The 288,358-nt window shown below is 44.1% G+C and overlaps 6 protein-coding genes across 12 annotated transcripts in view; 3 read left to right on the forward strand and 3 right to left on the reverse strand.

Moving 5' to 3' along the window:
- Window positions 1-2,617: 2,617 nt before the first annotated feature.
- Window positions 2,618-24,570, forward strand: PROZ (protein Z, vitamin K dependent plasma glycoprotein). The gene is made up of 8 exons (XM_074983200.1): window positions 2,618-2,687; window positions 5,334-5,497; window positions 13,430-13,454; window positions 15,435-15,548; window positions 16,816-16,947; window positions 19,006-19,094; window positions 22,492-22,615; window positions 23,828-24,570. The coding sequence occupies exons 1-8, from the start codon at window positions 2,618-2,620 to the stop codon at window positions 24,364-24,366; spliced, it is 1,257 nt and encodes a 418-aa protein (XP_074839301.1). The 3' UTR covers window positions 24,367-24,570.
- Window positions 24,571-26,297: 1,727 nt separating this feature from the next.
- On the reverse strand, window positions 26,298-61,879 carry PCID2 (PCI domain containing 2). 4 transcript variants are annotated; one of them, XM_074990736.1, is made up of 15 exons: window positions 61,780-61,879; window positions 48,647-48,729; window positions 42,454-42,543; window positions 40,165-40,238; window positions 39,332-39,399; window positions 38,701-38,740; window positions 37,613-37,667; window positions 34,402-34,505; window positions 32,957-33,032; window positions 32,697-32,838; window positions 30,843-30,943; window positions 28,949-29,022; window positions 28,686-28,811; window positions 28,345-28,468; window positions 26,298-27,454 (listed from the first exon to the last, which is right to left on the reverse strand). In XM_074990736.1, the coding sequence occupies exons 2-15, from the start codon at window positions 48,680-48,682 to the stop codon at window positions 27,365-27,367; spliced, it is 1,200 nt and encodes a 399-aa protein (XP_074846837.1). In that variant the 5' UTR covers window positions 48,683-48,729; window positions 61,780-61,879; the 3' UTR covers window positions 26,298-27,364. The 4 variants fall into 4 exon arrangements, with proteins under 4 accessions (XP_074846837.1, XP_074846836.1, XP_074846826.1 ...); XM_074990735.1 differs by lacking the exon at window positions 61,780-61,879 and adding an exon at window positions 48,972-49,033; XM_074990725.1 differs by lacking the exon at window positions 61,780-61,879 and having other exon boundaries at window positions 48,647-48,933.
- On the forward strand, window positions 60,878-136,488 carry CUL4A (cullin 4A). Of its 3 annotated transcripts, XM_074990692.1 has the most exons (20): window positions 60,901-61,268; window positions 63,050-63,165; window positions 81,209-81,312; window positions 81,855-81,924; window positions 83,567-83,640; window positions 83,888-84,050; window positions 87,113-87,202; window positions 88,920-89,002; window positions 91,065-91,132; window positions 109,250-109,368; window positions 112,405-112,597; window positions 115,809-115,913; window positions 122,703-122,813; window positions 124,301-124,386; window positions 125,585-125,692; window positions 126,499-126,612; window positions 127,746-127,851; window positions 132,085-132,257; window positions 134,121-134,273; window positions 134,659-136,488. In XM_074990692.1, the coding sequence occupies exons 1-20, from the start codon at window positions 61,121-61,123 to the stop codon at window positions 134,752-134,754; spliced, it is 2,280 nt and encodes a 759-aa protein (XP_074846793.1). In that variant the 5' UTR covers window positions 60,901-61,120; the 3' UTR covers window positions 134,755-136,488. The 3 variants fall into 3 exon arrangements, with proteins under 3 accessions (XP_074846803.1, XP_074846812.1, XP_074846793.1); XM_074990702.1 differs by lacking the exons at window positions 112,405-112,597; window positions 115,809-115,913; window positions 122,703-122,813; ... (5 more) ...; window positions 134,121-134,273; window positions 134,659-136,488 and adding an exon at window positions 110,093-110,370 and having other exon boundaries at window positions 60,878-61,268; XM_074990711.1 differs by lacking the exons at window positions 109,250-109,368; window positions 112,405-112,597; window positions 115,809-115,913; ... (6 more) ...; window positions 134,121-134,273; window positions 134,659-136,488 and adding an exon at window positions 92,018-93,296 and having other exon boundaries at window positions 60,884-61,268.
- Window positions 136,489-146,234: 9,746 nt separating this feature from the next.
- LAMP1 (lysosomal associated membrane protein 1) lies at window positions 146,235-182,256 on the forward strand. 2 transcript variants are annotated; one of them, XM_074990756.1, is made up of 9 exons: window positions 146,235-146,390; window positions 168,317-168,435; window positions 173,377-173,593; window positions 173,731-173,889; window positions 176,610-176,812; window positions 178,852-178,974; window positions 180,098-180,167; window positions 180,344-180,514; window positions 181,280-182,256. In XM_074990756.1, the coding sequence occupies exons 1-9, from the start codon at window positions 146,339-146,341 to the stop codon at window positions 181,417-181,419; spliced, it is 1,254 nt and encodes a 417-aa protein (XP_074846857.1). In that variant the 5' UTR covers window positions 146,235-146,338; the 3' UTR covers window positions 181,420-182,256. The 2 variants fall into 2 exon arrangements, with proteins under 2 accessions (XP_074846857.1, XP_074846865.1); XM_074990764.1 differs by lacking the exon at window positions 146,235-146,390 and adding an exon at window positions 167,630-167,648.
- Window positions 182,257-188,269: 6,013 nt separating this feature from the next.
- GRTP1 (growth hormone regulated TBC protein 1) lies at window positions 188,270-234,480 on the reverse strand. Its single transcript, XM_074990777.1, has 8 exons — window positions 234,136-234,480; window positions 231,310-231,461; window positions 223,516-223,674; window positions 217,195-217,319; window positions 209,923-210,019; window positions 192,860-193,032; window positions 191,079-191,264; window positions 188,270-188,736 (listed from the first exon to the last, which is right to left on the reverse strand). The coding sequence occupies exons 1-8, from the start codon at window positions 234,183-234,185 to the stop codon at window positions 188,632-188,634; spliced, it is 1,047 nt and encodes a 348-aa protein (XP_074846878.1). The 5' UTR covers window positions 234,186-234,480; the 3' UTR covers window positions 188,270-188,631.
- A 44,905-nt stretch (window positions 234,481-279,385) lies between these two features.
- LOC142011401 (uncharacterized) overlaps window positions 279,386-288,358 on the reverse strand; it is a 10,531-nt gene continuing 1,558 nt past the window's right edge. Inside the window, exon 2 of the mRNA XM_074990789.1 lies at window positions 279,386-287,980. Coding sequence (XP_074846890.1) covers window positions 283,546-287,980 — 4,435 coding nt within the window. The 3' untranslated portion in view covers window positions 279,386-283,545. The remainder of the gene's footprint in view (window positions 287,981-288,358) is intronic.

Raw genomic sequence — 288,358 nt, forward strand, 5'->3', positions numbered from 1 at the left:
TTTTTCTTTAAATGCAGGAATGAAGCAGGGAAGGGAAAGGGAGCATTTGTTTCCGTGGTTGGTTTTGGCACAGGGAATTGTATATTAAGTATGTCTTGCTCAAATGACCCTAAATTTGGAGTACTAACACCACCCCACACCCCCACAGGCACAATGGCTTTCAAGATGAGCTGACAAAAACTGCTACTGGATTTTAGAGCACAAAGAAGAGGCCTTCGAAATGGAAAGCCCTTCTCAGATGCAACTACAGCAGAGCTAGTACTCTGCTCTAATGAAAACCCTCTGGAAGGTGGGTTATAGATAGTAGTAGGGGGAGGGCGCTAGGTCCCCATTAATGTGCCCCATCACTGAATGCTCAGAGTGCGACTTATGAAGAAATCTAAGGTCAGGTCTACACTAGACCTTAAAGTTGATTGTAGATGTGCAATTCCAGCTACAGCAATTGCATAGCTGGAATCAACTTATCTATGATTGATTTATCTGGCCGTCCTGACTGAGGGAGGTCAATGGGAAAAAAATCTGTTGACCTCCCTTGCTCCTGGCAAGATCGAAGAGTATAGAAGTGAACTGTTGACACCTGACATTTTGATTTCCTGCATCCCCACTAGGCACACAAAGTTGAACCCTGGGAAATCAACCCAGACCAGGTCAATCTACTTGGTAGTGTAGATGTACCCTAAATAAATAAGAGTAAAGAAGCTCCATGTGGGATACACTAAGAGAATGACTTTTTTAAAAGTTTTGTTGAATTTTCTATAATAATTTGAAAATCCAAAGCAGAGATTGTTGCCTTTTCTAGATGGCTATTACTGCAAAGACAGTGCTGTCTGTGAGTGACCCCATTTTGAGTTATGTCCAAGGAAATAAAGTTATAGGATAACTACTCAGTAAATTTTGTTTTCTGAACAAACAAACAATAATATATGGAAAGCGTAACATGGAACCTAAACTGCTAACAATACAGTTTCTGTTTTATTAACTTGATTTGAATAATTACCTTGGTATCTGGAATAAATTCTTCATTGACCTTACTGTACAATAATAAATAGCTTGAACAAAATCAACAATTTCCCTTTAATTTCACAGGTGAGTCCTGGGAATCTGGTGACATCAAGTGGTGACATATTTTTAAGTGAATGCCATGGGCACAGCTAAACTAACTTTATGCGTTCCTTGATCCTGGACAAGGCAGGGCTCAGCCCATGGTCATATAATAGTAGCCACAGGGATGCTCTAACTTGTCCCAACTCCTTGTTTATCATGCAGATTTCTCCTCCCTTATCCGGCATGTTTGGGACCCAGAATTTGTCAGACCACAGGAGGCCCAGGGCTTCTGCTGCAAGACAACCCTGCATTCTTGGTGCTACTATTGTCCCAGCCTTCCTCCCCTGGGACTCTGGCCCCAGCCCAGCCTCCGCAGGGTCCCATAGGACAGATGACAGTCTCTGTCTCTCAGCCCTGTGCTCCTGCTGGGCAGGCAGGGCTGCTATACCAGACACACCCCCAGCCTGGTACTCTCTCATCCTGGAACATCAGTGGTCTGGCAGAGCTGCCAGAAGAGAGGGTACCAGGTCTGAGAGGTGCAACCTGTACTAGTGTCTGTATAGATATGTATGTGTATTTGTGTATGTTGGAGAGCATGTGAAGAATCTACTATAGGTTAGATATAAGATGTATGGTACAGAGCTGGAAGGGACCTCAGGAGGTCATTGAGTCCAGTCCCTGCCCTCTTGACAGGACCAAACACCCTCCCCTCACCCTTTTCTTTAAAAAAAACAAAAAAGCCTGTTTGCCCTGATCCCTAAATGGCCTCCTCAAGGCTTAAGCTCACAACTCTGGGTTTAGCAGGCCAATACTCAAACCAGTGAGCTACCCCTACCTGCTTCTGCGATGCTAGCCCACATCCCAGTTCCCACACTGCATGAAACAGAAAATGGAAAGCTGAAAAAGTGGGCTTTTCCCCCATCTCTTCTGAGGGCATAATACTGCCTCTAGCAGCTAAAAGCAAGAATACAGCCCCTCCCCCCCGCCAAAACAAATTCTGCCCTTGGTTATTCAGTGCAGGAGTTCTACAGGTACAATGGAGTTGAGGACATTTTCAGACACTCTGAGAAGCAATGTAAGGGATTTCCTTAACCTGTTGTCGTCCTAGGACATAGTTTGTGGGAGCAGCCTTTTTACTGAATCCTAAAAAAATCTTACTGTGTGCTCCTCTCCTAGTCAGGTATTTTCTAACTTCTACTTGTACTGCCACTAACATGTGGTACGAGCTGCCAGCTTTTTAGCAGCTCTCCTCTTTCGGTGTCATGCAAAGTGGAGACAGGATTACGGGATGGATGGTCAAAAGGTGGTGCTGCCCAGTGGTTTTCAGGAGAGCTGACAAAGCTGCTCTGCCCCATCTGGCCAAAAGATAAGGGGTCTCTTTTTCCTCGAATGGGAACATTGTTGTACCACGAAACTTTATTTATTTGTTTAGGTTGTCATTTGTTGACACTGAGTCCGAGCATTACCCTTAGAGTTGCTGAACTTTAAACTTTAACATTTCTCAGTTAGTGACTTTCCTGAAAGCTCTGCAGAAATGCAGGCAAGCTGCAATTAACTGTCAAAGTGGATCAAAATGGCAACTCACTTTTGGACAATATGGTTTCTTCTTTCTGTCCTCCTTTTCCTTCAGACAGAACAAACAGGTACGGCATTTGCGTTATTGTTATTTTTATTTGGCTTTGTGGTGATCTTCCTAAGGCACAAGGGAACACAAGAATATTATGTCCCTGGTATTATTTTAAATGCATAGTACTGGCTATCATTGAAGCGAGCAGCTCCTCGTTTTCACCCACATTTCTCTTATTTTTCTGATGCACTTTGGCAAAAACTACAATTTAACTACTGACACAAAAACCTTGTTTTATTTCACTGTGTGTCATTCTTTTAACATCAGCACAATGCTTTCTCTCTCCTCCCTACTTATTCATTAAAAGTGCCCGTATATGTGATAAAGTGCCTTCTCACCTGGTCTGCCTAATCATTTTTCTGATTAAAATTGAATTTATGGTAGGATGCCAAAAGACTTTATTGCTTTTATATGATTTATATAGATGCACTTTTCTGCATTAATGCTCTAGAGTACCTCAAAGGGATGTAGATAGGATGAAATAAGGAGAAAGATGCTCTGCATTTATTTAGTAGGCTCACAGGGATAATAGTAATCTTTAAAGTGCTACTTGACTGCTTTTTGTTTTGATAGGGATAATAGTAATGATTTTTGCCAAAGTTCATCAATCATATACCACACAATGAGTTCAAAAGTGCGTTTTAGTGGTAACAGAAATGGAGCAAATGACTAAAATGCTCTATCAAGGAGTCAAGAAAAATATGGCATATACTTTTTAAAAATGCTTTGTGGCTCTACATAGCTTTTTAAAAAAAAATCATGGAGTCGATTTTTTTAAAAAACGGTGTAAATGGTGCTAGAATTCGTTAAACCGTTAAGTAAACAAGTGTCCAGGAACAGACTAAGACATTACATACAATTTCACAATATTTTCCTTTGCTAAATATCATAATCCTTGTTTCCTTGATCCCTCATCAGAGCCACATGGTTCTAGTCTCCTCCACCCAAGGAATTGGGTGGGGGGTGGTTTGTTTTGTTTTGGTTTTTTTAGCCTGTCGTAACTTGGCATTTCCCCAAACACATGGATTAAACACCAAAATTGGCCATCTTTATTCAGCCGAGATTCCCAGTGAAGTCAGTCTGAGCAAGGAGTGGAGGGCTGGGCTCTTAAACAACAGCTGAGATTCAAATCATTCCCTCCACCTCTGCATAAAGATTTTTAAACCCCCAGGGGTGCTGAAGTCGGGTGTGTTGCACGTTTGGCAACATTTCTCCTCTCCCTTGGCCAGGTCCTGCAGAAGCCCCATCCACAGGTGTGTGGATTTGTTTTGGAGGGGCGGGATGAAGCCAGGGTGGGAGAGGGTGTTGCTTGCCAGACATACCTAATTCTCCCTCCCAGAAGAATTCTGCAGGTAACTAAATACTGAGTCAGCACCCATTTTACTATGATGCTGTTTGTACTGCAGAACTCCAGCTGAAGAAGGGTCTGCTTTGATGAGTGTGCTTATTACGGAGACCCTAGTAGCATGGCTCCAGCTGAAACAGTGGGGCTGACAGCCACTGTGGGCCCTGGGCAAAGTTCTGGGGGGAGGGCTGGCTCTGTGCCCCAAAGGAAGGGCCGGGGCTGGGCCCAGCCACTGCTCAGCAATGCTCAGAGCACCCCACTCGCTTCCCTACCCCCAACCCCCACCAGCCCCGAGAGCTTGCACAGCGCTCCCAGCGGAGCGCTCCAGCTGTATTTTAAAGGTTCCAGGGCTCCGACAGCTGCAGTAGCAGCAGGAACGGCCAGGAGCCCTGGTCCCCTCTGAATTGCCAGGCCCAGAGGCAGTTGCCCCTTCTGCCCCTTCCCCCTCATTGGTGGGGCTGAGCTGAACTAGACTGTCATGGAGTCTAGAACAGAGAAGTGGCGATGAAGGCAGGGCAGGGATACAGGACTGCCACAGGCATGGCCCAACCTCCCGTGGACACCCTGAGATGTGTGGATGGGGAAAGCTGAATCAACTTCCTTTTCTACAGGGTTCGAATCCTGCAATTCCCAGTGGAAAATAAGGACAAAATCGATGCTTAATTTGTGGTGGGGCTTTCCAGGGCTGATCTATGGCATCTCTGTGCTAGGCTGTTCAGAGCTCTGGTGCCACTGGGTTTGCTACGTCAGTTATGCAAGTGAAAAAAAAAATGGCATGAGCCCCAGCGCCTCTTTCATTACAAAGTAAGCACTGGACAAAACTCCATGATTTTCCAGCTGAGAGAGAAGTGTTGGTGTATAAGTTGTGCTTATACAGCTTTGACATTGCTGCAATTCGTTAATATTTCTCTTCACCTTAAAAACTTCTGGCTTCCCAACTCATTTTAAGAAAAGTCAGAAGCACATAAGTAAGACCATCTATAATACAGCCCCAATTCTCTGACCCCCATTATCCAACATTCCATTTTAACCCACACCGCCCCCCTCCCCGAGCCCAGCAGGCAGATTGCTGCTGGGCTGGAGGAGCAGGGTGGTGTCAGATAAAATGGAACATTGGACAACCAAGGGTCGGATAATCACTCCCCTAGCCTGGCTGATCTGCTAGCCCTGCCCCAGGCAGCCGGTCCATGTCATCTGCGCACCCTGCCATCATCAAACATTTCTGGTTACCTGACCCTCCGGCAAGCCGATTCATGTTGGATAATCAGGATTTTTTCTGTATATATTTTACGTTCCTCTTTTTGTGCAACTTTTCAGTCTTCCTATCGTCCAACAAGGCGAACCAAATGATCTCAAGATATAAGCGTGAGAACTTCCTCATTTTTGAGGAATTCTTTGAGGGCAACTTGGAAAGAGAGTGCCTAGAAGAAAGATGCACATATGAAGAGGCAAGAGAAGTGTTTGAGGACAAAGAAGCGACTGTAGGTGACTTTTTATTGTTCACTTTCCTAAGAATTGCAACACGTGCTGCTTCGTAGCTGAACTGCAACGGTCTACACTGCAGCCATGGTTGATACTTTGCGATATAACTGATTTCTCTGCAATGTGAAATCATCTGGCATTGCACTGCAACACTTTTTTCCTACAGTGTTCTGATAGGGATCAGGAAAAGGATTGATGGCGGGAGACGGGGCAAGGAAGAGGTGGTGACTCCCTGACAGAGAGTCTCAGCAGCAGCTGCAAGGGAGCCCCCTCTCCTGACCCAGCAGGCAGATGCCTCCAGGTACAGCACAGCATACCTCCCTGCAGTGCATGAGGTGCACTTCAGGGGAAGCAGCTGCAGGGGGGGCAGGAGGCAAGGACAGCAACATGAGGTGTGGGACTTCAGGGGAAGTTTGGGAGGGGCTGTAATGTTGGTAGCCTGGTGTAGGTGGGGTATGTGTTGGGGGGTCAAAACCAAGAGCAGTGTCTCTCTCACATACACACACACACACACGCACAGAGGGAGGCCTGAGTGCCATGTGAGAGGTGTGACCCGGGGAAGTGAAACAGTCTTTGTTGTGGGGATGTTGAAAGCCACTGAGCCAAACTAAATCCTGTACATGATGGAAACCACCTCAAGCCTAGGGAGTGCATCAGTAGCCCAATGTCTGTAGTTCCAGCACCTGTGAGTGGGACACTTGGCAGCTTTGTATTTTAGTGCTCAAGTCCTGGCTTTACATAGTCCTGGCTGGGATGATTTGGTTGGGGTTGATCCTGCTGTGGGCAGGGACTGGACTCGATGACCTTCTGAGGTCTGTTCCAGCCCTAGGATTCCATGATTCTGTCAATGCTGGCTCCAACTCTGTTACTGTCTGAGGAGTGGTCCAAAGCCTCGAAGGTCTGTTTCATTCTCCAATTAACCAGCCCAATCAAAAATCAGCATCGCCAATGCAGAGAGCACAAACATTGTGAGAGAGACAAAACAAATCAATCAGGAAATTGGTCTAAGTTCATGATATGTTTGTAAAATCACACTTTTCATCTATTCTGAAATGTTAGGATGAATCACCACATTTTTATGCCTGCCTTTCTGGAAGCTCAGCCTGACATGTGCAAAAGTACATGTACACACACTGGGGGAAACACCTTTCTTTCATACTTCCTTTATAACAGATTTAAATTTTCAAAAAAAATAACATCTGCCCCTCATGGTGCAATACAGAAGAAACCAGACACATCCCAACTTTCTGCCTTTTGAAGCTCATGGAAAATTGCTTAGAGCTGTGGGTCTCAAACTTTTCAGCATCACATCCCTTTTTGATTTTTGAGAGACCTTCACACCCCTCCGCCTCTTCTTTACCATCATCCAACCCCCTTTTTAACCAAAAATTCAATTAATAATTTAAAATAAACACAAAGACTTGATATAAAAATGTTATTTAAAATTAAAATAAGCACAAATATTTTTTCTTGGCCCAAAAATGTAATAAAAATGTAATTTAACATCAAAAACAAAATGAATCTAATGTGAAGGATGACACTGCATTTTCTTCACAAGTCGGGAAGTCCTAGGTTTGAAAGATGAAAGTGTACAACGCAAATCATTTTTGACATTCAGTCAATTTCTTTCTTTAGTTTTTAATGTGAGGAAATGGAAAAGCTTTTTTCACAGGAATATATTTACAAAAATAGAAGACTAATACATAGCACTTCTTCCCCAACTTTCAAGTACGTTGGGAAATATTTTGTCCAAAATTCCTCCAAGCCTGAGTTTTTGAAATTCTTTTGCACTTCAGTCATACTTTATTTTGAGTGCTTGTTCTCACAGTACTTCTGGCAATGTAGCAACATCAGCATTGAATGGCTTGCATACTAATTTATAAATGGGTTTGCCAGAAAAGTTGTCCAGAAAATAGCGGATAGCAGACTCAATGGAGCTGTGCCTCCCTGCTCCGAGCCGCATGCTAAACACTGAACGCTTAGTGTTTTCCCCCAGCCCCACGGCCCCCCCAATGTCCTTCTGGACTTGACCTCTACTGGGTGACTCCAGACCAGACACAGGCTGTGACAGCTGGTTCCAGCCCGATGCTGGACATGGCCTGGGCCCTGCAGAATGGGCTGCTGGCATGGTCCCAGAGCTGCAGGTGTGGCCAGGGCCCTGCAGAGACCAGCTGCAGCCCTGGCTGGGGTGCTGGACACTGTGCCAGCTCCATCCCAGCCAAGAGGCCAACTTTGGACTGGCCAGGCTAATGATACAGCCCCCACCTTGCGGATGGCTGGCTCAGTCCCAGCTGACCAGCTGCCTGAGCCCTGTGCCAGCTGCCAGAGCTACCCACACCAGCTGCCCACCCACCTGATACCTACATTGCCAGAGCCACCCACCTGCCCATCTGCCACTGGGGCCAGCTGTCTGCTCGCCCACCAGCTGCTGGTGCCAGCCACCCACCCACCAGCCACCTGAGCTGCCTACCCAAAGAGTGGGTCAGCCAACTGAATCCTGCACTGCTGGGGCCAGCTGTCCTCCCACCAGCCCAAGCCAGGGCCAGCCACCTACCCATCAGCCCAAGCTGGGGCCACCCACCCAAGCCCCACAACCCACCCAACCAAGCCTTTCCCCTCCCCCAAAGCCAGGCACCATCAACCCCCCATTCTTACCCCCTCCCCCTGAGCCAGGTTCCCCCAGTCCCCCATCTAACCCCATCCTCCTCCCTCCCAACCCAACCCACACTCCTTTGCAGGAGGCAGCTAGCTCCATGTGGGTCCTTGCTGGCTGCCTGCTTTTCATAGCAGCAGTGCTGGGTCGCCCATGTAAAGTAGCCAGGGCTGAGAGCTGGAAGCAAAGGCTAGCTCTTTCTTAGAGTAGCAGCAATGAAGGTGGGGGGAATGGGTCGCCTTGCACCCCCCGAAATTTCTTCAAACACCCCCAGTGGGACACACACCCCACTTTGGGAAACCATCTGTAGCCAGACAGAGTCTCCCCCTTACAAGCCAGCTTGCTTGATGCCCCTCCCCACCGAGAAGCACACAGGGCGCGGAAATGGCTGCTGACAGCACAGTCTTTGATGCCCTCATTGAGGCCCAGATATGCTAGCTTATCGTGACCCTGAGAAGCAGAAAGTACAGCTAGAAGGCTAACAGGCCAGACTGTCAACATGACGGGGGGGGGGGACCCTCAGAAATCACCCCAGTTGGCATTGATCAATATGATGCACACACACAATCACCCAGAAGGGGACGTGCCCCGCCCACACAAAAGAATGTCCTGTACTCCTAAATTGTTTATCTCTTGTCTTACAAGTGCAAACTAAGTAGAAATGCCCTTGTAACAAACTGGAGTCACAAAGACAGACCAGTGTGATCTGGCACCATAGATAAGAAAGAGAATACGTAACCCAAAAGGGGTATAAAAGATGGGTCCAGCAGAACTCTAACTTTGAGTGCATCTCCACCAACTACCTGCTGGTCGGGTCAGGTGATTGCCTCCCGAGGTCCACAGCTGGGGACGCCCAACCTCGTATTCGTCTTTCCGCGGAATTGAGTGACCGATCCGGCTTGGCTACGCTGGTATCGAGAGACGCAGAGAGGGTAAGATACACCCATGCTAGGTCTCTGACTTTTTTTTGTGCACAGCTAAAGAATTAGAGCTCTGTAACTAGTATCAAGATATCATTGTGTTAGATGGTAACAGATATCTTTGTATAGGATTGTAACGTAACTTGTTAACACCTGTACTTTGCTAGCATATAAGAAGTAAACAATAGCCTTTTGTAACCGCACACTTATAACTGTAGCTTAATAAACTTGTAACTAGTTAAGATCCAAGCCTAACTATTTTGTTAACCCTTTTGTCACTGCAACACAGCCGGCACAACAAAAGAACTTTAACCATTTGGTTACAACAGCCTGGCCGTAGGTGAGAGTGCTAGGAGCTGCCTGCTCTAACAGTAAAAAAACTGGGTTGCTTAGGACCCAGGGGAATCTGTCAGCCTGTCTTGGCTGCTTGCCGCGACGAGCTCTCTGCTCTTGTAGTTTTAAACTTGGATGATAACAAGGGCATAGTTGGTACCTCACCGCACATTACCCAGCCACCGGCTAACAGAATTGGCGCAGCGAGCAGGGTTGTGACACAGGCTGTACCGCAGTGACAAAATGAAACCGGTCATGATAAACAACTCAGATTTCCTTGACATAGAAAAGAATCTAGCTCAGGAAGGATGGGGTAACCCACAGTGGAGTAAAGATGTGATAGAGAAGGATTGGGGAAAACCGAGGGACATTTGGCAACACTATTGTAACTGGAGAACTGCCTGTAAAATGAAAAGAGGGAAAGGCAAACGTGCTTACATCTGGCTTTTAACTAACATATGGCAGGCAGCCAGTAAGAGCTACTGGAACTTAGAAGCTGAGCTCCTTAAAGTACAAGCAGAAAGGGACACGTTGTACAAAGAATGCCAGAATTTAGACACTCGAGTGCGCACACTAAATACAGATATAGAGCACCTTCAACGAAGGCTGCTGCCCCTGGCTGAAAAGGAAGGTGTGGAGCGAAGGAAGAAGCTAGAAGCCAAGCCACGGAGCATTAATCGAGCTAAGGTAGACACCGCTCTGTGGTTAGACCCTAAGGAATGGGACGGGGATATTTGGGACTCCTCTCCTGATGAGTCCTCCCTCTCCTCCGACGAGGAGGTACCCCCAGTCCGGGTGCGGCCACTTATCACCTACCAGAAGTCAGAAGAGGAGGAGGAAGAAGAATCTAGTGATGCAGGCGATGTAAATGGTAGGTCCTCGGTCAGGAAAAGGGACAAGAAATTAGGGAAAGGTAGAAAGAAAACCCCAGTGTCACGAAAAACCACCTCCCGAATGTACAAGCCCTCTGAATTAAAAGAAATCCAACAAGATTTTTCTAAAAAGCCAGGAGAGGGGATAATAGAATGGCTAGTACGCCTATGGAACTCCGGGGCGGGGCATATACGCCTTGTCGCCCGTGAATGTGACCAGCTTAATTTGGGGGCAGAGATATCCCTCAGCTGCCCTGAACAGGAAAGCCCCAGACCACTATGGACCCTAGTCACTAGGTGGGCTGCGGAAATACATCCAGCAGACCGAGATGAACCCACAGTCATACCATGGGCTAATGCAGAGGAAGCTAAGGAAGCCTTGCAAACTATAGCCACCATTAGTTTGCTCAGCCACCTGCACCAGAGTGAAAATAGGGACGAAAGAAGCCCGTGGGAACAGTTGGCCCGAGTAAATGATCTGAGACCTTTGTTAAAGGGAGCTGCCAGTGCCCATAAGGCAATGGCATTGTCCCTCCGAATGGAGGTACAAAGTAATACTGACCTCACCTTTCAAGATTTGCTTCGTCGCCTAATACAATATTTCAGAGAGTTTGGGGAAAGTAAAACCCCACTAAACAAAGCTAAAGTGTGACAGTTAAAAGAGGAGCAAAAGGGTAGACAAGAAAGCTCCCAATCCAAGAAACGGGGGGGCTTCAAGCCCAAACGTGAAACAACTCCAGAGGAGAAAGAGCTCCGAACAAAGCTATGGAAACAGTGCCTGGCCTTAGGCTATCCCAAAGATGTAATTCATGGGCTGCCGACTGAAAAGCTAAAACTCCTAGCTGCCTTTGGAAAGGCCAGAGAGGAGGAAACAGCAGTAACTCCTGATGCTCCTCCTCTCCCAGACACCCTTTACACACCACTACGGCAGCAACTACGCGAGCTGCCGTCCCCAGTCGATCTCGATCAGGGAAACTAGGTGGCGGGGGTCAGTCTCCCCTCCAAGTAAATCAGTTAAAAGGGGAGAATGAGTCAGCAAATGACCCCCGGATTCAAGTAATAGTAAATGACAGGCATGTGACATCCTTTCTAGTGGACACCGGAGCCCAAGTATCCTTGATTAAGCGAGAAAGCTTTCCCGGTCCACCACCTACTGGCCGAAAACAAGTACTGGTCACAGGAGTTAATGGCACAATTATTACATACCCTCTGGTCAAAGTTAAATTAGACATCCCTTTACAACCTTACAGACAGCCCCGAAAGCACGAGATAATCCTCGGTAATGCTAACATATTGGGCATGGACATTAGCGCTCTCTTGGCAGGCTGATGGGGTGAAGAAGGAGGGCAGGTTAAAGTACAGTAAACTCTTTCATATCTGGCAATCCCAGGACTGGGAGGCTGCCAGACAGTAAAATATTCTGGAAAAAAGAGAGGTATACCTAGAAATGCATAACACAAAAAAAAAAGCCAGGATTAGCTATTGAACAACAAACAAAAAATGTATGCAGAGTGCTTTATTTGCCAACAACAGTAGTACTGTACACTGTAAACTTATACTGTATTTATTTGTATTTACTTTCACTGTACTATACTTATGGAAAACATAACTAGTGTTTACTTATGGTTAAAAGGCCGGTTATTTGAGAGTTCTGGACAATAGAATGCCCTATATGAAAGAAACAGAGAGGTAGCTGTGTTAATCTGTATTCTAACAAAGCAAACCAACAGTCATGTAGCACTTTAAAGACTAACAAAATGATTTATTAGGTGATGAGGTTTCGTGGGACAGACCCACTTCTTCAGATCTATAGAATTTCCAGTCCAGCCTCAGTTATATAGTACAGAGATCCAAAACAATTTGCAATAAAAACTGACAAATCAAATACATGGAAGTGAAGGCGCTGGGTGACGGGTAGGGGAAGTTAAGTGTCCTGCCTGAGATAATTACAAACATCGAAGGAAGGGAAGCAGTCCTTGTAGTAGGCATTCTTCAGTCCACGTAGACTATGGATCGCGCCCTTCTTAGTTCCATTTGGGGTCATCATTTGCAGAGTCGACTGTGACTGTGAAGGCCCACACGAGAGTGACAGTCCTTGCTGCATCTGTTGCATATGTAGTGGGTGTCTGGCAGGTCCTCACTGTGCTTTCTGTGGGCTCGCGTCTCCTCTGCTAGCTGTCTGATCCTCATCTCACCCTTCTGAAGGCCCTTGTGTAGTTCCTGCCTCCATCTGCCGCTGCTCCTCCCAGCTGTCCGGCTCGATGTGTACCTCCCTGAGATCCCTCTTGCAAACATCTTTGTAGCGCAACTGGGGAGGGGTCTGGGGGTCTTTTGCCAGAGGCTAGCTCGCCATACAGGATGTCTTTTGGGTCCTTCCATCATTCATCCTATGGACGTGGCCAAGCCAGTGGAGCCGCTGCTGCCTGAGGAGGGTGTGCAAGGTTGGGATTCCAGCTTGCTCAAGAGCGGCGGTGTTGGACACTCTGTCCTTCCATGATATTCCAAGGATGAGCCTGAGCCAGTGTAAGTGGTAGACGTTCAGCCTCTTTTCCTGGCGGGTGTACAGGGTCCAAGGCTCGCTGCCGTAAAGGAGGGTGCTGAGGATGCAGGCCCTGTAAATTTACAGTCCTTGTAATGCGTGAAGTAATTGCTGTCTCTGTTCATCCCAAATGTTAATGTGTTGAATTAGAGTATGAACCCCAGTTCACACATGTCCCCACCCCTCATCTGCCTCCTTCAGTCCTATGGGTTTAGGTATTGTAATTGATATGTTGTCATGTCATTGTCCAGATGTTTCTTACACCCAACACATATTTCTTCTTCCCCCTCTAATATTTTTATCAGAAGCATTTATTTTGGAATAAAACAACAGGTTCTGATCCTCGTAGGGTTACCATATAAAAAAGAGGACAACCTTGAGAGGGAGTGTACCTGTATCAGTATGTATCAAATCAGGCTGTATTAATGTGTATAGTATATGTGTATAGTGTATACAGTACATTATATATGTGTAGGACTAGTTTCTATAACTTTTAAATATAGAAAGTAAGTTTATTTCTCCTGCATATTTTTGTTGTGATGAAGTATTTGTGAAAATACTACATGTATTGTATGTGTTGGCCAAGAGTTGTAACAAGATCTTCTTTTTTTCAGAGCGAGTTTTGGGCTAGCTATTTCAGTAAGTTAGCTTTTCAATAACTCTTTCTTAGAATGATTTTATGAAGTGCTCATTGCAGTTGGGATTATGGAATTGAGAAGACACTCAAGGAGATTATTCAGCTTGCACATTATTTTAAGTATCCTACTGCAGTTTATCAAGCATGTGGTGAAGTGGGAGGAGATATACAGTAGGGTCTCAACATTTGTGAGGGTTCTGTGTTGAGGACCCTTGCAAATGTTGAGTTTCGCGAATACGGCAGCCTGCCCCAGAGCCCCAGGAAGCAGCGGCTGCTGGTGGTCCCTACTGTACGCAAAAAAGAGCAGAAGCCATCTGAGATATAACTGTATCAGAGGGGTAGCCAAGTTAGTCTGTATCTTCAAAACCAACAAGAAGTCCTGTGACACCTTATAGACTAACAGATAGTTTGGAGCATAAGCTTTCGTGGACAAAGACCTGCTTTGTCAGATGCATGAGTAGGGGGGTTACAGAGGAGGATTACAAAGGGGAGTCTCAGTCAAGAGGAGGGCCAGACCTGACAAGGTCTATTCAGTCAGGGTGGAAATGGCCCATTAACAGAAGTTAATGTGGAGTTGTAAATATCAAGGCTGTGTCTACACTAGCCCAAAACTTCGAAATGGCCATGCAAATGGCCATTTTGAAGTTTACTAATTAAGTGCTGAAATACATATTCAGTGCCTCATTAGAATGAGGGTGGCCCCAGCACTTCGAAATTGATGTGGCTCGCAGCCGTGCGGCTCATCTAGACGGGGCTCCTTTTCTAAAGGACCCTGGCAACTTTGAAATCCCTTTATTCCTATCTGCTATTAGGAATAAGGGGATTTCGAAGTTGCTGGGGTCCTTTTGAAAAGGAGCCCCACCTGGACAAGCTGCGCAGCAGCGAGCCACATCAATTTCAAAGTGCTGCGGCTGCCGGCATTCTAATGAGGCACTGAATATGTATTTCAGCGCTTCATTAGTAAACATAAAAATGGCCCTTTCAAAGTTCTGGGCTAGTGTAGATGTAGCCCAAGGGCGTGTCTACACTTGGGTTCCTCTTTCAAAAGATGTATGCAAATGAGGTGAATCAAAAATGCAAATGAGATATAATTTTGCATATTCCGCGCCTCGTTTGCATATTCTAATTTTGAAAGAGCTTCTTTTGAAACACAAAAGCCAGTGTAGATGCTGGTCTTTTGAAAGTAAACCCCATCTTCGAAAGAATCCTTCTTCCCATTAAATAAAGGGAAGAAGGATTCTTTAGAAGATGGGTTTAATTTCGAAACAGCAGTGTCTACATTGGCTTTCTTCTTTCGAAAGAAGCTCTTTCGAAATTAGAATATGCAAACGAGGTGCAGAATATGCAAAATTATACCTCATTTGCATGCCTCTTTCGAAAGAGGAATGCAAGTGTAGACACACCCCAAGAGAGGAGAAAACAAGTCAGTTGATTAGTGGGGATGTGGCCCATTATCAGATGTTAATGTAGAGGTGTGAACATCAAGAGAGGAGTAACTGCTTTTGTAATGAGCCAACCACTCCCAATCTCTGTTCAATCCTTGGTTGAAGGAGTCAAATTTGCAAATGAACTGCAGCTCTGAATTTTCTCTTTTCAGTTTAGTTTTGAAGTTTTTCTGTTGTAGGATTGCTACTTTTACATCTGCGACTGAATGTCCAGGGAGATTGAAATGTTCTCCTACGGGCTTTTGAGACTAGGAGTGGTTGGCCCGTTACAAAAGCAGTTTCTCCAACCCTGCTTGCTCCCGTCCTGCTTCTCACACACACAATGCTATGCCAGGGCAGTGTTGGTGGAGCACTCCCAGGGCATGGGTTTGTGACTCTGCACTACAAACTTTTGCAGGCATGCCTGGGTCAGTCAGAGGTGGGGACTGTTTGCTGTGCTAATGAACGACTTCTTGCTGGGAAGATAGCCCTCTCTTTAATAAGCATTTGTCCCTGGTGCTGACTCCTAAGATTCTTTCTGATGTGACATTTGTTCAGGGGGTAGACAGTGCTCCTCAAACCCATGCCAGCACAATGGTGTGTGCCAGGACAGCATTCGCAGTTACACCTGCACCTGCACGGATGGCTACGAAGGAAAGAACTGTAATTTTGGTAAGGTGACATTGATACTACAGGCTACCATGGAAATTATATGGCTCTCTGGCAGACCGTCTAGTTTGTTAAAACACATGATTCCTGGTGTAGGATGCACGACAGTGCCGCATGGGAAGAGGGATGTGAATTTTTCATCTTAACAACCTGGGGGAAAGCAGATGAAATATTAATTAGTGCATGATGAGGTTGCCTTCACTGCTGTGCCCCCTGCCACTTTTGTTGTATCCTGGAGAGATTGCAGAGGGAGCAAAAGGTATGAGAAACCCTGGAGATACAGCACCAGCGCAGCCATGTTGGAAACAGGATTGAGAATCCTGGGTAGAAAAAGTCATAGTGCTTAAAAGCACATTGGGCTTGGTCCGTGAATCTGCTGCTTAGTGCTACTTCACCAGCCTTACAAGCAAGATAACTGGTTATTTGGGGGATTTCCCTGATGTGGAGGAATCTGGGTGCCGTGGGCCACTGTAACCCCTCTGGCATACATGGTGTAGCTGGGAATTAAGGGCAGTGGCTACTCTGTTAGTCTCTCACCATGGGATGGCTCCATTGCCATTGACACAACTTAGCACAGACCTTGGAGCTGGACTTGCACAGCACAAAAACTCACAGAGCCCCCGAAACAGCTCCTCCTTGTCCCTGAGCTATGTTAGGTACCAAAAGTCTGGCCCTGGGGATTTGCCCATTATTTTTAATAATGTTTAGCACCAAAGCAATCTCAAGTGTTTGCCCAGAAAAGACTGGCACTGTTTGAGAGGCAATCAGTGTTCTGTTTTTTTTCTATTTAGTTTGACCTTGCTTGACATTAAGTTTAAACTTTCTCAGCATGAGCATAGATGAGACAAAAACACGCAGAATTCTCCCCGCAAACTATACACCTTTAGTCCTTTACCCTCTAAGCATCTCTTGCCTCCATAAAAGTAAAATCACTCTCCTCCTTCCAAGACACTTAGTGCCAATATATACAAATATGACATTTTCTGCACGGAGGGGACTTAGTGTTACTTTGGCTAGCATGCCCTACACATGCAAACATGAAGTACATCTAGCCTAATCTGGAGGCATACAGAGCAATTCACTGCACAATGCTGACACAGGACCTGATGGGGTGTTCAATATATCTCTTGATCGGGCTTATACATTAAAAAGAGGGAATAGCAAGAATTGCTGAAATGATGAGCAAAACAGGGCCCACAATGTGCAAGAAAATTTCAATTTATTGCTCAGTTCTTGTTCCTTAGTGTTTTGCTTTTGTTATTCTCTTCAGCTAAAAATGAGTGTCAACACAATACTACAGAGGGATGTCAACACTTCTGCTATCCAGGACCTGAGTCCTACCGCTGCTCATGTGCAAAAGGCTATGAACTAGGGGAAGACAAAAAATCATGCATTCCAACAAGTAAGTATAACAAGAAGCCAGAAGAGAGCATGCTGAGTCCCAGGGCAGGCTGGCTGGGTGAAAGAATGGCATCAACAGGAGCTAGTACAACCACACTGGGACCACTAGAACGAGCAAAGTGGCAGGGTCCTGAGTATTTTGACAGTGACGACTTTCCAGAAGAAAAGTAAGTACAAGATTGATCAAACACAGCTTCAGAGCAATGCAAATCCTAAAATCCATACACTGGCCCTGATTTCCCAAATACTTGCACTGTGAAGAGTAGCTCCTCTGAAGTCAGTTGAGTCACACCTTTAAAACAGGTGTGAGAAGACAATCAAGCCCCATTGTTTTTATTTTGCTTCTATCTTTTTCTGTTTGTTTGTTTGTTTTTGTTGCTGCCATGATGTCAGCTCTGCCTCCTGCAGTCAGGGTAACATGCCTATCGGAACAAAAAGCAGTCAAGTAGCACTTTAAAGACTACCAAAATAGTTTATTAGGTGAGCTTTCGTGGGACAGACCTACTTCTTCAGACCACAGCCAGACCAGAACAGCTATCAGGGTTTCCCAACCTATGGGTCACGATCCAAACATGGGTCAAGATTACATTTGAAAAGGGTCACTGGCTGGGCTGGGTCGCTCCACTGGTGGCTGTTAAGGAGCCATTCACACTGAAGTGGTACTCAACTTCTTAATTGGTTTAACAACCCTCAGGCAGTTAAACCAGTCAATTACATTGAGTGCCATTTCAGCCCTGCAGGGCAGAGTGCTTCATACCTGCATAAGAAAAAAGGAATAGGGTATGGAGCCAAAGGAGCAGGGCCCAGCTCAGGTGAGGGGGCCTGGGTCTGTGGCTGGAAGGCTTGAAGTTGGGAGGGAGAGCTGAGAAGCTCCCTGCCACAGCCTGCTTCCAGCCTCTGTGGGAGGTAGGGTCCCTCCAAACCCCAGCAGGGTTCCCACAGCTGGTGCTTGCTGGCCAGGGCTCTGCCCCAGCAGGCTTCCAGATGCAGGGGTTGGGGTACCCCATCCCACCGGCCGCAGATGGGGTTGCTGTAGCTGGTGCTGCCAGCCCGGGTCTCTGCACTCCAGCCAGCTTCCAGCTGCCAGGGTTGGGAGGCCCTGGGTGTGAATGGCTCCTTAACAGCCACCTGTGGAGCCAACCAGCCCAGCCAGTGACCCTTTTCAAATGACCCATGTGTGACTCCCCTATTCCCCTCCAGCCCCTGAGTGACTCCTAACCCCTGAGTGTGACTCCTCCAGCCCCTGAATGTGACTCCCCAGCCTCCTCTAGCCCCTAAGGGTGGGGTTTAAGCCAGGGGTAGCAGTTTGTGAATGAATGTCTTTCCAACACCACAACTCTGATTAACTATAGTAAACATAGTGTTAGTATTTTATTAATATATGTCCTCTTTTCTATGAAATAACTATTATGCATATATGAACATGAAGGGGCACAATTTTATATTCTTGCCTTTTTCTGACCTGGGAATGCTACAGATCTGAAGATGTGGGTCTGTCCCACAAAAGCTCATCACCTCATAAATTATTTTGTTAAAGTGCTACATGACTGCTGTTTAGTTTTACTGTGAAGTAGTGTTCAGAGGTTTAAATGTTGTACTGAAGGAGCAGCCTTTGTTCAAAAACTGTACCTGCCAGCAGATGGTAGCATAGTCATAAATACTATTTCTAATTGCTTTTTTATAGCAACAGCAACATGACAGAGCATTATTTTGTCCAGCCAGCACAATCCCTATCCCCAGAGTTCATTAATTGAAAGGATAAGTTTCAGACAAAAAGTTGGGTTTTGTTTAATGTAAATATCAAGCACTTGTTGCAAAGGGAAATTATAAAAGAAGCAACTAATGAATAAAGCATTGGTCTTGCAAAGCCATCATCTAGAAACTGAGAATCCAGCCCTCCATTTTGGGAAGATGGAGGGGTTGGTGAAGGAGGCAAACAACCAGTGATCTTGAGGTGTTAATGTGGGAACATCACAATAATTGTAAGGTAGGGGTTGTTTTTAAACATCACCACAAAAATCTTGTGTATGATCAGTCTTTTTCTTTTAACTCTTACTAGATCAGTGTGCTTGTGGCAGACGTGATGATATTAAAATAATGAAAACAAAGGAAATTAAGATGACTTCCCAAAGCGGATTCCCTTGGCAGGTGTGTAGAGAGAGCTTTGGAAATATTATTGTAGAAAAGGCTGAGGTAACACTGTGTTCTCAAATGCAACACATTTATCTTTCAGTCCCTGGCAACTTTTTTTTTCTATTTAACTAAACAAGAGGTAAGCAGAAGTAAAAAAGGTGATAAGACAGTAGAAGACTGCAACAACCACTATTATAATATCCTAGCAAAATAAAAGTCACTATTTACAGTTGGCGATGTCTTGTGCCAATGCCCCACTCTTTTTATAGCCCTTTTTGGCAGGACCAGATTTCCAATTAAGCATAGTAAGTATGTGCCATGGTGGAGCACTGGCATTTTGGGGCACCTTAATTCTCTTAATGCACTCATCTGACAAAGTGGGTCTTTCACCAGGAAAACCTATGCTCCAAAAAACCTGTTGGCCTATAAGGTGCCACAGGACTTCTCAATGTTTTCTCAATTGTCTAAAACCCTTTGGAACAAAAGGTCAGCTGTAGGCAGGGGAGGAACTGGATGCTGTGCCTGGGACCATGTAGGCTGCACCTACACTACAAGATAAAATCAAATTTATTAATATGTAGCCCTTCTATTAATGCCAGGTGCCTGCCAGAAGGGCCCTTCCTTACAAATATCGATTTTATAACTCTGGAATTTATAAATTCAATTTTATCTATCCTCACCTCCCCACATGCTCCTCCACAAAGTCAACTCATTGCTGTCAATTGGCAAACATTGACTGTTGCAGTAAAAGGTTGTGGGAACCTATCGCACAGTTCCCTCGCCCCCGTAGCATGCTGGGTATGCTTGCTGGTCTTTGACATCAACTGCCTTCCTCATTCCCCTACCATGCTAAGCAATGTAAATTTTCCCCATCAGAAGGAATGAAAAATTAGGGCATCCAAAGAGATGGCAAAATTAACAGAAATCTTTCTTCTGTAACTGAATTATCAACTGGCCATCCGCTGACTGTCCCCTCTCCCAGGATTGCATCTGATCCCTGAAAATAACACAGGGACCCCAAAAGCTTGAAGAAAGAGATGATAGGAAAATTTCTGAAGGAAAAAAAAAAAAAAAGGGTTGCTGAAGGGAGAGTCTTGGGCTTTCCAGTGCACAGACTACGTGCTCAACTGGCCATCCACGGGCTGTCCCCGCTCCCATGATTGCAGCCGATCCCTGAAAATAACACAGGGGCAGACTGTATTCTCATTTGGCCCTCCACCCACCCTTCCCTGTGTGAAGGGGAGCAAAGTTAGACAAAAGAAGATAGAAAAGTCTAGGAAAAAAGATGTTTGTCTTCCCTTTTTACTACAGACATTGCCAGCACGGGGAATGGCAGTGAAATCTCATATGCTGAACTTATACCAGGAACAGGAATCTCAGCTGATCCTCCACCCTGGTTTTTGGGGGTCAAAGCATGAAGAAAGAGAGGAAATGTTAAGGAAAATATTTTATAACAGAAATATCAAAGCAGTAGGTGTCTGCAATAGATGCCAAGAACCCAACAATAAGTTTTGGTGGGGGGGCAGGGGCTCTGGTCTCTGGCTGCCGAGCCGGCTGAAATGTAGCTGAAGTAGTCCTCACAAATATCTTAGCCCCTGGGGGAAAGTTACCCCCCCCCCCGTGGCAGCAAGACCCCAAGTATCTTAGGCATTGGAGGAGACTCCCCCATGGTGGCAGGAAGCTGAGGGAGACTTCCTCCCGGCAGCAGCAAGCCGCATGGGTCCCTTGCTAGGGACGTGGGGGGTGGTTTCAGTGGGGAGCCAGTTGAGTGAGTCCCTCCAGATATCTTAGCCACCAGGAGAGATTTCCCTCCAGCAGCAACAAGCTCTTGAATATCTTAGCTGCCAGGGAAGAATTCCACCCCGTGGAAGCAAGCCACCAAAAATCCTTCCTGCCTTTGGAGCCTTAATCACAAGGATGCCAGGACATGGTGCTGCCTGGCAGCATGGTCAGCACACTGAATGGCAGGTATGTCCTTTTATTGGGTTGGGGGCTACCCACGTGATGTGGCTGAGCATGGGAAAGACCCCAACTGCGTGGTGCTTGTGAGAGCAGTAGGAGGGGTTTGTACACAAAGAGAAGAATTTTCTCGGACTCTTATGTAAACGCAACCCCACAGCAGCCTTGTTGCCACAAAGTGCAGAGGGGAGCAGCTCGCACCAGGCAGCACCAAAAAAATAAATGCAGAGACAGAACCATGAACTCTGTGCTGGGGCTACTTGTATTGAATAGATGCGCTCACAGCACTATGTTGACCCGGGCACATGTTGCCTGTGATTAGCTTATAGTATATGATTTAGGTAGATATTAGAAAGCTATGATAGTCTAGCTAACTGAGGCCTAAAAAGATCTATGCTTATCTGCTTTCCTGTCCGCAGAAACGCAACCACTAATAGCAAAGACAGACAGACATTTCTTGGGCTGTCATACAAACACAACCCCACAGCCACCGTCTTCCTGTTAACTAATTCCAGTGCACGTGGAGAGCCGTGGCCACAGCGGAGCACTGTGGGCCATGGTGGGTTACATACGGGACACCGCTGGAGGCTAATAAATTAAATGTTAAGACATTGCGCTTCCGCACCGGCCTGAGTGAAACTTTTGAATTAGAGCTTGACGCTACACAGGTCAGGTACCAGTGATATTGGGATTATCAGCATTAGCGCTCCTTAAATCAAGCTAATGGTATTTACACTGAAGACAATCACATGGTAATATCCAGCTAACTGCCTTAAATTTGAATTTATCACATAGTGTAGAGACAGACGTAGGGTAAAAATCAAGCCCTGCTCTTTGGTAAAGTTCATTGCATGTGCAAATTATTTTCATTGTAGAAAACTCAGTAATGCCTCCAGCAGCAGTATAGCAGCATTCCACCCTTTCTTCAGTGTAATTGGCAAATCCTGTGACTCAGTACTTATGTAAGGGGAGCCCCTTCTGAACTGTCATAGTCTAACCCATCGTACATTATTAGAGATTTAGTGCTATATTCTTCTCCCTTCACTATCTCAAACTTATAAGTTTCTTTGCGAATGCAGCTGTTAATAGGTTTTATCCAACTCCTATTCAAATCACTGGGAGGTTTTCGCAGGCTTAAACAGGAATACGATCAGGGCTAACAAACAATGTGAGAGTAAATTTTATTTTGAAGCAAAAATGAGAAAAACAGGGTTTTACCCATGAAAGCTCACTACCTAATAAATAAAATTGTTAGCCTTCAAGGTACTACAAGAGTGCTTGTTTCCTGGTGAAGCTACAGACTACTTCGCTGAAGCAGAATATGGACATTTCAGTGTAAAATTAATTACAAATCTTGGCTGCTTGCAATAATTCAATCTTTTGCTCTTATCCCCTCATACTGCAAAGTTATAAGACAATAGCATAGCAGTTTTACTGTTTTTTGTTTTAAAAGGTCATGGTGCTAAACTCAGAAGGAAAGGGCTTCTGTGGAGGTGTTCTACTGAAGAGCAACTTTGTGTTGACTACAGCTGCATGTGCCCTTCTGTACAATCATTCTAGTATCAGAGTTAAGATTGGTAGGTGATCAAGCTTCCCCCCTGCCCCCAGATTGCTAAAACATGCTTTATAAAACTTTTCAAATAAAAATTGTCATTTCAGACCATGCTGTCTACTCTGCAAAAATATTTTAAATGCAGATTGGGAACAATTACACTCATCCCTCACTATATGAGCACAACTGGTTCCTAACTTTTTGCTCGTAGGCAAAAACTCATAAGAGGGACACTAAATTCCTATTAAAAGACACATAAAAGACTCTGATTGGTTCCAAGTGTTCAGAGTGGCAGCAGGTGGCACTGCTTTTGAAAAGTAGGTGAACCTGGGGTTGGGAGGGGGTTAAAGGCTGGGCACAGTTTGGGGACATGAGCAGGAAGGAGGGTGGGTTAAAACCTGTAAATGGCTCAGGTGGAGGAGGTGGTGGCTTGCTCCTCCTGGCTGCACTCGAGGTGCCTGGGGTGAGTGGGGTTGGGGGGAGAACGAGGGCCAAGGGGCTTGGAAGGGAACAAGATGGGGTGGGTGTTGGGAGCAGGCTGGGGGGCTGTGGGTCTCCCCATGGCCGGCTCAGCTCCAGCAGCAGGGCTGCAGGTCTCTCTGCCCCCTGGCCAGGGACCCTGCAGCTAGAGTGGAGCTAGCTGCGGGGCTGGCGGTCTCTCTGCCCACCCCTTCCCCTGCCAGTGACCCCACGGCTGAAGTGCAGCCAGCCACAGGGCTGCGGGACTCACTGCCCCCACAGCTGCCAGGGACCCACTGTCTGTAGCCAGCTGTGGGGCTGCTGCTCTTGCAGCCCCCGCAAGTGGCTGGCTAATATTAGCGGGGGACATTCACTTGTCCAGTGAACAGTGGTAGGTATGTGTCTCCCTCATTTTAACGAGTACTCATAAATCAAGTACTCATTAAATAAGGAATGAGTGTAATCGGCAGTGTTCGATTTTTAATTTGTCAACTTGAAATGATGGTTTCTTCTTGTTCAGTCACCTGTATGCTCCTAAAGATTTATAAAGCACCTTCAATACATCAATTTGTGTAATCATGATCAAGTTTGCTTAATTGCTGTAAAATCAATACATACTATCAGCACCTTTGTCTTTATCGCAACCCTTATTTTACCATATGGACAGTAGCAATGTTAACAGAATAGCTCTCATAACCATTAGCAATTAACCTGTGTTCAACTGTGGTGACGCGTTAAAACTTTTTCTAAGAGCAGTGAACATGTCATACTTTTGCAGGGAATAACAGGATGCATGGAGCTGGACAGGTAGTAAATGTGACAGAGAAACACATACACATGCGGTATGACAAAGCTACTGCGGAGAATAATCTTGCATTACTACAGCTGCAAGAACACACTGAGTGCAACAACTACAAGCATCCTATATGCCTCCCTGACAAAGACTTTGCAGAGTACATTTTGATTCCACAGCTGGCAGGCACTGTTTGTGGCTGGAAACTGGAAGAAAGTGAGGTGAGAGGTTCACTTGTTGAGTTGCAGGTCTCCTACCTTCCTGAAAGGGAATGTGAACAAATACTTAATACAAGTCTCACAAACAGAGAGTATTGTGGTCATCACCCAGATCCTGTGGATGTACAATTGGCAGGAGGAAACTTTATTGCCAATGAATACAAAGGCACTTGGTTTCTGACAGGTGTTTTTGGAGCTTGGCCAACTGATGTAAGTAACAGGGGAACATTTATTTTCACAAAGACTTCAAGATATCAAATGTGGTTCAAACATAAGACTGAAGTCCCTACAGTAGCAAATCCATAACTGCATTTACCAAGACCATTTGGATGCAACAAATGGACTGGTGTCAGCAAGGTCTGCAAATGTAGCTACTACAGTTGTAATGTTAATATCATAAAAATATTTAACTGTTGTTTATCCCTCAAAACCAAAACCCATTATTTTCCAATATTCATTCTCTCTCTCTCTCCAAAGACACAACTGATGACTGTTGTAACATAGCAGACATATGGCTACTCCACTTTGAAAATAATTATGAGCTGTATTTGTACAGCTTTGTTCATCTAAGCTGATTGTAACAGACCTCAGCATTTTACTGAAAGCGTATTAAAAGTAATTACTTTCCTCATGAACTGAGCTACCCACAGCACTAGGGGGTAGTTAAGCTATTGTTTCAGGGAACAGTGACATTCACTGTGGTATAATGGCCAAATGCTGCACAACTTTATTCATGTAAGTACTTGTACAGCATCCCCCATCAAGCCCCATTCCCCTGACTTTGTTAGGATTACCTAAGTAAAGATGTGCTGAATCAGACCCTTGAACAGAAAGAGTCTAAATCAGATATATATGAAATGACTCCACGTTAGTGTCTCAGGTAGGGACAACAACAGACTGGCCCGGGTTCTGGCCTAAATTGCCAACTGATGACCATGTTCCCAGCACGTAAAGGCAAAATAAAATATAAATATATCACTATCATGTACTTTGTTAATTTGATAAGTGTAATTTAGTTTTTTCCTTTTGCTGGTGTTTTGAAAAAGGAGAACTCACAACCATGCTCTGCTTCTTGATGTTGAATAGGGATGATCAAGTTGTAATGACACGGAACAAGACAGCTGGAACAGAAGTACTCCATTTTGATTCAAATCCTTGTGAAACTTTATGGCCAGTTCAGTGACATTTGATGGCATCTGTGTGAAACGTAACGATTTTGATGAAGCATTTCCTGTCAAAAAAAATGGGTGTTCTGTGTCCAGCTCTACTTATATTGTGGTAGGATCTATAGCCCCTCAGTGAGCGTGACTGTGATTATCCCTTCCCCAGAGAGTTCACAAGTGAAAGACAAGATGAACAAAGGGATGAGACAAAGACTGAAGTGAACGCTAGGGAAGCTCTAGAATTGCAGAAAGACTAGGTTGTGCACTACTCTTAGCCAATCAGGAGCAGTGATCACAACCCAGTACCTGCCTCAGTTGTCTGTAATCACTACAGAAAATGAGCATTTTGAACCATAGCACATCTATTTTTCTCACTGATCCCATACCACTGAAGTTAATGGGAAGGGGATTAAAAAATAAAGCAGCTTAGCTCCCTTTCCCTGTACCACACACTCTAATTATCCCCTCTCAAATACCTATTAAATATATATTCTTTGTACATGACACTTCCTCAAGGACAGTGCTGACAGGACACTTTCAAAAGATATATCTGTGAACCACCCTACTATAAAAATGACTTATAGCAGCATGTAGCATACACACACTCCATACCCAACTAACATTGGTTAAATGGTGAGGCATGGCTTAGGTGAACAGAGGCATGCGAGAACCCCTGGGGTTGTGGGGGAGGGCAGTGTACACATCCTACACTCCCCTCTACACACCAAAACAGTATAGGGTCTCCACTTCCAGAGCCTTTCCTGCCCAGTAACTCTTGAAGCAGGGGAAGGCTCTGGAGTTAAGAAAAGTGACTTCCATATGTGTATGGATAATTAAATATAATGTCACCACTAGAGTTAATTTATTTTTGAACTATGCAAATAATTTTTGTTGGAAACATAATAAAGTGAATGACTCTCTCACATGTCAAAGCTAATCACCTTAACAACATTAGAAGCAACCTGTACTGAAATCAGAACTCCACTTCTATTTTCAAGCACTATTAAAGTATGTTGTATGCAAGTTTCAAAACAATCAGAGTTTGTAACTTTCAGGTCTACTACTGCACAGAATAAAAAAAAAAAGTCAGAATTTAATAGGACAATGAAAGCAGCCTGAATATCTCATTAAAATATCAATCTAGGAAACGACTCATCTCACAGGTGGTTTTATTTTTTTTTTAAAAAACAGAATAATTTTGTTGACATTTTCTTTATAAAGACTATCAACTATCTTAGATGATGTATGTTGGTGCTAAAAAAAAGTTTGGAATAAAATTATCACTCTCACCATCAAGAGAAAAATATCACATTTGTTTTATTATTTTATAAAACAACCAGCACGAGGAACAATTAGAAACTGATGGAACACTTAGAACGGACCCACTGGCAGAACAGCCAACACAGCGAGGTTACCTGACTGCAGCATTATGCTTCAAGGGGAAACTCCAACAAGTGTTAAGTATAGTTACGAAAGGCCCAATTCTGAACAGCAATAGTAATCACATCTTGCATGTGCTGTACACTCATAAATCCTATTGAAATTAAAGTGAAGTGCCAAGTGTTCAGCATCTATCAGGCCCATATTCTGAATTTTTTACAGTGAGCTTGAAGAGTGTTGTATCCCAACCAAAATTATTATTTAAAAAAAAAAAAGGCAGCTTCAAATAAATAGGAGTTAGGTCAAGGATATGTGAAATAAAGCACTGCTTTGGCTCATGAGGAATGATTAAATGCCACTGATGGGCACTTGATTTTGAGAGGTAAGGACAGAAACAGCTATGGGAAAATAAAGGAGTATCAGCACACATGACATTTGAAACAGGTGAGGCTGGCTTTTTAAAGACTGTTGCTGAAATCTGGCAGGTTTTTCAACATGAATTGGGAATGTTCTTGTTTCTTTTCCTACCACGATGGTTCCTACAAATCCTGAAGTAACTTTAAAAAAAGGGAACATTTTGTTCTGTGCTTGCTTAAGCTGGCAGGCCCTATCCCACTGGGAAAGGAGCCATCAACTTTCCCCCCCCAAATCCAGCACTGAATGTAACCAGGTCATTAACCACTTCCACCGAGCAATTGGAGAAGCAGTTCCATTGACAAGTAGTCTTCTATAAGCACGCCTCCAGCAAAGGTGCAATAAACTCAACACACTGTAGAAAGTGGAGGGAATGGGTTCTGCTTACTGACCACAAGCTTCTGATGTTGATGAGATATATATCCTTTAATATGACCCTTACAGAGTTAAAAAGAAAGAAGTTTTAGTATTAGAAACTGGCAATATTTTTCTTTTTGCTACCTACAGTCTTGACCCATGTGTGCATGCCCTTAGCCTAAAATTCATGAGTAGTCTCACTGACTTCAAATAATAAATAAAATATACTTTTATTAAGTCAGTGGCACTACTCAAACAGTTAAGTACACAAGTAAGTGCTCTGCCAGACAGAGACCTTAAATATGCTCACGAACTTCGAATTTGCTGCTCTTGACAAACTTTTCAAGTAGTCACAAATCTTAAGCTCTAATCATTATAAGGAAAAGGGCTATAAGTTTCCAATCCATTCCTGGATTACCCAATGATAAGAGCAAAAAGTCTTCGTAACCTTTAAACACAGAGCTTAATTAACTCATCTTAGTTTATATGCACTAGACCCTTACTAGAATACAATAAACTAACTTGTCTGTCCTTTCATTTACTATAATGTGGGGGGGGGGGGAAAAACAAAAAACAAAACAGTTTGTAAACTCTTAGAGGAATATTTGTATTTTTAAAATGTCAAATTAGCAATCCTGTGTCCATAAATATGCTACCTCCGTCCCATTCATAATTTACCAGGTTTTTTTAAAACTATGTTTCTGGATTTTAGCAAATGGGCCAGGACTGACTTTATAATGGAAAGGCAAGTGCAGTCCTTACATATAGAAGGTAAGAATTAGCATGTACGTATCTTCCCTGTGATAAGATACAAAGGAGGCACAAATGATTACAAATATAATGCACAAGCAGTCACACAAAAATAAAACCCTATTACTAATGCTCTCCTGTAATGAACCCTCCTGCTGTGTGTAGTGATTTCTACCAACTACAGTTTGCCAAACAAAACTAATGAATGGTGAACACCTACCATGTATATAAGATTAGCCAAAATACACTGGACTTCGTCAATATCAACATCTTCCACCTGCATGAATTTCAAGGCAACCAGAAAAGCATCTAGAGACAGCTGATGGGTTTTAAGTAACAAATATCTGAAAGAAGCACACAGAAATACCTTTGTTATTTCAGTACAATCACCTCACAATTTTGCTTCTCTGAGCAAAAGGACCCTTCTACTATAATTAACTTTGCTTAAATTCTGGCTTGTAAGGGAGAAGGAGGAAATGAGACCCTGGATGTTTTAAATTCAGTTCTGCGATGAAAGCAAATGAAGATCACCTTACACAGCAGGATTTCTACTTTGCTTACACTTTCTTAAAAAGGTTTCTGTAGGTGATGATTTTCAGTTTCTCAAGAATCAGGAAGATACCACAACGAATGAAGAAAGTTTCATGTTTTGTCAAAGCATCATTCAATAGCAGGAGATTTCCTTCACTAAAATGGCAAAAATATGAAAATATTAAGAGAAGGTTTGACGCTGGAAAGATGAAACCTCATTATTTTTCACATACTATAAAATGTTTCACATAATGCTATTTAAAAAAAAATGTAATGCACTAAATACACTATACCTCACAGCCTTAGTTACTTCAGCAAACTGCATGAGGTCATACTTTTTCAAAAGCTGAACTGTTGGCATATGGCCCTGAAAAGTAAGCAGAGTTAAAAATTTCCAGGATAAATTTAATACCTTTCCAAACTAATCTATAAACAAATATTTTTTACTTTTCAGAAAAAAAGTCGAATGGAGGTATTTTTTGGCCCCTAACATACTTCATCACTAATCATACCATCAAAACTGTCTGACAATTATAGGAGTTTGGGTTTTAAAAACATTAAAAATATGGTAGTGATTATAAAACTTGCATAACAGGGTAGGTTATGCTGCACATGAGTTAGACTGTTACTAATTTTTTACTTGTTTTGCACTCCACTCTGTAAAAAGAAAACTTACAGCACACCACTAATTACTGCTGATGTGTCTTAGCACAATTAATCTTATTGACTATATAACCAGGCATATTTTCCCTAATTTCCCTTTGCAGACTTTTAATCTCAATTATTTACCAAAAAAGTGGCTTTGAACCACATATACTACCAAAAACGAATACGTATTTTAATTTACACAGCAAAGATTACATTGCACATCAATCCAGTCAACACTGAAAGACATTTGCTTGGCTGCTATCACTGGTAGCTCCTTCACTGGTTGGAGAATCAGATGAGATGTAACAGAGAACTCTGTGTTCTGTTCCTAACTAGTACTCAGTGAGCAAAGAGCCATTTTAAAATATGCTTAACGTTTGGCATCTTATTATGATCTTACCAAGCTAGCCTTTCTATCTGGCAAAACAGTTCTAGAAAGAGAAGACAGCAATTTAAGGTACTGTACTAAAGGATCTGGTTATCAAAAACCTTGGGTTTCTATTTCAAGTCACTAATAATGGGTTTGGCATTTCCAGCCCACGTTGCAAGACTGCCTATTTAATATAGGTATTCGTGATTGCTCAAAGGAGTTCCAAGACTGTTGAAAAAAGAAAGGAGTGAATTCATCAAACATCAGGATTGAGGTTTTATACCTGTCAATTCGTCCAGCACCCATCTTTAGAGGCTGTATATGCATACCAGGTAAATGATGAGCAGGAAGGAATCCTGCCTTTTCAGGTTATGAACCCAATCAAGTAAACTATGAAGGCCTTTTTGCACACACTGCTTCTTGGGGTGGAAAAATAGAAGGAGCTGCCCTTGCACTTCTGTATCCCTCCACAGCTACACAGGGGAATGCTATGGAGCTATAATCCTGCGCTCCTCTTAAAGAGCTTGTATTCCCTTCTGTGAAGATCAAGCTGGTCAGGGTTGATCTGCCAGAGTTCAAGTTTGCACGTCTGGTAGACAGGCAAAAAAAAAACAACAAAAAAACCCCACAATCTCTCTGGGGTCGACAATTGGCGATACCGAGGAAACACTCCCATCACCCTTTCTTAGTGAAGACAGTCAAATAAGTTGATTTCTGATACACTGACTCCAGCTATGCAATTGCTGTACTTAGAACTGTGTATCTGAAATTGACTTACAGGTCTAGTGCAGACCTGCCTTTGGACACTAAAATGGCACCACTGAAACTGCTATAGGTGCCTTTGTCAGTATGAAGCTAGGAACGGAAGTGGGAATTAGGAGCTGTGGGGAATCATGCTTTTTATTACTTAAGGAGATAATTTACAAGTTCAAATAACATTTTCTCCCTTTTCCACAGTTAAGTCACTATTTAAGAGTTTCAGGTATGTGCTTGACAGACCTTCTTCCCAAGCCTTGCCCATACGAGATCTGCATGAGCCGACTCCTGCTCTGAACTGAGCTCCAGACAATTTCTGCACAGAAATCAGCAGAAGTCTTACAACATTATGTGTCAGTTTGGTCATTTGTTCCACACAGACTGATCTGGAAGTAGAAAACTAAACCACTTACCAATAACATTTTTACTGGCAAAAGGTAAATCAATATCATCCTTTTGTTTTTCTGACTAGAGCGGTGACAGTGCTCAAAGGCGAATGACAGATACTCTTCAGCTGCAGACACAGAAATAGGATTAGCACTGCTGTTGGTAACAGAGATCAACAGCAAAAACGGATTAAACATACCTAGTATTGTTTGATTATATGTATAACTGTAGCACTACCCTATGGTTTGAGCCTGTCAGAATGCTTTCTCCCATATTTACAATAACCTGTAAGTATTCACACAGGAACTCAATCAATCAATCTCCACTACCCACTAACTGAATGGGTAATATAAACATTAATGCTTTAAGAATTGTTGGCTTCACTGAAGATGGAACATTACCATTAAAACCTGTTTCCTTTCAAAAGGTCCTCGAGAAGATAGGTTGATTCTCTATGTTTTAGATGTAGCAGTTACACAATATAACTGCATTATTTAAAAAAAAAAAAAAAAGTCCAGCTCAGTATTGTTTGTTTATTGTGCTACTGTTATAGAAGGGGGAGAATTTCAGGATATTTATGCTTCTACATGTTATGACTTTTTTCCAAACCTAGGCATCAGGGCTCTTCTTCAGGGTGCTCAGACAGCACAGAATGTGTAAACGTATGCCCAACTTGTGCATGTGACTATAAAAAGACCACTAAGCAAAGGACTGGAAGTTTCCTTATTTGCAGGGGGTTACATTGTGCAACCTGACAAATAGGGTACTAAAGTAAATAGCTCCAGCACTCACCATTAAGGGAGGAAGGCTGCACAGTGCCTTTCAATTAACAGTACACGTACCCCTGGGGGTACTCAGAGCACTTCCAGAGAATACATCAACTCATTTAAATATTTGCCTGGTTTTACAACATGCTACATAAAAAGCACTACCAAAGTCAATACAAACTAAAATGTCAGACACACAACTTGTTTATACTATTCTATATACAATGCAAGTAAAATATTTATATTCCAATTAATTTACATATACTACATATCTCACAGAACCTGACAGAAGGGACCTTGAGAGGTCACTGAATCCAGTCCCCTGCCCTCTTGGCAGGACCAAGCACCATCCCTGACAATTCTCTCTCTTTTTTTTTTTTAATCTATTTACCCCAGGCCCCTAAATGGCCTCCTCACAGAATGAACTCTCAATCCAGGGTTTAGCAGGCCAGTGCTCAAACTGCTGAGGCAAAAATGAGAAAATGTGCCACTTTTTAGTAATACTGTGCTGTGACGCTTTTGTATTTGTATTGCTGATTTTATAACAAGTAGTTTTTAAGTAAGGTGAATCGTAGCACATGCAAGACAAATCAGACTCCTCAAAGAGGACCAGCAGTCTGGAAAATCTGAGTGCCATTGTCCAAAAGCATCATATAATAATTAGGCGAGATACACATAACGTGCCTTTAAAATCAATGCTGCAAGAAGCTAAATAGTATGGGAGTTTGTTGAAAGTCTGCCGTGTAAGTAAAAACTAAAGTTCTACAAACATCTGCCAGATACATAAATCAAAGCATATTGCTGGACTCTTGCCTAGCAAACACTTTAGTAACATATGTTCCAAATGTATATAGCATACACTAAAGAAGGGTTTGGCGATGTAAAAAGTTTAAGACAGAATACACGTTGCAGTTAGAATTGTAATACAAACCACAGTTTAATCTGGTTGAGCCTGCACCAAATCCCTCTTGATCTTATCTTCGCATTACTGGCATGAAAGTCACGCTTCACAACTGTGCTTTCCACAACAGGTTTTGAGTCACACATTAAACACGTCAGCTGGTCTTCATTCCCAGCAGCAAGACTATAAATTGTTCTACTGACATACAGTACCTTGCTTAAAATCACTATCAAACATTGCCTTGCGTCCAACGTAGTATTTGTAAGTAACTCTCTGTGCCATGCTGTAATCATCTTTCAGATTTGAGCTGTCAATGGCTCTAATTAATGGTTTACACAGATGAAGTTTATTAATCTGAGGGAAAAAAGTCGTATGATTGAAAGGCATATTAATGTAGCATTTGTGAGAAACAGGGGACTTGATTTAGAACATGAACTACAAAGAAAACAAGCTTACTACACTTGGCTCATACCTTAAAATAGATTTTAAACAGCTGATTCACCAGAAACAGCATGCCCCACTTTTTGGAGTCATCAATTCCAGCTCGACTGTTAACAAAAGGTAAAACATTAGAAATAAAAGTTTTAAGAACATTCATATTTTGCTTTTTAGAATGAATTCCTTTCATGGGTCTTTTGTACATATTTTAAACAAATGTTTTTAAATTACTACCAAACAAAAAACAGGCCAAAAATTCCTCGTAAATTTTAGATCATACAATCTTCATCAAAACAGTAAGTGCAAGCCCATTTCCATCCAATAACCCTTGTTAATTTTACGATTGCCCAACTGCGTTCCCCATCAGTGCAAACACTGCACAAACAGAAAGTCACCTGGTCAGACAAGGGTAATCACTCCAAACTCAACACACAGGTCTTACCATGTATACACTTCCAATACACAGTCAGTCATCAACAGTGTGCACATCCACCTCCTCAGAATTTCACTCAATGCATACCTTCCCCCCGCCGCAATCAGAGCAAGATGAAAGATATCTTAGGGGGAGACATCATTTTACTCTGAAATTCTACATACTGCTGTTTATTTCTTCTTCAAATATGCAGACAGGAGTTAAGGTTGCATACCTGGATGAGATTTGGAGGGACATAATGTGTGCATGTGTGAGTGCTTGCAACATGGAACTGAAAGGGAGCTGAAACTTAAGTGTGTTTTGATATTATATCTGAGAGGTATGAAGAGAAATTGTAGACTTTTGTGGATGTTAACTGTACTGAGCTGGAAATGTCCTCAGTTTCTAGTGATTGTGTTAATAGGAAATACCTGAGTGATTATTAAGTATTTTATTTAGGCACTTCCCTTGATTTTAAGAAAATGACAGAAGCTTAAACAATTTTGCCGCACAAAGTCTGGCAGAGGACAGCCTTTGTATGACAGAAGTTATAAGATACACAGTTGAGGTTCATTACAGTGGTATTCCCAGCCTGTGGCTTTCTGCATACATGTAAATTGCAGCTGTTTGCAATACTGGAATGGGAGAAAGAGTGAAGAAGCCTTTTCTCCATGTTGAGAACATTAAAAAAATGTTAATAGAAAAATTAAAACTGAAGTCAATTAAAACTCTCTCTCCCAGTCCCGCTTGACAGCATGTGAAAACTCAGCTCTTTCTGTCCTATTCCAGTGTGAACTGTTTTCTTTGGACAATTGTGATATAAATTAATCTCCTCTGCAACACTTTCTGGAACTATCAAGTCCAAAGAGAAGCCTCTCCAGCTGTAGCTGATATCCAGGAGAGAACACAGCACAAGAAGAAAGAAGCAAGCAACAAAAGTGATTGCCCTGACCCACATACGGCCTTGGTTAGCAGAGAGAATTAGTTCTTACCCTTTAATAAATGGGTAAAGTTATTTAAGTTTCTTAATAATCCAACACAAGATTGAGAAAAGATCTGTCACTCACGTGTCACTGGCGCAGACGCGAAAACAGCTCATCAGCAATTCTGCTGCTTTTTCCAACATGTCACCGGCTTTGCTCTTCCCTTTCTTCACTAGCTGTTGATCAGCCTAGCAACGCAGGGTAAAACAAAGCACATATTTCTGTGTCCAGGCTCATATTTTAAATGCAGTTAAGTAGACTAGTTCTTTAAACACAGTAAAGAGGTAAATTCCTCACATCTATCACCACAACATGTAGTATGTGTTAAAATAGCTCTCAGGAGTTTCTGAGCACCCTTCTACTCACTAACTAAAATAAATGAGAAGGGGAGGTGTTCAGAACCTGGGACGAGGTGTGTGGTGTACTGGAAGGCTGGGCTCTGATGCAGCACTCAAACATTTAAAATTTGGGCAGCATCTTACTACTGACACGTGATATCAGTTCTACTACAGTGCTTGCATGATCGATCCCATTAAGAGTTGAAGTCATTGTGAAGATAGATGTTTCCTTAATTTTACAAAGGATATCATGCTAAAAATATTACAGTTTAGAATGAGCTATTTAAAAGAAATTCAAAGTTTTTCTTTTTTTTTTGAAACAGTGCTGAATGCCATCACCTGCCGCATCGTCAATTATAGGCGTTCAAAAAAATCATGACCTAGCGCACCCTAGCCTTCTCCCCCCCCAAATTAATTTAGGTTCTTCTAAATTTGCTCTCTGGTGTATGAGCTTTCAATGTTCACATTTTCAAGTTCTCCCTAACAACTGTGAAGGACAGCAATTTTTCTTGTAAAAGAAAGCTGAGATTTGCAGGCAGTCACAGGACCCCAAATACTGATAAGCTCATGAATCATGAGCCGGCAATGTAACATGGGAGTGGTGCAAAAGGTACAGTCGCTAATGTAGAACTTTATCTCTAAGGGTGTGTCTACACAGGCACAAGTTTTCGAAATGGCCATGCTAATGGCCATTTTGAAAATTACTAATGAGGTGTTGAATTGAATATTCAGCGCCTCATTAGCATTAAGACACTTCCAGCTGTGGTGCTTTGATAGCGCCTCTTTTGAAAGTGCGCGGCTTGGCACGGCTACACGGGGCTCCTTTTTGAAAGGACCCTGCACCTTTGGAAATCCCCTTATTCTGCTCAGCTAACAGAATAAGGGGATTTCCAAAGGTGCGGGGTTCTTTTGAAAAGAAGCCCCATGTAGCCATGCCGAGCTGCGCACTTTCGAAAGTGGTACTTTCAAAGCGCCACAGCTGGAAGTGTCCTAATGCTAATGAGGCACTGAATATTCAGTTTAGTGCCTCCTTAGTAATCTTCTAAATAGCCATTAGCTTGGCCATTTCAAAAATTTGTGCCCGTGTAGACACACCCTAAGTGAGGATGAACAAAAGACAAACCAATGGCTGAAGTGGGAATTGGAGTTTGCCTTGCAAATTGTTTTTAATTTTCTCTCATTTATATTCTCCCCCACTTTTAACTATCCTAAACACAAATGCCAGTGGGCAAAAATAAATACATAAATAAATAAAAAGGAAGTGAAGCCTTATTATTGAAGATACAGCAATTCAAATGCCTCATATGGTGCCAATCAAGTTAGTTTGTAAACTTCTGCAAACCAATGGACAAAAAATTCTCATGCAGACCCTCCATTTCATGTTTCTCACAAGTAATAAATGGGCCCAAATATAAAAACAGCCTGATCAAGATTGGATCCTCAGACTAGGTGTGGTCATTAACATAGAAACTACTCTTTTCCCCTGTTCAGACCATTTCCTTCTTCAGGCAGAAATAGATTTTCCCCACTGAAATGCACTATCACCATGGTCCACTCTGGAGAATTTTCATACCCTATCAAATTCAAAAAAAGTTTCTTGAAGAAAATTCTACCCAATCAAGAAGCCAGGGAGTAAAAGCAATACCGAGGCAATTAAGACATGCCCCACAGAGCTCTTCTGAACCACACATCACCTCAGAAACCCAGACTGACTTCAGTGAGAGACTTGCAGGTTCTCATAACCTCCCAGGATCAGTGCCAAAAATAAGAAGTAGTTAGAGTAAGCAATTTACAGTAATGCAAGTGTAAGAAACTAGAATTTTACCTCCCCCCACCACAGAAATGGGATGCAGAGATGTTGGCCACAACTAGGAGCAGTTGGATTCAGCAGACCACAGTTAACGAAGTGCAGGTCTATGTTAGAGGAGACAGTTGACCGAAGATACACAACTTAAGCTACGAGAATTGCGTAGCTGGAGTGGATATACCTTACGTCAATTTCCTCCACCATCCCCACAATTTTCTCCACCGTCCTTTACTCCTTGTGACTCTGAGAAATACTGGGATTGACTGAGATGACCTCAATGTTCGATTTAGCATGTCCCTGCCAGATGTGCTAAATGGAACTCCATCCATCTTCTGCGGAGTAAAGACAAACACTGATAGAAGACAAACCTAGGGGCAGAGGGAGGGAACTGGAAAGTTCCTAGCACACCAGAAGGAAGGTGGCAGTGGCATATAGGAAACTCCACGCAAACCCGAGACCCATTATGAGGCTGTTTCTCCATTTGGCTCCGTGGGCTCTAGGAGGATAGGGGATGTGTCTGGGCTGGAGAGAGACAGATGCTGCACAGCTAGTCTCTGGGAGATGGGGTAGGCATGAGTGCTGAGGCTTGGTGGCAGGAGCCTGGCTAGGGGAAGGGCTGCGAGTGTCTGACCCATCAGCTGGGCTCTGGAGGGGCAGAGAAACAGGAACTGGTTGTTGTAGAGACTTCTTAAATTCTCTGTTCCTGGGCCAGTTTGTGTGAGTGTGTGTCTGTACAGCTACAGATAAACTGGCTGACAGGTATTCTGAAATGAGTTACCAAGTCACACTATTTGAAATTTACAGAATTTTAAAGAATTTCTAATTTTTCAGATCACAAGTTCCCCGGAAGTAACACTTGTAAATTCAATTTTATGCTCACTAAAATACTTATATTAGGTGACCTAACATGTTTTTGATTTTTACAGTGCAAATGTTTGTAATAAAAAAAGAGAACAGTGTACACTTTGTATTGTAATTGAAATCAATATATTTGAAAATGTAGAAAACTCCCAAAAATATTTAAATTTTATTCTATTAAAAGGAAGAACAGAGAGAAACTTTCAGCCTTTGCTTAATCTTAAGACACTTCACAGTCAAATTCCTTACTGAGTACATGAAATTGTTAAATTCAAGTTTCAGGTCTACTTACATTATTAGCAAAAATGCGAAGGTCAAGTGCTACGGCATACATAATAGGCAAAGCCCTATGAAGCAAATAAAATTATGTAAGCAACAAAACCCATACTGCAGAATAAAGGCGCAAGTTAATTTTCTAGTCCATACAGAGTTAAGTGTTCCTGATGGGTATAAAATTTCCTATATATCCACTTTCTTTTCCTTAAAATCTTATAAAATCACATTTTAATAGAAAAATGTCTTTAAAAGGTAAGTGTTTCATACATCTTTATTTGCAGTAAATGAATAAAGCATTTAAATTTATCTTCAGGTGATAATCTGTCAAACAGAACATTAAGCTACACTCAATGCTTTAAAGGGAAATAAAAGTATGTTTACTAAACAATGGCTGTGTCTACATTACCTCCATACTTCGAAGGGAGGATCGTAAGTAGGGTGTCAGGAGATTATTAACGAAATGCTGTGCTGCATATGCAACACTTCATTAAGCTGATTCTCCCCCATGGCAACTTCGAAGCATTAAACTTCTAAATGCCTGCTCGCATGTAGACTTTGAAGTGCCCGGGCAACTTCCAACTCCTTTTACTCCTCACAATTCTGAGGAGTAAAGGGAGCTGGAAGTTACCAGAGCATTTCAAAGTACTGGCGGCTGAGCCGCGGCTACACTTGAGCTGGCACTTTGAAGTTTAACACTTGGAAGTTGCCATGGGGGCGCAGAATCAGCTTAATGAAGTCCTGCATATACAGCACAGCACTTCATTAATAATCTCCCGGCACCTTACTTACCACGCTCCCTTCGAAGTAGGGAGCTAGTGTAAACAAGCCCAATTTGAATGTGTAAGCTATTGGACAAATAGACAAATGAACAGATATTGGGTTTGAGTCCCTTATGTAAATTCAAAAGCGAGAGTGACATAACAGTTTTAGTTAGTACATTACTAGTGTACATAAAAGAAACAAATCATGACTGATAAATGAGTTATTTTTATGGTGCTGTCTTAACTGAACTCTAGTTGTATTTTTGGATGAAATATAAGAGTAGCAATCATCTAGGTCTACGTACTGGCTTAGCTAATAATGTAACATTTATAGAGTACTTACCAATTTTCTTCTTTATGGGCCTGAAATGCTCGCAGGAACGATGTGTTATGTTTAAGAAAACACAATGACACAATTTACAAAAAGTGACCCCTGGGGACAGGTATAAGAGTCTAAATGGCATACCCTTGTTTCTGAGTGTAGGAGACTCCAAAAAAGATCAGATCAAGCACCAAGGAGTGTAGGGGAATGTAAGACATGAGTACAGCTCTACTAAATGCTACTTCCTTTGTCCTGACTGCGGAAGCACAGAGCATAACACATGGGAATGGGACAGGCCCAAGGAAGGGAACAAGACAATGGGTCTTTGCAATATCATTGTGCCCCCCGCCCCCCCCGGCCCATGCTGCATTACGTGTGGAACGCCGGTAGGAAACTAATTCTCTGACTTGGGGGCAAGTGATACTTTTTTGACCCATGTGGAGAGGAGAAAGGGGAAATTTTATTTGGATTTCACCAGTTACAAGTTTAAATAGTGCTCTCTCTCATTTTTCTAAACAAAATTGTATTTTTTAATTCCATCACAGTTGAAAGAATTTTGTCCCTACCTGCCTGTCCACCCCCCTGCCCCGAAGAAAAAGTTATCCCACATGCATGCTTTTATGAGCTCTCAAATGAACCAATGGAAAAGGATATTGCACTATAACTGTCTGGCACTTGTAAGCTTCAATAAAGTCATGGTTCCCAACAGCATAAGTACATCTGTCAAAAGGAAAAGCATTATGGGGAACACTGAAAACCTGTTTTATACTTAGAAGTTTAGCTTAATATATTAGCCTTTTTTCACTAACTAAATTAAGGCTTTGCACTTTCATGTTAGTAACAAGCTTCTTTTTAGACGCATTCTTAAACAGCACTAAATATTTTAATTCAATACTGAGTGGCAACGTCAAACCGACAAGTAACACAATACATTATGCAGCAATAGATCTGAACTCAGTTTCAAATGACCTTTCTACAACTATTATTCTATATAACTGAGATGGATAAATTTGTAAGATTCCTGAAATGACAGAAAAAAAGACAAGAACAACTTAGCATCTACTCAGTTTGAAAAAAGCAGTGAAGAAATCTTCTGGATACTAAAAATGCATGCGAGAGCCCTGCCTTTTCCTATTTAAGGAACGTCTCTTGCCCCTGTTGCTGTTTGTTCTTCATGTCTGATATTGCTACTAAAAGCAAACATGCTTTTGCAGGGCCTGGGAAAGGACATGCATTATTAATAAGACTAGAGCATAAACTAAAAAACAACAAAACAAAACAAAACAGGAAAAAAAAATCAATGTTTCCTGTAACATTTATTTACAGCAATTTTAGGGATTCCTTACAATAGTAGATACAAAATTTTCAGACAGAGGTGTGATTCAAAGTTGCTAGTGCCCTTTCAAATCAATCAGATCAATTCATGGAACTACTGCCTAGCTGAATATTTAAAACTTCAAACTTTCATCTTCAGATCATCTTTACCTTAAGTGAGCAGCAAACATTTCATCATATGGTGGCTCCAGAACTTGTTGACATTTTTCTTCTGGAGATGGGAGCTAATTATAGGGGAAGGGGGGGAAAATTCAACAGAATATTAAATGTATAAAATTGCACTAAAATTTGAAAAAAATGCATTTTCTATTCAGCTAGCATTTTTACACATAGAAGTCTTGGCTATACAAGAATATTAACAATTATACACACTATAAAGGAAAAATAGAAAATTAAGGAGCATCAATACTAAGGAAATGTAGAAGGAAGGATAAAAATCATGCTATGAATCAGGAGCAACAGACAAACCAGGCCACAGAAGTCTCAAACTCATTTTGCCTTAGGGCCAGTGCCAGTCCTCAAACGTTTCTAGTGGGACAGTGAGCACCCCTTCTGACAGCGCTCCAGAGGGAGGGCAGGGGTCTCTGTGCATTACCTCCCATGTGTCTCCTGGCCCCTTCTGCTGGTCCACGCTCTCCCCACACCCACATGTCCCCTGGCCTCATCTCTCATTCCAGGGTGATTTAAACCTGCCAGAAACAGCGCAGCAGGGCTAGAGTGGCTTCCAGCTGCTAGTTCCATGCCACTGCCAATACATCCCTGTGGCCCATGGGAAATGTGTGCAGAGCATCCTGTCCATGAGTGTACACTGTGACACTAACTCATTTTGTGAGGCATATTAGATATCAGTGATGCCAACTCCTTTGATTTGATCAGAGGCCTCCCGTATTGGGGCTTAGCTGTCCTGTCCTGTCCCTCTCCCCGCTCCCGAAAAGCACCAGCCGCTTTATTAAAATTAAGCCAGATCTGGGAACTTTACTACCTGATACCTTATGCAGGTATACCTTACCTGTTCAGCCAAAGACCTCAAACACCTGAGACCAAATAAAAACATTCACAAGTATGTTTTTATCTGCGATTTCAAGAGGCCACTATCTTTCTGGAGGGGTTGGGGGGCTGATTCATGAGTTTTGAACTCCTGGAGTTGGGAATACAGTATATGCAAGTTGATAGGGCCTCCCCTGTGCCCACGAGCCCAGAAAGAGACCATGATCCTACAAATGACATGAAACTGAGTCCTCAATCTGACATCCCTATGTCCTTGGGCTGGGATGTCTCCCCCAGACTGTGCTAACATCCACATCCTTGTGCTGGGATCCCTCCTGCACTCACTAATAGACAGTCTCGCACTGGGGTCCTGCTGGCCCCACAGTAGCATCAGCATCCTTGCACTGGGATCGTGCACCCCTCCCACCTGGAATAACTGAAAGTGAAACCCACCAGCCCAACCCAGCTAGCTGCAGAAGTGCATCAGCTCAGGTGGCTCCCTGGCCAGCACAGTACACATCACAGTGCAGGCAACCAGCCTGGCTTCCCAAACCAAGGGGCACTCTGCAGCTGGGATTATGTGGGGGTTGGGGGTCTGGGGGCCATTGGGAGCTGTGTGCATGGGTGAATCTCTGAGTACACCCACTCCTGCCCTGGGATGGCATCTGTGCAGGTCTGATTAAATAATTTTTTTCAAAATATTTTGTGGGTCAGATTGGGGAAATGTAGATGGCCAACGGATGGGGAGTCTAAAAACCCCTGAAGAAGGGAAAAGCAAACCAGAAACATGCACTGCTCTGGGTTGTCAAACTTCCCCCCCCCCCAATAAAAGAAAAAGAATAAAATGAGACAATACATATGAAAGGGAAAGAAGAAGAGACATTTAAGATAGTTACAATAATAGAGCTCACTGTGAAGTATAAAATCATTAATATAAAAATTTGCATGTTTCACTGTATTTCTCTGGAAAGCATCTGGCAATTGTGTTAAGTTGTGCTATGGAAGGAAAGAGGAGAAATGGATGCTAAGCATGTCATTCTCTGTTGAAGTCTACAGCTTGTTTAAACATTCAATAGATAACCTATAACTTGATTAAATTCTAACAGTTTTATGAGTTCTTGCTACAGAACTATTGTTCACTTATATTTTGTGAATCTTCTTTCTTTATAGGAGAAATGACAGAAAGTGTTTTTCCCCAAACTAGGCTCTCCTTCCTGGAGAAAGAGAGTTTGGGTTTTCATTTGTGCCTGCATGTTTGTTCTGAACACCATCCTTTTCTGTTACTTTCTTCAGAACAACCTGAATTTTTCCATCTATGCCCCCATAAATGTCATGCAAATGAGCAAATCCATGGACCCTGTCAGAGCCCCTCTGAAATTAATGGAGGTCTGTCGGTGCACCTCACCTTGTAAGACCGGGACCTTGATTTGTTAGTGTAACTGATTCTTGTACCTGAAGCCTGGGGTTTGCGACATGTGGATGCTTAAATGACACCAATTCTGCACAAAACAATCCATCTCTGGAGTCAATGGCTTCTAGAACCTACAAAAGAAAGTTAAGAAAAAAATTACACACTTAAAAGGAACAAGATTTAGCCTTATCCCTGTAATACATATCGCCACATAGCTAATAAAAATCATCATCTTGTGATTACCTTCTCATTCTTATCAATGACTCTGCAAATATTAACTTCACATACATTATTCCCGGGGACTTTAAGTTGGGGAGACACATTAAAATTCTTCAATAGGAAAAACCAAATACCTTTATTTTTCCTTAGTTGTACAAAGTGGATCAGATCAGTGATCTCTGCCTTTCTGATGGCAACATAATTTAGAAACGTTATATAACAATAGAAAGACACCAGTGAATAAAAAGGACACTTGCAGCCATAAATTGAACTTTGAATATTTTACTGTATTGCAGTTGTTGAAAGGAATGGCAGTTTGGGTTTAATTAATAAGAACTTTCAAGTGTATTTCACATGAATATCAGCATTTAAAAACACAATCTAATAATATAAGATTAAATTATGCCTCTCCCACTCAGAAAAATCCTCCACTTTAGTTCAATAGGAAATTTTTCTTAACTAGGAGCTACAAGAGTGGACCAGAGCATCTTTGTGAACTCATTTAAGTCTAGTAAGAGTTTTAGGTTTTGATGGGATACAGGATTAGACACTTAGCACTATTCTTTTCTACACACATCAGGGAAATATATTACCACTTCTAAATAAGCAACAGAAACCAAATTAGCTCTGAAGTCACCTAAGAATTTCACTGAAGAAATAGAGCATTATTAAACAGTTAAGTATAGTCTGCATCAGTGTACTCTGTAAGTTGTGTGCTTGGGCAGCCACCAGTGTCCCCTTTAAATTTTTCAATCCACGGGTAAAATAAATGTTATCTGCACCAAGGCATGCGTGGTTGTACACAACAATAGAAATACATGCTGACGACTGTGGAGGCTCTGATAATCAGCTGGACGGTATTTGACTCTATCCTGCACGTGGATGGAAAAAATTAGAGATAATACTGGTCAATATACACTGAGTTCAGCTCTGTTGACTTGATGTTCAGAGTATGATTAACAAAGTTTGATGCAAAATGCTTAACAAATAGAAAAGATTAAAAACCATTAAAATGCAGGTGAATAATCTGAAGACAATTTTGACAGTGAGATATAGTATGATTTTGTTATTACAGTTAAATATCTAGCTCTGTCATCAGGCATCTTAAGTTTCAAAGATAATGTAAAAGAACATCATCAATTTTAAAAAGCCACAGACTTTACCTCATATTGGTATAAATGCCGTTGTAAATAGAGATTAAGTACTTTTTACAGTTCATGCTTTTACTTCATGCATTTACCAGCATGCTGATTCATTTACTATATTAAATTTCCTACTGTTGTATGGATCTGTCATTCAGCGACAGAAGAGAAAAAAACATTTCCTAAACACAGTAAAACATGACTAACAAACCACAGAAACTAGAAATAGAAACCTGGGCTGCTAATATTTAACTTATGGCTCTTCTTATGGAACTGATCAATTTTGACATGTCTCATTAAGATGCTTAAATAAGAGTGTGTTATATTTGATAGAAGAGACTCTGTATAGCAAATACATTTGGTTGGTCACACAAGCCCACTCACCACAACACCTTGAACCAATGAACCCAAGGGCGGTGCCACAGGTAGTCTCGTTGTCCCAGCAGGGTTACCCATGGTGACAAGATCCAGGGAGAGGGTCCAGACAGAGAACAATCCTATGAGTCCTCAACGGCAGAACAGGTGGAGGCTAGCAAGGGTTATGCTACAATGGTTGTGAAGGCAGACGAAGGCTGCAGTGGACAGGAGACTCTGGAGTTGTCATGGATTCCATGCCAGTGGACCAGAGTTTCTATCCGTCAAGAAACATGGTGGCTGCAGTGCAACAGACCCCCACATTAAAAGAAGTCACGCACAGGCGTCTTCCTCCATGTAATGCTCTCCTAAACTTAAGCCCAACACTGACTGACGACGAGAGCATGAGTGTGACGTCTGGAAGCTTTTAGTCATGAGCCAGTATGTAGGTGGTGGATGTATGTACCAGTCATTCCATTTCAATCAATGAGGTGGTAGAAAGGTCTGACCACTGCATTCGCAACTCAGCAGTCCTATTTAGGATCCACTCTATTCACCCCATGTGAGGAAGGGGCTAGAAAAGATGCCCTAAACATAATCCACCTCAATCCCCCGACTAGATAACCATGTCCAATGGGTTCACCTCCATGTGGTTGAAATGAAACAGTAAACTTTGGAACATGGAATATTCAGACTTGAAAGGACACCCCAGATAGCAAAATGACCCAAAAGATGCACCGCAATTATTGCCTGCGAGCTGCTACAATTCAACATGGATATAGCTGCCCTGGCAGAAACGCATAGACCAGAAGAAGAATAACTAAGAGAATAAGGCGGAAGGTACACATTTTTCTGGAAAGGAATCCCAGAAGAAGAAAAACAAGTTAACGGAGTAGAATTTCCCACCAAAAACAAGCTGACAAAGATCCTATCTGAAGTCCCTGTCAGCATCAATGAGCATCTCGTGACTCTCTACTTAAAGCTTACCAAATAACACGCAGCTGTCATCAGCACTTATGCATTAACCTAGACTCTAAAGATGATGTGAAGGAGAAGTTCTACACCTAACTGGACACAGTCTGAAAGACGTGCCCAAAGACGACAAGATTATTCTCTCAGGAGGATTTCAATGCCACGGTTGGAAGAGACACAGATCTCTGGCAAACTACCACTGGGAAAGAAAGAATCAGCGACAGCAACTACAAAGGAGTGCTCCTCCTTACAACGTGTGTGGAACACAAGCTCATCATCACAAACACCCTGTGCTCCTAGAAAAACAAATTTAAGATGTCACGGCAACACCCTCAGTCGAAGCACTGGCACCTATAGACTATGTCATTGTCTGTGCTCGGGATCGGCAGATGTCCTTTTCACATGCGCCACAACTAGTGCTGACGACTGCTGGACTGATCGCTGCCTTATTCAATCCACAATGGCAAATAGGACTGTCACCAAACAGAGAAGTCCGAGGAAACAGATCCAATGGAACATCAATGTACTAGGCTTGAAGGACCCCTTTGGACAAAGTGACTTTCACACAGTGCTCCAAAGGGCACTGCCAAGAGTATACCCTGAAGACATGGAAGAACGCCGGTGTCCATTGAAAAATGCCATCACTGGAGCTTGTAAAGAAATCACTGGACACCAGACCAGGAAACATCAGGACTGGTTTGATGAGAACAAAGTGCAAATTGAACGCTTGATTGAGGCAAAAAGGAAAGCCTTTAGAGCCTGGCAAAGTGACATCGATTGCACAACAAAGAGTGAAGTGCATGCCAAGGCAAAGGCAGAAGTTTAGCATAAAACAAGGACTCTGAAAAAACAGTGGTGGACTGAGAAGGCACAATAACTCCACCATCTTGCAGACATCAATGACACAAGAAGTTTCTTCAGTGGTACCAGAACCGTTTATGGACCAAGAAACCATGGAGTCAGTCCCCTAAGACCAAAGGATGGTACCAACTCTGTAAAGACAACAAAGCTGTTGCTTTTTACTGAAGGGAGCACTATAATGAGTTCTTGAACTGCCCCTCCACCATGGTCTTAGAATGCCTTGACCAAATCCCTCAGCAGCCACCTAGAAGAGATCTTTCAATGCTTCCTATCCTGAGTGAGGTCCACACTGCCATCAAAGCGATGAAGTACAACAAGGCAACCGGACCAGACGGAAGTTCCACTGAAGTCTTCAAAGAAAGTGAACCAGAGCTCCACGAACAGCTCTACCTTCTGAGTCTCAAGATCTGGAATAGGGAGCAGATGCCACAAGGTTTCAGAGACACACTGACTGCCAGTCTTTTCAAGAAGGGCGACAAGTCAGACTGTGAAAACTATTGTGGCATCTCCCTCCTGGCAACAGCAGGGAAAATCCTTGCACACCAACTCCTGCCACTCTCAGAAGAAATTCTCCCAGAATCCCAGTGTGTGGCTTCCAACCACCCCAAGGAACAGCAGACATGATTTTCACTGCCTGGCACATGCAAGAAAAATGTTGTGAACACAACCACGCCTTATATATGAGTTCCATTGACCTGACCAAAGCATTTCACTCAGTCAGTTGTAGTGCCCTGTGGACCATCCTCTCAAAGATTGGTTGTCCCAAAAAATTCATTAGCATTTTAAGGCTGCTTCACAACATGACTGTCACAGTATTGAACAAAAACGGATCCCAAAGCGACCCGTTTGAGGTCATAAGAAGCAAGCCCGCATCATTGTCCCATCACTGTTCTACATCTTTATCTCCATGACCCTTCATCTCATTGATGGTAAGCTTTCAGATGGTGTGAACATTGTCTGTAGAATGAACCGAAAGCTTTTCCATCTCAGAAGACTGAGGGCTAAAAGAAAGACCTCCACAACCTCCATCATGGAGCTCCAGCACGCAGATGACAATATGGTTGTTACTCTTTCTCCCACAGCCCTTCAGACCATCTTGAGTGCATTCACTGAAGTATACGAGAATCTTGACTTCACACTGAACATCAAGAAGACCAAGGTGCTCCACCAATCTTTACCGAAGGAACAATCTCATGTACCTTCTACTGAAGTCAATGGAAAACTGCTGGAAAATGTGGAGCACTTCCCTTAGCTTGGAATCCCTCTTTCCACTAAAGTTGACTTTGATGCAGAATCCAGCACTGTCCGAGCCATGCAAGCTCTGCTTTTGCCTGCCTGAGACAAAAGGTCTTCAAGAACCAGGACATCTATCCCAAGACAAAGTTCCTTGTATACCATGCAATGGTTGCTCCAATGCTACTATACGCATGTGAAACCTGGACAACATAAAAGCATCATCTGAAGGCACTTGAACCAATATCATCAACACTGCCTCAGGAGAATCTCAGATATCTCTTGGAAAGATGAGCACACGAACACTAGTGTCCTGGAAGAGCTGAACATGACCAGCACTGAAACCATTACCATTCATCAACAACTTTGTTGGACTGGTCACGTAGTTCAGATGTCTGGTCTAGTGCTTCCCGAAACAGATTCAGTTTTCTGATTTGGAGGAAGGACAGAGGAGCACTGGGGGCGAGTGGAAGCGATAAGGACATGCTAAAGGCACACATGAAAAAGTGCAGCATTGGTGGACGACACTTGGGAGAATCTTGCCCAAGACCATGCCCAGTGGAGAATGGTAATCCGTTAGGGGGTAGTGCAATTTGAGAGGTCCTGTCAGAGTGCAGATGAGGACAGGTAGAGAAGAACAAGAGTGTCAAAAACTGCACTGCATCCTTCCAACAGCTACCAACACCTGCCTCTTCTGTGATAAAATCTGCAGTTCCAGAATTCAGCTGATCAGCCATGAACGAACACAAAAATAAGAAGAAAACAACAAGTCCTGTGGCACCTCATAGACTAACAGATATTTTAGAGCATAAGCTTCTGAAGGCAAAGGCCCAGGTGGCATGAAGACACCCTACTCATTATCAAGTGACTGCCAAGAAGAGATATTTCACCATCGATTAATGCAGATCCCAGCACCCATGCAAAACCTTGCTGGCTGTGCATACACTGCAGTTGGGAGCAAGACTCCCAGATCAAGGTAACAAACTAGTGCTAGCAAGGCTTCAGATAACACAGTAAAAACAGCAGTACGGAAAGTGTGAGCCCAGCACAGACTTGAGCATGCCCCATCCGCCCAAATCAGACAAGCGGCTGAAAGCTTGAGCTAGCCCCTGTGCTTCCTCATTCACGTTATTATTTTTAGCATGCAAGCTTGAGCTGAACTAGTGCAAGCCTGTCGGCTAGGGGGCAAGGGACAGGAGAGGAGGTCACTCTCAGCTGCAGCATAGGCATGCCCACTGACGTCAACAGGGCTTTCTAAAGATGCTTGAGCGCATGCGGAAAGATCCCATCACAGACCTGTGGTCCATGTGTTTATAGCAGCCTCTGCTTTTCAAAGTTCCCTATAAATGCTGCTTTGCTTTCCTAAGTAGCAGAAGCTGCCCTAATTATTTCACTTGCTCTCGGTTGCCTTTTCATGAACAGGGACTAGTGGCGGCACAGGAAACCCACTTACCTGTTGCAAATACTGATTGATGGTGATGTGCGCCATGGGCAGACCAGCAAATGCGGGCGATCAAGAGCGAGTCGCGTCCTGAGCTGCCAAGGAAACAAGTGTCACCGCGAAATGGCATTACCAAATTTAACCACCCTCCCCGTGACCCACCGCGGGGCTTCCACCGGCTCACTGAGCGGGGAGCAGCCTCCGCCGGCCAACCCCTCCCTCTTTCCCCCGAGCAGAGCCGGGCACAGGCGGTGAGGCCCGGCCCTGCCACAGCAACGAGGAGGGCGGAGGGGGTGGGGAGGCAGGATCCCAGTGCTCGGTTCATCCCCGCACCTACCAACAGATCTCACAGCTCAGCTCCCACCTCACCACGTGAGCGGGGCAACCGCTTCCTGCTTCCGCCTCCCGCACGGCGGCACGCCAGCATCGCGCGGGACACGTGACGCGGACCGGGCACAGCCACCCACGTGACTCGTCGGGAAACCCCGCCCCCTACCCCCACCTCTCGTTCCCCCGCCAGAGTGGAGTGAATGCGCCTGAGGAGGGGGAGCGGTATGCGTCTTAGCTGGACATAGCGTTCTGCGGGCAGCTGGGTAGAGGGGAGGCAGCGCTCTTTAGCACTAGGGCCACTGTGCGTGCCTAGTGCTTCTGGGAGTGCACGTCTGAGCGCCTGAAGCTACCGTGAGCGACTGGAAGGGCAGCTGACTCCTCGGACTGGCTGCTCTCGTCCTTTGCTCTTACTGGGGACTAAAGCCTGTCCTGTACCACTGTTGTTCAAAACACAAAATGCTGAGGTTTGTGTTGTAGACCATCCTACTGTGCGTGTGCGACAAAACCCTGCGTGGTATTGTTTTTAATAGTTGTATACAACCAAGGGTGTGGCAACACCCTGACCTGGTTTGAATTAATAATCAAAATATTATTTCTATCATATTCCAGGTTCACACTTTTCAGTACACCACCTCTTAACATTGTTCCAAGGTGCCTGTAAACATTATTCTAACCATACTGGTCCTAGGAAATTGAAGGTGGCTAAATTGGTTATAATTTTTTTGCCAGATTATTGTACCCCTTTCAGGAGTCTGGTTTGTCCTGTATCACTGGGGTAGCTGTGTTAGTCTGCATCTGGAAAAACAATAAGTTGTGTGGTAATTTACAGACTAAGATTTTTTGGAGCATAAGCTTTCACGGGCAAAGACCAATGCATCTGACAAAGTGGGTCTTTGTCCACAAAAGTTTATGCTCCAAAATATCTGTTAGTCTACTATGTACCACAGGACTTCTTGGTTTGTCTTGTGCATGCCCCAAGTTTCACCTAAGTTAAAAACGCCATTTTCAAAGGCAGACAAGACAAAAGTGACACAGCACAGGATTACTGAATCATTGCTTACTTTACCATTTTTACCATATAATTATAAATCAAGTTGAATATATTGTATATATTTGAACATATTGAGACAGACAAGCTTTTGATTTACACAGAGCTTTTCTTCACGTGTGGGGAATGTGCTCAGTGCCACAGCTAGATACAACATGAAACAGATTGTTCAGCATAAATAGTATGTATTCCTAGGGACCATTCAAGGTGAAGTGGCCTACTAACTAGGGATTTAAATATTGAGTATAAAAAGTTAATCATTTAAACTATTAAAAGTACATCATTCAGCTGATTAACTGAGATTGCTCTGGTGGACTGGCCTAGGATGTGGGTGAATAAAAACAGTATTTTTTAAACTGGATTTTTTACTTTTAAAATAATAGTATACTCATGTACTAATACACTAATTTTAAATAAGTTGTAGGAACATAGTCTGGACAATATGTAGAATCGAGCAGGAGGGTTTATTACACACAGCACTGGCAGAGTGCCACCTTGCCGGTCAGGCTAGGCTCAGTGAAGCACTGTCAAGCAATAGCTTACAAGTGATTCTATAGGATATCAATGGGCAGTGAAAAACGACAGGGTGAGAGGTCCCAAGCCCCTGGATAAGTGCTAGCAGCAAGACATGATGAGCACAATAAGCCAATAATTTAAAAGGCTACAGAACGACTCCACCTGTAATTTACATGCAACATTTTAGACAATACACAGGTAGTTTTTTTCTTCAGTCATCTGTTTAAACAACATATACATTGATTGTAGTCCCACTTATCTATCCATGGGAGTAATGATGCCTTTGTTCAATTGGGTCCATATCTGAAGGAGTTAAAATAAAACAACGAGTACATAAGAAGCGTCACTTATTTGTAACACATTGTTCTTGTATTTGGGGCCCTGGTTAGTGAACTAGGGAAATGTCTTGTAGAGAATACTGAAAGGGAGGAGGGTATCTCATCACTGGCAGCTCAGGCTTGTCTTACAGCCTCTGGACTTGGCCTTGGAACACAGTTGCTGGGGTTATTATCTCTTTTATCAGACTATGAGAAAGCTATGGCCTTGCTTGTAAGTTCCTTCTCACCCTAGCTGTCTTTGTAAACCATGATACATGTTATGAGTTAGTTAGGTCTTATACCAGACTATGAAATTTGGGCATAAAGTGAAAGGTCTTAACACAAACCATAATATGCATCAGGAACTTGGGATTTTCACCCTACAGAAGTTATAATCAAATCTGATCACAAACATGCTACACATACACTTGCAGTCTCATAAAAGTGAATAACTGGCTCTACTCCGTCCAGTCTAACTACCAACTCTTACTTCTTGAAAAGTTTGGGCTTTCAAGTTGTGTCATACCAGATTAAAATGTAACATGTGCAAAGAAAGACACAAAGTGGATAGGGTAGTTTTTTCTTATGATGTTGTGGTGAACCTTGGCCAAGCATGTCAGAGGAGTTAGTTAAGACATTGTCTTCAAGACTGAGACAAAATAGGAAGAATACTTTTGAAAGTTGATTTTTTCCAAAAGAACCTGAGCTTCACTACATTTTTTTCCTAAAAAAAACTCTTCCAAAAATACAATCGAAAGAGATTATGCAAATGAAGCCCAAGATCTGTAATTCAGCACTTCATTTGCATTTTCAATTTCCCTCATTTGTATTCCTCTTTGGAAAGAGTAATATAGTGTAGATGCAGCCGTAATGCTGCAAACATGGCAAAGAAGAAAAGATACAGTCTTCCCCCACCTTATGAGGATAATTCGTTCTTGAAAAACTCCTCTTAGGGCAAATTCTTGTCAGTCAAAAACGTAATTACCATTAATTTCAATGGGAAAAATTTTTATACGTTCCTGAGCCCCAAAATTTACACCCATTTATGCTAAAACACCACCAAATCCCATTAAAATGAACACAATTATTTCAATAGTTAACTTTAGTTATCATAACACAACCTATCAAGGCATTTTCCCTTCATTAATTACTCTATAATATGACTGTTTACCTGCTCTCGTTAAGCTCTTTCGTAGCTATTACGCACCGTACACTTAAGACTACGCTCACAAACAAAACATACATATGATACTCAATGTTTACGTAATTCAACCTTTAACTCAAAAAAGAACAGAACAGTAAAGACAAAAGAAATCAATGAAAACAATGCAACTGATATCATACTCAGCAAACAAGTTGACATCGTGTGAAAAGGAGGTAAGATGAGGTGAGGGAGACTGCGAGGAGAGTCACTGTTGTTCATTGGTTGGTGATGGTGGCATTGGTGTGAATGGAGTAGAAAATGAAGGCAAAGGTGAGGAGGATGAAGAGTGGCTGAGTTCTTCACACTCCATAATTTCTGGATCGTCAATGTCATCTTCTTCCTCTTCCATTGTAATGGGAGGATGGGAGATGCCAGAGGTTGAAGGCTGAGGCTCAGAAGCGGCAGAATTGCCAGCAGCAGCAGTAGCAGGGATGGCTGGAAGAAGAAACAATAAAATACTTGTCTGCTTGCCTTCTTGAACCTTTGTATCATACATGGTTTGTAACATTCAATCAAGTCTCTCATGAGAATTCTAGCTTTTCGAGCTCTTTCAAAATTGCAAAAGTTTTCATCCAACAAAGCACAAGCACTATCGAAAATGGAGAACAAATTGCATAACTGTTTCGTGCCAAATTCTTTTACTGGTTCTTCCTCTTTGTCAAATTTCCCTTCTTTCAAATGTTCAGCCTTCTCCTTCAATCTCTCTTCTTCTTGTTGAATTAGCTCGTCATCTATCCGGTCTTCAGAGTGAGACTCCAACACCTCTTGCACATCTTCAATGTCGACCTTGTCAAAACCTGCTTTTGCTATCAGCTGTACAATGTAATCACAGATCATCTTATTTATGGATTCAAAACCTTGAAAGACATGCACAGCCTCATGAAGAAGTTTTTCCAAACAGCATTCACAGTGTTCGCTGTCACTTTGTCCCAAGCAGTTGCTATGTTTTCAATGGCCATTTTTATGTTGTAATTTTTCCATAATTCCCTGACCGTGACCATGTCACTCTTGTCCAAACCATCGAGATACTTCATCGCAAGCTGCATATAGTACGACTTAAATGTAGCAATGACACCTTGGTCCATCGGCTGTATCGAAGATGTTGTGTTTGGAGGCAAAAATACAACCTGAACATTGCTACCGTAATCAAGAATTGTTGCTGGATGGCCTGGAGCATTGTCGAAGATTGAAAATGCTTTGTTGTCTAGGTTACTTTCTTTGCAATATTTTTCAACGAAAGGACAAAAGTAACTGCATGTAGTCTAGAAACACTTGTTGAGTCACCCATGCACTTCTATTTGAATGCCAAATCACTGGAAGGCTTATCTTACTGACACCTTTCAAAGCCCGTGGATTTTCCAAATGGTATATGAGCAAAGGTTTGACCTTTACGTCACCCTCAGCGTTGCCACCAAGCAACAATGTTAACCTGTATTTAGAGGCTGTATGTCCTTTGGTTTGCTTTTCGTCTTCGGAGATGTAGGTACGAGACATCGTTCGCTTCCAAAACAAGCCAGTCCACTCCATATTGAAAATCTGCTTGTTAGTGTAGCTGCCTTCTTGGATAATTTTCTTCAGCTTTTCAGGAAAAGCACTGCCTCCTGTAAAATCGGCGGATGCTGCCTCACCTGAGGCTATGCAAGAGTCCCCTCTTCCTGAAACGGTTGAACCATCCATTACTGCCTTTAAAGTTCAAATCCTTGGCCGTCTCATCACCCTCCTCAATTGCCTGTGCCTTCAATCGCTCAAACAACGATAGTGCCTTTTCTCTTACGAGAAGAAAGCTGAGAGTCATGTGGCGTTTCACCGAATTCTCTATCCATTGCAACAAGTGTCTCAAGTTTCTGCATAATGGGGTGCCTACTCAAAGACAACATTGTTAAACTTGCACCACCAACAGTAGCCTCATCAGTTTTCAATATTTTTCCTGTTGCATGTAGATAATATGCATAGTAGATGAAGATAAATGGAGTGCCTGCATGCCTGCATCACATCTTTGTTATGCTCTCCTTCATCAATACGCTTTATCACAATTTTACACTTAGAGGTTTTACACTTAGACATATTTGTGTCTTTTTTTGGCTTTTCTAGCTCATTACTTCTTTTTATTAGCACTTTCTTCATTTTAGGGGACATGATGCACGAGATTATCATTGCTATAAACTACCAACCATGAGTACTCTGAGAGGAGAACTGAATGCAACACGCACCAACTATACAACTGTGAAGCTCAGAAAAATCCTTCTGGTAGTGCAGCCTGGGGAGCAGAGTTGGCGGCTGGGGTCTGTCCCAGGTGCAGAGACAGGGGAATGGAAATCAAAGAGCGCCTGAGAGGGGGGCGCAAAGCCGGACAGCTGCATCCGGGGCTGGAGACTCATGTGGGGCTGCGTGGCAGAGAGGCCCCACTGGCAGTGGCCAAGGCACAGCTGCGCAGAGCTGGCGGCAGCGGCCCCCTAGCCGCCCTGGGGGTGAGCGGCAGGGGCGGAGCCAGGATGGGCTGCGCACCCAGCAGCCACATCTCCCAGGGAGCACCTGAGAGCCCACGGCCGCCAGCTGGGCTGGAGCACGCTGCTGTTGCAGTGCCGAGGCGGAGACCCAGACCAGCCACAGGTAAAGGCTGGGCTGGGGGCTCTGGGAAACCACAGCCAGGCGGCAAGTGGCACCCGAGGCACAGCTGTGCAGAGCTGGCGGCGGCGGCCCCCTAGCCGCCCAGGGGGTGAGCGGCAGGGGCAGGGCCGGGGTGGGCTGCGCACCCAGCAGCCACGTCTCCCTGGAGTGTCTGGAAGCCCGTGGCCACCAGCTGAGCTGGGGCATGCCGCTGCTGCAGCGCTGAGGTGGAGACCCAGACCAGCCACAAGTAAAGGCCGGACTGGGGGCTCCGGGAAACCGCAGTCAGGCGGTGAGCGGTGCCCGAGGCACAGCCGTGCAGGTCAGGTGGCGGCAGCCCCCTAGCCGTCCAGGGGGCGAGTGGCAGGGGAGGGGCCGGGATAGGCTGCGCGCCTAGCAGCCACGTCTCCCAGGAGCGCCTGGGAGCTCGTGGCCGCTGGCTGAACTGGGGTGCGCTGCTGCTGCAGTGCCGAGGCGGAGACCCCGATCAGCCACAGGTAAAGGCTGGGCCGGGGGCTCCAGGAAACCGCCAACGGGTGCTGTGGAGAGATGTGCCGGGCAAGATACAGCGGCCTTTCTCCCACTGCAGGGTGTCCGCGTCCCGCTGAGGCACTCGTAAATTCAAGGAAATGCCTCATAAGGTGAAGTAGTTTTAAATCAAGCTGCTTGTAAATCTGATTTCATAGCCCAAATGGGCGTATCTCGGAGTATGACTGTACTTAGAAGAATTGAATGAAAATATGCTTCTCAATAGCATATGGCCACAGTTCCCATTTAGTGCATCTTTAGTGAAAGATTTAAGTACGTCTTCTCCAGGAATAAAAGAAAACGTTGTATAAGTCACAAAATACTTCTGTAACAACCATTTTACTTCAGCTTTATTGAAGAGAGCAGGACAATCCAAACAAATTCACCCTCAAACTGTTTGATGGAATTCTGAGGTTAATTGTTTTAACAATTTATTAAAAATTGCCCAATTCTCATAAAATGTTTGAACAAAACCATAATTACATATATGAAAGTATCTCATGCAAAGTATCGAACATTGGATTAAGGAGAAATTTTGAGGATATGCTAGGTATACTGAAGCCTATATCCATTGCCTACAACAAACTTCAGAGAAATTACAGCTGCATTGCTGATGCTGTTGAAATGTGGAAAGCACATTAAGACCGTATATACTACACTAGCGCCACCCTTGTGAAGGGGGGATGCTAATGAGACACATCGGGATACGCATATTCATTGCAGTGCCTCATTAGATTAACAGCGGCCGCAGCACTTCAAAAGTGCAGAATTCCATCACATGCAGCTTATCTACATGGGGTCCTTTTTGAAAGGACCCCGCAGACATTGCAGAAGGGTATTTCAACATCTGTGGGGTCCTTTCAAAAAGGAGCCTGTGTACACAAGCCATGCACAATTGAAAGCAGCACTTTTGAAGTGCTGTGGCCGCCATTATGCTAACGAGGCATTGCATATTCATTGCAGCATCTCGTTAGCATATCCCAATGTGTCTCATTAGCATCCCCCTTTCAAAAGGGGGGTGCTAGTGGAGACATAGCCTAAGAGACATTGACAAAAGAAATACCTCACCAGAAATTTGAACTATAGACAGTGAAGAAGCAAATGGATCAAATACCAACTTCACCTCATTTTCTTGTGAATGATTTTAATCCCAGATATAAAAGGGGATATCTAACTTCTGAAGATGATGCTTAGCCATGGCATGGGTATTTCAAAATACTACCCAGTTATGCCAGGTATAATAAATTTCAGAGCTGGAGCAAAACCATATAATCAATAAATATTTACTGATGATATTTTAAACAAAGCTGCTCCTCTCAGTTGGTGGGAATCATTAGTCATACACCTTGAAACAGAGTTCATTCAGTTACTAAGCCAATTTATCAGAGTAGTAGCTTCCTCTGCAGCCAGAGAGAATATTGCCATTGTTTGGTATTACGCACAAGTGAATAAACTGGGAGATGAAAGAGCAGGAAACTCGTGCTTCTGTTTCAATTTATGAATCAAAATTACAGTGAGTGTGAGGAAGATGAGAACTAGTTGTAGAAGTTTGAAAGACACTGTACATTTAGTGTTCTGAGGATACGTCTGTTAGAGTTAATAAACTTTTAAAAAGGAAGAGTGTAAGGATAGCCACCAAGTAGCAACTCAAGAGACTGTTGCAACTGCAAATATGAAACATTAACATTTTCCATTTAGGCTGTGTCTTCACATGCCGCTTCTTCCAGAAGCAGCATGGTAATGAGCTGTCCGGAAGATGCTAATAAGGCATGGATATAAATTTCATGTGTCTCATTAGCATAGGGGCACGTGATTCGGAGTCTGGAAGAAGGTCTTCCGGACTCCAAAATACATATGCAGATACATGGCCCGCAGGGGCCTTCTGGAAGAAAACCCTTCTTCCTGAAGCCCCTTCTTCCTTGAGGCTGAAAACCCTTCCGGAAGATCCCCATGAGCCATGCGTCTGCACGTATATTTTGGAGTCCGGAAGAGCTTTTTCTGATCTCTGAATCACGTGCCCATATGTTAATGAGGCACGGGAAATTTACATCTGTGCCTCATTAGCATCATTTGGATAGCTTATTGCCATGCTGCTTCTGGAAGAAGCAGCACTTGAAGACACAGCCTTAGTTTAATAAAATAGAAGTGCTATTGTGCTTGTGTGAGTGATTTAGTTTTTAACATTTCTAATGCACAGCTGCTGCATCTACAGCTTGACACCGGTCCTTAGTATTATGTATCTTTCCTAAACTAATAAAAATTGTCTTTAAAAAATTACACAAAGTATACCATTAGATGTTGTATAATGGTGTACTGTTGTAAATTTACATGTTTTAGTGATCAGATTAGTGGATTACACATTGTTGTAACATACCTAGCTTATATCTACATTAGAGAGTTTTGTAGACAAAACCGGGGTTTTGTCTACAAAACTTGCAGAGCATCTACCCACAAAATGCATTTTGTCAACAAAAAAGCTATGTAGATGCTCCGGGGGACCCTTTTGCCGACAGAGCCAGTCAAAAGATTGATCTGCTTTTATATGGAGACAGAAATTTTGTTGGAACATCTCTTCTGATAGTAACTTCTGTGGACAGATGCTTCTAGTGCAGATGTAGCCCATAGGGGCTGTGGCTCCACTTCATCCAATATTTTTAGTCTCAAGCATAGTTTAAACTCCCAGGCTCCTTTCTGAAAGTGCCATGCATGTTTCCTTTGAGGGTGAGGACCGTTAAGTCAGATGTAGAGTGATTATTTTGTGATAAGATTTCACCCACAGGTGATACTTGTCCTTTATCATTATCCTGTGTGAGTTCATCTGAGATCTTAGCAATTGACTGCTTCCACCCATGTAGTTACTATTGAGCAATTATACCTTCCCTGCCCTATTATACTCCTCGATCCATACTCCTGCCAGAGAAAAAGGCATTGCCTTCCCTCGTGCTCCTGCCCATCCCCCTGCCAGACAACTGGTTGCAATTCCTCTCTGTCCCTTATAGACTAACAAATATTTTGGAGCATAAGCTTTCGTGGGCAAAGACCCACTTCGTCAGATGCATGAGTCATGCATCTGACAAAGCGGGTCTTTGCCCATGAAAGCTAATGCTCCAAAATATCTGTTTGTCTATAAGATGCCACAGGACTTCTTGTTATTCTTGAAGATACAGACTAACACAGCTACCTCTCTGATATCTCTTTCCCTTAGAACTCTCCTGCCTCCTCCAACCATGAAGTTCCCCAGTGCTCATTGCATCCCTCCTGCTATTGTGTTTGTGTGCGTGATTTAGTTTTTAACATTTCTAATGTACAGCTGCTGCATCTACAGCTTGACACAGGTAATGAGTGAGAAGGGATGCAGCAAGCCTATGGACTTGCTGTTGGCTCAATGGAGTGGAAGGACCTTCAAGGTGGGAGAAACTGGCATTTGAAGGGGCTTCCAGCTTGGCCCAGCCTCCCTCTGGCAGTGCTGCTGCTGGCCTGGTACTCATGGGGGACTGGTGGCTTAAACCAGCACAAGGGCCAGCCTGGTGACTGGAGAGGCTGCTGGCTCAACCAAGCACTGGGGCCAGCCCAATACTCAGGAGAGCAGCTTGGCCTAGAGTTGAGGGCAGCTTAGTCCATTGTGGCTGGGGTGGGCAGGCTAGGGCTCCTCCAGTCCAGAGGGCCCCTTCAGGGCTTTTCCTTTATGGGGAGGAGGCTTTGGGGCTCCAGTATGCCGGGGCAGGTCCTTGAGGTGGGGGAGTGGTGGGGCCAACAGGCTTGCCTTCCCAAAGCAGAGGTTCACCTGCCACCCATTGGTAGTACTGATTTTAAACACTACTCTCTCGACCTGCTCTGAGTAGATTCAGATGACATGATGGTTAAAACATAGGTTGGTCTCTACCTGTGCTCCTATGATATTTACCATTGTTGAAGCTGTTGCAACCATAGCAAGAGTTGGAAATTAAAAACAAAGCAAAGCAAAGCAAAACAAAACAAAACAAGAAAAAAAACGGCTAGGCTGAGGCTACACTGTAGCCCTATCTAAAAACAACTTACGCAATTTGCATTGTGGAAAATTTCGTAAGTTATTTCAAGGTAACTTATTTCGAACTTGGTGCTGGCCACACATCACCAAAGTTTGAAATAAGTGCCTATTTTGAACTTCCCGCTATCCCTCTCACAATGAGGGGTAGCAAAAACAAAATACTGTGCTTGAAATAGCCCTGCTATTTCCAGTGCAGTTTGACCACCGGGTTTCTATTTCAGGACATTATTACAAAATAGAAACCTCAGTGTAACTGTAGCCCCACTGAAGTCCTGGGCACTTCTTGTCAGAGGGACTATTTAGCTCTCTGATAACCACAATGTATTTTGTGCTGAAAAGAGGACACTAGAAATGCTGCGACATGTTGGGCTTTGCCTTTAAGAGGCTGAAAGGTATGAACTTTTTGGTCTTGACCTGTTTCATTCACAGGAAGATGTGTGATGTTACATAACCACCCGAAATATCTGTCTTGACATTAAAACTGGGTAGAAACAAGCTGCTGGTGGATTCTACCTTGATTGTAGCCCCTCACGGGCAGCACTAGCCCTCCCTCCTAAACTGACCTCAGTGACAGAAAGTGGCAGATTAGCCACTGAGCCAATGGGGCTCATTTCCAGGGGCTCTGGCCAAATAGAGGGCACCAGAAAAATGGGTATTCCCAGTCACTCCTTCTGCCCGGTGCTGCTGACAGGGAGTAGGGTCTGAGTACTGAAGCTTGGCCTGCTTTCCCCAGTTGGTGCTCCTGTTTGTTCTCCAGCAGGACCTCCAGGTGAAGTGGGGCAAGCTCCTATGCCCCGACCACATTTCCCTGAGGGCAACAGCATGGAGGGGAGGGGCAGAATGCAGGTAGAAGTGGTAAGGGCCCCCCACTCTCTCTGGCCCACTGCCCCAGAAAACTGTAATCAGCCTCTGGCTACATAAAGGTAATACAGTGCCTTGTCTCCACCAGAATATTATATCCAGGAAGAGATCTCCAGATACCTTTCAAGGTGTGAAAACTACCCCCTTTTTAAAGAGAAGACAAAGCCTTGCTTGGCAAAAGCAGGGATTTTCAACTGCGTTAGCTTAAGAGCAAAATAACAAGGCAAGGCAGCAACCCACGCTCAGTTTAGGGATGCCCACCCTCCACTGCTGGCCTGGGGTCTCTAAGACTAGAGAGGAGGGATAGCTCAGTGATTTGAGCATCAGCTCAGGGTTATGAGCTCAATCCTTAAGGGGCCCATTCATGGATCTGGGGCAAACAGATTTAACAAAAAAAGAAAACTGGTCAGGGTGCTGCTGGGGAGGAGGGCTGGGGACTGGACTGGGTGACCTCTGGAGGGATATGGCATAGGGATGGCTCCAAAGGTTGTTGAAAGATGACCTTATGCGATGAAACCTCCCGCAATTCATCCGCCCACAGCGGGGCGCTGAGGGCAGCTGGGGTCGCCTGAAGAACTTGCGGCTCCTCGGTATCCTTCCCTCACCCCTGCTGAATAACGGGGCTGCCCCCCGCAGAAGGGCCCCGGGGAGTCACGGGTCCCTCCCCCCCCCGCAGCTCACCTTGGCCCCCGCCCGCCCAGCCTCTCGGGGAGCCACGCGAGCCGCCCCCAGGCCCGGGGAGGAGGGGGGCCGCTCTCCCCACCCCAGAGGGGGGTCGAGTCCGGCCCGGCCGGGCCGCTCCGCTCCGCCGGCGCTTCAATCGCCCCCGGCAGCGCCCGCCGCGCCGCCTCGCCTCGGGAGCCATCTTGTGCTCCGCGGCGGAGGCGGCTGCGGCCGGGGCGGGTGACGGCCCGTCCCCCTCTCGCTCTCCCTCTCCGCGGGGCGGGGTTGAGGGGGCCCCGGAGCCAGGGCGCCGCGGGGGCAGGCCGGGCTGGCGGTGAGTCGCCGCCGGACAGCGCCGCAGCCGCTCGGGCCCGGCGGGGCGGCCATGGCGGGTGAGCCGCAGAAGAAGCCGCACCTGTCGGCGCTGGTGGGACACACCAACGGGCTCAGCAAGCCCGTCGCGCTGGCGGCCGCCGCGGGAGCCCGGCCCGGGGCCGCCGCCGCCAAGAAACTCGTCATCAAGAACTTCAGAGGTGGGCCGGGGCCGGGAGCGGGCGGCGGCTGAAGTGTCCCGTGTGTCCCCCCTCAACCCCTCGGGCCGGGCCTGTCCCGCTGTGCCGCCCGCAGCCCGGCGGGGCGGGGCCCTGGCTGCTGCGGCGGCGGCGACCGGTGACGCGTTAGGTAGCCCCTGAGGTGCCACGGGGCTGCCTGTGTTGTGCCGCTGCCCCCCGTGACAGGCGGGACGCGGGGTGCTGTGGAGCCCGGAGCCCGCTTCCAGCCCGAGCTCCCCATGCGCCAGGCGCCCGCTTGGGGGCAGCCGCCGGCGCAGCTCCTGTGACATCGGCGCGGCGCCTGTTCCGCCCGCCCCTAGACCTCGGGGCTGGGCTGGGGTCGCTGTGGGAAGTGGCTGTGACAAAGCCTTAGCGGGCTCTCAGCAGCCCCAGGGGCCCGCCCTCCGCGAGCCTGCGCCCGGGGCCTCGCCAGCCCCTCCCTTGGCGGCGGGGCCTGAGCCGCCAGTCCGCAGGAAGTTAGTTCAGTACTTACAGACCATGACGTTCTGACCCCAGGCGCCCTCCTATCTCACCCCTGAAGCCAGGCCGAGCTCAGCAAAGGTCCTGGAACAACACCTGAGCATGTTTGGTTGTTCCTGCGTATAGCCCAGGGATGCCAGAGCACTCCCATCACCTGTGGTTTCAGCATCGCTGCGCTTGATCGCTGCTGTTCTGCACATGGGGGAAACCAGGCATAAAAAGTGCAGTGATTTGACGATGGTCACGCAGCACGTCAGTGGAGTAGTTGGCAATAGAGCCCAATACTTCTGTCTAAAAGTCCAGGGTCTGGCTCCTGTACTGCTTCAGTATATTCCCTTTCCACATTTCAACTAAGTGATACAGTTTCCATAGTCGGTCTTTGCCCATGAAAGCTTATGCTCCAAAATATGTTTTAGTCTATAAGGTGCTATAGGACTTCTTGTTAGTTTCCACACAGACTCCAGTTTGTGCTGCAGTCTTTCTAATGTTTCAGTTAAGAGCATGTTCTGTAATTAGATATATGTTATGTGATGAAATTCCTATTACATACAGTGTAAAAACAGCAAGAAGTTCAGTGGCAACTTAAAAACTAAATTTTATTATTGCATAAACTTCCCTGAGGTGCTGCTCATTTGCAGTTAGAGATAATCTATGGCAATGGTTTGGTGGTCAGTTACTCTTTAAACAAGATATATTGAAAATAAATCTAGATTAGATAGTGTTGAACTGTGCCAATCCCAATGCTGGGGCTTCTGAGGTGCCGGAACTCAGTACCTGCAAGTATCAGCGCAGAAAAACCCACTGGTGTTGAAACTAATTAGAGCAGCGTCAAAAATACTACAGTAGATCACATTCATTTGCTAGTGTTTGGAATGTTTAATTAAAATTTATTATATTAAAAAAAAACCTTAAATTGCAGGACTTGTTTGGTTCTTTGTACATTTTGAAATTGTATCCTTGGCTATTCTTAACGCAAGTATCATGCAAGCACCTCTGTCTGACAGATGTATTTTATTGGGGATCTGTGCACGTGCAGAGGGGCAGCCCATGTAAAACAACTTGTAGGAGCAGGGCTTTTGTATGCAGCATTCACAAATAAAAACAGCACTTAGTTGCTTTTGCTAAGTTACATGGTACTGGAAATACTCTTTAATTTTTTTAAATCAAGTTTAAAATATGAAGTCTAATCTGTCTATCACTTTATTAAATTATTCTAATAGTATTAAAAACTACAGCTTATGCTGGGGCTTCAGTTTTCCACTTACTTGTATCTGATTTTACAGAAAGACCTAAACTGCCTGATAATTACACTCAGGATACATGGCAGAAGCTTGATGAAGCAGTGAGAGCTATACAAAGTAGCACCTCTATTAAATACAATCTTGAAGATCTCTACCAAGTAAGAAAAAGGTTTCTTGTTTTCTATAAAACTGGGAAAATGATAAACCCTAATACTGATTGCTTGGAATTTTCATTGTCAGTTAAACGTAAATGGGATTTTCAGTGCGTATTTTCGGCGTGGCTACTGATTAGATCATTGTTCTGTTCCTAATGTGTTTGCCGTATTCCAGATCAGTGTCTCCCCAGCTTTCAGGTGGTCCGTGGAGCACTAGCAGGAGTGGGGTTCTAGCTAATGCTAGTCACGTTAAGGGCTGTGGACGAATGCTTTTTGGCAGGAGTCGGAAGGACAAAGGGGAAAGACTATTAACTGTGATATTCTTCCAGTCTCTGCTGGTTCTGTATACTACATGAGATAGTATGCTCATTAGATTATTCAGATACTCATAGTAATATCAGTTTTCTTCTTTGCATGCTGTGGTCTGCAGTGTAATAGGTAACAATGTCACAATATTTATTATCTCAGTTAATTATCAGAGTCAAACCTGGGTGAGCAACAAAGTATCGCTTCACATGCCATTCACATTTGACTGTTATATTTACATGATAGCCAGAGATTTTGAAACTGTTGTTTAAAATAATGAAAGAACATTGATGGAAGAGGTAAACATCATATCTGACCTGTTTCCTTCTTTCCTACATTTCCATTTTGTTTTTTAATCATGGCCCAGTTTTCAGCTGCTTTCCTTCATGTTTTTTTAACAGCTTGTGTGTTTTACGGTACATAAAATAGAAATATTTATGAATTTCAGTAACTGCAGCATTCCAAAACAAAGAGCCTATTCTGGCAAGATGCACGACACAGGAAGACTCCTGTATGAAATTGAAACGGTTGAGTTTCTACTTGGATGTGTGTGGAACTCAATGCTACGGCCCTGTAGACCTGCAAAATTGTATCTGCATCTAGTCTACAAACATGTCCCACAGACTTCTGCATCCATATATGCATGTATAAGGCAGACATCAGCATTTTTGCAGGGCTCTGCTGTTTGCAGAATTAGGCCTACAAAATGCACGTCGCTAGAAGTGGTCTGCAGTTTTCATTGGCTTTCTTTGGGGTTATTAGCAGGGAGCATTCTGGGGAGCTAGCAGTCTGCTTTGGGTGTGAACGTCAAGAACATAAAAATAACAATTATGGGCAAAGACTTGATGGTTCTTTTCTCTCTGTTTATTTGGGGGCATTTAACATATTGTTCTAAAAATAGGGATTTTTTTTAAAACCAGTACTACCTTGAAAATAAAGGAATGCAGGTAGTTCTTTAAAAAAGACAATTTGACTATGTATTTACTGGGCATTGTAAGACAGCAACATTCCAATTGAATAACATTGATCATTATATAATGGTTTTAAACTCAAATGCTGAAAAATTATATTTTTTTGTACATTTTTATTTGACAAAAATCCAGGAGTTTGTAATTTTGTTTGACCTGTTTTCAAAGGTTAAAGGGGATTATAGTGCATGGACATGAAACCATCAAGGCCTGGACAAAAATTTTGGTGTGCAGGAAGCAAGGGAAGGGATGGATTTTCGGATACATTGTAAAATAAGAAGAAAGGAAATTGCAGTTTCACTTGTTTGTTTGCTAATATGCAAAACTTAATTCATAATGGTAGCTCATTAATTCATAATAGATCTTCCAGTCACTGGTGGCTCTCTAATTAGCAAGTTTCCACTGTGTTTCTGTGAATGCTTGTTTGTTTACCTAGGAGAAGGAGAGAAAAAAAATCAGCCTTGACTGGAAATATTGTGGTTACCTGTCATTTTAACTGCCTAATGTTGGATACGCAATCAGGCACAGGGAGGAGCTTGTGTGTATAGGTTTTCTGTTGGTTCTTTTTACCCTCTGATCTTTAGTATCGGAGGGGTAGCCGTGTTAGTCTGGATCTGTAACAGCAACAAAGGGTCCTGTGGCACCTTATAGACTAACAGAAAAGTTTTGAGCATGAGCTTTCGTGAGCACAGACTCATAGCAGCATCTGATGAAGTGAGTCTGTGCTCACGAAAGCTCATGCTCAAAACTTTTCTGTTAGTCTATAAGGTGCCACAGGACCCTTCGTTGCTGCCTCTGATCTTTGTGGTCTTTACTCATTATGAAAGGAAGCCAGCAGGCCTACAGAAGCACAATGTGTTAAGTAGGTTGGTCTGCCACATATCCAAAATTTATAATCATCTGTTATTTCCCAGATTTGTTATTGATTACTGCAGAAAAATCCTGATGAGTCAAGCCTAATTAAATCAGTCGTGTTTTAAATCTTGGGAAGAACTTGTAAGTCTATGGTGTTTCCTGAAATAATTTAGCTGGAGTTTTTTGAAAAAAGTAGTGATTTGTAGAAATAATAGTTGTGCTATATCTGAAGTCTCAAGTCTTCTTTGCCTATCCAAGTCTTCATAGAATCATAGAACTTTAGAACTGGAAGGGACCTTGAGGTCATCAAGTCCAGTCCCCTTCCCTCACGGCAGGACCAGGTACTTTCTAAACCATCCCCGATAGATGTATATCTAACCTACTCTTAAATATCTCCAGTGATGGAGATTCCACAACCTCTCTAGGCAATTTATTCCAGTGTTTAACCCTCCCTGACAGGAAGTTTTCCCTAATGTTCAACCTCAACCTCCCTTCCTACAGATTAAGCCCATTGCTCTTTGTCCTATCCTCAGAGGCCAAGGAGAATAATTTTTCCCCTTGTCCTCGTAACCCTCTTTTAAGTGCTTGAAAACCACTATCATGTCCCCTTTAAGTCTTCTCTTTCATAAACTAAATAAGCCCAGTTCTTCCCTCATAGCTCATATTCTCTAGACCTTTCATCATTCTTGCTCTTCTCTGGACCTTCTCCAGTTTCTCCACATCTTTCTTGAAATGTGGTGCCCACAACTGGACACAATACTCCAATTGAGGCCTAATCAGCCCTGAGTAGATGGAAGAATGACTTCTCCTGTCTTGCTCACAACACTCCTGTTAATGCATCCCAGAATCATGTTTGCTTTTTTTGCAACAGCCTCACACTGTTGACTCCTAAATCCCTTTCCAAATAACATAAAGAACCTATCTCAGAGCACAAGAGATCAATTTTGACATACAAGATCTGTTCTTCAGAGAGAATCCAGGCTGTGTGCGAACAACTATTGGGCTGATCTGTGTTCTAATATGCAAAAGGCATATGATTTGGGCAACCAGACAACCACGTATGATGGATTCAAGAAAGCATTTGGACCAAACAATGCCAGAATCGCCCCACTGAAACCTTTAAATGGACAGGTGATCACAAACAAAAAGCTGCAAATGTCAGGATGGGAGGAACACTACTCAAATCTTTATTCCCATGAGTGAACAACACAGCATGAACTTGACAACCTCATCCCAACTCTTCCAGAAATGCCTGAGCTAGGTGCAGATGCAGAGCCTATGGAGGAGGAACTCTCCAATGTAAAAGCGCCAGGAAAGGACAGAATCCTAGCTGAAGTCCTGAAGGCAAACAAAGCTGTGCTCTTCCTCTTCCTCTATGATTTACTCCTAAAATGTTGGAGAGCAGGAGATGTCCCACATGACATGAAGGATGCAAACATCATCACTCTCTATAAAAACAAAGACAAGGGTGACTGCCACAACTACAGTGGCATCTTATTACTGAGCATCACAGGAAAACCATTTGCCTATGTCAGTCTCAAATGCCTGCAAAAACTCGCAGATCGAGTGTATCCAGAAACACAATGTGGCTTCAGGGCTGGCAGGTCAACAATGGACATGATTTTCTCACTTTGATAACTACAGGAAAAATGCAGAGAACAAGGAAAGCTGTTATTCATAGCATTTGTGGACTTAAAGGCGTTTGACACAGTTAGTAGATCAGGACTATACAGAGTATTAAGATTGCCTACCCACCGACCCTACTTAATCTCATACATCCTTTCATGAAAACATGATAGCAACAATGCAATATGATGGATCTACATCAGAACTGTTGCAATAAACAGAGAAGTCAAAAAAGAGTGTGTTCTTGCCCCATCCTCTTTGGCTTATTCTTCTCAGTTCTACTAAATTGTGTGTTTTCAAAACTCCACGTAGTGGTGTATTTCTCCACACAAGATTAGATGTCTCTCTCTACAACCTGGCAAGACTCAAGGCCAAAAGTAAGGTCAAGAAATTCCTCATTAGGGAATTCCTCTTCACATATGATACAGCTCTCATTGCTCATGATGAAGACATGCTACAGTCACTGATGGATTCTCTGTCCAGATCCTGCAAGGTGTTTTCTCTTGACATAAGCATGAAGAAGACTGTTGTATTCACTCTTAAGGTCTACCTCAGCGACCCAATGTCATTTTAGGTAACAGTCCATTAGATGGGGTAAACGATTCTGTTACCTTGGATCTACTGTCACCACAAACCTACCCATGGATGAAAAACTGTTCATCAGAATTGGGAAGACAGCTACTATTTTTGGCAGACTTATGAAATGAGCATGGAACAATCCTAAGTGACACTGAAAACAAAGATACTAATCTACCAGGGATGTGTACCTGCTATATGGTTCTGAGGCATGGACCATCTACTCGAACCAAGAGAAAAAAATTGAGCAGCTTCCATGTTCACTGCCTCCACAGAATTATGAATATCAACTGGCTAGATAAAGTTTCAAATGCATATGTTTTGTAAAGATCCAGCATACCCAGCCTCATAGCGATCCTCAACAGCAGAAGACTATGTTGGCATGGTCTCGTGAGAAGAATGGGTGATGAATGTTTTCCCAAAGAACTGTCATGTGGGTTGTTAACAAGAGGAAGATCAAAGCTAAGATTCAACGATACATACAAAAATGCCATGAAAAAATTCAACATCAATCCAAAATTCTGGGACTCTACATCATCAGATTGAAACACCCGGCGACTGTTGCTATGACACGGCATGTCGTCCTTCGAGAGTATATGTGCAAGTCACGCAAGAGAACTTCAACTTAGAACAGAAAGCACTCACTCTGAAGAATTTGGAAATGGACTGACATGCGGTTATTGCAGTTAACTGTGCAAATCCAATATAGGATGGATAAGCCATCAGAGAAGCTGCAGACTCAAACACCGCCCAGAGATCCTCACCGCTGCCGCTAACCACTGTCTCTTGAGATGAAAAGGGACCATATATATATAATTGTATTCCTTCCTAGACAGTCGCTTCCCATTCTGTATGTATGAAACTTATTGTTCCTTCCTAACTGGAGTACTTTGCGTTTATCCTTATTATACTTCACTCTGTTTACCTCAAACCATTTCTTCAGATCATTTTGAATTATGACCCTATTCTCCAAAGCAGTTGGCTTCCACTAAGCTAAAAGTAAAATAAACAGAGCGGTGTTTTTCAAATACTTCGTAATGCCTTCACTGGAGGGCTGGATATTTTCTAACAGAGAGTCATAGACATGTAAGGCTGGTAGGGACCTTCAGAGTCATCTAGCCTATTTCCTCTTCTCTCCTCTCCACCTCTTCACTGTGAGGCAGGATCAACACTGAGGGCATCCATGACAGATGTTTGTTTAACCCAGAGGTTCTCAAACTCATTGCTTCACAATCCCCTTCTGACATCAGAATTTGCTGTATGATCCCAGGAGGGTGGACTGAAGTCTGAGCCTGCCCAAGCCTGGAAGGGAGAAGCTGAAGCTGAAAGGCTTCAGCCCCAGATAGTAGACTTTGTCACCTGAGCCCTGCTGCTGAGGGCTGAGGCCTTCAGGTTTTGACTTTGTCCTCAACAGTGGGGTTTGGGCTTCACTTTGGCTTCAGATGCTGGGGCTCAGGCTTTGCCTTCAGGCACCGGTGATCCCATTAAAATGGGATTGCAATCCACTTTGAGGTCCTGACCCACAGTTTGAGAACTTATGATTAAAACTCCATCATTGGAGATCCTATGTCAATGTGGGAGGTGATGGCCTGGATAATCTCTGTGTCCCTTCCAGGCCTCCTTTTCCATGGTTGTATCTACGCTGTTCAGATTGGTCTCTAGGCATTTGAATAGCTCACCAAACTACTGTACTGTAAATCCCATGTGAATGCCCTGGGTAAAAAGTAGAAGGATCCTAGTTTATATTAACATAGTCCAAACTGTGTGGCAATATAGACAAGCCCTATAATTCTATATTAGAAATTCACCAGTCCTATGGTGGAGGCACTACAAAATATTTGATAAACATAGCTTTGTTTATATATATGGAAATTTACTGCTACTTCCACTAGCGAAGATGTATCTTCTGATTCCAGTGAATTAATTATTTTCCCTTTCCCATTTGTGACATATTCCGGGTACAAACTAGACTAATGAATGGCTGTGTCTCTCTGTTATGCTCAGAGAGATAGAACTAATGGAATCTTGTTCAGAGGGATTGCAATAAGCTGCGTTCATTGTGAATGCAGAATTCATTTACTGTCCCTAGCTAAAATTGTCCACCACGGATACTTACATTCTCACACAGTTCTGTGGATGGATATAATTACAGCCTCTGTTGCTCATGCTAGTCCACTGGGTGGGTGGTCTAGACACGTGGGCTATGTCTACACTACAGCAACCTGTCAACAGATGTCACTGTTGGAAGAGATCTTCTGACAGAACTTCTGTCGAGAGGTCCCCCTGGGGCATCCACACGACTTTTTTGTTGACAGATTGTCGAGAAAGCCTCTCTGCCTCATGGACGAGAGGCAGAAGGCTGTCAATAGAAGTGTCGAGTTCCTTCTGCATTGTGTCGACAAAATGCATTTTTAGTGTGGGTGCTCTGAGTTTTGGTGAAAAAACCAGGGTTTTGTCATCAAAACTTTCTCGTGTAGACGTAGCCAAGGAGGGGAGCTTGGTCACGTCTCGGTGTACCAGTGTTGGAGGATGATCATAGAACCAAAACCCTGTGGTTTTGCACTCATTTTTTAAATATGTTTTAGTCCCTGGATCCTGTCTTTTACCACTGGCCCCGGTACTTTATGGTACTGAGTCATCAGTTAACAACAGATGCAATTTTGATGTTTTTCTTGATGGGGCTTTTGGTTTTCTCTTTCTTGGGAGGGTTCTTTTGCAGGACTTGCCTGCATTGTTCTTTGGCCGTTACGGTGGTGCTGGCAGCTGGTCATCAAGATGGGGTGGTGTGAGGGACTGATCCCATTATGCATTCACTCACATTTACACTTTTAAATGAGACTGCACACCTGCCTAACTTTAAATAGAAGATAATGCAAAATTTAAAATGGGCGTGCAGTTAAAATATGGAGTCGCTTTAGTTACACTGTGTTAACAATTTAAAATGGGGTCACAATAACAAATTCTTCAAAGGCACTTTTTAACAATCTACTAACAAATTTATCCAAAAGTGGTTAACCTTGTTTCATTTCTAAAATCGCATTTATGAGGTTACATGTCACGTGGGTTGACAATTTCATTGATAATAAAAAGTGGTTTCATTACAGCAGTTTCACTGTAGATGTACAGAGTCATACTGGTATAATTCATTTAAAATGGCAATTTCATTCTTCAGCCACACAACTCCTGTTTTCTTCACTGGGATGCCCTTTACATTGCTTTGCTACTATAACTTTCAGTTTGGACTGCTCACAAACAGCCTCATGCATGCATGCATAACCTCCAGCTATGTTTGTGTGTGAGCTGCAGTTAATCAGCCGCATTGTGGCTCTGACCAGTGCTGCGTATGCGACAGGATGATCCCAAATCCCAGTCTCAGATTTTCCTTCCGAGATACATATCCCTCTCCTGGACAATAGATTAGTTGTTACACAGACATTAGACAGCAGCATGCCCAATTATTATTTCAAATAGTTCTTCAGACACTTCAGTTTAAACACATTGGATTAGATAAAACAGTAAAACAAGTTATTATGTACAGAGAGATTTTAGGTGACTGTAGATAATGAAGCATAGAAGTCAGAAATGGTTACAAGTAAAAAAAAAAGATGGAGAACAGCTGGTGCCTGGCTTAACAAATTTAGGATAAATTCAGAAAAGTATCACGTGCTCTTAGTAATCTTGCTGTCCAAATTTCGTTGGTCAGAACCTCTTCTCCACTTTTACGGCTGCTTCCTTTGTCCTTTCTCATGCAGTGAATTGAGGGGTCCTTGGAGTGTCTGTCCCTTTTTACAATCCTATCCCACCTTTGAGAAGCTCTTCCAGTTGGCAGCAGGGTGACAGGCAGTCTGTGTGGAATGGAACATTATGCTGTTTTTTTGCCCAGATGTAGATTATTTTGTCCCTGCCCCCTTTCTTGCAATAGAATGGCCATTTAGCAGGTAGAGGTCCATCCGCTTTGTTTGCACCTGGCTGAAGCATCGGCTTGTGAGTTGTCTGTGAGGAAATGGATTGGCCAAACCACAGATTCAGGCCCCTATGCAGGAATTTCTGGGAGAGGGTGGTTTTTTTGTAAATACGGACCACTGTCTCTCGCAGCTGGCCCTGCCTCTCCTCTCACCCTCAGCTCTCCAGCTGGCCCTGCTCCCCATCCCACCATAGCCCCTCCAGATTGGCCCCCCTCCCCACCCTCAGTCAGCCCAAAATGTCCCCCATTCCCTGCGCAGCCCAAGGATCCCCCAACCCTGCTCAGAATGAACCCCCTGCAAGGCTCCAACATCCCTCCCTTAATAGCCAACCACTGCTCAGACTGAACGCTCCTTGCAAGGCCTGAATACCCTAACCCAGCTCAGTCTGAACACCCCTGCTCAAACTGAACTCCCCCTCACAAGACCCCAACATCCTTCTGCCTGAATAAAGTCCCCCCTCCACCAAACACCCCACCTGTGCTCAACCCAAACCCCACTCCTCATCCCCTGCTTGGCCCAAGGACCCGCATTGCAGCTCATCCCAAAGATTCCCCCACCCCTCAGACCCCAGCAGGTCTCAGAAAGCCGTGGCAGAGCACCACATGGTGAGTTCTGGAGATGGGGAAGGGAGGTTGCATGGGGGAGGCAATCCCCTGCAGAAGCTGCTGGTGCCACCTACCCCCTGCCACAGGTAATCTCTGGCCAGGGTGAGGCTGGAGAGGGGAAGGGAAAAGGTGGTCCATTGTGAGTGTACATTCACACTCCTTGCATCTCTGCTGCATATGGGCTTCGAAAACATGAAGGGTGCTGCAGAACTCCCTGCACTCTTAGTTCTTTGCCTGTGTGTGAATTTGTTAACAGTTAATCATTTAACCAATAGAATTTTAATAGATTACACATTTAGTTTTTCTTTTTTTCCAATGCTTTTTGTATTCTGTCTACCCCACTATGACCTCCAAATTGGGTCACTGCAGAGCACTCTACTAGTTTTTAAGTAAGCCTGTTCCTGGAGTGCTTACTTTGAAGAGGATAATGCACTTGTGCTTCACATGCTGCCCAGGCTACCCATTTATCTGAGTGAAATTCTAAGGGTAGTTTTGCTGAATTCCCAAACAGTATACTTAATTAGCTAACACTTAAGGTTGAATGGTAATATTCCAACAAAACTTACTCTTAAAGATGTTATTAAAAATGACCCCGTTCTTTAAATACCCCTCTGAACCCCACCCCGCCACTCATGCATCTGATGAAGCGGATCTTTGCCCACGAAAGCTTATGCTCCAAAATATCCGTTAGTCTATAAGGTGCCACAAGACATCTTGTTCTCGAAGCTACAGACTAACACGGCTACCTCTCTGATATTAAAAATGATGGCAATGTTCAGTTAAATGTGTAATCCTGCAGCAAGGTTCACACCACTCGTTAACATACCTACAGAATTTCTGAGTAACAGTAATCCAAATTTTGCCTCATATAGACATCACCCTCCAGTATTTCCTTATTTTTCACCTGCAACTGAGAACTCTTAATTGTGGAATTAAAGGTTTGCAGAATCAGGCTGTCGTATTGAATGATTTGTGTTCTGTGGTTAACTAAAATTATGCTGGATTACAGATGTTGCTGGACCAGAGAGTGCTGAACTACAGAGGTTCTGCCTGTACATTTTTTATATCTTTTATAGGGTCTTTATTACACTTTTTGGGTTAAGTTATCAGAGAGAGGTAATGAGAAGCGTGATCTGAAGCACCCAGGTACATAGTATATTTTACTGATTAAGGGGTGATTTGTATGCCACCAAATTTTCAGGAAAATGACAGATGACAAAAAACTGAGCAAGTTTTAAGTGATGTGAGCTTTTAATTTTACCATTAGTTGAGATTGTTTACATTTCTTTTACTCATTCACATTCTCTATCAATGAATATAATACTGATTCTGGTTGCTAATCATGGTCTGCCCCTTGTCATTTTTATTAATATTATTCCAGTAGTTGTCTACTAGTATACACTTAGGGCAAAAATTCTTGTAGATTGTCTCTTATGTCTTTCAGTAGTCTGTTTGATGTCTTTGTAGACTCAGAATAATTTCTGGCAGTCATATTCGGGGGGGAGGTAGTAGGCAATATGAGCTTTATATATGTTAAAGGCACCCTATAAACCATAGCATTTTTCTTCAGGAAAAGCACAGCAAAAATTTGATCTGTTCTTACTTATGCTAACTAGCAATCTAACTATTTTTATTTCTTCAGCAAGGCCTATTGGTTTTAAATATTTTCGGCACATAAACTTTCTGTGCATTTTATAAATAAATTGGAAAGTATTTCATATGCAGTTTGTATGTACTTCTAATTATATACATGTGTATATGACACTGAACTGTGAGCTCTACTTAGAGGTTGCTGAGCCTACACATGTTGTCAAAACATACAGAAGAGCTGACGTTGGAAGTGACCACAATTTGTCAAAATCAATGATCGATTGAAGAAAAACAATCTCCCCCCCGGCATTAAAAAATTGGCCGTAAAAGGCTAATAGATGACATTTCAGCAGCAATTTCAAACTGAGATGAAGAACAGATTTCAAGTGCTGCAAGAGTTAGATATACCATAAGAATTTAACATCCTTCTGTCAAGATGGTTGGTGTATAACAATATAGACACAACTGCAGCTCATTTTCAGACAAAGTAATCTAAAATCTGGATACATAGAGATATGTAGATCTGTATGAAAGAAAGGAAACAAGTTGAAGCGAACACCTCCAGAAAAAGGAGTAGTAAAAAAAATGTATAATTTTTTTTTAAGAACAGCAGTGAAAAGCAGTGTCAGAGATACAAGAGGAAGCACATGGATAATGTTTTCAGTGGCTGGAGAAAGAGGTGATAATAAAAACACTTTTCTAAATTGGCTCAACAAGCTCTTGGCTAGTAAATTTATGCCAGCAGGAGGGCCTGCCAAGGATAAACAAGGAAAGAAAAAACAAAGAAAGAAATTTGTAAGTAAGTGGCAGATCTCTTTTAAGAGCTGTGTCTACACGTGCATGCTACTTCGAAGTAGCGGCACTAACTTCGAAATAGCGCCCGTCGTGGCTACACGCGTCGGGCGCTATTTCGAAGTTAACTTCGATGTTAGGCGGCGAGACGTCGAATTCGCTAACCTCATGAGGGGATCGGAATAGCGCCCTACTTCGACGTTCAACGTCGAAGTAGGGACCGTGTAGACGATCCGCGTCCTGCAACGTTGAAATTGTGGGGTCCTCCATGGCAGCCATCAGCTGGGGGGTTGAGAGACGCTGTCTCTCCAGCCCGTGCGGGGCTCTATGGTCACCGTGTGCAGCAGCCCTTAGCCCAGGGCTTCTGGCTGCTGCTGCTGCAGCGGGGGATTCATGCTGCATGCACAGGGTCTGCAACTCGTTGTCGGCTCTGTGGATCTTGTGGTGTTTAGTGCAAGTGTGTCTGGGAGGGGCCCTTTAAGGGAGCAGCTGGCTGTTGAGTCCGCCGTGTGACCCTGTCTGCAGCTGTGCCTGGCACCCTTATTTCGATGTGTGCTACTGTGGCGTGTAGACGTTCCCTCGCTGCGCCTATTTCGATGTGGTGCTGCGCAACGTCGATGTTCAACATCGACGTTGCCAGCCCTGGAGGACATGTAGACGTTATTCATCGAAATAGCCTATTTCAATGTCGCCACATCGAAATAGGCTACTTCGATGTAGGCTTCACGTGTAGACGTAGCCAAGAGGTGCTATGCAGGTCAAGAGTACAAAACTTGTTGACTTTGACAAAGAAAAAGCTCCTATCACTATACAGACAGACATCATCTTTCTCTCCAAATTCAAGAAAATGGACATTGTACCCAAGGGACTGACAATGAAAAACCCATTACAATCAACGTACTACACTGACTACAGTGAACATCTATGCAACACGCTCTCTAAGAAACTGAGGAACCACTTGATTAAAATTCTTTACAATAAACAAAAGGTGATCAAAAATGAACTCTCTGAAGTTGAAATTATCATCAATGAACAGGCATCCACGCAAGACCCCACAGTATGAGGTTTTACCAGTGCCAGACAAGATATTTATAAAACACACTTCCTCTTTCTACAAAAAAGAAAAGGAGAATAAATTTTCTTCATTACTTCATTCCTCAGGATACTTCAACCACAATAACAGTAGCTCAACCAACAACATTGTTAACCTTTCAAACTACCAACTCAGCCCAGCAGAGGAGTCTGTCTTATCCCGGGGTCTTTCCTTCTGCCCTACCTCCTCCACGAACTTAATACAATTCTGTGGTGACCTTGAAGCCTTCTTTCGCTGCCTCCGTCTAAAGGAATTTTTCCAGCACACCTATGAACAGTCTGACTCTCTTGACCCCCCCTACCAGCAACAAAAGAAGAACTCTATGTGGACTCCCCCTGAGGGTCGTAGTGAAAGTCTGGACTTCTATGTACAGTACTTCCACAACCGTGCTCAGGCTGACATTATACACAGACAATGCCAAATGAGACACAATCTCAACTATGCTGAATGCCGTGCTGTCCAGAGTCTCAAAAATAACCCAGACATCATAATCAAACCAGCTGACAAAGTGGGTGCTGTTGTCATCCTGAATAAGTCAGACTATGAACAGGAGGCAGCCAGACAACTCTCCAACACCACATTTTACAGACCTCTCTCCGCTGATCCCACTTTGGAATTCCAAAGGAGATTACAACTGCTACTGAAGGAACTCCCTGCTGTTACTCGGGAACTCATTCACTCAGACGCACCGTCTGAGCTGCAGCCTGGATTATTCTATATACTTCCCAAAATCCACAAACCTGGAAACCCTGGATGCCCTATCATTTCAGGTATTGGCACCCTTACCACCAGACTGTCCAGTTACGTGGACTCCCTCCTCAAACCCTATGCCACCAATGCTCCCAGGTATATCCGAGATACCACCGACTTCCTGAGGAAATTACAAAACATTGGAAAGTTCCTGATAACGCCATCCTTGCCACAATGGATGTAGAGGCTCTGTACACTAATATTCCACATAAAGATGGATTACAAGCAATCAGGAATACCATCCCTGATGCCACCACAGCCAGTCTGGTGTCTGACCTCTGTAACTTTGTTCTCATACACAATCATTTCCGTTTTGGGGACAGTTTATACCTCCAGATTAGTGGAACTGCTGTGGGCACCCGCACGGCCCCACAATATGCTAATATGTTTATGGCTGACCTGGAACAACGATTCTTCAGCTTTCGTCCCCTATTAGCTCTCCTCTACTTAAGATACATTGATGACATCTTTATGATTTGGACCCATGGTACAGAGGCTCTAGAAGAATTCCACAGAGACTTTAACAATCTACACCCCACCATCAACTTATGCCCCGATTACAACAGGCAAGAGATACATTTCCTGGACACTACAATACTAATCAAGGATGGCCTGATCAGTACCACACTGTACCGAAAACCTACTGATCGCTATACTTATCTACACCCTTCTAGTTTCCATCCTGCACACGTGACTAGATCCATTGTTTACATTCAAGCTCTTAGGTACAATCGCATTTGCTCTGATCCAACTGACAGAGACCAAAACCCACAAGAACTTTACCAAATATTCATAAACCTGAATTACCCACCAGGAGAAGTAAAAAAACAAATTGACAGGACCAGATGAATACCCAGAGACCAGCTACTCCAAGATTGGCCCAAAAAAGCCAAGAACAGAACACCACTGGTCATCACCTACAGCCCCCAACTCAGACCACTGCAACAAATTATTAAAGACCTGCAACCTATCCTTAATCAGGATGCCACACTCCAGAAGGCCCTGGGTGACATGCCTGTTCTCTCCTGCAGACAACCTCCCAACCTCATGAGGATCCTCACTAACAGCCACAGTCTATACTGCAGGAACACCAGTCCTGGAACCTTTCCCTGCAACAAAGCCCACTGCCAGCTTTGTCCACATATCTTCTCTGGAAATACCATCACTGGACCTAACCAGGTTACTCACAGAATCACGGGCACTTTCTCATGCTCCTCTACTAACACCGTATATGCCATCATGTGCCAACAATGCCCAGATGCTTTGTATATTGGACAGACTTCTAACTCCCTTAGACAAAGCGTCAATGGGCACAAAACAGACATCAAAACACTCCAGATCCACAAACCAGTTAGTCAACATTTTAATGGAATGGGGCATTCTGTCAATGACCTCAAGGTATGTGTGTTACTGAAGAAGAATTATCGCACTGTTCTGGAAAGGGAAGCAGCCGAGCTGGCGTTTATATTCAAATTCGGCACATTAACACATGGTTTAAATCGTGATGGGAACATTCTGAGTCACTGTAGGGGCTCGTCTGCATACTTGGCTCAATCTAATTCTTGACCTTCCCCCCCACCCCTCCACTCTCTGATTTGCTCCCCTTGATTATCTTTTTCTGATTTGTCCTCCTTGCTTACTGTTTTTGGTTCTCTGTGCCTCAAATATTGAGTCTGTTCTGGTCTGGCTATGGTCTGAAGAAGTGGGTCTGTCCCACGAAAGCTCACCTAATAAACTATTTTGCTAGTCTTTAAAGTGCTACTTGACTGCTTTTTGTTTTGATAGTGTATAGACTAGCATGGCTTCCTCTCTCTTACTATATAACTATACATTGTAACACCTCTCATTTAAAGAGGCAATAAAGAAAGGCAATAAAGAGAGAGGCAAGGTAAGTGATACATCTTTTATTCAGTTGGTTTCTGTTAATAAAAGAGAAAAGGACATAGTTTCTCTTTCACCAGCAGAAGTTGGTTGAAAAAAATATAGTGCTTCACCCAATTTATGTTTCTATTTTCCTGGGACCAACACAGCTACCACAGCACTGCAAACAAAACTAAAGTGGGAAAGCTACAGGTAAAAAATCAAATCACTGGAAAAATGTCAAAAACTTGAAATTAATTCACTGATAAAATCACCAAATTTGTCTTCAAAGCATACTGCTGGGAGAAGCCTCCAGAACAATGGAAAATGGCATTGTAGACATATAGGAAGGAAAAGTGAGCTGAGTAACAGCAGCAGTTGGCATGGTATTGTACTCCTTTTTGTGATCAGCAAAGTCTTTTGCAGAGTTGCCCAAGGATGATTAAGATGAAGCCTGAGGGAGGAGGAGAGGCTGGTTTTTGACCCAGAAGATTGTCAACCCCCAGTTTTCACCTTCAGAATTGAAGGGAGCACCAAATGGTGTAAACAACTCAAGGTTCATACATTTCAAGAAAGTATTTTACATCCTTCATGATTCACTGTGGACCATCCTGAAGTATTTTGGCATGTCAGTAAAAATAATTATCTTCAACACTTTCTGTAAAGATCCAGCATGTACAGTTTGTGTGAATGGTTCAGCAGAGACATAAGTGTCAAACAAGCTCTTCTGAATGATAGCTCAACCAACATGCACATGAAGACCTAAAGGCTGTCTAGCATTTCAAAAACTGCCCAGTTATGGAAAAAAATCTAACAAGAACTCTAGAAACTTCCAGTTCAAGCATGAGAAGGCAAACAATGCAGAACCTCAGAATTGTGAACACCAAAGTTACAAACTGACCTGTTACCCGCATACCTTGTTTAGAACCAGAAATGTGCAATCAGGCAGCAGCAGAGACCAAAATAAAAAGCAAATACAGTACAATATTGTGTTAAATGCAAACTACTCAAAAAAGAGGAGAGGATTTAAAAAAATTAATAATGTAAGAGAACTGTTTAAGACTGTCATGATCATGAGGGTTAGCCAGCAGACTGGGAGTAAAAGGGTTAACCTCATTGGCCAGGTGGGTTGGCCTATAACAATGTAGGTAAGAATTGCATTTTTTGGCTCCTCCTTCTTCTGTTCTCTGGCCCTTCTTCTTCTTTCCAACCATGAGAGAGACAGACACAGACTATCTCCCTCCACGGACAGGCCCTCCAATCTTCTGTAAGTAGGGTAAAGTTTAGGTAAGTCCATTAGGCTTTATTGTTTTATGGTTTGGGAAGTGGGATCTGATGTCTGTGTACTTTTTAGAAATGTTCTTACACTCTCCTTGTAACTAAGTTCTAGGCCCATGGTGGAGACTCCGCATGTGTTTTACTTTGTGACTCTTCCATCTAGTCATGAGGCTTGCAATATGAATATTGTTGTAATAATAAAAGTTATCTCTTTTTCTTTTTATTAACCTGGTATTGGTTAATGTTTGTATCCTGTTTTTTTACTTTTGGGGCTGAGATTTCCTAAGTATTCTCTCCCTGGTTTCCTTATTATTACTGGAGTGGTGGCAGTGAATTTTATCCCCAAAATCTAAGGTTTTTAGGATTTTTTGGGGGGGAAGTTTATACCAAAACCTGGTAGATGAGGTTTTGGAGGTACTTTTGCTGGTCCCCACTTCTGCATTTGTCTTGCTAGAGTGGGGAAGGAGCCATGACAAAGACTATCATTTAAAATGAGATAGTTTAAAACAGCATTTTCTCTTCTACATAGCAAACTTTCAAAGCTGTATTAAGTCAAGGCTTGTCTCCACTACTGGGTGGATCGATGTTGCAGCAATCAATCTGCCTAAGTCAACTTAGTGAGTTTAGTGAAAACCTGCAAAATTGACAGCTGATCACTTGGATATTGACTCCAGAACTTTGCTGAATTGAGGTGAATAAGGGGAGTTGATATGTGAGTTTCTCTCACTGACCTTGTATGTTCTGGACCCATGGTAAGTAGATTTAAGCCATATTGACTTGAGTTATGCTACTAACGTAACTCAGATTGCATAGCTTGGATCGACTTGTCCCCATAGTATAGACCTGCCATCGTGTTCATTTGTAAACGTTTGAAAGAATAGCCATAAACATTTTGTTCAGCGTTACAAATATTTCAGAACTATGAACAGCCTCCATTTTTGAGATGTTAATAACTTTGAGGTTCTACCATCGTAGAATCATCCAATTATTGGGGATATCCAGAAAGAAGAAATAACACAAACTGTCAATGTGGTACATGCATTCATCATCTTAAACCATGTTCAGTCGCTGCGCATCTACAACTTGAAGACCAAACTAAGAATCTTCATCACCAAATACTATTTTTGTCTTAACAGATGGATACAAAAGCCAGAAATCCACCAAAGGCGCACACAGATGTTTTTATGCTTCTTAAAGCAAATGCCTCAAGATTACCTAATATTAGGTATTAAATTGAATTAATTTGTTACAAATGCTCAGACTTTTGCAGAGCTGAAAAAACACTTCTCTCCAACGTTACACAGAAGAGGTGATGGAAATATCTGAAACGAGTTAAGAATGAAGACAGAGCATTGACCATGGCAGGCATGTCATTGCATGGCTGAAGAAGCACAAACAAGAGGTCAACAGAATTCCTCTGAATGCTTCAAAGTGAGAGAGAACTTATGAGGCTTAACAACATTGAGGACATTCGGATCGTGACTCAGGATAGATAAGTGGGAGAATCTACTTTTTGCCCTCAGGGTCTCAGAAAGATTCAAATTTAAAAATGAAAAAAAAAATCCATGAAACATTGAGCCCCCTCTCTCGTAATTTGACTGAACACGTATTAACAGTAGTTTTTATTAGTTTAGATGGGTAATTTTGAATGTTTTCCTTTCATCTGTGATGTTTTTTCCCTGAGCATTCTTCATTATGTTAATTAAGTTGGAACATGCACTCTGAATTAAATACCTTTCTTTATATTTGTTTGAAACTTATTTTCTTTTTTTTTTTCTCCAGGCTGTTGAAAACCTCTGTTCTTATAAAGCATCCCCTACACTGTACAAACAGCTTCGGCAAGTCTGTGAAGATCATGTGAAAGCACAAATCCTTCAGTTCAGAGAATATCCTTTTCTTGTGCACAGAAATACAGTTCCATAATACTTTGAAAACTTTTTACGGTAACACAGAAAAACTGTTGCTAAAACAAATGTATAGCTGTTCTCTATTGAATGCTTATATATCTTAAAATCAATCTCACACCCGCTTGCCTTAGATGAATAATTTTGGTGGACCAATAAAATCTCAATAGCATTTTCATTGTCAAGAATGTATGAGTAATTTTATACTTGGTTTCAAAATTTTCATAACTATCAGCCATTCTTGTTGACCTCTGAAGAACTTAGGAAAGTCTCAGGAGAGCAACATAAAGTATTCACTCAAAAACTGAGTCATGCTTTTGGAGAGTTTTCAGTTCTTTGCTGGTCTAGCACTTTAGCAATTGAACTCTGACTCCTAACTTTCAGCATGATTCCATTTGTGTATCGATAGAGCATCTTTACTGAATGGCTTACTGAATAAAAAAAAATTACCGAATAAAGATAATCACTAGTATCTGGCCTCAAAAGGGTGTTAACAAACTAGTTTTCCTTAGCAGCTGTTGCACAAATTCTCTGGACAGTCTTTTATTTTTAAAGAAGGTAAATAAATGCTGGCAAGATCATTGCAGACAAATGGTAAGTTTATTATTTGTTCAAAATATCTATAAAACCAGAAGGGTTCAAAGTTAACACTGAAAAAACAGAGAAAACATTGAACTCACCAACACATGGATAATTTCTCTCAAATTTGTTTTCATATATTCACAGGCAAAAATGTGATAGAGGACATAAGGGCATCACCGGTTAATGTTCTTAACTTGCCATATCACTTGTAATGTTTAAAAAATAAGATAATGGCACCTTGCATGAGGCAGAGGCAATTAGGAAGTTTTATGGAAACTCCAATCTCTGCACTCTTGGTCCATGACCATGTTAAAAATCTTGCAGGAAAAATTATGATGCAAAGACCTTAATGGGGATTTTCTAAACTAAACAAAATCATTTAATTTAGTTTTCACATGGTATTCTGAAATGAAAATTTTTGTCAACTTAAAATTTCATTTTGCTTTGGATTATGAAGCCAAAATGTTCAGATTTTCTTTTGTTTTTGCATTTGGAAGAGAAAATTATCAACTTACTACTTTCCTCTCAGAAACAAGGTTTCTAATGTTTTCTGTTCAACACAATATAAAAAAATTCCACTCGGAGGATTGAAATGTTTTGTTGAAATTGGCACATTCTTATGAAAAAATATTTAGACTAACCTACATTTTCCAATCAGAAAATTTTTCACTCAAATTTTTAACCACCTGCATAAGAAAGTGAAGAGATGATGAAGTGGCAGTATTAAACTTCATTCTCTCTTTCTCCCCCTCAAGAGTGCCACTTTGCACTGTGTAGCTTCATTAGCCACTTCATCCTGTGTTCTAGGATGAAATTTAAGATGGGAAGAAGTCAGTTTTCCATATTTAATATTCATTTTTTTTTAAATAAAATGTGACACTTTTGCTCAGCTAATGATGTGGTGGGGAAAATGTGGAAGGGCTCTAAGCTTAGCAGATCTTTTCTCCTTTTTAAGCAAGATCTGGAAAAGTTAAGACATCAGATATATTAGTAGTGAGAAGTATTTGTAACCTTCCCCTACTTTCTCATCATTTTACTGGGAACTCATTTTCATAGGCAGAGGATATGCTGTGTGCATACTTTCTTCCCACCATAAAACTACTTTTTAAAAAGATGTTTCTAATGTCAAATTAACAGCAGTAAACCATGGCATTTTGGAAGCATATTGGTGCACTTCTTGGATAGTCAGAAATAGTGCAAGGTATCATACCATCTTAATAACTCTTAAAATCATCAACAGGGTTACATCTTGTGATACAGTTTGTGCTTAGACAGTATTGGTATCAAGATCTACAATCTTAAAAAACTTTCACCTTTTATAAAAAAAATCTGATTAAATACATGCAAAAATTAGAATGTGTAATTAAGATATCTTACAGGTCAATTAACTAGAAAGCACAGTAAGGACTTGCCAGGCACCCATTACACATGCAACAGTTGCAGCAAGGACTGTCACTCTCATGTGGGCCTTCACAGTCACAGCTGATGCTGCAAATGATGATCCCAAATGGAACTACGAAGGGTGCGATGCATAGTCTACATAGACTGCAGGATGCCTACTACAATTAACTAACAAAATCCTAAAATAAAGTTCAATTTTGTGTGCTTGTAAATAGAAAGACCAGTTGGTTTAGTCAGTGTTTTATATTTCCAGATCATGATTAGAAGCATTTTCTTATTTTTGGATCGTACGTATGTGCTTCAGAACTCAATGCTTCCTTCTATATGGTAGGTACCTGTGTAAATACGCTACTAACATAACTGTTGAACTAGGACTTGTTATTGTTTTTGTAAAGATTAAACATTTTTCCCTGATTACATTTGTGTATGTAACACTTCTAACATTTCTTAGTTCTGTAAAATTCCTTGTAAATGCATGGAGTTAAATAATGTGTGAGATCAGTGTTTTTACCAGGAATATCCTATAAATCATTATATTTCTGATGTTTTAAATTAATTTTCAATATTTATACAGGGATATGGGGCTAGAGCTTTTTAGAAGGCACATTATTAGTGATAAACTAGTTCAAAATAAGACCATTGATGGAATCCTCTTGCTGATTGAACGGGAACGAAATGGTGAAACTGTGGACAGAAGCCTGTTACGAAGTCTGTTAAGCATGCTGTCTGATCTACAGGTTAGTACAACAAACCTTACAAATAGCTGCCACCCTTAAAGGCAGAAAAAATGGTGGGCCCTTCTATTCCTTTATGTCCTATAAGAGTAACTTTTTTCTAATTAATATGTGCTTTGACTTCAAAACGTATTTTTAGGATATGACTAAATTTAGTAGCAGTACATATAATTGTTCAGTGACAATAGCAGGGGTCAGCAACCTTTCTGAAGCGGAGTGCTGAAATTTGACCTTTTGACCTCTGTGTAAGGCCCGAGTGCCAGTGATACTTTTTAAAGTCACTAATAGTCCTGCTTACAACAGCTTCATTAATAAATAAACCCCATCAGTGACACAGATGAATAATTCTGTAAAATACACTGCTATAATAAGGGCTTCAATTATCAACAACAAAAAGTCATTAATTTGCCTTTGAACACAAACCTCCCAGTGAGCTCTTGTGGGGGCCCCAGCCCAGTGCTGCGAAGTGGGCTCTGACCCCAGCCCCATGCTGCAGAGGGGGCTTTGTAGAGGGGGGCTTTGGACCCAGCCCTGTGGAGGCGATTCCAGTGGGGGGAGGGAGGACTCTGGCCCCATGGTGTGAGCTCCGGTAGGGAGGGCTCTGTGCCACTACTTCTTTTTCACCCAATTGCGCAGACAAACAAGTTTGATTATAGCTTGCAGGGCATAATGCTGCCTGCTCCTTATTTACAGTGTGACCTGAAAATGAGAGCAGGGTTTTCTCAGGGCACTGTTGTAGCCAGTGTCATAATATATTTATGTGCCACATGTGCTAAATATTCATGTGTCCTTTCATGCTTCATCAGCCTTTCCAGAGGACATACTTCCATACAGGTGCTGGATTCTGCTCTACAGCAATGCAAAACACCGTGGACTGATGCATGGCTCATTTTCATCATTTGAGTCTGATGCCATCAGCAGATTGTTGCTATTTTAAGGCTTCTGAAAACATGTGCCACACCTCATTCCTCTCAGATTTTGGACATCCTTTCAGATTCTTAAACCTTGGGTTGAGTGCTGCAGCTATTTTTGGGTTGAGTGCTGCAGCTATTTTTGGAAATCTCACACTATGTTTTGTCAAATCTGCTGTGAAAATGTTCTTAAAATAAACGTGCTGGGTCATCGTCCAAGACTACTAGAACATGAAATACATGGTGCAATTCAGGTAAAACTGAAGAGGAGACATACAGTTCTCACCCAAGGAGGTCAATCACAGATTTAATTCATGAATTATTTTAATGAGCATCAGCATGGAAGCATGTTCTCTAGAATTGTGGCCAAAGCATGAATGGGCATACAAATGTTTAGCATATCTGACTTGTAAAAATCTTTCTTTGCTCGCTAGAAAAGGGCCATGTGACTACCTATTCTGACTTTCATCTGACATTATAAATAAGAAGGAGGCAGCATTCTCTCTCATGAATGTAAAAAAAATTATTTTAGTAGTTAACTGAACAAGAAACAGGACTGAGTGGAATTGTAGGCTTTAATGTTCTACATTGTTTTGTTTCTGGGTGCAATTATATAAACAAAAAAATCTACACTTGTTACACTTGCATTGTATTGAAATGCTCCTGTTTGTTTTTCAGTGTGTGAGTGGCAAATCTAAACTTATCAGTGCAAAGTATTTATTTGGGAACTCATTATTACAATAAACAAGAAATTACCTCACTGAGACAGATATGGCTGTGTCTTGCTTATTGCTTACTTCATCCATCTCTTCAAATTTTGTGGAAGCATGTTTTCAAAGTGCTTTTCTTTCCCAACTAGTATTGCCCTGTCTTGCCTCAGAGAAGTTTCAGTCAGTGGTGGTTCATCCACATGCTGATATCTCCCAGGCATTATGATAGCTAGAGGATTATGCTGCTTTTGTTGAATTTAAATGGGATATAGTGCAGAACATCATTATATTTTGTTACCTTTGCTGTTCATTTTGTCTCTCAATCTCCATAAGCAGTTGAATTTAGGAATTGTCATACTAGATTAAACCCAGGATCCGTCTTTTCGGGCATCTTATCACTGACATTGGCCGGTACTAAAGACTTCAAAGGAATGTGTAAAACCTCACAGGAAGCAGATGTGGGGTAATCTGGCCTCCAGTTTAGATTTTGATCTAATCTCTGTTAGAAGTGATCTTTAACTCTGAAGCATCCCATTTAATCAGTTCAATAAAATTTATAAATATCTTAACTAGTTATTTTTGATATCCATGTAAATGGATTTTTTAATCTTTTTATGCTTCAACAACTTCCTTTGGCAGTGAGTTCTATGGTTTAATTGCTCATTGTTTGGCAAAATATTTCCTGACATTGGCTTCAAATTTCTCACCTTTTTTAATTCTAGTGAATGACTCCTGTCTTGTTATGAGACAGGAGGAACGAAAGCTATTGATTTATCTTTTTCCAAGACATGAATTATTGCGTTTACTTTTATCCCATTGCCTCTAAAGTAAACAATCCTAATCTTTTTACTTTAATATGAGAGGGTTTCATTGCACTTGTTTGTTCCTGTTACTTTTGGTTCAATTAATCTACCTCACTTATCTCACTGAACCAAAGCTAGATGACAGACCCCCAGTTTCTTGGATGAAGATGATTTTGGAGACTGTTGTTCTTGATTAGTCCTAGGCATTTCACCAAAGAGGAGTTGCTAGTTCTGTACTGTGCTTTCACTAATTTGGAACTATTGCAGTTGCTGTAGAAATGTTAGCAGGAAGATCAAACTCAGCTGGATTGGGGTCCGGTAATTGTTTAATATTGGTTTCTGGTGCCTGTTTGCATGATTGAAACAGAAGTTCATTAGCTGATTTATATAAATCAGACACCAAATCCCTGATTGAAGCACACTCATGATAAGGTGTGAGAAAATTTACCATTGCATTTGGTCATTCTCTACCTGTTACATGAATAAATAACTTTATTATCCAGTAGTGTCAACTTGATACTTTTCTTGAGGATAAACAATTTGTGTTGTAGGATATTTTCTTTCATCTTGACAACTAAAAAAAAAGGCCAGCCTCAAGCATGAGATTAATAAGTAACTAAATTAATTTCATTTTTATCTAGGTTTACAAGGAATCATTTGAACAAAAGTTTTTGGAAGAGACAAATTGTTTATATGCAGCAGAGGGACAAAGGTTAATGCAGGAAAGAGAGGTAAATACACAGTGTTAGTGAACACTAGGAATTTGTTTATAGTGCAAATGTTGTAATCTGTAAGAAGACCAGAACTGTATTAAAATTAACTAAACAACAGTGTAGCTCAGTTTTGCATTCGGGTACCCATGTACTATTTCATGTACACTCATCCCTTGCTATACGAGCACAATTGGTTCCCAACTTTCTGCTCATAGGTGAAAACTTGTAAGAGGGACACTAAATTCCCATTAAAGTACATGTAAAAGTCTCTGGTTCGAAGTGCTCCTAACTCGGGGAAGGAGCGGCAGCAAGTGGTGCTGCTCTTGAAAGGTAAGTGAACCTTGGGTTGTGGGGGTGAAGGTGGGATTGGGGAGGGTTAAAGGCTGGGGCAGTTTGGGGACATGAGTGGGAGGGAGGTTTATAACATTGTGGATTGGGTCTGTGGTGGGGGGGGGTCGGGGTTCAGGCTGCTGCAGGTTGGGTCTGTGGGACTGGCATGGGGGGTGGTTAAGGCTGTGGCGGTTTTAGTCTGTGGGTCCAGTGGAGTTAGGCTACTGTGGTTTAGGTGTGTGGGGCTGGCGAGGGGGGTGTTAAGGTTGCGGCGGTTTGTGGTCTGCAGGGGTGGAGGGTGGGTGTGGTTAGGTTGTTGCGATTTAGGTGTGCGCGGCTGGCGGGTTGTTTAGGTTGTGGTGGTTTAGGTGTGCGGGGCTGGCAAGGGGGGGGCTAAGGTTGCGGCGGTTAGGGGTCTGCAAGGGGGTGGGGTTAGGTTGCGGCAGTTTAAGTGTGCGGGGCTGGCAGGGGGCTTCAGGTTTTGGCAGTTTGGTGTCTGTGGAGCCTGCGGGGGGGTTAGGTTGCGGTGGTTTAGGTCTGCGGAGCCAGTGGGCGGGAGGTCAGTTTGTGGCAGGTTGGAGCCACAGGGTGGGGGTAAAGCTCATGTTAGCAGGGGGAGTTCACTCGTCCAGTGAACAAAAGGTCAGTAAATGTGTCCCTCATTTAAGTGAGTGCTCGTAAATAAAGTACTCATTTAACGAGGGATGAGTGTACTTCAGTCGGAGAACTGAATCTAGTGTGTTTGACTTTCTTTAAGTCAGTGGTTTTCAAAGGTCCATGGATGTATGAGATTTCCAAAAGGGTCCACACCTCCATTTGAAATTTGGTAGGGGTCCATGCATGAAAAAAGAAAGAAAGCCACTGCTTTAAGTGCATGGCTATAAGCAAGATAACCACATGAAATTTGGTGCACCTAAAATCAAGCTCTTGGAGAGCACAGTAATAACATCTATAAAAGTATTGTCAACATCCTTCCAGTCTTTCTTAGATTAACATCTAATTAAACAGTTGTTTTAAAAAAAGGCTTATTTACTCAATAGACTAAGACAGCTTTGTTTTGTGTTCTCCTGCGTTAAAGTGATACTATCCTGTTAATATGCCACAAATTTATATACTACCAAAACATACAACAAAGTATCCCTCTTTTAATATAAATGTATTGGCTCTCCCAGATGAGGATTGTGAAAGTTAATTGATTTAAAACAAATATTCTGCAAAAGTGTCTTCAAGGCTGATGTAAATTGCTGTGGCTTTTAGCATGAGAGAATAAATTAAGGATGGAATATTCCTATCTTGTCAGTACTTTGCTAATGTATAAAGATAGTTTTAGTGATAAAAAGGTCATGCATGTCATATATTCATTTGCAGCTAATAATTAAATCATTGCATGCTTTTCTTTGGTTAGGTTCCAGAATATCTTCATCATGTAAGCAAACGTTTAGAAGAAGAAGGAGACCGAGTAATAACATATTTAGACCACAGCACACAGTCAGTACAATTTTTCTTCTATTTTCAGAATAGGCCAAACCTACTTACTGTCCATTCATAAAGCAATGTGATTATCTGTGGTTCAAAAGAGGGCAAGATTATTTCAACAGTATTTAGAAGAGTAATATTACTGGGTTAAGTGTAACAAACTTTGTTTCATGAAGGCTACGTACCTTGATTGAAATTAAAATACACAGTAAAAAGAAAAGCATCAGAGAGTAACACATCCAGAGACATCTAGCAATAGGAGATGAAATTTTTGAAATCTTTGAGTAGTAACATAATACATCATTTGGACTTTTAAAATAGTATTTAGGGTTAACCATCATGTCATGATAATGACATTTATTTCAAACTGCTTGAGGGAAAGTTGCTTTTGCCTAATGAAATGGTTAGGTATTATCATTCTTGAGCGCTATTTAAAATATCAGTCCACTTTTATTACCAGTGTTCTAGGCTATATTTGACATATGATCATGTGTTATAATGGAGATTGTTGTTTCTCATTACTTAGATCATGGTAGATGCATTTATGCCATAATGGGTATATAATGAAAACTAAAATATTTTTAGAGAACTTCTATATATTATAAAATTCTAACTTGAACCCTGAACCTGCAAATTCTTTCTTGCAAGTGATTTAATTTTTATTTCACAGTTAGTCTCATGAAAGTCAGTGGAACGACTCACAAGAATAATTTTAAAAACAAGCATAAGTACTTGCAGAATCACGGATTTAAAGTATAAGGCAAATAAAGAGTAGACTGGAAATATGCAAGCCTAGTTTGTGTAGAGACCTATGGTGGGTCCTGCTTTTGGTCTCAGGCCAGGATGAATGTCTTGGCCCACTGAAGGTCAGAGACTCCTGTGAAGGCAAAATGAGAAAGCCTTGCATAAATCATCACTGTTTAAGAAGGAACACGTACAGAATCTGAAGATGGTCTCCTATAGTGCCTCAGGAGTTTACCACCCTTTCAGATGTGTGAGGCTGACAGCAAGAATATTAAAGTAAAAAATGAAATTTATATGATTTCGGTTCGGTCAAACAATTAAAAAGATTAATTGTATGATTTAAAAATCACAATCATGCTGTTAATAATAAAATGCCCTTTAAATATTTGTATATGATTTTTACATTGTCCAGTGTACTGATTTTAATTACAACGCTAGCAGATTTACCCAAAGTTGCTTGGGTCCTTAACTCAGTTAAGTGGGTTTCTGTAAAACAACAACTACAAAAAACAAAAGGAAACTGTGCATGTTTCATGTAATAGGGGGAGGGATGGCTCAGTTTGAGCATTGGCCCACCAAACCCTAGGTTGTGAGTTCAACTCTTTAAAGGGCCGTTTATGGATCTGGAGCAAATAGATTAAAAAAGGGAGGGTGCTTGATCCTGCCAAGAGGGCAGGGGGTTGGACTCAGTGACCTCCCAGGGTCCCTTCCAACTCTATAAGATGTGTATCTCCATGTGTATTATTATTATAAATTATTGTATTTTTCAAAAATACTGTGATGCTCTGTTTTGACACAACTAAATCAATGCTTAAGGAAGATTGCTTAGAAGGAATTGTTATTGGAAACCAAACTGACTATAGCCCTTTTTTGTAAAATATAGTGAATGATATGAGTGTACAGGGATGAGGAAAAATCACACTTGATAGAATACCCATTTAAAAAAATTAGAAAACATAATTAAATGGAACTATTTTAACAATCCCTTTTTGTAAAAAAAAAAAAAAAAATCCAAAATAAAAATTAACACTGTATACATTCATTTACATGAAACATGTATATTTTCTTTTTATTTACAAAAATAAGGACTCAAGCAATGCTAGGTAAATCTGCTAGTTGCATATATTGTGCAGTATTTTAACTTGAGTTTATCCCTTGAGTTTAAATTTTTTTGTGTAGAATATAGACTTCAAAATTAAAATAAACTGGAAAGTTTTGATATTATGTCACATAATGCTGGGACTTATTCACACAGGCATACTATACTGTAAGAAAGTAATTGCCTTAAAATGTGCAGTATTTCTTATGTGCTCTTTCCTATCTTGCATAGGAAACTTCTCATTGCTTGTGTGGAGAAGCAACTACTAGGAGAACACTTAACAGCTATTTTGCAAAAAGGTATATTTTTCTTAGCTCTTGTAATCTACACTGAAGGAGAGTCTCATACTCTGCAGTTATGACCTGGGGCAGAGGATTGGGATGGGGGTTTGGGTGTAGGAAAGGATTCTGATCTGGAACAGAGATCTAGGAGGGGGTGCAGAGGAATTTGGTTGTGACCTGGGACTGGGGTTTGGGGTGCATGAGGGAGCGCAGGTGTGGGGTACAGGAGGGTTGTGCATGACCTGTGGCAGTGGGTTAAGATGTGGGAGGGGGTTTTGGGTGCAGGCTTTGGCTGGGAGATGTTTAGCACAGTCAGCAGCCCATCAGGATGCTCAGGTACACTCCATGCCCAAAGTGGCCAACTGCTGGGAGAGCAACTTTGTGCAGTGTGCCCCGGAGTGGGAGGCATCAAGTTTCCCCATGTTGCATAGCTCAGGCAGCTCCTGTTGACCAGTTTCCAGACAATGGGAACTGCAAGGATTGTGCCGGGGCAGAAGCAGCACACAGAAACGCTTGGCTGGTGTGTGTGGGGGGAGGAGGGGAAGTGGTGGGTACAGCAGGCAGGCATCCTGCTTGAGGATCCTGCCAGGCTCCAAGATGTTGGTGCGCCAGATCCAGCCTGTGTGCTGTATTTTGCCTGCCTCTCTCTGCCTTATTGGCTTTGACACACTTGAGCAGGGTTTTGGTTTCCCTTTGCTGCCTTTGTCTGAGCTAGTTGCCTTAGGGTCTTTTGCTCATGCCTCCAGTCCCAGATGGTTCCACTACCTGGGAGCTGGAATGTCCTGGCAAGAATGTTGGAGACTGCTACTGCTTGGCTGATGGGGGAAGTTTGGAGGCCATTTTTTTTATTGCCTTCTTGGATCCCAGTACACTTCAAAGTTTGATGCAGTGTTTTGTGCTTAGTTCCCACATTGTGATGCATATCTTCTGAACATAATGCCTCTGCAGCATGGGCTCATTGTTTCCGGGGCATTGATGGACATGAATCTCTGGAGAGAAGCATTGTGGAATTTCTGGCAGCACTGGAGTCACTGTACAGCATGGAGCGCAGGTTCTGGAACAGTGAAACCAGCACAGACTGGTGGGATTGCATCATTTTGCATTCATGGGATGACCAGCAGTGGCTGCAAAACTTCTGCATGTGTAAGGCCACTTTCAAGGAACTTTGTAAACTGCTGTCTCCTGCCCTGAAGTGCAGCGACACCAGAGTGAGACCTGCTTTGACAGTCAAGAAGTGCATGGCAATAGCTTTTTGGAAGTTTGCAACACGAGACAGCTACTGGTCAGTGGGAAATCAGTTTGGAGTGGAAAAATCTACAGTGGGGGTGTCATCATACAGGTAGCCATGGTGATCAACATGCTTTTCCTTCAGACGACAATGACTGGGGAATGTGCAGGAGATAATGGACGGATTTGCTGCCAAGGGCTTCCCTAACTGTGGTGGAGCCAAAGATGGAACGCACATCCCCACCCTGGCCCTGGACCACCAGGTCACAGAGTACATTGATCACAAGGGGTACTTCTCTATAGGTGGTCAGGAAGGGTGCATGATGCACCAATCTTTAGGAATTCTGGTCTGTTTAGAAGGCTTCAGAGTGGTACTTTCTTTCGAGACCAGAAAATTAACATTGAGGGCATGGAAATGACTATAGTGATTTTGGGTGACCCTGCTTACCTCTTGTTCCCTGGGTTTCATGAAACCCTACACAGGTGTGGTGGACTCCAGTAAGGAGCTCTTTAACTTCAGGCTGAGGAGGTGCAGGATGGTGGTACAATGTGCCTTTGGCCATTTAATAACCAAGGTCAGGTACCTCCTGACCTGCTTTGACTTTTATGAAGAGAATGCTACCCTCGTCATTGGGGCCTTCTGTATTCTTCATAACATTTGTGAGGTGTGGGTGGGGAGTTTCTTGCCCATGTGCAGGGCTGAGGCAGAGATCTTGCAAGACGTTATCAGCAGCTGAACCCAAGGGAAAACAAGAAAGCCCAGAAAGTGGCACTGAAAATCAGGGATGCCTTGAAAACCAAATTTGTGAAGGACATTAACTGGCATCCCTCCTCCAAAAAAACCCCAAAAAACAAAAAACACACGCCGTTTCCTTGCCCTTTTGAACGCCCCCCCATCAACTGTGAGAAAACTATTACCACCCACCCAACCCCAAAGCATGTTAATGAATAAACAAAACTCTTTTTCCAATGAATGTTTTTATTTAGGAGGCACTAATGGAAGAGTGGGGTATATAGGGAAAAAAAGGATAATCAGGTCATAGTTAGTCAAAGGTTAGCCTTCTGGTGGGCGTTGATTTTGTGGGGCTATGAAGCAGGGCTGTCCATGGCCTTCCCCCTCTCATTCTGGGTCCCCAACAACAGGAGGGTGCCAAATGTGTGGAAGGATGAGATCTGGAAGGTGGGGGGCATCAAATGGACAGAGGATGCAGAGCTAGGAGCAGGGGAGTGGACTGACTGGGTTGAGGGAGGTCTCAAATGATGGTGCCTGGAATGGCTGTGGGATACAGTGCCCCATCCAGGGGAGGAGAATGAATGGGGTAAGGGTGGCATGTATTGTTGGTGCCTGGCGTGGCCTGGGAATGCTGTGCCTCTAAAAGGGAAAGGTAATGTGTATGGATAGTGGGGCATGTAATAGGGCATTTGTGGGGAGTGAGTGCATGGTTTGCTGACTTTTTATCAAGGACAGCTTCAGTTAAGGCAGAGGTAGCTCAATGTGCTTTCTCTATGATCGAATTAATTAATTCAGTCTGCTTGCCCGTAAAGGACATGAATGAGTCATGCATTCGTTTTTGAGTCAATCATTTTTTTCCCCCAGTCACAGAGCTCTGTTTTTATCTTTGTGACTACATGAAAATCATTTTCCAACAGCATTTCTTCCTGCACATTTGAGTCAACCTCTTATCTGCTGGACTGGGCCCTCTTTGTTTTTTTGCTGATAAAACAAAGTTAGAAATATTAATGTCATTAGCAATAGCAACATATTTATTTTTATTCGGAACAATGACCATAGTGACAGAAAGAATGGCTGGCTGTCTCTATGGAAGAACATATTGCCACTGCAATATCCCTCTGTTTACTCTTAAGACTGAAGAATGCATGATTCCAAGCAGAATGATTTCAGCTCTTCTGTGGCAGAGGTTTGCCCTCGTCGCTATGGGAAGCTATCCTTGGTTGACAGGAAAAAAAATTCTTAAAGCAATGTTGGGGCAGGGGTGGGGAGAATGCAGCATGTCCCTGGGACACTGGCCTGTTGGGGAGAGGGTGGCTGCAAAGTGCCATTCTTAAAGCACACTGGCCTGGGAGGGAATAGGGGTTTCCTGGAGCACGTGCTCCTTAAAGCAGCACCTGGATTTTAACGCAGCTGCTCCAGGAGTTAAAAAAATCATTAAAAGTCATTGCGGGGGTGTGTATGTGAACCATGGGAGGATCCAATTGCCTGCTGGCCCTGCGGAGGAGAGGGGGAAGAAGTGCTGCATGTGCAATTGCCTGCCAGCCCGGGGGGGGTGGCTCCCCGGAGGGGGTGACTGCCTGGAGCAGTTGCTGCTTAAAGCACTTTAAAGTGGCTGCTCCAGGAGATGCATGAATTCTGCCCTGCAGTAGATAGGTCACAAGCAAAAAATTATTGGTGACTCACAAAACTTCACAGGCATTCTAGGTTGCCAAATGAGACATCAGCCTCATCAGGCTAACAAAAAAGAACAGGAGAAATTGGTCATTTTGTCTGTGTACCTTGTTGGAAAATTTGCAAGAATGCTCTGTGAGGCTATGTTTGCAGATCACTTACTAGTTGCTTGGTGCAGTAAGGTGTTTTACCATGGAAGCAGGAACAAGTCAGGTGTCCCCAAAAATCTCATGAGGAGCATCCAAAAGTGCCTTCAGTGAGATGTCCAAACAGGATCAGTGCTCCACCCTATGACTGCAACATAGACCCTCCACCCCATGACTGCAGCATACTATTACCAGTAGGAAAAAAGCACACTTACCAGTAGTGCACTCTCCAGGATTCAGGTTGGCCTCTGAAGCCTCCTCCTGAGTTGAGGGGATGGGATCCAGCTCAACAAACAGCTTGTGGCTTTCAGGATCTAATTCTGCACTGGAATGGCCCCTGCTGTTGTCCATCCCTTCCACATCAGGACGTGTTTCATCATACTCCCAAGCAACACAGGAGCTGATGCAATTTTTGGGGGAAGAGGTTGCCTTGGTCCCCAGAACAGAGTGAAGCTCCTCTTAGTATTGGCATTTCTGGGGAGATGCTCAAGACTGATCTGACTGTTGGCTGTCTTGTCTTTGTGATAGCTCTGCCTCAGCTCCTTGATCTTCACATGGCACTGCTGAGTGTCCCTGCTGTGCCCTTTCTCAATCATGCCTTGTGATATTTTTGCATAAATATCAGCATTCGTTTTGCTGCATTTGAGCTGGATGAAAATAGCTTCTTTGCCCTACACTGAAATAAGGTCTAAGATCTCCTGATGGCTCTATGCTGGGGCCTTATGTGATCCTGGGAAGTCATGGCTACAAGCTGTGCTAGGTGTGCTTCAGAGATGTGATCCACATGTCTGCTTGCCATGCTGGCCAGAGAGGAAAGACAATCTGATCAAAATTCCTGGGCTGATGACCACCACTTCCCGTCACCTACTTCCGGCTCAGCTGGAGAGAAGGGGGGGTGGAGCAATGACTGGAAAGAACACCTCAAGGGGCATTATGGGATAGTTTACAGGCAAGTAAAATCAATTTTAATAACAGCCATCTCCACTTATATAGTTCGACTTTGCAAATTTGGCTTCTTGAGTTACTTTCGGGGGAAGTCAGTATTACAAAAGTCAACCTTGACATGTTGAGTGTGGGAGTGTAGACGGATAGTTTATAAAATCGAACTTAGACCCTTAAATTAATTAGCTCATCAGGCAAGGCTGCTGGCAGGCCATCAGACAGGTTGTTTACCTCGCGGCTGCTGGTGCAGCTACCCGCAGCTCCCAGTGGCTGCAGTCCACCATTCCTGGGCAATAGAAGCTGTGGGCAATCTTATTTGTGAATACAAGGTAAACAACCTGCCTGGCAGTCCACGGGCAGCTTAGCTTGGTAAGCTACATGTGGCCCATGGTCCACAAGTTGCCCACCACTGGTGTAAGAGGAGGTCAATATGTAACCCTCTGTTCACAAAAGCAGGGATAGGAGCCTGACTCTCCCATATCCCAGGGCGGTGCCCACCACATCACACTAGGCTTCAGAACTTGTCTGTCTCTCTGGACTAATGAATATTTACACTCATCCCTCATTAAACGAGTACTTTACTAATCAGTACTTGCTTAAACGAGGGACATCTTTACTTACCTTTGTTCACTCTACAAGTGAACTCCCCTGCTAATATGAGGCTAATCCCCTCCCCTGGCTCCAACCTGCCCTAGTCTGACCCCACCACTGCGCAGCTCCAATCCACAGCAGCCTGACCCGTGCCCCGCCGCGGCAACCTGATACCCGCCCCCCCATGTAGCTCTGCCGCCCCACAGCAGCACAATCCCCCCCGTACCTCTGCTGCTTCACGGCAGCAAGACCCCCTGCCCTCTGCCGCCCCGCGGCAGCACAACGCCCCCCCCGTAGTTCTGCTGCTCTGTGGCAGCCTCCCCCTCCCCCCCGCCCTCCGCCAGCCCCGCGGCAACATGATTGCCTGCCCTCTGCCGCCCTGCAGCAGCCTGATCCCCCTGCTGTCCGCCCCATGGCAACAAGACCCCCTGCCCTCCGCCAGCCTCACAGCAGCCCAATTCCACCCCCATACCTCCGCCGTCCCACAGCAGCCTGATCTCCTGTCTGCCGCCACCCCATGGCATCCCAACCCCCCTTGCCCTCCGCTGCCCAGCGGCAGCCCGATCCCACCCATACCTCTGCCACCGCGCAGCAGCATGATCCACTGCCCTTTGCTGCCCCACGCCAGCAAGACCCCCCACCGTCTGCCACCCAAGGTTTACTTACCTTGCAAAAGCAGCGCCACTTGCTGCCACTCCTTTGCCCAGCTCTAGGAACCAATCAGAGACTTTACATTTTAATGGTAATTTAGAGTCCATCTTATGAGTTTTCACCTATGAGCACAAAGTTGGGAACCAATTGTGCTCGTAGAGCAAGGGATGAGTGTAATTATTTTATATGAAGCAGAACATCTTCAACAGCAGAGATGGATCCTGTAGCCTGATCTATAAATTAAATATTAATTATATAATATAGATTGTTTAAGAATTCCCAGTAATCACATTGAGGGTTGACAGGTTCTAATACAAAGACCAGACCCAGTTTTAGTCAAATATAAGTAGTAACTCCAATGAGCACAGTTGCATTGCTCAACTTTAGTAACTTTTCTACATTTGCAAATAGTTTATTAATGTATTTAGCACTGTCTTAAAGTTTCATCATAGAACTTGTCCTTAAGTTCCTGGGCAGAAGTTAAAGTAGGTGCATAGACGCTGAAGATGTTGACCATGCCCACTGGTGTTTGAAGCTGGATTTTCAGCAATCTCTCAGTTTCCACATTCTATGATCAACTTAGCATTGCCATCAGTGAGGTACCTTCCCATGAGCTGCTATTCATCCTTGGCGACTTCAACGCCAGAGTTGGCAGCAACCACCATGGCTAGCCATCCTGTCTGGGACAGTTTGGAACAGGGAAGATGAATGAAAATGGACAATGCCTCCTTGAACTCTGCTCCCAACATGACCTCTGCGTAACCAATACCTTCTTCAACATCAAACCCCAGCGCAAAGTTTCGTGGCAACACCCAAGATTGAAACATTGGCACCAGCTTGACCTCGTCCTCACCAAACGCAGCCGTTTAGATAATGTCAGGGTGACACGTAGCTACCACAGCACAGACTGTGACACTGACCATTTGCTCGTGTGTAGTAAGGTGCACATCCAGCTGCGAAGATTCTTTCGCTCCAAAAAGGAAGGGAGGCCGCGCATTGACACTGGCAAGACTCGTGACCCTTCAAAAGTATGCGAGTTTGTCCAAGCACTTGAAGAGGACTTGTCCCGCCCAGATGACACTGATATCAGCAGGAGATGGGAACAACTACGGGACGCTATCTATAATACTGCGATATCTACCTTTGGGAAGAAGACAGTCAAGTCTGCTGATTGGTTTGAAGCCCACACTGAAGTGCTGACGCCCCTGATTGAGAAGAAGAGACAGGAACTGGCTGCATACAGGTCCTCTCCCAGTGAGGTGAACCTGCAGGCACTCCGGTCTGCTCAGAGTCAAGTGCAGCAGGTTGCTCGGTGGTGTGCCAACGATAACTGGCTCCAACTCTGCTCCAAGATTCAGCAGGCCGCGGACACTGGCAACATGCGAGGAATGTACGATGGGATCAAGCAGGCCATTGGTCCATCATAAAGAAAGACTGCCCCACTTAAGTCGGCCACAGGCGAGGTCTTGAAGGACAGAACCAAGCAAATGGAACGCTGGGTGGAACGCTACTCACAGTTGTACGCCAGAGAGACCGTAGTTACAGAGAGAGCCCTGAATGCCATGGAGCCTCTGCCCACCATGACTGAACTCGATGCTGAGCCCAACTTGGAAACTCAGTGACGCGCTAAAAGCACTCTCTTCCGGAAAAGCCCCAGGGAAAGATGGTATTCCCTCAGAAATCCTCAGATGTGCCAAGGGTACCCTAGTTTCAGAGCTGCATGGAATACTTTGCCAATGCTGGAGAGAAGGCAGCATACCGCAAGATATGAGGGATGCTAACATCGTTACTGTCTACAAGAACAAGGGTGACAAAAGTGATTGTAACAACTATCGCGGCATCTCCCTTCTCAGTACTGTGGGGAAGCTATTTGCACGTGTTGTTCTGAAGAGGCTCAATGTTCTTGCGGAAAGAGTCTACCCTGAGTCTCAGTGTGAGTTCAGAGCTGAACGGTCCACCATAGACATGGTTTTCTCTGTTAGGCAACTACAAGAAAAGTGCAGGGAGCGGAACAAACCTCTGTATAATGCCTTCATCAACCTGATCAAGGCATTTGACCTCATCAGCAGAAAAGGTCTGTTCGCGATTCTGGCCAAGATCGGCTGTCCCCCAACTCTGCTCAGCATTATTAGGGCCTTCCATGAAGGCATGAAGGGGACCGTCGTATACGACGGCTCTACATCCAAGCCCTTTGAGATTCTCAGCAGAGTGAAGCAGGGGTGTGTGCTGGCTCCAACACTGTTTGGCATCTTCTTTGCAGTTTTGCTCAAATATGCCTTCGGAACTGCTACAGAGGGCATCTCTCTCCGCACGAGAATGGATGGCAACCTCTTCAAACTGTCAAGGCGTAGAGCGAAGACCAGGGTGCTTATGAAGCGCATAAGGGAGTTCCTTTTTGCTGACGATGCAGCTATTGCTGCTCACACTCAGCAGGAACTGCAGTCACTTATAACGCGCTTTGTGGATACATGTATGGAATTTGGCCTCACAATCAGCTTAAAGAAGACCCAGGTGATGGGCCAAAACGTGGGTAACGAGCCATCTATCAGCGTGCTAGACTACGAACTGGAAGTCGTCCATGAGTTCGTGTACCTAGGCTCGACGATCTCGGACAACTTGTCGCTTGATAACGAGATCAACAAGCGCATTGGAAAAGCCGCCACAATGTTCTCCAGGCTGATGAAGAGAGTGTGGGCTAACAATAAACTCACTGTACACACCAAGGTGCAGGTCTACACAGCCTGTGTTTTGAGCACACTGCTGTATGCCAGTGAAACATGGACTTTGCACTCAAAACAAGAGCAGCGGCTCAACACATTCCACATGCGCTGCCTTAGGTGCATACTCGGTATCTCATGGCAGGATAAGGTCCCCAATAGCGCAGTGTTTGAGAGGGCAGGCACCGCCTCCATGTTCACCCTTCTCAGACAGAGGCGTATGCGCTGGCTGGGCCATGGCTCACGCATGATGGATGGCCGAATACTGAAGGACCTCCTCTTCGGCGAACTGGCATCTGGAAAGATGCCGAAAGGGCGACCTAAATTGCACTACAAGGACACGTGCAAGCGTGATCTCAGCGCTCTCGCTATCAGTGTGAACACCTGGCATTCGCTCGCCTCAGACAGCATGCCTGGAAATAGGGAGTGACGGAAGCTCTTGTTATGTATGAAACTACCTTGGTGAAGGAAGCGGAAGACAGGAGAGCCCTCAGGAAGATCTGTGCCTGTGATACCAGAGCAACATCTGCTTACTGCTGCTCACAGTGCGGAAAGGACTGCAACTCCCGGATTGGATTGCACAGCCACAGAAGACGCTGCTCGAATCAGTCCAACTGGGGCTTGAGAGGGCGCAAACCAATGATCCCTCAGGATCGAAGGATGCCTACCACATAAAGTTTCCAACTCAGAAAGTAGATAGAGACTACATAATGTACATCTGCACATCTTTATGTTCACATCATCCCTTATAGAACAACCTGAAATGTTAGCCATCATCATCTTCACTTCATCTTCACCAACACTCTCCCTCACCACCAATGTCCATCCTTCTGTCACATCCTAAGGCTACGTCTCTTTCTCCTTTTGCCCATGTGCTGTGATGAAACTTTTGCTATGCTGATGCCACTGTATCTGATGCATATTCGAAGGGGTAGTCCCCTTCTTCCTTATTTACATTTCCTCACTTTACTAATGTTGGAGTGTCCTTGTCCAGTAGGTTAGCGTATCAGTGATTTCAACAATTGGGTTTGTCAGTCTTTGCCATGGCCCTCTAGTGGTTAGGTATCTGTGGATGCACTTATTTAGCTGTTGTTATTATGCACATCAGTTTGTCTGTGACATTCTTGTGGTTGGACCCATGTTCCCGTGGTTAGAAATTCCCCTTAAACACTGTTTTCAGCTTCCTTCTACAGTAACACTTCACTTAACATTGTGGCTATGTTCCTGAAAAATGCCACTTTAAACGAAATGAGGTTAAACAAATTCCTTTTCCCCATAAGAATTAATGTAAATAGGGAGGGATAGCTTCCAGGGATTTTTTTAGCAGACAAGGCAGTAGATAAATATACAGTATAAGTTTTAAACTTCAGCTGCCACTGGTACTGGACGAGAGATAAATAAAGGTGCAGCATCGGCCCCAGAGCCATTTCTGCCTGCCAACGCCACCTGTCCCCACGCCGGGCGTGACAGCAGCTGTTGCTCACCCAGCTGCTGCTGCAGCGCAGGACATGACTGGGCAGGAGCGGCGCCGCTGGCAGGAGGTTGCAATGGCCCAAGAATCTCCTAAAAATTCAGCAGCAGATATTCCTGTGACCAGTAATGGAGAGCTTGAAGATTCACCTGAATGCAATTTTAACAGGGTAAAAAGATTTTCTTCAGTCTCTAAAATTACCACTCTATAGCTGTGTCTACACGTGCACGCTACTTCGAAGTAGCGGCACTAACTTCAACGTTAGGCAGCGAGACGTCGAAGTCGCTAACCTCATGAGGGGATCGGAATAGCGCCCTACTTCGACGTTCAACGTCGAAGTAGGGACCGTGTAGACGATCCGTGTCCCGCAACGTCGAAATTGTGGGGTCCTCCATGGCAGCCATCAGCTGGGGGCTTGAGAGACGCTGCCTCTCCAGCCTGTGCGGGGCTCTATGGTCACCGTGTGCAGCAGCCCTTAGCCCAGGGCTTCTGGCTGCTGCTGCTGCAGCGGGGGATTCATGCTGCATGCACAGGGTCTGCAACTCGTTGTCGGCTCTGTGTATCTTGTGCTGTTTAGTGCAAGTGTGTCTGGGAGGGGCCCTTTAAGGCAGCGGCTTGCTGTTGAGTCCGCCCTGTGACCCTGTCTGCAGCTGTGCCTGGCACCCTTATTTCGATGTGTGCTACTGTGGCGTGTAGACGTTCCCTCGCTGCGCCTATTTCGATGTGGTGCTGCGCAACGTCGATGTTGAACATCGACGTTGCCAGCCCTGGAGGACGTGTAGACGTTATTCGTCGCCACATCGAAATAGGCTACTTCGATGTAGGCTTCACTTGTAGACGTAGCCTATTACTATCAGAAATCCAGTCAATAAAATGCTTACATTACAAGATAATATGTAGTAAACAGAACATGGCTGGGTTGATTCCCTAGATCTTACAGTGAGCTAGATTGGTTAATATTTCATCATGTTGTAGGTAAACCTAGTGATATTCTTTCTTGTAGTTGGAGAAAAGGTTAACCTAAAAACTGTTGTATCAGAGCTTGGTCCTCCGTGATTCAGGAGCCAAATTAGTGATAATTGTTACCCAAAAGAGCCATGATAGCGTGACTTGGTTTTTCATTTACTGTAGTAATCTCTTCCCAACCAACGAAAAAATCTCAAGTGCCCAATGACAATGTTGTGGCGTGGCGAATGTAGCCCACCATCAAATAAGGCTGCTGCCCCCTCATTCTGCCTGAGATGAGGGTCTGGGATACTTGGGTCCCTGGATTATTTTGGATAATCCAGATGGTTTATGAACCATGATTTGGTCACTGTCATCCAAGGGAGCGTGACTCCTTACATCATCCCAGGGAAGACAACCCCGTGAGAAAATTCCCCACTGCCTTGTGGGTAGGTTTGGGAGATCCAAAGGCTACGGGAATAAACCCCAACAGAAAATCCAGAGTGGAAACCCTAGGGTGGTTAGCAGGGTGGATTCATCCAACCTGCTTTCCAGCATCTCCTTGCAGTCACCTCAGTTCCAAACGTACTGACTTCTGTCTTTCCTTTGGATTCAACTGGGGTGACTGAGAGGGGGATAGTGCCACTTGGGCAATGCACTTGCTCCAAACACTAGCCCAGGCAATGCAGTGTGTAAGAGGGTGGCAAATGGAGAGGACTCTCACTCCACCCTTGCTAATAGCATGGAAACAACACGGTAGTTGGCAGTTACAGGTTTTAAGCCCTCCTCAATTGGTGAATAGGAGGACGCCATGGGTCACTTTTGTCAGTGGGAGAGTCATCACACTCCACTGGTCAGCTACTGCCCACTTGAAGCTGGGCAGCCCCTGGTCAATAAGGTGCTGATCCAGTCACATCTGCCTTCCTCATTGGGTGCATGGGGATAGACCGGAAATCGAAAAGTAGATGTAAATGATGTACACTCTGTAAAACAAAATAATAAATCAACCTGCCTCTGGCTTAGTAGCTGGAATGTGCGCCCATGTGTCCGGAACTTGAATCTGCCTATGACCTTACGAACATGGACTCAATAAGTAAAACAGCAGTCATAGATCAACAGCTACACAAATTGAACATCGACATCGCTGCTCTCCAGGGCTACGTCTACACGTGCAGCCAACATCGAAATAGTCTATTTTGATGAATAACGTCTACACGTCCTCCAGGGCCAGCAACGTCGATGTTCAACTTCGATGTTGCTCAGCCCAACATCGAAATAGGCGCAGCGAGGGAACGTCTACACGTCAAAGTAGCACACATCGAAATAGGGATGCCAGGCACAGCTGCAGACAGGGTCACAGGGCGGACTCAACAGCCAGCCGCTCCCTTAAAGGGCCCCTCCCAGACACAGTTGCACTAAACAACACAAGATACACAGAGCTGACAACTGGTTGCAGACCCTGTGCCTGCAGCATAGATCCCCAGCTGCCGCAGAAGCAGCCAGAAGCCCTGGGCTAAGGGCTGCTGCCCACGGTGACCATAGAGCCCCGCAGGGGCTGGAGAGAGATCATCTTTCAACCCCCCAGCTGATGGCCGCCATGGAGAACCCAGCAATTTCGACGTTGCAGGACGCGGATCGTCTACACGGTCCCTACTTCGACGTTGAACGTCGAAGTAGGGCGCTATTCCTATCTCCTCATGAGGTTAGCGACTTCGACGTCTCGCCGCCTAACGTCGAAGTTAACTTCAAAATAGTGCCCGACGCGTGTAGACGCGACGGGCGCTATTTCGAAGTTGGTGCCGCTACTTCGAAGTAGCGTGCACGTGTAGACGCAGCTCAGGACACCAGGCTGGCAGATGCTGGGTCAGTGCAAGAAACCAACTACACTTTCTTCTAGAAGGGCTGGAGTTCAGAGGAACACCACCTCTATCGAGTTGGATTTGCTGTATGGAATAATCTGCTGAAATCTATCAATACACCCAAAGCTGAATTGAAACGCATTATGTCCCTGAAGCTCTGCACCCAGTCAGGATATGTCAACATTGTCAGTGCTTATGCACCCCTGTTGGCATCGTGCACTGAAGACAAGGAACACTTTTATTATAATCTTCAGAAAGTTATTGACTCCTTTCCAGCTGGCAGACAACTGTACATACTTGGCTACTTCAACGCAAAGGTTGGACGTGACCCTCAGTCCTGGCCAATCTGCCTCGGTCATCACGGTATTGGGAAAATGAACAAAAATGGTGAAAGGCTTCTAGAATTCAGCTCTCAGAATCAACTCTGCATCACTAATACTTTCTTTAACTGGCATCAGCTTGACCTTGTAGTGGTATGTAGGAAACATCTCAATACCGTCAGATTTACGCATATGTACCACAGTGCAGATTACGAGACTGATCACTCCTTGATCATCAGCAGAGTGAAACTTGTCCCAAAGAAATGCTATATGACAAAGGAATGTAGAAAGCCAAAGATCAATACCAGAGATGCACCAAAATGCTCTGTCTTTGCAGATGATTTCACTCGCAAAATGGAACACAAACCTGACCAACAAACTGTTGATGAAACATGGTTCAAGATGCAAAATACGAATGTGCTAAATCTGTCCTTGGAACACGTAAATTAACAAAGACTCCGTCATCATCATCATCAATAACCGTGGGCTCAGCGCCCGTTGGTATCTGTTGCCTCTCTCACTATTTCCTTCCATCTTTCCCTGTCCAGTGAGGAGTGGCTTAGTTTCTGTAGACTAGTTCTGCAGCAATCTACTATATCATCTGACCATTCTCTGTGGGGTCTGCCTCTCTATTCGAACCATTCATTATGCCAAATACCAGGGTCTTGATTTTTCGTTCGTCAGTCATTCTGCAAATATGCCCAAATAGTTGTAGCTGCTGCTTTAAAACCTTCTGCAGCAGGTTCTCTTTCGGCTGTATCTTTCTATAGACTTCCTCATTGGTGACCTTCTGCATCCATCCTATTCTCAGAATCTTTCTACAACAACTCCTTTCAAATGCCAATATACTTCTTTTCAAATCTTTTGTTATCACCTATGTCTCACGTCCGTACAACATGCTGCTGAATACACATTTTCAAAGCGCTCAGCTTCGTTCTTAAACTAATTGCTTTGCTTTTCCAGATCTTATCCATTGCCTTCAAACTCAATCTTGCTTTTGCTATTCTAATCGCTATTTCCTTCTTACAGTCTAGATCATACATTATGTTGCTCCCCACATAGGTGAACTTTTCTACATTTTCTAGTTCAATACCATCGACGCTGATCTTCCTTCCTATTTCCTTATCTCCAAATACCATTGTTTTTGTTTTATCAATGTTCATAATCAATCCATACCGCTTCCCTTCGTTGTTTAACACCTGCACCGTTTTCGCTAGCTTCTCTTCCTCTTCCTCAATGATAACTATATCATCTGCAAACCTCAAGTTGTTAATTCTTTTCCCATGCAAAGATACCCCTTCTGCCTCTTCCTTGATCTTGTCCATCGCTCTCTCCAGATGTGCAATGAAGATACTTGGCAATATTGGCTCTCCTTGTCTCATACCTCTACCTGTTTTAAACCAACTTCCCAACTCCCTGCATGTTCTCACCACTGCCTCTGCGTTATCATTGATATCCTTCAACAACTGTATCAGTCTGCTATCCACTCCGTATGACTCCAGCATTGCCCAAGTCACTTTCTGATCTGTACTGTCAAATGCCTTCTGAAAATCAATGAAGCAAGTGTATATGTTCTTGTTCTTTCGTCGAGCTTTCTCTGCTATCAGTCTTAGTGCCAATATCTGCTGTATGGCACTTCTATCTTTTCTGAACCCCGGTTGCTTGTCTGCTGTGTGTTCTTCTATCTGTGATCTTAATCTCTCAGTCACTATCATCATCAGCACCTTTGCTAGATGACTCGTTAGGGCAATCATTCTGTCGTTCTTGCACTCCAGTGTACTTCCTTTCTTGGGTATTGTCACTAGCACAGATCTTGTCCATTTCTTAAGCTCTTTCCCTTCTTTCCATGCTATATGACATAGTCGGTGTATTTTCTGAATCATGCTTTCTCCACTGTATTTGATCATCTCTCTCATGATCTTATCATTTCTGGGGCTCTTGTTGTTCTTTAGTCATTTCACTGCTTTTTCTACTTCCTCCTTCAAAATATCGGTCTCGCTCTCGATGCTCGGTGGAGAGATCTCTTTCAGTTCTTCAATCAGTCTCTCTGAGACACTCGGGTCCAGCTATGCTTTGTATAGATCGGTGCAGTATCTCTTCTGTCGCTGCACAATCTTTTCCCTGTTCATGAGCACTTCTTCATTCTCATCTTTGATCGCCATCAGATTTGGTTGCCATTTCCTATTAATATTCCTAATTGTCTTATACACCTCCCTGGTATTACATTTGCTGTAATACCTTTCTGTATCTTCACATTGCTCCTCTAACCATTTCACTTATCCTATCTGGCTGCTTTCCTTACGTCATTGCATTTCATCCTATATTGCTGTTCTGCCATCTCAGAAACATCTTTTCTGATCTTTAACGCTCTCTTCTCTAGAACCAACTTCAGTGTCTCCTGTGTAATCCACTTCTTATTGTTCTTTTCTTCTTCTGGAACAGTCTGCTTAACTGCCTCTTCTATAGCGAAGGCTATCCCTGCGACTCTCTTATCTAGGTCTTTCTCTATGGCAGTATTGTTAATCTTCTCTTCGAGCGCTGTTCTGTATGCATTCCGTGTTCCTTCCTCAGCTCATGGGAATAAGGGGACTTCGAAGTAGCGCTTCATTAGTAAACTTCGAAATGGCCATTTGCGTGGCCATTTCGAAGTTTGGGGCTAGTGTAGACGTAGCCTATATGTGCAAGTCACACAAAAGAACTTCATCTTAGAAGGAAAAGCTCTCAGACTCAAGAATGCAGAAATAGACTGACATGCGGTTATTGCAGTCGACTGTGCAAATCCAGTATTGGATGAATAAGCCAAGAGAGAAGCTGCAGACTCAAGCACTGCGCATAGATCCTCACCGCCACTGCGACCCACCATCTCTTGAGACAAAATGGGGCCATAATAATAATAATAAAAAAAAATTAAACTATTTAGTACTGTACATACTAATGATGATTGTAAAGCTTGGCTGAAGTGGTGTAGTCAGAGGGTGAAATATTTTCCAGGGAATGAATGTCTTACTGTTAAACGATAAACTAGCACTCAGCTAGTTAGTGTAGCCTTACACTCTCTAAGGCAGATGGACTGTGGCAGGTGGGAGGAAACACAACAGACCTGCTTTATGGAGATGTGGTATGGAGTGCGGGGGGCTCAGCTGGGGGAAGGGGAAGTCCTGACATCAGCACCCTGCTCCTCCTCTTCCCCTCCCCTCTGCCCTCAGCAAGCAGGAGGCTCCTAGGAGAAGCTGCAGGGCAGAGGTCAAGGAGCCAGCATGGTAGTCGGAGGAGGGGCAGCAGAACACACAGGCTGTGTCTACACTTGCATTCCTCTTTCAAAAGAGGTATGCAAATGAGGTACAAATTTGCATAACTGACACCCTCATTTGCATATTCTTATTTCGAAATAGCTTCTTTCGAAAGAAGAAAACCAGTGTAGATACTGCTCTTTCAAAAGTAAACCCCATCTTCGAAAGAATCCTTCTTCACTTTTTTTATTGGAAGAATTATTTCGAAGATGGGGTTTACGTTTGAAAGAGCAGTGTATTTTAAGTGGTCAAAGGGGTAGCAAACAGAACAAAGCAGATTACTAAGAAAATACAAACCACAAACCCTAACTAAATTCTTTAAAGATTCTTTAAAGAAAATGGTTATGACTAATCATGTCTCTTCCTAGACATTATTTCAAATAGAATCCTTCAGAAACCAGAGCTCTCCTTTCTGGCCTTTGTTTGGCAGTTCTTTCCCCACCCTTTCAATTAGACTTCCTGTTTCCAGGGGTTTTGAATATCTTTGTGGGGGGTACAGAAGTAGAAGTGAAGTGAGTTGAAGACAATCATTGTTTTCCTTCCCTGCCTTATATAGAATTCCGTAAGGCAGGCAATAGTTTTGGATCTCCCTGTGAAACAGTTCATCAAACCAAGAAGTTAGTATCAGGTGATCAGATCACCTGCTTATGTCATCGTCTGTGAGTCAGCAGCATTATGGCCGGTAAATCCTCTGTCATAGTCCATGGTACTGGCTGATGTGCTATGAAGTCCTGTCTGGGTTTTCCACTGTAGTACTTGAAGGGCTTGTTTATACTACCACCTTCCTTTGAAGGAAGGATGGTAATTAGTTGTTGGGAGTTTATGAATGAAGTGCTGCTGTGCATAGGCAGCACTTCATTAAGCAAATTCTCCCCCCGCGGCAACTCCGAAGTTTTAAACTTAAAAGTACCGGCACATGGCTAGTAAGGGGTAAGGAGTAAGGGGACTTCAGAGTTGCCCCAGCACTTTGAAGTACCAGCGGGTGCACTGTGGCCAGAAGCATGCCGGTACTTCGAAGTTTAAAACTTCAGAGTTGCCATGGGGGGAATTTGCTTAATGAAGTGCTGCCTATGCACAGCAGCACTTCATTAGTAAACTCTCAACACCCTAATTACCATCCTTCTTTCGAAGGAAAGTGGTCATGTAGACACAGCCAAAGTGTCAGTAGTAGGAGTGATTCAAAGCTGCAAATATTCCTAACTTCATCTACAAAAATGATACATGCATACATCACTAGGTCATGATATTTTCAGTGAGATCTGTTATCAACCATCTTACGTAAAGCATATCTTAGTTATACTCCTATCATAAACACATTTTCATAAAGCCTATGGAATATTATTCATATTGAAGATCTAGATTTTTAACTTTCCTGCCTAAAGTAGCAGTTAGGTGCCTAAATCTCTTTGGATCTAGTCCATAGGCACTTTTCAGGACTGATCATAACTCTTCTTTACAAAAGCTTCAATAACGCGTTAATTTTATTGATTATTTCATAGAGCCATGTGTCCTCTGTTCTATCTTAAGCTGCATTCATATCACTAAATTAAAGTTGGTTTATTCTTGTTTTAGGACTTGATAATCTGCTTGATGAAAACAGAATATCAGATCTCACCCAGACATACCAGTTGTTCAGCCGGGTAAAAGGTGGGCAGCAGATCCTTTTGCAAAACTGGAGTGAATATATCAAGGTATTTCAACATTTATTGCATCTTACTTGTCCTAATATATATGCTGTTCACAGTGGAGAGACTGTTTGGTTTTTAAAAATAAGTACAGGTTGAACGTCTCTTGTCTGGCAACTTCAGGACCTGAGCAGTGCCAGACAAGAGAATTTGCCGGACCACGGGAGGTTAATATTGTCTAGCAGCATCACCAACACTTCCATTGCTTGCTGGGCTCTTAGGAGACATTTAGGGGTAAACAACAGCTGAATAACAGCACAGAACATGGAGAGCCAGGACTGGTGGATGTAAACAAACTTTATGGGGCCACGGGAAGCTTGGCCACACCCAGGATAAGTGGTCATGTAGCTAACTAAAATCATGCCAGATTACGGATGTTGACAGACGAGGGAGCAACGGGTTAGAGAGGCTCAATCTGTAATGAGACGCAATAACACACTCACCTGGGTGCATGAAAGTGAAATTTTAAGCAGGTATGTTGGGTTTTTATTTGGTTTGTTAATGCACCCATTTTGGTCAGCATTATTCTGAAAGCTCATGAGTTGAGAAACTATGGTCTATACACATTTTGATTTAAAATTATATTTAGGTATTCATTTCTTTACAAGACTGAACAATACAAACAGTTTTTTTTTTTTAAATCAGAGCTGCATAGATTTCAAAAAATGTTGTGCTGGAAAGTTGGCAATGGTTGCCTCAAAATAAATGAATATTTCTCTGTTCTTCCTAGCACTGTAATCATGCTCCTTTGAAGCTACTGGAACATCAGATCTCCATTGATACTTCTATAATCACTGCATATTTTGTTATGCTATAAATAAATGCTGCTTGTTATAAGAGTTAACAGACTAAAGGTTTTTTAAGTTATTATTTTGAAAGTGAGAAGAATTCTCTCTGTTGAAATTTCTTGTGGTGGCTCTTAGAGGCCTCACTTCCATTGTGGTAGGTATTGTACAAACATACAGTTGTCTACTCCTTTCGAAGAACTTATAGTTTAGCACACATGGGCTACGTCTACACTAACCAAAAACTTCGAACTGGCCATGCAAACGGCCATTTCGAAGTTTACTAATGAAGCACTGAAATACATATTCAGCACCTCATTAGCATGTGGGCGGCCGCGGCACTTCGAAATTGACGCGGCTCACCCAGACAGGGCTCCTTTTCGAAAGGACCCCGGCTACTTCAAAGTGCCCTTATTCCTATCTGCTCACAGGAATAAGGGGACTTCAAAGTAGCTGGGGTCCTTTTGAAAAGGAGCCCCATCTGGACAAGCCGCTTGGCGGTGAGCCGCGTCAATTTCAAAGTGCCGTGGCCGCCCACATGCGAATAAGGCGCTGAATATGTATTTCAGCGCTTCATTAGTAAATTTCGAAATGGCCATTTGCATGGCCATTTCAAAGTTTTTGGCTAGTGTAGACATAGCCATGGAGATGCTTTCAAATTTAAGATGTGGCTGCTTGTATGATTAGAAAACTCCTGAAGTCATATGTCAGACTGTGAGGTAGTATTAGGAAAGGCATGTCAGAAACATACATGTGGTTTCTGAAGTGCTAATCTCATCATTGGTTTACTATCACCTCCAAGAAAGGAGAGAGGTTGATGTGCGTTTGAGACTGAGTGTTCCAAGAGGTAATGAGAGAAAAATCCCATGTGAATAGGATGATCTGATGCCCCTGAAAAGTTAATAAATCTCAGTCTATATGTTAGAACGAGACTCCTCTTTTGGGCAAGTTTTAATGAACTTGTACATTTCCCAGTTTTGAGGACTCCTGGAGGTGTAGTCCAGGAAGCCAAGAGCATCAGGAAGAAGCTGGTCAGAGGTGCTGGTGAATAGATGGGGGAGGGTTAGATCATTGGGAAGGTTGGACAGCTTTGAAGGGGTTAGTCCTGGGGATCTGAGACAGAGAGTACAGGGAGAATTAAGGTACCTGGGATCAAATCACTGCTGTGCCACAGATTCTCTATGTGACTGCAGACAAGTCACTTAGCCTCTGTTCCCCTTCTGTAAAATGAGGAGGGTACTTCTCTGCCACTTGGAGTGTTGTGTGAATAAGTACATTAAAGACTGTAAGTTGCTCAGATGCTATGGTAACAGGGTCCAACAGAGTATCTAGAAGTAGAGGTCTAGAGTGTGTGGACATTGGGAGCCAAGGGTTGGATTCAAGCAGGGTCAAGGCAGCATATCAAGGATCAATAGCCAGGAATTATTGCTATGGCTAGTTAAGAGGGACATCTGAGTTGTTACAGTGGCTAAGATGATAGTGAATGGAAAACTGTGGATCTGCCTTCCTGTTTCCACTGTACAGTTGCCCCAGCTTTTCACTATGGAAATCTCATCACTCAGCTTGTGACAAATACCAGATACTAACATTCTTAAGCCATCTGAAATGGGAGTGCTACCAAAAACACTGTTGTGTGGAAACTTTGATTCAGTAGACAAATAGTGTAATTCCACTGAAGAGCTGGGGCACAAGTAGAAACAAGAAAAGATGATAAAACAAGAATTTTGTCTTAAGTCAATAGCTTCCTTTCCCCTCCCCAACCCCCATCGAGTGAAAGCTAGGTTTTTTCACTTTTGCGGCCCTTGCTGACATTAGAATCTTGGAGTGACCAGAAGCAGCTAAATCATATCCAGTTATTTCTGCAAATAAATAGGTTTTTTTTTTAAGTCATGCAAAGTTTTTCATTACATTGAACATTCTTGCCACAATTTTCCACATACTTTTTTATGTAAATCATGTATTTTACTGTAAATGTGTGTGTGTGCAAACTTGTTTAATGTATTTTTGTTTAGCTTCTGTTTTAAATGTAAATTATCTCTTAAGCATTGCTGTTTTGAAATCTATTATTGTGTGTTTGAATTTTTTAGTTTTGTTTAAATTTCAGTGCATTTCTTCATCATTTTTGAACAGCTATAAGATTTCAGTTAAGTACTTCTACGATGTTTCCAATTGCTGAATTTCATAAGAGTGTATGTGTCTGTCGGGGGAGACAGGTAGCAATGAGATTTTTGATTATCAAAAGTGTTTGTTTTTACAGAACTTTGGGACAACAATAGTGGTTAATCCTGAAAAGGACAAGGATATGGTGCAAGAGCTACTAGATTTTAAGGATAAAGTGGACCATATCATAGAAGTATGCTTTCAGAAAAATGAGAAATTTATAAACTTGATGAAGGAATCCTTTGAAACATTTATCAACAAGAGACCAAATAAGCCTGCAGAATTGATAGGTATATATTTTTCTGTAAAATATTTCTAAAACCTGTAGAAAGCATAATAAGATGAAGCATACCGAGTATGCTAGTGTGATAGGAATGCAACACATAGCCCTCTAGAAGAATTGCTTTTGGAACACCAGGCAGAAATTAGTGTGGCTGTGTCATGGAATCCAGGTCAAAGTCTGGATATACCATGTCAGGTGTGTGCTCAGTCACATAAAGAAGCATGTTAACTCTTGCTATTGCTGCACCCATACTTGCTTTCACTGTCACTAGTGCTGACAGTTGCTTAAAAACTGTAGGGCTAATCTAATTTTCTAAAGTACAGTAAGTTGTTAAGCGGGGAAAGTAGCTATTAGAAAAAGAAATTTAACCATTTCTTCGGAACAGAATAGTGGCGTATTTTGTGGATGAGTCTTGCACTAGTGTTAAAATCTTAGATTCTTATACAGACTGACAGTCTGTGATAAGAAAAATATGCCTAAAAAGGAAAGGGTAGTGGACTTTTGTGGGGTAGGAATATGCCTAAGAAGGAAGGGGTAGTGGCTGTTTATTTTTGTCCCTGTGCTAAATTCATGAGAATATCAATTTAAAAGCATTCATTTATCGGAAGAGTGAGCTGTAAAGGAGAAAATTGTTCAGGACCTCAGAAGTCAGGAAAGGGAAGCATTTAGTATACATTAGAAGAAGATTATTTAAAATGTTAAGAATAAGTAATATGGGGACAGATTCATAGGTGATGTAAATTGTTGTAGCTCTGACTTTGAAGTAGGGATGTAAATTTGTGTTTAATCAGTTAAATGGCCTATGTCTACACTATGATATAAATTTGATTTTATTAAAATTATAAATCCTCACCTCCCCACCAAGTCCCCACAAAGTTGACTGAGTGCTGCCATGCTGAATTGTTGAACATTGACTGTTGCAGCAGTGTATTGTGGGATCCTATCCCGCAGTTCCCTCAGCCCCATAGCATTCTGGGTTTTTTCACTGGTGCAGTATGGGAAAAAAATGCCCTGCAAGTGGTTGTGGGTATGTGATGTTATCTTCCCACATTGCATTGCCCTCATTGCCCTCCCGTGAAAAGCAAATGGCCATTTTTTCTGAAGGAACAAAAGAAGGAAAAGTAGGGAATCCCAGGGGAAGGAAAACCAAATAAGCTTGCTTCAAACTGAATCACGTACACTGGTTGCTCAGCTGCTTTCCCCCACAGAAAGAACACATTTAGGTATGACTGTCATGCTGCCTTGGGATTACCCAGGTGCCTGTTTTATGTCAACTGGCATTCCAGCTGCTTCCCCAGAAACATTGTTTCTGAAAATGATACGGGAACAGATTACAGCTTGTATGATCCAACTACCATTCCTCCTCCCCCGCAGTCTGCAAGGGGTGTCGAAGGGTGGGTGGGGGAGTAGGTTGAAGGGTCAGTTGATAGGATCCCTTCAGCAGTCTGCTCTGGTGGGGAGCCAGCCCCAAATGCCTGCAACTGTGGGGCCAGCCCCCACACAGTCTCCAAGGGGTGGGTGGGGGCGTAGGCTGATGGGCCAGTTGTCTTGGTCCCTTCAACGGTCTGCTCTGGTGGAGGGGGGGCCGGCCTGATACCATTCAAATTCATGGGCTTCCTGTTACCTAACTTCCTGCACACCTGGAAAGCATCGGAGGTGCAACAGGCCAGAATGGACAACTCTGGGGCATTGTGGGATACATGTGGGACTCCTGAAGGTTGCTGAATCTGGTTTAAATGGAAGCTGAGTACACACTACCATTAATCTGAACACTTATTGTCGAACTTCTTGTTACTCCTGCTTGGTTATCAGAGTAAGAAGACCAGCCATAGCTCCCCCTAAATTCGAAATAATAGTATTTGATGTGTGAACAGTCACAATTTAAAATTGAGCCAAGTGCCTCAGATTCAAGTTTAGGCTGTAGTGTAGACATACTCTTAAATGCCAGGTTTAACCGGTTAATGAACTATATGGATGAGGGTGGCTGGAGTGGCCCCTCTGCTTTGCACAAAGAGCTTCTCTGGCCAGGCTGGAGCACCCCCTGCCTGCAGCACTCCAGGAGCTGGGGATTGCTGTGGCTGGTGTGGCTCCAGCATGGCTGGAGCAGCCCCCATCTGCAGTGGCTTGGCCCAGGAGCATCGCCAACAGGGGCACTCCAGCCTGGCCAGAACAATCCCCATCTGCAGTGGCCCTGGGCATGGGGTTACTCCAGCTGGGCTGGAGCACCCTTGTTCCCTGGCATGCCATACTTCAGGCCAGACAGAGCAGCCTCTACCCTCAGCAGTGGAGCTGCTCTAGCCCAGTCAGGTTGGAGCGCCCCCACTGATGGTGACCCCTCAGAGCTGGAGCAACCCCTGTCCACAGCTGGCGCGCAGGCGTTTCAACCCCTACTGGTTAACCCATTGAATGTTAATATCCCTACTTTGAAATCAGTGGAGCTACTACAATTTACGTTAGCTGAAGATCTGCCCCTAAGTTTCTGTCCATATCATACTCTTTTGCTTTTGCCTGCTAACCTGAAAAGTGGCTTCTTAAAAAATTTCTTTCTGTAGCAAAGGTGACTAAATGCTATTTGACTTCTGCAAGCAGTGAAATGGGCTATTGCCGCTTGTGAATACTATATCCTAAACTGTTCTTAATGGCTTCCTTCTCGTCCCACTGACATGTAACCTAGAGACACCAAGTAGGGATATTTATATGGCTTTCTATACTTTCAATTAAAATTCATTGTGTTGTCTTCTTTCTTTCTACATTATTGAGCTACTAACATGAAAGCATCGCTTCTGGTTTAAATTTTAGTGAGAATCAGAGGGCACAGTAAAGTTCACAAAAATAGTTGTCTTTGTGTTGTTTATTTTTGTTTCTCATATAATACATTCATATGCATTGTAAAATTCCAAAACATTGTCTATCAACAAGTAATGTTCTTGTAGTGAACACAACATGAAAATTCTAGTGTTTTAGTACATTAATTTTAAAGCTAATTTGCTGTATTAATCTTTATCTTAATCAGTTTCTTTGTGGCATCATTTTTCTACTATTAATGTAATACCTGAATATAATTCCATTGACTTTTTAGGAGGGAAAACTGATTACAAAGCAGAACATTTGGCAATTCATCAGTGCTTTAAAATCTAGTCATATTAAAAGTGAAAACATTCCAATAAGTTTAGAGGGATTTTTATTTTGAGCTCCTCAATGTTTTTATTTGTTTATAGCAAAACATGTGGATTCAAAGTTAAGAGCGGGAAATAAAGAAGCAACAGATGAAGAGCTAGAAAGAATCCTTGACAAAATCATGATAATATTCAGATTCATTCACGGTAAGAAATGTTTAAATGTAAGAGAGGTTTAAAATTGATGTGATTAAAATGTGATCTTCAGTGCTACTGCTAGAATTGTTAATTAAGTGCAACAGTGACAAACTTGTCACACATTTGTTAAGAGTCTATAGGCTGGGATTACAGTAGAGAGACAATGTCAGTGAAACTTCTGCACAAAGACCAAAGGTTAAAAATGGCCGCAACTACGAAGCTGGAAGGGTCACTGACAGCATTTTTCCTCTCACTGCTTCCCTCCTTTGGTCTCCTAGCACAAGAGTGGCCAACCAGTTAGGGACTAAGAGCTACGGATAGAGTACAAAGAGCCACGTATTATATGTTTATTTTTATCTACCTATGTATAGATAGATATATAATATACCTCTTCTATAGACAGGTAAAAATATATAATACATAGCTCAGTGCCCTCCCAGTTCTCCAGATCCAGGCACCCCCAGCCCTCTGCTCTAACCCAATTCCCCTCCCCTCCTCCAGAGCCAGGCACCCCCAGCTCTCCACTCTATCCCAGTTCCACTCCTCTCCTCCAAAGCCAGCTCTCCGCTATAACCCAATCCCTGTCCATTCTCCCAGAGATAGGAACTCTCAGCCCATCCCCCGCTCTAGCTCAGTGCCCCTCCCACACCCCAGAGCCAGGCACCCCCAGTCTCCCACTCAAACTTGATGCCAGTGACTCGCCAGAACCACTGCCAGCGCCTCTGCCACCCCGTGCTTCTCCCACCAAGTGCTGGGGTACAAGCGCAGAATGGCGGACAGCACTCCTGGCGCAAGGCTCCAAGCAGGAGCTACATTTAATTGCTCAAAGAGCCGCAGGTTGTCCACCCCTGTCCCTGATAGAGTAAATGGGAGCCCAGCAAACAGTGGCTCATCCTTTTCATCCCCAATCCTTCCCTTACATAGGGATGCAAACACAGTGAGTCAGGGTACAGAGAAGAGAGGATGGCACTGTACTATTGAACAGTTTACTTCAGTGCACTTTGCAAAAATGACTCTGTGCCAACCAGTGAAAAGGATAATCATATTAGCTGGTCATTTCTGCTAAAATGAACAGTAGGAAGAGCATATCACCATGTCTAATTGAACTACCTGTTCATTGTTTTAGGGGAAAAATGGGTTAAATCCTAAATATCTGAACTGGAGAAAAAGCTATTTATGTCCCAATAGCTGAATTTTCAAACATTTTGCACTTTGTAGAGAGGATGTAAGCAAGGGTGCCCTCTTTTTTCCCCTTCTTTGCTCTTGCTATGGAACTATTTTCTAAAATTATTATCAAGTAGCAGCCTAGACAGCAGATATTTGGAGACTGATTTTTTGTTTATCAAAACCAAGAAAATTCCAGCAAAGGTGATGAAGGAAGCACATATTCTGAGGCTAAGAGATTAATCTTTGTAAATTTAAAATGCTAAGTATGAAACTGTGACTCAATTTTCTGTTTATCATCTTTCTTTTAATATATGCATATATATAATCTTAAAGCTTTTAAATTAACTTAAAGGCTAGATCAAAATACTAATATGTCTGTTTTGTGAAGCCTAGTACATAGGTCACACCAGGACACTGCTGGTCCTCTAAGGGCAGGAGTAGCTAAGCACTGAAGTTTGTGGGTCTCAGATATTATGAGACCTTTAGTAACTAGCTTTTTCTCTTCATATCTTTGACCATAGACTCCCAAGCACTCCCTCCTCTCTTCTGAGCATCTCACCCACTAATAAAGTTGCATGGCTAGTCTATATAACCAAACCACATTACCCATGGGAGAGAGGTCCAGGTTGTTCTTGAGTGTCTCTATGCTCGGATATCTGAAATAGAACTGCTGGGGTAGTGTTGGGTTCCTCTCAGTAGAGCCCAGTGATGGAGTCTGCCAGGGTTTGGGGGAACAATACTTTCAGGAAGCCATGTATTGCCTGGAGGAAAAGTGGACCCTGCATCTGAAGCATACTCCTGGCACCTCTGCACCAAGGGGTGGTGGATCCTGAAACCTAAGGAGAGGATCTGGGGAAGGCCTGATGGAAAGAGTAAAGATTTGTGGACATTTATAAAACTTTCATGTTTAAAGGACTATTTGCAGAGCCTAATGAGATGTATACCAAAAGCCTGAGGAGGAGGTGTGTACAGAAGAGGCTTTCTGAAATGTAGAAGGGCCTATTTTGTGTACTAATAGACAAGACTCCAGGAGGAAAGATAATTATGATATTTTTGGCAAATACAATTTTCTGTGATTAAGTGACTAAAGCTGACCAAGAGGTGAAAAAATTAAATCATCAGCCACACTTGGACACTGAGGAAAGATTGCTACCATAATACGGTAAATTAAGAAAATCCAGATCACAAAATTGTGTGCAGCACTCTTAGCAGGGTTTATCGGCATGGCTCCATCTGCTTACCTGTTTTTTCCATTTTGGATGTCAAAACTCCATTGGCACATATCTATCTTGATGTTCCAGCTGTTTTGCCCGTTACCATCTGCTCTCTCAGCGGCTGCTTCTGTGTCGGAGGGAGATCTCCATTTACTGGGGAGAGTTGCATCTCTTTAGACTCAGACCATGAGACACCAAGGTCGCATTACAGAACTTGTTCCAGAGACTAAAAATCTGAATGTTATGACTGGCACCCTTACGAGGAAACCCCACATAATAATAACTCCAGTGGGCTTAGGGGCATCTTGAACTGTTCCAAGGGAGCCTAGACCTGGCCCTGCAGATTTCTAAGACCAGCATCTGATGAAGTGAGTCTGTGCTCACGAAAGCTCATACTCAAAACTTTTCTCTTAGTCTATAAGGTGCCACAGGACCCTTCGTTGCTGTTATAGACCTCCATCAGCATTCCAGTCTATAAGTTCACCTTGATCCATCCTATATACCTGTAGAGAAGCCCCCTCTGCTGTCCCTCAGCTTCTTCCTTTGTTGAGCCTAAAGAAGAGGGGAAGATAATGGTGGTGGGGGTAGATTCTTTCATGCTTCCCAACCCCAAATACTTATTTTTTCCCCACTCTGGATGAGGTTATCAACTTGGAATCAGAAGCTCTTCTGGAGGATTTTAAAATTCCAGGGCTTTCTGAGAAGAGTGTTCATATCTTTGGGAGTACAGATAGTGCTTCTGCAAGATAACCACACAAGCTCCTAGATACCTTACAGGTCTTTGCCCCAAGAATGATCACCTTTCCTATTACTGAAGCCTTTGCTGGAATCAGTTCAGATCCTTCTGGCAGATGCCAGCTTCTATCCTGTCCACTGCCAGAAGTTCTAACAAGTTCCTTGGCAAGACTTTGATTATTTCTCTATCATCCAATTCCTGACTCCCTTGAGATTCTGGCAAGTGTTAAGTGTGCCAGACAGTCTCAATCCAAGGACATGAATGACAAGGGGTTTGAAAAACTGGACTTATATGGCAGGACGGCCTGTACCATATCTGTCTTAAATGAGTGTCAAATTGCCGGGAACAGTTATTCAGTTCAGAGAAGCATATTTGGCTAGAATTTCAGAAGGATGCCTCACTTCCTGTGCTGTTCATCAAGCCTCTGTATAGTATTTATATCCACATCATGAACCAGTTGGTTTAAGTTACGATGAACAATACCACTACCATGTTTTATGTGAACAAGCAAGGGGTCATCTCAGCTGGTCCAACAAGAAATTTGTCTCTGGAATCTCTGTGTAAGAAACAAGGTCTCACTAAAAGCTTTACATTCCAGGGATGAGGAACACTATTACAGATTCCCTCTGTAGAAATTTGACCAACACAAGTTGTGCATCAGGATGGATTTTCTACTCCGGATCTTTCAACAGTGGGTGTACCCAATAGTAAATTTATTTGTGATCAACTTCCACACAAGATGCAGGGGATTTTGATTCAGCATGGGCTGCAGCACAAGTTCTATGTTCGATGCTTTTCTTCTTCCCTGGTCCATTCGTTTGCTTTATGCATTATTTACCCCACCTCCCACCCCTATCCATCACCAGTACCTCACATTCCAAGAATGCTCTGGAAAGGAGAAAAGAGACAAAGCAACATAAACTCTTGTGGCACCAGCTTGGCCATGATGACAATGTTGGTTGATGGATATATCAGCTCTATCAGGCCAGTGACAATTTTAGCCTTGTCAGAGATCTCTAGTGTCAAAACCAGGACAAGTCTCTGAAACCCAACTTTCAGTCTCTCCACCTCACTGCATGGATAATTTCAGGTTGAATGAGTATGAGAGATTTGGTCCTGAAAAGTTTTAAGACCTAGTAAGCAGCAGAATGGAATCCACCAGGGCCACATATGCCAGCAGTTCTCAGTCTTCAAGGGGGCCACAGGGACCCCAAAGCTAAAACTCACAATCTGAACCTCAGGAGCTGAAGTCAGGATCTGGGGGGGTGCAGTGAAATCCTGACCCCTGGACCCTCCAGGGGGTTGAAGCCCTCATCCCTGCTCACCCCTCCCTCCCACAGGGTTGCAGCTGGGAGCTGTGGGGTTAAATCCTAGAGTGCAAACTCTGATGCTCTCTGTGGGGCAGAAGCCCTGAGCCTTTGGGCAGAGTTGTGGGGCATAGAGGGCACTGTTTGTCCAAACTGTAGCAGTGCAGTCCCTGGGTAGCTCCTCCCCGTCTCCTTCTTTCCTCCCCGCCAGCTAGGTCAGAGGTGGGAGTCAGAGCCGGGAGTCAGAGCCAGGGAGTGCAGGGCAGCTATTGCTTTGGCTGGTGCCATGTAGCAGGCAGCTGTAGCATTCCCTCTTCTCCTGCTGCTGATGCCCATGAGTGAAACTATTCCTCTGCTCCCAGCCCTGTTTGTTCCCACAGAGGCAGACCTAAGATCTGTCCTTGTGGGCATCCTGACCATTCAGATAGCAGAGCCCTCCTGGAAACAGGGAGCCCTCCTGTCATACAACCTGTAGAACTCCTCTCCCTGTACTATTAACTGCACCCTGAGCTACCCTCCTAACTGCACACAGCCTTTAGAAACCCCTTTCCTTGCACTCCAAACTACCCCTCCTGGCCACATACAGCTTCTGCCTTCTCCTCCCTGCACTCTGAGCAACTTCTTGCCTACACATAACCCTTAGCTGCCCCTTCCCTTCACCCTAAGCAATTTTCAAGCTTTTTGATCTGAGCCCCCACCTACTGTTTTATAATTTTTGCCCCCCACCTCCCAAGCCCAGCAGGCTGAGTGGGCTTTTGATGTGATTTCAGGGGTGGACGTGCTACTCTCTCCCTGCACTCCACCATATGGAGGTTGGTTCAAGCCCTCCTGCCCGCCCCCGCCCAAATAGAAATCAAACTGTACCTACACCCAATGTCCCTTCCCCAACCCCCCGCCTCCCTGCCCATCCTCATCGGGTCCTGGAGTTTTTATAGTATGTTGTGGGGGACAGAAAGAGAGAGATTGAGAACCTCTGATATATGTAACAAAATGAAAGAGGCCTTTGATCTGGTACAATCCCACCATTATTTCCTCCTTATACAGATGTCACACAAACACTGCACATTGTATCTGAAATCATATGGCATTGCAGTCAGGTCAGTAAGAATCCTCTTCCCTTCTTCTCAGTGGTACCATATGACTTTTCCATCCTTTCTTTCTGATACACCCTTAAGAAATCTGGAAATGTGTTTCTACCTCTTGTGTCTTTTTCAGTACTTTTGTGGGACTCAGTCTAGTCCTATCCAAATTTAAAGATTCTCCCTTTGAACCTCTGGCAACAATTTTCCTACAGCTACCTACGATGACAGTGTTTGTGGTTGCAATCTCCTCTGGAATGAGATTTCCACATATTCCAACTCTTGACTATCTTTTATAGTCATCCGTAAAGACAACATATTGCTGTATGTATACCAAAGGTAGTGTCAGCTTTTTCTACCTCAACCCCCAACACTTCCAAAGCTGATCAAAGTCTTGACTTCTTGAAAGTTTGCAGAGTTTTGGCATTCTGCCTGGGTTATACAGTCATTCATATCCTCACCCAGGCTCTTTATGGCCTATTCTGAAAGAGTTAAAAATCACCCTGGTACAGCTCTACTCATCTCTTATTGGCTTTTGGGGTGCAGGGTCATGTCAGCTGGTCCAACAAGCAATTTGTCTGTGAAATTTCTGTACAGCTTTATTATGGTCTGGCTAAAGTCTCTTCCTCCACTAAGGTTAGCAACAAGGGCTCAGGTCATTTCATCAGCCTTCTTGAGCAATGTTTTTAGACATGTGCAAGGCAGCAGCACGGTCATCTTTACGTACCTTCTTCAGATACAACACTATTTCTCAAACTTCATGAGACAAGATCAACTTTGCTAATTTAATCTTATGATCTCTTTTTCAAATAATCCAAAGCCTTATCACCTGTAAGAAAAAGTACTTGTCAGTCACCTAAAGTGGAATGCATATGCACACAACCAATCAAAGGAGTCAAAAATGCATACTTTACCTGTGTCGTATTGTTATTCTTTGAGATGTGCTCAGCACACATTTTGCATAAGCTCTCCTACTTTTTCCTCTCTTCAGATGTTAGTCTGTATTGTGAGGGAACAGCAAGGAAATGGCAATAATTCTCACCTTTGGTGAGGTATGTGGGCAGCCTAGTGCAGGCAAGAATCTGCAACTCATGATTTGGGAGCAAGTATGATTTTAGCAAAACGTATGTGTACTCAGCACATCTCAAGGAACAACAGTTACTGTGCAGATATGTAACTGTTTTCTACTTTTCAGCAAGTCCAAAAAAAGGAAACTCTGTATAACTGAAGTTAAGGAGTAAAGGTGTAATGTCTGGTTTCTCAGTGTTGTTTGTTTTTGTTTACTCTTCATACAGGTAAGGATGTGTTTGAGGCATTTTATAAGAAAGATTTGGCCAAAAGATTGTTGGTTGGAAAAAGTGCATCCGTAGATTCTGAGAAATCAATGTTGTCAAAACTTAAACATGGTGAGTAATTCCAAACATTGCATATTTTACTTCCTTTATTTTTTAAATCTGAAACTTTATATTAAAGTGCATAGGGGCTGGAACTAGGGGTGCAGGAGGTGCTGCAGCCCCCCGTGACTTGAAGCGGTTTCTATTATATCCAGGGTTTACGGCTTGGTTCAATGCCTCTCAGCACTCCCACTGTACAAATTATTCCCATCTCCCTGTTAAAGTGACAGGCTAGAATTTCAAAACACCTGAGCATCCTAGAGTGCCTGCTGTTCAGAATGGGAACTGCTGATTGCGCTGTACTCAATGAAATGTGAAAGTTTAATTTAGGTGCCTAAATGGGAGTGGAGTTAATTTGGAAATATATGACATTAAGCTGTAGCTGTGATGTGGTTTTGGAACTTTTGAGAACAGACTAATATTTTTCTGATTGGTCCAGGAGAGGGCTGACATTACATGGTTTTGGGAACATTTGGAACGGGCATTGTGTTAGGGTCATCCTGCAAGTGTCATAACAGGGCTAGTGGAAGCCAGTGTGGGGTTGTGGCTACTGATGGCTACTAGAGTCAGAGCTGCTGAATCAAGGTGGTCTTACACACACAGGTTCAGGGTGTGACCTGCCTGCTGATAGTGCAGACATGGCTTCACAGCCAGACTAGCAAGTTCTTTCAAAATATTTTTCAAAAGAAGGGTCTCTTTCAAAATGTCCAGTGCGGCATCTACACACAATAAGTGTTCTTTCGAAAATAAATTGAAAGAATATGGCACTCCTTTTGAAAGCACTCTTCCACTCCCATTTCAGGAAGAATGCCTTCTTTTGAAAGCTTCCTTCGAAAGAAAATGTGTGTCGACGCTCTGTGGGCCCTTTTTTCAAAGGAGCAGTCCTCATGGCGCCTGATTTTTGGATCCTTGTCCTGTTCTTTCAAAAGAGCAGGGGCTGTGTGGGCTTTCTCTTTCGAAAGAGCAGATCACTCTTTTGATCTGCTTTTTTGTGTGTGGACGCACCCTTTCAAGAGATCTTCCAGAAGGGCTCCTTTCGAAAGATTGCTGTAGTGTAGATGTAGCCTCAGTGTCCCACACTGGGAGCTATAGCAGCAAAGCATTATGAGCACCCAGGCTTGCAGGGCAAACGGTGACAACCCCTCACTGGTTTGGGTTTGCACTTGAACCCTGTCACAAGTGGTGTAATTAGGCAGGAGTTACACACAGTTTGCTATTTTAATTGAGGTTTACACTTCAAGCACTGGTAAAAGGGTTTGAAATAATTCTCAAATGAAAAGGCTACAGACAATTAAAAGGTACAATTTCATTATTTTCTGTTTATTTTTAGTAAGGGAAATAGAACAAAGGAAAGCATAAAGATGAGTAATAAGTAGAAAGGGAAAGAGCCTGACTTACCTAGGTTTGCATCCCAAGGCCCATCACGGTGGCTCAACATTAAGGTTTGATTACTTGTTTTATGTTTATTGCAACCATGAATACTTTAATTTACGTGACAGAATGTGGTGCTGCTTTCACCAGCAAACTGGAGGGAATGTTCAAGGATATGGAACTTTCAAAAGATGTCATGATTCAATTTAAGCAGGTAAGTTTAACTTTGCTTATGCATGGTATATTTACACTAGCTAAAATGATGTCATATAGTTTTACTGAATTAAACCATGACAAACCATAAATTGTTTATAGTGTAGCACTAAGATCAAGTGTAGTGTCTGCTCTACTAGATGGGATAGGTATTCTGTGAAGTGGCCGATGAACCTCATGTTGAGCCCATGTAATGTCTGGCTGCTGTGGTCATCTGATTCTACAGGGAGAAACGGGAGTGCTTACTGGAAGGCTCGGTAATGCTTAGGATATGTTTTGTTCCGTGGCCTCAGTGCCGCAAGCATTTTCTGCTTCTTTCAGTCTGTTCTTCTCACTTTAATATCAGCTGGGATGTTATCTGGCCATACAGTTTCGTTTCATTTTGTTTTGACTCATAATAATAATAAAGCCTGAATATAGTGCTGTCACAAAATTTATTATTAGACGTATATCTAAAAGTGATGTTAAGGCTCCATTTTTTCATAAGAGATTTATTACCAGGCTGTCACTAGTTCAGTCTGAATGACTTATATCTAGTGGTGACTGTCCTTGTGCCATACACTGGATTGTTGCTGATAAGTTCTCTAGATGCCCAGCCCAAGTGCTATCTGGGCTGCATTTCTTTCAAAATGTACCACCATGTATTTTCTTAATATCCCTTAAATGTGTTTGTGTGGATTCTTTTAAATTCCTTTGGCTCTGAAGTCCTTTAGAAGAACAGATCTAATAGTCATCTCGTCTATTTTGTTCCCAACTTTCAAGATGGTGTGAATTACCTATGTATGTAGTGTGCTTTGCATGATTTCAAGACAGTAGGAGCAAGAGCATTTTCTAACCATAGCCATCTACTCTAGACAAATTCCTGCTGCTCTACATAATTTCCAACTGCAATCAACATTTTAAAAAATTTAAGACTGTCTATGTTTGGTGTAGGGCATTACTTGTTTATATTGCACGGTGCTCCAAGGCATTTTTAATTAGAAGTGCATTATAAATTCAGCTTCAGCTAGCTGTTTGGCAAGTCATTAAAACTCCCAGAATTAATTCACTGTGCCAAAAATTAATTCATAGTTTAAAAAAAATCAGTACTCAAGATAGTAATTTACAGGTGCCACATACTTTTTCCAAGTTTATTTTTAATTTATTGTGATAACAGGATTTTAACAGAGTTGTGGTTTTTTAATTTAATTGTATTTCAGTATATGCAGAACCAAAGTAATCCAGGCAACATAGACCTGACAGTAAATATACTTACAATGGGATATTGGCCAACCTATACACCTGTGGAAGTCCACTTACCTCCAGAGGTGAGTCTGAGAACAAGAATTTGCTGTCTATTATGGTAGAAGGGTAGAAATCTCAACATTAATTTTGCCTAACATCCAGTTCTAACGGTTTTCAATTACTTGCAACTAGATACTCCTGAGGAAATTTTGCATCCCTCCTCCCCAAAAATTCTGCACACAATATTTTAAAATTCTGCATTTTTGTCAGTAAATAAATAAATGTTGAGGCTCAAGCACAGCAGTTGGAAGCACAGGCCACCGACTGCAAATAGGTAGCAAATCACCCTGCAGCCCCACCTTCCTCCCACCTGCCTCCCTGCAGGATATGGACTCAGTGGTGAGGTCACACTTGATCCTTACACAGCACAAGGCCAGGCCTGCCCCCAAAACACACAGTGGGTCTGCCCCTCCATGCCAAACACACTAGAGAGTTCAATGGGGAGTGGGACTTTTAAGAACCTTCTCTCCTCTGTTTCTCCTCTGACTTCATCAAATGTGGGGAACAGAAGGTGGTAGGTCCAGGATGAAAACACCATTTTGATATATGTCGTTATTCTTTTAAAGGTAATTTGGGTTTATATGGACTGAAATTTATTTAATTTCAGGAAAATTATCTGAACCATATCTCTGGCATCAATTTTTGCTCTGTTTAAACTGACATAAATGAGGGCATATTTGGCCATTGAACTTTGTTTGTGTGTAAACTTTTGTTTTAAATATTAAGTTTAAGATAAGCCTAACACACTGCTTTTGTGAAAACTAGTCAATGAAATTGTTTGTTACAAGATAGGCTAATTATTTTGCCTCTTTTTCTTCTTCATTTACAGATGGTTAAGCTTCAAGAAGTATTTAAGACCTTTTACCTTGGAAAACACAGTGGTCGAAAGCTTCAGTGGCAGACCACTTTAGGGCATGCTGTCTTGAAAGCAGAATTTAAGGAAGTATGTTTGCTTATATAATGCTTAACCATCTGCTATAATTAAAATAACTTTTTTGGAATGTCTTGCATTTTTAAGCATTAAATTCATTAATAAATCATTAATTAAATAATTAAGCATTAAATTCATTAATAAATCTTTTCTGCAGACAAAACTAGAAATAGAATCGAGCAATATTCTACATTAACTACCTAGAAAGTGTGTGTTTTCTTTGCTATTTATGCAGAGTATGGTATTTTAATTAAACATGTCAAACCTCCTCTATGAAACCTTTCAGCAGTGACTGTTGTGAGTCAATATGAAGTCATTTATTGATGAGGAGACACCTGTAGGAAGCAAGAAACTTTAAAATAATGGGTGGACTTTTTAAAAGTAGTATTTTGAAGGAACCAGTGATTGACTATTGGGCTTAGCCATTATAAAGTTATGCTGAAAAGTATCAGTGATATAATGTAATGAATGTAGTTAAATTTAAATGCTAGTTAAAGTATTAACAGTAACTCAAATAGCTTTTGTTTTGTCTCATGAGATATCTTGAACAGTAACACAAATTCATTGTACCGAAGTAAAGACAAAAATTATTTTACTCTCATGTAAACAATGACTAGTTATAAATACAAAATTTAGAGCCATGAGGACATGTAAAGTTATGATGATTGACAAGTTTGTAATTCACAAGAGACTTAAAATATATCTGTGTGGAGATCCTGAATTATTTATTTTTCCATTGCCTAATTTTACAAACACGACACTTCTGCTAATGCTGTTGCTGCAGAACTGCAGGAACTGAAGAGAATTTGTTGGTATTCTATCAAGTTTTATCTCACTGTGATATCTTTCCTGTTAATGTGCTGATCTCCATGAAACAACACGTCTGAAATTGTAGCCCAGGGCTCAGCAACCTTTCCAAAGTGGAGTGCCAGAGTTTGAGCTTTTGTCCTCTACGTACAGTCCAAGTGCTGGTATACTTATTAAAGTCACCAGTAGTCCTAATTACAACAGCTTCATTAATAAGTAATGGTTGGTAGTATTAGCTGGTCTTTTGTCATAAAAGATCTTTTTTGACGTCTGGAACTGTGTAAGATATACAGTTGAGGATAACGTTTATAGTTACTTGTTACATGTTTTCTTTATAGGGAAAGAAAGAGTTTCATGTGTCACTCTTCCAGACATTAGTGCTGCTTATGTTTAACGAAGGAGATGAATTTATTTTTGAAGAAATTAAAATGGCTACTGGTATAGGTATGAAAAATTACTTGATGTATTCATAATTTTCTTTGATTTGAATAGCTTCTCAGTATGGCGCTGTATGTAAAAGCCTAATTTTAAGTACAGCAGAATTTTGCAAATTTCAGTAATTTGCAGTGACTATCAGGACACTTTTGTGAATCAGTGAGTATGGAAATACCAAAAAGACAAGCAAAATGTATTTCTGCTACTTTGTAGATACAATCAGTGAGCATGGAAATACCAAAAAGACAAGCAAAATGTACTTCTGCTACTTTGTAGATACAATTGATGGTTCATAAATATATTAGTAAATTATCTGTAATGTAACAGTTGAACCTCTGTAATCTGGAATACTCTAATCCAGGAAACTCCACAATCCAGCATGATATTAGTTAGCTGGATGACCACTTATCCTGAGTGTGGCCATGTTTTCTGTTGTTGTTTTCTGTTGTCCCATAAAGTTTGTTTCTTGCTACCAGTCCTGGCTCTCAGTATTCAGCACTATTATTTAGCTGTAATTTACCCCTAAATGTCCTCTAAGAGCCCTCTAAGCAGTGGAAGTGTTGGTAATGCTGCTACACGGTACGATCTCCTGTGGTCCAGCAAATTCTCTTTCCTGGCTCCGGTCAGGTCCCTAGATTGCTGGATGAGAGCGGTTCAACCTGTATTTTATAAAACTGGTGCATTGCTGGTAATAAGACCTCATTACAGATTTTTAGTTCTTTTAGAATGAGAGAGAGAGAGAGCATTTTTTCTGTGAAGATTATTAAGCTTCTGTTGTAGTTTAAGTATCATACTTTTAAATCACTCTTTTAGAACAATCACATTAGTTTTGGTTTGGGGAGGGGGATTTAAATTAATATAGTCCTTATGTGATTGCCCATGTGTATTCCACTTCTAATGTATATGCACCCCTGAGCACAAGATCAATTTGTTTTAATACCAGTGCCTGTTGAGACTTGCTTGCGGCTGATGTGCTCTCTGGCACTCCATAGCAGAAGGTATAAAGGTTGGAGCAGCTGCAATCCACTTCTATTTGTTTTTACTTGTTTTCACTAATGTTTAGTTAGTGTTCCTTAGCATATTTAGCATATAGTTACACTTATTGGCATTTATAAAAAGAAGAAAAAAAGGAGGGGGGAGGGGGAACAGTTTGTTCCCAGTGCCAGATCCCTTGTACGTGGTGCAGTCAAAGTCATCAGGATTCAGATCCTGGTGAGGTAGCCATTTCTATTACCTCTGAACGCTCCATGTGCCTCTTCTGACTCCAGGAAGCATACACACAAGATAGATTCTTGATACGTTTTTCTTTTTATTTCAAAAACATTTTCCCTTGGAGAGATACGTAAAGGCATTATCTGAGCCTGAGGAGAAGACAACAGCTAAACTAGATCAGTCCTGAGTCTACCCTGAACTCTAGGATTAACTTGTTGACTAGAGTCTGTGAGAGCTTCTAAACCAGCCTCAGTTCAATCTTCTGAGGAGAGAATGAGGAAAGCATACTGGTCATATTGGAGATGCTCCCTCATCAGCACTAAATAGGTCCAAACCAAGGGGCAGTTCAAGGTTGAGATTAAATCCTGCTGATGTCACTGCTCCATTTTGTCACCTGGTGACCTCAGCACTGCTTTTGGAGCCTGCTCCTGTCACTGTGCTAGTCCTGATGCATTGGCCTCAAGACACCCATCATTCCTGTACTGAGGACTGGCAAACAAGCACCTTTTCTAAACACTAGAGTGCTCTGTACCATCATTCATAACACCCACCACGCTACCACCTGATATGGAGGACAAGCTTTCAGTCCTGATGAGATTTGTGGTAGAGGGTGACTTGACAGGAACCAGTTTGCTGGAGTCACCATTGCAGACAATTGGTAGGAAGCCCCCAGCCCTCGTGCCATCTGGACTCACCATCTCAGTTCTTGCACAGGATACCCTTTGGCCTTGTAGAACTCAGCCTATGAAGAAGCCACAGCCCTACCTCCTTGTAGGGGACTTGACAAGAAGTATTACATGCTGGCTAATGGGGCTGAGTTCTTGTTTACTCATCCTACTGCTAACTCATTGGAGGTGGAGGTAGTTACTTAAAGGGGGAAGCAACATCAAACTAAAACTACTCCCTGTGGGAAAGTGTGAGACCTCTTTGGCAAGAAAACCTGTTTGTAAGCAACCCTCCAGTTTTGCATTGCAAGCTACTCTGCGTTTCTGGCGAAATACACACACCGCGCTTTTTCTCAGACATCATCCTTTAATGAACACATCCCAGTGGATAAAAAAGAACAATATAAAGTTGATTTAGTGGAAGGCTTCCTTATTGCCAGAACTGCCCTTCAGGCTTCTCTGGGCTTTTGGTGAAATGGTAGCGCACTCCATCACCATGTGCATTGTTATGCAGAGGGTTTCGTGGCTCCATTCTTCTGGCTTCCTCATTTGAGCACCCTGTGGATCCCTTGTCCCTGCTCCTGCTGCACTCTGGGAGGCAGGGATAATGGATCCCCACGAGCCTGTGGGGGAGATCTGGGACTGTCTTCCACTTACCACCTTCACAGTGTCTGATGCTTGGCCAGCCCTGCACACACAGCTCCAGGTTGTGTTGGGGACCTAGAAGCAAGGGCCAGAGAGCAGAGCAGTACTAAGTGGCTTCCCTGCAGGGAGAGAAAGCAGCAGAGCTCTCGGCTCAGCACAGCCCAGGGAGGAATGACCTGCAATATTTCAGTGGCCAGGAGCAAACGTGTACCTGTCAACTTTGTTGTTTCTTCTCAGTAAGTTCCACAGAGCAGAAGAGGGAGCAAGCTCAGGCAGACAGTAGTGGCATTTTTGGCCACTGTGTTGTGTGTCTGCAGGAAATGTGGAATATATTTCTGGTGGACTTCTGTGACCTTAGTTGAGCTGGGGCCACAAAGCCACAGAAACCAATAGGCCTCAGACTCTAAGTCCCAGCTTGGTCTAAGCTTTAGTTAGCACATTTTCAGTATGGACACAAAGGGCTTGAGCCAGGGGTTGAGACCAGGGCTTAAACTGCTGTGTACCCATAACCAAGGTAAACAAGGCACAGCTGTGGTTCAAACAGAGCCTGCTATTCAAAAAGAAACCAATTTTTGTACCTGGGCTACAGACACGCCAAAAGTGGAATTACTTGGACTTACTTAACTGGACAGTACACCTTGAAGAACCACAATTAATGGAGAGTAAGCATTCTTCATGGAGCTGATGTATATTCTTAGGCCACATCTACACAAGAAGCCTCTGTTGACAGAACTCACCATCAGAAGGTACTTCTCGCCAAACTTCTGTCAACAGATTGCCTCTACACATAAAAGCAGATCAAAAGAGCAATCCACTCTGTTGACAGAGAGCAACCAGACTGCCTGGCCCTCTCTTGACAGAATGGCTGCCTGGAAGCTCTGCTGCTTTTTCTCTTTGCAGGGAAGACAAAAGGGCCCCAGAGCATCTACATGGTTGTTTTGTCAACAGAACACTGTGGGGAGAGGTATAATGCTGCCAGCAGATGTGCCGGGCTTTGTCAACAAAATGTCGACAAAGTGCATTTACCGTGTAGACACTCTGCATTTTTTTCTGGCAAAAGCCCAGGTTTGCTGGGAAAAGCTGCTGTGTAGACGTGGCCTTACGGTTTAATTATTGCAGTTTAATATTTGTCCATCTCCTCCATTACCATAAAAGATTGAATAAAAAGAGTTTTCTTAAAAGTGGTGTTTTACTCATATGAAAGCTAAATTATTCTCTAATGGGGCTAATTTCAGAGCTAATAATATTAGCATTTGACTCAACTCTTCCAATGCACTTCAGTACTAGCTTGCAAAATCTTTGCTATTTCCACTCATAGGTTCACACACACTACTATCCTAACACTTTTTTGTTGTAGTTTTTGTACTGTGAGTAATTATATTCTAGATATTAGGCAGGGAACGAAATGTGGATTCACTTTGAAATTTGCAGGGCTTTAAGAAAAGCCTTCATTAAGTTTAATAATTGGTGTGTTAAAATGTTTGTTTTGTCTAACACCAGAGTTGCTTTGGAGTTTGTGCCTTACATATTAAGAATAATTATATTATTTCTTGGTTTCTAGTTCTTTCATATTATATTGTTTTAGTGCATGAACCACTGTCCGCTTTTTATTTTTATGCAATAGGACCAAGGTTTTAAATTATATTTACAAATTAACAATATAGCATTTCAAATGTCAACATTCTGGTCAGCTTTATATTGTATTTTGACCTGTTTACAGAGGACAGTGAATTACGAAGAACATTGCAGTCTTTGGCCTGTGGGAAAGCACGAGTATTGATTAAAAATCCAAAGGGCAAGGATGTAGAAGATGGAGACAAATTCATTTTTAATGGTGATTTCAAGCATAAGTTGTTTAGAATAAAGATCAACCAAATACAGATGAAAGAAACAGTATGTATTAAAATATTCTTTGCATTTATTCTGACTAAACTGATCCTGTACCTTGCTTACTTTTATGTCTTGGCTGAGGTGACTGCACCTGTATATTTCTCATTCTGTGTGGGGGGAGATCTGTCTCTCTTCTCATTGGTAGTCTGTGTCCTCAGTTGGGATGACTGCATATACCTTTCAATGTATCTTAACTGTTTGGACAATGCAGTTGAAGTACAGTCCCTCGAGTTATGTGATGGTTGCGTTCCCACATACCCTCACATAACTCAAATTTTGTGTAAGTCGGAGGGGTGGCTTTTTTCCCCAGTGGAATGCACGCTCTGCAACAGGAGCCTGGAGCTGCTTGTGCGTGGTAAGTCCTAGGGCTGGGGAGGGTGGGGACAGTTGCGGAGGGTTAAGCCTGGTGGTGGTTGGAGCCATGGGAGGGGGTGGGGGGTGGGCTAAACCTGGGATGTGTTAGGGCTGCCGGCAGGGCAGGGCGATGGAGTTGACCTGGGGCCACACGGCCCTGTGGGGGGTGAGTCAGAACCATGCACGGTGGTGGAGGTATGAGCCGGGGCTGTGCAGAGGGGGAGCCAGAGCTGCACACATGGGGTGTGGGGCAGGGTGAGCCTTCTTCCTATTTTGTTTCAGGAAGAAGGGCTTTTTCGAAGATGGGGTTAATTTTTGAAAGAGCCACATCTACACTGCTTTTTTTCTTTCAAAAGGATCTCTTCCAAAAAAAGGTTATGGAAATTAAGCATGAAATATGTAAATCTGTGCCTCATTTACATTTTCAATTTCCCTCATTTGCATTCCTCTTTCAAAAGAAGAATGCAATTGTAGACACAGCCTTAGAGAGAAATGGGTTATTGAAATAATTATCATCCTCTCTTTTTCTGAGAATATGTTTGGAAATGGATTCCACTTTTTCGGGTCAGCATGACTGACATGTTTAATTAGCATGTCCAGATGTTTTCCTTCTTCTTGGCATACGGAACACCTTGAAATGTACAGTCCTAGAATGATTCTCTATTTCAGAAGGCCCATATAAATTAGGGTACTATAGAACCTCATATGTATTGATATATTTCTCACTAAGTACTGTTTTTAATTGTAATTTAGTTTTTCAAGTTAAATTTGTACAAGAAATGTGTAAATTTTCTTTGCATGTGTTTAATTTGTATTCTTAGAGTCCTCTATTACAGAGGTCAGCAACTAAAATAGCAAGAAGCGCTATCTTTTTAAATTCAGGAAAAAACTCAATAATTCAAGAGCTGCAGTGCATGTGAATACGAGACGGTCCTTAATAAATAATGTCAAATCACACTTTTTCCTGATTCCTATTTTAAGAACAGCACACACGCAATGATTTATGGTGCAATACATTTACTGCAGGACGTTCATAAGCTTTTTACGTGTTCTGTTTCCTCACACTTTACGTGTCTGTACCACTATCTTCTTGACTGTCACTGCCGAACCTTCTCTCTCCTTAGAGGACACTAGGGGGAGTTATCCAACATTTCGAGATCATACATCCCTTGCTATATAAATATGACTTGTTCATTTGGGAGGCTTTAAATGTTCACCATTTATCAAAAATAAGCAGGAGGGGGCTTTTTTTGTTTTTTACTTTGCAATTATAGCATTGGGAGCTACAAAGAAGTCCTTAAAGAGCTGCATGCAGCTGCAGAGCCACAGGTTGCAGACCCCTCCTCTAGCAGCGTCAGAATCCCTCTGAGCCTTGTCTATCAGAGAAGAATGAATAAATATTGTTTCCTTCCGTACATTACTTTTGTATTTCCCTAAAGCTTAACCAAACATTCAGAGACAGAGGCATCAGCAATGAAAGAAGGCTTGATGCGTATCATCTTGTCCTTTCAGGTGGAAGAGCAGGTTAGCACAACAGAAAGAGTGTTTCAAGATCGACAATATCAGATTGATGCTGCTATTGTACGAATAATGAAGATGAGAAAGACTCTGTGCCATAACCTCCTTGTTTCTGAATTGTACAATCAGCTGAAATTTCCAGTAAAAGTAAGTTACCTCAATTTCCTTTTAATTCATACTAGAATTTATTTAAAATACCTGATTACATTAATTTTTCTATTCTTCATATCCCTTGTAAAAGATGCTAAAATAAATAAGTAGGTAAAATAAGTAGTGTGGGACATAATGGTTGAAGCAAAGATCCATGCAACTGCTAAATTATATTTTGTTTAACAGCGAGAGAAAAAAAGGCAGCAGGTTTTACCAGGAGTTTATATTTAGAAATGCATTTTTAAATTTAATGTATTTTGTTGTACAATTTATACTGTCAATTTTTAAAATAACGATTACTTTCCTCACTCTGAAAGTAAAAAAATTTTATATTTCACTTATATTATATTACTAAACATAATATTAATTTGATCTTTTATAGCCAGGAGACTTGAAAAAAAGGATTGAATCTCTCATAGACAGAGACTATATGGAGAGAGACAAAGACAACCCCAATCAATACCATTATGTTGCATAATGGAGAGAACTATATTTTCCCTAAAAATCCGCCATAATAATACATTCAAGACATTGAGTACCTATGCTGTTTCCAGACTTTACTTTTAGCAGATCTTCACTTGATGTATACTATTGAGGCAGATGCATGCACTGGTGTGGATGAGAAGCAAAGAAAATGTTTCTTGGATCATCTTGTCAAGACATCATAGCGATTTTAAATGGCGCATTTTTTATTTCTTTAGTTCTTCCATTTGTTCTTTTGACTTCTTCAAAATTTGTTTATTCTACTTTATTTAAAATTAACTTTTGAAGTTGGGAAGGTTAAAAAAAATTCTCTATTCTATGACAGATGCAAGTCTGCTTCATGTGTTCTCTGTTCACTGTTCAACATGCATAAAGACACTTCATGCTGCATTCTTTAGCTATAAAAATCACTTGAATATCTTATAAAATCCTTGTTGATTGATTAACATTTATGTACTCTGTGAATTTTTGAAAATTATACACCACTATACTATTATCTTCATGTTTGTTTAATTTTATTTCAAAATAGTTCTAAACTTCAGGCTGATCTGGCTAAATCAGGTTTTGAAGTGAAATCTTTAAAGTGCCAAGAGGACAACTGTGTAAAAATGTCTGTAGAGAGCTGTCTGATTACTTAGCTAAGGTATTCATTTGTGAAATGTTTTGCTCTAGGGCAATTAATTTGTATCACAGTTTATGTAAAATTTAGTTTTGTCTTTAGAGATAAACATAGGATAATTATTGTACATTGCACTCAACACAAAAATAGAAAAGATTTCAGAGGCTTTACAGTCATTATGTTGTGAAAGCATAGATTTTTGTCATGAGAGACTACAGATTTGGTGAGTTCCCTTTTACATATTGTATATATGTAAAGCTGATTTGAATTAAAAGAATTAAGGACATGTAGATCTGTTAGATAACTGTAACTATAAGGAGGATACTTTTTTGTGGTAATATTTACAAGTCTTAGTTTTGTTTTACTGGATTTGAATAATGGTGTTTCATTCTGATTAAAAGCTACCAAAGGAGTTTTGATCACGACCTCATGAGAATCTAATTGAGCAATATTTTCTTGAAAATAATTTACTAAATTTATGTAATATGATTTTTATGCATAAATTATAAGTTTACGACCCCTACTTAAGTATCCATTGCTAAAATCTGACATATTGAGGGTTTCCACAGCAAAGTCGTCATTCTGTCATCTGGAGTCATTAATTGTACTGCAGTCTTTGAATAATTTTTATTCCCTTTCCTTTGTGTTAGAAACTGAACCCCATAGCATATGTTCAGTACAATAAATATATTTTAAAACTATTTAATAATGTAATTTAATGTGGACTTGTATTTTAATTTGCTTAATATTTAAATCTGTAGTTTATACAAATAAAACCTCATTGATATTTATTAAATATTAATTTCTTAGCCAACATGACTATTTAGAACTTAGTCTGTCATTGAGTACTAATTAGCTGATCTGACTTTTAACTGTTATTTTTCCTACACACATCATAACCAGCCAGAGTCAGCTCGCCAAAATATACCTGTGTTTCTGAATTAAAATTTCTTCTGTAATAAATGCACAAATGTAATGAGCAAAGGTTTCATCAGACTAAAGACTTGTGAGTGATGGACAGTAATCTTGTAACCTATGCAATTTGAATAATGCTCTCTACCCTACCTTTCCTGCCTTCTAACCAAAAAATAAACTCTTTTAACATCCTGACTCGTGTTTGATTAAAAACAAACAAAAATAATTAACCCAAATTGATGCTATTACTAGATCGTATATTGTTATTACCAGGCAAAATGGCTGTGTGGAAGTGAAGTAAATGACAGACATGAATTCTGAGCTATGTAATGTCAAAAAACAACATATCTGGAAACTGGTACATGTTAACCAAGTTACTCTGTCATATAGCAATAAAAATATTTTTAGAATCCCTTTTTGTTAAATTTTTTGCAGCCCATACAAATGGATAAGCCTTTTAAAACAAATACATTTGCAGCTGAGTCGTCATACTGTAATTCTTTGTGCTTATATCACTATGAAGACTTTTGTTGCAGTGACAACACTGAAGGCTTGTGGTAATAATACTATACAATAATACTGTAATAAGCATCTGATGGTACGAGAAATACCTGTCTAGTATTACAGGCCAAACATTCTTTATTCACTCATTTATATGGCAGTGGAATAAACTAAAATTGACCTGTGATATAAATTGTCCATAATTTAGTACACGTAGTAATTCTTACTCAAACCACGATTTCTCTGTGGTTGATTCATGTTCAGCCACTAATGAATGTGTTCCTTAGATGCTTTAAAGAGAGAAAAAAAAAGTGGATTGGTTCTCTTATGTCCTACAAAAGGAAAATTGGCTCTTGAGAACTGCAGTGATTTCCACCACAGGTTGGTTGGTTTGTTTTAATCAGGGCTGGGGTGGGAGGATGGGTTATGAATAAAGGCAGATCCCAACTCACAATGACTAGTTAAACACCTTATGGATCTGGGCTCTGGGTTATTTGTTTTTGGTTTTTGGAAGGGGCTGGGGCTGCGTGGGGGGTTTGGTTTGTCTTTTTTATTGGGAGAGGAGGAAAAAGAGATGTAATATTTTTTTCATGCACTAGGAAAAGTTTATATTGAAGCATGTGGGCTGTAGCTATCTTCTGCTTAAAAGACCCCAAGTAAGAAGACAGAAAAGCAGCTGAGGATATAAAGTGAGAGCATCCATGATGAGAAGGGAGACCACAGCTGTGCCTACATTTGCATTCCTCTTTCGAAAGTGGCATGAAAATGAGGGAAATCGAAAATACAGATGAGGTGCAGATTTACATAACTGGTGCGTCATTTCCATGTTCTTATGAAAGAGCTGCTTTGAAAAGAAGAAAAGCAGTGTGGACATGGCTCTTTCGAAAGTAAACCCCATCTTCAAAAGAACCCTTCCCTTTTTTTATGGGAATATTTCGACGATGGGGTTTACTTTCGAAAGAGCTGCATCAACACTGCTTTTCTTCTGTCAAAAGAAAAATATGCAAATAAGGCACCAGATATGTAAATATGCACCTCATTTGCATTTTTATTTCCCTCATTTGCATGTAGCTTTCGAAAGAGGAATGCAAGTGTAGACGCAGCCCAGGTGATGTACTTTTCCTTCATTGTCTACACTATGAAATCCAAATATTCAGTCCTGATGTGTTAGAAACAGAAACACCATACCACAACATATTGAGGTACTGATTTATAATTAAAGATAGAAATAGTGTTTCAGTGGTTAAAAAAAAACAGTTCTAAAGCACAAGAGAGGATATCATTTAATCAAGCTGGCCAAGAGAAAATTGTATTACAAAGTGATTGAATGTCCTGTGCTACATACATATTGACTTGCTCACTGTAGCATCTAACTATCTTTATGATCACATACAGTGAAGTCTTTCATATCTGGCAACTTCCGGACCAGGATACTTGGTTGCTGGATATTCACATATACTCGTTAACAGAGAGCAACTAGGAAAGCACAGACAGGGCTCAGGAGAAGCACAGGCAGATGGGGACAAACAAAGCCGCAGATCCCCAGCCAGGGCGGGGGGAGCGCAGGCAGCTTTGGGGCTGGGAACCACATGGGGATGGGAAGCTGGCTGGGGCCACGGGGGAGGGGTTGCACAGCTCTGGATACTGGAAGCCAGACGGCTGAGGTGCAGGGGAGCACGGGCAGAGCTGGGGCCAGGGAGCTGGCAGAGCATGGGAGAGCACTGGCAACTCCAGGGCCAGGGACCCTACTAAGGTGCCAGGGAGCACTGGCAACCCCAGGGCCAGAAGGGGGCCAGGGAAACTCGCCATGACAGACAGGAGTGGCTTCCACTCAGTTTTGCTCTCAGAACAAGCTGTATGTTTGTGCCCGTTATCTGAGAGTTCCAGTTGAAAGAATACCCAATACAAGAGAGTTTACTGTATTTCTAAGGACTGAAAGCTATAGCTAACTAATTGAACATACTTGCCATTTGATATTAAGAATGTATATAACCAAGTTCAGCCAAATTTATTCTCTGAAAACAAAACATGCTACACTACATGAAAAAGTTAATAATCACCAATCCTTCCCAGGAACTGGAGTTTCGCAATGTATTCTGTTCATCTTACATAGAGAATGAGCTTCCCTAATGTCCCCTTAAATTCTCCATCTTTTTTATAGCATGGCTGTTTACAAGTTAACAGAGCACTTAAAGTTTAACAAGCCAGCTTTGTCTTTTGTACCTCCTTGTACTTTCCCATCTTTCATTTGACTATTAAATTCCAAATGTGAAGTGGCATGAAGATACTCCCTGATGCAAAACGTTCATACAGCTTTCATTATTTCCTTGTACCACATTGTACCTTTGTTTCATAACACTCATACATCTAGCTTTTGACATTAATTATATTTGCTTAAGGCAAGTGATAAACTCCCCCAGCAGGGCACCATAGGATATATGCCTAAAGATAAATGATCAAAAATAAGCATTGTATAACTTAGCATGATTCTCCAGCCCACACATATAAACTATAAAGTTATTCATGTTTTCTCAAAATGCATGAATTTTAAAAAAACATAAATCCTAAACTGATTCTACTTTGCAACCCCTTTCCCTTTTTTTTTTTTTAAAGATTTGCAAATGTTCAGTTAACTTCACCCAAACTGCCTCAACGAGGTTCTCTTAACCTAGAGCTACGAAGCATATCTCTCTGGGATGTGGTCATTGTCTACTGAAACTTTCAAACTTCTGATCATACAAATGATTGTGTAGATTTGGCCTTCCTTTTGGTTATCCTTTAACAATTTCTGATTAAGGCAAAAGCAAACTGAGTTCACACAGATTCCATCTCTTATCGAACTAATTTATGTTGGTGAGAAAGACAAGCTTTTGAACTTTCACAGAAGCTGGTCCAATAAGATGTGTTGCCTTATGACTCTTGTCTCCCTAATATCCTAGGACTAACACGGATATGACACTGCAGACAAAGATTCCAGGAGTCATACAGAGTTAGTGTGTCTACAGTGTAACTATAGCCAAACAACAAGCAGTCCGGTAGCACCTTAGAGACTTACAAATGTATTAAGCCATGAGTTTTGGGGGTCTGAAAAAACTACAGACTTGCAGGGCCATCCCTCTGAGACTCCAGCTAAATACTTAGGCCAGGTGATATAAATTGTGACAGGATAGGGAAACTTCAAAGTTATGCTGATGGCAAGGTATCAGGTGTATGAAACGTAGTAGAGCAGCTTTGCAAGGCCCATTTCTGGTGCACTGCCTGTGAAGTGTAAGGTGGCTCACTGAAAGGGAAGGCCGAGAGGGAAAAGGGCCAGCTGGCCTAGCTAAAAGCTGGGATTTCCCACAGTGCTGATGTAATCACTCACAGAGAGACTCAAACCTGGGACTGGTGGAGCTTAGTGCAGGAGCCTCTACAACCTGTGCTAAATACCAGCTGGTGCTCAGCTAAGGTTATAGACTCAGTCTTTATCGATAACAAGTAGGATATCTTCATGTCATCCTCTTATTTGTGAATCTGTTGATGGCTGATCAGTGTAATTAATTCTGCAGTCACAGATCTTCTGGCAGCAACGAAGGGTCCTGTGGCACCTTATAGGCTAACAGAAAAGTTTTGAGCATGAGCTTTCGTGAGCACAGACTCACTTCACCTTCTGGCAGTATTTTAAAGAGGTCTTCTGCAAGGCACAGGAACAAACCATCCTGATGCACAGTAAGAAAAGCAAATATGGTAGGCAACCAGGTTGGCTTAAAAGGGAAATCCTTGGCGAGCTTAAATTCAAAAAGGACGCATATACGAAGTGGAAACTTGGACAGATGAGTAAGGAGGAGTATAACTATAGCTGTGTCTACACGTGAGCGCCCTTTCGGAAGGGCGAAAATTGAAGTTCGGCAGTTGAAATAGCAGCCATCAAAAGGGAGTATCTGCCGCCATTTTTCAAAGTGCCGTCGAGGTCTTTCAAAAGAGAGCGTCCACATGGGTCCAAGCCCGCTTTCAAAAGAAGGGAGGCAGGAAACGCCGCAGACGGGGTCCCATGGCCGACAAGCCCTTCCGGGGCCGCAGCCAGCCGCCTCCTTTAAAGGGCCCCTCCCTCCGCCTTCCCCTCTGCATGAGCCGAGTGCTGCCCAGCCTGTCCCAGCCCAGCAGAGCCCACTCGTGCCCACCATGGAGACCCAGCAACAGCTCCTGCAGGAGAATGCCCTCATCATGGACGCCCTGCTGGCAGTGCTGTGCACCATGGTTGCAGAGGCACCCAATCTCATTGGGCAGTGGGGCACCCCCCCCCAGGCACCGCCAGGTGCCCACCTGGTGCCCCAATGCCTCTGGACCCACCCCAGCAGCACCGACTGGTGGGAGCGCGTGGTGCTAGGGGAGTGGAGTGAGGAAAGGTGGCTGCAGAACTTCTGCATGTGGAGGCAGAGCTTCGATGAGATCTGCCACTGTCTCGTCCCCACACTCCGGCACCACATCTGCAAGCAGCCAGCCCTCACCCTGGAGAAATGGGTCGCGATCGCCATATGGAAGCTGGCCACCTTGGACTCCTATCGCTCTGTGGGACAGCAGTTTGGGGTCAACAAGGCCACCTTCAGGGCTGTACTTATGGAGGTAAGGTGGGGCCGGTTGGAGGGGGCTGGGGCAAGGGGAACCCTCCACTACAAGTGGTCAGATGGGGCAGGGCTGGATGGGAGCGGAGGCAGAACAGGCTCGGCAGCGGGGGGAGATGGCTGCCACACCCGTACTAGAGCATGTGTCCCCCTTCCCTGCCTGCAGGTCATCAGGGCCATCTACGTGATGCTGCTCCATAGGGTCGTCTGCCTGGGGATCTGGACAACACCATCTCCGGCTTCCAGGATGTGGGCTTCCCGAACTGCATCGGCACTTTGGATGGCACGCACATCCCCATCCGTGCCCCACCACACAGCGCCTGCCAGTACATCAATCAAAAGGGCTACCATTCAGTGGTGCTCCAGGCCCTGGTGGACGTGAGGGGCCAGTTCATTGACCTCTGTGTGGGCTGGGCCAGCCGCACCCACGATGCCTGGGTCTTCCAGAACTCTGGCCTCTGCCGGCGCATGGGGGCTGGCACCTTCATCCCCCAGTGGGAGATCCTGGTGGTGGGGGATGTCACCATGCCACTCTGCACAGTGGCAGATGCGGCGTACCCCCTGCAGCTGTGGCTCATGAGGCCGTACATGGGACACCTTGACCCCAATGAGCACCTGAACCATGCCCGCAATGTGGTGGAGTGGGCCTTTGGGCTCCTAAAGGGGCGGTGGAGGTGCCTCCTCACGCGGCTGGAGGTCAGAGTCCTCAATGTGGCCCAGGTGGTGGGCGCCTGTTGCATCCTCCATAACCTCGTGGAGGGAAAGGGGGACGCCTATATCCCTGGGGGGCCCTCCGGCTGGTGCCATCTATGAGCAGCCAGGCGCCACCCCCATCCGCCAGGCCCACTGGGACGGCCACCACATCTGGGAGGCCCTCAGGCAGGCCTTTACCGATGGCCACCTCTGACCCGCATGCTCACCCACATCCCATGCACATCCGCCACCCACCGTCGCCACCACCCCCACCAGCACCACACCTGCACATCCACCACCCACCATCCCCCTGAGGAGCACGGCACAGAGTGGTGAACAATAAAGAAACGTCTGTCTCACTATTTTTGGTGGTAACTATGTATGGGAGGCAGCTAACTAGGAGGGGAGACAAGGTGTTCATTCTGGGCCAGGGGTGGTGGGCGTGAGCCCCATAGGCCTGTGAAGCCCCTGCCTCCCCAGGTGCGGGGTCCCTGGTGGGGAGAGGAGGGTGTGGGTAGAACCGGCAGGTATTACCGGCAAGTGGGCCTGGTAGGGATGGAGGGTTCCAGGCTCGGTGGGAGTGGAGGGTGTGGGCTCGGTGGGGTGGGGAGCGGGCTCGGTGGGGGCAGGAGGGGCAGGAGGCAGGTAACAGTGACCGTTTGGTCCCAGACGGCGTGGCCAATGCCCTCCAAGGTGGACAGCAGCCTATTCCAGGCTGTCCTCCTCCACTTCACGTCGGCCTGGGTGAGCCGCATGTGTTGCTCGGACACCTTGGCCTGGTGCTGGCTGGCTGGGTCCTCCTCGGCCTGGTGGGGGGCCCTCTGGCCACGGCCCCAACGGCGCGCTGCCTGGAGTGGCATCCGGACACCTCCGAGGGCTGCAGGTGGGCTCTTGGGGACAAGGGACGGCGCAGGGCTCTCCCGGCCCACGGATGGTGTGGCTGTGTGGAGAGGAGGAGAGCATGTCAGTAATGTGCCCCGGACGGAGGGGACCAGGCTGTGGCCCACCCACCCAAGCCCACCCCATGGGACGCCTGCCCCTCACATAGGACACTGACCCCCTGGGGGCACCGCACCACCCCTCCCCCCATGGGCTGGGCCTCCCAGCCTGGGGGTGCATCCAAGGGTCTCTCCTGCAGGTGGCCCTTCCTGGCCTGCGGTGTGCGGGCCCCAGGTGCTGTCCGGCACTGACCGGCTGCCACCCTTGTGTGGCTTGTGGGCTGTCCACCGAGGGTGGGTGCTGGGTGTCACTGGTGCGCCACTGCAGGGTGCCGCATCCCATGTGGGGGGTGGTCTGTGTGTGGGTGACTAGCCGTTGCGTCACCCCCAGCCTGTGGAGCAGGTGTGCGCCCCTCCCTGTATGTAACAGAGGGTCCCTCGGCGACGTCCAGGGATGTCCGGCTCCTGGTCACCCAGCTGGAGGAACAGCAGGGGATGACTATGGTGAGGTCCCCCTCCTCTCTCTACCACTCAGTGGTCCCCTCGCCCTCCTGGGTCCCTGGTCTGGGCTGCTCCTCTTTCTTCTCCAGCTGCAGCTCCTCGCCAGAGGTGTCCAGGAACGCTGGGGGTGGCGAGCTCCAGGATGCCCCGGAGCTCCCTGTAGATGGGGCACATCGCTGGAGCTGCCCTGGAGCATCTGGCCCCGTCCCTGGCCCATGCATAGCCCTGGTGCAGCTCTTTTAACTTGGAGTGTACCTGCTCCACGGTACACTCCATCTGGCCCCTGGTGTGGAGCATTGCGCCACTTGACCCCCGTGTGGTGCAGGACCTCCTCGTCCTTCCACAGGCCAGGGAGGTCCCACAGCTCCCACTCCGTCCAGGAAGGGGCCTGTTTTTTTCTCCCCTGGGAGCCCTGCAGGGGCTCGGGGGGGCGGGGGGCTCATGGGGGGAGCTGGCTGCTGGCCATGCTGGTGCTGGAGTGTGCAGCTGGAGCACATGCACAGGCTGCTCCTAGCACGCTCTCAGCTTCCTGCCACGGGTTTCCTGCGTGCGTGCAGCTTTAAGGCAGCCGAACGCAAGGACCATAGAGCCCCGCTGCTGCCAGCTGGAGTGGCCCCACACTCCAGCTGACCGGTGCCATGGCAGACCTGTATTTCAAAAGCGTGGACTGTGGAGTGTCTACACGTGGAGTCTGTTCTGGTCTGGCTATGGGCTGAAGAAGTGGGTCTGTCCCACGAAAGCTCACCAAATAAACTATTTTGCTAGTCTTTAAAGTGCTACTTGACTGCTTTTTGTTTCGATTTAGTATTTCGAAAGGGAGCGATCTTCCTGATGCGGGATTAGGGTTCGGATTTCAAATTTTGTGCCCCATTCTTTCAATTTTCTGTCAAAAGACGGGTTTACACGTGTGGACGCTCCTCCCACTCTTTCGAAAAAGGGCCATTTCTTTCGAATTTTTGTGCACGTGTAGATACAGCTTATACGGCTGGAGAATGCCGGGGGATAATCAGGAAAGCGAAAGCACAACTGTACCTGCAGCTAGCAAGGAATGTGAAGGGCAACAAGAAGGGCTTCTACAGGTATGTTAACAATAAGAGGGTTATCAGGGAGGGTGTGCGGCCGTTACTGGTCAAGGGAGGTAACCTGGTGACATGATGTGGGAAAGACTGAAGTATTCAATGCTTTTTTTGCTTCAGTCTTCACAGACAACATCAGCTCCCTGACTACAGCACTAGGCAATGCAGTATGGGAAGGAGGTGGGCAGCCCTTGGTGGAGAAAGAACAGGTTAAGAGCTATGTAGAAAAGCTAGATGCACACAAATCCATGGGTCCAGTTTTAATGCATTCAAGGGTACTGAGGGAACTGGCAGATATCATTGCAGAGCCTTTGGCTATTATCTTTTGAAAACTCGTGGAGATCAGGAGAGGTTCCGGATGGCTGGAAAAAGGCAAATGTAGTGCCCATGTTTGAAAAAGGAAAGGGCAATCCAGGGAACTACAGACTGGTCAGCCTCACCTCAGTCCCTGGAAAAATCATGCAGGTAATCCTCAAGGAATCCATTTGGAGTACGTGGAAGAGGGGAAAGTGATCAAGAGTAGTCAACATGGGCAAGTTGTGCCTGACCAATCTGATTAGCTTCAATGATGAGGTATCTGCCTCTGTTGACATGGGGAAGCCAGTGGATGTGATATACCTTGACTTTTGCAAAGCTTTTGTTACAGTCTCCCACAATATTCTTGCCCAAAAGTTAAGGGGGTATGGATTGGATACGTGGACTGTCAGATGGATAGAAAACTGTCTTGACAGACTGGGCCAGCGGGTAGTAGTCAATGGCTTAGTGTGTGGTTGGTGGTCGGTTTCAAGTGGAATGCCACAAGGATCTGTTGTAGGGCCAGTACTGTTCAATACCTTTATTAATGACCTGGATTAGGGGATGGATTGCACCCACAGCAAATTTGCAGATGACACTAAGCTAGGTAGACACATCGGAGCGCAGGGATAAGGTCATTGGGCCAAAACAAATTTGATGAGGTTCAGCAAGGACAAGTGCAGAGTCCTGCACTTGGGACGGTAGAATCCCAAACACTCTTGCAGGCTGGGGACTGACTGACTAAGTAGCAGTGCAGCAGAAAAGGACCTGGGGACTACAGTGGACGGGAGGCTGGGTATGAGGGAACAGTGAGCCCTTGAAACCGGGAAGGCTACTGCATATTGGGGTGCATTAGCTCAGACCCCGCAGGAGACTCGGGCTTCCCCTGTGCAGTGATCCCGGCGCTGCCCCCGCAGGGCTGCGTTGTGAGTGCTGCCACTGCGCAGCGACCCGGGAGCGCGAGGGAGCCGGGGGAGCTGACGCAACCCGCGCTCGGCGGGGGAGGGGGCGCTCCGGTGACTCCCCGCTCTCACTTCGCGGGACACAGGGCCGAGCCCCCTTGCGGCCCCAGGCTCAGCAGCCGCAGGCGGGGCCCCTCCCGACTGCATATCGCGACCGCAAGGCTCTAACGGCCGCGGGCAACCGCCTGGCAGGGATCACGGCGCCTGCGCGCTGTGGTGCTTGGTTCCCCCGGCTCCGGCTGCAGCCCGGGGACGTTACCCAGCAACCCAGGTGCTACGGCAGCAGCCGGGGCCTCCCCCCCCTCCGTCTCGTACCTTCTCGCGAGAATCAATCCCGCCCCCCCCCCCCCCGGCGGCCGGCGTCACGTGACGCCAGGGGGCGGTGAGCTCAGCCGTCATATGACCCGAGGAGAGTTAGCGGGGGGGTCCTCGGCCCGGTAACAGTAACCGCAGCGCGAAACTTCCCCTGCGCCTTCGCTATGGCTCGGATCGGCGGGGGGCGCTGGCTGCTCCTGGCCCCTGCGCTGCTCGGTAAGAGGGACCGGGCCCTGCCGCTCCCCATCGCCCCCCGCAGGGAGGGGCGGCCCGGGGATGGAGGGTGGTTCTCTTGTCCGGCTCATGGAGGCGCAGCCTGGCTCCACCCGGGGCCGGGACAGGCGGGTCCGTCCGGCCGCGGCTGGCGTGGGGCCTGCTAGAGCCCGCCTTGCCCCCGCCCTCGCGGGCCTGGGCGGGCAGGAGCGCGGCTTGTAGCGTGGGGCCGGGGGAAAGGGGCTGGCGGCCGGGCTCTGCTCCTGCCTGGCGCGGAAAACCTCCCTGGAGCCTCGTTGCCGCCTGTTTTCTGTTTTCATGCTGTAACCTTACACTTGCTGGGGCTCCGGTTTCGTGGCGAGATCCTCAACTTGGGGCCGTGGCCTTGGGTTTGCAGATAACAGTATCTTGCGCTCTTCGGGCAAGGTGCTGTCATGTGGGCAGAATACCCAGTGCGCCCTGTGCTGAGGAGAGGCATGTGAGATGTCTTCTGCTCGCTCCTTTGTGCTCCCTGGGCCTGGAGATGGGAGGCAGAGGTGCAAACCTGAAAATGATGCAGTAATACCCAGTAGAGCTCCCCTGCATGAGAGAGCATCTTTGGACATATGTGGAGATGTGACAGCCTTGTATGTATAGGCTCTTAGGTGTCTCTAAAATCAAGTATTGAGGGGATTTGGCTACATTACAAACGTTTGCTGCCTGAACATGGCTGTGAACTATTAAATTAAATGTCATGGGGCTGGCAATGTTAGTGGCCCAAATAGATGGGACAAATATAGTTAATGTTGTGTTTTGTACAGTATTTTAGAGTGTCAGCAATGCATTGCTAGCTGGCTGTTTTTGCAGACAGCTGAAACAAGAGCTCTCTGGTGCACTAAACTTTCCAGTTTATCTTACAGACTTGTTGTCTAGCATGGATTTTTTTCAAATGACATTAGTTCCCTGCAAAATATACTCATTTGAAAGAGGGGATGGTGTACTGAGAGTGGAATTAAACTTCCTCAAATGTAGTTGCTACAACTGAAATATGAAAGGGAAAACTTGCAGAGAGAGTAAAACTGAACTTAGTGTCACAGAGGGCCTGTCTAGGAGGGCAAGCTTCTGTGCTGTTTTTTCAAGAATGTGGAAAAAACATAGTATCTGCACCTCCACCCCCAAAGTACATTACAGTGTTTGTCAAGTGCCAGTGCTGCTTTACTGGCTTTTTGGAAGCGGTTTACACAGAGTGCTGGGAGAGCTTTCTCAGCGCTTGTGCAGTGACCACACTGTTATATTAAAGCTCTGCTGAAGAAGTGCTTTTAAATTCCAATGTGAAGGAGAACTCCGAATGGCTTCTCTGTTGGACCCAGGGACGCAGGAAAGGAAAGGGTTTGTGAGTCCTAATTGTGGCGTTCCTCCTGCATCTGTAGGTACTCCTTTTATCTCATTCTGATCTAAGATGTAACTCTTAACCCTGCCAGTGTTTGTATTGGGTCTCAGTTCTTGCATTGTATATACTAATTAACAGGGTCAGCTAACATTAGGGGTAAGTAAACTTTTTTACTTTGGACCCCACATTTTATCCCTTCAATTAGCTGGGACCCCCAACCCATCTAATATAATTCAAACCAATAGAAATTTTGGTTATGTTCCTATGGATGGGGGGATTTTTTTGGTATGTGTAAGAGAAGAAGCGTGTAGAAAGTAAAGACTTGATTAATTTGCATATAGGTACACATACATAAAAAAAAAAAAAAAAAAGTAACGTGTCAACATTTTTAATGAGATGGATGAGCCTGAGACCCAGCAGTCAATTGTATTGCATCCTCCTTATGAAATTACTTGCCTGTGCTGCCCCGCCCCCCAGGTGGCCTGCCGCTCACTTCATGCATCCCTGATCTAACAATCACTTTCTGGAAAGCATTAACTCACAATGGCAATTAAGGAAGTTTACATAATCCTTGTTAAAACTTCTCAGACAATAGATGCAAAATCTATGCGGTTAATCTGTTTTTTTTTCCTTTTACAGTGAATATTGGTGATACTGCGGGGGCAATAGAGGTTGTTAGGCTAGAAAGCTGTTGTCATAGCTTCATATCTGTACAGATGGGCTGGATGCCAACTCTGTATGAACATCCATATCTGAATCTTGCTGCTTGGGTCTTTGTGAAAATTAAGTTCTGGGGAACTTGTATTTGAATAGTGACAGAGAGGTAGCCGTGTTTGTCTGTATTCTATCAAAACAAAAAAGCAGCCAAGTAGCACTTCAGAGACTAACAAAATGGTTTATTATGTGATGAGTTTTCGTGGGACAGACCCACTTCCACTTCAGATCATGATTCTTCATGATCTGAAGTGGAAGTGGGTCTGTCCCACGAAAACTCATCACCTAATAAATCATTTTGTTAGTCTTTGAAGTGCTACTTGACTCTTCTTTTTTTAGTTTTGTATTTGAATGTTTCAGATCAACTTTGTACCTTTTAATATATGAAATGCCATTCAAAGTGGACTTAACAGCTTTTCTGCCTTCTTTTGAAGAAATACTGTACTTGGCACAGTGAAAACTCTTACTTGTGTAATAACAAATGTGGTTTATGCTGAGTGGATCCTGTAGTCCTCTTCTGAGACAGGCTTCCTAGGTGTGCTGTTCAAAGGCTGCTGAGTTGTGGGGTTAGGTACTTGACCAAACAGCCTTCCTAAATTTTTCATGAAACGTATTACATTAGTTACAAGAAACACTACATGGTCTGCTAGTGACAGCCTTTTTTGACTGAGATCCCAGTACTAGGATCTGAAGGTAAACTATAGACTGGGTATGCCTACACAGCACGTTGGAGCACAATGTCCACCTGAGGTCAACAGATTTCTGTTAGTGGGACTTGTTTTAGGACACTAAATTACACCCCCTCTCTGAAGCTTACAGGGAAGGTTTGGACTCCAGCACCCAAACTCTGAGCTGCAGTTCCAAAGTACTATTTCTGTCTGGGATGGGCAGTAATTTTTGGTGGGAGGCCATTTTCATAAGAGGGTGCAAGTTCTGGGGCAGAGGTTGGGTGCAGAATGGAGCTTAGAGTTAGGGGGCTTAGATGCAGGAAGGAGTTGGGGGGGGGGGGGGTCTGGAAGGAGTTTGAAGGTGGGGGTTGTGACTTGTGTCAGGGCCAAGGTAGGCAGGGCCTGGGAGGGAGTATGGGTGCAGGAGAGGATTCTGGCCTGGGGGAGGGTGCAGGATCTGGGAGGGAGTTGTGAGTTGGGGCAGAAGGAGATGGTGATCTAGGTAAGAACGTTGGAGGGAGGGGTTGGGGTGCCAAAGGCAGGCTTTTGTTGTGAGGCACTTATCTTTGCTCCAGGTCCAGAGTAGAAAGCTCTGTGGAGCAGGAAGCCACTTAATGCAGCCTGGGTCAGCCCCTGTTTCCTGCTCTGTGCCTGAAGGTTGTGGTGGAGCACATTCTGCCAGACATGGTGATTATGACAATAGTTAGTCCCTAACCAATCACTGTACTTCTGATCCCCCATACTATTATCAAGAAGAAAAGAATCAGTCATTTTCACTACATTTCAGTTTTCTGGTTCCCAATTAGTAAATAAGAGCCATGCTAGTCAGACTAAAGGTCCATCAGGCCTAGAATCCAGTCTTTCAACAGTGGCCAGTGCCAGATGCTTCAGAGGAGGTAGACTGAACATATAATCAGTCAATCCATGCCTTCCTTTTGACAAACAGATAGCAGGAACGCTATCCCAACCCATCCTGGCTAATAGCTGCTGATGGACCTATCTTCTGTGAACTTATCCAACTCTTCTTTTATTCCTGTTGTAGTCTTAGACTTTACAACATCAGAATGAACATCCAATAAGGTGAAGGCTTAAGTAGGACTACTTACTATATAGAATGTTCTTCACCAGTAGTCTTTGGCTCTGCATGCCATGCTGTGTGCAGTTCCCCAGCATCTTCCCTGCCTCATCTGACCTGTTACCTGCTGTTTGCAGCTCCACACTGCCTGCACTCCCCTTGCCTGGCTGTAAGGGAGTAGCACTGCCAGCAGGCTGAAATCCTGTGCATGCAAAGGAGAGGAGGATGGGAGGACTTGTTCCAGAGGAATATAGCAGTTCAGCTTCTCCCACTCAGCTGACTTGTTCGTGAGGCTTGGGTGAATGCCAGACTTGTGCTGGGAGGTGGGGAGAGAGGACTGGGGGATTCTCTAGCTCCAATCCTGGAATAGTCCACTTTTTACAACCTAAAGTTTGAACTATCTGTTGCTGGCCCCAGAGCATGTAGCCCCAGCCTTTATCTCCCCCACCCCAGAATCTGCACTCCAACTTCCTGCCCTAGTCTTGAGCCCTGCACCCTAACCTTCTGCCCTTATAAGGAAGGTGGGGTTGGTCAGGAAGACAGTACTTGGACCTGTTCTGGGCACTGACAAAAATATCAGCTTGTTGCCATGTGGCTTGTGTATGGTTTGTCCCAAACATGAGATCCCAACACATGGACATGGAAAGGATTTGGAGTCACCTGTCTACAGACATGTCACAATATGCCTTGCTGACTCAGAAGTATAACCCCTGCATTCTTTCAATAGGCTTATTGTTCAGCTGATTTTGTCCTTCATTGGTCATTAAGTAGGCTAGAGAGGCTCATAGAATGCTAGGACTGGAAGGGACCTTGAGAGGTCATCAGCTCCTGACCTCATGACAGGACCAAGTGCTGTCTAGACCATCGCTGATGGATGTTTAGCTAACCTGTTCTTTAATATTGCCAGAGATGGAGATTCCACAGCCTCCCTAGGCAATTATTCCAGTGTTTGACCACCCTGACAGTTAGTAACTTTTTCCCAATGTCCAACCTAAACCTCTCTGGCTGCAGTTTAAGTCCATTTCTTCTTGTTCTATCCTTAGAAGCCAAGAAGAACAGGTTTTCTCCCTCCTCCTTATGACACCCTTTTAGATACCTGAAAACTGCTATCATGCCCCTGCCCCCCCCCCCCAATCTTTTTTTCCAAACTAAAGAAGCCAAATTCTTTCAGCCTTTCTTCATCGGTCATGTTCTGTAGACCTGTGATCATTCTTGTTGCTCTTTTCTGGACCTTTTCCAATTTCTCCACCTCTTTCTTGAAACATGGCATCCAGAACTGGACACAATACTCCAACTGAGGCCTGACCAGCTCAGAGTAGAGCAGAAGAATGACCTCTTGTGTCTTGTTCACCACACACGTGTTAATGCATCCCAGAATCATGTTGGTGTTTTTTTGCAACAGCCTCACACTGACTCACGTTTAACTTGTGGCCCACTATTACCTCTAGATCCCTTTCTGCCATGCTCCTTCCTAGACAGTCGCTTCCCATTCTGTATGTGTGAAACTGACTGTTCCTTCCTAAGTGGAGCACTTTGCATCTGTCTTTATTAAACTTCATCGTGTTTACTTCAGACCATTTTCTCCAATTTTTCCAAATCATTTTGAATTGACCCTATTCTCCAAAGCAGTTGCAACCCCCGCCCCAGCTTGGTATCATCTGCAAACTTAATAAGCATAGTGCTGATATCAATCTGTCTGAGGATGTCAACCAAAAATACAGTACGTTTGGTATCTGTGATGAAGTGGGGGATACCTGTGTGTGTGTGTGAGTGGCTCACAGAGGGTGTGGGGCTCCTGCTGAGGGTAACCCTGACGACCAGGTAACACCTTTGTACTGCAGACAAAGGAGGAGGTGGAGCCTGAGGGGTTTGAATTGGAACTGGGAGTTGGAAGCAGTTAGTCTGGGCTGAGGGAGAGAGAGACCAAGGAGGGGGCCAGGCCCCGGCTCTGGGGGCCCCTCGGGGCCTCCTCTCCCCAACATGGATTGGACTGGCTGTCTCTGCCTGCTGCACTGACTCCTCTGTACGATGCTGTGTCCTGTCGGCTAATAAACCTGCTGTTTTCCTGCTGAGTGAGAGACTCTCCTGCCTGCGGACAGGGTGCAGAGCTTGGGGGACCCCAGAACCCCATCACACTGGTGTCAGAAGTGGGATGTTCTGCACCCCGAGGATGGAGCATCCAGCAGTAAGTGATCGGGGCCCTGGAAGAAGTGGGGCCTGCGAGACCCAGGTGTGCTGAAGGGCAGTGAGGTGCAGTTCCCCAAGGCGGAGGGGCCTGCGGCCGAACCCAAGCAACTGCAGTCGTGGTCCTCGAGAGGGGGTGTCACACCCAAGGAGGGGTTACCCCTGGGAATTTGTTGGAGTCGGTCCCAGAAGGTGGAGGGGCCGAGAGCCCAACCCCCAGGAACAAGTGACCCCTGAGGAGGCTGACGCTGAATGAGTTCTTCCCAAGACAGTGTGCTCATGGTCCCTGAGAGCGGGTGTCACACTGAAGAAGGGGTTCCGCTGGGAGTCTGTTGGAGTCGGTCCCAGAGGGCAGAGGGGCCTACGGCCTAACCCCGGGCAGCTTGTGACCCGCAAGGAGCCTGGCACACTGAAGGGATTCTTCCAGGAATTGTGGGGTGCAGAGGGCATCAGCCTGAGAGCCTGCAACCACACTGAGCAACTCCGCTGTGAAGTGGCAGCACCTGGAAACCGAATCGAGATTAAAGGAGCTGGACAAGGCAGCGTGGATGTGCAGTGGCAGAGCTGAGGGTTAAGAGAATCCTGCAGAGGTGAGCCCGGATCGGGGCAGGGAACCCTGGACTGCATGGAGCTCTGAACCGAGTGGCCCTGCCGCAGCTCAAGGAGGGAAGGAGCGATTCCAACCCATCATCCACTAGTGGCCAAGACAGACCTGCGAAGAGTTTTCCAGGCCTGGGCCGAGGAAGGTGCCTGTGTGTCTGTGCAGGAAAGCAGCTTGTCCACTGGGAATGGCAAGTTGTCTGTGAGAGAAGCTGCTCCACCTTCTGTGTGTGTGTGGAGACCAGCCAGGGGGCTGGGACAAAGGAGAGAGTGTCTCCCATTGTCTGTCTGTGTTGAACAGCAGCAGCAGCCTGGGGAGAGAGCAGAGCCTGCGTTGGGAAAAGGTGCCAATGAGGAAACTAGCCCATTGTCTGAGGAGGATTCCTCAGCCTGGGGTGGCTGGAGAAGGATCCACCAGAAAAGAGCATTCCAGGTGTGTCTCTGAATCCAGCCATGGGGGCTGGAGCAGAGGGAATGGCTCTGGGATGGGCAGTGGTATCCCTGCTAAGGACACTGGTCCTTGGTGCAAGAAAAGTGCTTCTGCTTCTGGGGAAGTGAATCCTTTGCCTGAGCCTGTGGGGGCTCGAGATGGAGCCAAGGTCCCAGAGCTGGATCTGAGGGCAGCTGAAGCCCAGATGGGAAGTGGGCCTACCTCTGTGTCTCTCAGGGGGAATGATGCTTTAACTTGGTCTAATCCAGTTAGGATCATCAGGGAATCCCAGAGACCAGACGATTCTGGTACCTGTTCTTTGCCTGATGCTGAGGTGTTACTGGGAGGGGGTGAGAGGACTCTGTCCTACCAGAGTCATCCTCTCGCCAGGACACAAGAACAGACGGGCAATGAAGTTACGCTGACTGATGAAGATAAAGGAGCTGGTAGCAGAAGGGAGGAAAGGGATCCTAACCTTCTGTCCGGTGGTACTGGCTGTCTGCCTGGAGGGGGATTACGTGGGAATCTGCCTAATGGGCCAGAAGTGATCCTGGGCGTAGGTGAAACCCAGGAGCTGGTTGTGGCTCAAGGGAGCAGTGCCCCTGTGCAGGCAGACGGGGGTGAGTTGTTGTTTTGGGGAAGCTCTTAAGGAAGAGAATTTCCCTGAAACTTTTTTCCTGACCCGTCTGTGGGGACTGCAGAAAATGGGAGTGAGGTGAAGGAGAATGAACAGGAAAGGTGCTTGTCTGTAAGAGCCAGAGCAGCCCTTTGCCTGGGGAGAAGTTTGTTTCAGCTCCTGATGGCCAGGACCTGCCTGAGTATGAAACCACTGGCTGTGCTCTGGAAGGGTCCAAAGCAGGCAGTGTAAAAGTTTCTCAGGAATTGGAAGTTGGTGCAAGTAAAGTGAAAACTATCAGGGAATGTGAGCAGCCCTGTGAGAACCAAATAAAACAGCTGCACAGTCAGTCTCTGTAGGATGCAGGAGAGCGCCAGCAATTCCCCATCTGCAGATGGTGGAAACACTTATATTCTCACACTGGACTCCAATTCTGATTCCATGGGGAGGCAGTAGTTGGAGGTGGAAGGACAAAGGAGCTTTGGGCCTGGTGGGCCAGTAAGGGATAAACAGGGATTCCTTCATGTGGATTCTGCATCTGGGACTCACAAAACAACTCTCAGAAAGCAGTTTGGTTTGCAAATTTCCAGACTGGCTGGAAGGGGGCCATCTCCCTGAGATCATCAATGGCCCAGCTCTTGTTAGAAGGGAGGGCACAGCCAGAGAGATCAGATTTCCACCCCGGGGGCAAGACAGACGATTAGAACTTGATGGTGCTAAGAAAGGCCTCAGCCACTTAGCCCCAAAATACCAGATTCTCAAGGATGTTGCACAAAGGTTGTGGTCTACCAAAGAGCAACATAAATGTACAGTTGCAATGGGTTTGTTCTGTTACTCACGCTGACTGCTGTAACCAAGGGGTGCTGCTACCAAAAGCTGTAGAATTGTACCATGCACTGAATGTTTAAAAAGAGCCATGTGACATGATGACATTGATGTAGAAGCATAAATTGTATGCTAAAGGAGTCTGTAACTCTGAAATGTCACCATTGTTCCCTGTAACTAGTCTTGCAACCTCTGACATGAGAAGGAACATTCCAAACCTATTGTGTGGCATGGAAGGGGAAACTGAGGCACACAGCCATTGTGGTGGTCTGGCTAAATGCCAAGGATGGAAGCATTTGTACCTTCCGTTACTGGACTGTAACTGAATTCCAGACATTGGCTGGAGCAGCTGTATGAACTGGTGGTCAGATGGGGCAGGACCCAGACCACAAAAGACCTGTTTGATCTGTTGGTGCTGCAGCGAGACCAACCAACCCAAGGGAACTAAAGGAACTTGCCCGGCTGCATCACATAAAAAGGGCCAAGACCAAGCTCCTGACTTGGAGCCTCCCCCAGCAGGACTATGATGTGGAGGTGGTGCACATCGAGGGGAGAACAGAGGGTACAGCCAATGCCCTGTCACAAGGGGAGAGCCCCGAACTTCCCCAGGTCACCAGTTGAGTGACCCCGCTCAGTTCGGTCTGGAAGGGGGGAGAGATGTGATGAAGTGGGGGATACCTGTGTGTGTGTGTGAGTGGCTCACAGAGGGTGTGGGGCTCCTGCTGAGGGTAACCCTGACGACCAGGTAACACCTTTGTACTGCAGACAAAGGAGGAGGTGGAGCCTGAGGGGTTTGAATTGGAACTGGGAGTTGGAAGCAGTTAGTCTGGGCTGAGGGAGAGAGAGACCAAGGAGGGGGCCAGGCCCCGGCTCTGGGGGCCCCTCGGGGCCTCCTCTCCCCAACATGGATTGGACTGGCTGTCTCTGCCTGCTGCACTGACTCCTCTGTACGATGCTGTGTCCTGTCGGCTAATAAACCTGCTGTTTTCCTGCTGAGTGAGAGACTCTCCTGCCTGCGGACAGGGTGCAGAGCTTGGGGGACCCCAGAACCCCATCACAGTATCCTATTCCTAATGCTCAGTATACACACGTGTGCATGTGTGATTATCCTATTTAAACATGATCATCATATTTACCCAATCATAAGTGGTACCTTACAAGGCATATCTTGTAAGATTTCATTGGAATTTTTTATAGTGGTATCAATAAAATGGTCATCCACATTTCAAACAGCATCCTACTAAGCTGGGGGGCTTGGTGCAAAATGTTGCATAGATGTATCCTGGGAAATACAAAATGCGTGAAAGTTAAATTGCTGGTGAGGCAACTAGCTTCCCCCCCCCCCCCCCCCGAGTTAAGCTACATGCCTAATTATTGGGGTTCTGGCTGTTTCTGATAGTAATGATGCACGCTTTCCAGTAGCTGCTTTATTCTTTCCTTCCAGGTCAAATATAAGCATTTTGCCGTGATCAGTGGGTTCAGAATAAGAGTTTGAAAGTGGTACTAAGCTTTATTTTCTTAAGTTTGGCAGTGCAGAATTAGTTACAGCACAGGTCTGAATGTGTCACTGGACCATATTATCCTGAAGTGTACATGTATTTCAGACTACTCTTTTATTCAGCTGGGGAGACTTTTGTGCGCTAAACATGATATTAGTACCGTAAATTTTTCATGCTTTTGCCTGGTAACTTGCAGACATGTCTATAGTTTAAATAGCCTTGGTTGTGTATTGATCACAAGCTGAGGACAGCTGTAGTCTTTGTTTTTAATTTGCTTAGGTATTTCTTCTCTTCATTGGGGATGAATAAGGTAGTAGTACCAGGTAGCACTGGCAGCCTTTATTTTTAATGCAAAATGTAACCAGTGTAGTAGTGTTCCTTCTCTTTGATCCTAGAGCATTCAGCTACAAATGTGATGTAATGTTCCACAATGGGTAATGCATCGAAGAAAGACAATCCTTGACATTCAGGCTTGGCACAGCAATCTACATTTTCATCAAGTGAAAATAAAATAGTTCATTTCTGGCTTGGTCTGATGTCCCTTTGAACAGCAACCTTGAAAAGAGCATTTGCCATGGAAGTGAACTACATGCATAATTTCTGAATGTAGACTGGAGGTGCACCGGATTGTCTTGTGTAGATTTAGAAATGTTGAGGTGGTTCACTGAACTGGTTTGGTCGGCATGTCTTCTGTTTTTCTGTGCAGACTTTTCTGTTTAAATTCAGAGCTGATCATGAACGAAAAAGTATTCCTACCTGAGGGTGCTGGACAAACATTCTAAATTACTCTTCTGTTCCTTTTAGAAAGAATTCTAGTGTAAACTTCTAAATCTAAACTTACCGAGTTTGATACAGAATGCAACTTGCTGCAGCTTCACAATGACTTGTCAAACAACATGTATTTGCTAATTGGTCTCTTCTGAGAGCTGTAAAATTTGAGTGAGTGGGCATTTTGGCAGACTTTGACCTTGCCTTTTATAGTAAGCTTAAGAGGTAATCTACATAAATGTGTCCCATACCTGATGTGAAACATTGTTTTTTTTAAGTATGCTAACATAATTGAGTCAAAATTAAAATGAAACCTTTGTAAATACTTGTCCAGCATGTTAGTGGGATTAATCACATGAATTCTGCCCTGCCTCTGTGTGGCAAGAATACACTTTTTTTTTTTTTTCCCCCCCATCTGTATGTAGTATGATGTCCTTTCTGCTGCAGAATTCCAGTACACTAACTTAAAACTCTAAGTTGCTCCAGACTGGAACTTTTACGTTTTTGGTCAATTGCTTAGGGTAGTATTTTTGAGTATTTACACTAGTCTTTACGAACCTGTTAACTACCTTAAGTAAATTTTGTTAACTGTGGAAATGTAATAGACTGCTCACCATTGGGATCTTTCTTTTCACTGTGATAAACAAAAACTAATGAATTTCAATATTCTGATTACATTTAATGTATACAGTAACGTTTAAAATTTTGAGTTTGAAGACCAAATGCCTGCCAGTATCACTACCCCACTCCGGACTGCAGAGTTTTTCCTTCTTCCTTAGAAGGAAGGCCTGACTAGACTGGGTGCTGCAGGGAATTCACTTGTACTCTTGGAATAAGGAAAGTCTTTCAGAGTTAATCTGTCTGAATGCTACCCTAATATCCATCAATATATATCTGTGTTGCATCTCATGGCAAGTCTCCACAAAGCCTCCACCAGCTCACTGTAATGCCAGTGTGGCTTGAACAGGTGTTTATGGCTGCACTGGGTGCAGTTGGTTCTCCCTCCATACTTCCAGACTAACATGGCTCTCTTTCTGTCCCTGTTCTAATCAGGTTGGAAAGTAGTCTGTGGGTCTACTCTTAGCTCTGCTCACTGCTGTTCCCTGCTGTCCTTCCGCTCCTCCCCCGTCCCCCCCATGCCAAAAAAAAATGGTGAGGAGAGAAGACTCAACTTCTTGTAGGCATGTTTCGATTCTAACTTACATGTGACAGACCTAACTAGGGACCGTGCTGTCCTCATCTGCTGAGAAACAAACAAGTTAGCAAATGTACATTAAACACTTACTTTAAATAAATCTTGTTTACTTAATGTCCCATGATCCAGACACTGCTGCTGTTATATGTCTCTTGTCTTTCCTGTATCCTCTAAGTAAGGGCTAGCACTGGATGTGCCTCTAGAAGCTATGGGGGGGAGGTGATCCCCTCTAGAGGGAGCTCTTCTCTCAGCTCTAGTATGGACCACTCCTCCTGTTTGGATGTAGGAAGGAATAATAAAGGCTGTGTCTACACTAAAGGAAAAAAATAAATGTTTAAGGCATTTAGCCCAATTTTTCCCAGTGCCTGTCCTCACTGTAAATTCCATTAGCTCAATTTATGGAGCACTAAAATCAACACATCAATCCTAAAATGGTAGTAACCTGACGGGTGTAGCGTTCAGTTTGAATTTAAAAGTCCAAGTGAAGGATAATGAGGATGCGCCATATCTTTAAATTAAATTCATTAGCCTCCAGAGATGTCCTGTATGTGCCCCACAGTTCCCCACTGTGGCCTCTTCCATCTTCACTGCTCTCAGGTGCAGAGGAGGCAACAGGAAGATGGTTACAATTTGGCACTTGGAAGCCTGTGGCTGTAGTCATGAGAGGCTGAAAACTTTTTGTTTTGTTTTGCTAATAGCACAGCTGTGGGGTCTGTGGTTCTGTGTATGTTCCTGCTAGCTGCCTTTTTAACCTGCGTTGCCTGGTGCCAGCTGCCTGCCCCTGCCCCCCCTTACCATGCATCAGGTAGGCTGTGGGTGGGGGTCGTGCTTGTGTGACAAGGTGAGAAACTTCTTTGCAGCTGTTTTTACATACCCTCCCCAAGAGGTACCAGGCATTCTGGAACTTACCCTTGCCTGCATGGCTTGGCAGGTAGGCTGTGGGTGGGGGTTGTGCTTGGGCAAGAAACTCCTTCTTTTCAGCCACTTTACATGTTGTCCTGCCCCCTACGTACCCTCTCTTCTCTCCCACTGGAGGCACTGTGCAGTATGGAACGTTCCTGCACTTAGCTGCATCGCATGGCTTGATCCCCAAACTGTTAAAAAAAATGTGCTGCACAAGGTGCCAGGCAGCTTGTGCGTGGTGAGGGTCATGCTTTTTGGGGGCTGGCTGTAGTCGGGGGTCTTCTAGCTCCCCAGGGAACGTCTCCCTTGGCAGTCAGTTTTCAGTCAATGGAAGAAAATACTTTGCCACTAGAGTGGCTGCCCCCTCGGACCAAATTTTTTATAAGGGCTTTTTCTAGAGGCCAAAGGGGCTGGTTTTATTTGGGGTCTTCTAGCTGCCCCAAGCCTTAACTGTTTCAATTATTTATTCGTGTTTCAATGTGGCACCTGTGTCTACTTAAACATACTTAACATGGCAGGGGAAAGAGGGGATGAAATGTGGGAAGATGTCATCAGATACCCACATCTACTTGCGGGGCCAGAATGCTGCGGGGTTCAGGGAACTAATGGGATAGGTTCCCACAATACACTGGTACAGCATTCGATTTAAGCTACTTGCATGTGGCAGCAGTAAGTCTATTTTGTGGGGAGCGTGTGGGAATGTGAAGATGCTCAAAATCAAATGGATAAAACCAAGCATTGAGAGATTTTTAGCTCTTAGTATGGACACGGCCAAAGAAGCTGTTAACTCAGCTGTAAAACAAAGGCTGCGGGCCCTGGTCAGCCACTGAAATGACTGTGTGGGTTGCAATTTCTGACCCACAACAGGAAGTACAATAAGACGAACAGAAGCTACTTAGACAAGGATGAAGCTGAATTCCTTACTCCTTTGGAGCACTGTCATAACCAGGTGGCGGTGCTTGTCAGAACAGACATTTGGGCCGGGGCCTACGCTTGCTGCCAGTCAGCGTCCCGCTAAGAGTAAGCCATAACATTGGCATGCAGCGTTCTTGCATGCTAGAATCCAAAGCTTTGTCTACGCTAGCCTCTTCCTTCAGGAAGGGGCATGGTAATGAGCGAGGTCAGCAGATGAGGCGCTGCCACGAATATGTAGTGCTTCATTAGCATAATGGCAGCCACAGCGATTGGGAAGTGCTGCCTTCAAATCACATGCTGACCATGGAGATGGGGGGGCCTTTTGAAAGGCCTTCCCCAGTCTTCATGGGTGGCACACGATTAACAAGAAGCATTTTCAAATCACCGTGGCCACCATTATGCTAATGAGGCACTGCATATGGTTGGCAGCACCTCACTAGCATCTTCTGACCTCGCTCATTACCATGCCCCTTCCAGAAGGGGCTAGTGTAGACACTGCTCAAATGTTTAAATACTCCAAATAATACACTGCCAGTTATCTTCTATGAGACGGGCACCAACTTGCACAGATTATGTTGCAAGTATTGTGTGTGCAGTACCTTCTTTAGCATGCAGACGTTAAGCTGGTTATAGCATGCTGCAATGTTGTGAAGTCCTAGCCAAACATTGCCAGAATGCTATGCTACCCTGAAATGCTGACTTCTCCATAGCAGGTCTTTGACACCAGTAACTGGACTTTCATAGGGTAACGAATAAGATTACAATGTGAGATTTGAGTTGAGGTGGATTCTGGTGGCTAGCCCTCTTCATCCTCCCCAAAGGCCTACAACGATTAGGGAGAAAACATCACCAGCACAGACAGCATGAATCTAAGGTTACCAAACCCTGTTACATAAACAAAAACTAATCTGCTGGCTTGAGATCTGCGTACAGGGCAGGACTCTAGTGCCATGAAACAGCTATAACAACTGTGGAAGCAGAGTAAATCATTAACTCCTGCAGGCAACAGTATGAGTAGGTTTCTCTGGGAACAGCACACACCAGTGTAGTCAACAAGTGGACTGTGGATCATGTGAATCAAATCCATACTGCCATTAGCTTTTGAAATTTTAGTTTGTTCTTTTTTCAATTATCTGGAGTCTGGACCTTGGCCAGGAAGTTTAGACCATGATTAAAATACTACTGGCATACATTAACAGCTGAAAACATGTTGATGCATGTCTTTAAGCCCTAAAACACTTTAAAAAAAACCTGCTGTCTGTCAGACAGGATACTGAATGTAGTGCACCCAAGTTAGAAGGGTAAATCCTATGTTGTTTAGTTACATCTACTAAAGGTTGTAATATTTGAAGCTTTCTGTGAGGGTGGAGAGAAGAGACACATCCCATTTGGACATCAAGTGAAAAATAGTTAGCGATGAGAAGCTAAACAGCTAATACTCTTTCTCCATGTGAATTGCCGGGTGGCTTTCTCAACTTGATTTATTTGTACTTAACAGGGAACTGAAATGCTAATGCTCTACTTGTATGTTAACTTGGGGTCATGACGCACAAAGGCAATTCTAGGAAATAAAGACTCCTTTAGTTAAAATTCAATACACATAGAAACCAAGGCTTCAGGTTGTAAGATAAGCTGCACTTCTTTATTCAGGTAGAGAACTGGTCTAGGGGTAAAGATTCACAGCTGAACTTTAGTCTTCTTCCTATTTATCACTTGCATTATAACACTATCTACCTGCATTGTCAGTTTCTAGAGTATTGTATGTGATGGGTTGGATCACACAAATCCCCTTGAGACTGTCGCCCAATGAGCTGATCATACTACTAAACCTTCTTACCTGCCTTCTGTGGCTCCCTACCGCCCTGTCCTGTTGAGCCAGAAGCTCTGGTCTCCTACAGCAAAGGCACAGAGTTGGGGAAATAACGTGTGTGTGTGTGTGACTCTGCTGGGGAACAAACACCTCAGATCTGGCCTTGGACAGCTCAGTGCTAGGGTCAGTCCATCTCAACAGCACCCAGGAGCACAGCCCTGGTGAGACCAAAACCCCACGTAAATCCCATCTTTTCTGTGTAAAAGCTTTAGGCAGAAAAATCTCAAAGGTGGGTGTGGGTGTCCCCACCCCCCCCTTTTCAGTGAAAGAGATGCACAGCTCTTGTCCCCTCCCTCCCCTGTTAGGGACAAGGCTTGTGTGGGCCACATGAGTGAACTTTCTTTGTCTCGGTGGGCAACCTGTCTGCCCTGCTTCCCTATGTGCCTCTCACTTCCAGCTCCTTCTGCCTCCTGGCACTTTTGGAGCACCATGAATGGCTGATTTGCAGCATTCAAACCCTGGGAGGAGGAGGCGGGTGAATCATGATGATGGTGCTCCAAAAGCGCTGGGAGGGGGGAGTAGGGAGTGTGGGGGTTTCAGTGTTCAGGAGGAACATGAGTGGGGAGCAGATAGAGGTTCCATGGTGGAACCCCATTGGGCTACAGGCTGCCCACCACTGGTTTAGAAGCTCCCACCACCCCCAGTTATTTTGTTTCCAGGTTTTTTGTGTGCCTTCTTGTGGAGGGGAGCAATCTGTCTTCAGCTGGTCTCACAGCCCTCATTCTTCGAGGGTCCTGGGGGTTGGTCCACCTTTTAGGTGCGACAGCGCTGCTGTGCCTATTGGTCGCGCGTGCAGGGCACAGGTATGGCCAGCCACCTCCTCAGTTCTTTTCTGACCACCATGGGCTTCAATTGCAGCCAGAACATACCCTCCTGTGCACTCGGCTATGACAGAAAACCCTACAGCTTACTTCTGTGTTCCAGATGCCTCTACAGAAAAAGAGCAACAAGAGAAAAGTCAGAGCCACTTTGGCTGCTTTCTATGGCTCCACTTCCCGGTGGAACTGAGCCTTGTCAGTTTCATCTAGGCATGTCCAGCTCTCCGGCTTCAAAAGGTGCTTTTCCTGTGGTTTGTCAAGCTCTGTGTCAGATGGCCACTCTTCCTGTGTCTTCTGTCTAGGACAGTAGCATGACACCAATGACTGCCTACTCTGCAAGGATCTAACCAAGAGATCCAGAAAAGCTAGAAAGCAACAGATCTGCATTTAGGAGAGGGAGCAAGTGCTTAAACCGGTGGATTCTCACACTAATTCTTGCCTTGGGCACAGTCCACAGGGGGTTGAGGCTGCTGACAGGGCTCCTATGCTTACCAGCCCTAGAGATAAGGAGAAATCCCTGCAGCCAGGAAGAGGTCACATACCTCATCAGGGTGAGCCTGCCCACAAACAAAGCGACAACTTCAAAGCAACTGTGCTGCTGCCCTTACTGTTTCAAAGGGGGCAGCTAACCTGACTCTGTAAGGGCCATGCCAGGAGCACAAGGAGAGGGCGCACCCCTCCTAACTCATAAAGCAGGTAGGTTTCTTGACACAGCCACCAGTCCAGCACTGAGGAGAGAGCTGGCAGAGAGGTGGCTGGTGTTGGCTTCTACACACAGCATGCTTGCACAGTCATCTGCTAGCACTCCCACTCCCGCTGAAAAGGTGGCACGGGGGAAGCGCACTGAAGAGCTAAATGCTGCTCCAGCAACATAGGGGGCTCTGGTACACATGTCCCCACACCCATGCATGCCCCAGTATACCACAGCTGGGGAATTTTCAGTTGCCTCGGTACCAGGCACCCCATTATTTGGCATCAATACTCTTTGCCAAACTGTAAATTCTCTCACTCGGCAACTCCAGCCTTCATCTCAGCCAGATTTTCTGACTTGTATGAGGATATTTGACCTCCAAGGACAGCAAACAAAGCTTCTACACCTGAACCACTACAGCTGCAGCAGTGGGTGCCACTGCTCATGCCACCCACTTGGTCATACTGGGATCCATGGGCAGGCTTCCATCAGCAGCCCCTTCCCCAGCTGTTACCTCAGCTTCTGCTGCTGAGTAGACCTCAACTTCACCCCTCCCCCAAGCATGCAATTTCTGGACAGCTCAGAGACTGAGTACACAAACAGAGATGAATAGTCGCAATCTTCATTACCACCGTTATTCTCTCCTTCCTCCTTCAGACTCCATCTATCCACCATCCACCTTCCTTCCCAGTGACGATCCCAGGTTATTTCAAGACCTTTTTAGGAGGCTTTCAGACAAGCTGAAGATATTTCTCTCTACTGCGGATAGACAACACAGACTGACAAACATCTCTTGCATTCATCCACAGAAAATAGGATGGTAATGCTGATCAACGAAGCTCTCTTGGACCTAGCTAGACTTCTGTAGAACACCCCAGCCTCGATTCTGCACACATCAGAGGCTAGACTGAAAATATTGTGTGGCCCCTAAAGGTGCGGAGTTCCTCTTCTCCCACCCATCTTTGAACTCGCTGATAGTTACCAATACAAAATTGCAGGCCAGCTGATGAGTAGGATTTCCCCCCCGCCCCCCATGTAGTTAAGCATTTTCCATTCTTTATCCCCATGAGTGAATCTCAAGTTCTGATGTCTACCCCACCGGTTTGCTACTTTTACTATGTGGCACTACTTGCAAAATAGATGCACCTCGTTTTTGAACATATTCATACTGTCATTCACATAGCAGACAGCAAACGAGATCGACATAAAGCCCTCATGGGAGAAGGCGCTCTCATTGAAATGCTTCTTGAAGTCAGCCCTTGATGTAGCAGACATCACTGCTTGAACCCTGGCATAGGCAGGTGTCTGGGCTCTAGCTCTGAGCTTCCCAGAGACGCCCAAACCACCACTGAGGGCCTCCCCTTCGAAATGTCTTGGCTCTTTGCAGACAATGTGAATGTAACACTTCACTCCCTCAGACTCAAGGGTCACCTTCCAAACGCTGGGCATCCAAACAGTTACTACGAGACAGTTCAGTTACAGGTACAAGCCAACACCTTTCTGTAACAGACTGATGATAATAAATGAGACTGGAAACAGCCAAGGAGGAGACAAACTATGGAGCAATCTCTGACCCAGCAGGTTTTAGTCCCCTAGTCATTTTGAAGTTTTAGCCAAGAGATGGACGGTCCCACCCCTTCCACTTCTCTTGTTCCAGCCCATGTTGCACACCATCTTGGGCTCAAGGCTAGCAGCATTCCATCCTGCATGCCAAGCCATCACCACTGACAAGTAGGTCTTGGAGATTGTACACACCAGGTGCATTATCCCATTCATCTCCAAACCCACCCCCAACTGCCATCCTTGTCCCTCTTCAGGGACCTCTCTCAAGCCCATTCTCTTGCAAGAAGCATAACATCTTCTACAGCTGGAAGCCATAGAAGTATGCATCGAGCATGGAGGAAGGGGTTTCTACTTCCTCTCACAGAAGAAAACAAGAAGTTGGAGACCCATACTACACATCAGGGAAACTGAACCAGTCTGTACTTTGTCAAAGATTCAAGATCCTAACCCTGGCCCTTATCAACCCTGCCCTACAGAAGGGGGATTGGCTGTCCACTGTCAACCTGAAAGATGCTTATTTCCACATCGCCATTCACCCTCAAGCAGATGATTCCTCAGATTTGTGATTGTGAAATAACACTTCCAATTCAGGTTGGAACTTACCCTTTGGTCTGTCAGTGACATCAAGGGTTTTTTCCAAAGATTCTAGCAGTGGTTGCTGCACAGCAAAGAACAAAGGGAGTAACCATCTTTCCTTACCTAGGCAACTGTCCAAGGGGCGGGGCGGGGGGGGCACTCTTTCTCTCAAAACCAACAGGCAACAACTTTGACCGAAACCTTGTTCACCAAACTGGGCCTATGCAGAAACCTGTCAGTGTACCCTTACACCATCTCACACAGTTGAGTTCATAGGGGTACTCTTGGATTGCCAGACAGCCACAGTCTCTTTGCCCCAACACAGGCTACAGTCAGTACAAGACCTTGTCCTCACACCACAGGTCAGCCCCAGCATAACTGCTAGGCAACGTCTACATCTTTCAGCCACAAAGCGACAGCAATTTCCTTCATACCTCATGCACATCGCTGTATGAGGCCAATGCAAGCCTGGTTCAGATCAGTATTCAGGCCACGTGTCCATCTGCTGAACAAAACCCTGAGCATCCCAGCAACAGTAAGAGAATCCCAACCTCATGAGGATCCTCATTAACAGCCACAGTCTATACCCCAGGAACACCAGTCGTGGAACCTTTCCCTGCAACAAAGCCCGCTGCCAGCTTTGTCCACATATCTTCTCTGGAAATACCATCACTGGACCTAACCAGGTTACTCACAGAATCACGGGCACTTTCTCATGCTCCTCTAACATCATATATGCCATCATGTGCCAACAATGCCCAGATGCTTTGTACATTGGACAGACTTCTAACTCCCTTAGACAAAGGGTCAATGGGCACAAAACAGGCATCAGAACACTCCAGATCCACAAACCAGTTAGTCAACATTTTAATGGAATGGGGCATTCTGTCAATGACCTAAAGGCATGTGTGTTACTGAAAAGGAATTATCGCACCGTTCTGGAAAGAGAAACATCTGAGCTGGCTTTTATGTTCAAATTCGGCACATTAACACATGGTTTAAATCGTGATGGGAACTTTGAGTCACTACAGGGGCTTGTCTGCATACTTGGCTCAATCTAATTCTTGACCTCCCCCCCCCCCCCCCCCACTCTGATTTGCTTCACCTTGATTATCTTTTTCTGATTTGTCCTTCTTGCTTACTGTTTGTGGTTCTCTGTGCCTTAAATACTGAGTCTGTTCTGGTCTGGCTATGGCCTGAAGAAGTGGGTCTGTCCCACGAAAGCTCACCTAATAAACTATTTTGCTAGTCTTTAAAGTGCTACTTGACCGCTTTTTGTTTTGATACTTCCCAGTGTGTGCTAACCTCACTGTCCCTGCTCCTACAGATAGGAACCTGAAGCATAATTAAGTATAGTACTGAATCCTCAGCAAATGTAAGCTGAAGCTGTTTCACAGCATTCATTGGAGCGCTCAATAACTTTCTACTTCAGCCAGCAGCTGACTAGTTAATGTGTCATTTGGCCTCGGTGTTAAAAGTTGCTTCTGTTCCTGTGTTAGGGTATCTGCAATGTTAGGGAGTAACACCTGCAACGTTCTCTTCTCAGGGGAATTCTGTGTTGCCGTGTGTGCGTGCAGAATTTGCACGGAAGTTGATACCGTGTCCATGGAACTTTCTCTTTTCTACTACAGAAATCAGCAGCTCTGCAGCCTACTGCCAGTAAGAGCCACTGGACCCAGTAGAGCCCACAGCTCACAAACAACAATTTTTTTTCTGGGTGGGGGAGAGGAAGGAAGTAGCTGCATTTCCTCATATGCTCTCGAGGAAGAAAGCAGTGTGCAGGAAGCTCCGTACAAACTAACGACACACTGTCGGGCTGTTTCTCCCTCTAGAGACTGGAGGGTGTGGCTGTCTGGGCTGAGGAAGACCTGATGTGTGAGCTCTGGTGGAATAGAGGACGTGGGTGTCTGAACGGAGCTGGGCCCTGCCTCTGGGCTCTGGGAAAAGAGATTAGTGTCTGGGGTTGTCAGCGTGGCTAGTAGGTAAGGAGTGTGGGTAGCTCATCCCCCCCCCCCCCCCCTCAACTTTGCAGGGGGCTGAGGGCAGAGAAACAGGAGCTTCATCGACTCTCTGCTTCTACTGGAGTCTTTTTGTTGGATTGTTAGACGTGGTTGCTGACGGGTATTTTGAAATTGGGTAATCATGCCAATTTATTTTGGTAGTGTTATTTAACACGCAAAATATGCAGACCTCCACAGTGTGTGCAGTATTTTCTCTGCAGATACAGATGAGGTACAATCAGTCTGTGGTGAAAACAGTTTTGTCACTGCATGACTTCTATCTCAAGCTTTTCTTGCACCAATGGGAGAGTAGTATGTGTCAGCTCTTCTCTTAGGCTCTAAAGTTAGCACTGCGTGGGTATATCTCTGTGTACAGTGCTGGCGTGACACATGCTGTGTGGTGAAGATTCTCTCTGCTTGTGGGAGACCTCCCTGAGCTGTAGAAGCTGGGTTCAGGAGAGCAGCTCTACCACTAATGCAGCTCTGTAAACACAAGTGTTCATGTCTGTGTAAGAATGTCATGGGAGTGAATGGTCCAGCCCCGAAGCAACTTGAGTTTTGCTGACAGAGGCAGTAATTAACGTAGACATAGCTTATGTTTCTTCAAGTAACCTTTTTGTTTGAAACTAATGACTTGCCACTCTTTACAGTGTTTTTACAGATGTCCTCTTCAGCATTCGAAGTGAAAGACCACAGTGGTAAAGTGTGCATAATAGCTAATCTGTCAGCGGCCTTTTCAGTGGAATACCCCACCAAGATCCATCCACAGGTAGGAGCAGAACTTGGTTTACTTCTAGTTTGCTTTTTAAACAGGAAGTGCGTTCCTGTAGGTGGGGTCTTTTAGAAGCTAAAACAAACAGTAAGCCAGAAAAGCTGCTTGCACAAACAGCGCTCTTCCAACTTTTTCATTCGTCCTTGCTTCTGAATCGATGGCTTGGAGACTTTATTTCCTGATTAAACGTTAGCACAAGCTAGCAGTACTTAAGACTGCTACTTGCTGCACAGATTTGGGTCCTATTATCAATGCTGGAAGTTGCTTTCTTTAAGGCTGTAGTGATTGCTGCAGGGAAAACTAGTACGAGTTTGATTTGTTACAGTTATTTATGTAGTCTGAAGCCTTGATCCTGAAACTGGCTTTGCACAGGCAAACTCATTGACAAAAATGCACTGTCAGTGGGACTCCTGGAAGATGCAGAGCTGTCCTTTTTTTGCAGTCAAGTGCAAGACAAGTGCATTGATGAATATTTCGCAACATACACATAGTACCACCAGAGTAATGAAGTAGGTATGATGCATGTTAACATAGGATCTTGTGATATTGAATTGATCTCTGTGGTATGAGGGTTTTTTCTGTGGTGTTTCCTAACATGCCTCTCTGTAAGTGATGTTTCAGGCTAGTGGTGTTTGTCCTAGACTGCTATCCCTGCTGGCAAATGGGTTCATCTCCTGATCTCACTGTAGCTGCCTATTTAAAGACTGCTTGCAGATTTCATGTATTTAAAAAAAAAAATCACAGTGCAGTGTGGCTAGAGGCGCAATGGCTTGCTCTGCTATTGGTACCTTTTGCTGCTGCTGAGGGGGGAATTTTTATACAGGCATGGAGAACCTGCAGCCTGGCCCAGGGCTTGCCTGGATCTGGACTGTGAAACTTAAGGCTCCTGGCTCCACTAGGGAACCAGGCGCTGGTGTTCAAGCCACGTGGTGCCCCTGCCCCACCCTGGTGGCTGGGGCACCAATGCTGGCTCCTCAACTGGGGACCAAAAGGGAGACCCCTGAACCTGCACCCTCCCTTCAGTCTGGAGCACCCCAGCCTGTTCCTGCACCTTACCTTCCTGCCAGACCCCCACCCCAGAGCCTAGAGGGTCCCAAGAATCTAGTGGTCCTGGGCCCCCTGAAGAGTTAATTCAGCCCTGGGGGGAGGCCTGAACCTCTGTTCCCTCAGACCCCTCCTCCACACATAGCGAATGGTGCTGGCATGCCAGGGGAGTGCAGTTTTTTTGTCTGCTTCTCATTTTTGGTAGCCAAATCGGTCAGGTGGGGATCTCTTAGTTACTTTTTTGGATTTCTTGCTTTTTGTTTTGTGCGACCTGTAACTTATTTTTCACGCTTGTGTGGCCCTTGACCCAAAAAAGGTTCCTCGCCCCTAATTTAATACTTCAGATAATACACTAGACCAGTCGTCCCCAAGCTGTGGGGCATGCCCACTAGGGGGCATGGAGGAACACGTGGGGGATGCAGAGGGCCCAGCTCAGCCTCCACTGGGGACAGGGAGAGCGTGCCTGCTCTGGCTCTGCAGGGGCGAGGGAGGGGAGCAACGTGAAAAGTTTAACGACTGCTGCACTACATCAAGAACAGCAACTCTCGGTTTGCCTGACCTCATCACGGCAAGTCTCTTGAATCCTGCAGGCTTTGTGGCTGTCTGCTCAGCAGAGTGCGTGTGGCTCTCCCTGCTTTGCGTGTGCACTTCATGTGCTTTTATGCCATTAAAAATGGTGGACCCCGTGAACTGCTTAAGGAGAGTTTTTTGTCTGTCTGCCAGTTGTGTAACTGGACACTTACTGTGTCTTTCCTTTTGTGAGTAGCTCCAGTGTATTGGGACAGTTGCTGAAGCCTGCTAGGTTTGCCTCTTTAGTTTTTTATGGCTCAGTTGCTTGTGGACTGTTGCACTGGTCACTTTCCTGGCTCTGGCAAGCCCAGAGGAGCTGGGAACTAGGCTGCAGCCTGGTTCCTGCCCCCCCCCCCCCCCCGACTTGCGTGAAATTTGAGTTATGCGATGGCGCATAAAGAGCGCAACCCTGGCATAACTCAGGGATCTACTGTACTCATTTGAGTATTTAAATTGTCCACTGCTTCTAATGAGGTGGTCTTCCTCTGGCAATAGCATGATGCAGCGAAGTTTCCATCTGGCCAGGTTTTCCCTGCATTATCCTTTTTGTTAGGCATCCCTGGAAATCTGTAAGGGTGCTCAGTACACACTAAAAGGTGTCTAGTTTTCTGGGCTCAAGATCATCCCTCTTGTATCTCAGGTGCCAAAACTAGTTAGGGCACTGGATGTGGAGTTCAGACATCAAGTCTGTTGGCTCTGTTCTGCTGTAACCTTCAAATTTTTTGCCTCTGTGTCTTAATGTTTGCATCTGTAAAATGGGGTGATACTTACCCTTATATCCAGGGGCCTCTCAAAGCATTTTATGGAGGAAACTAATGTCAAAGCCATAGATAAATCAACATCTAAAACAGTATCATTTGCATTATACCAGTTTCAGTAGAACACTTGCAAGTGACTCTCTGCTTTAGTTGAAATGAAGAGCTCCTAAGAGGCACCTGCAGACTTGTACATCTGTAAGACTTTGCTTCCCTATTCTGAAACCTGGAACGTTCAGCCATTGAATATATGATTACCTCAGCTGAGCTGCTAGCTGTCTCTACTGCCACAAAAGCTGTGTTTGCATGACTTATAGAAAAAGTCTTCACCTGTCTTTAGTGAGTAGTTGTCCAAACTCTGCTGTCTGCATTCTAAATACTTTCCAGTGTGCTTTCTTTGAAATGTCACTTGCTTTCTTAGCTAACTTGTCTCCAAATTAACTGCCATTACTTTGTGCTTTGTTTCACTTGATCCAGATTTTACGCTAGCAAAATAGTTGTTCCTAAAGTGCTGCAATGATCATTCCAGAAAAGGTGAAATGTAAAAATTCAGATTGTGAACTACTCAAGATTTTTTTATTACTATTCTCTAAATCTCCATAGCAATAGTCACTAGAACTATTGATTTTTAGATCTTGATGTAGGTTACCACTGCAAATCAGTTAGGCTATGCCTACACTAAAGGGTTTTGTTGACAAAACTTGCAGAGCATCTACACAGTTTTATTGACAGGAACTGTTGACAAAAATGCTGTACGGACACTCCACGGGGGCCTTTTTGTTGACAGCAGGTGAAAAGATCTATCCGCTTTTATGCGTAGACGGGATCTGTTGACACTTTTGTTGGAACATCTCTTGTGTCAGTAGTTTCTGTAGACAGATGCTCCTAGTGTAGACATAGCCTTAAGGACTGGGATTCATTTGCACCTCCTCCTTACTGGCTGTATAAGTGTAGTCGGTAGGGAAGCAGATCTCCATGTTTCAATTCTGCTGATCTCACTTGTGTGTATTTTTAAAACTGACTTGGTTTTTAAACAAGTTAATTTAAATCCACTGCAGTTAAAATTGTTGTCCTTGGTACTGTTGCAAGCTATAGGGGTTTGTAATGGGTAATATTTGTCTGCTGTCCTCTGCCTGCCTTCCTGGATATCTACCTAAATTCACTGCATATCCAAAGGCTAGAAACTGTGCTAAAAATCTTTCATAACCATTCAGTTGAATCAATTGCACCTTCTGAGGATGAAGAACTGGGGATTACTGTCCATTTCTGCACTGAAAACTAAAAGGGAACCCTTATGCTGATTTAGTAGGGCGTCTGTGGTGGTTTGGCCTGACGCCAGGGTACACAGGCGTCTTGGCCCTGGCCTAAGTGCTAACTTAAAAAAAACCAACCACTTGTTGGGTTTCATTTAATCAGCCTGGAAGGAGTTAAAAGCTGAGAGTAGATAAGGTGCATGTGCTGAGAAGAGGAATGCAAAATGAGACACCCCCCCCCCCCCACCCCCAAAAAAATCAAGATATGTTGAATAGGAAGAAGAAACTGCTCAGTTGACATGAATGTGACTACAGGATGTGGGAGAAGTGGAAGAGGCTATGAAAATAAAACTGGAAATGACTTCCTGTTATAAGATCCCCCCCATTCTTGCACAAGTTTCACTATATTCTACGGGAAATAAATTAGCAGAGAGGATGGAACCACATGTCTGCTTATATGAACAGTTAGTTTCTTTGTCAATCTATAATCTCTTGAATTTTATGACTTTAGTCAGCAATACTTCCCAATGCCAAGCTCTGGTTGAGCAAGATTGCCTTCTACAGCATGTATGAGGAACCGGCAGTGGAGGATCCAAATATTTGGAACTCTCTAAAAATGGCATCTGGGTTAAGATTGCATGTGCTGACATTCAAAGGGGTTTGTTTTCTTCACCCAAGCTCACTAGCCCTTATGAAGGATCTGTTTCTCAGTGATTGGTTTGTGGCTTGGCACCCATCCCGGAGTTTTCTTGGACGTGGCTTAAGAAGAAAAACAAGCCAGTCCTGATATCAAAAAAAGGTTGAGAACCTTTAGTATAGCTTAACTTTCACTTTTGCCTTCAGTGCAGAACTAAGACTTGTTGCTAGCTTCTGTTCCTTTTCAAAAGCAACATAGAATCCTAGACAAGACTTTTGCAGGCTGCACTGCTTAACCTTGTCTTTGTTACCCAGATGTAGTAAGACACCAGAGAACAAAGCTTAAGTTCTCCAAGCTTGGAGTTCCTGTACCTCAACTTCCTCAGTTCAGGAATTTGGGTACAATCCGACACATGGTGTTTGAGGAGGGGGAGACAATCCACGTGTGTGTTGCTAGTGCAAACTGTAATGGAGCAAAATGCTAGTCAACTGAAAAAATTTAAATCTCAACTACAGAAGTATCTGCTGAGGGTTAAATACTTGAAGGTTGAAAAAGTTCACCCTGTGGTAATGGAGTTTGGCTGTGACTGCTGGAGTAACTGCATCAGGTATTTGAAAAGTAACAATAGATAAAGCGTTTACTAATCCCATTTAGAAGGCTCTTGGTTTTACCCCCTTAGGTGGCACGCTTCAAACTTCCACAAAATGCGTCTGTACTGGCAAACCAGAGCACTTGTGGTGCAACGAACGCAGGGGATCTTGTACTGGCCATTGGATTTGGAGTGGGACATGTGTTAAAAATGAATTTCACAAGTGACTCAAAGCAGTACAGAGTTGCAGCGCTAACGTTCCTTTACAACTTGTCTGATGCAGCTTTATTTCCCAACTCAACTGGAGGTAAAATACACGTTTTGACTTCCTGTTCCATGCACACTAATTTTTATACATGTGGAATTTCACTGCATTTTTCCCTGTGTGCAGTGCTTTCTGGAGCAGTCTTAATCTTTGCACAACTGTACATTTTCTGTTTATAGGAACAAAGGAAACATCACATAAAACTGATATTGTGGCAAATATGGACACAAGATACAGGTGTTTTAGTGACAACCAGATGAACATGTTGAATGTGACCATAACGTTTAGCAATGTTACGCTTCAAGCACACCCTGTGAATAATACCTTAAGTGTCAACGGTAAGTATCTCTGGACTATTCAGAAAATACATTGGAAACCAGCAAACCTACCTTGTTTGTAGGTTTATGGAGACCTGTGTGACTAATCAGAAATGTTCTTCCACCTCGAGATGGTGTCTGTTCACTGCCAATAGAGGCCAGACAGGAAAGCCACCATCTGACATTTTACAGTGAACTTGTGGCCTCAGTTCAATTTCTCCTGGATAGGTACCTGCCTCATGACAGGCAAATGCTGACAGGCAACTGGGCAGGCAGGAGGAGGAGAGAAAGTTAGTTAGTTTCTGGTATCAGACAGAGCTGTTGTGTGGGGAATGTACTGTGCAGTGAGGGGGTAGTGTGCTGCCAAAGCCCTGTTTGTTCAATGGGGATTTCTGAAAGGGTGCTGAGTGAAGCCCATCGTTGTCAAATTACAAGTGTAAACTGTGTGTGTGTCACAGGCTCACATACACCTGTAGCCGCTGTCAGCAGTGTGTAATTCCATTCATGTAGTCACCAGTTAGAGTTCCAATCTTTACTGTGCCAGTCCCCTCCCAGTAGTGCCTTGGGATTTATTTAGTTCAGGCTCTCCCTTCAGATGGGAAGTGGGGGGAGCTGCGGCTGCACAAAGGAGACCTCACTCTTCCTGCTGGTGGGACATATGCAGGAAGTTTACCTGTGCAGTATTTGCTTTGGCCTGAGATAATACTGAAGGATCCAACCTTGTATTCAACACTGGCCTCTGGTGACCAGACAATTTTAAGCACCTTTGCTCTAATGAGGTGCTTAAATATCATGGGGAACCATCTGCGTTTAAATCAGTGACAGTAGGACCTCCACACTTTGTTTGGAACTCTATTCCCATTTCTAAATGGGATCCTTTCTTCTACGGGGACACACATGTGTCAGTATGCTGGCAGGGGGAGCAAGCTGCCCCAAGACAAACCAGGGATTAGTCTAAATGTTCTTGATTTGGTGAAGATAAGTAAAATGCCAGACTAGTGGATGGAGAGCTTTATTTCACCAAGAACTGCAGCTTTGCTAAAACCAGAAGCTTTGTCTAGATCAGGTGTGTCCAACCCGCGGGCCACATGCAGCCCTGGACAGCTAGTAATGCGGCCCTACAAGATCGTAAACTTTTAACATTATTATGTGATTTAAATACATTAACTATATTATATTTTATATGCAGCCCAAGACGATTCCTCTTCACTCAATGCAGCCCAGGCAAGCCAAAAAGTTGGACACCCATGGTCTAGATCAGTGGTTCCCAAACTTTTTGGCATCATGCCCCCCCTTTTTGAGAAACCTTCATGCTGCCCTGCCCTTCTTTAACCATGGGTCAGCTGCCTGCCTGAGCCCCTCCCTTCCCCCAAAGCCAGGCACTGCCAGCCCCTCATCTAGCCCCATCCTCTTCCTCATTTCCCCTCCCCCACCCACCCACTCACTCACCTTTGCAGAAGGCAGCTAGCTCCATGTGGGTCTTCACCTGCTGCCTGCTTCTTATAGTGCCTTGCATGGTCTCAAGTATCAGAGGGGTAGCCGTGTTAGTCTGGATCGGTAACAGCAACAAAGGGTCCTGTGGCACCTTATAGACTAACAAAAGTTCTGTGCATGAGCTTTCGTGAGAACTTTTGTTAGTCTATAAGGTGCCACAGGACCTTTCGTTGCTGCTTTTTATAGTGGCTGTACTGGGTTGCCCATGTGAAATGGGAGGGGCTGAGAGCCAAAAGCAAGGACCAGCTCTTTCTTGGGGTGGGAGAAAAGACTGGGGGGGTGGGGCTGGGTTGCCTCACGCCCCCCCCCCCCCCAGTTTGGGAAGCCATGGTCTAGATTGTAGGCTTTTGCCAGGAGCCCGGCAGTCTCCTGACAGAAGTCTGCCACTCCGGGAGCCTTCTGCAGACATCCCAGTAATCCCCGTTCCACGAGGAAGAAGGGAGTTTCTGCAGAGAGGGTTTTCCTGACATTTGGCCTCGTGTGTGTGGGCCCAATGTTGGGAAAGACTCTCCTGACCGACCTGGTGGCAGATGTGCATACTGCACAAAGTATTATCTTCTGCCAGCAATTCTTGGCAATCTAGACACTGCCAAAGAGTGGGCAGGTGGCATCTCAATAATCGAATGGGTTTTAGAAACTCGCAATGCCTGGTGCAAAAGTTTAAAAAAAAAACAAAAAACCACACCCGGTTCTGTAGTGAATATCACAAATAAGCTAGACTGACATGTCGGTGACTAACAGGTGGAACACTTGCACCTTTTTAAATTCAGTAACAATGGAAAATGGTATATTGGATTAAAGATCTTGCTGGACTAGGGAGGGTGCAGCAGGGTATGGGGTGGGGTGCTTGCTGGCACCCCTGTCCTGGGGCCACATGTGGAAGCACCCCCCACTACTATGGGAGCACTGGGGAAGGGCATCTCTGCGCTGATGTCCTCCCTCTCCCTCTCCCTCCCTCCCCCCCCCCCCCCCCCGCCCTCGCAGCTGGGATGGAGGAGGGGGCAGCAGAGTGCAAAGCCATGTCCTCCTTTGTAACACAGGGGTACCTAGATTAGGGTCACCTGTTGTTGTACAGAAGTTCATGTCTTAAGAATAAAACTCCTTGGTGGAAAAAAGGAATGTTGATCCTTTCTCCCACTACCACCAAAGTAAATTTTAGTCTTAAAATCTTTTTCTGTTGTGTCGACAACTTCTTTATAATTCTGTGTAGTTGTACTTGATGTTTAGCACTTTCTACTTCTTTCCAGAAACTGTGTGCAAAGCAGATCTGGTGCATTCCACTACTGCAGTCACTACTACCAGCCAGGCACCTACAACAAGCCAGGCACCAACATCACCGCCACAGAAGCCAACAACTGGGAAATATAATGTGACTGGTACAAATGGGACCTGTGTACTTGCTTATATGGGGCTGCAGCTTAATATCACATATTCAAGAAAAGATGGAAAGGTATAGCTGGTTTGATGGTGAAATCAAAAGCTTTTCACATGGAGAGCTAATGAAAATATTGCTTCCCTATGCTTCATAGACTGAACTGAATGTTAACAGTACTCTGTTAGGGTCTTGCAATTGAATTGTTTAACATTTTACCTGGATACAGTGAATATTTATGTAAACTTGCCATAAATAGTATTGTGCTCTGATGCACAGGGTGCTATCCTGGATTAGACTTTTGTATGTCTCCATTATATACCAGGACTTTACAACTGAAATGTACTCAAGCCATAGAAACACTTCAAAACATCAAATGGAGAATCTGGACAATGAAGATGCCACTTCAAACAAATTTTAATGCCTTACTACTTAGACGTGCAGATCAGTTTTGAAAATGAAGCATTTAACTGTGAACAAACTTCAAAAATCCTGTGCAGATATTTGACAATCCTTTGTTATATTAGTTTGAGGTTTTTTTGTCTAATTTCCATAAGCTAAAACTGTGTGTGAAAGGTCAACTCATAACTTTTGAGGGGGTGGAATTGGCTTATAGACAAACTCACTAGTCTTTCCTATGATTCTCTTCCCCCCCACCCCCACCACTCCTTTTCACTTTCTGCCTCCCCTTGGCTCCCTCTCCTGCCCGCCCACCCCCTGGTAAATGCTGAGCTCATCAGCTTTCAGTTCAAGTCTGTACTTTCCTATGCAGTGTGCAGATCTGCAGGAGGGGCACTTTGCCATCCTTGGCAGTCCTGGTCTGATAAACTTTGTCTTTTTCCCGGCAAACCCCATTACCAGAAGTTCCCATTCTTAGAGGATTTTGGTTGCATGGCTCTCTCCCCCTCCCCCCACCTTTACTGATTTTTGTGCTGCTAGTCCAAAGGGGAGGATTACATTCAAGGAAAATCTGACTATCAAAATAAAGGTGGTGAGTATTTTAGGGTGTCAGATTTAAGGGCATTTGAGTAGGAGACCTTGAATTGGCTGAGTATGTTGGATAATTGCACACTGGAGTAGAAAAGGAAGTTCTGAAGTATCAGTATACTTCAGTAATGTGAGGTTCAGAAGGTAAGGCCTCCAAAATTGGTTTGGGGTGTTTTAATGTTGTGGGTGACTTGCTTGACCCCTAGTGATTTGCATTGATGGGAAATGCACTTCACCAGCTTACCTGCAAGTTACAGGTCCCCTGTATGGAATCTGGTAAACCATTTTTCTAGCCCTCCTGAAATGGTTGGCTTCTCTCCTCTAGCCGTGGTTCTGTTTCTCCATACTATGCCACTTCCAGAAGTCTGACGTGTTGTGTCTAGCCCCTAATTTACATCTCACTTAAACTACTCTCAAAATTGGACACCAAAGGCAAGTGTGTTCTAGCATGCTTGCTGAGAAATCACTTACTTCTCAGGAGTTCTAAGTATTGCTGAGACAGTATGTTTCCTCTTACCCCTATGTTGGCTATTTGGCCATACATCAGTCAAGACTTAAGTATTTAATTTTGCTACATTGCTTTGAAAAAGAAAACTTTTTCCAGTCGGAGAGCTTCTGACTGCATTCACCTGGCCTAAACTTTTCACCCATAGTGATCTGCAGACGGGATCATCTGAAATGCAAAGCTCCTTACTGTTGTGCAATAAAGCCTTTCAAACTGTTTGCCTTTACATGAATCCGTTATCTCCCAGATAATTCCTTGTGGCCTTTGTTGGTGTTCTCTCATGTGGAAGTAGTGTGCATATTTTTGCCTTAATTTAACCATAATGCATTGGTGCTGATGGCTAATGCTCATGCTCTTCAATGCAGTACTAGTTCCTTAGCCATATTTTGCCTAGAAAATATTTTGATTGTAAACCAGGGGTCTGGGCCTTATGGAGAGTATAGCAAGGTTTGAATGATTAAGCATAAAGAACCTGTGCCCACATAACACTTGTACGTGCAAGGGGGTGTACACATGCCATTTTTCTACTTGTTTTCTACTCAGATGCATGAAATTAGCTGACAACAGTGGCAATGTTAACTTGCTGTAAGAAATGTAGTAACTAACACTTTTCTCTCATCTACAGATTGGATTGGATGTGCTGAATTTTGATCCTGTTAATACAACTTTCTCTGGGAACTGTGACAATTCTTCTGCCTTTCTAAACCTGACTTTTGAGAAAACTAGCCTCATGTTCCATTTTCTGTTGGTAAGGGTATTTAAATGTAGTTTCTTGAACAGCTCTGGTATGCTTTTTAGATGTGACTAAACTGTTCTGAACAAATCCATATTCATGAGCTGTTGTTCCAAAAAAAGTTAAGTGGTACCACTACAGAATATATAACACACAAGGAAGGAAAGGAATCTTTAAGTAGAAGAAATGGTGCGGAATAAACTGCTTCACAAGCTAGATAGAAACCCTCTTTTATGCAGTTGTCCCTAGGTGAGGCAGTTGGAACCTCTGATACTTGAAAATACCTTTAGGGGGGTAGACTGCTGTAAGTTGGTGGTTCATCTAATTATGTGAAAAGATGCTGAAGGAATTGGATTAAAGTTCTCTCAGTAATTCTGTTTATACTTCATGACCAGCATACCTGCTGTTTCACTCTGTCCTGCAGCAATTTTGTTGAGTACTGTGCTTCAATGGCACATACACAGAGGGAGCGTATGGCTCTCAGTTGATGCAGTCAGCATGTACCTCCCATCCCATGTCCTTCCTTCTGTATTTTCACTCTTTTTATCCCCCTACCGGTATTAATACATGCAGATGGAAACTAGCAGAATTAGACAACAGTAAACTGACTCATGTGCTATACCTAGAACCCCAGTGGGCCATATGTGACCCTTGGGCTGCAGGCTTGCCACCACTGATACCACTTCTGGTTCTCGAAGGCCCTCCAGGAAGCACTTATGCTGTGACCATATCAGGATTATATAAATCCCTTGACCCTAGGTCAGTAGGAGATTGTGCCTTGCACACAATGGTGTGAGAGGATCTGTCATGTTTACCATTTTCAAATGCTAGCTCATAGCTGTTTTTTAAAGAAGTACTGGGGCATTTTCAGCCTGACCACCAGCACTTGACCTGGCATTTTCTTCTCTGAGTTGGAGTCCCCTCTTCCTGGGTTTCTTATCTAAAACTGGAGTTGGTGGTACATCCCCTTCTAGAATGGGATGTACGTTTGGTTTTGTTTTTTTTTTGCTTTTGCTTTTTTATTGGCTTCAACACCTCTGAGGATCCATTAAACTATTCAATTGTAAAACTAAGTTGCACTCCAGTTATTTTAAAATGTGATATGGGTACAATAATATATATATATTTTTTTTAAAAGAATACAAGTACAGACAAGTTTTTCCTGCAAGGTGTCATTCTGAACACAACTTTGCCTTCTGAAGCTAAAGGTAAGGATTTTTTATTAGTCATTGACTGAATATTAAGGAAGCCTAGATCTAGGCACACTAATACTGATGGATGGGGGAGGTGGGAAGTGTTTTCTGTATTAACTACTTAAATTCTTAGCTTTTTTTGATCTCATCTCTCACCTATTTTGTTACTTACTCTGCCTTTTGTTGCACAGAACCAAAGTTTCAAGCTATTAACAACAGCCTAAATGCACTCAGAGCTACAGTGGGGAATTCCTATAAGTGCAATGCAGAGGAGAAACTTTGGGTCACAGACCATGTCTTTGTCAATCTATTCGATGTTCAGGTCCAGGTTTTCAAAATTGATGGAAACAAATTTGGAGCAGGTAAGAAACCTACTTACATCTGTATGTGCTTTTGTTTTAAAGCACCTTGCAAATTTTCATTAGAGGTCAATGAACTTGTCTAGTCTACTGATTTAAGCAGATCTGATTCTCTTCCCCCCGCCCCCCCCGCGTCTTCAGAATTAGTGGCCAGTTCAGTCAGTCCATACTCACAGCATGATTAGAACACCAAAACAGATGAATGTCTGTCTGAATTAAGTCTAGTGCATTGTGTAAATACCAACTTTTCTTGAAATAGCGCACATAAAAGGTACATGTGTACAGAAATATTTGAGGCTCTGTAGTTAAATTTTCACACTACTGTTCACTTGTTTGTAACAAAAGAGGAGAAATCTTGAGAAGCTGAGTGCCCAGCTGGTTGTGATCCCTGTGGCTACACTCACAAGAGTTGGCCTTAACTAAGGTGTTTAGGCAGCTAGGAAGAGAGGCTGCTTGAAAGCATTTACTGTGGCCTCTGATATAAGCTCTGTGGGACTGAGGTACATAGTAAATACTGTATCAGAAGGCTACACAAACTGTTCAAGCATTCTTCACTAAATGATCTTAAAGCAAGCTGACTTACAGTAGCTCTGGGTAAGGGAGCTTTTTCCATGGTAGCTGCTAGGTCAGAAGTTTAAAAGCTACCTAGCTCAAGTTTAGCATTTATATGTATTCCAGCAGTAGAATCTTCCAACATGGAAAAACCTGAGTCTTTGATATACTTCCAGTAGTTGGCCAGTACTTACTATTTTTTTTCCATTTCTGCAGTGGAAGAATGTCAACTGGATGAAGAAAACATGGTGATCCCTATAATAGTTGGTGGAGCTCTTGCTGGACTTGTCCTGATTGTCTTGATTGCTTATTTGATTGGCAGAAAGAGAAGTCATGCTGGATATCAAACAATCTAGTGACTTGCACTTAAATGAATCCAGTAATCAATTAAAAAGCAGTTGCAAGAAGTGGATACATTTCCCCTACAACTAAGGTTTCTTTATTATAAGGGAGCAGAGTCTTGCAAAATGCTTCTTGTTGAATTGGCTTTATTAAATGTGGCTCCTCCATCTTGCTGCAGTTAACTATGCACAAAGGAATAACTTCTCAAATTTGTTTAATTTTGCTAACTGGTTTAATATTTACCCACTTAAACAAGCTGAAGTTTTAAGAGTGCTTTTTTGAATTGGCCTGAATTTAATGTCAACTAGAAATATTCCAGGCTCGTGGATAGTTAGTTCATGCATTCACTCACTCTACTTCACTTCAGATTCAAGTCTAACAAAGGGAAGCTTTTACTTTTGGTACTACTGTGATCAGGTTAGTAATTCTCCTGGTAATGCAGTTAAAGTAAACCATGACTGACCACTCAATCTAAGAATGCCCCAGGTGTTTTACTAAGCTTTAAACACGCATGCCTAGCATCTGTAGGGCATGAAACAGGGGCAACAGTCCATTCTCATAGGAACTCATTTACATTTGGGCAGTTCCTTATTCGATACTTTGGATGCTCTGACAGCTTAAGGGCTGGCACTTTTTAAAATACAAAATGGGTGTTTACTTTTTATTTTGTAAAGTGAATTTGTCTCTTCTGGTAGATGTTCCAGGGCAATACTGTTCTTGCAGATATGTCAGATCAGTTTAATATGCGGACTCTCTTGCTTTAAACTTGGGTGGGGTTGTACACTAAGGATCAGTTCTTATGTATGCATTGCCTATAACAATGCTAATAAAGACACTTTTTTTTTTCTGTATATTGTCTGCCACTACCTTTCTGTAACTTTCACCTTGATTTAAAAATATTTCTGATCAAACTACAAACCTGCATGTACCACTGTCTCTTGACTATTGTAAAGTGAGTAGGTGTACATCTTAATCAGAGAGATTACATGAGGGACTGGCATGCTAGCCAAGCTTTGCTCTAATAATGCACTTAAAAGCAGTACTGAAGATGTTATGGTATAGGCTTCAGCACAGTGTACCAAAACACTACCATGGTGAAAGAGCACCAAAAGCCTGCTACTCTTGACTGATATGCTGCTTCTGGTTAGTGCAACTAGAAGAATAGTAGCTGTTCATACAGTAGTTGCACTTTTGCCTGCAGTGTACACATACCCATAAATCGTGAATCTCCCTGCACCCATTAGGTTTACACTAGCATGTACCTTCCTACTCTGACAGATGCTGTGGGATCTGTATTCTAAGTCATGTTCAAAGAACTGAATTGCTATTTAAAGGAATAATATAGCACTGGAGGGAGTCTGGGGACTTTGTACATTTTTCTTTGGCAGGAAGATGGCCAGAAATATTTTGAGGTGATGCATCCATCTTATTTTATCCTTAGTTGGTTTGGAATGGGTGGCAAATCCACTACTTGGCTCAAGCAGCCCAGAGCTGGTGTCAGTGCTGACCTAAAAACTTTCCATTTCTTCTCCAACCCTGAGGGGCATTTTAAACCCTGTAATTTATGCAGGCCCATCCCTCTGATGCCTGCCTCAGGAGCTAAGGGAGTTGGCACAAGCTGAAGCCTTGCAACATACACCTCTCCCCAGGTGGGTTTTTGAAAAACCAGACTGGAAGCTGTTCATTCTTCCCTAGTTCAAGGGTGAGTTTGGTCCAACTCCTAACTTCTATTTTATAAATAGTCAGATACTGTTGGGCTACTGAGTGAAAAAAAAGCTGAAAGGCAAATCTGGTAGCACTAGAAGTAGGTCTTCCTGAGCATAGTGTCTGTTTTCACTGTTCCTGTGATGGTATATGGTGGCCACAATCTGGTCAACTGCTCACCTGCACTAAGCTCTCAGCCCCACCACTGACATCAACACACCCTCTCCCACCACTCCACCCTCACAGATGCAAAGCTTCAGGTTTACAGTTTAATACACTCAAGCAGCCAGGAGGAAGTGTCTGTTTATAGCTGCGGTGTCAATATGCTCCCTGCTTGCCACATATTGTGGCAAATGCAGGTCAAGCAGCTGGTGCAGCATCTTTTGTCAGAGGCAAGCAGGTGCCCTCCTTTTGGACACCACTGGGTTAGTGGTTTTAATAGGTTAGGGCACCCTCACTAGGGACCCCTGGCCTCAAAGCTTTTATATGCCAGTGTGCTGCTTCTGGCCTTAGCAAAAATGAAGAGTATAAATGAGCTACCTCATACTTCTGATTTCTGTCCCACTTGCCCAAATTTCTGTGTTTATATGCTGTCTTCAGCAGCTGGCTCACTTAATCTTGGCCTCTTGGTGGTATCCTCCTGATTTGGAATGAACTATTTGACTATTCCCTATGCAGTATTCTTCATTCCTTTAGCAGGAGGGAGGACTCCAACTTCCCAGCACACTTGACAGGGAGGCTTTCCATCACACATCCCTTTCATGGTAGCTTCAGAACATTCAATGTATGCATTCTTATGAACAGAGCTCTGAGCTTGAAAGACAAGAGGTGGTTGTATAGGGAAGAGCAAAACTCTAAATGTGCCAGCTGCAAGGAAGCAGAACTTCAGAAATATTATGGGACTGTTAAATACTGCTGTGGAACAGCAATTAGTGTTTATCTGAAGGACCATAGCATTACAGTAAACAGACACAGGGCTGATAGGACAGGTACCACCACTGATGGGATTCGGCTTTATACAAATCAAAATCGGCAGCTGAAGTCAGCAGGAGAAAAGAGAACTAGCAAGCTGTGTTCCCTTCTGTTGGAAGCGAGCATTACGGTTTCATTCACTGTTGGGTTACAAAGGCAAATGACACTGCAGTCCATCTGGAACAGACCCAGCCTTTCCAGGAAAAACGTCTTGGGGCGTTCAGAGTAACATCATCTGGCTGTAAGAGCAAGGACAAGCCTATACCTGGCTTGAAAAGGGTGTAACAACTCAAAGGGGAAAAAATGTCAGCTTCAAAAGGGAAAAACATAAGGAAAATGTTGGGTTTTTACAGCTCTGGCATAGACTCAGGAGCAGTAGTAAGGCCTGTTGCTTAGAAAATACACATTTAGCTCTAGGCAGAGTACTGTCAATGCATTAGAGAAGGAAGGAAGCTTTGCATTTAATACATTTAACTGTTGGGGCAGGAGACAGTTAAAGATTGTAGTCCAATGACCCTGTACAATGGGACCTGCATTGTATACAAGAGGAAGGAGTCCCTGCTGTTCAAGCCTCTGTTGCTAAGTTGCTCTGATGTTAAGCTTGCCACACAGACTAATGTGAGAGCAAAGTGGGTGTATCTGAAACCCATGAGGCTTGAATTCAGTCTCTTATGCTGACATGCTTACACCTTCTGCATGGTAATGCAGTTGATGGTTTGCACCAAATGTGCTATGGGGAAATGTGACACAGAGGAATCCATAATCTCAAATGTAGTAAAAGGAAGTTCAAGTGATTGTCCCTACACATATTCCCATTGCAGGTGCTGGAAGGCCTCCCAGCAGCATCCACTGACACACTGTGCATCATGTCTCCTCAGGCACTCAGCTGAGGTCGCCACAGGCCATGCTGCTTGACACCACCTCAAGGCCTGAGCCAGAACCCCTTTGCTGTCACACTCTTGGCCTTTTCACTAAGGGCATGTCTATAGAGCAATCTTAAAGCAACCTACCTTAGGTCAACTTAGAGCCACTGCAGTTATTACCCTGGTGGTTCCCATCCTCACGACCCTCCTTCTGTCAGTGGTGCACATCCTCACCAGGAGTGCTTCCAGCTACTTAAGGGGAAGGGGTGCATACCCCAGCTCCCTGCACAGCCTCCTCCAGAAGCCCAGCTGCCTCTCAGGCTCATGGCACCACACCCAGAAGCCAGGAGTATGCTTGCAGCCTGTCTGAGTCGAGAGGCAGATAGGTGGAGCCTCTCACCTTACTCAGAGTGACATCTCGAGCAGCACCATCAACATGACAGCCAGCAGCCAATGTAAGCAATCACAATGTTTACAGGCAGAGTAAAACTGTTAGTCTTTAAGGTGCCACTGGACTCCTTGTTTTTGCTGAAACAGACCAACAGGGCTACCTCTGAAACCTACATGTACCATATACACTATCCTCGAGAAAACACCAAAATAAGAAACTAGGGCACTCTCTTAGGTCTGCTCTACACTACTGAGTCCAGTCAACACAGGACAGCTTATGTCCTAAGCCTTGTTCCTGCCCACGGAAATACCCTACTACATTGCCACAGTAACTCTACAGCTGCGTCTACACGTGCACGCTACTTCGAAGTAGCAGCAGTAACTTCGAAATAGCGCCCGTCGCGGCTACACGTGTTGGGCGCTATTTCGAAGTTGAAATCGACGTTAGGCGGCGAGACGTCGAAGTCGCTAACCCCATGAGGGGATGGGAATAGCGCCCTACTTCGACGTTCAACATCGAAGTAGGGACGTGTAGACGATCCGCGTCCCGCAACATCGAAATAGCGGGGCCCTCCATGGCGGCCATCAGCTGGGGGGTTGAGAGATACTCTCTCTCCAGCCCTTGCGGGGCTCTGTGGTCACCGTGTGCAGCAGCCCTTAGCCCAGGGCTTCTGGCTGCTGCTGCTGCAGCTGGGGGTCCGTGCTGCATATACAGGGTCTGCAACTAGTTGTTGGCTCTGTGTATCTTGCACTGTTTAATGAAAGTGTGTCTGGGAGGGGCCCTTTAAGGGAGCGACTTGCTGTTGAGTCCGCCCCGTGACCCTGTCTGCAGCTGTGCCTGGCTCCCTTATTTCAATGTGTGCTACTTTGGCGTGTAGACGTTCCCTCGCTGTGCCTATTTCGATGTTGGGCTGAGCAACGTCGAAGTTGAACATCGACGTTGCCGGCCCTGGAGGACGTGTAGACGTTATTCATCGAAATAGCCTATTTCGATGTCGCAACATCGAAATAAGCTATTTCGAAGTTGGGTGCACGTGTAGACGTAGCCTACAAGAGGCAAAAGGCTTGTTGGAGAAGTTAGGGTGACACACTGTCCCATTGATCCCAGGAGCCTGCTTCTGGAGATCCTCCCAGCAGTGACCAGGGCCCCCAGCCCTGCTTCCAGGTGCAATGTCTGGGTCATGCAGCCCTGCTGATGGTGTGGCTCGGAGTGGTACAGCAATGCTGCTGGCACAGGGTGCTGGCTTCCAGGCATGATGGGACTACACTGCTCCCCGTAGGGTAGAGTTGGGGTAAAGCCTTGTGGATCAGCAGATACTGATGTCTAGCTGAGGACAGATAGTTGTATCCACACAGGGCTCCACTCCTAGGTCCATCCAGCCCACGGACTCCATCTCAGTCACCCTTCATACTCTTCCTGCCCTCTCTGAGCCTCTGCATCAATGAGGAGAAATCAGTGCTTGTGCCTGCACTTCTTCCAGACTCAACTCCGCTGTGGCACAAGCCTTCCTTACAATCAGCCACCTCGCAACACCGACAGCCATAGAACTAGACCAACACCACAACCTCGCACCACCGCTCTCTCCCCCTCCTCAGATGTATGGCACGTCTCCACCCACACCGCCTTCAGGTGCAGCTCCTCTCCTACAGGCACCGCACCAACCAACCTTGTCCCACGAACAATACTGACTTCCCTCACCAGGTGAGCTGACCCAACCCCTGCAAGGCTATAGTCAGTACCACTTTACTTCCCCTTTTCCTGCTGGCCATCACTCAAACGCTCCCCTTGCAGGATGGCGTCCAGTGTCCCCAAAACCATCTCACACAGCAGGGCATCTGGACAGCAAGCGAGGCTGGAATTCACACAAATGTCTTACAAGCATGGGCAGTTCGTTTAGCCCAACGAACGTTTCCTCCTCTGTCCCAATCACAGCACGGTCAGCTAGTCCCAGACAATATCACGGTGCTCGTTTACATCAACAGAGCGACACCAATTCTCCATCCATCTGTTCTGGGGCCCTCCCCCTTTGGAGCTGGTGCAAACACCATGTGATGCTCCAGGCCACAGACCTCCCAGATACCCCAAATCCCCTGGCTCAACACCTTCCTCCCCAGTACTCAAGCCCACACCCCCATGGGACCTTTAATCTTCTTCTATCCACCCTCCAGAAGCCACCATTTTGAGCCACTGCCAAGGTGCCCCTTCTCCTATCGCTCCATGAAGATACTATTCTTAGTAGCCATTACCTTGGCTGGACAGTCTAGTGAACTAGCCCCCATGGGTTGAGTGCAAGCTGCTAATTCCTTCCCTGTCTCTCATCCTTGTTTTCAGACTTTCAATCTCTATGCCTGCGGGCATGTTCTTGTCCTTCACTCCCACCCCGTCCTCTATTATCTGTTCAGCCCTGCCCATGCCCTGCTATTCCACTTCTCAACTCCTCTCCCACTTTCTCCGAACTACATAAAAACATCTCGTAATGAGAAAATGCTACAAGCCACCAGTAACTCCACTGTTTTATAACTGCAACCCTCATTTCCCCTGGCTCCCTTTGTTTGGAGTGAAGTTGCAGGCCAATTTGTCTAAAGCAAAGCACCTATAGAACTGCTGAAACCATTACACATAATGGTTCAGTCTGGTGAAACTATCAGGCCATCACTCCAGGGGTATGCATTAGTGCTAGACTACTTCAGTTTCTAAAATGCCAACATACTGCAGGCCAGTTGGAGGGAAGAGAGAAGGAAAGCTGTCAAGAGGGAAGCAGCCAGCAGTCATGTAGTGATAAGTCCAGGTTCAAGATCAGCAGCTAAGAGCAGTTCATGGCAAGGGCGGATTGAGAGAATGTGGCTGTTCGTTTTCCAAGAAGGCCTGTCACTGCCAGAACCTGAGAGTCACACCGCGGGGTATGTATAACACTGAACTCTTTAAAAATGATTTTGACAAATAAATAGAATTTATTTTGTACAAATGGCTGTGGTTTCATGATTAGTGTATAGAATTGTGTCTCTGCATTTATTTACTCAAAAATTACAAAATGCCCTGAAGAAAAACAAGGGTAGTGGCTTTTTAAAGGAGTCTCCCACATTGGTCGCATTCTATTCTGATAATATTCTAAACCATTTTTAAAAAAGATTCAAGTTACCAGATTACTGACGGAATACAAAACGTTTACAACACTTACTTGAAAGGCAGGAAAAATTGGTCAAGTGCCAAAGGACACTCACGGAAAGTTTAGAAATTGTGCTTCCGTCAATGTAATTTGAGGAATGTGTCAACTTTTGTAGTAACTGAACATTTGTTTAAACATTGTTGGTCGATTCCTGAGCAACCAGTTTTGCTCTACACGTCTCTCGAAGTTTGTTAATTGTTGCCATGGACAAGCTTCCAGGTTCTGTAAATATTTTCTAAAACAAAGAATTGTTAGTTAAAAACATGATTGCACACAAAATAGGAGCTGCAGGCAGCCGTGCCTGCAGACACTCGAGTGAACAAACTATCTGGTGGCCTGCCAGCGGCTTACCCTGACAAGCTACTACTTGGGGCATTCCCCACCCGTTTTACATACAGTGCTCCTGAATGAGATTAGCCTGTTTCACAACTGTAGCACATTACTGAGTCATCAGTTTGTGACACATTATTCCTCATTTGGTAGCTGTGCATTTGATTTTTGAACACAATCTAAATTCACCAAAGCCAACCTGCAAATAATTCCAAATCCATTTTATGTGAAAATAAAGAGTAGTCTGGACTCCACAGTTATATTTAAATCTTTTCACTGTGTCAGTTCTATTCCATTTTTACTATAAAACACCTGCATATTTACCCTCCCCTAAGCTATATTTTAGGGAAGCATTATAAAAAAAAAAGACAGCATTAAAAGGATCATGATTCTAGACTGAAATAATATTACAGATACCAGCAAACATATATACTCATCCCTTGCTATACGAGCACAATTGGTTCCCAACTTTCTGCTCGTAAGCAAAAACCCGTAAGAGACACATTAAATTACCATTCAGATACATGTAAAAGTCTCTGACTGGTTCCAAGTGCTCGGAGTGGCAGCAGGTGGTGCTGCTTTTGAAAAGTAGGGGTTGGGAGGGGGTTAAAGGCTGGGCGCAGTTTGGGGCCATGAGCGGGAGGGTGGGTTAAAACCTGCAGGCGGCTCAGGTGGAGGAGGTGGCGGCTCGTTCCTCCCGGCTGCAGCAGAGGTACCTGGGGGTGTGCAGGGGGCTTGGAATGGGATAGGATGGGTGTTGGGAGCAGGCTGGGGTGGGGGGGGATTGTGTGGGGAGCTGTGAGCTGGGGGAATGTTGGGACAGGGCGGGGGGGGGTGTGGGGGAGTTGCCACAGGGGGAGTGTTGGGAGCTGGCCAGGCGGGGCTGTGGATCAACCCCACCCCCTCATCAGGGACCCTGAGCTGAGCCAGCCACGGGTCTGCAGGTCTTCCCACGCCCCTACCAGGGACCCAGGGGCTGGCTCATATAAGCACGGAAGTTCACTCACATAGTGAACAATGGTCAGTATACGTGCTCCTTGTTTTAGCAAGTAATCGTAAGTAAAGTACTCGTTAAATGAGGGATGAGTGTACAACAGCTGCTTCAATTGCATTGTGAGCACTGAAGCCACACTCAAACATGAGATGGCTTAAACATTATTTAACATAAAAAAAATTTGTCTTGTAGCCTTCTAACTGTTCAAAACTGGTCATTTATAAGCGTGCCACCGGTCCAGCATCGTATTCTTTTATGAACAGTTACTGGTTTTAAATAGGGAGAAGGAAAAAATGAGAGTCCCACAGAACTGAGCTGTGAACTGTAAGCAAACTTTAAAAATTACCCTTCAAGTCTTGTTCAGTGCCACAGTGAGAAAGTTTGTATGGGGTTTAACCTCAAAATAAAAAATCCAGTTACCCCTCTGCAGGGACCATTGTTCTTCAAGATGCGTTCTGCCTGTTCTACTGTAGGTGCGTATCTGAAACACTTACGTCAAGAGACTTTTGCCAGTAGTACCGCTAGGTGGCACATGCACTCCTATTCTTCTTGTGCATCCAAACAAAGATATAAAAGGGGAACCACTGTGAAGCACTGTCCAAAACAGTGGGAAAGGAGGGAGGGCTGTGGAAGGTATGTGTGCACAATACATCTCAGAGAACAACAACTACTGCACAGGTAAGTAACAACATGTGGTGTATGGCGTATGCATACATTCTCTTTGGGAAGTTACAGAGTCGCCTATGCAGGTAGTGAAGAGAGCCTGAATGACTAACTTGCCAAAGCTGGGCCCCAAGCCTCACAGCCCACCTGAAAGACAGCCATGGACCACAGTTTGAGAACCAGTGCTCTTACTTACATCTATGGTTTAGTTTTCCCCTGGCTTTAGATGTGTCTGGAAAGAAGACCAGAAACTGAACAGACTGGGTATGTGGAAAGCTGACATCCCTTTTGGCATGACCTTAGGATGTGGCCTGAGAGAAACCTGATCCCTATGAAGGCTGCACAGGGAGGGTTAATCAGAATCTCATTTAGTATAATGCAGGTGAGGTACATTTCTTTCAAATATCTTCTTAAACTTTAAAACAAGTCACTTTGTCAAATGCAAAGTTGGTTTATACCAAAAATGCTGTTTGGTCTTTTGAAAATTCATATTTCAAATGCTCAAATTTTAAGTTACCTTTAGAACCCTCCAAAATCTATTTGATTCCATAGCTTTTAATTGTTCTGCACTACACACCAGAAACACTCACCTGCATAAAGGTGTGGCACTCCGTTACAAAAGTCCCTCTGGTGATCTGCTTAAATTTATCACAAATGTCGGGGAAATTTGTGGCTTCCAAAATAAAAGCTTGGTGTCGCTTAATTAACGTTAAGGCCACACGAAAGATGATTTTTGATCCCTCATAAAATAAACAGTCCCAAATTCGAAGAACTGTCTATAGAAGGAAAAAAGCAATGTTAGAAAAGTTACCTTCTTGCTCTGCAGTGAGTAATGAGAACTGAGGCATCATCAGTAGGATAACAATTTAGTGCAGGGATCAGCAACCCCTGGCACAGATGCCAACAGCACCACACAAGCCGATTTTCAACAGCACACAAGGTGGGAGCTCAGCTCCCCTCCTCCTACTCCCATGCAGAGATCCGCAGGCACCAGACTGTTCCCACAGGTGTGTACCGCAGTGAGCAGAGACACTGTGGGAAGGCAGGGAAATGCAAGCCCTGCCTATGAGCTGCACAGCAGAGTGGGGGCCAGGCTGCAGGTGTGCGGTGGTGCAGAGCTGCTGGGAGCACGGGGCTGGGTCCTTCAGGCCAAAGGCGGAGTAGGGGCACAGCTGCTTCCCCTGCTGTATGTGCCATCCTACCCACCTGCCATCTGTCCTCCTCCCCTCTGGGGAAGGGGACTGACCCCTCTGCCCCCACTCCACCTCTGCCATCTGATGCCCTCACTTGGAGACAGGGGCTGAGCCCCTCTGACTCCCCAGCTCTGCTACTTGCCCTAAATCTCGCAGATGCTGAGCCCTGCTGACTTCGGCACACCGGGGCTCTCCCTCCTGCCACCAGCCACACCTAAACGGTAAAGCTCTGCATCTTTATTTATTTATTAATAATGCTGTTGCAAGTAGAGCTATTGGTGACCATAAAAAGCATCGCTGGCACTCGGACTGTACACAGAGGTCAAAAAGCCAAACTCTGCCTCTGAGCCCTGATCTAGCACATCCCTTATCAGGCAAGCCACACCTTAAACCCCTTTCTCTCCCTCCACCAGTATACCCCTCAGGTCACAGGCCTGGCTTGTTACACCTCATGACGGGTGGGAACCAAGTATAACCACTTCTACACTGGCTCTCAATGCTCTAGCTCAGGCCCCATACCTCACTAGCCCACATGCCCCACTGGGTTTGGCACCTGTGATCCCTCCAGGAACCCACAACAGTGGCTGATTAGGGACTCAAAACCAGCTTCTTCAAAGCAAACCATTATTTATTCATTCAGCCGAAGGTAAACAGCATACAGAGCAAAGGGTCTATGTTCATACATCCTCTTAACTATCCCAAACTCTGTCCTTGACCATTTTGGTAAGATCCCCTCAGCTAGGAGAAGCAGACTGTCCTGTTCACAGCATACTCGGTCTGTCTCCCACGGACAGGCTTGTCAAGCTCTCCTTCATGCTCCCTGCAGCACTGCGTCTTTTGTACCCAGCATCTTTAAGATTTTAATATTCCTATTTATCCTAGAGCTTTGGCCTGGGGAGACTAAACCTCGGCACAGTAGTGGAGCCAGACAAGGAGCATTCCCCTAATTAAGGGTATCCCTATCGTTTCCTGGGGACGGCTGGTACTCTGCCTCTTAACCTCTTACCTTTGCCATTGCTTCATTTCCTGTTAATTTCTCTCTTACAGAACTCGATGCATTCAGGCAAGAAAATACCACAGAGGTAACCTGAGATGCATATGATATTTATAAATAATACTGCTTGTAACTCCCCAGTTTTTCACTAAGGCGTATTAAAATACCTCCACGTGATACTCACCTCTACTGGAAGGATGTCAATAAATAAGCATATAAACCAGCGCGACACTACCAGAGTCCACATGACACCATGTCTATCCATTAACTCTGCCACTGCTGGAACTTTCATTCTCACAAGTTCTCCAAGGACCTCCTGATCAGTCTTCAACCCCATCATTGCTGGACTATAATAATCTTTGGAGGAAAAAAGCCAAAGCTCATCAGTAACCAATGTGAAAACTTCATAATATGAATTTGAGACTTTCCTATAAAGCTTAAGGCATTGAAATTATACACTACTTTGACCATGTGAGCCAAGGATACATGACTTAAGTAAATTACACTGAAGAGCAAAGGTGTTTGCATCCTCAGCTCATCAAACCTTCTACCTCAGCAACCACTGATGTCTCAACCCAAAAAATTACTTCCTTTAAGTCTGCCATAACCACTTCCCTATCTCAACTCTCTCTTGCTGAATATTTTTGTAACCCTCACCCACATCTGATCATTCCCAATTCAAGTAGAAGGAGCAGTTAACAAAAATGGAAAAATGTCAGCCAATTTGGGGTTGGTAGTTAGAGCCCTGGAAAACGATGGATACGTGTTTTATATATGCAGGTATTACATCCACAGGTGTGAATGTGGATATCTGTGGCTCAGTTTTGTAGATATAGATGCAGATACAAAATGTTGTATTTAGAACCCTGCAACACTGTGGCTATCCATTTTATATCTGTAAGTATCTGCATGCATGGATAGTTTTTGCAGATGTCGATACAAATTTTGTATCTGGGCAGGTCTGAAAACCTGAAAAAGACCTGTGTGCACACCTGCCAACACATATGTGCACTATATTCAAGAGAGTTAGTGTTCACAGGCATTGGACTGACAACATCTCAGTTATTAGTATTATTTACTTATAGCACAAAACAAGTGCACAAACTTATAATGAAATCATCTGTGTGCACCTTCACTTGCACTTACACTTTCATGGGGTAAGAAGATGGTTAAATGTTCGTGTCATTTTTGCTGGTCTCTGCCAAGACTCAAACACACAAGACAAGGACAGAGACTGTTTAAGTGAAAGCAACATGAGGGAGAAAAATCCACTAGCCTTAAATAACATTATAACCCTACCAACCCCTATCACAGTGGGTTTCTAAGTGTCATCAAGAAGCCCAGACACAGCAGAGGGCATAAAGACACAAGACAAATTTCCACCTGCAGAAATCTGAATTCAAGAACAGTAAATTATAATGGAGATTTTATTCTTATTATTACATTTTAAAATGTGCGTTAGGCACTTTGCAAAGATGTACACAAAAAACCCTCAACCTCCCCTGCTTGCAACGTAATATTTATCTCGAAATTTCTCACATCCAACTTCTGGAACCACTTTCAGGGCACTACAAAGCACAATACATAACCTTTAGGACTCTAGCCTACTATTAGTAATCCATAGTTTCTTCCTTTCCACCCAAGGTTCACCTGCTTTACCCATGTACACTGCTACTCTGTAATTCCCTCAGCTTCCACTTTAGGACCAGTGGTAGGAAAGCTCTGAGTAACTGAAACAAAACAGTTGCCAAGATGCATATGGGCCACATGGAAACACCAGCTTCCAGAGGGGAGTGAAAAAGAATGGAAGAAGCATCAAATCTCCTCTGACTCATTTGCGCCTTGGAACATGTGTTAAAACGATCAAAATGCTCAAATGACCAGAAGGACTAGTTTTCCTGTAAACAAGGAATTTAAAAAAAAATGCTACTTTAAAGAAAAACGAGGGAGAACAAAGCAGGAAAATGGCAACCTGCCTCAAGCAATTAAGCACAAAGCAACTTCTCTCCTTCGAGCATGCTTGAGATATAGGAACATTAAATAGACTCTAAGCACTGGAAAGTGTACTGGTACTGAAGTTCCATGTGCTCTCTCCAATGTACTGCTGTGATCATTTGATATGCTGAAATCAACAGCTGCTCTTTTCAATCTTTATAGTACTGCAGAAAAATAAATGTCAGAATCTCAGTTAAGTGTCAGGCCACCAACCCCAGTTGTTAGAAATGCCAGAGGTACCTTAGGTAAGTCATTCCTCAGCTAGTGGGTCTTCTGAATTACAAACTATTTAGTAAAGGCTTGTAGGGAAGCCTTGTTTAGATTCAAAACATATCAACTCTAACTAAAATACCACGTATAGCAGTCCTAGATAGCTGAGCAATATCTTCCTTTTCTAATTAGGGCAGCCTGGTTGTTCCTAATGTATCAATTTCCATGCTGGCCTTTGTAAGCAGAAATGGAATATTAAATGTAAAATGAAAAAAGTTGCAAAACCACTGAAAAAATAAAGATAAATAAATTTTAAACAGACTTAAACCACAGATTATCAAGCCTTTTCCAGGACAGCACAGCCAGCGCAGAAAAGAAAAATATATACTAGAAGTGTCAAGGCCTAAGATATTTATTTTTTATATCTTAAAATTGAGAGCACAATATTCACATACAATGCAGGAGTTATCCTGAAAGTTCATTATGCAAAAAACCACCTCCAGATTTTCAGTCATTTACAGTGATTTTAATGACAAACGTAATAGATTGGTGGCAGTATACCTTAGATGTTCAACTTTCTGATTCTAGAAAGATATGGCACAAAAAGAATAAGCAGTCTCTCATAGTAAAGCCTAAAGTCTGTAGCTGAACTTTAGCTTCTATTTCTATTCCTCACTGTAAAGTATCTCATTACCAATTTAAGTCACTTCTCCTGGCATTTTTCATTTGCCACCACCAGGAGCTGCTAATCTTAAAATTTATGAAGTAGTCCAGTGCTCCCAACAGCTAAGGCAGCATCCAAGTTGGCTTCCTTCACAGTGATCAAACACAGACATCCACTTTGTGCAGCATCTGTCCTTAATCAAGGATCTGAAGTACTGAGCCTGAAAACTGCCGAGTCCCTGGTGCTCCACTGAGTCAATGGGAGCATGGGGCTCATCGAAACTCAGGATAAAGATTTTTATGAGCGATAAAAAAAATGCTGAACCCATATTTATAAATTTACCACACATTTTCCCATTACTACAAGGTACTGGTACATGTATTTAGACATACATTTGAGAGAGACCACTAGACAAGGGAGGGTCCAAGCTATTTATTTTTAAGTGGTTGTGTTAATCCTGGAGCTTGGCGAACTATCAAAATATTTTTTTTTAATTGTAAAACTTTCTAGGCCAGCTAACAACTTACAATATTGTGGAAACCTGCTTTAAATTGTACATCATCTCTCTCTAGCATAACCATTCTGGTCTTCTTGAATCCCACGAGTAATGTGTCCAGTACAAAGTTGCTGAAGATGTAAATGCTTGCTAGTGTTATAGAGCAGTAATGAGAGTTGCAAGAAATAAAGATACAGACAGTAAGAACTGCCTGACCTCATGTTCAGTCACAAATGAAATAAGAAGATTAAAAAATAAAAAGCACAACATGTTAATTTTTTTATATCCTTAAATTACTAACTTTGTGAAGAGAGGGTTAATAAAAATCCTACTGAGAAAGTAATATGGTATAAATTTAAATTGCTGAGGACATGGTTGCAAGGAATACAAACTCTCCATACAGAAACTTTATAGGTGTTTCAACTATTGCATACATATTTCAGACATGTACACACCAGACACACTGAGGCATCACTTATGTTCTGAATTTGAGACAAAACACACATGACTGTACTGTAGTTCTGCTGCATAGCTTATGTAATTTTCAGTCATTACTGAACACATTATCTCCTCAAGAATGGGAGAAGACACATCCAGTGATGTGGCATAAACTTGATACGTGAGGTCATTAGCTCACAAGAATATTTTCACTGTGTTCCTGAGAAAGAGGTGAAAAGTGACCACATTTTGGGAGGCAGAGATCTCTGAAAATGATCCTTGACGTGTGATGAGCATCTGATACATATGGTGCTCAAAACAGTATTTTAAGAGTGTATCATATGCAAGTCATAACCCAGAGAAGTGATAAGCATGAGGCTGATTCTTACCCTTGGAATTAGGACGTAGTGTATTTCTTCAGTTTTGTGTAGCAATCCACCACACCTCTATTGCCAAACCTTTGTTGTGGACATGACTGTGAAAGTTACTTTGAAAAATACTACTACTACAAATGAGGTATGTGAAAATCCTGTTTAATTTGTTACCTGTGTAAACAATTAAGTGGGCAGGGGTAGCTGGAGAGGAAGAAACCACCCAGCCACTAGGCCCCCTTGCCCTCCCCAACAGCTTCCCTGCCTGCAGTGCTGCCACAGGTGAGGGTACTCCGGCACAACTGGGGCAGCCTTGGTCCCCAGCATGCCACAGGCAGGGATGCTCCAGCTGGGCAGAGCAGCTCCAGTCCACAGTCTCCAGCGTGCCACAGACGGAGCAGCACTTGTCTGGAGACAGGGACTGCTCCATCCAGACTGGATTGTTCCTGCCTACCCTGGCCCCACTGGAATGGAGCAATCTCATGCCCATTGTGCTGGGGGGTGTCCAGCCCCTAGTAGTTAACTCTAAGTGTTAAGTCTCATGCTTTTAGGATGTGGCTTACTAGTTAACCACTAAACATCCCTAATACAAACTACCTATTACTAGATTCAGGAAGCAATCTGTAAAATACTACTGATTATTCCCTGTGTATTTTTACCAACAAATTTATTTGTCAGAATGATAAAAATGAAAAGACAAAGTTACCAAATCATTCAGATCACTTTCTAACGGTTTTTGTAAGCTACATCATATTTAGGATTTTTCTACCACAAAAACAATTAAGAAATCAAGTTATCCAATGATCTCTTTGTTAAATGTAACAAAACAAAACTTTTCAATTCATGCATCAGCTACCTGGCTTCTCAAAGCTGTCAGCACCTGGGACTGCCCTAAAAGGTTTAAATGGGACAACACATTTGTTTTACCCAGAGGTATTGGAAGAAACAAGAAAGGCTCTTGCCCTTCTCCTCTGGCACTGAATATTTCTCTAAAATTTTCATTACTAAATTCATTGTCATGATTGCCCAATGTTATTGTATCCACATTATCCAGCTCTGGTTTTAGGTGTGTCACATTTGTTGTGGTTGGTACACGCTGGGCTTGTCACTCATCCCAAAACAGAAAGGATCATCACAAAATGAAAAAGTTGTCTATCATTCCAAAACATTAGGTGAGCCTGCATTTAGGCCCTGCACCTCCCTCCCTTTCTAATTTTTTAAATAAACACTGTCCCCACCTTTCCTACCAGAACAGATGAGACTGGAGCTGGGGCTGCCTCTACAAGACTGAAAGAAAGCTGCTTGGTTCAGTACCAGAGCTACCGTCTGAGGCTGGAATTCTCTGCATTCGATATTCTGGGATGCAGGGAAGCACTTGGTGTTGGACAGAATTAGCCAGAGGCAATAATTGGCAGAACCACTGGAAAGAAATTGTAGTCAAGTTCAGTGCTTTTTTTGCATTTAAAAAAAAAAAAAAGGGAAGTCGACGAGTCGGTACTTAACCATCTCCCCAGCCCCCCTCCATAGCCAATCCCCCAGCTGGGGCTGCTGAGGTGCCAATACTGAGTACCAGCAAGTACTGGCAAAAGATCCCTTGATATTACCTTTTGTATATATGAAGTAACTGCTTTAAAATGAATAGGATTACATGTTACTGAATACCTGATCAGTTACTTTAACAATCTGGCAGTAGGATTACCCTGTAGCTCAAACAGAAGTTATAGTTTTGATGCAAGAATCACTGGGTAAAGTTCCGTGTGGCATCAGACTGGATGATCCTAATTGTCCCTTTGGGCCTTAAACATCTATTAATCCTGTTCGTGCAGTTCCTGCACGGCCAGCTCACGTGCTGCAGCTCTCTGGTTGGAAATCCATGGCCTGTTTTGCCCAATATGGCACAGTAGTGTTCTACTCCCAGAGAAGCTGCCTGGGCACTGAATGCACCAATGCCATCATGTGTGGAGGAACTGTAAGAATCACAGCAAGGATGGAAGAGGAAGACTTAAAAACAGTTGCCAACACTTGTGGTGATATTTGGGGTTTTACATGAAGCCCCAGTTCTTGAAGACATGCAATGATGTGATGACGTCAGCCATGATTTGTTTTTAAAGTAAGTTTCTAACCCTCTGCATTGTACAGACCAATGTGACCTGAATGCACAGGCTCCAAACCTAGAAGGCAAATAAAAAGAACCCAAAGGCTGGGTGTACACTAGAGAGTTTTGTCGACAGAAGGGGCCTTCTGTTGATATAACTCAGGGATAGTCCACACACTTCAAGCATTCTGTTGACAAGGTCTCGACAGAACTCTGCATTTTGCTCGACAGTATTATCCCTCAAACATTTGAGGCATAACAATCTCTGGACAGACTACTGTCGACAAAGTGCAGTGTGGACACTTCTGTCAACAGAGAGGGCTTCCGGTTGCTGGGCAGCCCTCTTTGCAGAGCTGCCATTCCACTTTCTGGCACCAGAGGGCAGTGCAGCCTGGCAACTCTCTGTCGACAGAGCAAATTGTGTGTAGATGTAATCTGTTGACATAGGTTCCGTCAAGATTGCCCTGTCGACAGATGCTCCTAGTGTAGACATAGCCAAAGTGTGTTATATTTAAACAGTCTTATGATTTTTAAGTCAATCTCATTGGGGGGGAGGTGGTGTCTAACTCAACATTGGAACGTTTGGGATTGGCAGGGTGGACGATAGAGCACAATGGAGAGGTGGAAAATTTCCATGTACATAGCTACTTTGTGTACGCAGTAAAAAACTACAGCAAGAATCTGGCAAAAAACACCCTTAGAAAGTTGGATTGCCTCCACATCCTCAATGGAGCAGCTCCAGAGAGATTGGTACAAGGAAATTATAAATAAAATCACCCACTCATTTTTTCAATGTGCCTGATTAATGATGGGCCAAGTTGCTATACTTCGCCAATGGATATCCTAAGGGAGAAAGAATAGAACATCATTTTCTACTCATTCTGAAATAGACAGACATTTCACCAGATCAATGCTATAAGCGATTATCCTCCCCAAACGTTACACAAAAATACCGAGACTCTTAATAAGAATTACTTTTCAATTGTGAATACTGTGAGGGGAGATTAACTGTCAATTCGTTTTTTAACAACCATGTCCTACTGAGAGAGTAGAGGTAGAGAAGATTGTTTATGATAAGGATATCAGAGAGAGGAAAAAGAAGGGAAAGCTAATATAACAAATCGTATTGCATCTTCGTTCACTGTGATAATCACACCCAGCTCAAATTCTAAGGTCACGTTTCAGACACACAGAGTCAAAACAGAACTAGGTGCATGTAGCAATGATATTTATAAGTATTCCACATACCAGAAACTGAACTACAGGTTTTGATTGACAATTCTAATCAGATTAACAAACTCATTTTTCAGACAACTAAAGATCTGAAATTAAAGCTAGTGAATATACCAGCTACTCAGGTGATTAGTATGTTCATGTCTAGTTTGATAGAAGTTTTGATTTACCTAAGGACCTTCCAATAGGCTCTATACATTTCAGGAAGAAAAGAAGGAAAGCAGATGTCCAATATTTTCTCCTCCATAAATGAGAAGAAACAGCTCTTTTTCTAAACATGACGCTTTTTCATAACAGTGAGGAACCAGCAGATACAAAGTTATACAGATTATTCACCAACTGAATGTTTCCAAATAGCGTGGCATATTTCCCTCCACGGAGCCTGTGTCTCACTCTTCCAAAATAAATAACTGAACATTTTATAGTAAGAGAGTTTAGGGACACCCAATTGATAACTCCTGAAATTATGTTTAAGGAATTCATCCACAAATAATTTTAGCCTACACTGCCCAATTCACAGGAATTATTTAAAAATCAATAAAATTTAGCAAAAGCTTCATGTTCTTATGAAAGAGAGACAACTGCCCATTTATGAATTCACAAGCGTACAATCAAGTTTTAAAGACTTATGCCTTCAGACTCTACTTTTGTCATAGCATCGAGGACAGCTATATTGTCAGCTAAATATCAAGCACAATCAGATTACCTCTTCTTAATATAGCTAAGTGAAAAATGCCATGCTTCTAATCAGATTAATTTGTACTTAAAAGTTACATAGTTATGTTTTCTGTACAAGAGTGTAATAGTCACACCATAGGACTTATACCATACGCTATGTTCCACAGAAACCTTGGATGGATGACTTTAAAATAGAAAGTTCAACACACATACTCACTAGACTCGAGTTTAATATTTGGGGAAGGAAACCAGACCAGCTCTTCATATTCTTATTTTGTAGTAAGGTAACACACTTCACTTACTTCAAGACTGAAGTATCAATCAACAGAATTAATTTTAATCTCAAAATACCGGTTTCCATATTCAGCAGGCACGAGTGACATTTCATTATCAGCAGCAAGATAGAAAATGTTTTACTAAAGGCTTTTAACAAAAAACAGACAGATCATCCATAAAATTATGAAGTTCCTACATCTTGCTAGACTCTACTACCTTCTATTTGATGGTAAATAACCAATAATTTCTAATACATGTAAGTGGACAAAAGTTACATATGTACTATCTAACAAGTTCCTCATATTTTTCACTAACACTGGGCACAAACATCATGTTTAGGTAGAAACTATATTGACATAAATTCAGTAACATCTATTGCTAACAGTTCAAATTTATGCAAAATAGTAATTGACCCAACTACATCATGATACAGTCGCAAAACTTGTAAAACTTTGAGTTACAAATACAGTGAATCCCTAGTAAAGTCAACCAATATCTCATCATTTCCCAAATTTTTGAAAACTGAGCCTTCCTTCAGAAAAATGAAATCATGACTCTACCAACCACCCGACAACACCCTTCCAGCTCAGCATTTGAGTTAGCAGCTTCTATATGCCAAAGTAGTTGTTTTAGTCTCTGAAAATTCTGGCATACAAAGTGTGTTAGTTAACATCAGTCACATTATCCATTCCCTGACACTCCTCAAACCCCAAAGAGATACAGCACATCCCATACTTGTCACACTGCTATGGTGCTTCCCAGAGGCAAGAGGACCAAATCCTTTGTAGAACCTGGGGGGCCAAGACCAAAGTGCCCCCTCCCTCTCCACAGCTAACTGTTCCAACACTGAGCCAACTGAACCTGTCTTCTGGTGCTACAGCTGCCCTTGGTGGGTGGGTAAAAGGTGCAACTGTTGCTCCTCCCCATAAGATTCTTATTCTTCAGTGTGTGTGCAGGGGGGAGAATCTATGGGGAACTTCAATTCCACAATCATATTTAATTAAAAAGTGGGGACAATGGTCTCCAGCCACCTTGGTTCCAGTGCAAATGCCTAGAGGCACAGAGCTGTGAAGCATCTTCACCCACCTGCCCTTATTGTGAGGAAGTCTTACCAGTGCCTGCTGTGGATCAGCTTCTTGACTCCACCTACCAATGACAACACAACAACTACTCTTCAGACCTCAGCAAGCCTCATTCTGTACAGGTTAGCAACAGGTGCACACCAGCTCCCAAGTCCCCAAGAATTCCTCTGGAGTGCTCAGGTTTTATCACTGACCACACCTATTTCGATTCAGGGTCACTGCTTTACTTAACTCACAGCACTTTATATTTTATACACCAGCCCCACAAATGTATATATCTGGGAACAAAGAATATAGGCCATGCTTAAAGGATGGGGAAACTACCTTGGGAAGCAGTGACATTGAAAAAGATTTGGGGTAGAAGTACATAATCAGCTGAACATTTAGGAGTAAGTAGTATTACTGGCTCATCAGAGTTTTTCAATATATACCTAAGACCCCAAAAGGCCAACTTCAGCTTAACAGGCCAATATATAACTATACTACGCTGTCCTGTGGTGTTCACAGAAGGTTGCTTTCATTTCAGTTTCTAAAGGTGATTAGCCAAATATGTATGTCCACATGATCTGTTCAATAAAGCCATATATGCCTGTCTCCTTGTGATGGGCCTTATGCTATGTTTACGAGACAGCCACACATGGTTAGTGTCTGTCTCCTGATTAAACAGCAGCTCTCAAAAGAGAAAGATGAGGCAACTTTGCCAACAGGCAATCTTGTAGCTGGGTGCAGCTGACCTAGCAGGTTCAACGAGCAGCACAGATCAATTCAAGATGTGCAGATTCTGTTTTTGTGGAGATACATTCACAAAGTAAAAGCTTTTGACTTTTGTCTTCTTTTCCACGTTGTTTTACCAATGGTGGCAAGCCTGCTTGCCAATAATGGACTTCTGTTAACAGCAGCATAGCTTAATAAGGAACCTCTTATACCACAGACATCATCTCTGGTCCTCAAACCCAGTCTCAGTAGGACCACATTCCTTCAACACACTATACTCCCCTGCATTCCACCCTGCTGACTGTGAATTCCACCTGGAACTTCTGTTATTTAGGTCTAGCAAGCTTTTTCCTACCCAGCTGAATGAAGTGTTCCATGAGCCATAGAAGATTCCATTTCCCTTTTGAGGAAGATATTTTAAACACACAACTGCTTACTCAGCTAGCTCTATGTTTAGGGATTTCACAGTGCTCTGTTCAAGTAATAAAATACATTTGCTAAAAGAAAGAGACATGGTGACTGATTTAAGTTCAATAGGTGCCTAATAAACATTATTATTATTTTGTATCACCTATAAGAAAGCTAAATGCTTCAGACATGACCAGTCCCTGCTCTGAATCTGGATGATGCTTTGATAATGGACTTGAGAAATGAAGAAGGCAAAAGGCAAGGAAATTGCAGACTGGAGGCATGCAATTATGCAGTTACTCAGTTCAGTGTTTAGTTATGCATATATTAAACAATGAACTGAGTAACTGCGTAATTACATACCTCCAATCTGAAACTTCTTTGCCTCCCTTCTTCCTAGTACCATAGCATAGTACTATGTCCATCACATCTGCTGTAGATACCTTCAGCAGAAACAGACAAATAGGAAGATGGCTTCTTTAACAGAACAAAATAAATAAATGAATTAGCACTTATAATACTGCAGACACTTGCCTTTAATTAACAGATGTTCTACACAACCTAAATTGATGCTGTCTCATGCTATATGTTCTGCCACAGCAAATAACATAGGTTAGCCTCACCTTTCTCATCTACCAGCTGTGTGATCACTCCCTAACTTGAAACATCTATTCATAGGCCCTGTCAGATGAAATCTCATTTTTCATTGGTCACAAGGCAAACAGGCAGCAACACTTCCCTTCTGTTAAGCTTACCCTCCCCGCTTGCAGAAAAAAGGGCCATAAGAAAATCAAAACAATCACAGCCAAACTGCTATTGTCAAGGAGTATCTGAAACCCCAGTGCAGATTTAATGTTATCTCTCTACATATTTTTGTCACTCAGCATATTTATTCATGAGCACAGAAAAAGAGAACTAGCCAAATTATATGCATTGCTTTCTATTTAATATCAACTACTAAGGTTAGCAAAGTTAAACACTATCTGATGCTTTCTAAAGTGAAGGCTCCAATATTTCTCAACAGCAAAAGCAGGCATCTCTCACTTGACAATCACTGATAACAAGTAGGACGTCTTCATATCACCCTCCTCACTGATGACTGCCCAGCCTGACTCCAGAGCTGCAGGTCTCATCGCAGAAGGGGCAGGTGTTGGTAGCTGTTGGAGGGGCACAGGGCAGTTTTTACTGCTCTTTTCTTCTCTCTTCCTCTCCTCATCTGCACTGCTCTGGAAACTATCAAATTGCCCCACCCCCTCACAGATTACCGCAGTCCACTGGGGACAGTCCTGGGCAAGATTCTCCCAAGGGTCAACACTGGTGCTGCATTTTTTCACGTTTGCCTTCAGTATGTCCTTAAATTGTTTCCTCTGCCCCCTCAACCTCTAATGCTTCTCAGACCTTCCTCTACCTCAGAAAACAGAATCTGTTTTGGGAGGCGCTGATCAGACGTCCAAACCATGAGACCAGTCCAATGAAGTTGCTGGTGAATGATACTGGCTTCAATGCTGGTCATGTTCGCCTCTTCCAGGACACTGGTGGTCGAGCGCCTAGCCTCCCAAGAGATACTTAGGATTCTCCTGAGGCAGCATTGATCATATTGTGCAAGTGCCTTCAAATGACGCTTGTATGTTATCCAGATTTCACATGCGTACACAGTAGCATTGGAATAACCACTGCACAGTATACAAGGAGCCTTGTTTTGGCATAGCTGTCCCAGTTCTCAAAGACCTTTTGTTTCAGGCAGGAAAAAGCAGAGCTTGCACGGCTCAGATGATGAAAGCAGACTAAACATTCCAAGGAACAACTGCTGGTTGATAAGCAGGTGTATCGTCACAGTTTGATTTTAGTATTATGCCTACTCTTATCTGCTCTAGGCATATGCTTGCACACAATATTGCAGAGTGAATATGTAGACAAAGAACTCTCCTGGCCACATGATACTTCAGTCAACTAGAAAATTCTGGTTTCTCTCTCTCTCTCACTGCTTGCAAGGAATTTTACTCCTAGCCCCTGAACTTCTAGAATTCACTCAACTGTTCTACAAGACTGTGGCCTTATCTCCAGTTGAGACTTAAATCATTTGTTTCATCTGGCTGCTCTGAACTTTATTATACTCAGTTACGTGAATGAAACACGCACAACTCAATGCATCCAAAATAGCCACCACAAAATAGTTTAAGACGCGCCCTGTCTCCTTATGAGGGGCACACTAAACCAATTCAAGTGTGACATGCTGATATTCTTCACATGTGACTCAGCTCACAACCTCTCATCTCACTTTCCCTCCCATGCGCAATGCCCCCTTTTTCTCCCCCTCCACCTTGCCGCCTTCTATTGAGCAGGTCTAACAGAGCAACGGCAGAACACAGACCCACAACTGGAAAGGGGAGAGAGAGGGACTCCATCTTAGAGGCTCCCATCCACCACTCTTTTCCTAAAAATGCTAATAATTATAATTTGTATTGTCACAGTACCTACCAGTCCTACTGTTCTAAGCAGAACAAAAAGATAGTTCCTCACTCCTCCTTTCATACCACATTATTATAGGCCAACCATCCCAACCACTGATCCAGACCTGATAATCTCACCCAATGTGCATCAAAACAGTATCATGGCCAGCAATTCACAGCTGGATCGACTGCTTATGACAGTCAGCATTGCAGAGCATTAGGTAGGTGAAGGAGGACATTCAGGAGACGTTTGCAAAAGAGCAGAACAGGACTTTTTGCTTATGATTAAAGCGATGATTTTGTCACGATTATTTTTAGCGTAAGTCAGAGACAGTGCACAAGCAAACAAAAATTCAGTGAGCATGTGACCTGTCTGTGACTTTACTAAAAATAACAGGGTCGGGGGGAAGGTAGGGGGGGAGAGAGAGAGAGACATGGGGTAGGGCTAGGTATTGGGGGAGGGAATGGAGTTCCCATGGGGAAGAGAACTGGAAAGCCAAGCCTCCATCATGATAGGGGATTGTGCAGCTATGGAGCGTGCACAGCCCCAAATCCAGAGCTAGCTGCAGCTGAAAGACAGGGGTCGGTGACCCTAGCCACAGCTTGGACTAAATGGTGCACCTGGCCATGTGAAGCAACGAAAGGGGTGAATAACTCTGGCTCCAGCTCCTGGCAGAAGCCACAGGGCAGGGGCTGCACGGTCTTGGTTCCAGTCACATTTGTAGGGCAGGGACACATCGTCCCACCTCCAGCCCAAGAGTTACAGCCAAAGTAGTCACGTCAGTCAGGTATTCCACGGAATCCCTGGCTTCTGTACCTAAACCGTAGCCTCATTTATGATCCACAGCCAGTGGAGCCAAAAAGTCACCATGGGCCCTTGGGTATTGTGTGGGGAGGGGGGGAGAGGGTCATCTAGGCCTGGGGTAAATGCGGCGGGGCCATGGGCAGTCAGCCCTTAGTCATACCCCAGCACATATCTATACCCAGCTATGCGAAGCAGCTAACTACAGCACTTCAAAGGGTCCCACAGCTCCAGCTGCTGCCGCTGCTGCTATTGTTGAAGTAGCAAGAGTGCTGGGCCCCTTTGAAACACCAGGCCCAGGGGCAACTGCCACTTTTGCCCCCTTTCAGTGGGTCCGTCCTCAGCTGACACAACAGCTTAGGATATCCAGGGACACTAGTAGAGGGGAGACAGCAGTTCCAGGAGTACTACAGAGAAGGGCATGATCGAGAAGCAACTCCAGTGCGATGTAGGGAGAACAGAGACATTACATGGAGAGGAGGTAGACGAGCTAAAGGAGGAACAAAGTGTGAATTCTCAGATGGAAAAGTAAAGGGGATTTGCCAGCTGTTACAGCTGTTAGAATAAACAGCTCATTATGTGTGCCACTAAGATGCATCCAACCCTGGTACTCAATCAGTTTGATCTGCAATGACAAGCCAGACACAGTCACTGCTTATCCGTACTAAGCTCTGAAGTTAAGTGCCATGTGTGATTGCCTACCTTACAGTCAACCAAAGCCTGTTTACTCAAAATATGCCTCACTTTGCTCCACCTTGGTTGGGTGTCTAATCACTTGGCAGGGTAAATTTCTCCAGCACGTAGAAGACCTATATACTCATTAAATTTCTGTGCAATTACTCCAGTTATTTCACCTTTTATGCTCCGAGCTTTAGAAAGAAAGCAATTCAGCTTCTGGTAGGCAGAGTAAATGCCAAAAAGGGGAATGACCACCACTGGTAATGTCAAGAACTCTCTTGGAAATCTGCAACAAAGCTGTTCAATCACTGGCAAAAATTCTTTTAAAAAAATCTTGCAACAATGATAGTTTTTTAAAATATGAGTATAAATGTGTGTTTATTTTAAATAATGTATTTAATGTGATCTGTCTCATTGCCTCTGACACTGAGGCTGGGGCCACACTACCCCACTGGCCCTTTGAAAATGCAAATGAGGCACTACCACGCAAATGCAGCACCTTATTAGCATAATGGCAGCCACACGAATTTTGAAGCTGCTAACTTCGAAGTGCTGACTGGCAGTCTAGCCGCTGGCGCTTTGAAATACGTGCCCAACTTCGAAATTCCCTTACTCCCAAAACGAATTGGGAGCAAGGGAATTTAGAAGTTGGGCACGTATTTTGAAGTGCCCGTGGCTAGACTGCCGGTCAGTGCTTCGTGGTTAGCAGCTTCAAAATTCGCGCAGCTTCCATTATGCTAATGAGGTGCTACATATGCATGGCAATGCCTCATTTGTAATTTTGAATGGCGATCATTTACATGCCCCTTCTGAAAGAGAGGGGTAGTGTGGCCACAGCCTGAATCTATACTAATAAATGCCACTACAAGAATAGGGAAAAGTCACAGAAACAAATAGGAAAATGAAACTAGAATGCCTCTTCTCATTAATGTATTTGCCAAGTTTAGAAGCAAGGTGTTGGAAGAGCTACAGGCTTAATGGAGCCTATCAAAGCAAATTTCATATAAGGACTGATGACAGAGTCCTCAGTCTCAGAGATCTATGAAGCCACTTCTCTATCCCGAAAAAAAAATGAAATGACAAAATGATTATAAATAAAATCATGCAAATGCTAAACATACTGCATTTCATCAGGTGCCACATCCAACATCTACTGAAGTTCATGAAAAGACTCACATTGGATCATATCCTGGATAACAACTTCAATCTTCTACATGTTCCAACAATGGGCTTGCTATATACAGTATATGCTATAATAAAATAACAAAAGCCGATTTCACTTTATTCTAGCATTGTTCAATAATTATTAAAAAGTTAAATCTAATCCTAAACTTTATAGTTTCAAAACCTTGAGTTAATTTAGTTGTAAAGCCTAGACAACTATTTTTTGCTGTTACTCAATGCCATCAGAAACAATTACACCAATTCTTTCCTTCCTCCTCAAAGTATTTTCCTTTAGAACAAAAAAAAAAAAAAATTTTATTTCTTTACAACTGAAATGCGAATAGCTCTAGAAATCCAAAGTCTGGCAAAACCACAAGCTTAAGCCAGGATCTTACTGCCATGTAGTAACTTGAGAGTCTGATAATATGTTCAGTCTTCAGCTCTACAGGATAGCAATTCAAAAAGAAGCTCTTCAATGGCAAAACTTGGCCAGATAAGGGAATGTCAAAACCTACCATAGGTAATCCACTCACTAAGTTTAAGCACAATGTACACGGGAATAAAAAAAGGCATATGACTCAACTGGTATTGATGGGGATTCATGGGACGGCCATGCCTCCTTCATAGGCGTTAGTGTTAAAACCTTAGTTGAAGTGCTCAAGAAATCTATTAAGTTAATTTTGAGGAGGGAAATGTCCATTTCATCATAATTGTCATAACTGATGAAGTTAAACTCATGGTTTGATATTGGTCTCATGACCTAAATATTGCATCCTTACCTCCAGGAAGGTCACAGCTACCCTCTTTTTGTTTACAATCTGATGCAAGAGGCATCCCAAAATGTTGTTGTACAATGTGGCCATAGTCTGGAAAAAGCTTGAAATCACTGATTTAACAATTTCTCTACCCTAATAAAAACTTCTTGCAATATTTTAATCGACTACCTGTAAAGAAACAACAAGCTCCTTCCTCTCAGTAGCCTCATAAACTGCTAATTTAGGTAAACGGCCCCCCATGAGATACTCACACTGAGAGGAGACTCATACCCTTCCTTCATCTGAGACCAATTGTCTCATCTGTCAATCATACTGTTTTCCACAAACTAAGGAAAAAAGCTAGAATCCCAGGCACGCTTACCAGCTCTGCTCTCTTGCCTAACACTGAGTCACTGGAATTTCAAATCAAGATAGTGATGGGTGAAAATCCAGATGTGTGTTGCAAATTAAAATAATTCTGCACCAGCTGATCAGCTTTCAGTCTCTTTCTGCTTTGTTGTCTAAGGATTAGTTTAAGTTTCAATTTGCCTCAATTGATCATCCTGTACACCTGTGGCGAAATCAGGGCAGAATTAGACCCCTACAAACCAAGCAGACCATTGAAGTTAAACAGCAAGGCTGATCCTAGCACAGAGGCCTTCTACAAATAAAAGTGAATACAAAAGGGAAACAAAATTCAAGCTCTAATGTACTGATAAATAAGAGCTGCTAGCATACCAGGTAAAATTCGTCCAATGAGAGCATCTAACAACCAAAAGGATTCCTCTTCATTCTTTGTAATAAGAATCAGATATCCAGCGATGAAATTCATGCCCTGAAATAAAAAGAAAGCTTTTAAAATGACTCTACTTACCTCAAAAGTTATTTGGATAATCTGAATTTACAACATTTTATATTCTGTTGGTATTGAGATTAACAGGATTTTTTTTAAAAAGTACATTTATTGTGATATAAACAAGATGGTATCTAAAACAGTACTTAGACCAACAGCATGAGAGCACACAAGAGTAGTCTCTGGTGTTTAAATTCCCAACTTTTTTTTTTTTTATTTAAAGAGCCAATGTAAAATTGTCATTAAATATTTACAGGCTGCAAAGGCTGCTGTCAAAGTTGCATTTGTTTTATATGAATCTTAGAAATCTTCTCCAGTTCATCCTTTTGTATTCTCCCTGACCTCTTTCCCTCTTAACTCACCAACTCCTGTGTTGGCTATGGCAAACAGGCAGTAACACTGTCTCACTGTACCCAGCAAGCAATGCCAGCTACAGCTTAAGAAAGAAGACTTCTGCCAAAATGGAAACACTCACAGGATTTAGGAAACCAAAAGTTCTTGGCTGGACTGAAATCCAATTTCTTGAATTCAAGTGGCTTTGCTGACTTGTCTTTTGATATACAATCCCAAAACAGTCTCTGCACATTTGAATGTTAAAACAGTCCCTCTCTTCTAGACATTCATTTTCAATCTGTAAGCCTCTGTGTTAGTTATTGAATTTTTACCAATTACTCAAGTTGCCTGGGTCTGAGTTGCATCTGCAGTGCTTGGCCTTCTGCTCATGAAGACAGCTATTCAGTTCCCAGGCTGCCAGATAGTTTGATCATTGCATCCATGGTGATAAGAGACTATTTGGAAACTTAGTGTAGCCGGCACAAAGCCTGCTTCAAAAAAAAAAATATTCACAAAGCAAAGCATGTCACTAGCTGTACACACACTGATAAGAATTAGATAGGACTGCAGTACAGAATAGCAATTTGAAACTCAACTAACTCGCTGGTTGGAAACTTTTCAGTGGTGACTCTCCGCACCAAAACACCTTTATCCAAACATTTCTTCAAAGGCTCTGCAGTTAATAAATTGCACAAGACATAAGAAACACACAAAGAATTGGGAGAGCGTTTCACTTTAATTGTTTACTCTTTCAGAGGAATCCTGTGATACATCTTGATGAAGTTTCCCATTTACCACAACAACGAGTTTTCTGAGACATACACTGAATTATGACATGTACAGAAGGGCAGGCTCCAGCCCTGGGCTATGTCGTTACATCCTTTATGGTCTCTTTTTAATGAAATTTAGATGTGTGTTTCTGTACAGTTAACAATGTTTTAATGTAAAGTAATGTGCATATCTTCATATAGCAGTCTTGCTTTAGAGGCCTGACTCTGTAAATACATGAATCAGAGTTTGACCCTTTTTATGATACTCAAAAAATTAAAAATTTGATTCTTTTGGATGAAATGTTATATATGGAAAAAATAGTGAACCTCTTTCACCATTATAACAACAACATTATAATAATAACCATTATTATCATCATAACTTCAAGATGTCAGGGCCAAATAGTAAGCAAAGCTTCAGTGATTCTGATCTAAGTTTACTAATCATTCTCAATTTCCTTCCATACTAAATTAAATTAGCTGCAATTCACATTCGTTAATTAAGGCTTGCTATTTTTATTTTACTATATCAATTTTCCTGCCTGATACAAGACACAGTAAGTGCCTATAACTGCAATGCTGTAGAGAAGAAGAGAGGGGAGACTTCAAAGTTAAACTGAAGACTTTTTTTTTCTTTATTGTGCCACAAAGTTGTTTCTATTTTTAGGAGGTCTCATACTTTTTTTTTTGTTAACCTTAGAAACGTCATATATTTTCCTTCCTTGCATCTTCCAGAGGAACCTGTAGAGGACTACAGAAGTGAAACAGGAACATTCTCAGTCTCCTAAGGCTATGTCTACACTACAGCATAAAGTAAATTTCAAGGCACTTATCTTGATTTTACAATGTGACTGTCTTTACTGCAAATACCATTAGATCGAATTTAAGGAGTGCTAATGTAACCCTTCTGTTAACGCCAGATGTCTGCCAGAAGGGCCGGGTTCAACTTTTGTGGGGTTTTCCTATTAAGGATACAACCAACCAGCTCGAGACCCCACCCAGTGGCCTGGGACAATTTCACCCCCATGCTGGGTGCCTGTAAGGCAGTTCTCCCCCTGCCTTGCAAACACAGAGTCTGAGATAGAAATGGCTTGTTTAATGACCGTAACCTACCCCAAGGTTACAGTGACAGATGCAGTATATCTTAGCACAGAAGAGACAAAACCCCTTTTACCCAGATACCATCCCCACATGCAGTAGAACCCAGTCTCTTGCTGGGGCTCTTGGCCCTTTTCCACACACAGTTACAGGGTGTACCCTCTGCGGTGCAGTCCCAAACTCAAAGCCCACAGATACATCACCAGGGCAATACTAGCTGTCCACTTGTCTGTAGCCTCCCCTTGCTGTCACCAGCCGTCTGCCAGTCGCCGTCGTCCGCCGCCGCTCCTACCGGCCGCCCGCCGGTCGCTGTCGTCCACTGCCGCTCCTACCGGCCGCCCGCTGGTCGCCGTCATCTACCGCCGCCGCCCCTCCTACCGGCCGCCCGCCAGTCGCCGTCGGCCGCCGCCACTCCTACCGGCCGCCCGCCAGTCGCCGTCGGCCGCCGCCACTCCTACCGGCCGCCCAGCGGTCGCCGCCGCTCCTACCAGCCACCCGCTGGTCCTGCTGTTGTCCGCCGGTCCTAACCCCACTGCTTTGGACTGCCCTAAGGCAGAACCCAGTGATTTCAGCTTTGTGCGGCCTTAGCTGCCACTCTGTGATTTCAGCTCTTGGTATCTCTAGCGTGGGGTTTCACAAACACCCTAGTATCCAGCTCTATCTTTCAACAGGTGGGGAGGGTTAGTCAAGCCAGGCTTATAGCTATATGGCCAAGGCATAGGCAGGGCCAAGGCACTCAGCAAGCTGTCTCAACCAATACCCCTCCCCTTCTCTCTCACAATGCTTTAAACCAGGGAGCCCTGTGTAATCAATGTCTTACACAGCTAAGGCAACTGCCCTGTCCCCCACAACAACCCAGAGCATTGGTGAGATCTCACAACTTCCGCATTAAGTGTCAGCTTAAATTGTGATTTTACAACTACATGTTTACAATAGACCAAATCTCATGGTTTACTTGCTACCCATTAGGCTTTGCCTGAAAAGGTATCACACATGCACACCTTTTGCATTCTTATGCAGATGACCTCTGGGAGACTCATTCCTCCCAGCCTTTAGCAGCACTGCATTCCTTTTGCCACATTCCCTACATTAAGGTCAACATTCTTGCATCGCTCATCCGATTCCGATGTAGTATAATGCCAAGTTGGAAATAAAAAGGTCGGATTAATGCTAGTGTCGAAACAGCATAGTTTTAAATTGATTTTATCGGCCTCCAAAGGTGTTCCACAGGTATCCCTCAATACCCCACAGGTGTCCATTCTGGCTGCTTTCACCTCCGCTGTTCTCCAGGTGTGCAGGAAGTAGGTAACAGGAAGCCTGGGAATTTGAATTAGGTAAACAGGAATTTGAATTCATTTTCTTTCTGACCAGCATGGACAGTGCACCTCAGGAGCCATTCATTGCATCCAGCCACCACATCAAGCCATCTAACCATCATGACTGCTCAGGGTTCTTCTCAGGATTTTAGTTCTCAGAGTCACAAAAGAGCTCCAGCATGGAGCCATAATGAGATCCTGGATCTCATTTCTGTGTGGGGAGAAGAATCTGTGTTGAGCAAACTGTGGGTCTGCAAGCATTTATGAGAAGATTTTGCAGGGCACAATCGTGAAAGGTTAGACTCGGGATGCTCAACAATGCCAAGTCAAAGTAGAGGAACTCAGGCAGAACTGTCACAAAGTGAGAGAAGCCAATGGGTGTGCCACTACTATGAGCGGCTGGACAATCCCCTAGCCTGCCATGTGACTGGCAAGATTGAACCCTCCCTCCTCCTCTGCCTTGCAGCTGCTGTGCTCTGCAGACCTTGCTCCCAGACACTGGCATGGCCAGTTTACAGGGCTTTCTTGCTTTAATGGCTTTTCCGCTGTACAGGATTGATGCGTGGCCAACTAGAAACATTCTTCTGTGCTTTGCAGTTACAGAGATGGATCCTCCACAGCCCATGTGGCCAGCAGGATAAAACCACCCCACCACCACTCTGCTGCCAGGCTGTGCGGACTGGGCCCCACCTCCACCATCCTTAAACGGACAAAATCTTACCAGGTCCACTATGAAATGGTCTGGATAACTAATATTTTCTGTTCTCCACAGATTGATTCATCCTTAAGAAGCCAAAAGTGGCCTTGGAAAACCAAAGTTGCAAAGATTGTCAAACAGACCCATTCATTCTATGGGTAAGCGCTTTGTGTCACATTTAAAAACCTGTATCTAAATTTTGACCTTCACCGTCTTCCACAGGCAGCATGTGTTGGGGAGACAAGGCTGCTACGATGAGGCAAAAAAGAGATCCAAAACAGGACATCATCCTGCAGCAACTTGAAAAAGGCCGACAGGGTGCGAGCCAGAGCTGCTGCCAACCAGAAGTGGACAATGCAGTAGCAGTAAACCATGCCCCAGTGCAGAACAAGAACTCAAAGCTCCCAACCACTGTCGGGGAAAACTGAGATCCTGATTTCCATGCTGCAGCTGCAGAGGGGTGCACACCACAGGACTTATAAGGACTCCATACCCTGTTGTGTAGCTTCCCCTCAATATGGCTCAACTTCCCACACCCCGGGGGGGGCGGGGGGGCAGCGCAGCAAGGACAGCCTCTCGCTCCAGGCACAGGATTCTCCACACTGCGAAACACTAACATCCCACCACATGTGATTTTGCTTTTCCCTTTTTTTCCCCCCTACCTATCCCTTAGCTTTCCCCCTTGTAAATAAAAATATTTTTTTCCCCAAAACTACAATGTCATTTATTGGTTCACATAAGGTGGGGTGCAGTTGGAGTTGATTTCATAAAGGTCAGGCATGCATCATTGAGGGGTGTGTCAGAATAGTTAAAAGCAGCTGATCATTCATAAATCTTTTTTTCAAAGCCTCTCTGATTGCTGTTGCTTCTGCGTGTGCATTGGTGAATGCCCTTGTGTCCAGCTGTGCATAAGCCCTGCTCAGGGCATCTGCCTTTGCAACCTAGGCTGGCATGAAATTTTCCCCTTTCAACTTGCAAACGTTATGGAGAATACAACATGCTGCAACCATGGGGATGTTGGCTTGGGAAAGGTCCAAACAGGTCAAAAGGCACCTGTACCTGTTTTTTAAATAGCCAAAGGCACATTCCACCACCATTCTGCACTTGCTCAGTCTGTAGTTGAAGTGCTTCTGGCTGCAGTCCCGGGTGCCAATGTATGGCGTCTTGAGCCAAGGGAGTAGAGGGTAAAAGCCCAGTACCACTATGGGTACCTCCAGACTGCCAATCTTGATTTTCTTGTCTCAGAAGACAGTCCCATCCTGCAGCTCTCTGTACAGACTGGAATTTCTAAAGATGCACACATCCCACGTAGATGTCAGTGAAATGACATTTTTGATCCACCAAACGCCTGCAACACCATGGAGAAGTACCCCTTGCGGTTTATGTACTACGAGGGCAGGTGGTCTAGGGCCAGGATGGGAATTTGTATTCCATCTATCACCTCACTAGAGTCAGGAAACCCCATGGCAGCCAAGCTGTCCACTTTATGTTGCACATTTCCCAGAGTCATGGTCTTTCGCATCAGATGGTCAGATTGCACTGGCTACCTGCATCACCACAGTCCCCACTGTAGATCTGCCCACCCCAAATTCATTTATCACTGACTGGTAGCTGTCGGGTGTTGCAAACTTCCACTGAGCAATTGTCACTCTGTCAAAGCAGGTCTCATTCTGGTATAGCTGTACTTCAGGGCAGGAGACAGCACTTCACAAAGTTCCATGGAAGTGGCCTTGCGCATGTGGAAGTTCTGCAGCCACTGCTGGTTGTCCCAGACCAACAAAACAACGTGGTCCCATCAGTGCGTACTGGTTTCACATCTCCAGAAAACAGTGAGCCACTGCAAGCAACGTATCCAGGGCTGACAGCATTTTTTCCCATTAGCCACTGGCACAAAAAAACAGAATGCAATGGGGCTACAGGCACAGTGGGATAGGTACCCACAATGCATTGCTGATGCACTTCAACTCAGCTACGAGAATGGAGACACACTGTCAACTTTCTGGACATTTGTAGATACTCATCTTCGACTTTATCAAATCTAGTAGTAAAAAGTCAGCTTCAATAAATCTGACGTCATTACAAGTATCAGAAGGGTAGCCATGTTAGTCTGTATCTGCAAGAACAAGGAGAAGTCCTGGGTCACCTTACAGACAAACAGATATTTTGGGGCATAAGCTTTCGTGGGCAAAGACCCACTTCGTCAGATGTGTGTATGAAAGCTTATGCTCCAAAAAATCTATTAGTCTACAAGGTGCCACAGGACTGCTCGTTGCTTCTGACTTTATTCCATAGTGTAGATGTAGCCTAAGAAATATAAGGTTGGATTTTATGCAAATTTTCCTAACGCGTGTCTGTCAGGAGTTGGAGTTAAACAGATGTTACAACCAAATCCACCAAAACTGGTTTAGAACATTTGACCACAATGTCACATGACCTATAGAGATCTCTACCCAAAAAACTTCTCCAGAAAGATAATGGAAAATCAAGACCCCACTTGTGCTCCAGTCCCACACAGAGCCACTGGGGCTCAGAAACTTGCCTCAGGTCTAGAATGCGAGTGCCAGCTCACCCCACTGGAGGGGGAGGTCCAGAGCCTCAGCACAGACCGGCTCCAAGTAGGCTCAGGGCTGGGTCCAGCCCAGGAGCTGTAGGTTCCCCTCCCATTTTACTTTATTGTTCACCTTTACCGAGTGAAACCAATTAATTCACTTGAAAAGGTAGGAATTTAGGTAAGTGAACATTGCTATTTGATCTTGCTTAAAATGATTAATTTAAAATGACTCAGACGAGAATGGAAAGATAGGATTACCAACAGTTCACATGATTATGTTTAGCCTTCCCCACAACCTTGTCTACCACCCAAAAATATACTTTCAAATTTGCAACAATGATGTTGCGAATGGCTTGGAATATCTTTTTAAATACTTTTAACAAGTTACATACCTGGCAATATCCCACTGTTTTATTATGATGCGCATATGCCACTAATACATTGTAGAGTGTCTGCTGTAAACAGGGATCAGACGTTTTGCGAAATTGTATATTATCTGGAAATGTTCTGTTCATGTCTAAAAAAAAAAAGGATCAAACTGAAGCCATGTTGCCATGCTCCCTTGTGAGATGTACAAATTAAGTTTGCAAGAAACAATCTCCAACACCTATTTCAGTTCATTAATTGGATTCTAAAGAGATCCAGCCCTAGAAAAAACTATTTCTCTAGATCATGGGCGCCTTACTGTCTCAAGCAGGACTCAAGGCAGACACTGGTGTATGTGACAAATCTCAGGAATTGGTTACATTCCACATAACACTCTTTAGCAATTTACAGCATGTACAAAATGTATCTAGTGCAATAATTAGGTATTAGAATATTAGATCCCATGACTGTTACTGTGTTTGGCAAGCTGGCTCTAGAGACTACAACTCCCATGAAGCTTTGGGAAGGAAAGGGAGTTCTTTGGTGAGGCTGGAAAAAGACAATGGTGGTCTCCTGTTGTTGGAGAGTTAAGGCTGATTAAATAGACTGCTTCAGGCCAGGCGTGGAATTTTCTCACAGCCAGGAACTTCTTAGCAGAGCTACAGACTGCTAATGAGAGACTCTGCAGGGAAGGAACTTTATCTGTTTCTGTTAAAATGCTGCAGAGACCAGCTCCAGCTCAGAGGGCCTGGTCAGCTTGTTGTCTTGCCTGGACTGACACACAGAACCCTGCCCAAGCTATCTGCAATCCAGTGAACAACAGCTGTATGTCAACGCAAGCAAGTAACTCAAAACTGTAATAAATTGAAGAGCGTACACTCCGGCGTGGGATAATTGATGGCAATGTACCTGCTAGTTATAGGTTTAATTCATTTCCGTGTATATTGTTAATTGATTTTATTCTTGTTTAGTCTGTACCTGTTTCCTTAAGTTGTTAAGTAAAAGTGTGTGTTGATTCTAATGTGGTCTGTTTGATATATAGTATTTACAATTGCTGTTTGGGAGTTGAACCCAGATTATAACTGGAGTAAATTTCCTGGAGGTTTCCACAGGACACCATTAAGTGCGTACAGGGGCCAGCCAGGTAGAGGCACCACCATTTTACAGAGCTTTAAAGATCGGGGTAGAAAGGGGATTCCCTCATATCCAGCATCACCACTGGGACACTCAGGATATCCTTTAATATTGAACCCATCAGGGACACAGGCACACAAGCGATTGTTGCCTCCTCCTGGGTAAACCTGGGAGGAAAGAAAAGGGATTACACAACATTTAATTCTGTGAAAATATACTCATACTAAAGGAAATAAAAATATCTCCAGGATTTTTTAAATTTTAATTCTAATGGAAGAACTTAACATACCTGCTGCAGTGTTTGCTATACACATAAAAGTGTGAGTGTCTAGAAATGGACTGCATACAAAACTGAAGTGGTCTAGTTTATTATTGTTTAAACAGAAACAACACAAAACATTAACTAGTAGCATGAACAGTGAACAATTTAACTTTTAAATTTATCAGGACTATTTAAACAACTAAGGAAGTTTGTATAAAAAAACTAAATGAACATATAATTACACATACAAACATGGGTGTGTACACACATGTATGTACATGTAACTACACATGTTGTACATGCACACATCAACTTTTTTGCAAGAACTTTATTCCTGCCTGGAGCACAGTGCACATTCATATAAACAGATTTTTAAACTATATGGCCCCTTTAAAGATAAGTAGGTAACATTTAAGCTGGTTAAGGAACTAAACCTAACTTAAAAAAAAGTATTGTCAGAAAAAAAAATCAGAGACTTTAAGAAGTCTCAGATTCATCAAAAATAGAGGCCATTATGCAAAAAACAGGTTAATGTACTGGCAGCAAGAATTAATTAAATGCGGTGTTCAGAGTTGTGGTACTCAGAGCTACACTAAATTTAAAAATAACCAAAATGTTTGAATCAAACATAAGCAACAAATTACAAATAACTACAGCATTCCAGTCAAATATGCTTGATCTGCTTACATCCTAGGAAATATTTCCTATCTTACATGCTTTCCTGCCAAAGGAAAAAGTTTATTATGACAAAGACTTCCATGACAAAAATTTAAACTGGGAGCTGCTATGAGAAGAAAACCTCTAAAAATCATGGTTTGTGCCTCGGAACTCACAGCCCAGATAAATCCACTGCTGTATTCACCACCCTTCCTTTTAAAGTCAATAAATAAGTTATAGAGTAGTGAGAGAGGGAAATATTTTAAATAACCTCCCATGTAAATTTAAAAACCAAGGAGAAAAAAGGAGCTGTTAACAGGTTTGGGTGACAATTTGAAAACTTGCTGTATTTCTGTTGATAGAAATAGTAAGGTGGTATGTACCTAATCAGAAAATTAAAATAAAACTTACAATAAAATGTTCACACAATACAGTGCACATTGACTAATTATTTGGCACCAGATTAATATCAAAACAACCAGGCTAAAGACACAGACTTGCTGGTTTAAGGAGTCCTCTTCCTTTGAGTATGTGAAGAAGGGTAACCAAATTTTTAAATGCCTGTCCCTTTGATGGCACATCTCTTGTGAACATACTTAGTGTGAAAATTTTTCCACCACATAGACTATCCATATTTTAGTAAACCGCAACTCCATAGAAATTACGTTTTTCCAATAAAGTGCTACATAAAATTTTGATGCCAACAGTACAAAGAAATTAGCACTGTTTCAAAAATGTTGGTCCTTTACGGGAACCTTAAGCAAGCAAGTTAGGGGGATCTCCAGGATGCTAGAGATTAATACATTTATTCTGATGATATGACAAACGTACACTATGGAAGCTGAGGGAGAGATCAGATCTGACATTTCAGATAACGTATTTCCCCTTGTTATATAAATAAGAAACTACATATATATCAGAAGCTGAGCCAAACAAATTATTAATTGTACAACCTGAGGAAGGCCCCCAGAGTTAAAGTGTCAACTCCAATTTTATTTTTCATTGCCATAGCACATTTTACCAAAGAGGTGGGGAGAATTTTCCTGATTTTATGTAGGATTTTAACACATTACATTTAAACAAGTACACCAGGGGTTTTCAAACTGCAGGTTAGGATCCAAAAATGGGTCACGAGCCCCTCTGAATGGGGTTACCAGGGCTGGTTTAGACTTGCCAGAGAACAAGGCTAAAGCCCAAGCCCCACTGCCCAGGGCCAAAAACAAAATCCGGGGGCTTCAATTCTTGCCAGTGGGGCTCAGTTTGCAGCTCCTGTGTGGGACTGAAGCCCTTGAACTTCAGCTTTGGAACCTCCCCCCATGGCTTTGGCCCCCTTTCCCACAGCAGAGGTACTCATGCACGCAGGCTCAGGCTTCAGTCCCCCCTCCTAGGGTCGTGACATAGTTTTTGTTAGTAGGAGGAGGTTGTGGTGCAGTGAAGTTTGAGGACCCTGGACATCACCATTCTGTGGGCTAAGGCCCTTAGGCTGGGTCTACACTTGCCCCTAACTTCAAAGGGGGCACGGTAATCAGGGCAACAGGAGATTACTAATGAAGTGCTGCAGTGAATATCAAACCTTGAAGTGCCGGCATGCATGTAGCTGTGGGCACTTCGAAGAGCCCACATTACTTTGAATTTTGAGGAGTAAAGGCAGTTTCAAGTACTTCGAAGTGCCCACAGCTATATGCATGCCAGCACTTTGAAGTTTGACTCTTCGAAGTTGCCGTGGTGGGCAGAATTAGCCTAATGAAGTGCTGTGTATTCACCACAGCACTTCATTAGTAATCTCCCATCACCCCTACAGTTCGAACACAAGAAATGGAATAAAATTGACAAGACAATGGAGACAAAGAATTTAGTATGAAAACAGACCAATAAGCTCCACTCCTGCAATGAGCTCTACAGAATTAGACCCCGTGCCCATGAAAGGCCCCAGGAACCTTAACAAAGCTGCACAAGGGGCTGAAGGTCAAGAGGTGAAGAGAAGGAGGGGTATATTGGGAAAAGGCCATCTACCCCTCCACAGTCTGTCCCTCATAAGTGTTCTAACTAGGCATTTTTTTTCTAAAAATAACTAATAGTGCTTTAGTAATACAAAGTGGTAAAACAATGATGCTATCAAATGCAGGAATCAAGTAATCCTTCCTCCATTTATTTCTTTACTTACAATCCTTATGAAGAAAACTCTCTGCATGTTTTTCTTTCCTTTATCATCATTGCAGAAATTTGACACGACTCAGAAATAAGTATTTCTTCCTCCACTGCAGTGCAGGTTGAACCTCTCTTGTCTGGCACACTCTGGAGCTGACCAGTGCCGAACAAGAGAATTTGCTGGATCATGGAAAGTCAATACTGTCTAGCACATTACCAAGAGTTCCGCTGCTTACTTGGCTCTTAGAAGACATCTAGGGGTAAATTACAGCTAAATAACAGCACAGAACACAGAGTCAAACTTTATGGAATCACGGGGAACCCAGCCACACTCATGATATGTGGTTGTCCAGCTAACTAAAACCATGCCGGATTACAGACGTTGCCAGATGAGAGAGTGCCAGACTAGAGAGGTTCAACTTGTACTGCCAACCACATGCAATCATGAGTTCAGCTCTCAAAATCATGAGCTTTTGTACATAGTAAGTCTGAGGTGCTTTAGGTCCTAAATTTTGTCACTGTCAAATTGTGGTAATGATTACAGTGAGATTCTCAGATTAATTTTCCTTACTTTGATGGTGCCATTTTAGGTAAAACTATCACCTTGGTGCTAAAACTACAGCACTTTAAGGAGCATAACTACCAGAAGATTTTGAGAGGATCGCAGGAATTAGATTTGTGAAATAAACATTAACAAGATTATGTATTTTCTTTACTTTTTAAAATCTACCATAGTATTAATGCGTTTACTATAAAACAGTAATGCCCTGAATAATTTTAATATTCAGCCAAACAGACAAGTTACACTGAAATGGCATTCAGCTGAAGACAAATATGACTAAAATGGATATGAAAATGTAATTAAATTTAAAAGTTGTATATATCTTAATTCTTTTCTATTTTCTCCTACCCTTTCACACATGGTCTTCTTGTTATTTCATCTCTAACCATTTTTTCCAAAGGCCTCCCCCTACTGTCTTCTCTCCCAAACACATCTACACAGGGATAAAAGACTAGCTAGCACTGACCTAGATCAGTTGACTTGGGCTTGATCTATAGAAGTAAATATTTGTCTTACAGTCAGACTCAGGGTGGAGCCCAAGGTCTGGGATGCTCCACCCTCACCATCTCTCTCTTTTCAAAGCTTTCTTTCCCCGCTTCCCCAGCCATTCCGCATTCTCTTACTCTTCACTTTAAAATCCATGATTTCCAGTTTTCCCTGTTTGTCTTTTTCTCGCTCCAGTGGGCCCCTCAAGTCCTTATTTCTCCCTATAACTCACTTGCGTTCCCTTTTGCCCTCATCCCAACACAGAGCTTTGTTTCACAAACCAACTTTGCCAGTCACCTGGTGAGAGCCCTGGTCTTATTGCCTACTATTGCAAAAAGATTGCTCTCACTGCCTTTGTTCTCTAGGTCAGTGGTGAGGCTCACCTCAGACAGTCATCTTAGCTGCTCGCTATTCACAACCCTAAACAGCAGCTCCCACTTCAGCAATGGAACAAATACAGAAGCCTGATGATTTCCGGACTGGACATTCCTTCTGCAGCAGTCTGCAAATGCATCTTCCAAATCCAAACTCCCACAAACTGCAGCTGCTATTTAGTTTTAAAACTGATAGTTGGAAAAACAAATTGGCCAAGGACAAAGTTAAGTCACTTGCCCATTTCTAAGATAAAATTTGGTACAACCCCAATGTAAAGGACTTGATTCTTTCATGACTCTTGAAAGTGAATTCCAGCTACATCAGTCATCCTAAAGAAACAACTCTAGAACGGCACTGACAATAAGGATGGTAGGGTTCAATGAGATAATCACAGAACTGTGCCATTTTTTGTGTTAGCTTCTTAAGAAATATACCATTATTACTGTTGGATCATTCTGACCACTGAGTAACCATAATCTAAATCTACTTATTACTATCACCACCCACCCATCCACTTCAACTTTGGAAGAAGCATTGCTGAGTCTGAAGAGACTGGTGTTATTACAGTTTGTGGTTATTCTAGTTTGCACTTTAATCATTAAACCACTACTGAACATTCACAGAAACACAGTTTTTCTGCCACACACACACATAATTTATTCTATGATTCTTGCTTTACAAACACATAGTTACTGACTACATGTATACACATTAGTACACAACCTGTCTTGATTGCTTCCACCAGCATGTCATTTTTTTCTCCCTCAAGGAGTTTATTATAGTATCCAGGGTTTTGCTCCATGTTGGCTTGGACTCCACTTACAGTCATCCAGATCACTGCACGGTGCTCATTCGGAATGCCCTTCCTGATATAACGTTTCACTGCAATGCAAGAAAAAATAAGTTATTTTTCTTCTAGAAATTTGAGAGGTGCTAGGAGAACTCTTAGCAAGCATTCACTGATTACAATGCTTTCTCCCTCCACACTAGAGGCCAAAAATGAAGACAAGTGTTTAGATGTATTGAGCATGCAGCAGATTTCAGTGACCAGAATACACTATACTCAGCGTCAAAGTACAAACACACACAAAGCTCCCATCCCACAAAACATACAATTAAGCAGGTGGTGTCCACTAACTCCACATATTCCTCATAGAGCTGTCTTTTTCTACAGGCTTTATATATACATACTAGGAGGATGAGTAAATTACTATCAGCTGAACACTACTCCATACATTAGGATTTTGATCCCCCCCACCCTGCCTTTTTCACTTTAATATCCTCCTGGATACACATTTGAAAATAAAATGGTCTCCCCATTGATTTTTTCCATTTTTGCCACTTGCAAATATTGATTTTCCTTCTTTCCCTGTATATCTCACAGAGCTTGACATTGTGTTTTTCTGTTTCCTTGCTTATGTACTAGCATCACTGAGGTTGTTAACAAGACACTGGCAGTTCACTAGTGCTGCTGCAAAGCCCAGCAGTAGAAACACTGGAACCCCAGGGCTACTGAATGACCCTGCTCTGAGTGTCAGAAGGAATGAGAGAGGAACAATTGATTTCCACCCCGCCTTTCTCCCTCTCAGCACATGCTAGCTGGAGAGGTTTTTGGTGTATTTAACTCAGCTCAATTACCCCACTCCACCCTCCAACACCAGAGTCTTACCACAACAACAAGTATCAAATGATAGGTTTAGACCACAAGCTAGTTTCCTTTTTAATGTATCAACACACACCTAAGCATAATCAGTAAGGACACAGCTTGCAGGAAAAATTCATTAAACACAGAACAGTTAATTACCTCCTAACAAAATGTATGTGAATACCTACAAATACCTGCTGCTTGGAAGTGGTATTCCTAAAATACTAACCATATCACTTTAAAAAAATATTGTGAATCCTGAAGCTTGAAAAGTACTGTAGCTACTACTGTACTACCTGGTTAGGCAAGTGATTAGCCTTGCCTAAGCCAACAGGTGTGCATATTTGAAAAAAAAAAATCTACACATGCCCCTAAAAGTGCACTCACTTATTAGGTTCAGGATTACTTAGGTTTATCATAACTAATATCATGCCTTTTATTTAAAAGAATTATTCCAAAAAGTTACTCTCCCTTGCAACTGGTCTCTTCCCAGCATGACTATTTACTCTGAAAGCCTAGCCAGCATCAGTCAAATGCACCAAGCAGGAGCCAGCCTTTGACTTTGGTATCCAGTACAAGGAGACAGAAGCCCTGCAGCTTAACATACACTCATTACTCCTCATTGTCCTTGTCTTTGTGACAAATGTCCTTGGGCTTTCTATGATAAATCCAAGTATAAAGGCTACACTTTTGAGGGCATCTCTCAAACTCAGTTATAAAGAAGGTAAGTTTTCATCAAACATTAGAACTACGCAGAGCCTTTTTACAGCACTGCCTCCTTCACTCATTTCAATACCTAACAGTGGATTTTCAAATAAAGCAACTACTGCCCATCATAGCCATCTAAGAGAGATGCAAGCCACAGAAGTGACACAGGAATTCCAAGGAAAGATTAGTTATAATTTTCCAAAATATAGTTTGGTTGACTTCAACCAGCCAGGCACTTTTTTCCCCCCCCTTGAGGGGAAAAAAAAAAAATCACAAGAACATTTCATATAGAGTGGAATATTCTCCAATTTTAACACTTGCACGATTTTAGAGAGGTTACTTCTTGCACGATTCCTCCTCTTTTACCTGATTCAGACTGCAACACTAGTCTAAAGGTCCTGAATCCACAAACAACTCCTGATGAGCAGGCACTCACAGACTGTCATGTATGGTGACACACATGGTGTCATCTGCTTGAATAGCAGCACATATAGTAAACCCTCGAGTGAAATGGGAGTTGTGTTCTTGCAACCCCTGCATAACTCAAATTTTTGCTCAAGTCAAAGGGACAGGTTAACCAGGCTCCCCTGGGCTTCCCCAGAATGGTGGGGACCTGGGAACCAGGGAGCAGCCTGGTTCCCATCTCCCCGCTGCTTGTGGGACCTGAGAAACTGACCAGCCCATGGCTAGTCAGTTTTCCAGGTCCTGCAAGCAGCAGGGAGATGGGAACCAGTCTGCTGCTTGGTTCCCAGCTCCCCACTGCTTAGGGGACTAAGGAAACTCACCAGCCATGAGCTGAAGTCCCAAGGAAGCCTGACTCTCGGCTCCCCTCCCCTTGCAGGGCTGGGAATCTGAGCAGGGCAGCAGCCCTCATGAGTTTTCTGGCTCCAAGGAGTGGAGCGGAGCTGGGGGCAGCCTAGCTCCCAGCTCCACTCCACTCCTTGGAGCCAGGAAACTCACCAGGGCTACTGCCCTGCTCAGTTTCCCGGCTTTGCAAGCGGAAGGGAGTTGAGAGCCAGGCTGCTGCCTGGTTCCTAGCTCCCTGCCATTCCAGGGACCAGAAAACCACTCCTGTCAGGGGTGGCAGCCAAGGATCAGGCTGCCACCCCTGACAGCAGCAGTTTCCCTGCTCCTGTCACAAACGGCAGCCTGACTTGCGGCTGCTGCCCCTGACAGAAGTGGCAGTCGTGTTAACCCGAGACATGCGCATCATGGCTGTGCATCTCTCAAGCGTTCACTGTATGTCACCAGTTTTAAATTGAGCCTGCTCACTTGTATATTACGGGGGTGGGGAACCTTTAAATCAAGATTTTTTCTGAATTACACTAGTGAAAGGATGCTGCCAACCTCAACAGGGACTAGTCCATTTTTTAAAAATGGATGTGAAGTTTTTCCAGTACTGTTCTTGCCTCTGAATCCCCATACCAGTATTTGTGGCTTTACAGTCACATTTATGAATATATTTTTCTCCCTATTACAGTATAAAAGATCAACACAAAAGACAAGGAAACAGAATCATCTAAAGTCATGCCAGATTCCCAAAGTAAGCAAAATGAAACCAAATACAGTATTTCTCCAGTATTGGGCATTACTTATAAACAACAACAGATAAGCAAACTAGGACAGAAATGCAATTTTTAGTTTGACACTATTGCCTTAATGGTTTAATTTTCACATTCACTCAGAAAACTTCTACTTCATTTGCTGATAGACAAATACGCTTTAAGTATAGCACGACAAATTATGTCTGTCTACTGTGTGGTATTAGGCAAAATCATGTAATTAAAAACAAAAATACTTTTTTTATCCAAAATATTATCAAAGTTCCATTATGAAATATTTCATATTTGGGCACTGAACAAAACAAATCTAATTGAAGTGGTGAGGAAACTAGCACATAGCCTAGAGGGAAATACACCCTAAAGTGCAGCTGAAGCCAGCGGACTAGCATATGGAATTTTAAAGTTTCTTATTTTATTATCAACACATCATAAACAAAACAGTGGATTTTATGTACATTTGGCATTCAAGTTATAAACGAGAATGATATTCGAAACAGCTTATATCTTCTATTAAATATATTAATTTCCCTCTCACCACACAACCACACTGACCCAGTATGCAAAACGGCAGTCACAGATCAACAGCTACACAAATGGAACATCAACATCGCTGCTCTCCAGGAAACCAGGCTGGCAGATCCTGGGTCAGTGAAAGAAACAAACTACACTTTCTTCTGGAAGGGCTTGAGTTCAAAGCAACACAGCCTCTGTGGAGTTGGATTTGCTGTATGGAACAATCTGTTGAAATCTATCAATACACCCTCAGCTGAATCTGAAAGTATTATATCCCTGAAGCTCTGCACCAAGTCAGGATACGTCAACATCATCAGTGCTTATGCACCCACACTGGTGTCATGTGCTGAAGACAAGGACTGCTTTTATTATAATCTTCAAAAAGTTATCGACTCCTTCCCAACTGGCGAACAACTGTACATCCTTGGTGACTTCAGTGCAAGAGTTGGACGTGACCATCGGTCCTCACCCATCTGCCTCAGTCATCACGGTATTGGGAAAATGAACAAAAATGGTCAAACGCTTCTTGAATTCAGCTCTGCATCCCTAATACTTTAACTTGAAAGAGTGTCACAGGGTTTCATGGTGCCACCCCAGATCTGGTGACTGGCATCAACAAGATGAAAAGGGGGCCATAGAGACACAACCTCCACCTCCCCTGTTATATATTCAAAACAAAGATATTCCAGTTATTTTATTTTCCAGTACCTTCTCTACGTTTAAATCCTATAATTTATTTATACCCTGCAAAGAAGACTGAAGAAGTTTAAAGGTGTATTTAGGTATATAGAAACAGCAAAAGTGAAACCAATAAAGGTTAACAGGCACAAAACCCAAAATGGCACAAATGAAGAAAACAGAAGGAATTCAGGCCAGGTCTACACTATGTGGAAAAGTCTAGTTAACTAGACAGGCAATTCCAACTACAACAACTACCTAGCTGGAATCAACAAATCACAGATCAATTTTTCTGGCCGTCACCACTGCAGAAGATAGATAGGAGAAACTCTCCTTTCGATTATCCTTACTCCTCACAATTTATCACATCTATACCAGTTGCAATAAAACAAACCCCAGAAAATCTACCACAATTGAGTCTATTTTCCAGTAAGTACAGATGTACCCTTATTATGTACATTTTTTTACTCTGCATGACCAACTGACCAATCAAACTCATGAATTTAAGCTGAAATTCTTTTGACAATCAACACATAAGCACTTAGGTCACAAAACACAAACATATCTTCAGCACAACTTGAAAAGATACTATTGTTTTATATCATTTCCTCATTTAGTTCATGAATAATACCAAGTATAATAGCATGACTAAGTGGAACAACAAACAAGAAATGCCTTTTAAAGAGTAATTTGTAACGTACATCTGTATTCTCTTTAACATGATTTTAAAAATTGCTTTGACACAGAATATTATTAAAAGAAAAATTGAAACCGTGTCCAAATATCTCACATCTGATCACATCTGATCTGATCACATCACATCTGCTATATCCAGTCTACACCACAAGCTACAAACTGGAAACAAAAAGGAAAAGCTTGTGCATTAATTCAGCCTTTGACATGCCGTTTCTGACAGGCTGGACATTATATTTGACAAATATTCTGTATGTCCCCAAACTGCAGACTCTTTTCCAACCCACAGCAGTTCAGGGTCATTCATATGAGAAGTCTGAGAAGGTTTACAGTACTGCTGCTAGTTGTTTCCAGCAGCAAATAGGCTATGTCTATTTCTTACATAGGCATTTTGTAGGTGGGAATTAAAGTAACTTTCGGTGATCATGAAAGGCTACAACATTACACCTCTGGTGCTTATTTAACAGCTGTAAATGAATCAAAAAGCACATGTACAGGTGAAACTGTAAAGAAAACAAATCACAGTGGCTAACGAGACGGCAGCAGAAACCAGAGCTGTAGGGGGAAAGAAGGAGAGAAAATGTGTAAGGTAAATGGGTGTGAATGAGAGAGAAAAAAAGAAGAGCAAGAAGTGAATCAAGGATGGAAAAATGAAATGAAAGAAAATACAGCAGACCGAAATTGCTAGGGCAAGGTGATGTGCAAGGAAGAGAGAGACTAAGTCCTGGATGAAGAAAGAGCAGAGGAATGATAATCAAAATGCATATGATCCATCTTTCTGGAACTCTGTGATCAAAGGTAAGAAGACATACAGCATAGCACTTGTTAAACACCCTAATTAGTTTTCTTACAAGCAGAACAGTACTATGCTCATACACATCATGTCAGACACAAGGCATCTGCATGTAACAAATCAACACATAGATATGCTGTATTTCCAAATTAGGGAAGTAGCACCATAAAGTCATCCCTTCTTCCTGTCAGTATGATAGTAATTATGAGCTCTTCTGGGGCCTGAGGACATATGGGTATGGAACGGCTAAAATGATATACGTTCAATGGCCCTTTAAGGTCCAACAGAACTACACTACACATTCTGAAAGGATTCTGAATGTTCCCTAGGGAAGTAGAAAATGAGGGTGTGGATTGTGCAAGTTCTTAGAGGGACTGTACAGAAGAGCTGTAAGTTAAAACATTTCAGCTTTAGTAACTGTAATATACATAAACCTATAGGGGAACACTAACTTCCATGGACATTCAATAATGGATTTAGATGTAACCATTCATCTACAAAAGAATTTTACCACAAGATTACAGAAGGAGACATCTGAATTGGAATTCATTTGCAAATCTGACATATTTAAACTAGGCCTTACCACAGATCTCAACCATCTTTTGCATAACAAGGGCAATTCCCCACTTTTGATATTTACAGGAATGGAATATATACTTAATTTACTTCATCAACTGGTCATAATAGTGACAGTAACCCCTTTTTTCCCTCCTTACTTTCTCCCCCATGTTTCCCACCCACAACGCCGCTATATAAACCCTGGATTCTATTTGTCTACTCCAGTCATCTAAGAAAGTGGGTCTTACCCATGAAAGCTCATGGCCTAATAAATTTGTTAATCTCTGAGGTGCTACAGGATTGCTTATTACTTGTCTCACCCCAAAACTAGCAAGCAAAGCCTAGCGCTGAAACACACCTCTGAGGATTCAGGTGCAATCCAAAGTCTTGTCAACACAGGACACTCAGGAAAATTATTCCAACTTAGTATTTAAAGTAGTTTTAGTTGAATTAAACTAAACCAGATTAAGGCTACTTTACCGTGTGTGCTGGGCATCATGGTGAGACTCCTAAATAAAATCCCCAAAGAGGATAAATTGGACACTTAATTAAGTGCAAATGGAAAATTAAGTTTACACAGAAAAATTTTGCTCCCACAAGAAAGGAAGACAACTTGTGGCTTCACATCACTCCTTGCCCACTGTAACCCTCTTTAATCGCATTTCACCCCCTTCAAATTCACATCCTACGCTTTCATACACTGGGCTGTCATGACAGGTTTTCCCACTTTTTGAACTAGCAATCGAGAGTTCTATTAACTTCTTCTCAAGTATTTCCACCTAGCTCCTATGTTAATTTTACTTCCTCTGTTTTTAATTTTTAATTTTTAAGTCTTAGCATATATGTAGTGCTTTTTAACCATAAAACAACTTGCATTTCACTAATGAGAAAAAATGAGACACAGAAAGCTAAAGCAACTTGCAAAAATGTCAGAGAACGGTAAGTGGTTTAACAAATTTGGGAGAAGAATTCATATCTCCTGACAAATAGACAGTTCTTTACACTTTCTACCATGCCATGCAACTATTGGTTAATCAGGTCACTTGAGTACACAAACATGTAAAGCAGCATAAGCAATAGTAACATAAATTCTGATCTCTCACAGATATAATCCTTTTTGATTGCAGACATAGTGACCAAAATACTATGATGCACACCAACAGGATTACTCCTTTGCAAGCTTTAAATCAAAATGACGACTCCCAGAATAACAACATGTTTGTTTATATATTATAACTGAATTCTCTGTTATTAGTAGAGTAGACAAGACATTTAGTATTGTGTTCTCAAATGGAAATTTAAACTTAAATTGTATTCTCAATGTTGATTAACATTCATGTCCAACAAAACACAAGTATTTAACTCACCTTTTACGCTTTTCTGCACACCATTATTCCCCTTAAGAAGTTTTGACCATTTTATTGCTCTTCTACTCAGTATCACCAGATAGCTGGACAAGAATTCTTCATATGACACATAATCAAAGTCGTCTGGCCTTTCAAATCCATATGGATCAGTCCTATAATATAAAACAAGTTACTGGATACCAATAAAATTTCTCCACACATATATTTAAAAATATAGAAGCATGATTCAGTTAAACTAAATTTTGGTGGTATTTCTGAAGAGTAGTTATGGAAGAAAGGAAAACACCTTCTTCCCCTACCCTCCCAAATATACACTTCCAAATCTTTTAAGATGAACTGGAATGTATGTAATTAGACTTCACTGCTTTTGGCAATGAAGAGATTTAGAGCTGAAGATCTATCTGTAGTTAATTGGCTCTGTGACTAATTGGGAAGAGGTTTTTTATAACATAGAAAAAATAGGCAATGGCAAGTGACAATAGAGATTGCAAAGTTAAGAGTCTATGGATGGAAAACTAGGTTGTTTCCACTAGTTTTGTACTAATAAAAACAGATAGTAATAACTGATTCAATTTTTGGCAATAACCCAGAAAAGCACTGTTTGAAAAATGATTTACTAATGACCCCTATATCCTCCATCACCAGATGTACTCCATGTATGTGTGTGGCATGTGGTGTACTTATTTTTTATAACAACTGGGGATTTTTGGTTTTATTGTGTTTTATTCCCATTAGCGCTAAAGAACTTACATAGCTATTGATGAGTGAGTTGGATGTTATTCTATCTCATACAGCATCTAAACAGGAGATGGATCCCACCCATGCAAAACATTTTGGGTAGGAGGGCTATTACATTTGTGCCCAGGAAATTATCAATTGACTTCACTGGGGCAATGATCTAGAGCCGCTTGCAGGACATAAAGGCTTAACTTCCAACTGTGAGGGCAAATTCAGCAACCTCCAACAATGACAATGAAATTGCACACATATCATCATGGGGAGAATTTCACCCAGTGAATCTTTCATTGGTAGTCAAAGGAAGCAATACTGTATGCATTGGATGCTTAGACCCACTCTGTTTACAGTGCTGACAGAAAAATGTCACCTTTAATTTATATGTTGACCTAATTTGATGTGGAATCACAGAGACAGATACACTGAACCCCATAATACAGTTTTTAGACTGGTCACTAATCATTCAGTCATGATCTTACTAAGATTTATTTTTAAATTATTATTATTCATTAGTTTTATAATCCAAGAAACCTTTTACACTCATACACACAGCAGTAAGACAATTTAGGAAAGCATAACATTTAAACCTACACGTGCCAAGGTTAGGATTCTGATGATGAAGGTAGAGAACATGGATAAATTTCAGTATTTGGAAGATGAACAATGGTTGCAAAAATTATGATGATATTCTCCTCAACTGTAAGGTAATTCCACATCTACTGGCACTGTGGCTTATCCAAAGTCCTGGGGGGGGTCTCCAGATTTTATAATAGTTTGTTTGGTTTTAACAGAAGCTTGCACATATTTCAAAGCCGTTCATCTATTATTTTTAAGAGATTTTTTTGTTCCAATGAATCACTCATATTTTTGGGATGCTGAATGACCCTGACAAACTGTCCTTGATATCTCACCAACCCTCATGTAAACAAGTCACTGAGAAAGCAAACATCTTGACTATTGGAAAATCATCATTACTTATTAGTCCATAACTTCTCTTCAGAACATGTTCAGCTTCCCTCAACCCCACAGAATGGCACCTTTAAAAACACTGTTTTACAGCAGTTAATTTTCACACTTCTATAGTATCGCTAACCTTTCAAGCAATAGGTATGTTTTATATTCTATTTATGGAAAAGATCTTGTAAAACAAACAGATTTTTAACTACTCCTTATTAATCTCTTCCAAAATCATTCTTTCAAAGACTTTGCTTTACCCCTAACTTTGCCTTACTCCCCCTGAGAAACAGGAACATGTTTTTCTGGGCAGTGGGCATTCAAAGGGGTGTTTCTTTATACGGCCTGAAAGCTGGGTTTCATGGGTCCTGCTTTTTTTCCTTCTTCCAATTGAGGAAAGAGTCTAAATTAAAAAAAAAATATGGAAAACTGAGAAAATATTTAAATGTGCAACACCTGCTTTAAACTTTCACGGGCATTAAGATTTTCTCTGGGCAGCTCATCTTTAATAATGTAAGAAAGAGAACAGCAGTCAGGTAGCATTTGAAATGGGTCTGTCCCAGGAAAGCTCATCACCGAATAAATGGTCTGCTTAATCTTTAACATGGTACATTTCTGCTGCTTTGGTTTTTAACAAAATAATTGTTAGGCTACACCCTAACAGGGCCACCTCTCTGTTACCAGTGTCAGCAAGAGGCGTTTGAAGGGTATTGCCCGGTTTGAGTGGCAGGCAGTGGGACTCCAGGGCCATTTAAACCAGCGAGGCTGCACCAGAATAGACTTCTATGGCGCTAAGTGATGAAGCGCCAAAATCTGGGTTTAGCCAACACACTGCCAGCACTTCTCCCGATGGTTAGGGAAACGCTCCACAGCGCTGCGGGAACGCGGGGCACATGCTGCTCGATTCGCAGAACAGCCGCCAAAGGGCCCTCGCCTTGGGAAACCCCCGCCGAAGGCGCCCTTCAGCCCAGCACCGGCGCCCACAGAGTCACCTCACACCAGGGAGGCGTCCCCCCGGCAAGCGGCGGGGAGCGGGAGCCCGCGCCCCCTGCACCTCCCAGGACACGGAGGGGGCAGCGCCAGGGCGTGAGCGCCACAAGGACGCGAGCGACCTCCCCCATCCACACCCCCGCGTACCTGGGAGCGCCGGCCCCGGCCTCGCGCACGCCTCCCCCGCGCTTCGCCATGGCCGGGCAGCGCTGGGGGCCGCTCCCGCCGCCGCACAGACTCTCCCGCGCCGCGCTGGCCCGGCGGCGGCACTAGCGCGGGGCACGGAGCTGAGTTCCTCCCGGGACGGAGCCGCCCCGCGAGCCCGCCTCAAAGCCGGCGGCAGCAGCGGCGCCGCCTCCTCGCGACCGGCCCCATAGGGCGCAGCGGCTCCGAAGCTCAGCCTCTGGGCGCCCTGCTGCCCCCGCCCTGGGCTGCCACCGGTGGAGGCGCTGCTGCTCCCTGCAGCCGCGCGGTGCAGCCTCCTGGGGCCCGGGACGCGGAGGGGCAGATCCCGTGACGCCGCCTCACCTGCTCCTTCCCTGTCTGAGCGAGCCGAGCCCAGCCGGCCCCGCCACGCGGCCTCCTGTGGAGCCGCCCCGGAGCCAGCGGCCTCGTCCCGGCCTCTCTTGGCACGGCCCTGGAGAAGGATTCAGGGGCAACCTGACCCCTCTGGTCGCCCCGGGAGTTGGCCAGCGCCGCGCACACCGCTCACCTCTGGCCCGCGCGGGTCCCATTGATTTAGATTGGAATCTGGTTGCGGAGCCTGGTGCCCTCAGACCCCGGCATTCCCCTGGCTGAGCAGCTGCAGCCTTCTCTGCCTACGGGAGGCAGCCGGAAAGGGTGTTATAAGCAGGACAGAGTATTCTCGTTAGGCTCTAAGGCTAGGACAAGAAGCAGCAACAGGCTTACATTGCAACAAGAGGAGTTTAGGTCGGACATCAGGAACTTCCTCACTGTCAGGGTGGTCAGGCAGTGGAATGAATTGCCTAGGGCTGGGGTGAGCAAACTTTTTACATGGCACAGCACTTTTTGTCCCTGCAGTTTACACCCCCCCCCCAACCTGTCTAATGTGATCCAAACCAACCAAGTTCTGGTTAAGTTATGTTCTTATGAAAAAAAACCCCAAAAACCCCTTATGGCATATGTCAGAATATGTACAATATAAAATCTTCATTACTCGGTATATAAATGTTAATGCATCATACATAAAAACAGTAACATATTTCAACATTTTTAATGGGATGAGCAGGGCTCTGTCGTGCCCCCCATGAAATTTCATGCCTCCCCAAAAGGGCCTGCCCCGCACTTTGTGCACCCCTGGGCTAGGGAGATTGTGGCACCTTTGACCAGGTCTACACTAAAGGGGAAGGCTGAATTAGGATGCGAAACTCCAGCTACGTTAATCATGTTGAAGTTGATGCACCTTAATTTGAGCTTCCCTGCCATCTCCACTGCAGGAAGTCAATGGAAGCAACCAGTGACAATGGGGGAGAGGGGGGCCGTGAGCCCATGGTGCTCTTAATCATTGGAAATTAATAATTGGAAATTTTTAAGAGCAGGTTACAGAAACACTCGTCAGGTGGGATCTAGATAATACATAGTCCCACCATGAGTAAGGGGCCTGCAGTATATAGCCTCTCAGGTCCCTTCTGGGCCTGTAATTTTGTGCCTGGGACTCAGACTGAGCCCCAGTCACAGGAGCTTATAGGGCAAAGTAGGGGTTTCTGCACCTGGCCTTTCCTCTCTGGAGTGAAAAACAAAACTCATCATCAGGTGTCTGATCTATTTGTGCCATTTCCCTAATACCTTTATATATAACACTGTCATTTTTGACCCCATGGCTTTACTCAACTTCACACCAACTCCTGCTGCTCCCTGCCTACCAGTGGCCAAGCTGCCAACAAGTCTGATTGGGCCCTTCAGCGGATGCATGAGCTTGGGATCAGGTCTAAGGGGCTTATGTGTTTTTCCCTGGTCACAGACGGAGATGAACTCTAAGTAACCGCCTTTCATTGATGCTAAAAGCAGAAACTCCTAAGCTGCCAGGGCAGTTTTAGGCCCTGTGTTCCACATGGCCCACCCACACAGCAATTTGCAGGATTGTGTTCATTATGTACAGAGATTTCAAAGACAGACTTAGAGATATATCTGTATAACCTGTATGGCAGCCATGCCAATTGCATTTTTAAAAAGCAACCAAAACAGGTCTCTGATTTTTCAGGTTTTTTTCTTTAAAAAAATCTCTGTATGATATTACATTTGTTTTCTTCTCTTTAAAAAAATGTATTGTTATTTTTGAAAATTTATTTGGTTTATTAGTTGCAAATTCTTGTCCTCTCTTAGATGTTTATCCTACAGAGGCTTTATAAGTTTTTGCAGGATTAGGGCCCGGTTGGTCCCACTGAAGTGCATCTTCAGCACTTCATTAGCATGCCGCCGGCCACAGCACTTCGAAATTGCCGCATTTTGCTCCCACATGGCTCATCTACATGGGGCTCCTTTTCTAAAGGTTCCCAGCCACATTGAAATCCCCTTATTACTATGTGCTCAGATCATAGCTATTCCGCCACCAAAAAACTGAGGCATTAAATTAGGCCCCAATTCTTTAAAGACTTTCGCATGCTGAAATCAATGAGTCCTTTGCAAGATTAGGGCTAAATGCTGTAGCAGAGCAATGAGTAGAAGCCACACCTACTCAATCCCACCTTACTTTAACTTCAAGCCAGTCCTCCCATTTTTTCAACATACTTTGTTTCATATATCTATTGTAAATATTTATCACTTTGATAAGGCTTCAGATATATTTTGAATGTTAAACACTATTCACACATCCTCTAAAATATTTGAAAAGTTATTTCTTGGGCAAGAGAGAAACATCATTACACACTAACGAGGGAAAGATTTATAATGCTGTCTAAAATTCCATTCCAATGGAGGAAATTTGCCTCCAGATCAGTGACACTTGGCAGCTATATTTGGTTTGAACTTTTTTAACTCTGGTATATTCTGCATCTGCATCTTATGTTTTATTTTTTTCCCTTGAAGGGCTTACTAGCAGTAAAGTTAATGTTTTATTATGCCGAGAGATGATAATATTATTAGTTTAAGTTTTTATTTACTTAGTTTCTACCATCAGGTAACAGACAAAGGGTCAGGCTGACAATTATAGTACATAATAATAATATCAGTCAATGAATTTACCCTGTTTTCCTAACCCCTCAGTCACTGGAAATCTGTAGCACACTGTTTTTTTAAAGAGGTGTTCTCCTTCCTTTTTGTAATTTATAGCCAACAATAAAACACACCCACTGCAATAACCAGTCACCTGACACATACAGCTGAAGAAACTGTTTGAGGAAATAGCAGCAGTGAAATTATATTTCTGCCTGTGTGTTTTTAATCATATTCTGACTTTCCAGCAGGCAAGCTCTTGGAAAAATTACAATTACTACCGGAGAAATGTCATCTAGTGGGGTCAGCAAGCAAATGGTTGCTGAAGAGCCTAGCTGATAGGATTTCACAAAGGAGATAAACAGCTGATCCCTCCCAGCATGATCCTCAAGGAGTCTGCCTCCTATATATGATCAAAGACAATACACTACAGAGAAATATGGAGGTGGTTCACCTCCAAAGGCATAAAAGAAGGGAAAAGGAGATGTTCCTGTTAAGTAGTTGTATAAAAATATGAAGTTTGCTGCTAGTCTTTGACATTCTGAACTCCGAAAACCTGCAAACTAGCTGTAAGGCTGTGCACAGACGTGGGTATGATTTTACTCATGTGAGAATTGTCCCACTGACATTAATTAAGTAACACTAGGAAGGTGCTTCAGTATTTGCAGGATTAGAGCTCTAAAATAGTTTAGGGGAAAAGGGTAAAATGTTCAAAAGTGCTTAAATCCCTTTTTTGATTTGCAAACAGTAAGTCTACAGCGCAGTGGCTTCCCAGCCTGGCTAGACAGATACACGCTAACTCTATTTGAAATAGCATGATAAGAATAGCTTGTAGAGTTTTCAGCACAGGCTAGCCACTTGAGGTCAGCCCAAAAGGGGCCAGGCAGGCTTGTATTCAGGCAGCTGGCCAATGACATCACCTATACTGCAATGTCTAAACTGCTGTTTTTAGCCCATTAACTTGAGTAGAACTAGCATGTGTCTGTGTGCCTGTGCTCAGAGGTGTGTTTCTGGCTGCAAAGTAGACACACTGTTAGGTATTTAGTAGCATAAAGACTTAGATTCCTGAGGAATAGATCTTTTAATGGTCGTTAACCACCTCAAGTTATACATAGGCCCCAATGGAATTTTGAGTCTTCAGTTTCACTTTCTCATTTGCACATTCAGGTACAATGTTGTCACCATTTGGTTCATGGTAAGGAAGTGTTAAAGTCCAAAACCTGTTTGCCTTGAAGGACAGAAAAAGAAAAAAAAAGGTTCTATTAAGTTTCAGTGCACCCTCCCCCCTACTGTTTTCACTGAGAACAAAGAACATTTTCCCTGAACAGTTTCTCTATATATCTTCATTTATAGGTATGTAATCAGGATCTGAAGGAATGCTTCCCTTTCAGCTAGCTGGAAGTGGGGAGAGATCATGGGTGTATCTATGTACAGGATGAAGTGAGGTGGCTGCCCTAGGCCCCGTGGTTTTGGGGGCCCTGTGGCAGCTGCCCCAAACATACTATGGATGGGAGTAGGGAGGATTTCTTGAGGCAGGGTGTGGGCGGCAGCAGAAGAGGTCACCCCCCTCTGCTCACCACCACCACCGCACTCACCATGAGGCATAAGCAGCAGCCTGCCTCCACCAGAGCTTCCTGGCCCAGTGAGCTCCACTTCTCCACAGAGGGAAGCAGCCACTACTCCCTGCCACCTGCAGAAAAGTGGAGCTCAGTGGGCTTGGAGGCTGGAGCGGAGCGGAGCGGAGCAGAGCAGGGTGCCACTCACGCCATGTGGTGAATCCTGGGTGGGAAGACCAAGGGAAGTGAAACCCTGCAGCAACAGATGTCCACCATCATGCCTGCCCCAGGCAATCCCCATGCAGGCTGGTTGAGGAGAAGGTTAGGGTGGGGAAGGGGTAGGGCCTGTGGTTTGGGGGAGGAGTTGCCTCAGACCCCCACCTGGGATAATGGTGGCAGGGGGGTTCCCACACCCTTCAGGATGGACATGCCTATGTAAATACAGTTTGTTCCTGCTTTGTTTAGATTTGTTAGCACCCTTCCTATGGGCACCTTGAAAGGGGTCCCATATATTCCTGTTACAGTCAGGTGGGAGTTGGGCACCATTCGGTCTGGTGCCACCAACCTGGGCCGGGCCAGCGTCATGTCCGCACCCATGTCCCAGAACCCCATGATCTTCCTCCCATCTGTCAGGGATTTTATCCCTCGGGCATTATCGTCCCCGTGGGCCAGGGGGAACAAGCCTTTCGCCATTAAACACCAATGCAGGTACAGGTAAAATCTAAAGTTACACAGGCTGCCATTTAGCAGCCCCTGCAACAGTCACTCTGAGTCAGTTGGTTTACCCGGTAACCTGAACTCATGAATGCAGGTTTAAAATGGAGCCCTCTGATTGGCCCAGGTGAAAAGTTTCTAGCACCTTCAGCCAAGAGGAGGACCTAAGCACCTGCATAGAATCTCGAGTATGCTAATCATGTAATGAATAATCATGAGATCTCTCTATAAATTCAGAAGCCGCAGCCCATTCAGCGGCCCTGAGGGACACAGGCTGTGCACCTGCTACCTTGTATGGAGCAGCATGGCAGCTCTGCTGCATCCGCTGAACTCCGAGGCCAGGCCTGAGAGCTGAAATCACTGTGGCACCTGCCCTCAGGCGGCGCCAGCCAAGAGAGCTGACAATTACTGTGGTGTCTGCCCTGCGGGCGGTGCCAGCTGGGAGCGGGAAATTGCCGGCTCGCCTCAGGTGCCCACTGGGGCAGAAGCGGCGCCAACGCCCTAGCGCACCTCAGCGCCCACAAGCAGCGCATTGCGTCGGGGAGCAGCAAGAGGGTCTTTTGGCCAAGTCACCGGGTGGCGAACTGGCCCCCACTCCGCTGGGGGTACTGCGTACCTGGTGATGTAACCAGGGACCCGCCAATGATACCATCAGCGCTCCCCAGCATCCGTGCCTGCTGTACTTAACTGGATCTTCATTTACCGGACAAGACTCACTCACCTGGACAGGGCTTCTATCACCGGACACGTAATCTACCTATTGGCCCGTGGCACAGCCCGGGACCTTTGACACTTCACCTCATCACAGACACTTCTTGGGTACTGGGTTCCCTAACAGGGGGGTTGGGGTCGCACCCCAGCCATGCCCTTTCCAGGGCCAGGGAAGGGCTGCACCCGGGGCTCGACCCTAGGGCTGGGCTTGTTCACCCAAATTCAAAGACATTTAATATCAAGCTGCATACTTGACTTAATAGTTTGTTACTATAGTTTAATAACATTTAGTCATAAGAGTAGTTAGTAATAATAAGTTATACTTACCTTCATGCAGGAGGGTTAACACGGTGAAGGCATAGCCTCCCAGTTCCCCACTTACCCTGCACATTTACCTATCCTTTAATCTCCAAGCTCCAGCTGGGTGGGGCTGAGGCAAACACCCAGTTGGTAAGGGGGCCTCAGAGGCAGAGCCTTAAGGCCTCCGATAGGCCGGAGTAGCGACCCGGCCTGAGGGTGTAGGAGAAGGAGTAGCGCCCTTCTCCCCCTTGGAGCGAAACTAAACAGACTCCCTTTTACCTCTTACCCCAAAAGTCCATTCTTAACCTTTTTCTTTGCCTTCCGGACAAATAAAGAAAATTACGCAGGTTGTCTCTATGGAAGTTTTAATAGTACTTGTAAGTGTTTATTAGAATATAGGATTTAATTAGGTTACTGCTGTTATGAACTGTCATGTGTTTATTTTACACTTTCTGTTGTTTATTTGCCTGTTGTTGGCTTTGTTGAATAAATAGATCAATAGTTTTATCCTTAAGCCACCTCCTTGTTCCACCTTCGCCCCCGGAGTTTAGCCACTGCCTGCCGGGGGGGTTCCACCGTACAGTGGGAGGGCATGTGCATAACCCCTGGTCCTCTTGCTGGTAGGGGGTGGGGTGGTCTGCAGAGGGGCAGGGTGGCCTAACGTCCCCGGGCCTCCGCCATCTCTCCGATACACCTTAGGTCCTCGAGGATCTGGACAACTAGAGCGGGGAGCCTCGCAATCCGGTCACGCTAACCGGGCGGCTCAGAGTGGGCCATAAGAGGTTAATAATTCCCCGCAACACCATCCACCTCAAGGAGTATGAGGCATTCGCTTTGCAGAGGCACCCTGTCCCCACTCTGTAAACCGAGCCCTGTGCATCTGGCCCCACCAAGGAGCTGGTCTGTGGGCCCGGCTCCTACTAATCTGAGGACGCACTATCAGCATCACTCAGTTGGCCACATGAGCCCCCTGCCTGCTCAACCTGTCTGGGAAATTGAGACACTGGGCCTGTCGATGACCCTTCTGCCCATAGCAATAACAGACCAGATCTCATTGTGTCCCATGGGCCGGCTGCTCCATCCAGACCCTGCCTGGCCCTCTTTCGGGGGGGGGGGCAGTTGACTGCCCCTTGTTTTCTGGGCTCACCCCACAGGTGATTCCCCCAGTTGTACAGCTGGGAACTGGTTTCTCTGGGATTCTGTGTCTCTCTGGGATTCCCTTTCTCTCCAGGGCTCCCTTTCACCCCGGCTCAGCTGTCCGTGAACTCATCAGCCAGCTTCCCCTTGCTGTGTGGGTCCTCTGGCTTCCAGTCCTTGAGCCACATCCTCAGGTCGGGTGGGCACACTCCATAGAACCATTCCAGGACCATCAACTTAACCAGGTTCTCTACAGTCTGGGCCCCTGTTCCAAACACTGACTTGCGGAAGCATTGTGTCAGGCAGGAGGCCAGGTCTACATAGGTCACCTCCGGCCCCTTCTGCACCTCCTGGAACTTCTTCCTGTATGCCTGGAGCTCAGCCCAAACTTATGCAGCAAGGCCTATTTGACCCATTTGTAGTCCCCAGGGTGCAGCCCCTCCAGCTGGTTGAGTACCTCTGCAGCCTTCTGATCTAGCAAGAGGGTGGCTGCAGGAGCCATTCGTCTGGGGAGACCTGGGGCAACTCACAGACACACTCAAAAGAGGTAAGAAACCCATCCAGGTCCCCCACATCCTTACATTGGGACAGCATGAACCTCTCAAAGTGACTACCGGTCCCAGGCCTCCCAGCTCTCTCACTCTCACTGCAGCCAGAGACCCTCAGCTTCTCATCTCCACCATGGCTCACTCATGCTGCCGCTGTCTCTCAGTCCTCTCACTCCTGCTGACGGTCCACCAGTTCTTTTAGCCATAGCTTGATCTCCAGCTGTTGCAGCGCTGCCAAGGGGAACCCTGCCCAGGACAAACCGCTGCTGGCAGAGCATGGCCTGGTGGGCACCACATCTGTCTGTTGGAGACCAGCCCTCCCTCCTGCCTAAGGGTCTGAGATGTTCCTAGGGCATGACCAGCTGCTCCTAGGGCTTGCAGATAGCAGAAAGAACCCTGCTAAGCAGGGACTCGACTTTCAGAGCTGTAGGAGAGTGAGATGAGAGATTATTTTGATCAGAAGACTGTATATTCTCCCTGCCTGGACTCATTTGACCTGTTCCCCTCTCCCATCCAAAGCACAGAGCAAAACAGGCATTATCAGGAACCTCTTTCTTATATTAATTGTGTTGGCATTGTGCTTTGTCTACCCTACTTGCTAAGGGTATATTGACACTACTAAATTTTGGTGACAAAATGTATGTTTGAGAACAACCAGAAGTCCTGTGGCACCTTAGAAACTAACAGATATTTTGGAGCAGAAGCTTTCATGGGCAGAGACCTGCTTCATCAGATGCATGACACACAAAAGCCGACAAAACAATCAAAATCACCAGAGGGTGTTTACACATGCTCCATTTGTAGACAGACTGTGTCCTCATTGGAAACACCATCAGTGATAGTGTGAGCAATGCATTGTGGGTATGTATCCCACAGTGCAGTGTTGTGGGAAGACAGTGCTGATCCCTGTGCATCTTGGGATTCTGTCTGAATTCTCCCACAGTGTCCTCAGCTGCCGGGAGTGGCATCATGAGTAGCTCTGTGAGATCTCCATGCTTAGGAATGTCAAAGCAGCACAGTAACTTGTCCCCCACTCTGCGGCAGCAGTCTGCCTGCGGCTGCCTTCCTAGTGCAGGGCAGAACAAAAGCATTCCAATGATTTGTTCTTTATTTGTTCCCCAAACAGAGCAGCTTGCTCAGCTGTCAGATACTCCTAGGGAACTTTGAAAGGGGAGGGATGCAGGGCAGCAGAGATCAAAACACTGAGCAGAGCCATCAGGGCAGGCATTGTGGGATACTGGTGGAAGCCAGTTCTGTCAACAAAACAAACAGCGGCGTCTACACTGGCTCTTTGTCAACAATACAGGAAGGGGGAAAGGAAAAGAAGGTCCCTCGTGGGGTGGAAATCTTTTGTTGCTGACAAGATTGTGTTTTTCCCAACAAAAGTCACAGTGTGAAGGCTCTCACTGTTTGTCGTCAAAAGGCAGCTTTTGGCGACAAAATTTGTTAATGTAGACAAATGGTGACTGACAGCCAGCAGGGGAGCAGTGGAAAAATGCCAGCAGGATGGTGGCAGCATGATGAACAGCCAGCAGGGTGGCAGCATAGAGGTGTGATGAGTGGCCAGTGGGGTGCGGGTGGAGAGCAGCAAGCAGGCAGATGGCAAGTGACCAGCAGAGTAAAATGCCTCTGTACCTCCCTCCCATCCAGGACGGGAGGTGAACTCTGCACATGCACCTCTGACCTCTGGGTCTGCACTGATCATGAACAGCAACTGTGAGTAGGGTGCAGAGAAGAGTTAGACGTGGAGACATGTGACAGTGCCCAATCTGCTTGGGTTGGGACTTTTACTCAAGGTTTATGTTTATGACCCCTATTTGTGCTGTTTCCCCAAAATAATGCCAACGGACTTCTCTCCCTTTTACTAAAAGCTTCTTTTCTAGGCTCAGGCCATGTCTACACTACCCCTCCCTTTTGGAAGGGGCATTTAAATGACACGGATCAGAATTGGTTAATGAGGCACTGTTATGAATATTCAGCACCTCATCAGCATAATGACAGCCAGTTGTGCTTCAAAAGTGCTGCTTTTGAAACACAAACTGGCCATGTAGATGCGGGTACTTCAGAGCCATCTCCGGTAAGTTTCTGTCAACTCTGCTGTCCCAGGAATGGACAGCCAGCAACTCCTGGACATCTTCATCACTGAGGAGCAGAGGAGGATCATCATGGTGGGTGTCCCGGTACCCTTCAAAAACAGGAACCCACCCTCTATGAGACTGATTTTGGGAAGTGGAAAAGTACAACCCTCTGGCCAACACCAGATGCAAATCCACTCCCTGATCACCAGAACCCCAGGCACTTGGGATCTTAACAGTGAGCCAGTACTGACAACATGGGGAGTCTGGTGACTCTGCACTCTGCTGATGCAGCAGCCCAGGGTAACCAAGGCCATCAGATGGTCAAGGGACATATCCATGAAGCACATCACAGGACACCAAAAGTACAAAGAGGGAAGAGCAGGACAACTGTTGAAGGACACAGTCAAGGAAGTAGCCCAAATTCTCCCTTGGCAGACTGTATAGTCCTACAGAAAGCCAACCCTAGATACTGACAGACTGAGGGATGATCCTCACCCATGTACCTATTAGCTTACCATCTCTAACTCTGTATGTAAAACTTTCACAAGTGATGTACCCAAATCCTTATTCCTTACTATCTAAAAGCTCACAAACCTAAATCTTGGTCAATGCCAGTTATGTTCCCTATATATCTTGTAACTTGTATCTTGCATAGATTTTTTAGATGCACAATCTGAGTATTCATCTTTTGCCTTAAATGCTTGGATCTTCAGACAAATAATTTTTAAATAAATCCTTCAAAAGACAACTTTATCTAAAATACACATTTTAATTTTAATGCCTATAGTACAAAAACTTGCTTACAAATCTTCCTGTCCCTTCTGTCCATCACTATCAGTTGAAGAGACCCCTTAAAGGGAAACACCCTTTTTCTTCCAGATAGCTGGACGAACAAGTTTCCCTTTCTTTACTTCTGACTATTTGATGAACTAGTTTTAAGAGAACTGTAGGATGGAAATCTCTGGGGCAGGTTATGGTATTCTGCTAAAGACCCCCACATTCAAATCCTAAAGTCTGGAGTAGGCCTATAATCCTGTAGTTCAGAACCCCGGTTACTATGAGTGGAAGGTTACCCCCACTTGCCCCCCACCCCATCTCACTCACAAGACCAAGGGAAGGTTGTCCCAACTAGGACAGGGCCTTGGAGTTTCGAAGGAGGGATAGTTGCCCCAGCAAATACATGCCAAGAAGAGCCATGCATGTGAGAATCAGGATATAGCACTATTCTGTTTCCTATCCCAGGCTGGTCCATAGAAACAAATGCATTATTGCTCTGTGCTGTTACTGCCTTTTGATTTAATCTTCTAGATAATGCACCCCTAGATATGCCTGTGTGAAGGCATTGTCATTACTCCTATGGACACAGCATTAATCCAATCAGACATTTAGATGTCATTAAATGTTTGCTTTGTTTAAGTGACTTGTTAAAGAAAATCATCTGTACTAGAGATAAGGACTACGTCTACACTAGCACACTACATCGAAGTAGCCTATTTCGACGTAAGAACATCGAAATAGGCTACTTCGATGCGTATCGTCTACACGTCCTCCAGGGCTGATGCCGTCAACATTCAACGGTGACGTAGTGATGGAGAACATCGAAAGGAGCCGCCCTGGAAGGAAGTGCGGAGCATCCACACACACAAGTGCTCCCCGTCGAAATAAGGGGCCAGCAAAGCCCCAAGCCGCTCCCTTAAAGGGCCCCTCCCAGACACTCTCGGCCTGTACAGCACGAGATCCACAGAGCCAACAACTGGTTGAAGACCCTGTGAATGCAGCATGGACCCCCAGCTGCAGCAGCAGCAGCAGCCAGAAGCCCTGGGCTAAGGGCTGCTGCGTGTGGTGACCATAAAGCCCCACAGGGGCTGGACAGACTGTCTCTCAGCTGATGGCCGCCATGGAGGACCCTGCTATTTTGAAGTAGCGGGAAGCGGATCATCTACACACACCCTACTTGTTGAACGTCAAACTAGGGCGCTATTCCCATCTTCGGATAGGAATAGCCATTTCGATGTCTAGCTGCCTAACGTCAATTTCAACGGAGAAATAGCACATGGCGCGTGTAGACAAGACGCGTGCTAGTTCGAGGTTGTGCCGGCTACTTCGAAGTAGCCAGTTAGCGTAGATGCACCCAAGATGTTCCATAAGCTGTGGGCGGGGACATTATGTAACCTTTTTATACTACTGGCTTATTGTGCTCATTCATCTTGCTGCTAGAACCTATCCAGGCTTGGATAACACCCATGCTGTAGTTTCCCTCCACCCATCAGCATCCTATATAACCAATTGTAACCAATTTTCTGGCAGTGTTCACTGAGCATAACAAGCAAAGTGACACTTCACTAGCGCTGCGTGTAATAAACCCCCCTGCTTGTTTCACACATGGGCTACGTCTACACGTGCAGCCAACATCGAAATAGTCTATTTCGATGAATAACGTCTACACGTCCTCCAGGGCCGGCAACGTCGATGTTCAACTTCGACGTTGCTCAGCCCAACATCAAAATAGGCGCAGCGAGGGAACGTCTACACGTCAAAGTAGCACACATCGAAATAGGGATGCCAGGCACAGCTGCAGACAGGGTCACAGGGCGGACTCAACAGCAAGCCGCTCCCTTAAAGGGCCCCTCCCAGACACAGTTGCACTAAACAACACAAGATCCACAGAGCTGACAACTGGCTGCAGACCCTGTGCCTGCAGCACAGATCCCCAGCTGCCGCAGAAGCAGCCAGAAGCCCTGGGCTAAGGGCTGCTGCCCACGGTGACCATAGAGCCCCGCAGGGGCTGGAGAGAGAGCATCTCTCAACCCCCCAGCTGATGGCCGCCATGGAGGACCCAGCAATTTCGACGTTGCGGGACGCGGATCGTCTACACGGTCCCTACTTCGACGTTGAACGTCGAAGTAGGGCGCTATTCCTATCTCCTCATGAGGTTAGCGACTTCGACATCTCGCCGCCTAACGTCGAAGTTAACTTCGAAATAGCGCCCGACGCGTGTAGCCGCGACGGGTGCTATTTCGAAGTTGGTGCCGCTACTTCGAAGTAGCGTGCACGTGTAGACGCAGCTATGGTGTCCAGACTTTGTTCCAACGAAAACCTACAGCAGAATCAGTACCTTAGCGAGACAGAAAATGCTTTGTTATGATGAAAATATTTAGAAACATATTTTAAAGTTGGTAAAATTTCATAAGTGTCTATTGCTATGGAGATCACACAAAATAAACTAGTGTTGCCTTTTTCTGAAAGCAATGAACATATTTATGAACTCACTAAACTTCTGTGAGTGATTAATTTAAAATAATGTCTTTGTTTTGGTGAGTAAAATATGGAGTAATCTGGAATGATTACTTCATGAAGGCTTAAAAGTACATTTAAAATATAAAATCAGCTTAGAAATACGGATTAAGGAAATGTAAAATAGAGAAGAGCTGCATCATGTTTTCTGTAATATCTAATACTGTATTCAGCAGGACACCTGACTTACCCTTACTACAAAGTTTTGCAGATAAATCTCTGACAAACTTCAGGGTACATCAAAAAAGTGTGACTGATATTTTTGATTCCCATGTTAAGAGCTTTTAATTAGGTACCTTCCGCATGTCCAGTGTTCATGATATGACATGCAGGAGAAAACGTACTCCATTTACTTAAGAAAGAAATTGCAGAACAGTGTGGTGTTTTTTTTTTAATGTCATTTGCATTCAGGGATTTGTCTGGAAGGGGTGAGCAGAAATGGGGAGGGAACACAGGAGTGTAACAGTATAGAGTGGGTGGGGCCTCGGCAGAGCAGGGGTGGAGAATATGTGAGGCCACAGGCTGGGGAGCTAACCTCCCCAAGCAGGAGCTTCACTTACCACACATGATCAAATGGAAAGGAGAAGACTGGCAAGCCATATGAGGACTCCAGCACACCTAGCAGCCTTTTTGCTGAGTTCAAGCTCCACACATTTTGTAGAGTCTTCTATGGGATAGGGGCATTCGGGGTACAAATTTTAATTGGCTATTTGGTCTAGCGATTGCAAATTCTGATAAACATGGCAGCAAATTCAGCTGTGGCTAGATGGCCCACAGAAGAGTCTGAAGCGGTCAAGGGTTTTCCCAAAGTAGTTTGTTTCATACTTTGCAATTCAGACACTTTTGTTCTCTTGTATCTGTACTAAACAGCAATGTACGCAGATTTTACAGCCTAGGAAGAGGGGAGCTAAAATGGATGTAAGCTGAAGACGGTCCCAGGAAACAGACAGATCTGAAGACCCAGCTAAGTTACAGTAGCCTTCCAGGGCTCCCTCATGGGCCACAGAGCTGCAGTGTGACATGCTCTACTTCTGTTCCCGGAAGGCCCTTCCCTCACCCTTTCACAACCTCGAGGCCAGGGCTTCTGATGGAGATAAAAAGAAATCTTACAGATTAAGTCTTCCACCGTGCCTTTGCAGGGTGAATCCTCCCCTTCCTAGATATGGGGATTTCAGAGTCCCTTTATGCCGTTTCCAGTTAGGGTTACTATGTATCCACTTTTTGACATGAACACCCAATCAAAGAGGGATCCTGACGGCTCTGATAAGCACTGCTGAGCAGGCTGTTGAAAGTCCAATCAGCAGTGCAGCAGGGCTACAGCAGATTCCCCGCCTGCCCTGGATTCATGCTGCTCCCTGAAGCAGACAGTAAAACCAGCTTCTAGGTGTAGGTGTGGCCACAGGGGCGCTGCATGCTGCCCCAAGCATTGACTCCACAACTCCCAGTGGCCATGGTACACAGCCAACAGGAGCTGCAGTGACAGTGTCTGCAGAAGGGGCAGCGCACAGAGCTGCCTGTCCGCGCCTCTTGTTGGAAGCCAGAAGGACATGCTGAAACATCTGAAAAATGTAAGTAATAGAGGATATCTTTTAAATTCATTGCTAGACAGAGGCCAGTTAACAAAAGAGAACTTCATCAATAAATAACACCTCCGGGCCAAACTGTAAGTGTCTGAAAACAGGGACTTTGTGTGTAAATGTCTCCTTCAGCATAGCACAGCCTCTAGGTGTGCTAACAAATGCTCTAAAATATATTAATATCAGAAGTCTGTCTTCACTAACACTAAACTTTGTAATTACAAAGCCTGCCTGCAGAGCATATTAGAGTAATCCAGTGACAAAGATGGAGATAAAGGAGATAATCTGATGGTAAAGATGGAGATGGTAAAGGCTATATTGAAAAAGAAAATATTATCACTGCCTTGCTGAACAAGCATGGAAAGATATATTCCCTGCTGCTAACTGAATACCTTGGAGTATCCTAAATAACAAAAGATAGGAAACTCTCTTGGTTCAGCTTGGCGTGGCCTTGTAATATTCCTTGTCAATGTCATACAGCAATTAGAAGTCCATGGGTACATCAGCACTTGTAGCTAGGGATGTGATTCTAGTTTGTATAGACATTCAAACTTTCCTCCATCTAGCATGCTGAACACAGAAGTGTTGAATAGTAACAGAGAGGAAGCCGTGCTAGTCTATATACTATCAAAACAACAAAGCAGTCAAGTACCACTTTAAAGACGAACAAAATAATTTATTTGGTGAGCTTTCGTGGGACAGACCCACTTCTCGTTTGGATACTTGGCTTAATCTAATTCTTGCCTCCCCCCGCCGCCCCTCTACTCTCTGATTTGCTCACCTTGATAATAATTTTTTTTTCTGATTTGTCAACCTTGATTACTGTTTTTGATTCTCTCTGCCTTAAATATTGAGTCTGTTCTGGTCTGGCTATGGTCTGAAGAAGTGGGTCTGTGCCATGAAAGCTCACCAAATAAATTATTTTGTTAAAGTGCTACTTGACTGCTTTTTTGTTTTGACAGTAGTGTTGCTGCAGTAGCATGGACAGTGGAAGCAGCAGCATGGGTTAACTGCTCCGAGTATGTGCCCACTGGGTTTGGTGCGGGGGGAAGAGAACTTGGTACAGCTGGCCTGTACTGCTGCTCACTGTTACCCCAAGCTATCCTGCTAATTTTAGCATGTAGGCTTGCTGAGAACCAGCACCATTATGCCTATGCAAACTGGGACTCACATTCCTAGCTCACAGTGTAGATGCAATCTATATAGCCATGCAGCCATGTAGAGTAAACCAGCAGTTCTCAATCTGGGTTCTGACCCAGGGAATCTGTGTGGCTGCTGGCAATGGGGGGAGGGCTCCCCTCGTTATGAGCACTGCAGCTCTTCCCTGGGTCACTTCCCCAGATGATTCCTTCTCCCCGTACCTCCTCCAGGTAGTGGCCGTGGCAGTAGCAGCAGCCTGTTCCCCCTTCTGGCTTGGCTCCTCCTGTGTGTTCAGCCTGCTTGGCCTTACACCTAATCTCAAGGCCTCCTGAGCAGGGCTTTAGCCCCTTGTGGCTGAGCACTTCTCTTGGTGCCTCTAGAAAACGCCTTTTGCTTTGCTGTTCTCGTTCTCGTTCTCGTTCTCGTTCTCGTTCTCGTTCTCGTTCTCGTTCTCCCATTCCCTCCCCTTGCCCACTGGACAAGAGTTCTTTTAAAAGCAGGCTTAAGTGGGCCCAGCTGGCCCCAATTGACCCAGGGAGGCTTCCTCCCCAGCTGCTCACACTCAGCCTGTTTGCCTGCCCTGCCTTTCACTCTTGTTCTTATGCCCTCCCAGCCTTACCTTGTCACAAGAGTTTAAAAGAATACTGCATTTATCTGTCTGAAAAATCTTCCATAATTAGGGTGGGGCTGGGAGCACCAAAAACTTTTAGAAAATGGGAAGGAGTGAGAAATCAAAGGCTAACTCTCATGGTCACTCACCAGCACATGGTAATGAAAGCTGGTAGAAGCCATACTGTGACCAGGGGGCTGCAGCTATACCCAGGGGCTATGTCTACACTGTAGGGTTTTTTCAATGTTACTTATTTTTACATTCTAACATGAGTATTCTCACCTACAGCCAGAGTTCACAGCCACAGCATTGCAAAAAGAGCCTTCACATGAGCCGATAATAGCTCTGCTTTGCTCATACGCATTTCTTTTTTGACACAGAAGTGGTGAGTGGAGGTCAGCCAAACTCGTTCACAGATCTGGAGTAATTATTTTGAGGGAAAAGCCCTCTTATCTAGAATTATCCTGCTTGGCTGTATGAATGCTTTGGGGGGTTTTTTTCCCAGCTTTTCTGAAAAATAACCCCAGTGTAGACAAGCCCAGCCACTCAGGGTGTGGCAGGTAGACTGTTCAGCTATCAGCATCCTGCCCAGCTGTGAGCTACAACGCCATGGCATTGTCAGGCACATGAGGTTGCAGGGCAGCTTGGGACACAGCCCTTCACTTGCCTAGATAGGGCACCCCGAACTGCTGTCTTTCCCCTGGCTCCCGCACCCCTCACTCCTGCCGCATCCCTTCTCATTTCTATCCCTCCAATTCTTGCCCCTAACTCCTGCCCATCTTCCCCTCCCCGACTTCTATCTCCCCAGTTCCTGCCTCCACTGCTGGCTGGAAAAAAAATAGGGGGAATACCGGCCCTCTCCCCCACTCTTTTAAAAAGCAGCCCACTGAGCCATTTTGTTTAAGGGCCTGGCATTTAAATGTATTTTTGTTGTGTATTAACAACAAGAAGTCCTGCAGCACCTTATAGACTAACAGATATTTTGGAGTGGAAGTTTTTGTGGGCAAAGACCCACTTCGTCACATTGCATCTGATGAAGCGGGTCTTTGCCCACGAAAGCGTCCGCTCCAAAATATCTGTTAGACTGTAAGGTGCCACAGGACTTCTTGTTGTTTTTGCAGATAAGATTAACTTGTCTACCCCTCTGATACTTGTTTTGTATTGCAATGCATCCAGCATTAACATCAGAACGTAAAATCAACACTGGCTGGAAGTGGTTTTAGCTGGTGTTTGTAATGCTTGACTGGGGGTGACTGTGAGATCACTGCCATTACAGACAAGCAGTCTGGATGGGGGGTTGCAACCAATGAGCATTCTTGAGGTGAGAAATGTGATCCTGTGATTTACTAGCTTCACTGCCTTTGCCATCTAATTTCTGTAACACTGTGTGAGATTAAACAAAACACTTTAGAGAGGTGGAAAATGTTTTCCCAATACATTTTCTACTGCTGAACTGAGGTTAAATCACACTTCTGATCCAGTGAAGATTAGCTGTGTTCACAGGGTTGTATGAGTCCCTTCAGCAGAGGTTGTACACTGTGTTCCCCAAGTTGGATTGAAAAGACTGGCTGTGTTCTGGTTAACTAGTGTCCTTTTCACTGTGCTGTGGAATTGGGGACATGAAGCAAAGCCTTTTTAAAGTTTTCTGGCCCACAGTTAGACTATTTTCCTCTCCTTTGCATTTTCCAAGGCCACATCTACATTATCTGGAAGCTAAACTCACTCTGGGTCAATCTTCTGGAGTTTGATTTAGCATGTCTGATAGGGACACGCAAAATCAGTTGACCCCTGAACTCCTTGCTATCATGAAGAATAAGGGAGGTCGACTAGAGAAATTTGACCTTTCTCAGTGAGGACGGACAAGTAAGTTGATTTCCGATAAGTGGATTCTAACTATGCAATTGCCATAGCTAGAACTGCGTAGCTGAAATTGACTTATTTTTCTAGTGTAGACCTGGCTTTTAAGAATTTTTAAGAGGTTCCCCTCCAACCCTACCTATGCTAAATATAGATTTGGCTTATATTATGGCTATATAGATGAATACACTATTCCTTTAAATGCTCCATTATTTGCATTGTATAAATGTTAGCTTGTGGCTCATCATTCTTTCCAAAGATTTTGTTCCTGACTATTTGGCAGGCAGCAATGGTCCTTGTGTTTGGAATTTTAATAAAACTAACATGCCTTTCTTTTTCCATCCACAGCAACTTCACCTGACACAGTTTGCCAGAACAGCTCTTGATGTAATCATCCAATGTCAACACAGTTTTGCTACCTGTGTTAGGCCCTGACCCTGCAAACACTTAGGCAGATGCCTAACTTTATTACTGTGATTAGTGATAATGACTTCAGTAGGACTATTCACAGCCATAAAGCTAACCATGGGAGTAAATGTTTGGGGGATGGGGTGCCACAGTTAATTCAAAGCCCAGCCTGTTGGTTTAAATCACATGTTTAGATATCAATTATTTGTGTGCCTTCGTACTAATACTGCTTTGGAAGTGTGCCGTGTAACTATTCTGTTTACCAAGTAATCTTTCCCGTATTGTCCGTCGCAGCTCGACTGATTTTTTTAAAATTAGATATTTATAGCGTGACACACAGACAGGCAAGCGGGGACGATAGACTTGTTGGGCCCCCCGACAAGGTGTGTGTGTGGCGGGGGTAGGAAGGGCAGCTCTGTGCTCCCAGAAGGGACAGGGCTTCAGGTGGAAGGGGTGGGGCTCGGGCAGCCTGCCCCCAGCACCCCCATGGAGCACACCACATCTGGCCCCTACCAGCACTCAGAGCTGCCCAGACCACGCCATGCGGCGCTGTAGTGGTGATCTATAGGACCGGGGGCCTCTACCACTGCTGCTCCTGAGGGAGTGCTGGTGGCGACCTGGAGCCCAGGACAGGCCTGTATACAAGATAGATAAATTCTGGCTGTCAGCTGCACATAGGCATAGGTCAGGAAACTCCCAGGCACAAGATAGTTTGGGGGTAGATTGCAAGGCAGGTGACAGCAGACCCTCTTGTGACATGACACATGGAGGAACATTCCAGGGCATGGCAAACGGTTCCAAGAGGACATGCTGCCAACTCTGCGCAGGACCAATGCAGTTGATTTATGGTTCTGGCAGGAATAATCTCTGACTGGGGATGGGAGGTTGCTGAAGAGAACATGGCTATACGATTACACTTCTTTTTCGTCAACATGTGGGTATGGAGCCATTCATTTCTTGGCTCTGAAATTGGCCCATATATGTATCGACACGAGAATGGACACATCTGAAACAGAATTAATGCATGTTAGTAATTTAGTCCATGTGCTCTGTCAGTGGAAACCTCAGCAGCGACAAAAGAATCTGTTGCTTTGGATGAGCCATAAGGATTTATTCCTTTTTATTCACCACATCCTAGGATGAAACATAAGTCAGAAGAGGCTTGTAACTCTAGCACTTATACACAAGTTGAAAAAGCACTGGCCAGATATCACAGGGTGAGGACCATATAATTGCCTACCTGTATAGAAAAATTATGATTTCTTCCAGGCTTTTCTTGGGTGTATTCTGAGATCCCTTCAAAGTACTGATCACTTCAGAGTATTGTGAACCTGTTCTGCGTACAGAATGATTGCTGCTGGTTTTAGCTCCCAGTAATGCATTTTAGTAGAATGTTGCAACGCCAGCAATGGATCTTTGTAAACTTAATCCTGGGTGTAACAGATGGCTCTTGAGCATTGTGCCTTGGCAAACAGTTTTCACATTGTACTGTGCCTGTCATAAAGAAAGTGCAAACTAGTAGAGGTGCTAAATGTCCCACAGCAACGTGGCCATGTACCTGTCACTTGCATTCATAGGGTGCTGCTACGCTACCATTGTCCCATCAGAGGTGCTATGGTAATGAGGCAATTCAAAGCAGGCTAATGAGGCGCTGATATGCATATTCAGCACCTCATTAGCATAATGGCATCAGTGTGAACAACCTTCAAATTGCAGATTGACAGTGAAGTTGGGGGGGAAGCTTTGAAATAAGCACCCTGCTTTGACATTGCCTTACTTCTGCAGAACTAGATCGGAGTAAGGGAATGTCAAAGCAGGGTGCTTATTTCGAGGCTTCCCCCATCTTCACTGTCAATCTGGAATTTGACATTTGTTCACATGGCTGCCGTTATGCTAACGAGGTGCTGAATGTGCATGGCAGCGCCTCATTAGCCTGCTTCGAATTGCTCATTACCATGGCACCTCCGACGAGACAATGGTAGGGTAGCAGCAGCCATAGTCTCATGACAGAAAGTTACACTGGCTATTACCATTCAATTGACACAGTGACAACACACACTATTTGAAAAGCTCACACCTGTGTGAAAGGCCACGTCTACACGGGCAGCCTCTGTTGACAGAGGTCACTGTCAACAGAGAAACTTTGGCAGTATCTCTGTTGACAGATCATGTCTACACATAAAAGCAGCTCTGTCAACAGAGAGCAGCCAGACCACTATGCCCACTCTCAACAGAACAGCTTACCAGAAGCTCTGCAAACAGGGCTGCTGAGAGACCCGGAAGCCCTCTCTGTCGACAGATGTGTCTTTATGGGCACACTTGTGCCAAAACACTGTCAACAGAGAGATCTGTTATACCTGATTTGGAGAGAAGTATAACACTGCTGGCTGAACAGCTGAGTTTTGTCATCAAACTCTCAACAGAGCACTTTAACTGTGTAGCCGCTTGGCGAGTTTTGTCAGCAAAAGCCCAGTTTTGTTGACAGAGGCTGCCCATGTAGACATAGGCAAAGTGTCCTTAATATGCTCATTTCATACAAGAACACACAGCTCTAACTTATCATCACATGGGAAAAATGAATTAATAGATAATTCCTATATGAGAGTCAGGGACTATTTTTAACTTATTGGGTATTATATTTCCCCCCTCAGCAGTAGCCTTTGCTATCTTGTGTGTGCTTGTTATCCTCTGCACAACAAATTTCAGTGTTGTTTACCTCCAGTCTCTACATATACGGGGAAGTTTCCAGTCAGGAGAGAATGTAAATGTCTCCAGTTTTATGCTTTTTGAACAAAAATAACATTACAACAACTGTGATTTCCGCAATTGGCAGCAGATGATTATGAAGCTGCTGCGAATGTTGACTTTTTAATAACAACGGCTTGTGGGGGAAAAGAAGTACTACATCCCATTTTGATCTGTTTCACTTTTAGATGTCATTTAAGGCCGGAGTGCGCAAAGTGGGGGGCGTGAAAATTTGTAACAGGGTGCGCAGCCTGTAACAGGGCTGCTGGGTCTTGGGCTCACCCATCTCATAAAATATGTTACTGTTTTTATGTATGTGCATTCACATTTAGATACTGATTAATAAAGTTTTTTACTTTCTACACACACATTTTCTTACACGCGCCGAAAGGTTTTGTTTTTTTTTCATATGAACATAATCGAAATTTCTGTTGGTTTGGATACATTAGACAGGTTGGCGGGAGCGGGGTGAGGGTGGAGGCTGCCAATTGCAGGGATGAAAAGTGGAGCCCAGCATAAAAAGTTTGCTCACCTCTGATTTAAGCAATGTGCAAGACATTCATTCAATCTTATGGTCCCTGCTATTCAAAAAGATAAATGTCCTTTTCAGTGTTAAAACTAGCAACAAACAGTGAGAAAACTAGCAAATAATGATAAGATGAGTCAAAACAGACCCTGCTACAAAGAATTTAAGAACTTACCTAGGGGGACTGCACAGAAAGTAAATAATTGCATCAGAATTATAGCAGCTATAAACTGAACAGAGCTATTTTGAGATACCCTTTTGCACATAACATCCCAGAAACTGCCAGCAGAGAAAACCAAGATCTTAAGGCCAGGAACATCACATGCAGCTGCCAGGGATCAGCTGGTTTCAGGCATGTGTCTACAGAGAGCTGACACATTATTCATTAATTTGCTGCTTGTCCTGATACCATGTTTCAATATGCTTTATTCTTAAGCTACTTTCCCCCACTCTTCATTTTTCCAGGGTATAAATATAAATATGTGGATCCAGAGACGTTAAAGGTGCAGAAGTCAATGATGAGGGCAAAAGGACTTCGTGGGTAAGAACAGCTGGAGGAAAAATTTGTTAGTCTTTAAGGTGCTACAGGACTGCTTGCTTTTTGTGAAGAAATGAGGTGTCACTGCAAGAGCTAAACAAAAAGGGTATGAGGGTTTGGCCTGTATAAAAAGCAGACTGATAGACATGGAGTGTACTGCTGGGGTCAAAGAGAGGAACAAAGGGAGCTGGGATTAATGAGAAATTAAAACCATTGGAGTAGAATGAGAAGAAGAGTGTTCAAGTGCTCTATTTTGAATTAGCTTAATTCACTACCTACAAAGGGATAAATTTTGGGAAAGATGACTGATGCCAAACATTTTTCTGAGCCAAATGAATCAGCAGGGTGATGGGAAGTGGTCTGGTGTTCTTGGGTCACATATTTATGCACTTTCAACACCCTATTTTGCTTTGCAGCAAGTTCTAGTGTAAATACTGCTCTCCTGCTGACAAAAGCAACCGCCACTCATTGGAGGCAAACATTTGTTGTGAGCCAAAGTGCTGACAAACAATATTTACAATTGCCTGACTTATCCATAGGGCTGTGTCCATACAGCTCTGTGGCTCCATCGCCAGTCCCTTGTCCTTGAAAAAATTCAGAGATAAATCGCCAGTCCCTTATCCCTGAAAAAATTCAGGTGACAGAGGGGGTTTTAGCCAGCTGGCAGGAGACAAGTCCACATGGAATGTTTACTGAAGACATCACCCCCTGCCAAGAGCGAGATCTCACACAGCTATGCTAATTAGTTGAGCGAGTATGCAAATTCAAAGGCATTTGTGATTTCCAGAAACCTGCTTAACATAGCTCTACTGGCAGCACTGAAGACAGAGCCTTGTAGACTAGACATAAGCTGTATGGTGTAGACATACCTACCCTAACTGCAGACTGCATTTGGGTTGTCTTTAGCACTTAAGGTATTTCACCAGAAAATGCAACGCATTATTTGCTCGATACAGAGAATACTAAGAACAGGACCAAAGGCTCTGGGCAGCTGTGGAAAAAAACAGACCTATTGGGCCTAAAGCTAAACAAAAAAATTTGCAAATCAAATACAAACCTGAGGGAGATTTGGTGTTTGGAGACGTTCTTTAAAACAATTGATAAAAGTGCAATGAAGCAAAGTGTAGAGCTAGATTTTGAACATGTCACTCTAATAAAAAGAAGCCCCATCCTATTTCAGATGCAATGTGACTTGGGATCACACAAGCTATTACCCCAGGCACTTCGAAGTACTGGCGGGTGAGCCGCAGCTAGACGTGAGCTGGCACTTGGAAGTTTAACATTTTAAAGTTGCCGCAGGGCGGGGCGGGGGGGGGGATTTGCCTGACGAAATGCTGCATAGGAAGCGTAGCACTTCATTAATAAACTCCCAACACCCTACTTACCATCCTCCCTTCAAAGTAGGGAGGTAGTGTAGACAAGCCCCAAGATTCCGAAGGAGTTATAGAAAAAATTGTTAGAAAGGATATACAAAGGGTCTTAAAAATCTAAGGCAATGGCTACACTAGCGAGTTTTGCAGAAAAACCCTGGTTTGGTCGACAAAACTGGTGGAACATCCACATGCCAAATGCATTTTGTTGACAGTCTGTTGACAAAAGTTGCTGCTTCCGCCGACAACCTTCAGCCTCTCCCAGCTGAGGAAAAGCACCTTTTATCGACGGGTTCTGTTGGCAAAAAAAGCTGTGTGGATGCTCTGGGGGCAGCATGTTCTGCTGTGCTTCCGGGTGCCTGTTTTTTTGAGAGAGCAGCTGGGCAGTCCAGCCGCTCTGTCGACAGAGCAGAGCACTCTTTTGTGTGTGGGTGCACTCTGTCGACAGAAGTTTTGTCAGGAAATCTCTTCCGACAGTGACATCTGTCCATAGATCGCTGTAGTGTAACTGTAGCCTAAGAATAGTAACAGAGAAGTAGCCATGTTATTCTATCAAAACAAAAAAGCAGTCCAGTAGCACTTTAAAGACGAACAAAATAATTTATTAGGTGGTGAGCTTTCGTGTGGGATAGCGCTGGCATGGCTATGGTCTGAAGAAGTGGGTCTGTCCCATGAAAGCTCATCACCTAATAAATTATTTTGTTCGTCTTTAAAGTGCTGCTGGACTGCTTTTTTGTTTTCGTAGCCTAAGAGGAGGGTTAGAGATGTTTCATGCTGGTCTTCAATGAACAGCAACATCAAGGAAATTGTTGAGGCTTGTTACATATGCCAGAATTACAGAGCAAGTCAGGGAAAAGAACTCATGCTGGTGGCACAGGAAAAATGGACACCCTGGAGCAAAGGAGACATAGATTCGTTTACATTGCCTGGGAAAACTACTTTTCCTAGAATGTTATTCTTACTTCTCTGAGTTGTCTTCCTAGAGGATGCTTCAGCTAAATAGGTGATGGTGCATGTCAAATCTCTTTGACTGACATATAATGTCTGACAATGGGTTGCAGTTTAGTGGGCAGGAGTTTAAGCAATGCCCCATTCTCCTCAATCCAACAGGCTGCTGGGTGATGATGTTATCTCTGCTGAGAGGAGTCCCGTCTCTTATCCACACTTACTATTGCTAAATGCAGAACAGCGTAAGTGTAGCAGCACGGGTTGTCACAAGCTTAACAGAAAACTGAGAACAAGAATGCCTGCTCTGTTCAAACTGGCGTCAGATGCTCTGGGGGGAGATATGAAGGGACAGATAGCGCAAAATTTAAAAAAAATATCCCATTTGGGATCATGGGAGCTACCATTGCTTCGTGGAAATTATTCTATTTGTCTCAGTGATGGGAAACCATGGCTGTGTGGTGCCTCATCAAATTGCCCTGTAGCTAGAAGCAACACATTAGGAGGCATGGGGGCGGTGAGGGGGGAGGGGAACTATATTTCTTCCCTTCTTAGCCGCTTGGCATGTACTACACATGCTCAGTAACATCTGCTGAAGCCTCTGCCCTACTTTGCTTGCCCCCCATGCTTGGCAGGTACAGGTTGTTTCCACACAAAGCCATATGTGTTTATCTCCCTACACACACACATACTACAGAGGAATAGGTGATGTGTTCTCCATATCCCAGAAAGGAGGTAGGTTGTGGGCACAGAGACTGCTGCTTACCTGTAAGGGTCTCAGGTAGGAAATAGCCTCAGCAGGGTGAGGCAACAGAGCCCCAGGACATGCAGTAGCCAGAACAAGTTCACTCACCACTGCCTAAGAGCAGGAAGACTGCAGTAGTAATGAGGGTCTTGGAGAGCCGGGCCCAAGCGACAGTCCACGGTGCCACAGGGGCTTAATGAACTTTGTTAGCTAAACAAAGCAGCAGAAATGTAGCACTTCAAAGACTAACAAAATAAGTTAGTCAGTGATGAGCTTTCATGGGTCAGACACACTTCTTTCTTTGTTAGCTAGTTTAATGATTAGGTTGCTTATAAATATTTATCATTTTTACGTGCATGTTGGTTTTTAAATGTTATTGGTATTAAGTGTTGACTTAAAAGGGAAGATCTGATATTAGGAACTGTGCCTTTAAGGGCTGAGGTGCCCAGACAAAGAATCTGGAAGATTGCTGTCAAGCTTTTTGATCTTATGAACAGCTCATTGGAACAGGACACAGAAAAGAGTCTCCCTTTCAGGCACTTTAAGCCCTGAGTGATCACTGAACACTACAGAGTGGAAGGACAGGTAGCATAAAAAAACCCACTGCACACAGCCTTCTCCATGAAAGGGGAATGAGTGATGGGCACAGGAACAAGAAATGACAGCAGGAGAGGACTCAGTACTTCGAAACGGGGCGTGAAATTCATTTCACACTCATAAATGTTGAGTAATTAGACTTCACTCCGTATTTGTTAATACTGAATGAAGCGATTGGGCTTTATGCAAAATGTGTATCTTGTGTTCTTCTCATCGGTTATTTTGTGTCTGTGTTTTTATTAATAAACAATACTATTCCATGGCAGGGTAACATTCTGGGAATACTGTTGTCAAACCTTTGTAACTGATTGACCCTGAGAGAGAGAGACAGATCAATTCCCTGCCAATGGTCATTAAAGCATATCTGTCTTGTAAAAGAGCATTTTGCTCTCACACAGGCATGCTCAGCTCCCATGAAATTCCAGAGGCAGTGCACAAGGGTATCAAAATACAGAAGTGACCCAGAATAATGGATCGCTTCTCGGTTTCAGATTCCTACTGCTCTTCTCAGTGGCAGTTTTCTCATTGCCATTTACTCTTAGCAACTGTTTGGCTCAGGAATCAGGAAGCAACTTTGAACAATCCCCACAAAGAGCATTTTCACAAGTAATAAAATAACCTGACTAGAGGGCAGAAAACTTTCTAGTAACTGGGGATAACTGGGAAATGTCACTAGAACAGCAAGCAACAGAAGGTCAGAGAGAGCTCTTTGATCTACGTCTATAGCAGAGAACCAGCAGAGGACATCACTACACAGATGTGGTTGGGGAATGTCAAAAAGGACTTGAAGAATATTGGAAGGGATTTGCTCCTCCTGCAAAGGAGAACATCCTCCAGACTTTCCAAATTGGAAGAAGTAATGCACGGCCCAATCCTGCAAGATAATGACAGCCTGAGAGCCTGTGGGCTCAATTTGCCACTGCTCAGCACCTTATGTGGTTATTTACATGTGTGCACAGTGGGTGTCACACGCAATCCTCATCTGGCAGTACTTTGCAAATTGTTGCAAATTACAACTACTTAAGGAACTCCCTGCTGATACTCGCAACTTTATTAACTCAGATACACCATCTGAGCCCCAACCTGGATTATTCTATTTACTTCCCAAAATCCACAAACCTGGGAACCCTGGACGACCTATCATTTCAGGTATTGGCACCCTTACCGCCGGACTATCCAGTTGCATGGACTCCCTCCTCAAACCCTATGCTACGAATACTCCCAGCTATCTCCGAGATACCACTGACTTCCTGAGGAAATTACAAAACATCGGAGAAGTTCCTGACAACACCATCCTTGCCACCATGGATGTAGAGGATCTGTACACTAATATACCACATGAAGATGGATTACAAGGGATCAGGAATACCATCCCTGATGTCACCACAGCCAATCTGGTGTCTGACCTCTGTAACTTTGTTCTCACCTACAATTATTTCTGATTTGGGGACAATTTATACCTCCAGATTAGTGGAACTGCTGTGGGCACCCACATGGCCCCACAATATGCCAATATATTTATGGCAGACCTGGAACAACGATCCCTCAGCTCTCATCCCCTATTACCCCTCCTCTACTTAAGATACATCGATGACATCATTACGATTTGGACCCATGGTATAGAGACACTAGAAGAATTCCACAGAGACTTTAACAATCTGCACCCCACCATCAACTTATGCCTCGACTACTCCACACGAGAGAGACCTTTCCTGGACACTACAGTACAAATCAAGGATGGCCTAGTCGGTACCACACTCTGCTGGAAACCCACTGATCGCTAAACTTACCTACACGCTTCTAGCTTCCATCCTGCACACATAACTAGATCCACTGTTTACAGTCAAGCCCTTAGGTACAATCGCATTTGCTCTGATCCTACAGACAGAGACCAAAAACTACAAGATCTTTACCAAATATTCATAAACCTGAATTACCCACCAGGAGAAATAACAAAACAAATCGACAGGGCCAGACAAATACCCAGAGACCAGCTACTCCAAGATAGGTCCAAAAAAGCCAAGAACAGAACACCACTAGTCATTACCAACAGCCCCCAACTCAAATCACTGCAACACATTATTAGAGACCTACAACCTATCCTTAATCAGGATGCCACACTCCAGAAGGCCCTAGGTGACAGGCCTGTTCTCTCCTACAGACAACCTCCCAACCTCATGAGGATTCTAACCAATAGCCACAGTCTATACCGCAGGAACACCAGTCCTGGGACTTTTCCTTGCAACAAAGCCCGCTGCCAGCTTTGTTCGCATATCTATTCTGGGGATACCATCACTGGACCTAACCAGATTAGTCACAGAATCACGGGCACATTCTCATACTCCTCTACTAACATCATATATGCCATCATGTACCAACAATGCCCAGATGCTTTGTATATTGGACAGACTGCAAACTCTCTCAGACAAAGAGTTAATCGGCACAAAACAAGCATCAAAACACTCCTGATCCACAAACCAGTTGGTCAACATTTTAATGGAGTGGGCCATTCTGTTAATGACTTAAGAGTTTGTGTCTTATTGAAGAAAAATTTTCAGTCTGCTTTGGAAATAGAAACTACTGAACTCTCTTTCATATTCAAGTTTAGTATAATAACACGTGGTTTGAACTGGGATGCATATTTTCTGGGACACTATAGGGGCTCTTTGGCATACTTGGCTTCATCCAATTCTTGACACCCCCCCCGCCCAACTCCTCTGCTCTCTGATTTGCTCACCTTGATAAGTTTTTTCTGATTTGTCAACCTTGCTTACTGTTTTTGGTTCTCTGTGCCTTAAATATTGAGTCTGTTCTGGTCTGGCTATGGTCTGAAGAAGTGGGTCTGTCCCACAAAAGCTCACCTAATAAATTATTTTGTTAGTCTTTAAAGTGCTACTTTACTGCTTTTTTACTTTGCAAATGTGCAACTGAATGCACATGGTGCAGGGCTTCAAGCTCCCAGATATACGCGAGAGTAGAGAGAACTCATGTTCTTTCAGGACCAAGTCCCTTATGATGATTCAGCATGCAATGCTTTCACAAGGGGGCATTTTTTGCCAGGTTCTTCCTCACTGCCCAGTGTAAGAGACACAAAGCACTTTGGACTTATGATAAACACTATTACTGCTGGGTCCCAAACAGAGCAGTCTCTGTTTTTGAAGGCAGGAAGTAAGACAAGGCCCCTGGGTGTTTTTTAGGATTAAAGAGTGAGATGCAGAGGGCACGGGCGGGAGGTGTGCAAATTAATGAAGGGCAGGACTGGGAGGAGGATCAGGTAGGGCTGATCAGACAGTACGGGTAACCATGCAGCCCAATGAGACTTCCCCAGCTGGCCTTAGTCCACACAGGGCAATATGAAATTCTGGTGAGATAATTTATTGCTCCCATTCTACTGCTGCAGAGGATCAAGTCTGAGATACTCAGAGCTGTCTGTATGGTACAGGAAATTGAGATGACCCTCCACCCTGTGCTTTGAGGACCACCATGCTCTGGGGCTGGAGCAGCCACCAGCATCTCCCCCATCAGAACCCACCCCCCCGGTCACAGTGCCTCCTGCCCTACAGTGGGCCCCACCGATCAGCACCACCACTTTCCTCTCAGCATCTTCCACCTGTGACAGTTTAGCTGGTTCAGGCGTCAGGAGGCACTGGAGAGGGAGGAACCAGGACACACTATGCTTGCGGGAGGGGGTGGAACTGGGCAGGGAAGAGGTGGGGCGAGGTGGGAAGAGGCAGGAGTGGGGTAGGGCCTCGGGGCCCACAGAAGTTCTGTGCCTAAGTCCCAGGCCTTGTACCCCGCTAGGAACAGCTCTGGAGCCTCTTGTGCAGACTGAGCATGTAAGAAATAATCTGAGCCAGGGTGGGGGAAGCTTCCTAACAGTGGGGGGGGGGCTCGTCACTGCCCAAACCAGCACCTCCTTGATGCCCCTCCCCGCCAGCCATCACCCTGGCACCACCCCTTCCAGCAGAAGCCCTACCCTTGTGCTGCTTATGCCCCACAAGACCCTGCCCCTCTCCCCATGACTTATTCTTACAGCTGCTAAAAAGTGGGGATATGGCTGAGCCAGGCTTTCAGTCCTCCACTAGCACACAAGGAAGCAGGGCCACAGTCAGCTGCACAAAGACACAGACACTGGAAACACTCCTCTGAAGGGACTAGCCCCCGTACTCAGGGGCCTGGCTGCTGTGGAGTGCTGACCTCATGGGAGTTATACAACTCAGGCTCATGGCATTTGCCTCCTCCCTCACAGTGGAGAAAGGGATACCCAGCCTCTTACCTGTCCAAGTATGAATCGCACACACCTTCAGAATAAACAGAAACAGGTTTCATGACCAGACAGGGTAGATTTTGAGTGATTACAAGAGACAGGAAACAGAACAAACCAAATTACACGGAGCAGATAAAGCACGTAAACTAAACTTAATACACAAAAGAAATTGTCTACAAATAACATATTTCTCAACCTAAATGTTGTTTCAAGCAGATTGAAGATCCTCAAAGGTCACTTGCACTGGCTTGCAGCTTGAAACTTCAGGTATTGTCACGCACTAGCTAAATACCCTGCCAGCCTGGGCTCAGCTCCTCTCACCACTGTTCAGTCCTTGTTTCCAGGTGTTTCCCAGTGTCTGTTTGGGTTGGGAGGCAGAGGAGAACCACGATGATATCACTCGCATGCCTTATCTAGATTTTACGCATGACAGGAACCCTTTGCCTTCTGATGGAAAAACACGGGCATTCCAAGATGGAGTCCGGAATCAGGTGACTCAGTCACATGTTTGTGCAGGATCACAGCAGCCATTACTCACAGGTCATTTTGAGCATCCACAGGAAGACTAGGCTCTTTCACAGCCCATTGTCTTTGCTGATGGGTCATGTGCCCTGTCTGACTTTTTCATTGTTGTACCTGGGCTACTTGTGTGTGTCACCCAACAGGTGATCCATGGCGGGGGGGGGGACGGGCCTGGGGCACCCCTCATCTGCCCCAGGTCTCACCCCTGCTCACCTCTTCCCACCCCTGCTCCATCCCTGCCCAACCCCCACTCCACCCCTTCCCCCCCCCCCATCCCTGCTCTGCCCTCTCCCTCCCCCATTGCACCCCTTCCATGAACTTCCACCCCCCCCCCACCAAAGAGATGGAACCTGAAAGATTACTGGAAGGCCTGGCGCAGGGCTACAGCACAGAGATGGGCTCCCCTGCATTCACCGCCATGGTGGGAATCATAGGAAGTGGAGTGACCCAGCAGCCCACTCTGCTCCAATGCCCATCTCCCAGCTGGTTTGCTCCGCTTCACTGCAGCAGCGGGAAGAGGAGCGACTCGGCCCCAGTCTACTGCAGTTGACTCCCCTGAGCCTGTGTCACCTGGGGGGTGTGGAGTGGGCTCTGGCCTGGTCGTTCTGCAGTAGTGAAGTGGAGCAGCCCAGCTGGGAGATGCGTCAGAGGGTCACAGACTGCTGCGTGGCTCTGCGTCCTGCTGCCATGGTGAGTGTATGTGTGTGTTGGCGAGGCAGCCCTCAGGTAATCCCCCAGGCTGCACTGGGTCCCATGGGCTCAGCTAACGTCAATACGGGGGCTGTCCTGCCCATAGGACAGTTGGGGCAACTACTGCAAGGCCCCCCAAAGTGCAAGGTCCAGGACAGCCACTCCAAACTGCCCTATGGATGGGACACCCTGTCACCCAAAGTAGCACATTTGGGAAACAGATACATAATCAATATTCCTAACCTCAGATACAAAAATAGGATGCATACAAATAGGACACAAACCTCATGCATACAAATATGATAATCATACGCAGTAAATCATAATGTTTCCAATTACACTTTACATGATTCATCTTGCATAAAATGTATTTATCTATGCCATACTCGCATCATAGCAATAGCTCTATGAAAGTTATAGGGTGCAGTGTCACAATCCCCTTTATCAGTGCTCAGACTCCATAGCAGGTTTTAACCTGTGCAACCCGAAACCTCTAGCCACTGCTCCCTAGCTTCCATCACAAACATCCACAGCAGTTACTTGTTATGATTATTAATCATCTGTATTGCAGTGGTGCCAGAGGCACCATTCAAAATGGTGGCCCCGCCACGCTGGCTACTGTACGCCCACAGAAAGAGGAAGATATGGGCTTGGTTTACACTAGGGAGTTAAGTTGATTGCAGACAAACAATTCTAGCTATGGCGATTGAGTAACTAGAATCAACTTATCTGCAATCAATTTACCTGGCCGCCTACACTGAGGGAGGCCAATGACAGAAACTCTACCACTGAACTCCCTTACTCCTTGCCATATGGAGGAGTATAAGGGTATAAGGGAGTATAGGGTCTGCAGACCCTAGATAGTTCAGTGTTGCATGTCTTTGCCAGGCACATCTGATGAAGCAGGTCTTTGCCCGTGAAAGCTTGTGCTCCAAAATATCTGTTAGTCTCTTAGGTGCCACAGGACTTCTTGTTGTTTTTCATGGAAAAGTTGTTTCCAGTGCCTTGTTTGTCAAAAAATAGAGATGCAGGTACTCAGCTCCCCACCCCTTGCCCCCAGCCAATCCCATGGCTGGGGCTGCTGAGGTGCTGGTACTCGGCACCCGCAAATACCAGCAAGAAAAAAGCACTGCTTGTTTCTCAGTTATCTGCTAAGCTTGTGCAACTTTTTCCTATAGGCAAAAAGCCACTTCAGTAACATGGTAAATGCGCCATCTACAGGCCGCTGAGAAGAGGACAGGAAAAATATGTGAGAAATGGTAAAACAAAAATATTTGCTCACCAACTGTATGGAGGAACAGGGGCACCATTTCAGATTGAGCTGGGGGAGAGGGACTTTAACTGTGACTCCAGGGGCTACCATTCTGACACAAGGAGATTGCAAAAACAACCAACCACCACTGCTACAGCAGGCTACTTACCGTAAACCTGGCGGCAGTGCAACAAAGTGGGTGATGCACTTGAATGATATTTTGTCACACCCCCACCTCAAAGATTGTTTCATACAACCCCACTCTGATGAGCGTCACATCGCAGCCATTTTTGTACTTTTACTTCTCCATTGCACAAATTATGGAAATTCTATTAAGGTTATAATCTTAATCAGTGAGCCTCAGGTTTTATTAAAGACTATTGTTCAGAATTCTGTAGCACTAAAATCCGAACTAAAACTGAAATAAGGCAGACTGTATTTCAGTCTCATTCACAACTCCACATACAATTACTTAAGATTTACAGCAGCGCTGATGAGAGTAGCATTTGCCCCCGTGTGTTTGTTAGTTGGAATTTCTGTTGGAACCTGTTCTAGAATCATAGAATCATAGAAGAGTAGGACTGGAAGGGACCTCAAGAGGCCATCGAGTCCAGCCCCCTGCCCTCATGGCAGGACCAAGCACTTTCTAGACCATCCCTGAAAGCCATCTATCTAACCTCTTCTTAAATATCTCCAGTGATGGAGATTCTACCACCTCCCTTGGCAATTCGTTCCAGTGGTTGATCACCCTGACAGTTAGGAACTTTTTCCTAATGTCCAACCTGAACCTCCCCTGCTGCAGTTTCAGTCCATTGCCTCTTGTTGTATCCTCAGAGGCAAGGAAGAACAAGTTCCCTCCCTCTACCTTATGACACCCTTTTAGATACCTGAAAACTGCAATCATGTGCCCCCTCAATCTTCTCTTTTCCAAACTAAACAAGCCCAATTCTTTCGGCCTTTCTTCATAGGTCATGTTCTCTAGACCTTTGATCATTCTCGTTGCTCTCCTCTGGACCCTCTCCAATTTCTCCACATCCTTCCTGAACTGCGGTGCCCAGAACTGGACACAATACTCCAGCTGAGGCCTAACCAGCCCAGAGTAGAGCGGGAGAATGACTTCTCATGTCTTGTTCACAACACACCAGTTAATGCATCCTAGAATCATGTTTGCCTTTTTCACATCAGCATCACGCTGTTGACTCATATTTAGCTTGTGGTCCACTATAGCCCCTAGATCCCTTTCTGCTGTACTCATTCCTAGGCAGTCCTTTCCCATTCTGTATGTGTGACACTGATTGCTCCTTCCCAAGTGGAGCACTTTGCGTTTGTCCTTATTAAACTTCATCCTGTTTACCTCAGCCCATTTCTCCAGTTTATCCAGATCCTTTTGAATTATGACGCTATCCTCCAAAGAAGTTGCAACCCCTCCCAGCTTGGTATCATCTGCAAACTTAATAAGTGTACTTTCTATGTCAATATCTAAATCGTTAATGAAGATATTGAACAGAACCGGTCCTAAAACAGACCCCTGCGGAACCCCACTAGTTATACTTTTCCAGCAGGATCGAAAACCATTAATAACTACTCTCTGGGTACGGTTATCCAGCCAGTTGTTCACCCACCTTATAGTAGCCCCATCTAAGTTGTATCTAAGAATTAGCTGTGAGTAGGGATTCTCTGGTAAAAACCCTCCCTACGCGACGCGACAGCGAAGAATTTATTTAGCTCAACTTACTGTAAGAATTAAAGTGTGCCTTGTTAATAGAATGTACTTGATGTTTTTTGCAAAACTTCCATGAAATAAAGATTGGAACAATCATTGCCTCCCCACAACATTAAAAAATACTGGTTCCCAGTATAGGACCAATTGCAATCCCTGCAGCATGATTATCACACAGCATTCAGACAGGAATTGTAATGATCTTTTACAAGCTTCTTAGTGTTCTCATGACGTTTAGAAGTGAAGTTGATCTGTACTTTATCTCTAGAGAAAGGGAGCCTGACTCATCTTACTGTAACCCCCAAAACTTTTGAAACACTGAGTGTCTTTTCAGAATAAGGTTTCTAAAAAGGTTTCAGAAGCGTAAATTTGAATTATCTTAACTCTCTTATTTCCTGGTTTTTAAGGCAATGCTGAATGTATTGTTTTGTCAGGGCAATGAGATACCGTCAGAAAACCTTGCTTAGCATTAACAGAGGTTCTTGTCGGGGAATTATAATAGTAAAGACTAATCCAGGGGTCAGCAACCCCTGACACAGGTGCCAAGAGTGGCACGTGAGCTGATTTTCACTGGCACGCGACCCAGGAGCTCAGCCCTGCCCTTTCTCCCCCATGCAACCAGGAGCTTGCTAAAAGCCCTGCTGCCTGTAGATTAACAAAAGACCAGCTAATGCTACCAACCACCACCTAAGTGATAAAGATTTGCAACTTTATTTATTAATGAAGCTGTTGTAATTAGGAGTATTAGGGACTTTAAAAATTATCACTGGCACTCGGACTAAACAGAGAAGTCAAAAGGTCAAATTTCAGCAGTCCGCCTGGGAAAGGTTGCTGAACCCTGGACTAGATTTTTCAGTGTCTTAGCCTTATGCTGATAAATGGTAGCAGAATGTGTAAAAGTGGTCTGGCTTCCCTGGTTGTTGTGGTATTGACCTGTTCTGCTGTCATCCATTCACTGACAACTGAATCTGACGTGATCAATTAGTGGTGTTGGATTAAATTCCAACCTGGCTTTAATCCCTCTAATTACCAAGCGACAGTGAGACAGACAATTTTTTTACATCTCAGAAGCCTGACCAGTCTTCCCACAGCCTAAAGCTTCCCACACCTCAGCATGTGACTGTGGGTTGCTCAGCTGTACCTTAAACCATTGAATCATAGGACTCAGACTTTCTAAGGAGGCTTATCAACAAACTTCTCTTCTACATGGATGAACAGAATTTATTTCAGAATACAAGTGATTAAATAACCTGAACTTGCCACCTTTAAGACAGGTGACCCCATAATCCCCAGCCTCCCCACTGCCCTCTCCTTTTCCTATACCTCCTTGCGTTGTCAAAGTCATGGGTTGTTGGGAACACCCCACACTGCAAGGCACTTTCTGCCTCACCAAGAGTGAGCTGCTGGAGATCAGACTGTGTAACAGCTCCCTGCCACACCAGCCTGTCCTCTTCACTAGCTTGTCCCAGAGGGAGAGTGGAAGTAAATGACTGGTTTATTCAGCTGTCTACAGTGTTAGTTTCTCCTCAGGGCTGGAACACAGTTCCTATACTGAGATTGAAGCATTCAACAGACAGTTACAAGCAGCCCGGCTGCTCACTATACAAATCTATTCCCAAGCACAGCATGAAGAGTGCATTCCTTTTTTATCAAAGCGACAAGGCTTGCATAATTTCTCTCCATGTCACATCCCCCGTGTGCCCTGTGCAGCCCCATTCGTGTCAGCCCTCGTGGAAAACAGAAAACAGTTTGTGTCCTGCTTAGACAGTTGCAGGCTTTGTTTGTCTTCATTTGTCCAGCTTCTTCCTTGACATTGTCATAAGGTTTACTACTCTATGTATCTTTATTAGTCTAATCTTTTTGCCATGAGCAATCCTCAGTGGTACAGATAAGCAGCCTAGATAATAAGCAAATAATCATTATTAAAGAACATCTATGGTATTCCTGACAGCAACCAGTTGCGATTTCCAGTTACAAACACTATCTATATATAATGCGTATCATGAAAAAGACTCTGCTAAAAAATCTTATTGGGCACTATATATCCTCTAAATTAGGACGGGGCTTTTGTTGTGTTCTGCAGATATGTCTGCTTGATGCAGGAGGCAATTCAGCTGAAGTACACTGACAGGGCCTTGCTGGGAATTTTGGCCAACAGCCTCCTGCACGGTGCCCTTTCTTTACAGGAAGGAAGGATCTCAGTCATCAGGCCTAGAACTCCATCTTTTTCTGAGCTCAAAAGTCACATCATTTAATTTTAAAGATTTAGAGCAACTTAGATATTCTGTCTTGAGCAGGTAGTCAGATCAAACACTGCTGCTTCTCAGGAACGATGGGTGGGCTCTGAAATCTTGTGCAGTGTTATTTTGTTCAGCTCACCTTAGGACCTACTGGGAAATAGATGGATCCAGCTTCCCACCTTTTTCAGTTGCTCCTTGGCTATGGAAGAGTTCTTCCACCTTTCTGTCAAGACCCAGGAAGACTCCGATTTCTTTCCATGCTTCAAGTTGTAGTGGACAGCGCAGCGTGCACCCTGGTCGGGAGGGCAGGTTGAACTTGCTTGTGATGAAAATGCTCTACGTTAGCCATGCTTGCAGAAAAGTTACTGGAGTCCTGATTTGTCCCTGTTTGGCAGCTGCCCTTATGCTGTCCTTCATTTTAAAATATTTTTCAAAGAGATCGGGGATACATCAGTTTTTGTGTGTGCCACATAAGCTACCTTATGGGGCTCGATTTTCTGAGAGAAGTTACTTAGCACTTTAGGAAAATCAGGCTGCTACCTCAAGCTGGGCATCCAAAACCACCGGTCATGCTTGCACATCTAGGCCCCAATCGCTAATGTGCACATTTTTAGAGATGAACAATACAATATAAAATATATTTTTATGGACAGGTTTGATTATTTCTATAGACTTTTTATCTGCCAGTAAGTTTCTGCAGGTCACTTAAATACATGCTCTTAAAGCTCAGCGATAGCTCTTGTTGACCTGCTCAGGCGTATACCATTTTATATAGCCTTGTAAATACCTACAGTGCAATAGGCTAGAGGTGCGCAAAGTGGGGGGCAGGCCCTCTCGGCAGGGGGTGTGGAGTTTCGTAAGGGAGGTACAGCACGATTGGCTGCTGGATCTCTGGCTCACCCATCTCATTAAAAAGGTTGAAATATGTTACTGTTTTTCTATATGTGTTCACAAATATACTGATTACTTATTACACTTATACACTTATTCTCTTACACATGCTGAAAGGGTTTTTGGGTTTTTTTTCATATGAGCATAACAGAAATTTCCATCAGTTTGGATTTCACTAGACAGGTTGGGGACTCTGCTCATTGCAGGGACGAAAAGTGGGGCCTCACGTAAAAAGTTTGCTCACCTCTGTAACAGGCTATAAGTGGTTGTAGCAACAACAAGGACAAACCAAGGACAACCATTTGAAGTGTGTGTAATTCAAACATCCTACCAGGCAGTCCAAGCGCAAACATAAAATTAGCTGCTCACTATTTTCATATCTGACAGAGATGAAGTCTTTTACATTACAGAAAAGCTGTAATCAAGCAACGATTCTTCTATGTTGAAAACCCTCATCAGCGAGTGAAAAATCCTTCTTTCCATAAAGGTGGACGTGAAATAGAATTCCAGGATATCAGGTATTTTGAAGACGTTATGCAAAGTCAAGTACTTAAACGAGGTTCTTGATTATCAAAATGTATTTATTTCTAAGATGGCTGGCATTTATTTTCAGTGTCCCACAGCATCCCAGGTAGAGCCTTAAGAATCCCCCTACATCTCAATGACCAAGACAGGTCCCTTTTGAGAGATGCTTTCCCAGAGTGCAATCACTGACTAGGGTGACCATATGTCCCATGCCCGCATATGGGATGGGGACACTCTCCCCCCGGCTTCCCTGAGCCTCAGGGAAGTGTCTGGGATGCAGCAGCCGGGGTGCTACCCCTTGCCCCTCCCTGAGCCCTGGGGACAGGGAAAGTAGCTAACCTGCTGGCTCCCTCTGTTGCAGAGAGCACATACTGACGTACAGTACATGCTCTCTGGCAGGCAGCTGCGCCTGCACAGCAAATTCGGGACAATTAGTCCCTTTTATAAAATAAGTTGGTACGTGTTTTTGATGTCCCAAGTAGGGGACTGTCCTGCTGAAAACAGGACGGATGGTCACCCTGTCACTGATAGAAGTGCTGAATGTAAGACACAGGAGGTAATAGTCCTGCTTTTGTTGGCACTGGTGAGGCCTTAGTTCAGGGGCGGGCAATAATTTTTAATGGGAGGGGCACTCCAAGAATTTGGAAAGTGGCCAGGGGCCAAAGTCTTCCATGGTATTAATGGAGGAGGTGTGAGGTCTGGGGTGGAGGCTGAGTGCAGAAGGGAGGTTGAGATAAGGGACTGGGGTGCAGGAAGCAATAGTGATGTGGGGCAGGAGCCTGGGATACAGGGTTTGGGAGGGGGCAGGACCTATCACCATGCCTGACGGGTTTTTTTCTTTTTTAAATTTAAGGTGTCTCAGACATTTGAAAGGCCCTCTGAAGGATGGAGCTCTCAACCCTAGGTTTCCAAGGCTAATGCGCTAACCACTGAGCTCTCCCACCCCCACAACTTATTTTTGAAGTTTTTTTGTTGTAGGATTGCTACTTTTAAATCTGTCACTGAGTGTCCAGGAAGATTGACGTGTTCTCCTACAAGTTTTTGTATGTTACCATTCCTGATGTCTGATTTATGTCCATTTATTCTTTTCTGTAAAGACTGTCCAGTTTGCCCCATGTAAATTGCAGTGGGGCATTGCTGGCACATGACGGTGTATATTATATTAGCAGATGTGCAGGTGAAAGAGCCCCTGATGGTGTGGCTGATATGTTAAGAACTGTTATGAAAAACAGTGCACTCCTTGTGCACTGATGATAGGGCAAGAAGGAAGGGTCTTACTCTGCAGCAAGGTGGAATTAGGTTAGAGATTTGGAAGCACTTTCAAAGGCCAGGTCTACACTATGCATTAAAGTCAATTGTAGATTCCCAATTCTAGCTATGGCAATTGCGTAGCTAGAGTCGACTTATCTACAATCGACTTACCTGGCCAACCTCACAGAGAAGTCAACGGGGAAACTCTCCCATTGACCTCCCTTTCTCCTCTCAATATTGAGTATACGAGTTGACTGTTGACCCCAGATAGTTTGATTTCACACGTCCCTACTAGGTGTATGAACTCGAATCCTGCAAGATCAACCCTGACCAGGTCGATCTTCCATGTAGTGAAGACATGCCCTCAGTATGAAGGGAGCTAAGCTCTGGACTAGACTTCCAAGAAAGGCTGTGGAATTCCCATGATCGGAGGTTTTTAAGAGCAAGCTAAACAAACACTTGTCAAGCATGGGCTAGATTCAGTAGCCCCTGCCTCTGCATAGAGGGCTGGACTTTGTGACTTCTTGAGACCCCCTTCCAGCTGTGTATTTCTATGATTCTACTATTCTTACGGTTAATTGTGCCTCCATTTACTTGCAGCATGCTGTATACATTAGAACACAAGATGGAGCTTTTCCACAGTAGCTGGTGGAGAGCTCCAGGATTTGACTGATAACATCATTGGCTGAGAGAAGGGTGTTCTATAACGCTCCTGAAACAGCACCGACCTCCTGGTATCCATAGAGGTTAAATACAAAAAAAAAAAAAAAAAAAAAATGGCTGAGAGTGAGAACAAATATTGTGTTTTTAATCTGAGATATAGATGTGCTCTTGTTGTCTTCTACTGCCCACAGATGAATGTGGGGGTTGGTGGGGGCAGGGAGGTGCTGGGGTGCAGTTACTGGTTTTGTGGTTAGTGACAAAAGGGAAAATAGCCTTTTTACAGTAAAATGTTTCAGGTATTCACATATGGGGATTAATTATTATACTCTGATCCTAGAACGTTCTGGGCCTTTGTAGAAGCTTGTGGAACCTTCAGAAGGTGTTCCAAAATTTAACACATGGAGAAGGTGGTGTTAAATACGCTCCTTGCCTGGGATGCCATTTGGTGTAGGGTCAGCCCTATAAGCGCTCACTCTAATAGACTCAGGGTTTGTCTATACTTACCAGAAGATTGATGCACTAGTGGTTGATCTTCCAGAGTTCGATGTTGGTGAAGGTGTGGCAAACTCGACCTCTCTGGGCTCGGCCATCGACCCCTGTACTCCATGCTGTCATGTGGAATAAGGGACTTTGACGTAAGACTATAGCAGCTCACACTTCACTAGGGAAGTAAGTTGATTTTGAGACATCGATTCTAGCTACCCAAATGGCATAGCTAGAATTGGGTATCTGAAATTGACTTATTTCCCTAGTATAGACATACCTTCAGAGACTATAGGGTAAGAAAGGACCATTGTGCTGGCTGGTGGCTGCAGTAAGGAAGCACACAGTGCAGAGCAACAAGGAAGCTACTGGCTTTCAGGCAATCAGGGATACTCTGGGACTGGGGGTGCACGTGGTGGCTGCAGGTAGGGGCAGGGGAAAGATATTGTTTTGAACATTGGTGGAGCCCAACCCCCGTACATTCATGAACCTTGGACACCATGAGCTTTTGTGACTTCTCACCCATGACCTTCCACTTGGCACTATTAAATTTCATCCCATTCCTATTACTCCAGTTCTCAAGGTTATCCAGATTTTGTATGATATTCCAGTCCTCTTCTCAAACCTAATTTTCTTACTCTAAATGCCCCAAGTTCTAGTTTTATGTCATACTTCTTGACTGCTTTCTTTTCATAACCCTCAACATTCACTTAAAACAAAATTACAAGCATTCAAAACGATAATGTAAAATGAACCAGAGCATGAAAAAATAGTCATCCGTTTTGCTGGGATTCTTAGCAAAAATAAATGCATGTATAGGGAAGAAAATGCTATTAACATTTGAAATTCTAAATAGTAACACATATGCAGGAATTGCTATGAAGAAATCCCTTTTTTTTCAGTATTATTTTTTGCACCCTTATTTTTTTCATTTGCAAGAAGCTGTTGTGGTTTTGCTATTTTGTGTGTTTTGAGCTCTGTGTTGGGATTTTCAAAAGCAGTATAAGGGAATGAGCAATTTAAATCCCATTTAATTCAATTAGGTCTGAATACTTAATTCCCTTAGGTGAGTATCTAATTCCCTTATGCCCTTTCAAAATCCCAGCCCTAGCTGGGGCATAAATCAATAACTTTGTGCAGTAACAGTACTGTATATAATTTCATTAACAATTTGAATATAGAAAAACAAACATGATATGTGCCTATTAAAAACAGCAAAAAAATTAATTACCTGTTTGTAGAAGGAGAAGCAGAAATCTGCAAAGGGTTAAAGGATGCCTGCTTCTAAATAAAGAAAACAGATCTGGGAACTATAACCAGCAATTAAGTGACTTTATTTTATGTTATGTCTTTAATGGTGTATGTTTATGGCCCAGGGCCATAAATGTAGTAGGAGTTGGACATAGTACCATTTGCGTCCCATTCCAGGCCATTGATACATCCCCTCAACTTATACTTGTCTTTCATTAAATAGCTAGCCTGAGTTTTAACATTTCCTTAATTATTATTGATATCAAAACACAAGTTTTATTTTACTGGCCCCCTCACACATTGGTCTGTAGTGATGCATACAACTGGTGCAAGTGTTTGTGTGTTTTAAGTGTTCTTGTGGTAGATGGTCAATAGACTGTAATGAATTTACCATTTTTCTAATCCATCTTTATCGAGGCATACAGAAATGCAAAATTTACCTCCTAAAAGTTACTCCAACTCACTACACAGACCGAACATCTGTTCCGCTCATCCCCTGCTGGGGACAGGGATGACAGCTCTGCAGGGCGGGAGGCAGTTCTCAGAGCTGTGGGGCCAGGAACAGGGCAGGGAGGCTGGTGAGGGAACAGATGGAAGAGGGAGTAGTGTAGCTCAGTGCTCAGCAACTTTTATCTCCTTGTGGCACACTTCAGCACTCGTTATAATTTCACACCACATCCAGTATATGCAACGCAACCCCCTCCCCATCCCACACCCCCAGCCCCCCTCTCTCACTCAATCTCCCTCCCCTCCTCCAGAGCCAGGCACCCCCAGCCTCCCCCTATAACTTAATCTCCCTCCTCTCTCTCTGAGCCAGACACCCCCAGCTCCCTGCTCTAACCTAATCGCTCACCTCTCTCCAGAGCCAGGCATCCCCATATCCCTGCTCTAACTCAGTTCCCTTCCCCTACTCCAGAACCAGGCACCCCCAGCCCTTCACTCTAACCCAGTCCCCCTCCTCTTGTCCAGAGCCAGGCATCCTCGGCACCCCAGCCTCACACAATGCTGGCAACTCACCAGAGCCGCTGCCACCACACACTTCTCCCACCAGGCGGTGGGGCGCGTGCGCAGAGCGGCAGACGGCATGCCTGGCATGCAGCTCAGAGGCACACTAAGCACCACTTCGCGGCACCCCAGCGTTGCACATCACACCGGTTGTGGAGCACTGGTTTGGCCCACAGAGAAGAAGGCCAGGAGAGTGGGCTGCCTGGGCCAAGAAGTGGAGCAGTGGTTGGAAGCAGAGGCTCGGGGTGACTTGAGCCATCTCAGGTCTCAGACAGCACAAGGCATATGCAGCATAGGATGCTACTTAATCTGGGGCACAATGGTGTCTCAAATTTAGCGGTGCCCTGTGCCGTTGCTTATTCTGTTCTGCTATGGCTATGATCTGAAGAAGTGGGTCTGTCCCACGAAAGCTCATCATCTAATAAATTATTTTGTTAGTCTTTAAAGGGCTACTTGACTGCTGTTTTGTTTTGTTTGATAGAATACAGACTAACACAGCGATCTCTCTGTGACTGCTTATTCTGTGTTCACCTAAGGATGGCCCTGTTTGTGACAGAGTTTCTGCAGTATCAGGAGAAGCAGACATGCAAGCTATATACAGAGAGAAGTTGTGCTTCTTGGTAGCACTCAGATAAAATTCTCTGTGCACTGCCCAAGTAATACTTCACTAAGTTCCAGATAGCTAGTAAAGGCCTCTTAATTCCTCATGGGTGGTGATTTTTCTAACCAGGTAAACTGTAGAATAATGATCACTAGGTTTTCATTACAGATAATAAATGCTCTTATTTAAAAAAATAAAAAATCATCCCACTTCAACCAATTCAATTTGCAATTTTCAAAACCCAACCAGAGAAGAGGCAAACAGACTCAGCCTCTCTAGTTTGATGTGGCTTCGTTAAGCTTTCAAACTAGGTGATGTACTATGACTAATAATATTGAGCGTGCTTAGTTCAGTTCTGAGAGGTCTGTACAGCAACTGGCTCAAAAAGTGACCACGGATGAAATTCTGGTCTGTGCAGAGGGCCAGTGTTTTACAACCCATAACTTCTACTTGCTCCCAATACTGTCCTTGGGGACCCTTTTTCTGGCTCTCTGCATAGGGCTGAGTTTCACTGCATGAGGTCCTTGCTGCCAGGATGGCTAATGCCACATCTTCAAGGAAAGTTTTTAAAACTTCACTTTTTTTAACTTCAGGGAACACTATGTGCCATGTCACCTCTCAAAACAGTGTTCCCAGCCTGCCCAGACCAGCTGTTGTGCATGTAACTGTGCTCTTTACACTGTCATCAAAGGGATTTGAATTTAGCACACTGTCAGTCTACTCATGTCATCATTCTCTTGGCTGGAGTCACATAGCAATGTTTTGCCAGTACGGGTAACAAGCAGCATCCAGACCTCTGAAAACATACTGTGTAGCTGCAGACAGTGTCTAACAAATTCAAAGGAATGTGGTGCAATGGGCTGTGGGTAATGAAGAGCTTATTTGCATAAGCTACTCCCCCCTTCTAAGCGAGCACTGCAACTTTCAGACACTTACTGCCACTTAAACAATGGGGCTTTTAATTGGCTTTTCAAGCAGGCTGACTTAGGCTGTCAAAGAGCCAGGATTTGTGTATGGATGGCTAAGGCTAATATTGAACCAATCAAAGCCCTTAGGAAATGTCCTCTACAGAAAGGCCTTTTTAATAAGAAAAGGCCTCTCTCCACAGTAATACCCAGCTCATGAAAACAAGGCAGGTGTACTGGCACAAGCGAGACCTGCCTTTATTATATTAATGTCTACCAACCTACTACCGGCTGTGATGTGACATTAGCAGCGCAATTCCCTTTTGCAGCTACGTTCCATTCAGCAGCTTGGCAGAAAGGGGCAAACACAACAAACTCAGCCTGTCTTCTGAAGCAGAGCCTGGGACACGCAAACATTCTGCAGAAGTTACTATTATCGTCTGTGCTGAACACCACATTCCACAGGCATGTTCAATGACGTTGGCTGCTCATTAGTATCAAGTTCCATATCATACTACGCAGTACACACTTGCCACGCTTGACAGGAACGCATGAGCAAGATAAGACTTTCCAATACGTAACTTTAATGTCAGTGGCAATGCCTGCCTCGGGCCTGTCTGCCCCGATATACCACAAAGGCAATTCCGCTCCAATATCGCAACGTGCTGAATTCCTCCTGCAGTATTCTCAGCACCCTGTTTTCATTGACTTGCTCAGCACCTTACAGGATTAGTCCATTTGTGCGAATTTGTAGCTGCTGCATTCTGACCTTTGCTGAACAAAAGCATAGCTACAGAGTGACATGCAGGCGGAAAGAACACGCCTCTACAAATACATATTACTCCTGTACACACCCAAAAGTGTACATATCTTTACAGAAGGTTCAATCAATATTTTCTCACTGTTTATAAGACAGAATATTAACACATATTAACAATATTCTTTAACATATTGTCCTTTCAGGACTTTCCTGAGGATAAAGGAATCATCTGCCTGTCCTTACCTTACCCTTGAAATGTTATTCATGTTAACAATGGATCAGCCTTTGCATTTTCATCTGTAAAGCTAGAAATGAAGTGGCCATTTTTGACGAAGAAAGGCTGACACTGTCTAAGGTTATTTGTAGTAACAACAGTGTATTAAAAATGACAAGGCATCCTCTGGGACCTTAAAGACTAATTTATTTGGGTCTAAGCTTTCGTGGGCTGGAACCCATTTCATCAGATGAATGAAATGAAAACTTCCATTTGGAAGGTATGGATACACATGCAAACATGGATGTGTTACATTACTATGTGGAGGAGCAGTGTAATTCCACTGGGATTTCAACTATTTCCACACCACCATCCTCCTCAGCCTGGAGCAGTCCTCACAAAAGATCCACTTCCTAGATACCACATTCACATAAACACCAACCTGTGCCATAGTAGTGGGCAACCTACTGCCTGCAGGCCACATGTGCCCAATGGGACTCCACCTGCAGCCCATGGACCCCCTGGCTGTTCCCCTCCTTCCTATACTTCATGATACCAGGGAAGCAGAGCCCCGCACTTCCTTCCTCCTTCCCTCCCTCCAGCACTTCTGAAGCATATGAACCGCCTGACTTCCACTCCATCCCTGGTCCTCTCCCTCCCTCCCAGAGCTAGAACACTGTGAATCAGCTGTTAATGGCATTCCAGCTCTGGAAGGGTGTGGGAGGAGTGGGGATGGAGAACAAATCAGAGACTGTGGCCCACAGAGGTGAAAGAGGGCCACTCATCATTCATGGCTGCCCATCGCTGCTATACTGGAAACCAACTGACCGTTATACTTACCTACATGCCTCCAGCTTTCATCCAGTACACATCACATGATCCATTGTCTACAGCCAAGCCCTAAGGTATAACCACATCTGTTCCAATATCTCAGAGAGAAACACCTACATGATCTCTATCAAGCATTCTTAAAACTACAGTAAGGTCCTGGGGAAATGAAGAAACCAATTGACAGACTGAGATGGGTATCCAGACGTCACCTACTATAGACAGGCCCAACAAGGAAAATAACACAAGATTTATAGTCTCCCAGCTAAAGCCTCTTCAGCACATCCTAAAGAATAAACAACCTAGCCTAGAAGATGATCTCTCACTCTCACAGGCCTTGAGAGACAGGCCAGTCCCTCCTTACAGACATTCCCCCACCACCTCAACCTGAAGCAAATACTCAGTAACAACTACACACTACACCATGGAAACACTAACTCAGGAACGAATCCCTGCAGCAAATCCTGTTGCCAACTCTGTCCCCTTATCTTCCCAAGTGACACCATCACAGGACCTAACCACATCAGCCACACCATCAGGGACTCATTATTTGCACATCTAGTAGGTAGTGGTAGTAGGCATCCTTCGATCCCGAGGGATCATGAGTTTGCGCCCCAGTTGGACTGATTTGAGCAGCGTCTTCTGTGGCTGTGCAATCCAATCTGGGAGTGGCAGTCCTTTCCGCACTGTGAGCAGCAGTAGGCAGATGTCGCTCTGGTATCACAGGCATGGATCTTCCTGAGGGCTCTCCTGTCTTCCGCTTCTTTCACCAAGGTAGTTTCATACATAACAAGAGCTTCCTTCACTCCCTGTTTCCAGGCATGCCTGTCTGAGGCAAGCGAATGCCAGGTGTTCACACTGATAGAGAGAGCGCTGAGGTCACGCTTGCACGTGTCCTTGTAGCGCAATTTAGGTCGCCCTTTCGGTCACTTTCCAGACGCCAGTTCACCGAAGAGGAGGTCCTTCGGTATTTGGCCATCTGTCATGCATGAGACATGGCCCAGCCAGCGCATACGCCTCTGTTTGAGAAGGGTGAACATGGAGGCGGTGCCTGGCCTCTCAAGCACTGCGCTTTTGGGGACCTTGTCCTGCCATGAGATACTGAGTATGCGCCTAAGGCAGCGCATGTGGAATGTGTTGAGCCGCTGCTCTTGTTTTGAGCGCAAAGTCCATGTTTCACTGGCGTACAGCAGTGTGCTCAAAACACAGGCTGTGTAGACCTGCACCTTGGTGTGTACAGTGAGCTTATTGTTAGTCCATACTCTCTTTGTCAGCCTGGAGAACATTGTGGTGGCTTTTCCAATGCGCTTGTTGATCTCACTATCAAGTGACAAGTTGTCCGAGATCGTCGAGCCTAGGTACACGAACACATGGACAACTTCCAGTTCATAGTCTAGCACGTTGATAGATGGCTCATTACCCACGTTTTGGCCCATCACCTGGGTCTTCTTTAAGCTGATTGTGAGGCCAAATTCCATACATGCATCCGCAAAGCAAGTTATGAGTGACTGCAGGTCCTGCTGAGCGTGAGCATCGTCAGCAAAAAGGAACTCCCTTAGACACTTCATAAGCACCCTGGTCTTCGCTCTAAGCCTTGACAGTTTGAAGAGGTTGCCGTCTGTTCTCGTGTGGAGAGAGATGCCCTCTGTAGCAGTTCCGAAGGCATATTTGAGCAAAACTGCAAAGAAGATGCCAAACAGCGCTGGAGCCAGCACACACCCCCTGCTTCACTCCGCTGAGAATCTCAAAGGGTTCAGATGTGGATCCATCGTATATGACGGTCCCCTTCATGCCTTCATGGAAGGCCCTAATAATGCTGAGCAGAGTTGCTAGCAGTGCCCCTCTGCCATGTACACTGGACAAACCGCAAAAGAGTAACTGGACACAACTCAGACATCAAGAATGGTGACATTCAGAAACCAGTAGGGGAGCACTTCAATCTCCCTGGGCACTCAAAAACAGACTTGAAAGTTGCCATACTTCAGCTAAAAGCTTCAAAACCAGACTCCTGTGTGAAACTGCAGAGCTGGAATTCATATGCAAACTTGACACTATCAGACTGGGTCTGAACAGAGCCTGGGAGTAGCTAGCTCACTACAAAAAGTAATTTTCCCTTTTTTGATATTCACACCTTCACACCTTCACATCAACTGTCAAGAATGGACCACATCCACCCTGACTGAATTGACCTCTTTTACACTGGTCCTCCTCATGGTAATGTAACCCACCCATCTTTGCATGTGTACATATCTCTGCCAAACACAAGTTTCCATTTCACGCATCTGAAAAATTGGGTTCTAGGCCATGAGAGCTTATGTCCAAATACATTTGTTATTCTTTAAGGTGCCACAGGACTCCCCATTGTTTTTGCTGATACAGACTAACATGGCTAACTCTCTCAAGCATTTTATTAGAATGAGTAAATGCAAAGTTTGTCCTCAAAATACCCTAGTTACAGACAAAATCCAACACTTATCAAGGAGAGATTGGAGAAGAATTCATCATCTCTCAGCCTCTCTGATACTTAATACATTGATGATTAATCAGATTATTAGTTGATAGATGTGGTGAAGTACTGGAATAAGTTACCTAGGGAGGTGGTTGAATCTCCATCCTTAGAGGTTTTTATGACCAGGCTTGACAAAGTCCTGATAATTTACTTGGGGTTGGTCCTGCTTTGAGCAGTGGCTTGGACTAGATGACCTCCTGAGGTCTCTTACAATCCCAGTCTTCTATAATTCTATCATTTGTTTAGTTGAGATCTTCAGACCAGTGTTTAGGAAAGGAAAATAATCCTTCCCTAACAAACACATACCAGTATGCAATTGCAGAGTGGTAATTTAATATCTTGATGGTTAAAGGAAGAAAGAAAGATCTGATTATACAAATAATTTAGGTCCTTAGTTTACCTGTAGAGATATTTCAGGTGTGCTGCTTAAATGTATCAGCAACTCTAATAATCATTGGTTTAAAAGATGAATTTAAGGGTCCTTCACTGTAACTTTCTGCTATGTATTTTGCTTGTGCTGTTGTTTTAGTGCAGTCCTGGAGTTCTCCTTTTCCATCATTTGCTTGATCGGCCCCTAACAACCTAGCCTTCCCTTTAGCAGCAACATTTTCATGCTTTGCTAAATCATTTGATGATAGTTTATGGTACTTCTCAAAGCCCTGCTGGGTTTTCCTCTCTGCTACTGGATTTTTACCATGTTTGGATACATCGTCTACTAAGGATGATTTTTGGTAATTATCAGTTTTACGCCACATATTCTCTTCTAATATTGAATCATTGTGATGCCTAATGATATTACTTGGCGATGAAGCTTGATATTTCTCAAAGTCACACAAACTATTTTTCTTTCCTCCACTATTCGCATCATTCTTCTCCAATTTACTTGCTGAGGGTAACTGGTATTCATCAGACTTGCAGCGTGAATGTTTCTTTTCCTCAGTACTAATTTCATGCTTCCTAAAAATGTTTGCTATTGGTATTTGTTGTTTCTTCTCTGCTGCAGTATTTTTTCCATGCTTCGCCAATTTATTTGATGATACTAATTGGTCATTCTCAGCGCTACGATCTTTATTCTTCTCTTCCACAGCATTAGTTTCCTGCTGTCCAACATTATTTGCTCTTGGTATTTGTCGCTCCTTCTCTAAGGTGGTAGTTTTTCCACGCTTGACCAATTTATCTGATGAGGTTAATTGGTATTTCTCAGAACTATGATGTTTATTCTTCTCTTCCATAGTTTTAGTTTCATGCTTCACAAAATCATCTGACAATGGTGTTTGTTGTTGCTTCTCTACCGTAACATTATTTTCATGCTTTACCAGTGAACTCGATGATGGTTTTATATTCTTCTGAGGGTTACACAAAGTATCTCTCTCTACTGCAGCTTTCTTTCTATGCTTCTGTGGTACATTTCTTGACAGTAACTGATACTCTTCAAAATTATAATGGGTATTCTTCTCTTGGACTGTTCTACTTTCATGCTTCCCTGTACTTCTTGAGGATGGCTTTTGGTAATTCTTAAAGTTACTCTGGGTATGTCTTGTCACTGGAGAATTATTTTCACATTTCACTAATTTGCAGGATGCAGACAGTTGGTATCTCTCAGCATTACAACATGAATTTTCATCTTCTGTTGCATCATATTGACTTTCCACTAAATGTGTTGATGGTATTTGGTATTTGATGTTACATAAGGTACTTCTCAGTCCCGGACTATTGATGTTATTCTTTGATGAGGGTAATTGGCACATCTCAAAACTATAAGAATTCTTCTCTTTTGTATTATTATCCTCATGCTTCATAAAATCACCCTGTGCTGGTACTTGGGACGTCTCAGAGTTACACAAGGTATTTCTCTTGGCTGCGGGAGCATTCTTCTCCTCCATCATATCATTTTCATGCTTCAACCCATCATCTGATGACAGCATTTGATATTCTTCATATTTACATGAGTTATTTCTCTCACTTGCACTATTATTTTCATGTGTCACCATTTCATTTGATGAAGAAAACTGCTTTTTCTCAACGTTCTCATCTCTCATATCATTTTCATAATTCAGAGTATCATTTGAAGTTGGAGGTCCATCCTGTTCCAAATTATACCTGGATTTTGTCTTTACTGCAGTATTATTTTCATGCTTCTCCAATTCATTTGTGGAGGGTAACTGGTACTTTTCCCAGTTATGCAAGGGGCTTTTGATGACTGTAGTACTGGATTTAGGTTTCACCAAAGCATTTGATGAAGGTAATTGGGATTTAATTAAGTTGGGACTTATTTCTTCTGCAGTATTACTTCCATGCTTTTCCAGCTCTTTTGACGGGAGTAACTGATTCTTCTCTTTGGCTGTATTATTTTCTTGGTGTATGACATCCCTTGATGATGTTGATGTCTGGTCATTTCCACTGTTATGCATAGCTTTCTTTGATTTAATATCTTTATGCTTTACTGATTCATTTGAAGACTGTAATGGGCGCTTAACAGAATTAGAACAAGCTTTCTTGTCTTCTGTAAGAGAGTTTTCATCTTTCACCAAAGCTTTTGATAATGGGACCTGGGGCTTTGCAACAGCATGCCAGATTCTTTGTTCTGAGGCCTTGTTTTTGTGCTTGTTAAAAGAATTTGATGAGAATGATTGACATGTCTCAGAACTAGGCCAGTGAGTCTCATCTGCAATGTCGTTTTCATGCTTCAGGAAATACTTTGACGGCTTTTGATAAGTCTCCAAGTGACACAAGGTACTGCTTTCCCTAACAGTATTGTTTTCATGATTTGCTATTTCATTTGGTGAGGATAATTGGTCCTTGCCAAAATTTTCTTCTGGAACATAACTCTGCTTCACTAAATAACGTGACAATGGACTTTGATCCATTGCAGAATCAGGGCACATATTCTTTCCTTCTATGGTATCACCTTTTTCCTTCTCTGAATCATTTGATGAGTTTATTTTGTTTGTCTGATTCATAATCCCCCTTGATACACTAGTGCTGAAATTATCCATGTTATTTTGTGGCGGAGGCATTTGATGTGGTTGTGGTTCCGGTGTTACTTGTTCAGTCTGTATTTGCCACTCGGACAGCTTGTTTGGGTTTATCACCGGCTCCTCTTCTTGCTTAGAGGTAACTTTGCAATCCTTTTTCCTGGAACTAGGAAATATTTCTTGTTTATATTGAATTTTCTCTTTCTTTATAGTAGCTGCAGAGCACTTGCCTTTCAAATCTGTTGTGTTTTCTTGCTTGGGTATCAGTGGTGGCACTTTGTTATTAGTTGGTATTTTGACAACTAACGGTTGGTCATCCTTTGGAGCAACTGCCTTATGAGATGCCTGAGCTACTGGGGAACAAAACGGTAGAATATTTTCTGATAATTTCTCCTCTGGGAAACATTTTTGGCTTGCAAAGAGAGGATCTCTTCCTTGATCTGAGAATGCTATTTCTCTCTCCTTTGGAGTACACACATTCCCTGTTATTTTAGGAATCTCAACCCCTGTAATATCCTGGAGACTGTGTGCATTAGATCCTTCAGCTATACCAGAACAAGGCAAGTGAATAGACGAATTGTGTTCACTCACATTTTGAGCAGGTGTATTTTCCCCTATTGAAGATATATCAAATCCTGTGAATGCACTATTACCCTTGTGTTGTAGGCCGGGTTTAGATAAGACATGAGTGCTGTCTCTGAGGGCTTTATTTTTACAGAAAGTCGAATAGCAGTCTAAATTTGGAAGAAAATCAGTTCTGTGGTTTGTGGAATCTATTTCAGTCTTAGCACCGTCCTTGCCGTCCGTCATGACCTTGGGCATCACACATTGTACAGTTTGTGTCTGTCCTTTGTACTCTCTGTCTGGTGCCATATTTTCTGGCACCTCATTCTTACCAGTCTTAATATCGTGTTCGCTGTCAGAGTCACTTCTCTCTCCCATTCGAGTGCCGTGATCAGAAGGCTGATTACTATTGTTGTTTGTCAACCAGCTCCAAGGATGGCTAATTTCTGTCACAACACTGAATCTAGGCATTGGAGCAGTTGTACACACTAAATACTGGAACTGAGGGCTATTTAGCACTGTGGCTGTCATTGTCACAGTGTGTAGATCCTTGACCTCTGCTCTGTGAATCAGTTTTCTACTTGGCATCTTTGCATTAATTTTTTCACCTTTGTGTAACAGCAATGCTTTCGCCTCTGGGGCTGAACAAACAGAACCAGCTTGTTCAAACTTCTCCTTCAGTTTGGACAGAACAGAATTCTTGCTGATTATTTTTGGCAAATTGCTGTTTGGCTCTTTCTTCTTCCAGACAGACAATTTCTCCTTGGCTTCTTTCTCCTCAGCATCTAAAAATTTCTTCAGAATATTTTTCACTGTGTTTTTCCCAATCAGGCTATTCCATTTGCCCCTCTCATTGGGCACGGCCATTTCATTCTCTTCTGCAGCTGCACCACTTCCTTTTCTCTCCTTACTTTTGTCAAATTTATTAACCGTGGCATTTAGACAACCTCGGTTCACCCACTGCTTTTCTTTAATGATCAGTTTGCCAACTTCCCTGGTCTTCTTTATATAAGGCTCACGATTGTTGTTCATGAACTTGGACCGCAAAAGCTGGAATCTTGTGAGGCGCTTGCTGGTGGCTGCACTTCGGCCTTCAGGACTACACATCAGCTTGTGTCCTTTGCCTTCAGCCCATTTTGCCTTCTTCCTCGGCATCTGTGGATCACCAGCCATGAGGTCTGTGATGTAAAGCAGCAGGCTGCTGAGGACAGCAAAAGCCCCTTCTTCTGTTGCCATTCTATTCAGCTTCTTCTTCAGCACCAGGGGATCTATCAGTGTCTTATCACAGCAAAACTGTGTACGTTCAGTGCTGCATAAAAGAGAATGAATGCTCTTTTGAAGCCATCAATACTGTGTCTACTTTCTTACTCTGTATTATTTTCATTTTAGTTATTAACAGATCCATTCTTTTATAATAGACATCTTCTAAAAAGTGTCTTACAACTTAAATCAAGATAACCTTAGCATTATACACAAACATGAACTTGGTCTGTGGGACTCCTTAAAGCTGTATTGCTTCTGGCCAGTTTCTTCTAATCTCATGCTTTTTAATTACACATATGGTGCATAAATCAGAATACCTTAACTTACAGTTAAGAACTGTAGTTAGTTGCCTATTAACATCATGCAAAATATTTTAGAAGCCGTATGAAGCATCACTGGCGGGGGGCGGTGTTTGCGCACATTC

The sequence above is a fragment of the Carettochelys insculpta genome, chromosome 1 (genome assembly GCF_033958435.1).
Source record: "Carettochelys insculpta isolate YL-2023 chromosome 1, ASM3395843v1, whole genome shotgun sequence".
In the NCBI taxonomy this organism is placed as follows: domain Eukaryota; kingdom Metazoa; phylum Chordata; order Testudines; family Carettochelyidae; genus Carettochelys; species Carettochelys insculpta.

Coding starts and splice junctions, on each gene's coding strand:
- PROZ (XM_074983200.1), top strand. CDS start 2,618: ATGGCAACTCACTTTTGGACAATATGGTTTCTTCTTTCTGTCCTCCTT. Junction 5,498..13,429: donor TTGAGGACAAAGAAGCGACT/GTAGGTGACTTT, acceptor TCTTTTTTTCAG/AGCGAGTTTTGGGCTAGCTA. Junction 16,948..19,005: donor AAAATCATGCATTCCAACAA/GTAAGTATAACA, acceptor AACTCTTACTAG/ATCAGTGTGCTTGTGGCAGA.
- PCID2 (XM_074990736.1), bottom strand. CDS start 48,682: ATGGCGCACATCACCATCAATCAGTATTTGCAACAG. Junction 40,239..42,453: donor TCGCAAACCCCAGGCTTCAG/GTACAAGAATCA, acceptor CCCTATAATTAG/CTCCCATCTCCAGAAGAAAA. Junction 27,455..28,344: donor TGGCTAATCTTATATACATG/GTAGGTGTTCAC, acceptor TAACTCTGTAAG/GGTCATATTAAAGGATATAT.
- CUL4A (XM_074990692.1), top strand. CDS start 61,121: ATGGCGGGTGAGCCGCAGAAGAAGCCGCACCTGTCGGCGCTGGTGGGA. Junction 83,641..83,887: donor TCAATGCTTCCTTCTATATG/GTAGGTACCTGT, acceptor ATATTTATACAG/GGATATGGGGCTAGAGCTTT. Junction 125,693..126,498: donor AAGTCCACTTACCTCCAGAG/GTGAGTCTGAGA, acceptor CTTCATTTACAG/ATGGTTAAGCTTCAAGAAGT.
- LAMP1 (XM_074990756.1), top strand. CDS start 146,339: ATGGCTCGGATCGGCGGGGGGCGCTGGCTGCTCCTGGCCCCTGCGCTG. Junction 168,436..173,376: donor CCACCAAGATCCATCCACAG/GTAGGAGCAGAA, acceptor TTACCCCCTTAG/GTGGCACGCTTCAAACTTCC. Junction 180,515..181,279: donor TGGAAACAAATTTGGAGCAG/GTAAGAAACCTA, acceptor CCATTTCTGCAG/TGGAAGAATGTCAACTGGAT.
- GRTP1 (XM_074990777.1), bottom strand. CDS start 234,185: ATGGCGAAGCGCGGGGGAGGCGTGCGCGAGGCCGGGGCCGGCGCTCCC. Junction 191,265..192,859: donor TTGACATCCTTCCAGTAGAG/GTGAGTATCACG, acceptor TTCCTTCTATAG/ACAGTTCTTCGAATTTGGGA. Junction 188,737..191,078: donor AGTGCCACACCTTTATGCAG/GTGAGTGTTTCT, acceptor TCTTTGTTTTAG/AAAATATTTACAGAACCTGG.